We start from the raw sequence: 206,649 nt of genomic DNA, 5'->3' as shown, positions 1-206,649 counted from the left end.
AGATGTTATCTGAGCCTTAACAAACACACAAACTCCAGCCCCAATGTGATCCAGGGTATCACCCTGCCCTATCATATTAAAAAGAGTTCTGAATCTGACTTGGGCTGAATTGTAGCTTTGTATCTCTGTACCTTTTAAATTATAAATTTTTCAAATTTCATGTAATCCAATTTGTTGCCTACATATATTACTTTTTAGATCACATCTAGCGTGTGATCAACTCAAAAGTAAATTTGTCAATACCATGAACCCGTCACTCATGACCTCTGATCATGACCTGTGGCAGCCTTCAAGAGGGGGTCACTTAGTCCTTCGGATTTTGTCTCTTCTTAGTGAGTCCATTAAATTCCAAATGATCCAATTAGTTAATTAAAGAGTCAAGTACAAATCCAGCAATCTCTAGGACAAGGTTGCTAGGGCAATAGAGTCCAGCCTGGTGCCCTAGAGATATCTCCCCCACCTTCCTCTGTTCCCCCTGCCCACTTGGCAGGAAATCATAAGGGAGGAAACACTGGCCCCACCCCCAACAAGAGTAAGGCAATGCTCCGGCCTTTTGAAACTAGCTAGGAAGGTTGGTAAGCCACAAAGCACAAGTAGAAACACATGAAATCACTTGGGAGAATTCATTACTAAAGAAGCAGGTGTGAAAACCTTCAGAGTGTGCTATTTGGAGGCTTGCAAATCAAGAATTGAGAAACCTTCTCCTCCCCTTATAAAAAAGTCATTAAGTAGGCTATGTTGAGAGTCAATTTATAACTGTTTTTACAGTATTGGCACTAGGTAGTTTTTTTTTTTTTTCCTTTCTGAGACTTTGTAAAGATAAGGCTTTCATTTTATTATGTAAATGCTATGGAAAAGTTAAATTATCACAAAAGACTTTCAGGCATTTACTTCATGGACCCAAAAGTTTTCCAAGCTGAAAAGATAGGTTGGTTGTTGGCAGGTTGGGTTTCCCAAAAACAGATGCTGAGATGGATTTGAGATCAACACCTGAAGACGGTAGGGGACAAAGCTGAGTTGGACAAAGGAAAAAGGAGGACGTCAATGCCCAACAAGGCCCAACAAGGCTTGGCCAACCCAGCTGGGAGCTCTGGCAAGTAAAGCCCTTCAGGGGTGGCCTGCGTTGGATGGAGGTGGCTGGCTGGGCTCTCCGCTCCCTCCCACCTCAGTGACTGGAGCAGAGGGAGACACAGGGCAAGGCAGCTCTCTACAGCTGAGACAGACACAAGGGAATAAGATAACTATGGCTGTCTACTCATTGCACCCCCCACATCTGGCCAGCAAGCTCTCCCTTGAAGAAAGATCCGAGCAATGCACTGGCTAGACTAGAATATTCTCTATTTGCCTCTATCAAAAGCACCTTCATCCTCTGCTTTCTAGAGCCAGGCCATGTAACAAAAATATTTAAACAAAAACTATTTAACATTCTCAAACCACTTTTAGAAACACTGGCAAAGTACCTGTTCGGGAGACCTGCCTAGAGCTTGTCTCCAGGTTTGTTAAGCCTGATTTCATTGGGCCAAGGTTGGCAAGCCCTCTCCTTTGAAGAAAAACCACCATTAGCGTCTGTTCCCCCACCTCGGGCCCTGCAGTTTGCCCTGATTCACTGAACCACATGGCAAATGGCAAGGATTGGCCGGCAGATGTCCTTCATTTTTAAACACTTTCAGGAGCTAGAAAAAGTAAACCAGAGTGATTGCTGGCCTACTGGTCAGTCCCCAAATACAGAGCAGCATGGCTAAGTGCCTTCTGGTTGATTATGGAAACAACAATCTCCACAGGCCCATCTCAAATGGCCGTGGCTGCTGCTGCCTAAAGAGAAGTCAGTCTGCAAGCTGATGTGCATAACAGCCCCTCCTCAATCAAGCTGTCCCCAGGATTTTCCTTCCTTCTCTAGCATAACCATCTTTATCAACCAGCGACGGGCAGGCACTTGGCTACGTTGCTATGGGGATTACACTGAAGATAATCACTTGTGAACGAGTGCAGGTTTTGACAGCCTCTCCAGCCTGATGTTGCTTTTGCCCCCTCAGTCTGAACATGGCAACGCTGTGGAGAGCACCTCACGGACTCCAGAGAATCCAAGGTCAACAGTACGGCCATTAGCTCCAGACTTGAATAACAGCTTATCTTTCCGGCTTGTTGAAGACCCGACTACTTTGGCTCTTGATTTCAGTCCTAATGCGCATCTTCTTCCCCACAGCTGTGAGTCTTTGAACAAATCCTTTCTAGAAATCTGTTTTCTCATCTGAAAAGTTGGTGCAGGTGATGACTAATTCCAAAATTCCAGGTGCTAGGCTACTGCGGTAAGTATTCAAAGAAACACGCTACTGGAGCTCTGTTCTCTATCATGAATCAATCACCTGGCAAGAGAAAAGAAAATTTAAATGATACTCAGATGCCCAGATAATAGATTCTATCTCAACCCAATAGCTGTGTTTTTAATGAGAGAACTATCAGTACAGCATTTGGGATATGTGGTGGCACAGGGTTCGGTTGATCTACTTTCCCTTTAAACCAACTCAGAGTTTTGTTAAAAACAAACAAGAACCTAACTTTGGTCCTTCAATAGTTCATTCAAAAATAAGCAAATGGTCTTAAAGAAAAACCACAATGAAACCATTCTCAACTCTTCTACTGGGTGAGACTGCCACCTGCTGGCGTCCTTCTATGCAGCCACAAGCCTTTTTTTTTTTTTTTTTTTTTTTTTGTAAGATTCTAATACTAGGTAGGTACATGTTATCTGATGTAGAATTACAGAGTAATTGGCAAAGGAATGCATCAGGGCATTTAGGCAGGAGAGGTACTGTGAGCAAGACACACGTGTATTTCGGTTATATATTTAGGGATTAGGACGAAGGAAATAACATGTCCATAAATAAATAAATTTCAATCAAACACATAGACACACACACACAGAGAATGATCCAAAAATTCTAAAAGGAAGCTGTTCTAAATTTCCTCTCATCATTTTTTTTTTTTTAAGAAAGGCAGACTGCCACGTGCAGCGCCTCATTTGGATGTGTCTGGAGTCTTGGAAGCTTGACTACCCTACGTTCTCCTACAAATGGACCTTGAGAGCTTGTTGGGAGGTTCTAGCAGGGGAGCGCAGCTACTCGTATACCCTTGACCGAAGAACGGTCCTCCTCTATCGGGGAAGGTCGTCCTCTTCGACCGAGCGCGCAGCTTCGGGAGGGACGCACATGGAGCGGTGAGGGAGGAAGGGGACACCCGCCTAGCCAGCCAGATCAGCCGAATCAACCCTGGCCATCAATGGGGTGACGGATGTCGCAGCCAGATCGCCCTCACATCGCCCCTCCTCACTTTCAAGACTCTTTAATCTGTTAGTGATGTGACATGCTGATAGAAAATTAAGGTGACAATGAGAGAAAAACACACAAAAAAAGAGAATACGAGAGAGAGAGAGAGAAAGAGATGAAGACAGGAAGCTGAGAGTAGATACAGAAAAAGAGGCAAAATGTGAAGAGGCAGATCCAGGCTCAAAGAGACAAATACCAAAGCAGGCAGAGTCAGAGAAATCTTGCGTTAAGAAGCAAAAGGGGAAAACCTTCACTTTCCCCAAGCAAAAACTGCCTGATAAAGTAGAGCAAAATGATCCAAGAATGTTTAAAATGGTTGTTGGCTGACGTATGTCACTTAGCTGGCTGGGCTCTTAAGCTACCAATTTTATCTCTGTGACACTTTGTGGTGAGAGGGATCGTGTACAGTTCCACAGTCCCTCTGCAAGACAGCTAAACGCCTTCTGTAGTGAAGAACACATTTCTGAAAGGCAACACTACTACAAGAGTTTCGTTTAAAAGGGGGCTTATGAGTTCGAGCCCCGTGTCAGGCTCTGGGCTGATGGCTCGGAGCCTGGAGCCTGTTTCCGATTCTGTGTCTCCCTCTCTCTCTGCCCCTCCCCCGTTCATGCTCTGTCTCTCTCTGTCCCAAAAATAAATTAAAAAAAAAAAAAAAAAACGTTAAAAGGGGGCTTATGACATCGCTAATCACTTTACTTTCTCCTAATCAATTTCCCAGTGCTAGGGTGGTTACTTCTGTGGGGAAAGGAATAAGAAAACAGCCAAGGCATTTATTTCCAGAATAGGTGACTCTACCTAAGTGAACTCCAGGCAGCAATAGATGAATTGCAACATATTCAGCTAAAATAAAAATACATTAGAATTAATCTGGATATGCTTAATGCTGTAATAAAATATACTTCCTGTGCTATAATTTTTTTTTATTCTTTGGGGTAGAAGTCAAAAGATCAATGTTCTCCTAGTTCTGATTTTTGTTAGAAGTCATTTAGCCTCTTGAACGGGCTGTTTCTTTATCCATAAAATTGGGACACCAACACCTGCTCAATCTGCCTTGGAAGATTATGGGGATCGAATGAAAGTCTGTGAAAATACTAGAAAATCTTCTTAGCTATACTTAAAAATGTGGAATAAAATAATGTCTCCCTGGACAAGTAGGAGCAAACAGTCTTGGTGAAGAGAAAGATGCAGAATAAGGGCCATCTGCAAACAGAGAAAGCATTCCCAAAGGAACCCAGTCCAGCCTGGCATCTGGATGAAAGCTCTCAGAAGCCATGGTAACGAGGCCTAGACACATTATTAGCAAATGGAAATATTAGACACATACAAGTTTCCTCTCTGGCTCTCAATGTTGATTTAAATAAATGTCCTATCCACTCCTCATTTGAACAAGCTGTTCTCAGGTTGGCTTTAAATTACCATGGAAGAAAAAATGAATGTCCCTTCTGTCAGTCTACTTGTGAATTCTAAGTAGCTATATAGGAGCTGCCAAAGATTAACCAAATAAAGCTGATCCTACGAGTAGATTACACCTTGGTCTTACACCTAACCTTCTCAAGGTTTTGTATGCATGTGACTCAGGCCACAGAACTGGGGCCCTGGCCAGAGATACATTTTTGCCAGGTCCTGGGCACCATCAGTTCTCAAGTCAACATTTGATTCCATGGAGAGAGAAGAATACACAGAGGGGCATGAGTCACAGAGTGACATAACCCATTTCTAGGTTTTTTCCAGTTATTTGGGATAGCCCTACTCCCACATATGATTAAGTAAGTTCTTTCAAAATTTAGAAATTTGAGAACTATATAGAATCAATTTCACCTTAGAAGTAATCTGGTGATTGTGCCTAAAAAACAAGAAGTTGGGCAAGCAATCTCTGAAAAAATTATTCCAGAATAATGATATTGACTTTTTTATTTGCATAGCGATATGAAAGGTGGATCTAAGTTTGTGAACCTCTGCAGAGGAGTCCAAAAGACACAGAAGGCACATACTCCAGGGTAGGGAAGAAGAAAAGATCAGAGCTTCAATTTATATTTATTTGTCTACTTCATCTTTTTAAAAATTATAATTTTGTATATGTTTTAAGATGTGCATAATAAAATATAACCACAATGCATTTAAATGGGTTAAGGTGTACATGTATAAATAAAATTATTCATTAAAATCAGCGCCTTATCCCCAGCAATGTTCTTTACTGAATATTTACAGAGTATACTCTAATTCTGTCATGTAGAAAATTACATGTTGCCTAGTAGGTTGGTTGGTCCCCAAAGTTCCATTCTGTGCCAAACTTACAGGTGTCATAGACTAAGTCTAAAATCATAGAACTTTATCCTGAGGCCAGTAAGACAGTGAAAAGATATTAATACCTATCAGTCATGACTGAGAGCAGAACTAATAGAGCTTGGTTTAATGGCATTATAGATATTAACCTGTAACACACATGAAACCTACAAACAAATCAATGAAAATACTAATGTCACAATATGGTGCTATGCTCATATTTCTGAATAGAAGTCATCTCATAGCATGGCAGCCCCTTAAGGCTAACATGAAACTGAGTTTTTCTTGAATCCAAAGTCTGGAAAATTGAAGAATGTGATCTTCAAAATGGCACAAAGGCAAGAGAAACCAGTGTGGTGACCATGTCCTCATCAGAAAAGTGGAGCTCTTTTGTTGAACTAATCTGACATAGCTGAGGAATTATAGATGGAAAAAGTGGTAAAACATTGTCTTAAATATAACACCAAGGAGCCATCTCTCCCTGTCACATGTGTAACTTACTATTATGACATGATTCACCTTCCAGAATGAGGCACCCTTTGGAGTTATCAGCAGAATCAGGTGAGCCAGGTTCTGAGACAGTGCCTTCCTGTGGAGCAAAAAGGAACTCATTAAGTCCTTTTATTTTATTACTTCTTGTTTGGGATTTTAAATAAATAAAAATCATCTACCCGGTCCTCCACCCACTTCATTACAGAAGAATCCAACACCCAAAGCCATGGAGATGTTGACTTCCTCCAATTCAGTGATTACAGCTGGGATGACTGAACCCCGGACATGACTCAATAAAGTCCTAGTGAGGATGGTTATAAAGTCAACACCTCACTACTTCCAAGGACCAAAGCAAACAGAAAATGGGTTCCAAACATGAATTGCAAAATGGTTCCAAAATCGTGCTTCAATTAATGAACAAGTAATTAATATAAGGACTTTTAAAAATGAAATTGTTGCTACTTATCAACTTAATTGCCTAATAATATGATTTACCAAGGTTTGTGGTTAAGAGAAAAACAGAGACGTTATTGGCCTTAGTAAGTCTTTAGCTTCCTTCCTTCCCTAAATTCCACTCCTTAGTTCGAAAAACCATGTCTACTCAAAATACCTCCACCATAAAAGTAACAACTCAATCAATCTATCAAAAATCCAATCTGAGCATGGACATTGGGAAAAGCCACGTGTCAAATGTGCTATAGCTTTCTTTTAAATTAAGAGTTCTTCATGCCATGCAGTCATGGCTGATCTGCTTTAAAATATTGCCACATGCAGAATATTTTTTTAAAGACTTCTAAAGTAACAAGTGCCTTTAGGGATTCTATAAACATTACTTTCATCTTGTTCTGGGAGTTAAAAAATACTCAAAGCTGAGTAGACTTCATATTCTCAAGAAAATCACAATCACTAGGGACCAGACGCTCTCAGGGGCATTTTAAGAGAACAGCTACCTGGTTCCATTGCCTCCAGCCCCATACACACCCCTCAGCTGTCCCTGCCCACTCCCCACTTCAAAAAGCTTCATGACCAAGAGCACCGACCCCAAATCCATACTGCCTACTTCCAAATCCTATGTGTCCCACATGCTAGCTTTGTGACCTTCATAAGCTTTTGACCTCTTAGTGTCTCAGTTTCCTATTAAAAAGTATTTTATCAGGGGCGCCTGGGTGGTTCAGTCAGTTGAGTGTCCGACTCTTGATTTCTGCTCAGGTCATAATCCCAGGGTCATCTGATCGGGCTTCATGTCAGGCTCCACGCGGAGCATGGAGCCTGCTTAAGATTCTCTCTCCCTCTGCCCCTCTCCCCCCCACACGTGTGCTCTCTCTCTCTAAAAAATAAATAAATAAATAAGTAAATTAATAATAATAATAATAATAATAATAATGTTTTTTAAAGTATTTTATTGTATTGGTGTACAGATTATGTGTTAATAAGTGTAAAGGACACTCAATGCTCAATAATAATGATGGGGAGGCAGGGGGGGTAAAGGGATAAAATTGTCCAGGATATGAGGCTGTGACATAGGGAGCATGCTAGTTTTCCTCCCCTCCATTTGGAGGAAGAAGGTGTTTCCTTCTCCTGCTGAATGAAGGTAAGTGAGTTAGGGTTCAAGAGAATCCCTGGTCCAAACTGTGGGCGCCTGAGGAAGGGGAGCTGGCACCTCTCACAGTAGGATGTCTATTTACCTACCCCACAACTACCCAGACAGGAAAAAGTCCATTGGATGGAAATGCCAGCTACGCGTGTACACAGCGTGCATGTGGTTTGACTAAGCGTGGATATTGGGCCTCCTGGGGCCAAGTGCACACCATGGAAGGTAGCTGACCTTGAGCATTCTTGACAAGACAGCTGTCGGCTGGGGCAAGGAGACTGTGAGCTGAGCCTCTGGGAATGGGAGCCAACGGGTGTTAGTAGAGCAAGAGAGGGACCCAGACCCCTGATGGGGAATTGGGCAGCAGGGATGCCCCGAACACTCAGAGACCCTTCCAGAGGCAGTCCCTGCCTGCTTCTTCTACAGAAAAAGTTCTGTAAACTTGGGGCATAAATTGAATTGTGTCCCTCTAATAAAGTCAAGAATTATCTCATGTTTTTAAATCTTGATTCTACAAATGTATCTGACATGGAGCACCACCACTAATCTATTTATATCATTTATATCCACTCCTTGTTGTGTTTTGTTGTTGCCTTTCTAAAAAAAATTAACCTCTTTAATTTTTAAACAAAACATATACCAGAGAAAAAGTTCCGTAGTATTCAGTGTGTTATTCTAACTCATTTATGATTCTGATTTATTCGACCCAATCTGGTTTAAAATGGAAAAACATAAAGATCTCCAAGCAAACAAGTCTTGACCTTTTTCCATTTTAGTCTTTAATTTCAGTACTTTAAATAGACTGACATGTAACTGCAATGTATATTTCAATACCTATGTGTAGTAAAATGTTTTGTGTCAGATTTTTGGTGTTAATTCCATCTTTATAAAGATACAAATCATGAAACAGACCAGTGTTCTTTAAAACGGGGTGCACCCACCCCAGCGATATTCACACACGTACAAAAAATCCATCAGCATGCGGGAAAGACATCAGAACTTTAGTATCATTTTCATCCTGGCCTTTTCTATTTCAATTTTTCTATGCATATCTTATAACTGACATAATATATCAGTGAAGTATTAGGCATATAGCTTATAAATAAATAAACATACATATATTGAGTTTGCATATTCAAAAATGATAGGAGTACTCCTTTGAAAATGCAGGCCACTGAAAGCCAAGAAATTGCCACTTTTCCTTGCCTGCGGGCTTTTCAATCCTATAGCACAGTGCCATCTAGTGGTGTCTGAAATTATACACTTACGATATTCCAGTAATTTTTCTAAGAAAAATATTCTTGTCATTCAGATAGCAAGACAAAGAAACAATAATGTCCTAAATAAGTTACACACAGTTTTAACTATATCATGGTAAACTATGAAAATAGTATTTCTATAGTTTCCTGCTGCTTCTTCTAGGCTCTTGTCTGTCACTCTTAAAACTAGATGCTTTCGGGGCGCCTGGGTGGCTCAGTCGGTTGAGCGTCCGACTTCGGCCCAGGTCATGATCTCACAGTCGGTGAGTTTGAGCCCCACGTCGGGCTCTGTGCTGACAGCTCAGAGCCTGGAGCCTGTTTCAGATTCTGTGTCTCCATCTCTCTCTGAACCTCCCCCATTCATGTTCTCTCTCTCTCTCTGTCTCAAAAATCAATAAAGGTTAAAAAAAAAAAAAAAAAAAAACTAGATGCTTTCATAAAGCTACCAGTCTTTCTTCTCTGCATTATGCATCCTTCACTCTCTTCCTGGCTTGCCTTGCCTTCCCCTTAGAATCTTTTCCTGAGCACACACCCTCCTCTACACTTTGTACCTGCCTCCCTTAATGTACTTGTCCCATTGACTTCTAATGATTTGCTTCCATGTGTGAGATAGAGTCTATTAACTTCTAAAGAAGCACTGGCCTGGTAGAAAGAGAATATGAACGGGGCGCCTGGGTGACTCAGTCCATTAAGCGCCCGACTTCAGCTCAGGTCATGAACTCCTGGTTCAGTTCATGAGTTCAAGCCCCGCGTCCAGCTCTGTGCTGACTGCTGGGAACCTGGAGCCTGCTTCAGATTCTGTCTCCCTCCCTCTCTGCCCGTCCCCTGCTCTCTTCCTCTCTCTCTCAAAAGTAAATAAACATTAAAAAAAATGAATAGAGCCACAAATGAAACACATGTAGTTTTAAATTTTCTAGTAACCACATTTTACAAAATAAAAAGAAACAGGTAAAATTTATCTCAATACATTATATTTAATCCAGTATATCCAAAATATTATCACTTCAACATGTAAAATCAATATAAAAAATTACTAATGAGATATTTTCCATTTTTTTAAATATTAAGTCTTCAAAATATGGGGTATGTTTTACATTAGCACATCTCAATTCAAACTAGCCACTTTTTAAATACATGATAGTTACATGTGCCTGGGGGACCATATTGAATGGTGCATTTCTAAAGGCAGGGTCTTGGTATCTCCTTGCACTTAGTATATGTTCAGTAAAAGCTCCAAAAATAACTTTAAGCTGATAATGCCACTAGATGTTGCCTGGGAAAAATCCGTCCTTTGTATATCATGCATTAGGCCTCTGTAGATACCACAACAATCTACAAACAAGTCTCTCCTGTAAAAGAAAACAGGAGTCTGGCAAATAGTTTCAATTGCTAGTTCTTGTTCTAAAAACTCCTTTTTGAGGTAAGTTTTATGCAGATATATTTCAACGTGGTTAAATAGTCTTAAAACTAGCAATTGTCAGACTCCTAATTATGCACCTAGATATCTCTTTGTAATACTCAATACATTTTTAATAGCTTTTTAAAATTTTTTTTTTTTTTTTAATGTTTTTTATTTATTTTTGGGACAGAGAGAGACAGAGCATGAACGGGGGAGGGGCAGAGAGAGAGGGAGACACAGAATCGGAAACAGGCTCCAGGCTCCGAGCCATCAGCCCAGAGCCTGACGCGGGGCTCGAACTCACGGACCGCGAGATCGTGACCTGGCTGAAGTCGGACGCTTAACCGACTGCGCCACCCAGGCGCCCCTTAATAGCTTTTTAAATGCCTCCCCACCCTGCCAGCACAGGACACCCTTTAAAGGCAAAGACCATTCTGCCTCGTTCACCGCTGTATACCTAGCGCGTATCTTTATGTCACAGAGTAAGCATCCTAAAAATATATTTGTTGATTTGCAAAATTTGAGTGCTTGGATCAGTTTGAGAACTTGTATCAGTGTTTTTCTCTGGATTTGTGAATTTCACCTATTTTTTTTTTCATTCATTTCAAAAACATGGAGTTCAGACCAATGTGATAAGTGTCTGAGACAAGAGAAGATTACAAAATGTGGCTCCTCCCTTCAGCCTAATGCACAACAAAATTCAAAATTAATCCCAGTTCTCCTTTCTAGGTCACTCCAACACCCTGTGTTCATCATGAAGACTGGGCCTTAGAGATGTATATGGCATTTCTCTCTATCACACTCTCTTGCGTACTCTCACTCTCGTGAGCTTTGTAACAACCCAGGGAAGGCAGGCAAGCCAGGTGTTGTTTTCCCTTCCCATAGACTTCAACAAGTTAATCCACCCAGGGTCAAAATATTAATAAGTAACTGAACCAGTTAGCAGTAGAAGCAAAATGTTCCGACTCCTAGAACATGTTTCCATTATTATGGCTTTACCTCTGAAGTTTGACAATGCATTTTCCAAGTCATCTAATCTTTAGTTTATTATTGTGTTGTATTTAAAATTAACACCAACTTTTTGTTTTTCTTTAACTTCTACCTTATATGGTTAGTACACAGGGATAAAAGTAAGACAATCTCCTCCAGAACTGGAGTAAGTCAGTGACACAACACAAAATAAGTACTATTGGAGATCTGCAAAAATCATCTGAACACAGTGATCAGGGTTGTCACGTGCTGATGTGCAAGTTGGGCACTGTGCAACCTTACAAAGTGCACAACTTGCAAACCACAACTAGAAACCTTAGGGGTGATTACTTCCCAGGTCAAGATAGGGAAAACAAGCTTGGAAATCAAATGTAGGTCTCATGGAGTATAGACATAGGCTATAGACATTGATAATAATTGTGCTGAAATGTCTGAATGTATGGCTGCAGGAGGTGGGTCTCAGCCCCAAATGGCCCTCACCACCAGAGGGTAAATGCCTCCAGAGCAAGAGCAGGCCATGTTCTTTGTATACCCAACACTGCCTGCCCAATAGGTCTAGTTCACGACCCAAAATAAATGATCACTTATTTCTTTAAAAGGGTGTGTAAAAAGCAAATTTTATATGGGTTAATACTAATCACAAAATAAGTACAGGTCATTTTTTTCACTTATTAACTACTTGAAAAATACCGCTAAATGCTATTAAATATTCCTTTGGCATATAATTTAGGACCCATATCCACTTTTTAAAAGTGAATGGCTCTTAAAAAGGCAAGCATTACTCATTTTGCATAGCCTTATAAATGATTTAAAGTAATCTGGAAAAACTTCTGAAGACATTCTGTTCTAGGAAGAAAAAAAAATAAAAAACCACAACCTGGGACACAGCTTTAAGCATGCAGTAAATTCAGTGTGTTAAAAGGCATATCTTCTCTGTCATACGTCTGGCTGTTTGCCTCTTCCTGATACGCCAGGCATTTTTGTGGAATTTTCCTTGAGCAGCTTGTCCATGAGGGCCTCCTGAGAACACAGGGAAATTTTATCAAACCTTTCCTCTCACAACTCACACTTGGCTCTTAAAAAAAAAAAAAAAAAAAAACAGTGGAAAAGAGTAATTGCATTTTCAATGACGGTCACTCAGCTGCAACTTCTGGAGTCAAGGCTGGTTAATTCTCATTTGCTGACATGCAGGCCTTACCCAAGTTCACTTTCCACCCACTACAAAGAACAGGGAGAGGCGTGCAAGCTCATTAAGCCCTCATTACTTTTCAAACTTTCACATGGCGCAATTTGTGAAATGATCAGACTCCAGCGAACCCAAGCAGTGAGGCCAGGACACTGGTTTACCCCTTGATTTTTATCTTTCATTTGGTCATGACTTAGTCAAATCTGATTTTGAGACTGTCTTTTCAATTAATGAAATTTGGCCAGATCATCTCAGGAAGGAAAAAAAAGGCCATTCAATGCAAACATTCAATATTTACTTAGGCACAATATTCATTAAGCTTTCTGCTAGGTTTTCTGGAGTATGCTTATAAGTTATATGCCTTCAAGTTATATGCCCCTGCCTTCAAGGGGCATACAACCTAATTGGGAAGGCAACATACATAAAAAGGTACCCACAAAAACACAGAGAATGAACCAGCAATCTAAGACAGTATACACCGAGAGGCAGTAATGAGTGGATAAGAGGGTAGATTCTGAGCCAGACAGTTTGGATTCAGATTCTAGTTCCATAATGCTGTGACCTTGGGTAAGTTACCCATCCTGTTTATGCCTATTTTCTCGCCTGTAACATAAAGGTGATAACTATACTTACTTCATCTGATTGTGTGATGAATAAATGAATTAAGAATAGCTTAGAGAGGCACCTGGGTGGCTCAGTCGGTTAAGCGTCTGACTTCGGCTCAGGTCATGATCTCGCGGTCCTTGAGTTCGAGCCCCGCGTCGGGCTCTGTGCTGACAGCTCACAGCCTGGAGCCTGTTTCAGATTCTGTGTCTCCCTCTCTCTCTGACCCTCCCCCATTCATGATCTCTCTCTGTCTCAAAAATAAATAAATGTTAAAAAAATGTTTAAAAAAAGAATAGCTTAGAAGAGTACTGGGTACATAGTAGGGGCTTACCTCAATAGAGAGTAACCTTTATTATGTGATCAGGAGCCAAATACAAGGGACAGAAAGTGTTTTCAAAGTTAAACACAAGGGAAAAGTCACTGTGGGTTAGTTGATCAGAAAAAGTTATATAGAGGAAATATTAACATCTGAAGGAAGACTTGAAGAGGGAGATGAAGACCAGAGTGAGACAGTCCAGAGGATTAGACACAGGACAACCTAGAGAGATTTATTTTGTCATTGGAAAATGGGGAGAAATGAGGTTTAAGGATGGATGGCCCATTGTGGCCCTAGGCACCAGGTCAAGGATCGTGGATTTTGCCCTTTGGACAATAGTAACCCCCTGAAGAGACTGACAGCATAAGAGTAGTGTCTTTACCAAGGTTCATTTTGTAGCGCTTGAACGTGAGGTGTAGAGGGGAAGAGAGGCTTAAGGCAGGAGAATGATTGGTGAGATAATGTAGGTGCAAGAGGATGAGAAATAAAAAAGGTTAAAAGCACAGATGCTTTCATGAAAGAACTATCACCTGTCCTCAATTACAGATTAGAGATGAGGGAAGGAATTGGGTCACAGCATGAGTGACACCAAGAATGAAGTGTTAGTGACACAAATAGGTAAATCAGGGGAGCTCACCTTTTTGGGAGCAGGAAGGAGGAAACCAAAATTCTGCTCTGGGCATAAAGACTTTGAAATAACAGAACAACACCCAAAAATAAATCTAATAAGAACAGACAGAGATATAGAATGGTTACAGAGAAGCGATCTGAGCTCAAAATATAGGTTGTGGATGCTCAGATCATGGAAGCCGGAAGAATAATGGAATCATGGAACAGGATTAATGGATACTAAGAAAAAAGATACACTTGGAAGAAACAGGACAGCTTCTTTAAGGAAAGAGTTTTGACTTTATTTCCTTACCACAGGGGCCACAGTGGAGAAGGACTCAAAGTGACAAATTGAAGCCAAAGTTTTGGTCTCCATCAGTGAAGAATTGTGTTCTGGGAAAGACCCTGAGCTGAAAGTCAGGAAAGCAGGGAGTTCTGTGAAGTAGGGAATGTGACTAACAACAGAGTGTCTCTTCCAGCTTGAAAATTCCACAAGATTCTGCACATCTCTAGGTGTGTTACTGTGAGGAACTGTAGTCATTCTTTGTGCATTATTTTTATTTTCCCTCGGTATGAATGTTGAACTTTGTAAATGTGTGTGAAAAAGTATTCTAGAAGTTTATAAGGCATCTGTCTCTGGGGATAAGGCTTCATTTTAACAATTTTCAAGGAAAATGTAAATACTATAGATAATGTATACAGATATTTATAGATATAGGTGTATTCTATTTATGAGGAATTTGCATACCATTTTTTTTTGAGAGATAGAGAGCGCGCGCACACACACACACACACACACACACACACACACACGAGCAGGTGGGAGGTGGGGAGAGAGAGAGAGAATCTTAAGCAGGCTCCCCACTGAGCATAAGATCATGACCTGAGCAGAAATCAAGAGTTGGACACTCAACCAAGTTAGCCACCCAGGCACCCTTGTATACCATTTTTAAGGACAAAAATCAAAAGCATGCCAATTATTTTTCTATTTTTAATACCTAAAATGCCTAAGGCAACAAATAATTTCTTAAAAAAAAAAAAAGACTAGATCCTTTCCATAAATTCTAAAACTACTCAGATACTGCATGTATTTAGTCAGCCAGCAAATACTTGATGCGATGCACTGGTAAGGAACAATAAAAAATATGTACCCAGGGTGACTGGGTGTCTCAGTCGGTTAAGCATCTGACTTCAGCTCAGGTCATGATCTCGCAGTTTGTGAGTTCAAGCCCCGCGTTGGGCTCTGTGCTGACAGCTCAGAGCCTGGAGCCTGCTTCAGATTCTATGTCTCCCTCTCCTTCTGCCCCTCCCCTGCTCACGCTCTGATTCTCTCTGTCTTTCAATAATAAATAAACATTTTAAAAAATTTAAAAATATGTACCCTCTCTACACAGATTAATGGTGGACTTTTTTTTCCTTTGGCATCTTCTCCTTCATTCCCTGCTGCACCACACGAGTTGGCTGTGTATAACTGATTTCTATTGATGACTTGTGACTGAGGGAGGGATGTTACAACACAGAAAACTTACAACAGAAAATCACGAATCATCATTCTTAAGAGTTCTGTGGTTGTCCCCACCTCTTGAAAATTTTCACCAACTCTGTCCCCGCTCGGGCTCTAGGCCATGCATCTGGGCTTCTCTTCTCTCTGCAAAATGTCCCCTCTGTCTGCCCTTCTTGGGGACAGTGACCTGTGTTTTCCACCTGCCAGAGCAAAATTTAAAAGTCCTATTTCTTCACTATGCTGCTCCATTTAGTTCTCCAGATCCTACCCAGACGTGTCTTAACTTGCATGCTCTCCATCTGTGGTTCTCCAATTTACGCGTGTGTTAGCTTCACCTGCCAGGCTTGTTAAAACAGAGGCTTCAGGGCCCCACCCCCAGTTTCGGATTCAGTAGGTCCGAGGTGGAGCCTGAGAATTTGCATTTGTACCTAATTCCCAGGAGACGCTGAGGTTGCTGGTGATCTGCCACAGTATGAAAACCGCTGCTTTAAAGGCTTTTAAACAAGTTTTCCTAACAACAGAATCACCTACAAACTCATGGCTTCATCATTAGTCACACAAAGAGAGAAATGAACTTGTAAATTAAAGTTTCTCTCTCTTGGATGTGGGTAAGGCAATCTCCCTTAGTAACACTTTCTGTAAACGGAAAGGCATCCTTAAGACATTTGTTCTGCCCTTTGCTCAGAGCATTCCTGTAATAAGGACTCTGACTCCGTCTTTTGATGTTTCACTACTTCCAAAGATGTTACACTACTTCCAAACTCACCTCTCCCTCTTCCCCTTGTGCCAGCATTTGAGCAAGCTACTAGGAAAGCCAAGGTGTAGGGCGCCTGGGTGCCTCAATCGGTTGAGAGTCCTACTCTGGCTCAGGTCATGCTCTCATGGTTCATGTTCGAGCTCCACATCGGGCTCTCTGCTGTCAGCCCTTCAGCACAGAGCCTGCTTTGGATCTTCTGGCTCCCTCTCTATGCCCCTCCCTTGCTTGCACTCTCCCAAAAATAAACAAATATTAAAAAAAGAAGAAGAAAACTACCAAAGGATATGTTCCACTGAAACAAAGAAGTAAAGCCGCAAACAAGAAGACAAGGGAAGCATAACAGAGAAAAGTTCTAAAGATATGGACAGGTAATCCAAAATAAGAGTGAACAAAGTCCCTAGGAAGACAGTACAGGCTGCCCTGAAACAGGTCTTGAGGGCAACTACTGGAGTTTAGAGCAAGCTGGAAGGCACAAAGAGGGATATCATCAAGAAGATGACTAGAGAGAACTTAACCTGGCTGATTAAATTTGGACAACTGACAAGAGTTTGGGACCCAACTGGTGACAAGCATATAAAATAACAAAGCAAGCAATTATTAACTCCAAGGAAAATATAAAGCATTGTATCTTATAAATAAAGAGAGGAAAAGTAACCATAGTATCCCACTTGCCTTCTCTGTAAAATAGCATTTTTATCGTCAAAATGCTAATGTTGAATATTGATCTAACCAAAATAATGCTGTAACTGTATTAGGAGACAGAAAGTGAACGTGCATGGTAGGTCAAAAGCGAAAGTATCAAGCAGTGATATCGGTCAATACATTACTACATTACAGCTAAAACTGCAAAAGTTTAGTAATAATAAAGTTGTAGCAAAAAAAGTACAACATAAATCTACTATATAAAGATAAGGAAATAAATATCAAAAGAAACAGCTCGATTGGTTGAAAGCGATTGCTTCTAAGGAGTTGGAAATGGGGGAGGGTGGACAGAGGTGTCGAGGGACTTCTGGTTTTTATTGCAAGTCGTGTAGAATTGTCTGACTTCTTAAGCTACATGCATTTATAGCCTTAAATAGTTTAAATATAAGCTATTCATAATTGTTTTAAATGACTGAATTTTCTTTTTTTTTTTTTTCTTTTTAAAGAGACAGAGCACAAGTAGTGGAGGGGCAGAGAGAGAGGGAGACACAGAATGTGAAGCAGGCTCCAGGCTCTGAGCTGTCAGCACAGAGCCCAACGTGGGGCTTAAACTTACAAACTGTGAGATCGTGACCTGAGTTGAAGTCAGACCCTTAACTGACTGAGCCACCCAGGCACCCCCTAAATTTTCTTTTTTAATACCTCCACTGTTCTTATAAAGAATTTAAGATAACATATCAAAAAATATATATATAACTAAAAAGCAAGTATGAATATAGAAGAAAATCAAGGGAAAGGAGAAAAAGGAATACAAATTTCCTAAAGAATTACCAAACTCGTGGTAACTTTTTGTGACTTTACTTATTCAACTGAAAGAAAGAAAAACCTAACAGCTGTCAGGATTTTGTATGCGGTTTTTGTTTAATTTTGCTTTGTTTTGCAAGAAGGAGATGTCTGTAACTCTTTTTAGATGTTAAAAAGGTGTTCCCATACTTGGAAAAGCTGAGAACCACTGAGCTAGAAAATTGTTTCTGACTCAAAATTTTGAGCTGATCTACTTTTCAAAATTGAATCTGTGTCGTTACTGTTCATGTATCAGCTCTGCTTCTCCCTGAGGACAACCACACAAAATAGAGGCTGTTACTTTTCCTGGAAGCTTTAGGGCGTTTTTAAAATATATGTACATAAGTGGAATGTCTGTGCTAATGCTACTGATCCCGGTGAATTTCTACTGATACCTATGAATCTATTCCCCTGAGAAATAACAATTTTCACATCTTATGTGTTTTCTGTTTGTCTCAATTACAGATGTAAAAACCTAGGCAACTGGAAAGGGTTTATTTTTATTTTTTTTATAATATTCAAAGTATCATTTGGTACACTATTAGCTATTAAAAATAGAGTTCCATGTTTTGTAATTTCTAACACTCACATTTATTAAACTAGAAGCTTAATAAACTGCAAACGAACCAAGTCATGAATTTGGATGAGAAAGTTCTCACATTCTTTTGGTTCTAAATTATTTTATTTTCTAACACTTCTGTTCTTCACAAATACCTGTAATTAACCTGGAAGGACATTCACCAAAATATCAAGGAAGTTGTTTTGTTTGTGCAGAATGACATTTTTTTAAATATAGAGCAGATGGGAAGGGGATGTCAAGAGGCTGCAATGCTACTGAATGGCCAAGTGTCTCTGTCAAGTGCATATCTGGATATTGGGATCTGAAGGTCTGGGGAGAGAGTAGGGACAAATTGGGCCATTTGGATATCAGCAACATAGAGGATGCATTTAAAGCCGAGGGAATATATACAGTCATTGAGAGTGAGAGAACACAGTGAGGGAAGAAAAGCCCAAAGACTGAGGTCAAAAAAAATGAAAAATTTTGATGTCTTGTAAAGAGAAGATGCCAAAACCAGAGAGGCAGGAGGAAAGAAAGAAACCATGATGCCCAGAAAGCAAAGGAAGGTTCAAGGTGCTTTATGAAGAAAGGAATGTTGGCCCTTAGATTCACCAAGAGAAAGAGTAGAAACTGTCACTGTGTTTGGTATGTGTATCAAGTTCATTAATAAATGCTATCAGGTGTTGGTGATCATCAATTTATAGTGCTACTGTTTTGCCTGACTGATTTTCTCCAACAAGGTTAGTTAGGTGCAGATAGAGTTGAGATCCTTTGGTTATTCAGTGTCAGTGTTGGCCAGATGAATGAGATAGAAGAAGGGCAGAAAAAAGGAATGAAGGTATTTGCAAGAGAATGATTTTAAGGGGAGATGATGGAAAGGAACAAAGTCAAAATATGGTGGGGGTGGGGACTGACTGATATTCAGTATAGCCTAAGGATAAAAATCTCTTGACATTAATCTTTCCCTATTTTTAATAGTTTTTACTTAGAATAAATTTCAAAAACTAGAATTGTTAGGTCACATTGTATGAATTTTTAAAGTTATTTGTGCATGTTGCCAAACTGCTTTGCAAAAAGCTTATGCCATCTTAAATTGATCAGTGAAATCTAACACTGTGTGTGTCTCAAGAAACTCCAGCCGCTTTCAGAATAATACACAAGAAGCGTTGATTGATATTAAAACTATTGTCATCTCCAAAACCCAGCAGATAATTCCCACCCTTCCTTTAATCTTCTACCCACGCATTCCTTTCTTTCGTGATTTCTTTGGTTTTCATTCAGTATATATTAACCTTTTTCATAATGAGTAATTATGTTTCAATGCAAAATCCTTTAACTAACTGTAAATAATTCATTTAAAAGAAAATTTGAACTTTTTTTTTAAAAGTTGTAATCAGCAAAAAATAAATTAGTTTCATTCTAGCCGCAAAAGTGATCCTTCTTCCCCTCCCCCCCCTTATCCTCCTCCTTCTCCTGTTCCCTCTCCCATCTCTGGCCACTAAGAATTTAATAAAGAAGTAACAAAAGGTATCTCTCTTTTCTCCTCTCCTTTGTAGTTAACTTAAGTCAGCATTTTTCTAAAAGACCTAAAAACTTTTGCAAAGTCCTTATGTCCAGAGTTTATTCCTAAGAATGAAAAGAACCACAACCATGAAGCAAATGTGTAAGTCAGCCCAGGCACGGATTTCTGAAAAGTTTTTTATAAAGCTCATTAATATCGTGATTTCTCTGTTTATATGTTGTTCCTCTAAATGATTGGCAGTTCTAGAGTTTGAGGAAGTTGAAAGATCCTTGCTTCCTGCAGATTCTGTAATGATCTATGAAATTTGGGATGACAAGAGGACTTAGACACCATACAGATCTGAATGTCTTAAAAGCTTAGAGACTGAAGTCCAGAGCAGTTAAGCCACCTACCCCAGAACACAGAGCCAGTAAGGATAGCCACCATCTCAAGAGCCAGTTCTGCCCTTGCCATCTTTATATTAGACAAATGCATACAAAGTGGTAGACAAATAAATAGGCTTCTGTGTAGAAGTGGACCCAAAACTCCAATAACCTCACTTCAGATGTCAGAGTACAAGATAGACCCCTATGTTATACCATTAGACTAAGAAAATTTCACTTTTGAAGACTGAAAATAACTAGTAGTTTCTAAATATGTGGGTCCAGACAGTGTGTTTTTAAAGTCACACACCACCGCACATGCATGTGTGTGCTTGCACATGTACGTGCACGTACATCAGTACCCAATGAAGACATTTCTATATCCGCAAGCCTGCTTCTATGTGGCAAGATGGAAGCATACTTCTGAATGGATTGCTTTGCCTTTAAAGATTGCTATATTTGCTTGTCCCTTACGGCATGTGAGCGACCTTGAGTGTCTCCAGAAATTTGACTAGAACTTAACGCAGAGCTGCTAAAAGTACAAGTCAGAGAGCTGTCTTCTTCCTGCTGGGCACAACCCAAATCCTTCTTTTGCGTCTAGGTTCTTCAATTCCTCCTGAAAAACTTTCAAGATTTCTTTGATCACTGCTGTTGACTCCAATGGCCAAGAGATCGCCAAGGTACTGGATCCTGCTTTGGATCTTAAAGGAGGAAAATAAATGAGTGGTATGTAACCTCCAAAACAATGATAAAGCACAGTGATACTATTGATCTAAAAATATTGTTCACTTGGCTGGTGAACAATATTCTAAGGCATAGGGAACATCTTTAGTAGATTACTTTTACTCCTTGCCATATTGTATTCTTTCCCTTTCTTCAGATATTCTAAAGTTGCCAGCACCATAACCCTCACAAATGGTCCTCTTTTCTATAACTTCACCCAGGTCTTAAAGAGAGATGCGAGGGCGAAGCTATTTCTTTAGTGCATTCAAACTTAAACCCAGGTTTCACTGGGTCACTTTAAAAATGTAGAATACAGGGATGCCTGGGTGGGTCAGTCGATTAAGCCTCTGACTTCAGCTCAGGTCATGATCTCATGGTTTGTGAGTTCAAGCCCCACATCAGGATCTGTGCTGACAGCTCAGAGGCTGGAGCCTCCTTCAAATTCTGTGTCTTCCTCTCTCCCTGCCCCTCGCCTGCTCACACGCTGTCTCTCTCCGTCTCAAAAATCAACACTAAAAAGAAAAAAAAAGTAGAATACAGATGTAAATAAATAAACTGCTTAGAAACAGTTAATGGGTTAATGGGTTTCATTAACCCATTCAAAGTTACAGTAATTTGGAGGGATTTTGCTCACTCTTGTAAAAGTTATAAGGGTAACGTTACCAAAATGGAAGGCAATCTACTAAAACAGTCAACAGTTTTAAAAGCTAGGCAATGTTGACAATAATCAAAAACTGCAAAAAAAAAAAAAAAAAAAAAAAGGAAAAAAGAAAAAAAAAACTTCCTTAGAATTAATGGAAACATTTTTAAATTTACTACAAAGAAAGTACTTTTATTTGCAAATTGATGTCCTATCAGAAACAGTATTATGTCACCTGACTCTCTAAGATCTAATAAGAAGATAATCTTCTGCCTAAATCCTGCAAGGTAAATTCCAGTATTAGATCAAGGATTGGCAAGTTCAAACCAAATTTAAATAAATAAATAAATAAATAAATAAATAAATAAATTCTAAGTGCACACCGTGCCGAAAATAGTCTTCTATCAAGGGATTATTTTTAACTCCTCCACACACAAATATTTTAGCCATTATTTCACTGACGTTTGTGGCACTTATTCAACTAATTTGAGTAGTTAAATGGCATATCTCCTCCCCACCCCTTCCCTGACACTGAGAATAGAAAAGTCCATTAACAGCCCCATTGGCAGAGAATGGTGATACCATGGCAACAGCTATCAAACACAAAGGGAACCAGTCCTGAGAAAATGGAGAATCAGTGCAACCCCCGACTTAGCCCGACTAGCCCGGGGAAAAATATCTGAGTGACAGTTAGGCAATATTATCATCTTCATGGCACACTTTTTTGGACCAGAACTAGAAATACATTGCTTAGTTAATATTGAATTGTATAGCTTCAAAGAGAAAGGTCTAAAACTATTTTTTTTAAACCTAGTATATTCTGTTTTAAAGATAATGTTCTCTGACATTCTCATGTGGGAGCTCTACCTCCTCAGCTTCTTGCTCTGGACTGACTCTTCCTTCCGTTTTTCATTAGCTGAAGTGAGCTTATTCAAAAAATGACCATGAAAATTTTCCTTTCCCTGTAATGAGTCCCAGTGGGAATGTGGAAAGTTAGCTCTTAGGAGATTTCAAAAGCCTCTTACCCACATCCAGGAGGAAAGACGGGACTCTGTGATAGACTTCATCCCTATCTTGTTCTATATAAGGTATGTGGGCACCAGCCCCAGCTGAGTCTGGTGCAGGGAAGAGTTTAGAAGGTTCACAAGGAAGTGCCTATTAGAAGTACAGGAGTGTCTGGGGGGCTCAGTCAGTTAAGCATCTGACTCTTGATTGCAGCTCAGGTCATGATCTCATGGTTCATGAGATCTACCCCCGTGTAGGGCTCTGTACTGACATGGTAGAGTCTGCTTGGGATTCTCTCTAACCCTCTCTCTCTGCCCTGTCCCTGCTGGCACTCTTTTGCTCTCTCAAAATAAATAAATAAATAAACTTAAAACAAAAACAGAAGTACAGATGTCCAGTGTCCTTTACTCTGAAAGGGGAAAAAAGGAAAACAATGGATCCTTCCATTTTCTCCTAAGCCATCTTTTAGGAAATTTCCTTCAAGGACATTAAGTCACTTGATCAAATTTATAAAATCCAGAAACTATATTGTGCTGCAGAGGAACTAAAAATGTCTCCTGAGACCTTAGAAGGGGTAATGGCATTTCTTCTCTCAACCTGGGAGTTATTGAGGACTAATCATGCACAAAATCCTGCCAAGAACCAGTGGTACAACAAATCAGGAAAATTGTGCCAGCTGGTGTCTTCAAATAACCCATATCAGGGCACTGCTTTCAGGAGACATCCCTCCTTTTTTTTTCAAAAATTTTTTTAACATTTATTTATTTTTGAAAGAGAGACAGAGTATGAGTGAGGGAGGGGCAGAGAGGGAGGGAGACAGAATCTAAAGCAGGCTCCAGGCTCTGAGCTGTCAGCTCAATGCCCAACATGAGGCTCGAACTCACAAACCCTGAGATCATGACTTGAGCCAAAGGCGGAAGTATCACTGACTGCCCAGAAGCCTTGACATCCCTCTTTTTATGTGACACATGGAAGCTGGGGCAGAATCCTGCCCACAGATTCATTAGTTAACCTAAAACAGATGCAGCCTGACCTTCAGCAGCAATACTCTGTCAATTAGCAAAACAAGAGTAGCCCAAACAACAGGCCCCAAGGCATCATTGCTGTAAGGGACTGTGATGGAACCTCAAAGCTCACACTCTTGTGACTCACATCCCAGAGACAGTCCTGGAGTGGCCACCACCACCAGCGTGCAGAGCTTCTCATCTCTAGGGGGCCACTTGCCCACATTCCTTTCAGTCTCTGCTGGAAGCTGGCTCTGTGAGACATCCCCAGAGCACAGTGGGTTTTAAACCCAATGATTTTCATAGACCCCAATGGAACATGTTTTTGAGAGATCGCGACTTTTTAAGAAATTTAAAGTTGCGGGCTTATTTATTTATTCATTCATTTATTTCTTGATGTTTATTTTTGAGAGAGATAGAGACACAGAGTGGGAGTGGGGAAGGGACAGAGAGAGAGGGAGACAGAATCCGAAGCAGGCTCTAGGCTCTGAGCTGTTAGCACAGAGCCCAACAAGGGCTCAAACTCAAGAACTTGGAGATCGTGACCTAAGCCAAGTGGTACACTTAACTGACTGAGCCACCCAGGAACCTCTAAAGTTGCGTTTTTATCTCAAAGGTAATTAAAATGTTTCAACATGAGTAAATTCTGGAGAACCTGGATAGCAACCTAATAACCCAGTATACCCCAGGTTGTCCTAGCCTTGCAATTGTTTACGATCATGTTGATGCCCAGACAAGTCCAAACAACAACACAAATTAAGGTTTCCCATGCAGTTCAATGAGGGAATAAATGGTAGGAGAATTGAGGTGTCACATGACAGGTTATTCTAAGCTTCTAAAGTCAAAACTACCCGGGGCACCTGGGTGGCTCAGTCGGTTGAGCGTCTGACTTCGGCTCGGGTCATGATCTTGCGGTCTGTGAGTTCGAGCCCCGCATAGGGCTCTGTGCTGGCAGCTCGGAGCCTGGAGCCTGCTTTCGATTCTGTGTCTCCCTCTCTCTCTGCCCCTCCCCTGCTCATGCTCTGTCTCTCTCTCTGTCAAAAATAAATAAACATTAAAAAAAAATTTAATAAAATAAAGTCAAAAGTACCCACAGCATGTGTCTAGAATATGTTCCTCAGATCATATATTTTTCATGCCACTTTTGCAAAAGTTCATTAACAGTTTAATAAATAAATATGCAATGAGTAATTTTTTTCTTTTTTTTCTTCTTTTCTTTTTTTAGTTTTGCAGAATTGTGTTTTGTAGTGCATTGTTACATAGACTCATCCAAATAGCGGATGTACGATTAAAAGATTCATTCTTAAAGAAAGAAAACAAGGCAGGAGTCATGACGATGCTCAGGTGATGATCCATCATGCTCTACATCAAAAGAATCAAGTTAACACGTACATGTATCTCTCCCACGTTAAACCAGCTATCTGCAAATTAATGTTAACTGATCAATGCCATCGGTCATTTTCATGTGGCTCTGGTTTCTAGAGAGGCAACTTAGCATAATTGTGAAGTGAGCATTCTCCGAAGCCAAACTTCCTGGGTTCAGAGTAAAGCTCCAACACTTCATAGCTGAGTGGCCTGTGTGCCCCAATTTCCCATCTGTACATAAGATGAGATCATAACTATCCCTGCTTCTGTAATAATTAATGAGCTAAGCAGATATAAAGCACTTAGACTGCACCTGGCACACAGGAAAAGCTTTAAAAGTATGATTATTATCCATTTCATATAGCGTTATTTATTTAATTTATAAACTTGACTTGGTTTTATAGTCATCTAACATTTATAAACATAAGAAGTATATGGCAAGTCTTATTTTTACATATTGATTAAATTAAAATCAAAATACTGTTTAGACAACACAGGTGAATGAGAATTTTTTTAAACAAGTTGCATGCACTAGTCAAGTTTACAAATGTTTTCCTAGCTATAGTTCACGCTACCCACCCCACATGTCACGTCATGAGGACAGCATATTCCAGTTTCCGGAAAAATGATATGATTTCCCTATCAAAGACAACAACGATGGGAGATAGCTGGGGATGAAGTTGATAACTGGGAATTCCTCAGCCAGTGTCAACCCTGGACACTTCCCGAATTAAGCAAATGTGGACAACCTATAATCCCGCTGCGATTTTGAAATAGATTCACTGAAAGGATCCACATAAGCTTCCAACAGGAAACTTTCTGATGGAAATGAGAAATCAGACTTCTGCTTTCCAACTCTCTGGGATGAAAAAAGCCATGGCCAATACCTTAAGTTTGCATCTTGGTCATTCAAAACAAAACAAAACAAAACACAACAGATCTGCTGATCCCTGTGTCTTTTAGTTTCTTTGTTTTTTTTTTTTTGTTTGTTTTGTTTTTTTTTTTTTTTTTTGAGAGAGAGAGAGAGAGAGGCAGGCAAAGCATGAGCAGGGGAGGGGCAGAGAGAGAGGGAGACACAGCATCTGAACAGGCTGCAGGCTCCGACCTGTCAGCACAGAGCCCAACAGAGGGCTCAAACCCATGAACCATTAGATCATGACCTGAGCCAAAGTTGGACGCTTAACCGACTGAGCCACCCAGGTGCCCTTTTTGGTTCCTTTTCTGATTGGCCTAGCTTAGTTCCAACCAGAAGACTAGAACCCTGGGGGAAAAATGTGGTTCCTTTTATTATACAGTCTCTTGACTGAGAGGATGGAAAGGAAAGGAGAAGGGTGGGGAGGAGAGGGTTCACCCATGATATTGGACCTCATCCTTATCAAAACCACACTGAAGCAACATTAATCATGTACTGAGGCAACACTCTGATAAAATAAGAATACCAAAAACTGATAAGAAAAGTAAAACACCCAAACTAAAAATACAGCTATTTAGAACATGGCTGACAGCTTGAAGTGATAGTAAAACTAGACACAAGGTAAAGGAAGAAGTAAGAGGGATGCTTCCCTCCTTTGTTATGGAAAGACTTGCTTCTTCCCGTGGGAAACCAAAGAGCCATTTGAGGTTTTGCAAGAGTAAATTTAGTAGGTGACTAAAGTAAAGAACAAAGCAATAAAAATACAAAATGGTAAAATGATTGAATATACAGAAGGTAGCCAGTATTTCAAACAAAGATGGACTTTCATGAGATGTGATGCTGAATTTGTCTGGATAATGATAAAAGGTGTTTTAGCTTGAGATGAAATGAGGTAAATATCACTTCCAGGCCTGGGGAAAGTTCAGTCCCTTCTAAAACTAATTTTTTTTTCCTGTGATTCAGAAATGTGTATGAGTGCCTACGAGTGCTGGATTCCCCAGCTGGCAAAGGAAGCCCATGCTTAGAGCAAAGGAAGAACACATACAGAAAATACATTGTCAGGCTTTGGTAGGGAAGGATTTAATATTTCATAGGAATGTAGAGTAAAAACCTTGGGCTGAGTAGCTTATTCTGTGAGTGTTCCGCAGGATGAGCAAACATTTCAAATAAATTTTAGCTTGATAAACAAGCTATGTCTTACAATATGAGTAGTACATGATGCCAAATGTCCCATGATCGCAAATGATCCAGTGGTTCTTCTCTCTCTTCTGTCTCTCTCTCTGTGGGATTGTGGGTAATCGTCTCCAATGTTCAGATGCTCAGTCTCAGGCCACAGTGTTTGGCAGAAATCAGTGATTTTTCAAAACATTGGAAGGTGCACACAACTGGCAGTAGTGTATTTGTTGTCACTTCAAAGCACCTATGGACAGTCCTTTGCTTTTCCATACAAGAGTAAGCTTAGGAATGCTTTCCTTCATTCTAGGTCAGGCTGCCTGCAGATATAGACCCTCTCCTCTGCTGCCTCATTGCCAGTTATTTTAAATGCAGTGCATGACTAGAGTTTATTAATACTGTACTGTAGTCAACATCCATGCAAGTGTATACAATGGCCCCCATGCAGAAGAAGATTCCACTGAGCCAATAGATAGCAGTGACTCCATTAGTGAAAGTCATCCTACACAATAACCCTCCTCTCTCTTGTCTCCCTCACACCAGCCACGAAGGTTTTCAAAGGTAAATGCAGGTCATCTTTTTTTATTTTTCTTTATATGTTGTATTTTCTTTATTACTTTGTATTGTATTACAGTTTTATAAGAATTTTTAGATGAATATTTTTGGGTTGTGGAACAAATCATCTGAGTTTCCATTATTTCTTATGGGGAAATTCACTTTGATATACAAATGCTTTGGATTATAGCATGTTTCTGGAATGAGCTATCCATATTTTTCAGTTTTGTATTGTTTTATTTTGAATTATATATGACAGATGGGGCTGGACAGCACTACAAACCTTCAGATGTTTAGAGACTTTAAAGGACTCTGTCCCATTCTTTACACTACTGTAGGTAGGCTCAGTGCTAGGTCCTAGGGGTCAAAGATATCCTGCTGGACAAGAGAGTTCTTTCCTACATGACCTCACCAAAAGATCTCTCCTGGGGTTGAAGTTGTCCATCTCTAACTTTTCAGATGCCCACTACAATGTAAGTCCACAAGGTAGTGGACATTATCTGTTTTGTTTTCTGTCATATCCCCCACAACTAGAATCGTACTTGAAACATAATAGATGCTCAGTAAATATTTACTGAGTTAACGAATCAATGCCCGCTTCCTTTGACCATCCTGGAAAACTCCAAGATCCAGGTTCCTAAAAGTTGTGACCCTTCTCAACATCCAGATGGCCAACCAACACATGAAAAAATGCTCAACATCATTCATCATCTGGGAAATACAAATCAAAACCACAGTGAGATACTACCTCACACCTGTCAGAATGGCTAACATTAACAACTCAAGTAACAACAGATGTTGGCGAGGATGAGGACAAAGAAGATCTCTTTTGCATTGTTGGTGGGAATGCAAACTGGTGCAGTCTCTCTGGAAAACAGTATGGAGGCTCCTCAAAAAACTAAAAATAGAACTACCCTATGACCCAGCAATTTCACTACTAGGTATTTTTCCAAGGGATACAGGTATGCTGTTTTGAAAGGGCACATGCACCCCAATGTTTATAGCAGCACTATCAACAATAGCCAAGTATGGAAAGAACCCAAATGTCCATCAATGGATGAATGGATAAAGAATATGTGGTATATATATATATATATATATATATATATATATATACACACACACACACACACACACACACACACACACACACACACATACAATGGAGTATACTCGGCAATCAAAAAGAATGAAATCTTGCCATTTGCAACTACATGGATGGAACTAGAGGGTATTATGCTAAGCGAAATTAGTCAGAGAAAGACAAATATCATACAACTTCACTCATATGAGGACTTTTAAGATACAAAACAGATGAACATAGGGAAGGGAAGCAAAAATAATATAAAACCAGGGAGGGGGACAATACATAAGAGACTCATAAATATGGAGAACAAACAGAGGGTTGCTGAAGGGATTATGGGAGGGGGGATGGGCTAAATGGGTAAGGGGCAGTAAGGAATCTACTCCTGAAATCATCGTTGCACTATAGGCTAACTAATTTGGATGTAAATTTAAAACTAAAAATAAATTTTATAAAAAGTTGTGACCCTTCTGTCTGTCCTTTTGGTTTCCATGAAAGATAATCACAAGCTATATGTTAAAGCACATCTAAATGTTAATGAAACTTGGGCTATTGCTGTTCCCTAATTTCTCATTAAGTTTTCTCTCATCATTCCAGCCTCCTAAAATCCAGAGAAGAATAACCTCCCCCCAGCTTCAGTTTCTTCATCTGTAATGAGAAAATAACGCCTTCTGCATTCCCCCACTTTGAGCATTGCTGTGAGCATTAAAATGAGTGACATTCAAGTGTTTAAGGCAAAGCTTGATGCATGCAAGCACCAAAGGAATCGCTATCCCTTTTATTAGGGCATTCCAGGCCCACAACCCCAAATCCCATTTCTGGTGACTCAGGGGGCTCCTGTGTCCTGCCTGTATGTTAGTTTTCTCTCTTTCAAGGGCTAGCTGTGTGTACAGAATACTGTATCAGTATATTTGCTGACAAAGGAGAAGTAAAGCACACAAAAAGAATTTATAGTGATGTAGGGATCTGCCCTTGGCTACTTTCCTCCCTATCCTGGCTACATGTAATTATGAAAATATTGAAACATAATAAAAAGCTAAAGAACTATAAAATAGTTATCAAATACCAACCACCTAGATTCTCTAATTGTTAACATTTTTCTTTGTTTGCTTTCTCATGGATCTAGCCATCTATCTTTTTGTCAATCCATATAATTTTTTGATATATTGCAAAGTAGATTATAAACATCAGTATACCTCACCTTGAATATTTTCACATACATACCATTAACTAGAATTTAATATTTCATTATAGTATTTTTGTGTAATTCACATACAAGAGAAAGGACTCAAATAAGTAAAATCACAAATAAGAGAGAAAAATAACAACCAATACCACAGAAAAACAAAAAATTATGAGTATATTGTAAACAAACTATATGCCAACAAATTGGACATCATAGAAGAAATGGATAAATTCCCAGAAAACATAAACTATAAAAACTGAAACAGGAAGAAATAGAAAATTTGAACAGACTGATAACCAGCAAAGAAATTGAATCAATAATCAAAAAACTTCCCACAACCAAAAGTCCAGGACTAGATGGCTTCACAGGCAAATTCTACCAAACGTTTAAAGAAGAGTTAATACCTATTCTTCACAAACTATTACAAAAAAAATAAAAAAGGAAGGAAAACTTCCAAATTCATTCTATGAGGCCAGAATTATCTTGATACCAAAACTACATAAGGACACTAAACAAGAGAACTACAGGCCAATATCCCTGATGAACATAGATGCAAAAATCCTCAATAAAATACTAGCAAACTGAATTCAAAAATACATTAGAAAAATTATTCACCCTGATCAAATGTGATTTCTTCCTGGGTGGCAAAGGTGGCTCAGGATTCACAAATCAATCAATATAATATATCACATCAATAAGAGAAAGAAAAAGAACAATGTGATCATTTCCATAGACTCAGAAAAAGTATTTGACAAAGCACGACATCCATTTATGGTAAAAACCCTCAACAAAGTAGGTTTCGAGGGAACATACCTCGACATAACAAAGGCCACAAATGAAAAACCAATAGATAACATCGTCCTCAATGGGGAAAAATTGAGAGTTTTTTCCCTAAGGTTAGAAACAAGACAAGGATGTCCACTCTCACCACTTTCATTCAACATAGTACTGGAAGTCCTAGCCACAGCAATCAGACAACACAAAGAAAGAAAAGGGATCCAAGTTGGTAAAGAAGAAGTAAAACTTGCTTCTATAGATGACATGATACTCTATATAGAAAACCTGAAAGACACCCCCCCCAAAACTGCTAGAACTGATAAATGAATTCAGTAAAGTCACAGTATACAATATCAATGTACATAATAAATCTGTTGTATTTCTATACACCAGTAATGAAGCAGAGAGATAAATTAAGAAAATAAACTCATTTAAAATTGTGCCAAAAATAATAAGATATCTAGAAATAAACCTAACCAAAGAGAAGAAAAACATGTACTCTGAAAACTATAAAACACTGGTGAAAGAAATTGAACATAACACAGAGAAATGGAAAGATTCCATGCTCATGGACTGGAAGAATGCGTATTGTTAAAGTGTTCATACTATCCAAAGAGATCTACATATTTAATGCAATCCCTATAAAAATACCAACAGTGTTTTTACAGAGCTAGAACAAACAATTCTAAAATTTGTGTGGAACCACAAAAGATCCCAAGTAGCCAAAGCAATCTTGAAAAAGAAAAAGCAAAGCTGGAGGCATCACAATTTTAGATTTCAAGTTATATTACAAAGCTCTAGTACTCAAAACAGTGTGGTACTGGCACAAAAATAGACACATAGATCAATAGGACAGAACAGAAAACCCAGAAATAAACCACTGAACTACATGGTCAATTAATCTTTGACAAAGCAGGAAATAATATCCAATGGGAAAAGGATAGTCTTTTCAACAAATGGTGTTGGGAAAACTGGACAGCAACATGCTAACTTTTTAAAACCACTTTCTAACACCATACACAAAAATAAATTCACCTAAATGCAAGACTTGAAACCATAAAAATCCTAGAAAAGAACACAGGCAGTAACCTCTTTCACATCAGTGGTAGCAATGTTTTTCTAGATATGTCTCCTGAGGCAAGGGAAACAAAATCAAAAATAAACTATTGGGACTACATCAAAATAAAAGCTGCACAGCAAAGGAAACAATCAACAAAACTAAGAGGCAACCTACAGAATGGGAGAAGATATTTGCAAATGACACATATGATAAAAGGTTAGTAAACAAAATATATGAAGGACCTATATAACTCAAAACCAAAAAACAAAACAAAACAAATAATCTAATTAAAAATGGGCAAAAGACATGAACAGACATTTTTTTTCCAAAGAAGACATCCAGATGGCCAACAAACACATGAAAAGATGTTCATCATCACTTATCATCAGGAAAATGAAAATCAAAACTATAATGAGAGGGGTCCCTGGCTGGCTCAGTCAGTAGAGTATGCAACTCTTAACCTCAAGGTCATGAGTTCAAGCCCCACATTAGGCATGGAGCCTACTCAAAAAAAAAAAGAAAGAAAAAAGAAAACTACAATGAAATATCACCCCACACCTGTCAGAATGGCTAAAATCTACAGCACAAGAAACAACAGATATTGGCAAGCATGTGAAGAAAAGAAACACTCATGCACTCTTAGTGGGAATGCAAAATGGTTCAGACACTGTGGAAAAAAGTATGAAGTTTCCTCAAAAAGTTAAAAGTAGAACTACCTTATGATCCAGCAATTGCACTACTGGATATTTTCCCAAAGAATACAAAAACATTAATTCAAAGGGGCACATGCATCCCAATGTTTGTAACAGCACTATCAACAATAGACAAATTATGGAAAGAACCCAAATGTCCATCAACTGATGAATGGATAAAGAAGATGTGGTGTGTGTGTGTGTGTGTGTGTGTGTGTGTGTGTGTGTGTGTATTATTCAGCCATGAGAAAGAATTAAATCTTGCCATTTGCAACAACATAGATGGAGCTAGGGAATATAATGCTAAGTGAAATAAGTCAGTGAAAAAAAGAAAAATACCATATGATTTCCCTCAGGTATGGAATTTAAGAAATAAAACAAATGAGGGGCACCTGGGTAGCTCAGTCGGTTAAGTGTCTGACTTCAGCTCAGGTCACTATGTCACAGTTTGTGAGTTCAAGCCCCACGTCAGGCTCTGTGCTAACAGCTCAGAGCCTGGAGTCTGCTTCTGATACTATGTCTCCCTCTCTCTCTGCCCCTCTCCTGCTCATGCTCAGACTCTCTCTCTCAAAAATAAATAGACATTTAAAAATTGTTTTTAAGAAACAAATGAGCAAAGCGAAAAAAGAGTGGGGGCAAACCAAGAAACAGACTTTTAACTACAGAGAACAAACTGATAGTTACCAGAGGGGAGATGAAGGGGGTGGGATTGGTGAAATAAGTGATGCAGATTATAAGGAGTGCACCGTGATGAGCTTCAGATGATGTGTGGAAGCGCTGAATCACTATATTGTACACCCGAAACTAATATAACACTATGTTAACTAACTGGAATTAAAATAAAAACTTTAAAAAAGTTGGCAATCTGACCAAAAAAAATCTGTTTTCACACTTACATTGTGCAATAAATGAACAAGTTATTATTCAGATAGCTTGCATCTCAGATTCTTTGGAGGACAAGAATTCTTAAAAACAATGGAATTAGGTTGCTCTGTTGTTGGCCATTGTGATTATATTCTTGCAGTTTCAAAGAATGGAATACTTAGAAGTCTGTGTAAAATCCTGAAACTGTATAAACTCTTAGCCATCATCAACTCACAAACATGCTTCTTCAGTCCAGAGGAAAAAAAACTTTGGAGAGTATTATAAAGCTAATGAAAACATTCATAGTGAATAAAGAAAAGATCATAGAGTTCAAGATATGGTTTTAATATTTGTTTATTTATTTATTTATTTAATTTTTGAGAGAAAGAGAGAGGGAGAAAGAGAGTACAAGTTGGGGAGGGGCAGAGAGAGAGACAGAGAAGTCCAAGCAGGCTCCACACTGTCAGTACAGAGCCTGATGAAGGGCTTGAACACATAAACCATGAGATCATGACTTGAGCAGAAACCAAGAGTCAGATGCTCAACTGACTGAGCCACCCAGGTGCCCTTATTTCAAGATATTTTTATCTAAAGGATCAAAAAACATTCCTCTAAAATTTGTGCAGCTCCAGGCTGCTGGATGCCCAACACCTACCCAGCTTTCTCTAATTCATTCACTGACAAATCCAGTGAAGACTCCTTTTCCCAGTGGTCTATTATAGGTGCCACTATGGAAACTTTAAAAATGGGTTATAACCAAAGGTCCATGTCCCTCAGGAGATGGCTGATGCAAAAGAGGTCTGTAATCCAAAAGAGGTCTGTAATCCTAAAACTACATGCAGAATCTCTAAAGGACCAAATGCACATTTGGGGAAGTTCTAAATGAGTAAATTATTATAAAAGTCAGAAAACTACACCCTGAAAGCAAATTCACTTACTTTGCTGAAGTGGGCTCAATAGCAGGGAACATAAAAAAAAAGAAAAGAAAACCACTGAATCCAAAAGATTCACTAAACCTTTTGATAAACAGTAAAACACACTGACTTGTATTCTACTTCTTTCCTTTACTCCATTTATGATTGGTTATAGGTATGTTACCATAAAGTTATCATTACTATTGTCAACGATAATTATATAGCATAAGCACAGATTTTGCAGACAAGCAGGACAGCTATTATCATTTCCTTTTTATAGATGAAGATACTGAGGTTCAAAGGAATTAAGTTACCAACCTACATAGCCAGTGAAACTAGAAATTAGATTGCTGGTGTTCTAAATGCACATTCAAAAATTTCTCCATACCATCACAGCATTACACTCAGGCAACTGTAAAAACTAAAAACACAAAATCAAGGAACATGGGTGGGAGTAGACTCTTGAGAGTTGATCTGGAACCTCTAAGCCTCTGCTTCCGTTGAGATTCACCATTAACTAGCATCCACTCAGAAAACGCAAGATATTTGGCAACGAGCCATCCTGGTCACCTTCTCAGTATTGTCCTTTTCAACTTAACAGTACCAGAACTCGATTTCCCTTCTCCCCAGTTTCATTCCTTTCCCATTTTTTATGAGGTAACTTAAGCCAGGCTAATACATCAGGAGTATTTTCAGAATAATGAGTTTTCTGGGATTATCTCCAAAAATGTGTAATACCTAGGAAGAATGTTTAGGAAACCCAACAGAACAATGCTAGGGGCAGATCAAGAAGAACAAATGAAGAATTATCACAGGGCTTCGTTGTATGTGGCTTAAGCCATTGGTGTTGGTTTGTAAACTGGTCCTTATACTCAGCAGACAAGGAGAAACCAAAGAAAGGGATGGAGCCCTCCAGGTTGGTAGGTAGAAGGTTTAATAAGCAAGGGAACTTACATATGAGGCTTGCTAAGGAGATCATAAGATGAGATCTCCACATCTACCCAAATCTCAAAAGATTATATAGAAGCTTTCACTGGGTTCAGTTATGTACTCATTCCAGACAGTCTCAACAAATTGTGCTCTCAAGACTGCATCTTTGAAAGCAGTTCCCACTGTGGGAATGGAAGGTAGAACATATGTCCCAAGGACAGGGCAGGGGTTGGGGAGCTTCTGATTCCCAACATCCGCCTCAAGGATCAACAGGCAGTCATGTCCTCCCAATGATCTCTTCCAGCCACTGGCCACTAGCGTCAGACTGTCTAGATTTCAATCCTAGCTTCCCCACTCACTGATTTCTATGATTCTGGTCAAGCTACTTAATCTCTTCAGGCCTAAGTTTCCTTATTGTAAAATGGGAAAGGTAATTGTACCTAACTCATATGGTTTTAACAAGCATTGAAGGAGTTAATATTTATAAATTACTTAGAACAATGTCTACTATATAGCATATGCTGTGTGTGTGTGTATGTGTGTGTGTATTATTATAAATTTCACTGAACAGGATCTCTGGAGTCTGTTAGAAATTTAAATAATTATATAAGTGATTAGTTGACCTTTCATTTTTAGCTACTTGAACGCTTCTTGAAGTAAGGGTTGGTAGTGTAGAATAAAAGTCATCCCCCCAGGTGAAAGCTATAGAACTGACAGATAAAGAAGATATGGGGGAAAGGGAGGGTGATGAGAGGAGAGAATAAACAAAATTTCTTTGTTAAAGTATTCACCCATCCCCAGCAATATGATGGCCATATTTGAGGTAAAACCCTACCTGAGACAGCACATAGAAAAATATGGTTAATCTGCCCAAAAACCACTGGCTAGAGAATGTCAAGACCAAGTTAGATGGGAGGTCTGGAAGAGTTGATAGAACTATGACTCTCAATGCTGATTTTCAAAGGGTGGCATCCATAGTGAGTAAAATAGAGCCTCTCCAGGCACCCTATTACATAGAGAAATCAGGTAGTAATATTCTACTTGGCTATTTTGTGCCTGGGTAGACTGGTAGGAGCCCCTGCAATCTTTTTATGAAGGTTGTTCACTACAGCTCACAATCAAGTGGGTTTAGATCTGGAATTCACACAACATTTGGCCCTTAAACAGCATGAGGGTTAAGGGTGCTGACCTCTGTCCAACTGAAAACTTGTATATGACCTTTGACTCCCCAAAAACTTAACTACTAATAGCCTACTGTTAACCAGAAGCCTTAAAGATAACATAGTCACTTAGCATATATTTTTGTATGCTATATGTATTATATACAATAATCTTGCAATAAAGTAAGCTAGAGAAAAGAAAATATTAAGAAATTCTTAAGGAAGAGAAAATACAATTATAGTACTGTTCTGTATTTATTGAAAAAAAAAATCCACATATATGTGAACCTAAATAGTTCAAACTCATGTTGTTCAAAAGTCAACTGTACTTGTGTGATACCTCCAAACCCCCAATATGAAATTTTTGCTTAAGGGGGTCAAGTTTTTACCCCGATCACTTCAAACTCAGAATCTCAAAGATTTCCCACAGATAAAGTTGTAAAGAATCAGACTTTACAGTCAAAAATCAGCAAATAAGAGGCAATTAGCCACCTTGAGTGAGAAACAAGGTGATAAATCACAGAAGCAGACCCACAAACACTTCAAACACTGAAATTAGCATATGATTTTTAAAATAAGCATGTTTAAGATTTCAAAGAAATAAAAGACTATTGATATATGATGAAGAAATAAGAGGCTATCAAAGTTGACCAGACAATTCTGGAAAAAGACCAAATAGAAACTTAATATGTAGTTTAAATATCACATTAGATATGGCTGATTAAAGAATTGATAAGGTGGAATTTAGACCTGAAGAAATTACCCAGAAGACATCATAGCGAAATTAAGTGATTAAAAAAAAAAACACGGGGAAAAAGTGGGAAGGCACAATATACAATCCAGAAGGAGGTAATTGAGAGAATGGGGTGGGGCAATATTCAAGAGATACTGGCTGACAACTTTCTCATACTGATGAAAGATTCTAATCCTCAAATCAGGAAAGCCAAGCAGAATAAATAAAAAGAAATAACACTTAGGGGGCACCTGGGTGGCTCAGTCGGTTGAAGGTCCAACTCTTGGTTTCAGCTCAGATCATAATCTTGTGGTTTCATGGGTTTGAACCCCATATGGGGTTCTGGGTGGGTTCTGGAAGCACAGAGCATGCTTGGGATTCTCTCTCTCTCTCTCTCTCTCTCTCTCTCTCTCTCTCTCTCTCTCCCTCTCTCTGCCCCTCCCACATTCATGCTCTCTCTGTCTCTCTCAAACTTAACAAATAAACTTTAGGAAAAAGAAATAACACTTAGATCCATCATCATTAAACTGCAAAACAAAAGAAGAGGAAAAAAAGATCTTGAACGTTGTCTGAGAAAACAAATTATTGACACAAAATTGACAGTTTGACTATTAGTTGCTTTCTCACAGAATAATGAAACCAGAAGCCTGTGATATATTATCTTCAAAGAGCTGAGGAAAAAAAATCCAAAAACACATAACCAGTGATCAGAGCTCATGCTTAATAGAACATTATGTATGTAAGAGACATTAAAATTCTGGTAAACTTCCTCACTTATTGGTAAAGAGCTGCTGCACTGAACGCCACCCCCTTCCCAGGCACACCTCCCCTGACCTTGTCACCAATGACCCGGGGACACCCCCTGACCAAGCAATGAAATGTGAATGTGTGGCATACAGTGAGCCTCTACGACCAATACACCACCACTGGCTCTCCCTGTACTTACACCCCTCCCAAGGAAGACCATCAGCCCTCTCACCCACCAGCCAGCCCTTCATGGCTCCCTCTTGTCACTCCCTGTCCTTTTCTTACCCCCTGACCAGACCAAGCCTGTACCCCTTTGTGGAACATCACTCCCTTGCAACAGTTCCCCTAGCTGGTTCCTCCCAGCTATGACTGCCCACCACTAACAAGCTCTCCTTCAGAGTCACACATCGGTGGCCACTGGGGGGAGATGCAGCCTATGTGAATTTTATCTCTGAGAAAGCTGAAGAGGGATACTGAGGACAGCCAGGTAATGGGGTCCTGCCAGGGGTCAGACAGCTGAGGCTCTGCTGGCACAGCCAGTGCTCCCCTGGCAGGAGTCTTTAATAGTTGTAGATCCAGCCTATAAATTAAATCAGTAGTCACAGCCTTCCCACCAGGAACACACAAAACCCAGATGGCTGAGAAGTAAGCTCTCCTGAGTGTTCAAGGAACAGATAATTCTAAGCTTATCCTAGTTTCTTCAAAGAAAGGTCAACAGACAACACTCCCAACTCATTTTATGAGGCTTATATAAACTTGATGCCAAAACCAGACCTGAACATTATAAGAAAGTTAAATGCCAGTTTTCTTAGGAGCAGAGATGCAAAGATCCTAAATAAAACATTAGCAAACCAAATCAAGTAATGTATAAAAATAATGCATCATGATCAAGTTAGATTTATTCCAAGGTAAAAATTGGTTCAATGTTAGAAAAATCTGTAATTTAATTCACTATGATAACAGATTCAAAGACAGAAGCCATATGATTATCTTACTAGATTCAGAATCACCTCCAATAAGTTTCAAAAACCACTTATGATTTGAAAAAAATTTTAAAAATTTGTAGCAAAACTAGAAATAAAAGGGAACCTACTTCATCTGATAAAGTATATAAAAAAAACTGTGGCAAATGTCTTGCTTAAGAATAAAATATTAAGTGAATCCCTAAAATCAGGAAGTAGCAAAGATTTCCACTCTTACTATTTTCTATTCATTATATTGGAGGTACCTGCCAGTGTAAGAGAAGAAAAAGAAATTCACGTTGTAAAGACTGAAAATGTTTTGCAGGTAACATGATTACCTATGTAGAAATCTAAAAGAATGTATACATAAAATGCTCGAATTAGTAAGAGAGTTCAGCAAGTCTGCAGAATGTAAGATCAATACATAAAAACCATTTAATTTTGCAAGCCAGCCATGAAGAAATGACATTGCTTCTGATAATGGTAGACGAGCTTCATTGCACCAACCGTCCTACTTAGGATAACTGAAAATCTACATAAATTCTATGTGATGCAACTTGGAGGACAACACAATAAATAGTAAAGGATTCTAGGCAAAGATGTAAGAAGAGATGGCAAACCAAAGAGGTCAGGCATAGGAATTCAGAAAAATTGAAAATAAAAGGATGGGAGAAAGCTGCTGTGGTAAACTAAGATCAGGCAAAGTAGACTTTAATGCAAAAAAAAAAAAAACCTTTAAGAGATAAAAGGGACACTTCAGTATGATTTATAAAATGTTTGTTTCACCAGGAAGAGTGAATGTTCAATAATAATATGGTCTCACACTGGTTATAATCCAAGTATCCACAAAAATATACCCGCTGCATGACTCCGTCTAGATAAGGCTCTGAACCAGATTATTTACAAATTCTCACAGAAGTAGCAAAACTACTAAGGAAGGAAGGAAGGACAGGAGGGAGGGAGGAAGATTATTTATAAAGACCAGAATGATGCTTATATATTAGGTAAGGAATGGGGAATGTGAACTTGGAGGGACACTCAGCAAGCTTCAGGTAATGTTCTATTTTTTATTACCTAAGTAATAGTATATGGGTGTTTATAATAATTCATTAAACTGAGTAATTGTCATACATATTTTATCTAATAAAAAAGAAGTTTAAAAGATAGCACTTGTAATAACTGCTAAAATAAGATTCTTAAAGGGAATTATAAATCTTTATAGAAAGATACATGAAACATAAATAAGTGGGAAAATATGGATAGGAAAACAATTTTATGAAGGTATCAGTTCCACCTAAATTAGCATGCAGATTCACTGTAATGTAAATCAAAACCCAAGCATATATCTTTGTGCAACTTGACAAGCCAATTTTGTAATTCGTATGAAATAAAGAGAAGAATAGTACACAAGTCAAGGTTTAGAGAAGCAGAACCAGAATGCATATATACATACATACATACATACAACCAGAATAAACGAATAGTATATATATTTTATACAGAGACAGAGAGATAGCATGAGACAGACCTATTATAAGGAATTGGCTTATAAGGAATCCTATTATAAGGATTCTTGGGGCTGGCTAAGCAAGTTCCAAATCCATAGAGGAGGAGTCATAAGCATGATGGAACTCAACAGGAATTGGCCAAAGCCATCATCCACAGGTGGAATTTCTTCTCTCTCCTGGGGAAACCTTAGTCCTGCCTTCCAACAGATTCAGTCAGGCACACCTGGATAATCCAGAATAATCTTCTTAAAGTCAACTGATTAAGGGCTTTAATTACATCTGCAACATTATTTCACAGCAACAACTAGACTGCTTAACTGGGACTATCGCCTAGCTAAACTGACAGATCAAAAACCCATTACAAATTGACAAGACTTGTCTGCAAAACAGGCAGACTTGACCTACAGGATATCAAAGCTTATGCTAGCACTGCATTATTTAGGACTGTGGTAATAGGTAGCACAGGGTGGTACTAGGACAAATAGAGAGCTAATAAACAGACTCACATGCATAGTGAAAGCTGGAAAATGGTCTAGCTGGCATTGCAGATTGGAGAGGAAAAGATGGGCTATTCAGCAAACAGTGCTGGGAGAACACATTATCCACCCAAAAAATGATAAAAATGATCCCTATTCATACTCTACACACACATATATGCATGCACACAAACACGCCTGCACGCACACGTACACAATGTATGGGAAATTGACCTTAGGTTTCTATCTCCCTTGAAACCTGATAGAGGTAGAATTTCAGCTGTGCCGTGAAGCAACAATTCTTATGATAAAAAAAAAAAAACCCACGATTGAATATATTTGTTCTGGAAGACTGTGAATGAACCATAAATATCTGTGGGAAGCTTCCCTGACGCCACATAAGTTCTAACTAGGCATTTTCCTTGCCAGCACCTGAAAGCTATGTCCTAGTTAGAAGAGTTATTTGGTTCCTATGGAGCATGGGGATTCTAAGGCAGTGTGATGTCCTTCCCCGTTTCGGTACTGTTGCTGTGGGGCTAAAGAAGGGCCACTGGAGTGCTGGGTGGACTCTCACTGAAGGCATGCATGTCTGTATTATGCTTCCTGTCCTATATCCTGGTACCAGCATACCTATGAAGGTATGGAATATCTAACTGATCAAGAATAATGTATACACACACACACACACACACACACACACACACACACATCCCACGTAGATTAAGAAATTGAAACGTTAAAGGCAAATTTTTGAACATTTGGAAGAGACTGTATTTATGACCTCAGAGGAAGGAGTTCTTCATACAAACCATGAAGAAAACGTTGATATACTTGACTCCATCAAATTTTTAAAACTTCTGTTCATGCTTTTCATCAAACCCATCATAAAGCGAGTGAAGAGATGAGGCACAAGCTGGGAAGCAGTATTTGCAATACACTTAAAAGATTGCAAATGAAGAACACATATGACACAATAAAAATAAATAAACAATCCTATAAAGCAGAACAAAGACAGGAACAGGAATTTCACAGAAGAGGAAAAAAAGAACACCTATAATTCCTGAAAAGATGACTAATCTTATTTAGTTAGAAATTACATTAGCCAGGGAAATGCAAATTAAATATCAGATATCATTTCACACCCACCAGACTAAAAAAGATGTTAAGTCTGGCAGTACCAATGATAATCAAGGATGTGCAACAGTGGGAACTCTTTTCTTTTTAGGTTTTTTTTAAATGTTTTCATTTATTTTTGAGACAGAGAGAGACAGAGCATGAGCAGGGGAGGGGCAGATAGAGAGGGAGACACAAAATCTGAAGCAGGCTCCAGGCTCTGAGCTGTCAGCACACAGCCCGACGCGGGGCTCGTACTCACAGACTGTGAGATCATGACCTGAGCTGAAGTTGAACACTTAACCGACTGAGCCACCCAGGCGCCCCAACAGTGGGAACTCTTATATGCTGCTGGTGTGATTATAAATTGGAACAACTACTTTGGAAAATACCTTGGTGTCACCTAGTAAAATTGCATAAGCTCATGTTTTACCGATGTGATGTTCATCACAAGTGTTGTACCCTTACAACACTATTACAGTACCGTTCACTATATTCCCCATTCTGTGCCTCTTAATCCCACGATTTATTCATTCCATGACTGAAAGCCGGTTATCTCCCACTCTCCTTCACCCATTCTGCTCATCCCCTTTCTCCCTTGCCCTCTGGCAACCATCAGTTTGTTCTTTGTATTTATAGGTCTGATTCTGCTTTTCATTTATTCATTTGTTGTTTTTTAGTTTCCACATATGAATGAAATCAGGTATTTGTCTTTCTTAGTCTGACTTATTTCATTTAGCATAATACCCTCTAAATCCATCCATGTTTTTTTTTTTTTTTTTTTTTTTATTTATTTTTGGACAGAGAGAGACAGAGCATGAACGGGGGAGGGGCAGAGAGAGAGGGAGACACAGAATCGGAAACAGGCTCCAGGCTCGGAGCCATCAGCCCAGAGCCTGACGCGGGGCTCGAACTCACGGACCGCAAGATCGTGACCTGGCTGAAGTCGGACGCTTAACCGACTGCGCCACCCAGGCGCCCCTCCATCCATGTTTTTCTAAAGGCAAGAGCGCATCTTTTTCATGGTTGAATGATGTTCCTCGTGTGTGTGTGTGTGTGTGTGTGTGTGTGTGTGTAGCACTTATTATTCATTCATCTATCAATGGACACTTGGGTTGTTTCCATATCTTGGCTATCGTAAATGATGTTCCAATCAACATAAGGGTGCTTATAACTTTTTGAATTAGTGTTTTCATTTTCTTTGAGTAAATACTCAGTAATGGAACTATTGGATCATATGGTATTTCTATTTTTAATTTTTTGAGGAACCCTCCATACTGTTTCCTACAGTGGCTACACCAATTTACATTTCCACCAGCAGTGCACAAGAGTTCCTTTCCACATTCTAACACTTGGTATTTCTTGTCTTTTTTTATTTCAGTCATTCTGACTAGCATGAGGTGGTATCTCATTGTGGTTTTGATTTTCATTTTCCTGATGATGACTGATGTTGAGCATCTTTTCATGTGTCTGTTGGACATTTGTAGTCTTTGGAAAAATGTCTATTCAGATCATCTGCCCATTTTTTAATTGGATTATTTGTAGGATTTTGGGTTAGTTGTGTAAGTTCCTCATATATTTTGGATATTAACCACTTATAGGATATATCCCTTGCAAATATCTTCTCCAATTCAGTAGATTGCCTTTTTGCTTTGTTGATGGTTTCCTTCATTGTATGATAGCTTTTTATTTTGATGTACTCCCAATAGTTTATTTTTGTTTTTGTTTCCCTTGCCTTAGGAGACATATCAATAAAAAAAAAAAAAAGGCCAATGTCAACACTGCCTGCATTCTCTTATATGAAGGTTATGATTTCAGGTCTCACATTTAGGTGTTTAATCCACTTTATTTTTGTGTATGGTGTAAGAAAGCAGTCCAGTTTCATTCTTTTGCATGTTGCTGTTTGGCTTTCTCAATACCATTTATTGAAGAGACTATCTTTTCTCCACTGTATATTCTTGCCTCCTTTGTTGTAGATTAATGGAACATCTAAGTGTAGGTTTATTTCTGGGCTCTCTATTCTGTTCCATCAATCTGTGTGTGTGTGTGTGTGTGTGTGTGTGTGTGTAGGGGGTGGTTCTTGTTTAATTTCTATTATTATTCTTTTGAATACACACACATAAAAACTCTTTTTATGTATTATATATCTTTTAACATAAAAATAATATTCGATGTAAAGAGTTTGCCTTCTAAAGAATGGATATTGGCCAGTCCCAGCAGCAACATCCTGGAGAGAGGGGAGTCTTCTCACTGCACACTCAGAGGCCACACTCATGATACAAATGAGGAGCTCTTTGCAACGGATCCTCCCTTCTAAAATCAAGACCTCAGTCACTGAAACCAACAGGATTCATAGCAACAGGATTATTTATTCCACACATACCTGGTTGTGAAAGAAAGCCATTCTGCAAATCATTTGTGGCAGCATGAAGAGGATGCCTCAGCCACGGCCACCTCTGTCACTCCTACACCTATGGAGCCTGCAGACCTCAGCTGTACCATTCCAGATGCCAGCTTTCTTTCACGTGGCTCCTTTCAGCAGCCCAGCTGAAGCAAACTCTGAAGACAGTTTATCCTCCGTGGAATTTGAGCTAAAAAGAACTTCAAATTAAGACACTTCCCTAAGGAGAACATGAAATTTAAAGCCAACCTTTTCGGGAGGTTTCAATCTTTAGGAGAATGTCTCCTGTATTTCCACGGGATTCCCACAACCAAATAGATTCCAGGGATTCTGCAAGCTTTCCTCTCCAAAGGGCTGCAGAGCAGAAGTGGAAAATAACACAGATTCCTAACCCCAGAGATGGCTGAACTGTGAAAGATACTTTTATGAAATGTTATTTCAGTGCGTGGCAATGTAGTTAAAGACGGAATGAGCTCAGTCCTTAATGTCCTTGTGTGATATTTCTTCATTTTTAGCAAAGGCACCCTCATTCCCCAATTTCAAAAGCATGTCATTTCGCCACTCAATTTTCTTTCCTTTAATGTTGGCAAAAATCACTAGAAATGATCACTATTGCACAGTCTTTATAAATTAAAAATATAGGTGGCAAATTTTTAATTGATTTATTAATCAAGCCTGATGTGGGGGAAACAGAAGCACGAAACAGTTTTCCCCCATTTCTCCCTGTGATGTTTCTGGTCACTCATAGCTAGGGCAGACATTGGAACCCAGATATTGGAAATTCCAGGCCCCTATCAGAGTCCAAATGGACACGAGACATGAGCTTGTGCCTTCCCACCTTTCTCCAGTGAGACCTGGCCCTGGGCAGGACGCCAGCTTGCAGATGAAAGGGCAGGTCAGGGGCCTTCCTCCTGCCCCCCTAACCTATCCCCTCCTCTTCTGCAAGTTTGCTCACCTGTGCTGGAGACCCCCCCCCCCCCCGCGCGGTGCTGGAGCCACACCTGTCACAGGAAGTGGGGCCCACGAGAGGGAAGGAAAGCTCTACCCCCACTGGCACTATTGTAACCTGGCTTCATGCACTTTGGGCTGGTTATTGGATAACACTGTTTTTGTCGCTGGTGCTTTTGTGGGTGTTTTGGCACCCTGCCCCGTCAGTGTGGATCGTCCCTGCGTTCTCTTGGCCCCGGCATATGCGTCTCTAACTGGCTGGCTGCTTGAGGCTCCTGGGACTCCGGTACCATCTTCAGCTTCTCTCTGCTGGGCTGAATTAGCCTGGCCGGGTGGTCTAAGACCTGACGTGAGCCCATGCTGCGTCCGTCTCTTGCTTGCTCCTGGATCTCATCCAGGAGAAGTCATGAAAACTCTCGAAGGTCGGGTCCATCCAGAGCCCAGAGCGTCTCCTTCATCAGCCGTCCAGCTGGTATCTGGGCCGTTGCCTTTCTCAGCAGTGTCCCTGTTCAGCCTGCTCTGACTCTGTGACTCTAAGAGGCACGTATCTGGCTTTCTGGGGTGGTACCGCTAAAGCCCCACTTGCAGGCCTTGAAGAGCAAGTGAGCACCCTTATCTCTCCTGGGTGGGGGGAGGTGGGCATTCACTGCGCACTTGCAACTCTTTGTGTGTGCAAGTCCCCATTCTCTGCTCTCCCAGCACTTCCAGCCCTTGGTGTGGGACCAAGGTTTGGAATTCATCATCCAGCCCCGAGCACTCCCTCTTCACAGGTCCTCCAGAGGAGGCTGCTCTCTTTCTCAGCTTGCTAACATGTTAATCGTCTTAGGCTCTCAGGCAGAAGTTTTACTTACCATCCCGTGTCACTAGGAAACTAGACACGTGTGTGGGGTGACTGGGCAAATACAGGACAAGAAATGACCCAGTAAGAGAATCCAAGCAGGATGTGGTCAAGTGGTGTTTCAAGGAAGAGCATTGCAGGTGTCAGTGTGAAACTGAGTCAATACTTAGGAAAGGAGTTTAGCTGTAGACACAGGTGGAAGGAGTAGTTGATTCAAAGGGCTAGGATTTCACAACAGGTGAAATATGAAAATGAACAAGTAAAACAAAAAGTAAACTTTAAGCAATATACTTACTTTGTGGCCTTCCTTTGATCATTTTCTTGAAGTTTATTTATTTATTTTGAGAGAGAGGGAGAGACAGTGTGAGTTGGGGATGGGGAGAGGAAGAGAGAGAGAGAGAGAGAGAGAGGATCCCAAGCAGAGTCCACACTGTCAGCCCAGAGCTCAACACGGGGCTTGAACCCACCTGAGTCAAAATCAAGAGTTGGACGCTTAACCAACTGAGCTATCTAGGCACTCCTCCCTTGGTCATTTCCAAATAAAGTGGTCTATTCTCTCTCTGGTTCTATAAATGTTATATATCTCATAGGTAAAGTGATCAATTTAGTTACTAGTAATGACCAAAGAGGAGAGTTACTCAGTCACGCACGCACTCTGTGCTCTGCTGTGCTAGATCCTGAGGAATGGAAACAACAACATATGGGCCCTGCTCACAGGCAATTTATTTCTGAGTTGGGGGAGCCTAGCAGGGCTGGCCAGAAAAGGAGCCCCTGGGCCTGAGCTGTGATAGGTGATTGCAGTGCACCAGGAGGACTGTGACAGAAAGGTCACTCCAGGCAGAGGGCGCTGCACCAACAAAAAAGTTTCAGAAGGTCAACAGTGCCTGCAGCAGAAGCTAAAGAGGTGGGCAGGGCACAGCTGCATCAGCATCCAATATGGCGGCTTAAATCACACACATATTCCTGTCTATCCCATAGTACAATAAACATGTAAGGATGGTCCAGGGCAGAGGTCAGCAGATGACAGGCTGGGGGCTCAAGTAAAATTTTACCAACTCACACATTTCTCATTCCTAATCCTTACAAGAACCCTGTGTAATAAGCACCGTCATGTTCACGACGCAGATGCAGAATTGAGACTCCCAGTCCTGAGGTAGTCAAGGAAATTCTTCAGGTCTCACATTAATTGTCACCTAGTCAATCAAACCTTCTCTGACCCTCCCAGAACACCCTGTAGTTCTCCCTTGCAGCCTTTCTGTAATTCTGAACATTCAATTCTGACAACGTGATGCAAGGGCTTCATGAGGGCAGGAGTCCTGTGTGTTCACCATCATCTATAGTGTGCAACAGTGCCCAGCACATAACAGGAACTCACTAAACATCAACTGACTGATTGGCAGTGTAGTGCAGTGATTTGAACCCAGGACTGACTTCTGTCTGCTGGCCATATCACCTTACCTGGCAGATGGCTGCTGCATCACTAGCACTGTTTCTCCTCCTCTTGTATCCAGTACAGCTCCTCACCACTTAGACCATCTTAGGTTCCTCTGTCCCTTCCTTCACATCTCTCCCTTTTTTCCCCACCCTTCTTCCTTGCTTCTGCAGCCTCTTCTTGATAGACTGCATCTTCTCCCCTTACTAATAGCCTAAATTAATTATAGGTCATGGGATTAGCTCGATAAAAAAAAAATGAAATGTCAAAATAAAACCAAAACCCTTTCAAATAGGCTGTTGCTTTATTTTGAGAGATGTATTCTCAAGGATTCATGTACTTCAAAATCACAGAATCCCAGCTTAGTTTTTCCATAGAAATAAGTTTAAATTGGGGAAACACTCGCAGAGAGTATACATATACAAGCATTGTAAACTCAGGGCCTCGTTAGGATAGGATTAATATTACAGCCAGGTCTCCAACATTTTTCCATTATCTTTTCTGGTTATACACAATGTTTTGCTAATTTGAAAGTGGACCTGTTTTACTGCTGCATTATATTTTCAAAGCATCAGCCCTAATATTTTGCAGAGAATTTTCTCCTAATTACAATGGCAGGTGCTGGCCTTCTTCACAACTTCTTATTATATCTTCTGTTCTGAGTTTTGATTTGGAGCCATACTTTCTAGCACCATCACCAGCATGTAATAAATGCTTGCATAACATTGTCATAAGATGTTTAGAAAATACGCTAAACTTTTCTTACAAGGAAAGTCCTTGTAGAAGTACTGATGCTCAATCACAATCCCAGACTTTAGCCTCTACTACAAAGCTGTAATCATCAAGACAGCATGGTATTGGCACAAAAACAGACACATAGACCAATGGAATAGAATAGAAACCCCAGAACTAGACCCACAAACGTATGGCCAACTCATCTTTGACAAAGCAGGAAAGAACATCCAATGGAAAAAAGACAGTCTCTTTAACTGCTGGGAGAACTGGACAGCAACATGCAGAAGGTTGAAACTAGACCCCTTTCTCACACCATTCACAAAAATAAACTCAAAATGGATAAAGGACCTGAATGTGAGACAGGAAACCATCAAAACCCTAGAGGAGAAAGCAGGAAAAGACCTCTCTGACCTCAGCAATCTCTTACTCGACACATCCCCAAAGGCAAGGGAATTAAAAGCAAAAATGAATTACTGGGACCTTATGAAGGTAAAAATCTTCTGCAAAGCAAAGGAAACAACCAACAAAACTAAAAGGCAACCAACGGAATGGGAAAAGATATTTGCAAATGACATATCGGACAAAGGGCTAGTATCCAAAATCTATAAAGAGCTCACCAAACTCCACACCCGAAAAACAAATAACCCAGTGAAGAAATGGGCAGAAAACATGAATAGACACTTCTCTAAAGAAGACATCCGGATGGCCAACAGGCACATGAAAAGATGTTCAACGTCGCTCCTTATCAGGGAAATACAAATCAAAACCACACTCAGATATCACCTCACGCCAGTCAGAGTGGCCAAAATGAACAAATCAGGAGACTATAGATGCTGGAGAGGATGTGGAGAAACGGGAACCCTCTTGCACTGTTGGTGGGAATGCAAATTGGTGCAGCCGCTCTGGAAAGCAGTGTGGAGGTTCCTCAGAAAATTAAAAATAGACCTACCCTATGACCCAGCAATAGTACTGCTAGGAATTTACCCAAGGGATACAGGAGTACTGATGCATAGGGGCACTTGTACCCCAATGTTTATAGCAGCACTCTCAACAATAGCCAAATTATGGAAACAGCCTAAATGTCCATCAACTGATGAATGGATAAAGAAATTGTGGTTTATATACACAATGGAATACTACGTGGTAATGAGAAAGAATGAAATATGGCCCTTTGTAGCAACATGGATGGAACTGGAGAGTGTGATGCTAAGTGAAATAAGCCATACAGAGAAAGACAGATACCATATGGTTTCACTCTTATGTGGATCCTGAGAAACTTAAAAGAAACCCATGGGGGAGGGGAAGGAAAAAAAAAAAAAGAGGTTAGAGTGGGAGAGAGCCAAAGCATAAGAGACTGTTAAAAACTGAGAACAGGGGCGCCTGGGTGGCGCAGTCGGTTAAGCGTCCGACTTCAGCCAGGTCACGATCTCGCGGTCCGTGAGTTCGAGCCGCGCATCAGGCTCTGGGCTGATGGCTCAGAGCCTGGAGCCTGTTTCCGATTCTGTGTCTCCCTCTCTCTCTGCCCCTCCCCCGTTCATGCTCTGTCTCTCTCTGTCCCAAAAATAAATAAAAAACGTTGAAAAAAATTTAAAAAAAAACAAACCTGAGAACAAACTGAGGGTTGATGGGGGGTGGGAGGGAGGGGAGGGTGGGTGATGGGTATTGAGGAGGGCACCTGTTGGGATGAGCACTGGGTGTTGTATGGAAACCAATTTGACAATAAATTTCATATATTGAAAAAAAAAAAAAAAAAGAAGTACTGATGCTCAGGGGTGCCTGGGTGCCTGGGTGGCTCAGTCGGTTAAGCATCTGACTTCAGCTCAGGTCATGATCTCTCGGTTTGTGAGTTTGAGCCCTACATCGGGCTCTGTGCTGACAGCTCAGAGCCTGGAGCCTGCTTTGGGTTCTGTGCCTCCCTCTCTCTCTGCCCCTCCCCCGCTCATGCTCGCTCGCTCTCTCTCTCTCTCTCTCTCTCTCTCTCTCCCTCCCTCTCTCTCTTAAAAATAAACATTAAAAAATAAAAACAAAGAAGTACGGATTCTCATAAACAGTGTGGTTCATATAATTGTGATGAGGAGAGCCGCTATTTCTGTTTACAAGATCATTCTGGCCATGAAAATAGCACAAATTTAGCCTACAATTTACTCTGCTAGCAAGCTTTTATGGATGGGGCTAGGGGGTGATTAACATTGTTCACTTTTTTGTGTGTGCAGAAAATGAGACTTAATTTGATATGGCATTGTTTGAAATGCACACAAAATGTAACTGTACATTTGATAAAAATCAACGGGGCTGTGTCTTTTAAAACTTTTCAGTAGAGTAAAAAACAATCACTGCTTTATTTCTCCTAGTGTATCTCTAGCTGAATGCTGAATGTATACACAGACTCTGTATTTTTTAAGTCAATGATAGAGAAACAGAGACAGCAGGAAATCAAGGAAATATGAGATTGTGCAATAATTTGCCATTTTGAAAAATTCATTTTTTTTGAAAAATTACTTTTTAAATATACTCTAAGAAAAAATCAAATAACCCAACCTTTCCAGCCCTGTGATTAACTAAATCATTAATAACAAAATATATCACCAATGGTTTAGTCCTAATGGAAGAGGTGAAAGATAGGGATAGTTTTCACTGCATTAGAAATTAGACTATATAACAACCAGAAAGAGAGAATTTGCATATAATATATATATATATATATATATATATATGTATATATGCAATGTGTATATGTATATATATATATATATATACATATATATGTGTGTGTATGCATATATATATATATATATATATATATATATATATATGCTTTGTACTTCAGGTTCAGAAAAAAATTTAGGGCATTTGGAGCCAGGCTAGTACTAAATAAGTCAATGATTCCTAGTAAAATAAAAAATGAGTTTAAAAAAAATGATTCCTATGGGGCACCTGGGTGACTCAGTTGGTTGGGCATCTGACTCTTAACTTCGGCTCAGGTCACAATCTTGCTGTTTGTGAGTTCAAGCCCCATGTCAGGCTCTGCACTGACAGTGTGGATCTGCTTGGTATTCTTTTTTGCTCCCTCTCCCTCTGCCCCTCCCCCACTTGTGCATGCACACGTGCTCACTCTCTCACGCTCTCTCTCAAAACACATAAACTTAAAAAAATGAGTTCCAGAAGAGGAAGTATTTAAAGTTGTACAAATACTCAGAAAAATGACCAGACCATTGGAGCAGGCACACGTCTGTAGTGGATGCTGTAGGGTGCAGTACAGATTACCCAGCTGCTGAGTGTCTGCTGATGGCTCAACCCTGAGTCTGTCCCCCCTCCCTCCCATTCCCAAGAGCTGATTTCCACTGAAGGGAGCTGCCTTGCTCAAGCCATGCCTCCTTTCCAGAGGCACCTACCTCATTACTGGTTTCGGGGGTACAGAGTCCCACCTCTTGCTTCATTTGGGCTAACAAATATCCAGTTGGATGGGCTGAAGCCTCTGTTGCGATTTCATTGAAGCTCAGCTTCTCTCAAGGGATGTTCTGCTTTCCTCACACTGTTAGCAGTGTTGCTACTGAGAACATTCCCCAGTAAACCTCCTGCAAGCTCATCTCCGTCTCAGAGTCGATTTCCAGGGGACTCACCACAGTAAAACAAACATGAGAAGTAAAGTGATTTTTAGTATGTCTTCATGTAGAAATCAGGAAACTATAATTTTCCTATTTCCCATTCAAAGATTGCAGAGAAAAGATTTCAGAGAGTAGAAGGCAGAGTAACAAGCAGCCGCAAGGACAGAAACAATGCCTGTAACATCCAATTTTCAGAAGAGGGGCTGAGCGGAGTCTAGAAAGTTAACAGGTGAGTTTTTCTCAGCCACGGTTCTGGAAAATCCTCAGTTTCTTAAGCAGACTCTGTTCTCCCTGACATGCTCTCAACCGGAGAAGCAGGCAGAGGTCACCAGTGATGAACTGGATATGATGCATAAATGTAATAGAGAAATCTAGCCCAAAGGGTTGTCAAGTGGCAGGGAAAACAGAGCTCTGCACTGAAAATGCCCCAGTTTGGGTGAGGCTTTTTCCCTGAATCTTTAATAGGGAAGAGAGAGAACCCACATGTGATTCTCATTCCTTGATGATATATTATCTTCTTCCAAAAGTACAATAAGTACTCTGAAACGCTACATTGACTTCAAAAGTTAATTTTCATAAAAGCCCTGTCAGTTAATCAGATTTCTTTCCTCTTCTTTTGTAATCACCCTCTTTCCCTCCCTACATGCCCTACTTCCAAACCCAGTCTCCTCTTGTCCCCATGCCTTCCTCACCCACTCAGCGCTCACAAACACTACCTCTCAATTTGCCCTCCTTTCTGCCCACCCTCCCCAACACAACTTCGTGCCAGTTGAACTATATACCATAGGTGTAATCAACATGTAAGAAGCTTCCCAGGGGCTTCATTTCTCCTCCGCCGTTTTTCTTCAAATTGACTTCTCCCTCTGTAGCCCCTGCCACAATTAATTGGGTCAGGGGACCCTAACTTGCGGGAACCAGTCAGGAGGCTGGACTGGACTAGAGGAGCTCGTACTTCTCTGTACATCACCACCTCATTTGGCATTCAACCTAAAGAGTTTTGCAAACCTCAGGGCTGAGATCACCTTTGGAAGTGACCACTGAAAGATTTAAGCCAGCCTGGTTTAAGCACAAGAGCTGTCACTGTGCACAAGTCAATGATGTCATTTATGCCTCAATTTCCTAATGGCTCAAATATGGATGATACCACCAAGCTCCTGGTGTTCTGAGAATTAAAACTGAATGGAGCCTGGACAGTGCCTGACACATAACAGCAGTCACTTGGCAAAGGAGGTCTGGTATCTCTTCCTCTAATATTGATGATAAAGCCGGATGACTCCCCTTGAGTGTGGGCTGAGTCTAGTGACTCACTTCTAACAATAGACTACAGAAAGAGAACACTGGAAAGAGTACACTGCAACTTCACAGTGCAGAAGACTGGTTCTGTGTTAGGTCTTTGCACAAGACAACTGGCTTTCTACTTGACTTTAGCTATTAGCTTTGTCCTGAATCAACTGCAGGTACATGAGTTTCAACCGGGTGACCAGTCTCCCCTGACTTTGACCCAGTACAGATCCCTAGGAATTGAACCTGGGGCCAACATCATTTTTCTGTAGGGGTACAGTATTGAGATTCCAGAATAGAGAGAGATTTTGGAGTGTGCAGCATGGAGAGGAAGGATGGGATCACCTGGAGAAAGCACATACATTAGGAACAGAAAGATCAAGGCAGAACATACATTAGGGAATATCAAAAATTCTGGGGACCAAAGAGACTGGTAAGACATGTATGAGGAGAAGCAGAGGAGTGTCAGGGAAACCAAAAGTTTAAGGATGCAAGCCATCAGTGAGCCATGAAATCAACTTACTTGGTTGTAACTGATTGGCAATGAAAAAGAATGCAACTGAAAATATCAGAGTTTCTTGTGTACAGTTAAGGATGATTACTATGTTGGGAAACTTCAGTTTCAGCTGTGTCTATGTACGTGTTTACTGGGTTACTACGTAAAAATTTCCTTCTTGAGTTGTAGTCAAAGACATTGGAAAAGCACTGAGGGAGGAGTTCCAGGGGGAGGAACTGTCCACAGACCCAAATGCAGTAGACAGGTCTAGAAAGGCAAGAGCTGAATCAAAATGTCCACGGGGTGTGAGCTCATGATACAGTGGAGTGGTAATGATTTTGCAATACATCAATGTATCAAATCAACGCTTTGTATGCCTTGAACTTACACGATGTTGTATGTCAATTGTATCTCAATAAAGCTGCGGGGATAATGTACATCAGATATGACAACAAGGAGGTGTGGCGACCTGGTCAGAGTAGTTGCCACGGTGTATTGGAGGAGCACCCGCAGCGCTGGGTGGAGAGGTGTGTGGGAGTTTAGAAGGGAGAGAACAAGAATAGATCTCCTTTTCAAGAACCTTGGCAGAGAAAGGAGGAACCAGGTAGCTATGGAGGGGACTTAAGATCAGGTGTATTGCTTACTAAGCATAGGATTTCAAAAAATCTATAGAAGCAGCTGAAGATACAGGCCAAAGTGGATCATTTGTGGAGCAAGCTCTGAGAGAGAAAGGGTCAGAAGAATGGCTGCAAGAGCTGACTGCGGCCAGGGAGTGAGGGCTGGGGGAAGCTCCCAGTCTAGCGTAGGTGACATGTGGGTGCACATTAGTGAGAGATGGAAACTGTGGCAAGTTCATGTGTGAAAGCCTGAATCTCCTCCATAAAATAAGGCTGACATTCAGACAAATTGTGAGCTCTTAACAATTTTTATAATATTGTTGCTCTTCCTACAAGATGCTAAATAATCTCAATTATGGACACTGCAAGTCATGTAAAGCTGTTGCTCAGCCGGGCGCAGGACTGTAATGGGGCCCAGGATGGGTGCTGAGGGTGCACTCCAGCCCTCGGGGCAGTCAAGAAGAGGTGGGCCCAGGTATGTGTTACAGAGTATCTCAATGATGGCAGAGCAAGAGGTGGGACAGGTCATGCTGTTGGCAGCAGGGACCAATGTGTGAGTTCTCTGAGTTCAGATTACATGGGAAGCCAGGATGTTCAGGCAGGTGGGAGTTTGGTTGTGACAAGCTGGTGGTACATTTTGTACCCCCTGGTGGCAAGAGGTACCAGACGGGACCCATTAACCTCTGCAGAAACCTCTGTAAACCTTTTCTGTAAAGGGCCAAACATTAAGTATCTTAGGCTTCGAGGGCCATTCAGTCTTTGCACATAAAGAAATGAGCATGGTCGTGTGCCAACAAAATTTTATTTACAAAAACAGGCAGTGAGTCATGGTTTAAGGACTCCTGCACTTGAATATTTTAGTAGGAATATTATTAAAACAGTTTGATATTGTTCCCAAACGAAATCATGGCTTAGAGAAGGCTGTCATTTAGACAGTGATCATACATTAAACAAATCTTAAAAACACATAATTTAGGGGCACCTGGGTGGTTCATTTGGTTAAGCATCTGCCTCTTGATTTCAGCTCAGGTCATGATCTCACTGTTCATGGGTTCGAGCCCTGTATTGGGCTCTGCACTACCAGTGCAGAGCTTGCTTGGGATATTCTCATTCTCTCTCTCTCTCTCTCTCTCTCTCTCTCTCTCTCTCTCTCTCTCTCTCTCTCTCTCACAGAATAAAGAACTTTTAAAAATACACAACTTATTTGGAAATTATGTGATAAATGGTTGGTATTACCATTGAGATCTTTAGGAAAGTAGTTTTATGGTACAGATAACTGTCTATGAAAATGGATGTCACTTAAACTTTATGTATTGATTTGCATAGTACTGTATATTTTTCCCTATCAGTTACCCATTTTGAGGATCATCCTTGAAATGACAAGGAGGGAGACAATTGATCTGGGGAGAGTAATGAAAGCCTGGAACAGTTGGAATTAAGCAATTTGATTTCCATTTCTTAAGGACACTACAGTGATTATAGGGCTACACGAAGAACCCACGTGAGGCTTGGGATCCTGACATTTTCAGAGATGGCATGATGGGGAGATTTTTTCCTGACTGCACATGTGTAACAGCAGATTGTGGGGTGAGGATTTTTGGCTGGAGGGTCAGGCACAGACACACAGGAGTAAGGCATGGTGCCCACCATTGGGCAAGTCAGGAAGTGTTAGTAACTTCTAACCACGTCTGGTCATCTGCGTTTCCAGGCTTCCCCTGGGGCACTCATCCACAGGTGAGCATAGTATCTACTTCTGTTAACATTTCTTCCGCTCCCATTAGCTTGTATGTATAACGAGACCACCCTTAACTTTCAGAACTCGACTAAAGAGACCAAAATGCTCTTCTGCCTTCACAGGGAACAAATGGGTGCGCACTTCAGGACAGCAAAAAGAGCTGGTAATTACTGAAAACCTACTATGTGTTGTTTTTGTCATCGAATGCTCATCAACGTCTTGAAGTAGATAACTACTCCCATGCTAGAGATAAGTTAACTGAGATTTGGGGAAATTAAGAAGACCCTTTCAATATCACAAAATTAAGTGGCATAGTTAGATTTAAATCTGGCTCTGCTCCTTCCCAAACACCAGAACCGCAGTTCTCTGTGTAGAGGCCACTGTGTACAGTCCCTGGACCAGCAACCGCGGCACCTGAGAGCTTGTTAGAAATGCAAATACTGGGGCACCTGGGTGACTCAGTCAGTTTAATGTCTGACTTTGGCTCAGGTCACGATCTCACAGTTTGTGAGTCTGAGCCCTGTGCTGGGCTCTGTGCTGACAGCTCAGAGTCTGGAGCCTGCTTTGGATTCTGTGTCTACCTCTCTGTTTGCCCCTCCCCTGCTCATACTCTGTCTCTCTCAAAAATAAGTAAGTATTAAAAAGAAGAAATAGAAATGCTCTCATCCCAACCCAGACCTACTGAAGCAGAGACACTGGGGAGATGGGACCCAGCAATCTGCTTTCACACGCCCACCAAGGAGCTGTGATGCATGCTGAGGTTTGAAACCACTGCACCTACTGCCTCCAGGGAAGAGGGGATACTGCGGTAAGTGCCAGGTTATAGGACAGCAAGCAAGAATAGGCTTGGCCACACTGAGCAGCCCTGAACAAAAAACTAAGGTGCTAAGGGAGGAGACAGGGCAGCAGGGGTGTTGATTTTTCTGGCCACTCGATGTCCAGCCCTTCCAAGAGCAATGCACTCCTATCACAAATTGCTGTGGATAAAAGGAAAGAACTACACGAGAGCTATTTTGTTGATATCGATTCTTCTAACAACCTATGTGCTGCCTGGTATTGCTCTACTGGAGATGGGGAACAAGTTAAGTAAGGGGCCCAGGGCCAAATTACCATGGGGGACAAACTTTGGGCTTCCAGAGGACTGCTGCCACCCAGCCCTGTGGGCACACCTCCTCTACCTGCTGGCGGACATCAGCATGGGGTTGGGTGTGGGAGAATGAAGACCAGCAGTCCCCAACGTGGAGGGAGTCTACATCAAGCAGCTCTCATCTAACCGGTGCTGTTTTCACACTGCACACCTTCTGGGTGTCCAGGTGAGACGGCAAAGAGGAGGGAGGACACAGCACAGGTCAGGGCTGGGTGAGGTGCCTCCCGTCCCTGCCCCCTGTGCATCTGCCCTCCTGTGAGAAAGGCATTGCCAGAACACGACAACTCCCAGAGCCATCTATGGCAATGCTCCCTGACCCTCAGAGGTTTCAAAATGATTAAAACCAAGAGCAGCCCAGACCTAACAGACCCAACCCATAACTTGTTCTCGAAACTTCCCAAACCAACGCAGAAGCCGAAACTCGCCCCACCCATTATGCCTCCGGGCCAACGGGCAGGACAAAAATTCAGGAAGAACGTTCAATGCCCAGACAAGTAAGTGTGTTGTTTTGTTTTTCCAAGCAGTACTGATGGCTTAAACAAACAAGCGCTCACACCTCCAGCCAGGGAAGGGCGTGAAGGAGCAGTCAGGTGCGTGAGCAGAAGGAACACAGGACACTTGGGGTCCTGGCAGGAACAGCCCACCCCCCAGAAGAGCCCACTTTATTTACGTGCCCAGTCAGTGCTTTCCCACAGGATTCTTGGGCCATTCTGTGCAAGCAAGAAGACCTCATTTATGACTTCCTTTGAAAAAGGACTTAGAAGCATTCGTGGATTGTATTTATGTGGTATCAGGTATGGGATGTCACTCCATTTTGCCCTGGTGCAAGCAGGGTTTCTTGCCATGTAAAGGCTGCATGAGGCCTTCTCTTTCTACAACCGGGGCGGTAGAGGCAGTTTCAAATAAAATTAAGCACTGCTTAGTCACACAGTTTTCCACTCTTCCTGTTTTCTGCTTCTTTGATTAAATGATAGATCCTAAATGGGAGCAAACATTATTTGTCAAATCTTTCACAACAATCCTTTTTAGAAGGAGGATCTTAAATAATAAATCATGAGTCACCTCTTTTCTTTCCCCCAAACTGCATTAAGGTCAAGTTGTAGCACTATTGATTTCCAAGTGTTCATTATCTGCCTTTTCTCCAAGGGTAGGCTGTTAAAGGTAGTGAGGGTAAAAATCATTCCTAAGTAACTAGCTCACTCTTGAGCTAACTGCCAATTTTTGGCACACGTTAAAGCTCTCTCAGAGAGCTGGTTACCAGACTGTCACTTCAGTCAATGTTAAAAAGCATAGCAATTTTTTTTCTGGCCACCCACTGACCAAATAATTTCTCTCCCGTTTCTTGAGATTTGCATACAACTTGAAATGGTAGAGCAAAGGTCCAATGAACGTTTTCATGGCATTTACCAAGAGACACAGAATGTGGGGTGGGCAGGGGGCATGAGGGCAGTGGGAGGGTTGGAGGGTGTAAAGTCACAGCACTGGATACCGTAACTAGACACAAACGAAGGCCAAGTCTACCAAAATGGTGGCTCAGGTTCGCTCGGCTCTGTGCCCGTCTTCGTTCATAGCCGAGGTTTAAATAATCTCAAGTTAAAACAGAACCGTCACCACTATGATAAATACAACTCTAAATATATAGTTACAGGTTCACTGTGTTTTGACTGAGGGCGACAAAGCAAAATAAGCAATAATCGAGACCACAGACTCTAGTCAACAGAGAGATGAATTCGAATTCCAATTTTGTCATGTGCTGGCTGACAGTGCAAAAGTTCTTAAAACGATCTGAATCTTAATTCTCTCCTTTGTAAAGTGGGAATGGCACCACTAACCTTACGGAGTTGTTCTGGAAATTTGAGATTGTGTTCAGTTAGCTTGGTGTGTGGCACATAGTAAGTGCTCAGGAAGCAGGGCCATGGTCACTACTATTTCGCTACACCAAGGGGCAGCTCACTGTGTGTTGTAGAAGTTAAACACTGATGCCTCAAAAGGTCCTTGGAGGATCAACCCAGTCAGATTCTTACCCAGTCCGAATTCAAGAGCCTTGGCTTGTCACAGGGACTGCCCACTCTCACAGTTGAAAATCACACTGTCCTTCTGGCCAGCAGTGAAGCACAAAAATTCTCCAACCTTCCACACAACCTGCTGAACAAAAGTAACCGGATCAGGTTCTTCTGGTTGGTTTCCCTTTCCCGCCAGCTGTCTGCTTTTAAAAAAACGCTCCCTCCCGCAACGTGGGAGTGTCCTTTACATTGCCCAAATCACGCTGCGTTTATTTCATCCAGGTTTTTCTCCGTGGATGACCTATTTCTTAAACCCCCCTGGCCCCTCCTGATACATAAAAGCCTCAGAGGTCTCCCTTTGAGAGAAAGGAGTCAGAAAAGGATATAAATCAAAGTGAAATAAAGTAGACACAAGGCACTAAATGAGCACAGTGGACCCAAACCTAGAAACCCAAGGATGTTGCATGGAAATCCAGAGAGACCCTTTTCTCAATTAGTTGTTTCACACTTTCTTGGTGGAAACTGGCTTTAACTTGGGGATAGCAAGCTGGTAAGTCCAGTTACGATGAGGGGGCTGCTGCCGTGAGACAATTGCTAACCTTACCTTTAAGTGAGCCGACATGACAGATTAAAATCCTTCCCCAATGGTGTAACTCAAGGGCCTCTATGTAACACCGCAAGTGAGAAAGTTTTCTCTGCCAGAGAAAGAGCATGCGTCCTCATTTCTGAAGAACACTACTCTTGTGATCACATACTGCTGGCTCCGTGGTAGAGGCTGCAGAGCTGCTAAAAGCCCTCCTATAACAGGGACACCTGTAATAACAGCAGTCACCCACTTTCTCAGAGCTGACGTTTTATGTATCCCATTTAATCCTACTCTAAGTCTGTGAGGGGTATTACTGCCCTGTTTTAGAGACGAAGGACCTAAGGCCTGGTCATGTCAAGTAGCTTACCCAAAGCCACATGGCCAGGCTGGGATTCAAACCCATGTCTATAGGATTCCAGTGCTGGGCCATGCTGACTCAAAACCTATAACTCCAGGGCACTATGTTCAAGGGCCTATCTGTGTTCGCTCTTCCTGAGTTTTTAAGTTATTTTACTGTGCAGTCTTCTTCTTATGGATGCATTTTAAAACATAATTTGGTTCCTTTAGATTTTTTTAATGTTTACTTATTTTTGAGAGAGAGAGAGAGAGAGAGAGAGAGCAGGAGAGGGGCTAAGAGAGGGAGACAGAGGATCCAAAGTGGGCTCCATGCCGACAGCACAGAGCCTAATGCAGGGCTCAAATTCACAAACCATGAGATCATGACCTGAGTGGAAGGTGGACGCCTAACCGCACGAGCCACCCAGGTGCCCCTAATTTGGTTGCTTTAAAACAGCTTAGTATCGGTCTTGGGTTGATAGCTGTTTGAAGCTGAGTGAAGGTAGATGGGGGTTCACTATATGATTCTATTTTTGTATGTTTTTGACTATTTGTAGTAAGAAGTTTGGGTTTTGTTTTTTGGGTTTCTTTTTTTAGTTTTTAAATGGGCTTTTTGGAAATTTGGATGAAGTGACACTAATCGCTGAAGCGAGATTTCAACTCTCCACGGTGTCACGACGCTAGGATAACCCTGATTTGCCTTCTATGAACGAGCAGCTCCGGGGCTGTCCCTGTCAGTGTTTGTGCAGCCCTGTCACACAGCCGCCACCAGTGTCAGTCGCTTTCACAAGGTCAGAGCTGGCTGCTGACAGCAACTTTCTGACAAGGGAAGAGTGTTTCCTGGCCTCCACCCCACCCAGTCAGCACGTCTTCTCAGGTGTGCTGGATTTCACAAGAGGTGGGAGGGCTGCTGCCCTGAGACGGCCCTGTCCTCCACCTGTGCTTCATTACCTGCGGCAGCGAAGACGATTTTACATAGAAAGCCTGGGCTGGTCAGGACTACACCTCCAAGGTGTTTTCCAGAAAAAAGCAACACAAAACAACAAACACAACATCCAGGGGCGCCTGAGTGGCTCAGTCGGTTAAGTGTCTGACTTGGGCTCAGGTCATGATCTCATGATTTGTGGGTTCGACCCCGCGTTGGGCTCTGTGCTGACAGCTCGGGGCTTAGAGCCTGCTTTGGATTCTGTGTCTCCCTCTCTCTCTCTCTGTTCGTCCCCGCTCATGCTCTGTCTCTCTGTATCAAAAATAAGCATTAAAAAAGTTAAAACACACACACACACACACACATCGAGGCAAATAGTTCTAGTTTTTCTTACCTGTACCTTTTTTTCCAATCAATGACTTTTTTTTTCTGTTTCATCCACTTAGGCACAATTTCCTTGCTAAAAACAGGAAAAACGGGGCTACAAAAAGAGCAGGTGAACAGGTCACAATAATCTTTCCTGCTTTTACCTGTCACTCCCACAAGACAAACAGGCAGGCTGTACAGCAAACACCTCCCTTTCCTGAAGGAAGGAAGGGCCAGACTGCGGGGTGGGGATGGACAGTGTTCCTCTAGGAAGAGGTCAGGAAATTTGGGCACCAGCCTCAGAAGGGAAAGGTCTCCTATTGCATAATTACGTTTTCCTTCCAATGACAAGAAGGCCTCACTGGAAAAGGTGGGCATGTTCTTGAGTTGGGTCTCTTTGGTCGATGTTCCTATGGTGAGGTCTAAGTCTGGTTCCAGCACCCCGGCGTAAGAAGCACAGCAGTGTCCCCCGGGCACAAACAAGTGAAATGAAAGTAACTTTTCCCTTCTCCAGGAAGGGGGAACAAAATGCCAAAAACTAAAAACAAAACAAGCAAGCAAGCAAACAAACAGGTGAAAATGTAGTAGAGAAGGTAGGCCAAAGGAAACATAATTACGTACATAAAATTTCCTAGAAAAATTTAAGCACACTGTCTATTGTGCCCACCACATTCCACCAAAGCTATGATAAACTGAGTAGCAAAGGGTAGGCTTAATGTGAAAACAAAAAACAACATCCAATTTTATTCTTTAGCATTGAGATAACTCTCCCTGAATAAAACCAATTTGCTTACCTATCAGCCCATGAGTTAGTGGCATCATTTTCACAGGCCTAAAACAGAGTATGCCAAAATCTTAAAATGGAGAAGACAGAACGGTGTTCCAGAGATTGGGAAGCAAGGTAAAAAACTGAGTAGCCCAAAAACCATTTATGCACCATGGTACTTCCAACTCAATAGTTTAAAAAAAAAAAAAAAAAAAAAATATATATATATATATATATATTTTATATATATGTATATGTGTATATATTTTATATATGTATATGTGTGTGTATATACAAACAACTTAAAAAGCAAAATGAGGGGCACCTGGGTGGCTCAGTCTGTTGAGTGTCTCACTCTGGATTTTGGCTCAAGTCATGATCTCATGGTTTGTGAGTTGGAGCCTGGCATCAGGCTCTGCACTGATACCATGGATCTTGCTTGGGCTTCTCTGGCTCCCTTTCTCTCTGCTCTTCCCCCACTTACATCCTCTCTCTCTCTCTCTCTCAAGAATAAATATTCAAAAAAAAAAAAAAAAAAGAGAAAAAGAAAAAGAAAATGAACCCAGTAAGTAAACGCACAGCAGTAATAGAAGATACTGTATTTGGTTGGTTGAAAGCAGATTGCTAACGAGTCCAATTGGCCAGCCATAACCCGAAGTTATTTGCCAGAGTGAAGGGCACTTCTGGGGTCTGTCCTGTGTGGCAAAAGGGCAAGAAATTAACTCAAAACTGACCAGTAGTTTGGATATTTAATGGATGGGAGCACACTGTCAAAGAATGCAGCTACTTGCCATCATCTGAACATTACAAGGTGATAAGTTTAAAAAGTTGTATGGTTAATTCCAGGGTGATTTTATTTCATGGAGAGAAAACAAAAAACCCAACAATATCGTGATTTTCCTCATAGTAACTGGCATTTTCATTTCTCTTTTATCACATTATACAAAAAAAAAAAAAAAAAATCAACAGAAATGCACCAAAACATACCCCCATACCTCTTAAATTAGCAGACTTAAAATTAAAACTTGAAGCAATATTTTGTTATATTTTGACTCAAACTCTATTTACAAATTAAATTGCACTTACAAAGATAGCAATATGTCTAATGTGGTTGTAGGTTATTTCGCTTTATTGTGGTTTTATATCTCAATATAAAACTTTTAAAGCTTTCTTCAATAAAAATCATACTTTCTTTTGCAGTACATAATTCATTTACTCACTGGATTCCTGAACCAGTTTTCTCCTTTTGTGCTTTTCTGATTTTATTTTACAAATGGCATATACCTTCCAAGTAGGTACAATCAGACACTGTACTCATTATAAGAGACTCATTCATAAAAAGTGTTAAGAAACGAAATATTAGCAGTCTAATCCTTTGGTTCATCTTTCTAAAAAAAAAAATCAACTGATAAAATTTACAAATTGGTGGTAACTCTTCTTTTTGGCTAAAAACAAATCCACCAGGTAGATTACTGATTAAAATCCAACACTGCTTTAAAAGTACCACATTCTTAGTCTCATCTGACTGCTTGAGGACGTCACTGTGTGCAACTCGTTTGACATGACACAGGATACAGTAAGGCACAAGTGGATGGTAAAAGAGAAAACACTTTAGGACTCTTGCGCTTTTCTTCCTGCACAAATACTAAAATATGTACCGTTTCCATGATAAAATAACGAAAAAGAAATACACATTTTTTTTTGTTATGAAATACCTATACAAAAATTTTTAAAATTTACACCATCTGAGCTGCCAAAAAAGGTTTTAAAAAAGTATCAATTATTCCCCGTACATAAAACTCTCTCTCATCAGTAGGTCCAAGAGAAAAATGTCCCGGGCGCTTTACAGGAGGGAGGAGGACAAAAACAATTCCCCTTCCTGTGCTCCCTGACCCTAATATAAGACAACACCAAAGGTCAGATGTTTACAGTAGTGTATTCTACTTATTATGACAAACGACTGGAAGCTGGAGGAAAGGAAGCGCGCCTGGACCGCAGTAAGGCACATCCGTGGACAGAGCAGCAACCCCGGCAGGCGGCCTGGGGGTGGCGCGTGCCTCCCCGCCTTCCAGGGAAGACCAAGGACTGCATGAGGCTCCTCCAGAGGGCACGGGAACATCTCAACAGCAGGGGGAGACACGGGAGGTAAAACCTGCAGGTGAAGTTCTATACAGAAGTGGTCACTCGGTCAATGGTGTGATTGACCTCGTTCTTGTTTGAATCCAGTCCTTTAGCAGCATTCCGGTCGTTCCGTAAATTCTCCACTGTCTTTTTCATATTCTTTAGCTCCCCAGGGTGTGGAGTGGCTCGCCTCAGAAGTGTTCTCTGCAAACAAACAGGGGAGTGAATGTTTTGCTTTTATGCCTTTACTCTTTCCAGCAGGCGGCTGGGAGGCAGTGGCCTCCTTACCTCTGAGGAGCTATGAGTTAGAGTGGGCAGGAGCACCTCCTCCTGCCCCACGAGTGTTTATCGGCTGCTTACCAATAAGCACTTAAGGGAACATGAACGTGGCACGGGACTGGTCTAGCCAAGTCTGAAGGATTACTTTCACAATAAAAGGGTACTTCGTAAAATGTGAAATTAGTGTAATATGAAAATAAAGTTCGATGAACAGCAAGAAAAAAAAAGATCAAGATGTTAGTGTGGGGTGCGGAGAAAGAAGAAGATAAAGGGGTCAAAAACTTAAAATCCCTGAAATGTCCTATTACCCCAAGTGGTTCTGACTTCCTTCAACCCTGGAGGCATAGAAGTAGAAGGAAAAGGAAAGAGAAAGAGAGAGAGAGAGAGAGAGAGAGAGAGAGAGAGAGACAGACAGAAGGGCTTCTTTTCTTATTCCGCTGCTGTGTGTGTTATTTACATCACCTACTGGAGTTCACAGTCTTCTAATAAAGGCTACGGTGCTGGAAGTGAAGTGATATGGCAGGGGCAATCTTTAAAAAAATGTATTATTTGACATGTTACATGCCCTCTGGCTCATAAAACAGTATCTGTATCTTTTAAATGGACTGTCCAAGGAGTTTCAGGAGGAGCCTAAAGTACGTTAACACAAAACTGCCAGGGCACTGTTGGCGGCCATGAAGGAGCGGGTGAATCATCCCCCTCCAACAAGGCAGGAGGAATCAGCTATGAGGAGTCATTTCTGCTCAAGTTATTTTTTCATGACTAATTCCTACTTTGCAATCCACTACTGTAAGTGGATGAAGTCCCATTTGGTGACAGCTGGAATAACAAAGACTACAGACAGTAATTTAAAAACCACACATTGCTTTGGGGGCTGCAGGTACTCCCTCTCAGCTCTGCTTATGAAAATCTCAATTAGTGCAAGGAGTTTAAGCCAAAGTCAACTTGTAGTAAGATTTCGAGAGTTGTCACTGACTCCTGGAGATGTCAGCTGCCTGAGAGACATTTTCAAGTGTGAATGGAGTAAGGCTAAGTAGTACTTTCAGATCTCTTCTTGATTTTTGGATGAAAACTAGTAAATTAACCCAACTAATATCACAAGCACTCTGCCTAAAGGTGAAGGGAAGAATGGTTACGTGAAGAAGACACAGAAGCATGGCTCCACAGAAGGCAAGCTAAGTCACACTGCGAGATGTGAAGGGAGTCAATGTGGTACACCTATAAACGGCCGTGGGGAGGAGACTTCCTTCACCGAGAACAACAGACACAGAAAAAATTCCCCATCAATTTACTGCAGGCAAGAAGGGAAGCTATCACAAATAAAGAAAAGGAGTATACACTATTCAAACAAACAAACAAACAAAAAACAGAGTTCCATTTGCTTTATATACATTTGGTGAATCAGTACCTAGAAGTATCTAGTTTTGCCTTCTAAATTTTTTTTTTTTTTACATGCTGAAGGCAAAGCAGAGAACAGTCAATTGGAAATTAAAAGAAATCCTTATTTTCCAGGTAGGCCATCAATTTCCACCTCCATACCGTTTCATTGTCTTCTTCGTCTTTCTCGTCTTCCAAAAATCGGATTGCACTGACTCTGTTCATGGCACGCTCATTCCAGGCCTCATCGGAGACATCATTCACCAAGCTTTCCAGAGCCCCACAGCGAGGCAGGTTCTCTGTCACGACAAAGACGACATTAGCTGGGAAGTCGGTTCATGTGACTGGTAACTACTATGCAGTATTTAAAAAAATTTTAAACGAAAAGAAAAAAGTCTGGGACAGGGTTGCCCTTTCTTTTCAATGATGCATGATTCAATCTGAGATCATATAAAAGATCTGTTAAATTAAGGCTTCATATTTCATTAGAGAATGTCATCGTAATTTGTAGAATCCTTTCTCACAATTATTTTCTATACACTGACTTTGGGACACCAGTACTTTCCTCAGTAACACTTTCTGCCTTGTTTTTCCCCTGGGGTCTTAAAAGCTCTTCTAACAAGTCTGGGATTGGCAAGATGCTTTGGGGCCTTTCCACTTAGGGGACTCCTGTTCTCCCAGAGCACTCTAGGTCTCTTTTATAAAAACCAGCTCTCAGAAAAGGATTTTTATAGCAATTTGATGCTACTATGAATATTTTTTAAAACCACACGTAATTTACAACACAAAGGAACAATGACTCAAAACAACAGAATGGCTGCAACGCTGTTCCACAGTGGTGTTCAGTACTAATCCTCTAAACCATCAGTTTGGATTTTAAGGGACTCTGTTAACTTTTTAAAAAGTATCTGTATTTTCAGCTTTAGCCACAGTTCAAACCCAAAAGGCTGTTTAAGGAATTTCAGATATGATAAGCAGGTGTGAGGGGTATGTTTTCTGCAAAGGTGCAGAGGAGCCTTCCCAGAGGAGCCCCCCCAGTGACCTCACCCAGGCTGGTCCGAGGAGTATATTAGACAAGTTACAGATGCATGTGGAGTAAGAGGTCGTATGGATAGACATTAGCTCCTGTTCCTGTTAGTAGGAGCATGTGGCCATGTGAGTATTGTCCTTAAAGTCACCTTGGCAAGTAGGTTCAGAAGGCAGCTGAGGAAGCAAGACACAGGTCAAAATCTTCTCTCCTGTGGCGTGATCTGTGTCCGTCTGGAACGTGAGCAGAGGCTGGGACTGGTTGTCTGACAGCCACAGAGCCTTCAGCTTCAAGGCGGTCAGGGATAAAGGCAGATGTAATAGCCTAATTTAAAACAAAAGGAGACATCAGGGTCTCAGATTTTATAATGACATCAATTCCTGTCAATACAGACTGAATAAAAACATTACAAAGAACCTCCTGGGATCGGGTTCAACATGGAACAAGATGTTAATGTTTATAATAAGATCCTTGACGTATTCTTTGTGAGCAGACTCCTCAGTTCAGTCACTGGGCTTCCCTCTTCTGCCATCATCTTTCTTATTAGCTCCTCTGGCCATGGGGCAAAACATGAGGAAATTACGGAACACATGAGTCAAGTCTTGCACTAGGAGGTTTCGATTTAAAGAGAAAAAAAGCCAGAGTAATTGTGGAAGAACCCAGAAGCAGCAGTTTTTACTGAGTCAATGGCAACAGCCTCACCGACGATTACCTGTTTCCAGTAGCACCTGGCAAATCAAGACGACAGGAAGGAGATGCCTGGGATGTTGAAGAGTTTAAGTGGCAATTCAAATAAAGATTAAAAAGTTTTTCTCTTGGATTGCATTTCTCTAGGGAGCTTATTTTTAGGTATCCATTTCAAACATGTATCTTCCAGGTTCTAGAAGCTCCCACTTCCCAGACTCCTACGTGATAATTAATGTCCACTTCACATTGTTTCAGTTTCAAATGAGATCGTATATATTAAAACACTTTAAAAATTGTAATGTGACACCTGAAGATTAATTTTATATTTATGTTCACACAAATGTCTGACACAGTGTCTACATTCAATTAACTCTATTTAGCAAAGATCCGCACCAGGAATCATATGTACTTGGTACTTGCCAAAGATTACTTTAGTGCAGTGGTTCTTAACCAGGGGCACTTCTGCCCCTAGGGATAGCTAGCAGTGTCTGCAGACATTTTTGGGAGGTGCTGCTGGCATCTAGAGGGTAGAGGCCGAGGATATTGCTATACATCTCATAATGCACAGGACAGCCCTGACAACAGAGAATTATCAGGCCCAAGATGCTAACAGTGCGAGGGGTGAAAAAGCTGCTTTAGTGAAAACCAATGCTTTACACACGCCTACTGGTGCATGATGAAAATAACCAAACCTCTGTTAGGTACCAGAAACTTCAGGTGCAAAGAAGCTAAGGTTGTATTTGATAAGGTATTTTTACTCTGAGGATGTCTCTATGTATTAAATTACAATCTTGGCAGGGTCTTCATAAGCTGGACAATAATGAGGTGACTGCATTCTGAGGACTCCAAGATGAGGAACATTTTCTTAAAAGAAATCCCTGGCTCAGTAATACCATCAGAAATTCTATGACAGCATATATTGCTGGGGTTCTTTCTTTTATGAAATTGCACACCTATCTCCAGTTAACACATGTGGGGGGATCTACCTACACATCTTGCCAACAGATTAATGCTGCATTTTCAGACATAGATGCCATTCTGAATTGACAGGCTTATGGAAAATTAATGCGAACTCTATGTAGAGATATGAAGAGAAGTTGCACTCCGATATTATAAAACTATCTAAATAAAATGTAAGCACAGACTGGTTAAGTTACTTTAACAAATGAAGTGAAAATGATCAAAGAATGCATCGAGAGTGTTAACAACGGATGTATTATTGACAAACTTTTCACAAGAAAAATGTATGTGTTTCACATGATATTTACAATATACCAGTCATGCAGGCGACAATATAGTTTCTTTTCCTAACAATTAGTCCAGCAAAGGCTGGTCCATCCCACACGTATGTACTGGGTGCAGTACTGAGTCAGTGGAATTGTACCTCAGCGTCAATGCATCCATGAGATCTGCTTACGTTAAAGTACCCATGAATGGGGTGCCTGGGGGGCTCAGTTGGTTGAGTGTCCAACTTCGGCTCAGGTCATGGTTTCACAGCTTGTGGGTGTGAGCCCCGCACCAGGCTGTGCTCTGACAGCATGCAGCCTGCTTCAGATTCTCTGTCTCCCTCTCTCTCTGCCCCTCCCTTGCTCACTTGCTCTCTCCCCCTCTCAATAACAGACATTAAAAAAAGTCTCTATGTATTGTACACTACAAAATTTCACTAATAAGGGCCAAACTGACTGAGAAAGAAATACGAACTTTTAAATCCCAGAATCCACCAAGGGGAGTGATGGGCTTATACCATGAAGGACGCCCAAGGGGATCCAAGGAAGCAGAGGCTTTACAGCTCTACTTACTGTCTTGAGGTGCTGGGTCTATGAAGGAGATAGAAAGTGAAATCTCTTCTGCTTATGCAACAAATTATTCTTGCCTCTGCCCAAAGGTTGTCACACATACGCTCAAATGCAAGGAAGTTAAAGACAGGAGACATGTATTTGCCTGGCCTGGTGACAGGGATTTTAAGACTACCCTAACATACCGTGAAAGCTTCAAGTACCTCAAAGTCTTTCATTTTACTACTAACAAAAGGATCATTCTTTTGAATGTCTGTTCCTACTTCTTTAGAAATGTTTCAAGTTTTAGGGTCTAGGCACGATATCTACAGTTAGTGCCTCTAAATTTCTTAATCATGAGGGCATAAAGGAAAAAAAATTAAGATTTTAAAACTGGCACAAAACACAGATACTCAAACATGGTCATCATACCTTTTTATTAATGTTTGTTTTGTTTGTTTGTTTGTTATGAGAAATAGAGTATAAGTGGGGGAGGGGCAGAGAGAGGAGGGGGACAGAGGATCTGAAGCAGGCTCTTTGCTGACAGCAGAGAGCCCAATGCAGGGCTTGAACTTACAAACTGTGAGATCATGACCTGAGCCGAAGCTGGATCCTGGAGCCCCTGGAGCCCCTGGTCATTGTACCTTCTTAGAAGAATAACTGGCTTTGCAGCTAAGTACTAAACCAAAGGTATAAATAAAAGGCTAAACAGAGCATCAATAATAAATAGCAGCTTGTAAGGATGACAAATCATGGTAAAAGCTGAAATAAATGACTAGACTCTACAATAACAGATCTTATAATGACATTCAACCAAGCCATGTAAGATTAGTGACTTGTCTAGAACACCAGTTTCCCTGTGAAATATCAGAGTGCCAGCTTGAACATGGCTGTTGCCAGCCGAGCACACACCACACATGAGCTCGTTGGCAAGCGTCCCAGGGAGGGTGTTTCAGAGTGTCAAAGACAAAAAGGAAAAAAAGGGGGCACCTGGGTGGCTCAGTCCATTAAGCGGCAACTTGGGCTCAGGTCATAATCTCACAGCTCATGAGTTCGAGCCCCATGTCAGGGTCTGTGCTGGCAGCTCAGAGCCTGGAGCCTGCTTTGGATTCTGTGTCTCCCTCTCTCTCTGCCCCTCCCCTGATGGTGCGCTGTCTCTGTCTCTCAAAAATAAATAAACGTTAAAAAAAACTTTTTTAAAAAGAAAAAGAAAAAAGCTCTTTTTCAGAGATCCTCACACCCTGCCCCATCTGTGTGTGTGTGTGTGTGTGTGTGTGTGTGTGTGTGTATTCTTGCTTTCCAGAGGAGTTAATAATACATTTTTGGTTTATTCTGGTACCTTCTGTATTCTGCAGAATCAACACAAGAAACCACTGTCCTATTTGTCCACATCTCTGTGTTTTATTTAGGACCCCATCCCCCCAAAATAAAAAGCCTGTGGTTACTATTTACATCAATGGTACAAGGACTAAAGCAAACGAATAACCACACCATGAGCCAAGCCTCTCATTTCCAGTTAAATCCACGACCAATCAACCTGAAGTGACCTTCCCTATCTCTGCACTACTGTAGCGACTGCACTGTCAAGTTTGACAACTAAACATGGTTAGACTGGTTAATTTAATATTGACTTAACCTATCGTTGCATAGGTCTTACAATGGAATGTTTCATCTTTTACCTCCTGCTGGAATTTTTAGTTTTAAGCAGAGTTTCCAAAAATGTTTAAAGATACATAGAACATAATCGGTAGGAAAATGTAACTGAAATATCTAAAGGGCAAGCCCCCTGTGACCTCAGGGCTCCACCCCTTCTCTAGGGGAACTGGTATTGATGTTTGGGTGTACTGCACAGATATGTTGTTTTAAAAACAAAAATGAGAGTACTACGTATGCCCAACAGTTGCTCTTTTTACTCAGTACCATGGGCCTCCTGTGTCACTACACAGAGAGATCATCTCATCCTTTTAAGTGCTTAGTACTCCATGGTATAACCACACTGCCGGGTTGTGTTTTGTCTTTTAATATTTCTTCCCAGCTTTACTGAGCTATAATTGCCATGAACACTGTGCAACTTTAAGGGGTACCTGGGATGATTTGATACACTCATATATTCCCCAGGGACTTACCACAGTAGGGTTAATTAACACCTCCATCCAGTTGCATAACTACCACCTTGTGTGCATGTGCGTGTGTGTGTGTGTGCATGTAGTGAGAACATTTAAGATCTGCTCTCTTAGCAACTTTCAAGGATATAATACAGTATTATTAAATGCAGTCCCCATGATAGACATCAGGTCCCCAGAAATTATTCATCTTGTAACTGGGAATTTGTACCCACTTATCAACACCTCCCTTCCTCCCCTACCCCTAGCCTCTGATGACATCCGTGCTACTCTCTATTTCTATGAGTTCAGCTGTTTTTAGATTTCACATGTGAGATCATATAGTATTTGTCTTTTTCTGTCTGACTTATTTCACTTAGCATAACGCCCTCAAAGTCCATCCATGTCATAAATAGCATGATTTCCTTCCTTCTCACTTCTTTATCCATTCATCTGCTGACAGTGTTTAGGTTGGTTCCATATCTTGGCTACTGTGACTCATGCTGCAATGAACATGGGGGTGCAGATATGTCTTCGATACCCCGTTTTCATTTCCCTTGGACATACATCAGAATGGGATGGCCAGATCATAGGGTAGTTCCTCTATGTTTTGAGGAACCTCCACACTGCCTTCCCTAGTGGCTGCACCAATCTGCATTCCCATCAATGGAGCAAGAGGGTTCCCCTGTCTCCAAGTCCTTACCAACACTTGTTACCTCTTGTCTTATTGATAACAGCCATTCTAACAACTGTGAGGTAATGTTTTAGTATTTTTGAATTTTTTAATATTTATTTTGAGAGAGAGAGAGAGAGAGAGACAGAACGTGAGCAGGGCAGGGGCAGAGAGAGAAAGAGATTGGGAGACAGAACCCAAAGCAGGTTCCAGGCTCTGAGCTGTCAGCACAGAGCCCGACATGGGGCTTGAACCCACAAACCGTGAGATTACGACTTGAGCCAAAGTCGGACGCTTAACTGACTGAGCCACCCAGGTACCCCTGTTTTAGTATTTTTAAATTTAATTTTTGGATTATAAAATTCAAAGGTACAAACTACTCCCCCACTGACCTCCACTGTTTCTAGTATTTTACTATTCTTCCTCAGAGATCCTCAAAATACCAGAGATATTGGGTAGTTGGTGGACAGTCCTGTGGCAAAGAGTAAGAATTAAGGAAATGTGTATTCTGTGTCCATGGGTAGCTGATGATAAAAGACATCTTCTCTGTTACTGTACAAGATTGGATACTTAGTTTCCCAGTGGCATTTTATAGTTATTCCATCAAACTTGTCAAAGAAAGTTTGTGGAAACTAACATGCAGTCTCTGTGCCATTTGCTTTTTTATATGCTTGAGAGAAGAGGCAAAAACTTCTGTCCTATGTGGCATGATTTCCCATGGTGTAACGTTTCTGCAAGCTGAAAAGCTGACATTGTAGCCTTTTTTTTTTATTAGTTTCTATACTAATACTTAAAATAAGTAGTAATTAAATATTTTAATAGGTTTAAAATTTGGTTATGAATCCATATATACATGGGCTAAAAGACACACTTCACTGACTCAGCCGACAGCTATGTAAGTGCACTTTTTAATGAGGTTTTCTCCACCCCAGCCCAAACATAATAAAAATTTAACTTTCCCTCCTGAGAACTAGAGAATAGAGCCTTCACTCCTGTGAAGAGCAGTTTTTAGACATGAGAGCCATCATTCTGCTCAAGAATTAGCGATGTAAATTCATGCTCGCCAACGTGACAAGAATCCGGGAAGGTTTGGAGTCACCGAGTTCCTGCTGCTGGAGGTGGGGGAAGAACCACCCTTCCCAAGCTCTACACTGTGCGTGGGACTCAGTCCAGCAGAAAGTCAACATTCAACTCAAATTAATCCTGAGTCTCCAGTAACCGGTCAGTGATCTTAAGAATCTATCAAGATGTCCTGAGAGCCTTAACTTGAAAACGGTGAGCATTCCCTGAGGCCTACTGTGTCCTGCAATTTATTAGCACCATTATCTACAATGGATTAGCCAGAATGAAAAATAGTGGCTTGTGCCTGACCTCAGTGACTAGCTAATCAGCACTTAGCACACCATCCTCCAAACACTCTTCAGACTGCTGCTATCTACCATTCAGAATCGGTGATCATTTTCCCCTGGCTGAGCACTTTTTCTCCCATCTAACTATGTAATACTCAAAAGCATTTTTTAAATTCCTTTGGTGATGAAGCCTGTGACACGAGGCATTTCGCAGTGGCCTACTATTCACTCTACAAAACTAACATTTTTAACATTTTCATTTGGGCGACAAGAATTTACCAGGCTTTTATTGTTAAGTACCAGGCACTGTGCAGGGATAAATGGCACAGTGACACAGGTGCCACATTTAACTTCAGGCACTGTTAGGTTTAGATGGTTACACACACATTTATCATACGGTGCTGAGTGCTATGTCAGGGAGAATTGAAAAAAAAAAAAAAAAAAAAAAAGCAGGCTCCAAGAGAAGAAGGCTCCCTGGTGAAAATGAAAGCATGAGTGATGAGGGATACAAGTGGGAGCCAGAGAAGGGGGTCCCAGCTAGAAAGAGTAGCTGGTCTAGGCTCAGGGGAAAGAAAGCACGTGTACCATCCGAGGTGATGAAACTAGTACAGAATGACTGAAACAAATGTGTATTTTACAAAGGTGAAGAGAAGGCATATTCCAGAAACCAGTGAGCAGTCCACCATGACCTCTGACCCCAGAACTTGAGAAATGCACTGCTGTGACCTTGGGGACACTCATCAGGTGGCTCTTCACTTTATCACAGAAGATGGATCACTTGGTGATTCTGACATTAGCTGTGTTATCCTTTGGCCGGAAAAGCATCCCTGGAAACAATTTTATTTACAATTTCAGGGGGTTCAGAATCACCAGCAGAGCACATCAAGATCCCTGGTTCAAATCTCGTTCAAATTCATTCAAGCTCATTCTTCAGATGAGGAAACTCAGAGGCTCACGATGACGTACAAAAGCTAGCTATAAAAGCTGAAGTGAAACCGAAGTATCCCAGGTCTCAGACAGTGCTGTTTCCCTTACATCACCATACTGCTGTTCTGAGAAGCATTTCCACAAAAGTGTCCACTTCAATTTCAAAGTGCCCCACGCTTAGGCTGTCCCTCATCTGTCCAATGACCCATTGTCCCTGCTCTCAGACTAACAACTTCCTGGGCCCTGGGTCATTCGACTCATCGGTATATATTCTAGAAGACGGTGCAAAGGCAAGATGGCAAAGGTTGGGGTGCATGAACATTTGGTTCTTTTTCTCAAATAAAGCAAACCAGGACATGCTTACCTGTTCCCTGCCACATCTAGGACATGAAGCTCTGTTGCCTGGGACACCTCTGCAGGTATCCGAGTCAGTCTATTGTCACGCACACAGAACACGGTGAGGCTGCAGCACCCGCCAATCTACAATGAGAAAGAAAATACAGGCTTTTTTTCCAGGTTTTTTTGGAAGATGGTGGTGTGAGTGGAGTATCTTGTTTATCAAATGGCATGAGAAGGATGCATAAAATGACACTGATGACCAACTATGATTAATTTAAATCAAAGTACTAAGTAGTCCAATAAGGTCCTAAAAATCTCTGCAATACATGAAACTCAGAGTCTAAATTAAATCACGAAAAGAAACAGGACGGTTCAAAACTTACACTCTGAAATGCAAGTCATTTTCCACTGCTATCTAATGCAACCGCGTCTTTTAAATATGTTAACTAAGCCACACAGGTCCAGACAATTATTGTTCGGTAATATGGGAGACTGAAAATTCTAAGTTTCAAAAATAAGGCCAAGGATGATCCATATACACCCCTCTGAAGACCTGCCCATTATATTAAATTTAGTATTCCCAGTGTTCCAGTTCATTTAAGAGAGAGAGAGAGAGAGAGAGAGAGAGAGAGAGGAAGGGAGGGAGGGGGGAAAAAAGACATCTGATAGATGACACAGTACACTAATTTGCACCATACATCTTTTAATAGCTTTTGGTTATTCACAACTGAGTTTGGTAAATTCATTATTCGTTTTCCTTTGACAACTGCAAAATCAACACTATTTTAGCAAAAATTGAATTTGGTAAATACATACATTAATCTGGTAAAACTAATGTGGGTAGAAGTGTATCACTATCTGTATCCACACCAAATTTGATTACCATTTATTTTTAAAGTAAGCGATTCAAAGGTAATTGAGCTTTGCTTGGATCTAGTCTTCAAAAAAGAACAGAAGCACAAAAGAATTCAATCATCCTCTTGAACAAATTGGCTCTGGTTCCTATGGTCAGGAAAGCTGGACCAAGAGGGTGGAAACACAACTTGATCTCAGACACAACATTCAGGACTCCATACAGAACTACATTCTCCCTGTACTCGCTATCCTCACCCAGGGCGGCTGCAAGAAAAGGCTCATGAAGGAACCTATTGATGTCTCTCAAACACATGGAAAAATACTCCACAGCCTCCCACTTGAGGAGGGGCAAGAGACTTGCATCTTCAGTAATAGCTGAACACATCTTATGCCCTTTCCTATGACATGTGTTGTGTGTATGTATGTATCTTAAAGAGAAGAAGGCATATTTATGGAATTGCTACATAATTATCTTCATGAACAATCTTATCATGGCTTCCCTTAGGAGTTCATATAAAGACTTTGAGATAATACATTTAACCACAGTATTTAACCAGAGCGGATGTAAAAGAAAAATAAACATAAGGAAACATGAAAATCCGTCTAAAATGGAAAACACCCAGATATGTAGAAAGACTTCTAGTTTGTCCCCATTCTTTCTCAGTGTTCACATTTCCCATCCCAGCAAAACTGGTGCTTTCACTGTCCTCTAAAATACATCATTTTAGGGGCACCCGGAGGGCTCAGTCAGTTAAGCGTCTGACTCTTGATTTTGGCTCAGGTCATAATCTCACGGTTCATGGGATTGAGCCCTGTGTAGGGCTCTGTGCTGACAAGTGTGTATTCTGCTTGGAATTCTCTCTCTCCCTCTCTCTCAGCCCCTCCCCTACTTGCTCTCTATGTCCCTCTGTCCCTCCCCTGCTTGCACTCTCTCACACTTTCTCTCTCTCTCAAAATAAATGATTTTTAAAAATAACAAAATAAAAATAAAATCCATCATTTGGGTCCCACCGTTTCCTATAGAAATGTTCTTATTTTTTCTGTCCTTCTAAATCTTATCAATCATCCAATATTAGCTAAACATCCTCTACATCATCATGTCTTCCCAAAACCCACCGGTCCACACCAATACAGCACTCTGCGTTTCTTTCGTAATTATGGTCTATACAGGCCCTCTGACAGATTGTTTCACCAAGCTGTTTAATTTGTGCATGTACATAAAACCAGGGTGCTTGGCAAGTACCGTACCCATCCCATCTACCTACCAACTTTTCTCATTTAGACATGTTTATACAGTTAATGTTTATTTGTTTACTAACTAGTGAAAGGCTGCTGCTTAAAGTTAGTGCCTGCTTCTATGTGTAGCAATGAAAGCCAAACAACTCTTGTTTTCTCTAGAAAACACTAGAGTGTCCTCTTAGCTTCTATAAACATAGGGCCCCCATATCATGTCCTAAAAGAGGGGTGCAACAGGATCTTTGAGGGGCTTGGCATTCTTCCCTCCCTTGAGGAAGGGAATCAATCATCAGTTTTACTCAGATGCCCAGGAATACCATGCAAGGATTCAAAACTGTGAATCTTCTGAGGATTGACATGATTAGATTCTCTCTGATAAACTGAGATGAGCCCAAAAGAGATCTACTCATGGGCAGGAATACCCAAGCCCCTCGTGGAAGGGAACCCCCCGTGGCCCTGCTCCATGTGGAGGGGTATCTGCACTGGGGTCAGCGGTGGGCCTGTATGCCATGTGGAAGGTCTTCCAGATCAGCCCGAGGCTGAGGCTGGACACCCCTCAACCTTACGATCCTGGCCTGGCTTTGAAGACATAAGATTTGTCCGTACTGCAGGGAGCCAAAGCAGATGATATCAGTTATTCACATACACAACCCTCACAGTGGCAAAATAAAACTACTGGAGCAGTGTACAGAGCTGAAACTGCATCCTAATTTGGGACGCTTTGTCGTGAAGCTGTCCACTGCTCTAGCCACCTGTAGGATATCTGTTTGGGGGCCCTAATACTACACCATGTGAACGTTTTCAATCTGTACCATGTACATATATTGTCTGTTACAAAAATTAATTAACTAATTGCAATGGGTCAGAGAGGGCTCTAATCGTTGTTAGAGCAATAAAAGTTTTGGACAAGTAAACACTCAAGTATTTGGGGGGAAATAGTGTCAACTTCCACTGGAGTGTGGGAGCTGTCTCCTGTGCTTATAGTCTCATTTATTTATTTTTTCTTTTTCCTGTCCCATTCTAATCTTATACCCATTTGAGACCTCAAGGGGTGGAAAGCAATTGTATTCAAGAGCCTTCTAGGCACTCTGGGTTGTCACCGCGGGCAGAGTGACCTCCTGATCTCTATTGTCTAAGGTTTTCAGAAAACAATGCCAACAAAGAGCAAGTGTTATTGCAGAGCGTGCTGGGGATGCCTTCATCACCCTCAAAGGCACATGCTGTCCCAGGCAAACAGTCACACAGAGACCTCTTTCCAAATCAGCCAAGAAGGCATGCCACGAACCTTTGGCTTTTAGAAAAAATTGTTAAGCAGTAAAAACCATAACTCAAAAGGCACAGTTCTTTATAGACCTTAGGGAGGGAAGTGGTGCCACGGAGTGGATGCTTTGAGATCACACAGACCTGGGCTGGAATCTAGCGTCCGTCATGTGTTCTGTGGTCTTTAACCAAAAGTAACAATCAGGGCTAAACTGAATGAAACCACAAATAAAATTTAGCACCTATCATAGAACCTGGACTAGTAAATGTGGCTGGCAAATAAACATGAGCGTTACGGTCTTTTCAAGAAGCGAAAGCCCCAGATCCAAATAGCGAGTGCAGACAACACCGACGTACTAAGTTGCTAGAAGTGTACCGATGCTGGTGAGCTCTCCCCAGAACACACTTGAGCTTCAAACTCTCTCCCCCAACCACGCACCACAGCGACAAAATGTCACCGTGATAAATACACCATGACTGTAATGCCAGTGAAGCACTAACATGAGCTCAGTATTGCGTTATACATATTGTTCATATGTATTTCTGCTTTCTCTCTTGGGCTCAGGAGGCAGAGTTTGCAGGGTCCTTAGTGGTCACTGGGATGAAATGCCTGTGTCATTGAGGAATTCTGGGAAGCAGGGTCACTGTTTAAATAACTTATTACCAGTTACGTAGGAAGCTGGTATTTTTAAACTTCCTCAAACCACATAATAGTACCTTCCCAGAATACAAGGGGTTGGACTTGGAGAACTACAGAATGTAGCTGAGAACCTCTGTTTCGCTGTTTCGTGTCTCTTAACTGCAGATATTTTCCTTCCCTGTTTGGATCCGATATAATCCATCTGAAGAAGATGGGACCTGCACTTCACCAAGCAAACCTTTAGCCAGGTCAGCCTTCACTACATATTAACTACTACCTACAGGTGACATGACTCTAGAGGAGATAATCACATTCAGAGATTCAAAGTGAAAGCCTCTATTAGTCACCCTTGGTCTACCTATATTCCACTTTCTGAATGCCTGCCCTAATTGTGAAGAAACTTTCATTTTCCTTCAGTATCTGCCTGTTAACATTCTATGTAACAGAATGGAACCCACATTTCACTGGCAAAAAGGAAAATGTACAATAAGCAAAATCTGGTCAAAATATAATTTGAGCTGTAATAATATGTGTAATTTAGAAACCAAAGACTGTTTTTATCTTTCCCATCATCATCTGTGGCATATTATTTGAATGTTCCTATTTCATAAATATTTTGGAAATCATGTGACTTTGGGACTTCCTGAATTATTGGGCCACTGACATCAAAATATCCACTAATAGCTATGGCATTCTTATTTTCTAATTATAAAACAGTAAGTTACGTTGACTGGAAAATAAAAACCATACACACACACACACACACACACAAGCACAATGAAAAAAAATAGATCAAATTCTATCACAAAGGGACAATCAGTATGAACATTTTGAAGTACAATCTTTTAGTAGTATTGCCATATACTTGATTATGTATATACACTTCAACAAAATTAGGACCAACGCTCGATCTTCAGCACCTCAGTTTACATATGACACCAAGAACGTCTTCCCACGTCATTATGCTTCTAAAAGGATTTTTACTGATTACGTAAGTATTTCATTCTCCAGCAGTCTCACAGATCACTGCGCAAAGCTCCCACATTAGACATGGCTAGTTGGTTCTGCCATTTCTTCCCCGTGTAACCTTGGGTGAGTTCCTTACACTGAGTCTCACTTTCACAGTCTCTTGGATGTGGATCACGATTCACCCACACTTCATAGAACTGCTGTGAAAATCAGACAAAAATATGCAGGAAATCCCTCAACACAGCGCCTGGCACAGGTTAGCTGCCCCTGTACGTGCTTGGCGTGGCACATGTCACCTATGAGCCTCTACGTATGTGAGAAATCTTCTTGGGCATGATTTTAATGTGTGTCCATAATTGTTTTCTTATGGCAAAGCCCTAGAAGTAGCATTCCAGAATCAATGGGTATGAATACTCTTAAAGGTTTTCCTATTACTTTACTCCCTTCCAGAGAACCTGTAATAAGTTATTCTTCTAGGACAATATACATTTTCCCATGCCCTCACCAACATTTGGTATCCTTATTATTTTTTTTAATCTTGAAATAAGATAGGTCAAAAAGCTTCCACTAACATTTCTGTGAATACTGATGAGGCTAAAAATTTTTTCACATGCATAGCCATTTCTATTTTTAATTCTCTGAATCACTTATTGTTTCTTATGATGGGTTCTTTGCTTTTATTTTTGTCTGCTTTTTTCCTAGCGGGACTATCTTTTTTCTCAATGATCTGGAAGGATTTCAAACAAAGTAAGGAGAGACCTCCCTCGGTTGTGATGTTATAAATGTCCCCTTGCCCCCAGGCTGACTTTACCTTCTTGACCATCAGAAATCTAATTTTCACATAGACACATCAATCAGTTGTCTCTTTTACAACCTACTTCCTCTTTCAAGTTTAGGAATGCCTTCTCCATTTTGATATCCAATAACCAACTATATTTTATTCTAGTATTTTTAGGTTTTATCTCATCTCTTTTATTTATGAATAATCAATTTCAGAATATGATGGAAGCTTACATTAAATTAAATGGTAGTAAAGACAGAAAACTATCCACAAAAATGAACTGTCAGCACAGATACTTATGAAAATCACAACAATATGTATGGGTAATTAATGTTGAGAGATTGCCTCATTTAAAAAAAGGGGGAAAAAAATCTCTGATGAATGATCTGCCAATCCTATCTTGTCTCATGTGACTGTAGACATATGATGGAGTCAAGATCACTTTCATTTTTTCCTGATGGAGACCAAAGACTGGATTCTAAGCTTGGACACATGTTCAATTTCTTCTGGCCAGGATCTCTTTAGCTGGGGCAGGTTGTTTAAAGGTACGATTTGGTTGGGGAATGTTATAAATTTGCTGACTCTCTTTCATCATACCCACGATCGCACATAAACCAACTCCCTGTCTGCCCATGATCATGTAACACAGTCTCTTCTTCAAAAACATGAGCTTTTTAGGGAGACTTCTTTTCCCAGAAGCGTTCATACTTCTACAACAGGATGAGAAATGAAAGACACAAATAAGTTGCTGAAAAAATCGGAAGCATGCTACATGTAGCAAATAAAGCACATCTAGCCTTTCCACTAGAGAGAGAATTGTGGCAACAAACCGGAATTTAGTGAAGACACATGAGCTGCCACGTTACGCCTTTCAGAATTTCTCAATAACTTAAAACGTAACTCACAGATAAGCATTCTTTTGAGAGAGAATAGTTTGAACAAATCTGACAAACACATAACAAAATAAGGTTCCAGGCCATGCAGTCATTTTGAAAAAAAAAACAACCTGAGTTTAGAGGAAAATGTACAATATTTTACAATGAGGAACACACAAAGCAGTCAGTCGATTTGAATCTTCATGCATTTAAAAAGCAAAATGGAAGTTAGAGATGCAACTGTGGTCTGAACAATACTTACAAGATAACAAGTTTACCCGACTTTTCTAAATTTCCAAGCAGCTAACAATTAAGAAAATAAGAGACATTCATTGATTTGCAAATGTTTACTACAAATAACAACACAAAACACAAACAGAATCTATTATTGTGACCCACAGTACAAACATTTTCCCCTCATTTGGGAAAAAAACAAAATACAAATAAATTGCTGCAAAAGACTAAGGAGCTGTGCTATACAAAACTGACGATATACAATAATATCAAATTAAAGAAAGGCAAAAAATAGGAAGAACCACACGGCACACCAGACCAATAGCAATTAAAACAATTATGGATTTTTGGCATGTACATTGAATCGGTCAGCATTGCAGTTTAGATAGGTCATGCATGCAACTTCATTGTTCAAGAGAAAGCAGTCAAGTTTTGGAAGGGAAGACTCCAATCAGGAAAGTATAGGATATGATCAAATGGTATCAAGCTTGGAGGCAGAGCAAGTGCACAAGGCCCATCCCTTCTGTCACCCCACCCGGTCTCACACACACACACACACACACACACACACACACACACTCACGGTCACAGGGCCTACCACACTCACTGCACAGAGACTCATGGCGCAGCGGTGCTGCCCAGACCAACGTGACATGTTTCGATGTAAGGAGGACTTGAGTGGTCTGGCTGCTCAGCCCCAAAGGTCAACAACAAGCACTCAGCCATTTCTCCTGGGTCACCAAACTGTAACCCGCAGCAGAATTAGGCACATGGGCTCAGGGCATTTTCCTACTCTGGGAGGTGAGTTTGCAAGAGTAGTCACTAGTGAAGGTGTGCCAGAAAAGAGCTGATTCTGCTTTAAACATTCTCTGCTTTACCTCGAACCTGAAGGAAGGGGCACAGACTTTACTCCTTTATAAACATGCCAGAAAACCAACCACAATTTCATAGAGAACAGATACCACGTGACAGCTAACTAAAATGCTTTGAAGCCAGGACTATTTTCACACCATGTTCACTTTCCACATTGTGAAAAGCTGTTCTAAGAGACTTACACAGACACACGACACGGCATGTGGTAGGCATAATCTCTGAACCCTGAGTACAAGTTTCATTCTCAGAATGTAAAGAGGACGGATGCCGAAATGATAGCAATAATTTTACAAATAAAATGTTAAAGTTTTGTAAAGAATGTTCCTTCAAAAGAGAACCAGAAGAGAGGGACAGGGAAGACAGGCTGGGTGGGGAAGCTTACTGGGGATGGCCATTCAACTTCCAACCGCTCCCTTTGGCACTGACTTTGAACGTGTTCCTAAAATGTATTAATTTTCTAACATGTCCACACTACAGATAGTTTCACCTTTCTTTACCAACTCAAGGGCACACCGATGAACAGGCTAGACCGAATCTGTATCACCTGAGTGGTCATGCTTTCTTGGCCTGTGCAAAAGCAGTGGGCTCACTGTCAGGACACATCTCTAGTGTCCATTCTACTAACTCCTAGCTACGTGAGGCTTGCTAAGGAAAAGTTTTCACTGGCCTCAGTTTCTTTATCTCTAAAATGAGAAAATTTCTCTCATGATCTCACCTGTTACGAAGATTCAGTGAGTCAACAAACATGAGAACTCTGGCTACGTATGTGGCATTGAGAAAGCAAGTATTAAATCTTTCCTACTTCTCTGGCCACGTGACTACGGGTCTGGTCTATTACCCATTCAACAAGAGTAAAATCAACATTCAGAATATCAGCTCTGTGTTGTGGTTTATCACTGTGAGGTGGAAACCAAAATGTCTGATGACCAAAATCTCTTATTTGTGGCCCAGCTTAGCAGAGATGTACTTAAATCTCTCTGTGGGGAACAGTTTCATTCAAGTGCTGGTGCTCACAGTAAGGGTGGGTCAGAATATGGCCGCATTTATAACAAATACTTGCCATGCTTCCCCTCAGGAATGTTGGCCGTCTTGCCCAGACAGACAACTGGGACAGTGAGGATACAGTGTGAAGATGAGGAAAGAGAAACCAGACCAAGTTCAGAAGGGCCCTAGGGAAATAAGAACCCCACAGGTTCTGGCTGGTGGGATGGCAGGTTTAAAATCATCCCAAGGGAGATGTAGGAAAGGGTCAAGACAGGAATAGGAAGGACACTCCGCCTGGGCAGGGATCATATCACACGATACCACACTTTTTCATGTGAGGCCTAGCAAAAGGGGGGGGGGGGCACCAACATTTGACAGGGGACAGAAGGGTGGCTGAAACGGGGTTTCAGGCTAAGAGCTAACAAAAAATCAACCTCGGTACTCCCCATCTCCAAATTCTCCTAGTTCCAAATAGAAGGTAAGCCTTCTTGTTAAACATCACACTAAATACTTCTCTGTTGCATCTGCTCTGAATTTCCTTCTCATTCTCAGCATTTCTACCTCCCTTTCCAGAATTTACATGCCTCTAAGTCTGCACAACTACTCCCCACAGTGAATGGTCATGGTCTCTTCTCCTGGTTGGACCACTGGCAAAAACAAAAACAAACAAACAAACAAACAAACAAAACACCTAAGAGTCTGGCTATAGCTTCCCATTCACGTTCCTCTATGTGAATGCCTTTGTGAAGAGTTCATTCACTCTCACCTGGAAATGAACACTGCCCAGTATCAGTCTCTGCCCAGTAAAAAGGTTGCATCAAGGTCCACTTTTATAATTCCAATGTCTTAGGAAGTGGTTTAATTTCACTTTAAACTCAGACCCAACGTCATCTACTTCCTCCTCTGCTAAACTCCCAAATGGTGTCACCATTCTCTATATGTCAAGTCAGAAACGTCAAATCTCCCTTTCTGGCACTTAAAATCCTATCAATTCACCTTTCTCAACAATGCTCAGAGTCATCTGGACCCATCTACTCTCTTTAATGTTACTGATGATTGGTCTTTGATATAACTCCTCCGACCACCTCTGTGCCCACAAATGAGAGTATGTAACATTTAAAAAGCACCACATTAAGTCTTTTAAAACATCTGATATTTCTGATCCATATATGCTGTTATTTCTTTGTAATTATTATGGTTTTTTTAAAGCACATACCTCTTTTGGTAAAGACACTAATTTATTTCTGTCTGCATTCAAGTTGCTCAACTTCTTAAGTTTTCCAATGCTCTTAGGTAAGGTCTGTTAAAATAACATTTTAATTATTAATTTATTTTCAGAGACGTGACTCACAGTAAAACAGATCTTCTCAAGGACTTAAAGAATATAATTTCATCCAGAAAGAGACATAGCAGTTCTTCCTGAATATCAGACACATTAAAGCTCATTTGGAAGATGTACAATGAAATATTTTGCATTTTTGTTAAAACAGGAATATGTTTCAATAAAATGAAGTCAAAGGCACAGATCTGGGAACAGAGAAATACCTAGTAAAGAGGTAATGAATGTTCTTCAGTGTTAAAGAATTTGCACCTCAAGATTCGTCCCTTAACTATCTGCACCTTGGAGAACCACACTGGGAGAATGGCCTGGATGACTGGAAGCCAGATGGCTAGGGGAAATCAGAACCCTGAGCACGGGTGCCATGAGTGGCACGGGGACAGCAGCATGGGAACAGGAACAAGGTGAGCAGGGTGGGAGGAGTGGGGTGCACAGAGAACTATAGGAGCCAGGCAGTACCCTGATGAAGGGGGGAGCTTCAACACTCTGATGCAAGCCAGGGGTGAATGAATACCATTTTTATAAGTGTTGTGATTACTATCTGTAAGCCTGAAACCACAAACTAGGATGGGAAGGTTAGGTCACTTCCACTACAGCCGCCAGAGGAGGCTGCCGGAGGAGAGATGTGGCCAAGCTCCCCCACCAGCTCTGTGTCCTACCCACTCATGCTTTTTCTGCTCTTTCCACCTCAAGAACATTACTTATACTTTTTATAAAAAAGGAGAAGAGAAGAGGAAAAAGAAGAAGGGAAAGTAGGGTAGGAAATACAGGGACAAAATACAGGGAGAAAGGTAGGAAAGTAAACTGAAGCAAAAGCTGCTACAAGACGACGAAGAGGAAAAGGAGAAGATGAAGTAATAAATGAGGGCCTGATGGAAAGCAGAGGAAGCGGCAGGAAGTGAGAGCAAGCGAGACTGCCCCTGGTAGGTGGTGTAGGCCAAAGCTCTGCCCTTGGTAGGAAGGGAAGCCCGGCCCAAGGCAGGGGCACTTGCAGCCACCTTCATCCCCAATTTCTAGGGCGGGGTAGGATCACAGACCCACACCCAGTCCTCCAGAGAGCACTCACACTAACCACCCCCCACCCCCTGGTCAACCACCGTTTTCTCCCCTTCTCTCTCTCTCTCTCTCTCTTTCCATTTACTCGAAGAGCCCTGAGAGAACGTTTGCTCTGGTGGTCCTCAGACACCATGGCAGAGGCATCAGTGGCTCATTCCTGCACCTCCCTGGAAACTCTGTAAGGGGAGCTTAAATACCATTCTCTTCACTGAAGCAGGTTAAAAGCCAATCATCTTTATGTCATGCATTTGCTTTACAAGTCCCTTTTTTAGATGTAACATGAGAAAAGTTCCATGTAGCCCACCCAAATTGTAAGTAGAATCTACCCTAATAAGTCTTGACATATAGAAAGCACACTCTATGCATCCATTTGAACGTGCAAGCCACACTCACCAGGAGCCGGTTTTCTGTAAGAACTAATTCAGTGAGGCTTTCACAGTCTCCAACTGCTTCAGGCAACTGTGTGAGTCTGTTCTGATCCACTTTCAAGATCGACAGTTTCTTCAGTTTTCCTGGAAAAGCATTATTTCAACTCATTAGTTACAATTGTCTTCCTAATCATCACTTGGTATCTCTTATCTGCTGTTCTTTTTTGTTTTAAACACTTATTCATTTTTTTTCCTCACCCAACTTTTCACATTATGAAACCACATCATTCGCATTTAGATCACTAAAGGTTGAGAGTTAAATGTTATCAGAACATCAGAAACAGTCAGCAATTAGAAACAAATCGTTTTAAAAGTCATTACATAAAAATACTGTATCAAAGCCGGAAAATTTACAGAAAAACAACCAGCTAGCTTTTGATGCATCTTTAAGAACATGAAATGTATCATGTACAAAGGAGAGAGGCTTTCATTGTACTCCAAGAATCGTCCTCACCAAAAACAAAAAACAATAAAGTACAGTTTATTCTATCACCTATGAATGAAAATGCCTCAGTGAAGATTCCTACAATGAAGTGTTTCTAGGTATGCAGAAGAAAATGGCAATCTTTGAAAAGCCACATGAAGAACTGAATGTATTTCACTCAGAGCATAAAGACTAGACTTTCTGGTGATGCCTGCAGGCCATGGAAAAGAAGAATGGAGTGACCACAGCATCCTCAAAATCCCCACTGAGTGAAGGAAAGCCTAAGGCTTTTGGATTCTCATGTTCAACTATAACTCAAGGGAATGAAGCTACAAAGCAGACATCCTCACTATCTACTGAGAGAGGCTGGCATGATGCTACAGTCCCCAGTAAAATCAGAAAACAGCCTGTATCTTAAAAGAGACGTCAAGCCGGAGAAAGGGACATGTTGAAAAAATTAACCTGCCTTGTGTGTGGTCACAGAGCAAGGCAGGAGAACTAATGGATTCTTGAGCTCTTTATTTAGCATCATCAATAACCTACTAACACTGTCCCCAGAGGCTTTGCAACTCTCTTCACTGGCAGGAGAGGCACACTGAATTGAATCGATAGATTCCCCCCCAACGAAGTCTCCCTAACAGTTTTCTGGCAAGTGGTCTTGCAGCCTCTCTTTGAACACTTCAGTTGACAGGGTTCCCATCCCTTCACTAAGCAGCCCAAACTAATTTGTAGCCAGTATTTCTCTCAGATCTTTTCCTTGCGCTCACCTGAACTAGAAGATGTAACACATTGACCTCTCTTCTCCACAACAGCCTTTCAAGTGCTTGAAGTCAGCCATCTGACACCTCCTACTTCCTATGCCAAGCAACTAAATGTCCCCAGTGCCTACAAACTGTTTGCAGGTGTCATGTATCACTCTCACCCAACATCTCTACCTAAAGTCAAAGTCCCCATCAATTTTCCAGCCAGTCTGAAGCAAAAGGCAATGTCTGTGTTCCTGCCAAGATGCTATTATCAGTTACTGCTTTCATCTTGACCAAATAGCAGAAAGGAATTGGTCCTCTGTCATATAGCTTCTCCAATTACTGAAAAACTTTCAGAAACTTCCCTTGATATTTTGAATAAAAGTCAAAAAAAAAAAAAAAAGGTCAAAGACAGCAAGCCTATGTTAACTATTTGGTTAAAGGTAGTTTCTTACAAGTTCTAAGTGGCTTTGCTATGGTGGAGCTCCTGGTCCGTGTCTGTTTATACCCTCTCTGCGTTTATTTTCTCAAGCTGAACTGCATGCCTTTATGGTAAAGGAAACGTCTGGACTAATTTCTTTTTAAAGGAAACAGCATAGGACGGTTAAAGGAAAAGATTATTCTCAAAGAACTATAAAAGGCTCAACCCAAGCACACCATTCTTCCCTAGGTCGTGCATAAGGTCAGGGTGACTTTCTCATAAACTGTTAGGGTGCTCATGGAGAAATCTCTCAGTGACTGCTCACATGCCTGAAATATATTCTATTATTCAGACTAATCTCTACGGAAATCACTGAAAGGAGATGTGGGTGAAATAGATGAGTTGACATTAGAAGTAACAACAGGTACAACTGTTACCAAACCAGGAGGACAGAAATAACTGCATCCTGAGAAACTTCAATTGTATTGAACATTCTTTGCATTCCTTCTTTAAGAACAAATAAACAAGGAGACTAAAGGACTCCCATCCCCAGCATCTGAGAGTGGTGACCAAAGGATCAAAGGAGTGAGTCCCACAGGCTCAAGACAACAGCCAACATCTTTAGAAGGCAATTCCTTTCGATACTTACCGATGCCATCCGGAATCATTTCTAGTAAGTTCTGGGAAATGACTAAATCTGTTAACGAAGTCAGGCCACTGATTTCTTCAGGAAGTCTCTCCAACCTGTTTTCAGAGACATCTAAGCACAGCAGATTCTTCAGATTTCCTATTTCCTACACCAGTGACACAGAAAAAGAGACTCATGCTTCACCCTGCTACAGTACAGAGGAATTTCTTACAGGGATTTTTCACAGTCAATTCCCAAAGCAGTGCTGAGGATGTTTCCTTAGTGTTTATCTATAGGAGGAGGCTGGAGTGAATTTCCAGACCCCCTTCCAATGAAAACGGGAAGCTGTATCAATCACAGACACGGAGCTGGGAGGGATGCCAAGCTCCCCAACTTCAGGCAGGCAAGGAATCATTCTCACTTAACAGATGAAGAGACTGGCACCAAGAGAGGACAAATGACTGTAGGGTAACATAATTAAAAAAAAAAACAAAAGGAGTCTGGAATCCAGTTCTTCAGGTTTAGAATCAATCCCTTGGGTAAGCAGCTTAGAATTCGGGGTGACCCTGAGATTTTCTCTGTTAAGAGACCATCTCCTTTTTATCTCCCATGACCAGTAGTACCTGTTACAACAAACATCAATGTGACTGCACCCCGGCAATACTGGGGCCTCCAGACCCACTGACACCTTCACCATCGACAGAAGAGAGAAGCAAGCATACTGCTTTCAGAGACAACAGGCCATCCAAGGAGTGGAGAAAGAACCTCAAGGAGTCCAGCGTTCTGTTCAAGAGGTATCTTACCTTCCATTCACAAAATACATATTTTCTCTTTTATAATGGCCTCCACTTTTCTGGTCCCATTGCCACTACATTAAATTCCCCCTCTCACCTAGACAGCTAGCTCCAACCGTGAGACACTCCCTGTCCACGTGTGGGCTATAGACTGTTGTTTCCATATTTCCCTCCCGGAAACGCAGCTAGCTCTAAGCATGTAATCAGACCACCCTTCCGCTAAAAAAATTAAAATGTCTAGTGGCTCCTTGATGCCTACATAAGTACAAATCCTTCAATCTATACTTAATTTGGTCTGATCTACTTTTTCCAGTTCCTCTCCTACCAAATACACATCCTCTGAACCCGCCCCTGTAATTCCTGCCTGGAGGAAACCACACTGCATTTCTATTGATTTCAGGCCTGACCCTTGACATTGTTCTACCTTTTCATTAATTCCTCTTAACAATGTTTTGCATTGACAATAGGAAATGACAATAGGAAAGTAATTCCGATTATTTAGACTATCTGATGCGTTGAGTCCTAGTTTAATAGAAGTTTCTTTTTAAAAAATTTTTTTAATGTTTATTTATTTTTGAGAGAGAAGGAGAGACAGAGCATGAGCAGGGGAGAGACAGAGAGAGAGGGAGACACAGAATCTGAAGCAAGCGACAGGCTCCAAGCTGTCAGCACAAAGCCTGATGCAGGGCTCAAACCCAGGAATCACAAGCTCATGACCTGAGCCAAAGTTGAATGTTTAACTGACTGAGCCACCCAGGTGTCCCAACAGAAGTTTCTAAAGAGGGATGAATGAGATGTTTAGATAACCATTTACAACAAGATCATTGGAGTTCTAATTTGTGTTTGAGATGTGGCATTTTGCACACAATCATTTACACACATCTGTACACACATACATGCTTTCCCCATCATGTCCCAGAGCTGGTGTATTACTTTCCTGATAACCTCATGGTATTTTTATTCCCCATCCTCTGACTCCCAAAGTAACTGGAATTCTCTCAACCAGGATTTTGCATGATTTCCTAGAGAAATCTCCGTATTAATCAAACCTTCAGTTGCTAACCGGTCTCCTTTCCTCAAACACAGCAAAACCTCAGAAACAGACTCCAATTAGTTCCTTACTTCCCTTAGTTGTGAGGTCATAGTAAGTCCAGTGCTATAAAACTACAACCATACCACAGAACTGAGTACTTTCTCCTAGTGTCAGACTCCATGCGTTAATACAGCATTCCTCATGAAGTACACAGCCCCATCACACCTGCTTCACATGACTGAGCAGACACCTAAGCATCTGATTGGCTTTAAACTATTGGCACTTTGGGGTGCCTGGGTGGCTCAGTAGTTTAAGCATCCGACTCTTGATTTTGGCTCAGGTCATTATCTCACAGTCGTGATATCAAGCCCTACAGCGGGCTCTGTGCTGGGCGTGAAGGCTGCTTAAGATTATCTCTCTCTCTCTCTGCCCCTCCCCTGCTTGTGTATGCGCACGCCCGCGTGCACACTCACTCACTCACTCTCTCTCTCTCTCTCTCTCAAACACATAAAATATCAGCACCTAAACCATCATGAAATATACCCGGACTTTAAAGACTGGCTATAAGAGGGGTGCCTGGGTAGCTTAGTCAGTTGGGATCTGACTTTGGCTCAGGTCATGATCTTGCTGTCCGGGAGTTCAAGCCCCGCATCAGGTTCTGTGCTAACAGCTTAGAGCCTGAAGCCTGCTTCAGATTCTGTGTCTCCCTCTCTCTCTGCCCCTCCCCTGCTCACACTCTCTCTATCTCAAAAAAAAAAAAAAAAAAAAGACTGGCTATAAGATATATCCAAGAACAAATTTCAGTAATACAATTAAATTATTAAATTAAATAAGGGGAAAATGCTTGTTTTTTATTGTTGCACTTGTTGGTTTACATTTCTTTCTCATGTAACCAGAAGGCAAGACTGCTTATTAGGGCTCCACAAGGGGACTATGTATTTAGAAATCCATGTAAGACTCCATTTCATTTGGAACATGGTTCTTACATTTGGTAATAGTAGGAACTTGAACACCCTGATATACCAGCTAAACCATAAGCATTATTTGCAAAAAATTTAAATAAAAGCTTTTAACATTTCTTTAACATCAACTATTACAGTACGGAATGTGGTCACAATCATCCCAAAGCATTTGGCACATCACAATGAGTGGCAGAAATGGATACCATCAAGAATCAGGGGTCCTGATAATTTACAAATTTACTGGGCTTGAGGTAGGCCACATGGGGAGCAAGGATGAAATAAAATACAGACTTCACAAACTAAAGGATACATTTGCTATCTTTAGAAATCATGGGTTGAGGCTTTCGATTTTTCTATGGCAGGGTAGCGTGAGTGCTCAATATATTTTTCCAAATGTGCTTTTTCAACCATTGTTTCTGGTTTTCAAGATCCCTCTTCTAGAAAATTTCATGCAGAAGCAGGGAATGCATGAGTGGTGGTTGTGGTTGTTTATTATTTGGAGGAAACAATGTAAAACCACCACTTACCTGAGGTAATTCTGACAGTTGATTTCCATCCAACCAGAGATCCTTTAGATGTAAGAGAGCTCCAATTGATTCTGGCTGAAACAAAAAAATAATGTTATGGTAACAAAGATCCAATGTTTATGACTCTTCTACTCAGAAAGAATCCTACTTCAACAGTCAATAAATGGGTACCATAGAGGAGGTTAGTTGGTACTTCTCCAATACAAGTCCCCCATCCTTCAAACACTCCCAAAACTCTCCAAGAATGCTGGTGGGAGGCACCTGGGTGGCTCAGTGGGTTAAGTGTCCAACTCCTGATTTCAGCTCAGGTCATGATCTTATGGTACATGGGATGGAGCCCCGTGTCGGGCTCTGTTCTGACGGCACAGGGCTTGCTTGGGATTCTCTCTTACTCCCTCTCTCTCTGCCCCTCCCCCACTTGTGCTCGCTCACATGCTCGCTCGCTCTCTCTCTCTCTCTCTCTCAAAATAAATAAATAAACTTAAAAAAAAAAAAAAGAATGCCGGTAGTTTCCACTGACATGCATCTTATCTAATACTGACCCTCCCCACCCCCACATAATTCTCAACCTGTGTGTGAACTGGAACACATTCTCTAGTATTGCCAAGCTGTGTCTGTGGAAATATATCCCTACAGATCTCCCCTGAAGTATATTTTAATCATATCTGAGGACAAAATTAAATCTAAATCTCTCATTAATACAGACTTACCAAATTATATATTTCATTGTTTCCTAAATCAAGTTCTTCTAGTCTCCGCAGCTGGGTAAGAGAGCTATTTAAAAAAAGAAATAAAGGAACTCTTAGAGAGTGTTTAGAAATGCTGAGCAATACAGTATCCCTCACTTGGACTAGTTTCCAAAAATAAGACTCATTTGGATTGCATGGCAGTAAATATTACCAAGGAAAAACTAGTAAGGGAAGGCAGGCATCTCCCAAACTTTCCAAAAGACACAGAATCTCCTTGTGACAAAGTACTGTAATACTTTTTTTTTGATACATGAAGAAATTCATTTAGTACAAAATCCCCTCTTATCTTCCCCATAAGACTCACTCAGGAAGATATGTGAGAAGATTCTCTCTCAGTTCCAGGGAAGCCAGGTTATAAAGACTAGAAATGAACAGAAGAAAAACATATAAGGAAAATTCCTAAGATTCTTCTTCCCATTCTCCTTCCCCATACATACACTCCACAAGTAGCAATGCTTAATAAAACCTTCTATGTCACATCTTCCCAGGAGGAAAAATATCTATAACCAGTACTTGTAAATCCCATTAAAAAGCATATTCTCTACTCCCAGATTTTAATATTAAAATAAAAAGAGTAGCATCATCAATGTAAGGCACCCTCGTTTAAATACTTGTACACTTGATATGTGAAAAAAAAAAACTCACTAGTCATTAAAGACCGTCACACCCAGGACCAAGATAGAAGTCGAATATGTGCTTACAGACTCCAGAATGTCAAAAATGTGCCGTTACCATAAAAACAGTAGTGCCTTTAATCTCACAAAGGTCAGTGCTCTTCCTCCAAACATTAGTAAAAGACCATCCCTGTTTGAAAGCAGTGGGCCTCTCGGTCCAGAGGGCCCACGTGCTCTACTTAAGATCACAAGTTCACAGAGCACCAGGAAGCAACACTATGGAAATGATGGCCATTTAAATGCATCAGGGATAGGGTAATAGCGCACCTCACATGGTGCCTGGAACACAAGGCTGATTCAGTAAATGGGAGCTGTAATAGTGTTGCTTTTATTCTTACTAAACCCCAGAAAGTGGCGCTCTCTTCTGCAGACTCTCCAGCCTCTCGGGTGTAATCCACGCCTATTAGGCACATGGTGAAAGGAGACAGATGTTTTCCTCTAACCCTGATTATCTGGGTCGAACCTTCCCAGGCAGTGGCAATTCCGCAGCACCAGAAACCTCACACACCCAGGGGACATCAGCTCTGGCACACGTTACCGATTCAGTGATTCGGAAGGTGGACGATTCGTCTATTACCCCACCAGGCACCACACCAAGCAAAAATTCAAGCTGTTGCTCACATCACCACAGTCACTGTCCAGATTTGGAGGACTTTTATGCGTGAGCGCACAGAACACAAGGAGTCAAACGTTATGCCGACACTCTAATCTGCCTTAATCCTCCACTCTCCTTCCAACGTTAAAAGCCAGAGTCACGGGTACTAACAAAGCTGGTTTCATAACATCAGAAAATGTAAATTTGATTGGCAGAGTGTATGTACATATTTAAAGACTGTTTGCCTGAAAATGTATCTTAACTCTGTGATGAAATGCACACATTCTGTATCTCCTTCAATTTTAGAAAATGGAATATTTTTCAGAGTGGAAGCAAACAAAACTCTTCACAATATATTTTTTAATCAAAATCCCTACTAATAATTATAATTTAATACCAACATTGTTAAAAGAAATGTAGGCTGATGGGAAGATTAAGCAATGTAGTTTTACTTTCCATGGGCCGAGTGTTCACACAGAAGGAACGAGAACGGGAAGGGTGGGGGTGGGGGGGAGAAGGAACCAGCCAGGATCTATTTCCAAAAGCAACCTGTGGATGAGGATGATAAGTACATTTTTAAAGTCTCAGTAAAAGCAAAAAAAAACCCAAAAAAACAAAAACAGGGCTTTGCTTTTAGTTTCCATGTAATTCGTGGCCAGTTTTATCAGGGAGGTGGGAGTCATTTGGCTATTTTCACATTTATATTTTAACAATCACTGATGAATTGACATTTTATCTACTCCACATTCATTACTTTCATGCCAATTTCGATGCACTAAAGACATACACTAACAAAGGAGGAAAAAGTCCTTTGCTTTACGAACGTCACCAGCAGGCATCTTCGAATGCATCTTTAAAAGCAGTGTTTTGCTTTTTTTTTAATGTACCATTTTTCATTTTTTTAATTTAGTTTTGAGAGGGAGAGAGAGAGAGAACAAGCAGGGGAGGGGCAGAGAGAGAAGGAGACACAGAATCCAAAGCAGGCTTCAGGGTCTGAGCTGTCAGCACAGAGCCAGACATGTGGCTCAAACTCACTAACTGTGAGATCATGACCTAAGCCAATGTTGGATGCTTAACTGAGCCACCCAGGCACCCCTAAAGGCAGTTTTATGCAGGCCTTGAAGTGTTGTTCCAAGGTCTGTAGCTTGGGCCTGAGGCCTCCTGCCTGACCCGACCACCCCTCCTGCTCCTCTGGCAGGAGGCACGCACCCACAGGGGCTCCTGGGCTCCTCACACACACCACCTCTTCATTAGAAACAACCCAGCTTGGTGACGACACATCCGTGACAACAATCAGGAAAGTGACGCTTTGTATGAGTTCCATTAGAAAGTGGCAAAGGCATAATTCAAGTGTGGTGGGAAGCCAAAACTCCCACCCTCACCCTCCACTGCCTTGAGGCAACTCGGGGACCCTCCATTCCCTTCTTTATAATTTAAGTTTTAAAAGCACCTATCAATATGGGGCAAAGAGGCAAGTCTTACCTTCTTAGCCACACCAAGGACACAAGGATTTTTGTTGGTTTATGTCATTTTAAAAATAGGACACACATTTTTAAGTTATCTTTATATTTTGTCTTGAGGGTCAAAGGCATAGGCCACAGTCACTAAGAGCACATAATGCTTGAACAAAAACACTGCGAAAATGCCAGCAGACTTTTGGACATACAATTCTTGATAATGTCATGTTAATGTTCCCACTGCTACCATGCTAGCACCCAAGTAAAACATCCTGTTAACTGAAAAGTTTCTAACTCCAGAACTTCTCAGTTTCCACTGTTTTTGGATAGTAGGGAAAATGGGAACGCATGGGTCTTAACAGCATCAAAAAACACCATATTTCTGTAACCTTTCAAAATTCAAAAATTCATTTAAAATGAAGTAAATAAAGCAAGAGCCTTTCTAAGGGAATACTTCCCCGTAACTTTAAACTATTTAAAACGAAGGAACTTGGACATTACAATCAAGCTCTAGGGACCCAGCAATGAAAGGGCGAGTCTGGAAAGAGCACACAGAGTCGGGGAGGTAAAAGTGTGAGGCCCAGGCTCCAGTCCTGGCCTGTTCCCTCCCTAAGTAGTAGCTGGATTGCTCGACTCAAGTGCTTTACCACTCTATCCCAAGTTCCCTTAAAATAAACATAGTCACATCTACTATGGCGATTAGGGCATAATGTATTTTCCCTTCAAGTCCAGTGAGCCACTTTTGTCCCTCATTTCCCTGAGATAGCCCCTATCCCTATGCATAGTTAGGTACCTTACGAGTGGGCATGCCCTGAGTCAGGTTCTTCTGAGAGACTGCTCCAGAATGCTATTTTTTTTTTTAATTTAAAAAACATTTTCTAATGTTTATTTATATTTGGGGGGGGGGGGTTGGGGCAGGGAGAGACAGAGACAGATTCCAAAGCAGGCTCCAGGCTCCGAGCTGTCAGCACAGAGCCCAACGTGGGGCTCAAACCCACGAACCATAAGATCATGACGTGAGCCCAAGTCAGACACTTAACTGACTGAGCCACCCAGGTGCCTGTGCACAGGATGCTATTAATCATCCCCGTTGCAGAGGACTCCTTGAGGGCAGGTCCCACGGATGGTGAGCTGCTGGCATCAGCCAACTCTTACAAAGATCAAAGTTGGCTAGTCCCGGAGCCAGTGCAGAATCCTACCAGCCCGCTCCAAAAGGCAGTTCTCCAAACTCTTCTAGGAAGAGCTGACATAAAACGAGACCTGCCTGAACGCAGATTTAGACCAAAGAAATTAATACAAAACTGAGTAAATGAATGAATGATCTCCCTTCTTAGTCTTTCAGAATACAGGATCTTCCATCCAGACTTCAGGATACTGCCTTTCCCATCAAGGCAACCTATTCAATGCAGCACAAACATCTCTACATCTCTTACAGCACCTAAAAAAACCAAAACCAAACCAAACAAAAAACAACCAACATGCTTTGCCAAGCGCTGGGCTAGGGGATTTGAACTCAGTTCTGTCCATTTCTGAGACCAGGCTCTTAATCACCAGGCCAAGAGAAATAAGGAGGCTCAAACTCCATATGCATTTATCAGCCATTTCAGTTAAAACATGATTATCACAGAGGAAAAAGAAAGCATCGGGTGTTTCTGATACATTTACAAATGTGAGAAAATAAGACACCTGAGAGGCAATATGAGAATTACTGGTCTTTAACACTTCGACTACTAATAATGGCATCTGCAGCTTACTGTAGGACAGATACTGTTGTAAGTGCTTTACAAGATTCAGCTTTGTGGATGAGAAAACTAAGGCATGGAGAGGGAACCTGAACACGGTCTCACACAAATGAGAAGGGGCAAAGCCAGGATTTACCAGGGAATCTGAATTTTTATCGCTATCTCCTGCTGTCCTTCACTCTTGAGTCGGCTTCGTGAACAGCTAATACGATGAAATACATAACGTAAACCAAAGTATTCAACAGTAAATTTTCCTCCCATATTCCTCCCTCATCTATCTAGTTTCCTACCACTGAGACCCTTCTCGCTGGAAATCACCCCTTTTTGTTAGTTACCTATGTATTCATCCAGAGTTTTCTTTTCATGCCAAGACAAGGAGATACCCTCCCCCTTTGCACATACAAGTTATCCCACACACGTCTAGCACTGTGCTTTCCTCACACAGATTTTTGTCTCACTTATTATTTGTACACATCAGTACTTTTTTTCTTTTAAATAATTGCATGGTATCTCACTTCTATATACACCTTAACTTTTTAAACCATTCCCTCATTCACAGATACTTCACCCTTCAATTTTAGTATCTGGCAAATTAAATTTTTGTGTAATACTGTTAGAATGACCTCATCCTCCTCCTACAAAAATATGAGTTCTATTCTCCCTGTAACTCCCACCATTTCTATCCCCAAATGGGGTAAAACAAAATAACAAAAACCAACTTAACAAGCTCTTACAGAAAAAGAGTATGCTTAAAGCATTTCTTCTCAACACACTAGTGCTTAATGTTTTACAAAGTTCATGATAACAGGCACAAAAGTTACACTCTTTTATAAGTCAGAACGTAGGCCAACTGTATTTTTAGGATTCTATTTCAGGGACTGGATGAGTGGTTACTTTAAAGAATTTACATCTGTTCTCCACTATACTTTAAAAATCCCCTTTTAATCCACTAAGACTTTTTTTTTTTTTCATTTTTGGTGGTCACAATCATTTAGAAAGTAAAGAATAAAATAAATTCAAGTAGCCCAAACAAATGGCAGTACACTATGAAACCATTAAAATACAAAAATCTACCAACATTGATGGCAATAACATTTGACTGGAGAAAAATCAACATTATTCAGGACAGGGAAAGTTGCTTACACATTTGTAAAATTTCTGCTTTCTTAGTACCAAATTAGGACTTAAGAAATCTCTGGTAACAAATTTCCTTATGGTGGCTTTGCTCTAGAAACTTTTCTAAAAACCTTTTTGTTTTTGAAATAAACATTTTATAGGAATTCCTAGGCCTCAAAAGAGAGCAGTGAATATGGTAATAGTTTTCATAATGAAGATGTGTTCCTTACAGGCAGCACGCACTAACACGATATGGAGAAGCAGCCTGGCACTAGGCCCGATTAGCAAGGGGCCACGTGGTCCACTTAGTTCAAGCCCAAATTAAGGTCACCACTCCCAAGGGTAGCAGACAAACTCAGACCCACACGCTCTACTTCAATCTACCAGGGCCCATCTACTTGCTCTACTTCTGCTAGCAAACTGTCATAATTAAATGTTTACTGATGACCATTTGGGGACTGGCAGCTGTGTTTCAGGCACTGTGCCAGTCAATTATATATATAGTCCTTCCCCTTTAAGAATGCTATTTTTTTGAGGAGGAAATTTAAACAGAGATGTTTGGATTCATTTAAACTTCTTTTGTTTTCTTGTTTTTTGACAGTATGTTTCTTTAATGGCCCAGGATAAGGAATCTCATGGAGACAGATACACAAAGTAAAGACAAAGGCTGCCAGAGGCTTCCCAGACTCTCAAAATTCTCCATGATTCGCACTGGGGTTTTGTATCATCTCAGCCTTGCCCCCCACTCCTTGTTACCTGCAGGTCATAGAGGCTGTGGCTGTGTGTACCCACCTGGTCACCAGGTGTGAGTAACGGAGGCAAAATGACCTCAGCATGTTACTCATAGGCTACACTACAGAGTTATTTTCTGCCAGAACAAACTACGTCAGGCTCCCAGGTACAGTCTCATCCTTCAGCAAGACCAGGCTTCAAGTTGGCCTAAGATCCATCATCACTACCTAATTCTAGAAAACTGTCATCCCCCAAAAGGAAATTCCATACCCATCAGAAGTTATTCCTTATCCTGACCCTCACCCCTAACCACTCCCCCCAGCCCCCGGCAGGTACTGGCAACCACTAATCCAATTTCTGTCTCTAGGCATTTGCCCATACTGGACATTTCATATGAAAGGAATCATACAATATGTGGCCTTTCCTCTCTGGTTTCTTTTACTTAACATGTTTTTAAGATTCATCCCATTGTAGCATGTATCGGTATCCCCATTACTTTTTTGGCTAAGTATTTCATTATATGAATATACCATATTTTATCAGTTTGTCACTGATGGAAATTTCAGTTGTTTCCACCTCTTGGCTATTATGAATAATGCAGCTACAAAAATTCATGCACAGGTTTTTGTGTAGGCAGGTTTTAAATTCTCTTCGATACATATAACTAGGACTGGAACTCCTGGGTCATATGGCAACTATGTTCAACGTTTTGAGGAAGGACCTGCTCCCTCAAAAGAGGGGCTTCTTCATTTTACATTCCCACAACAGTGTATGACGGTTTTCAGTGTCTACACATCTTCACCAACATTTGTTATTGTTTTTGCTTTTTAAAAAATTTATATCCAAGTGAGTTAGCATATAGTACAATAATGATTTCAGGAGTAGAATCTGGTGATTCATCCCTTACAAATAACACCCAGTGCTCATCCCAGTAAGGGGCTCCTTAATGCCCCTTGCCCTTTTACCTCACCCCTCACCCAAAACCACTCCAGCAACCCTCAGTTTGTTCTCTGTATTTAAGAGTCACTTATGTTTTGTCTCTTTCTGTGTTTTTATATTTTGTTTCCCTTCCCTTATGTTCATCTGTTGTTTTTTTTTTTAATTAGAGTTGGTGGGTCTGAAGTGATATCTCACTGTGGTTTTGATTTGTATTTATTTGATGACTAATGATGTTGAGCATCTTTTCATGTGCTTATTGGCCATTTGTATATCTTCTGTGGATAAACCTATTCAAATCCTTTGCCCATTTTTATTTCTTATTGGGTTGTCTTCTACTGTTGAGTTGTAAGAGTTCTTTATTCTGGATACGAGACTCTTATCAGATATATGATTTACAAATATATTCTCTCCACTGTACATTGTCTTATTTTTTTGATAGTGTGTACTTTGATGCACATAAGTCTTTAATTTTGATGAAGTCCAAATGTATCCATTTTTTCTTTTGCTGTGTAGGCTAATAAACAACTGCCTAATCCAATGTCACAAAGATTTATCTCTAGGCTTTCTTATGAAAGTTTTAGTTCTTAGATTTAGGTCCCTACTGCATTTATAGTTAGTTTTTGTATGTGGTGTGAGGTAGGGGTGTGACTTCATGCTTTCACATATGGATGGATATTCAGTTGTCCCAACAGCATCTATTGAAAAGATTATTCTTCCTCACTGAACTGTTTTGACTCTATCAAAATCAATTAACCATCAATGCAAGGGTTTATCCTGAATTCCCAATTCTGTTCCAGTAAACTGTATGTCTATCTTTATGCCAGTGCCACACGTCTTGATTATTGAAGCTTTGTAATTAAGTTTTGAAATGTGGCAGTGTGGATCCTCCAACTTTGCATGTCTTCTTTAAGACTGTTTTGGCTATTCTGGGTTTCTTATATCTCCATTCGAATTTTAGGATCAATTTGTCAATTCCTGCAGAAAAAAAAAAACAGCTAGAATTTTGATGGAGACTGAGTTGAATCAACAGATTAATCTGGGGAGTATTGCTATCATAGTTATATTAAGTTTTCTAATCCATAAACACAGGATGTCTTTCCATTTATTTAGGTCATTTTTAACTTCTTTTAACAATGTTTTGTAGTTTGCAGTATATGGGTCTTACATTTCTTCTGTTAAATTTATTCCTAAGTATTTCATTATTTTTGGTGCTTTATAAAGGAAATTATTTTCTTCATTTCTTTTCTGGTTTGTTCAATGCTACTATATGGAAATAAAACTGATTTTTACATATTAATCTTCTATCTTGTAATTTTGTTGAATTCATTTATTAGCTCTAATAGCTTTTTGTGGATTTCTTAGGATTCTTTATATACAAGATCACATTCATCTGTAAACTAACCCATTTTTGAAAAGTAAAAAATACAGTGTGGGATTTTCTTGAGTAGAAATTGATACAACTGATCTCAAGAAAAATATTTCACTAGGGGTGCCTGGGTGGCTCAGCTGGTTAGGCATCTGACTTTGGCTCAGGTCATGATCTCATGGTTTGTGAGTTCTAGCCCTGCGTCGGGCTCTGTGCTGACAGCTCAGAGCCTGGAGCCTGCTTCAGATTCTGTGTCTCCCTCTCTCTCTGCCCCTCCCCTGCTCACTCTCCGTCTCACTCTCTCAAAAATAAACACTAAAAAAATTTTTTTAAATATTTCACTATATGCTTTTTGAAAGACAAATTCATTCACACTTCGTACCGATATGTGAAAACTTAGAGCAAAAGTATCTTTCCTGGCTTTACCAGTACAATCCTCAAAGTGTTTTTAGTTAGAGTAAAGCAAAAAGCCACTGTTCACTAAAAACTGTTTTCAAGGGCATATCTGAAAAGTCAACCTTATTCAGACAGTATTTTTTTTTTAATGCTTAATTTTGAGACAGAGAGACAGAGCATGAGAAGGGGGAGGGGCAGAGAGAGGGGGAGACACAGAATCCAAAGCAGGCTCCAGGCAGGGAGCTGTCAGCACAAAGCTGGATGCGGGCTTGAACCTACAAACCACAAGACCATGACCTGAGCCAAAGTCAGACGCTTAACCGACTGAGTCACCCAGGCGCTCCCAGACAGTATTGTTAAAGTCTACCCTAGACTGGGAACTCTACGAGGAGCCTACTGAATGCTTCTCTCCTTGACTGCTGCCCTTCCATGCGAACTGGCAATCTCAGTGATATGTAAAGTCATTTACTTAATATTACCCCAACATTTTCTAAAAGGGATATAAATAAGTCTTTATAAAGTGCAAACACATAAATAATTTCATGAAACAGAAAATGCAGCTTCTTCATGGAAGAAACTAAGTGTGAATCCTAGCTGTTCCACCCACCAGCAACACAACCCTGGGCAGATTACTTATCCCCACTTCACAGACAAAACCAACAGGACTCAGGATGGCTAACGGTAACCATGACTACACATGCTGTACTTAGACCATATATGTGCCTAACATGGCCCCCCCCATAAATGTTGGAAACACCCCCCCCCATTCCTTAGTTTCCTTTATCACATGGAAATTAATACAGCTGCTCTCACTGATCATCAATATTAGCTCTGAGCTTTTTTGGCAACAAAAGCAGAAAAGGAAATGTGATAAATGTCAGAACTAATATTAAAAGGAAAAAGCTTACCAGTTCTTCTGATGAGATTTTTTTCCGTAAAAAAAAATACATATTTAAATCTCTCCCTAATGGCACCTTTTATCAGGGAAATTAACAATATAAATGAATAATAATTATTCTTCATTAGAAGGTTTCAGAGCAATGGAAACAGGTGTTTTGTTTTGTTTTTTAATCAACTGTATATCATTAAGCCAGACAAGTGATTGTGTAGGAACAGGCCAATGTGGTCCTAGCACAAAGCTTCAAGAACCTAACTGGCTTGCCTACAATGTCAAGAGGGAAGCTAGCAGAGTGAAGGAGGTAACACTGTGCGCCTGGTCACATGTACTCATTCTTTATGTCAGAGCAACACTAGGGGTGCTACAGACACAAAGAGCTTAACGACCAGAGATTCCCCCCACTTTCAGGGTACAAAGTGATCGAGATGCAAACACTTGAATACTGAACAACTAGACTACCGTGTACAGATAAAGGGCTAACATGCTTATTGTGTAGCCAGTAAAGAGTGGGTCAAGGAAGCTGTGCACTTAGGATCTATCTCACTCTTCTCATCATTGCAGAAGGCTTGACAAAAGAGATAGAATTTCAACCATTAAGTGAGGACAAACCTCAGCCCGTTGGCAAAGAGAGGAAAGAGGGAACACATTTTAAACTTCACTTTTTTAAGCTATCCTTTTTTAAAAATTTATTTATTTTGAGTGAATGAGAGAGCGAGAGAGCGTGTAAACAGGGGAGGAGCAGAGAGAGAGGCAAAGAGAGAATCCCAAGCAGGTTCCTCGCTCTCAGAACAGAATCCAACGTGGGGCTTGATCTCACAAACCATGAGATCATGACCTGAGCCAAAATCAAGAGCTGGACGCTTAAACCAACTGAGCCACCCAGGTGCTGCTAAAGTTCACTTTCATGAAAGGCTTTGAAGCTTTCTGCTTGGTTTGACCAGAGCTTGGTGGGTCTACACCACAGTAAAAACTCTATAGTGCATGCTGCTACAACAAACAAACACTACCAAGCTTCTGAAACAGTGGTCTCCAAACTTGAAAAATATTTGCAGCAGACTTTTAAGTAAATATTATATGCAACATCAATACAAAAAATTAAAAAGCTAGTAACAGAGCTGTGTAGGCACAAACAGGGATCAGCAAAGACCACCCACCAGAGTGCTGTTTCTCACTCTCCTGTGTCCAACAGAGATTTCACTGGAACCCCTAAGAACCTGAAAAAGGAGAGGTTAAGAACCACTAGTCTTGAGCTTCACAGACTCCCAAACATTCTCTTCTAGACTGGTGGTCCTCACACATTGATAAAAGTATACTTTTATAATCCTCTTCGCATTTATTTTTAAAATATATAGATGTACTTTTTAATTTAATGTAATTTTTAAGTAAAAAAATAAAGCATTTTAAAATATTTTATTTAAAAATACAAAAAATCTTTTGGGCTCTGAATAATTAGCAATGGGACTGAAAATACAGTATTATGTATTAAATCTTTTGTTTTATAGCTGGGTACAAAACAATTGATTCTAAATTGTTTTAATCCTTTGTTTAATCACTATAATAGGTGAAAGAAATTCTTCACAAAGTTACACTGATTCAAGAGGAACTATATTCTCAGCTGCATTTATTAAATCATCACTAATTTTTAAAAATGACTTCTGCTTGCAGTAAGGTCTCTGTTGAAATTCTGCTCACCATCATCTTCCGTGACATCAATCATTTGTATATGAAGACTAATCAGAAAGTACTGTGTTTTGGGGCACCTGGGTGACTCAGTCAGTTAAGTTCCTGACGTTGGCTCAGGTCATGATCTCATGTTTCATGAGTTCAACCCCCATACTCGGTTCTATGCTGACAGCTCAGAACCTGGAGCCTGCTTCAGATTCTGTGTCTCCCTCTCTCTCTCCCTGCCCCTCCCCTGCTCATGCTCTCTCTCTCAAAAATAAACATTAAAAACAATTTTTTTAAAAAGTGCTGTATTTTTGTATTTTTAACAAAAGAGTTTAAAGAAACTGTATTAGAGGAATTAATTTCTCACTCATTGTTAATTACCTTTAATTATTTAATTATTTATTATTTTTATTTATTTTTTAAAATTTTTTAAATTTAAATCCATGTTAGTTAGCAATATAGTGCACCAATGATTTCAGGAGTAGATTCCTTAATGCCCCTTGCCCATTTAGCCCATCCCCCCTCCCACAACCTCTCCAGTAACCCTCTGTTCTCCATGTTTTAGAGTCTCTTATGTTTTGCCCCTCTCCCTGTTTTTATATTATTTTTGCTTCCCTTCCCTTATGTTCATCTGTTTTGTATCTTAAAGTCCTCATATGAGTGAAGTCTTATGATATTTGCCTTTCTCTAATTTCGCTTAGCATAATACCCTCTAGTTCCATCCATGTAGTTGCAAGTGGCAAGATTTCATTCTTTTTGATAGCTGAGTAATATTCCATCAGGTATATACATATATACATATATATACACCACGTCTTCTTTATCCATTCATCCATCGATGGACATTTGGGCTCTTTACATACTTTGGCTATTGTCATCAACTTTACTTTAAAGGACAAGGTACTATGCTAAAGTGCCATCACAGAAAAGGGCCAAATCTGGGACATTCTTACTCTTTAGTAAAAGAAAGATGTGTGATTCTGCATGAGGTAACCAGTATACTTCTTTATGGTTCAAAAGATCTTCATGATCATTCTTCATGTCACCAAAAAGTATTATAGGGATTCTACTATGTGAGAGACTTGCTTCATCCAAGTAGTCACACTGAGGGTGGCTGCTGTGCAGCCACGTGGTGAGTGTAGGACACGGACTGTAGTGCCCGGCAGTTCCCTGAAAGTGCAACGACCTGCGACCTGTGTGATGCTGGCTTCTTCCCACACGTCAATGGCGAATGATCTGCACCCCGCAGGATTCCTAACAGTGCGCTCGGGGATTTCAGGAAGCAACAATTTATGGCCATCGTGTACTGAGGTACCCAGGGAAGCAGCAACTGACTCACAGGAACACCGCAGAATACTTTACACTTGAGACAGACATGGCAGCACTCAATAGCCGTTAGACACCACGTGAACCACGAGCTCATGTCGTTCCATTTCCACACTGGACAGCACGACATTCCTTTCAAGGACACCATGTCTTTGCAAAGCTGGGTTGCCAGGGACAAACGGTAAGTACCAGGTGAAAAATCAATGTGGAAAGGGAAAAGGGGTGGCATTTTGAGAGGCTGAGCGGTGTCCAGCAGGTACCCACATCCTACAGCAAATATTTGGCAATGTTTAAAAATGAAATAAATGGGTGCTTGTGTGGCTCAGCCAATTAAACGTCCAACTTTGGCTCAGGTCATGATCTGACATGACAGTCTGTGGGTTCGAGCCCCGCAGTGGGCTCTGTGCTGACAGCTCAGAGCCTGGAGCCTGCTTCAGATTCTGTGTCTCCCTCTCTCTATGCCCCTCCCTGGCTTGTGCTCTGTCTCACTCTCTCTCAAAAATAAACATTAAAAAAATATTTTTAAATAAAAAAATTAAAATGAAATAAAAATATTCTTTCCATTTACATATATTATTTTTTCAAACAGCTACTAGGTTGTTAGAATAAAAATACTTATTATGTTGGCTGGACTTACCTACTTAATAAATGGCACCATCAGATATGGCCAGGAGCACTAAGAAAATGTGTCTGTTTCCCAAAGGGCCATGAGAGCCACCTGAGCTACAGTGGCGGTGCATGAAGTAGCAGAAAGCACAGGACCAGGACCAGGGGGGCCGTGCTCCAGTTCCAACTCTGCCATCAACCTCCAAATGCTCTTCACATTAACCAACCACTGGCAAACCAAATGCACTAGTGGGCAGATGCTCACAGGTGGCCCCAGCTTCAAGGCGACTGCAGTCAGCTTGCCCTAGATAAAGGCTTGGCTGTCTCCAGGCGGGACGCTCCTGCCCTCCCTGAGGGGCCCATAACCTGGACAAATCCACAGCTTTCCCAGTTCATGCCAAGTACTGTGCTAGGCGCCAAAAAGAGAAACCGAGGTCCCATTCTCACTGTTGCTCAAAAGGCAGATACTGAGGTGGCTGACTCATCTGACCAATGAGAAATAAGCAGAGTTAATCTATGCAACAATTCCCACTTCAGAATCTACAAAGATAACAGCAAGTATGATCATTCAGATGGCAGCCATTTCGTGTTCAAATTTTTTTTTTTTTTAATATGAAATATGTATGTCTTACAGGGGCACCTGGGTGGCTCAGTCGGTTGAGCGTCCGACTTCGGCTCAGGTCATGATCTCACAGCTCGTGAGTTCAAGCCCCGCTTTGAGCTCTGTGATGACAGCTCAGAGCCTGGAGCCTGCTTCAGATTCTGCGTCTCCCCCTCTCTGCCCCTCCCTCACTCGCATTTTGTCTCTGTCTCTCTCAAAAATCAATAAACATTAAAAAAAATTTTTTTAATAAATATGTGTGCCTTATTTATAAAACCATACTACCTCTGAATAGTTGTTTGGTTACTAAATATTTGATTCAGTGCCCTACAGAAACCGTTTGGGAATCCTCTGGGAAACTGAAGAATTGTTTTCATGAGGAAAGTTTGTAAGTTTCAAGTAAGGATTTGCTTAAAACGTAGTATACTTATGCATATATGCAATTTCCTCAACATTTCGCCATCTCAACTGCTTAAAGGGCCTTTCTGGCACGGTCTAGGACACCAGGGGTGCCCAAGCTTCTCCACGGAGTCTGTTCTTTGCTTCTTTCTACCAAGTGAAAACTCACTGTTACTTTAGTATGCAAAATCTTAAATCCAACAGATAGAAATCATGGAATCTCTTGCTTTGGTTAAAATATATATATAAAATATATATATTAATTAATATATAAAATATATACCTATATATATATATATATATTTTTTTTTTTTTAACAACCAGGAACAGGAAACTCGCTATCTCCCATTTATTTTCACAAACTGACCTAGTAAGAATCAGTTGATTCATTCATCTGCCCCATATTCTTACTTCCTAGGTGATGATTCACCACAGGCTTCAAGTTCAGAGTGACAGTTTGTTTTGGAAGCAATCAGTATACATAAGGCTGTAACAGTTACACAAGATGATTAAGACTACAATCAAAACAAAACAGAACACTACCCTTATTACTGACAGGATACGCAGGTACACAAGAAATCCTGAACACTGGCAAAAACAGGTACACGTACTAACAGAAAAGATGGAATAAAGAATATGTAATTTATTCTAAAATGACTACTAACTAGCATTCTCTATTAACACAATGTAGTGGGGAGTGAGAAAGGCCCTCTTATTCAAAAAAAAAGAATGTATTTTCTCTCAAAGCATTCAACCTTTTTAAAAAAGACATAAATGGGGGGATAGAAGGGATGAACATGTGGGCAGTGGTAGGCTAAGAAAGAATGGGAAGGTGAGTATCAAGGGAATTAGATTCCAGAGACTTCCGAGGAGGAAGGGGAGGAGGAGGAGGAGTCAGTTTAGGCATTTAAATGGCTATTATAATTTGGCTATTGTTGGAAGTGCTGCTATAAACATTGGTGTACAAGTGCCCCTATGCATCAATAGCCAAATTATGGAAAGAGCCTAAATGTCCATCAGCTGACAAATGGATGAAGAAGATGTGGTTTATATACACAATGGAATACTACTTGGCAATGAGAAAGAATGAAATCTGGCCTTTTCTAGCAACGTGGATGGAACTAGAGAGTGTTATGCTAAGTGAAATAAGTCATACAGAGAAAGACAGATACCATATGTTTTCACTCATATATGGATCCTGAGAAACTTAACAGAAGACCATGGGGGAGGGGAAGGGGGAGAAAAAGTTACAGAGAGGGAGGGAGGCAAACCATAAGAGACTATCAAAAACTGAGAATAAACTGAGGGTTGATGGGGGCAGAGGGGAAAGTGGATGATGGGCATTGAGTAGGGCACCTGTTGGCATGAGCACTGGGTGTTGCACGGAAACCAATTTGACAATAAATTATATAAAAAAATAAATAAAAATAAATGGCTATTATATTAATTAGAAATATGTGAATCTTGATACAGCAAAAGTCAAGAAACCCACAGTAAAACATGATTGTTTCCTCTGCAACAGATACCATCAACTCAGAGTATACTGGGGCTTCCTGTCCCCTTCCCCTCCTGAGACATTAAGGACACAAATCTGTATCAGCAAGTCTACTGGCAACATGTTTAAACAGCTTGCATCTCAGAAAACATGATCTTGCCGGCTCAAACCGGGGTCAGCCTGCTGTCTTCCGCCTGTATAGGAGGGAGAGGGGGCAAAGTTGTCTATGAAAAGCAGTCCACTCCCACAGATTTCTGGAAAGAGACCCTTTGCAGAACAGACATCTGTCAGATACACTGCAGTTCTCAAAACCAAAGCTTCTGTTTTGTCTTAGAACTCAGGTAGGACACGTGAACACAAGGAAAACCTTCTATGACACTAGGGAACACTGGTCCACTAGCTTCGGCCGGCCACGTTGCACTTTTGTTTTAAGTGGTAAAGCATGAGCTGTCAGCCTGATTTAACCCACTGGATGTCCTGGAGGTATGGAAAAGATCTGCTAATTCAATTAATTCATCTGTGAGAATGTGTAAGAGAACATTTAATTGCCCGCACACATTTTCTTCAAAGGATTTTATTTCTGGCCATGGCTGTCCTCCCCAGCCTGTAAGCCGGCACCATGGAAGTGTGCCCATCCCATCCCGTGTCCCTCTCCCCATTCCACGCCTGCTCTCCAAAGACACCACTCCTACTCGCTATTTTCAGGTCTGAGGTGCACAGACACTGGCAGACGCAGCCGTTGTTCAGGGTACATACTCCGTAAATGTTTGATCAAAGTACTGAGAGTGGTAGCTGCCAACAGGATTTATAAACTATGTACATGACCAGTGCTACTTTCTTCACTTAAGTTAACTACTCTGGAATCCATCAGTTTGAAGGACATGTCCAAATAAATTTAGGTTTTTCGCAGCAGCATTACCCCTTTTGACCACTGGGATTTAGGGTCAACCGAAAGCAAAAACCCCGGAGTCTCGCTATGATCTTTCTTGAGGATGAGATTAAAGATTGGGTAAAAGGCTTTCGGAATAGAAAGATAAGAGCTGTAAAAGAGAAGGAGGCTGGGGTGGATGATGAAAACACTCTCCTGTCCTCACATAAACACTTACTTGCCGATATTTTCAGGCAGGGACTGCAGGGAGATGTCGTTTACAGAGAGACATGTCAAATTCTGTAATTCAGGAAAGCTTTCTGGCAATCTGAAACAGCAACAACAAAATGTTAACTGAAAAAGAAAAGTGCATATAGAGTGTACATCAGACACAAATATAATGATTTCTCCCATATTCTCACTGAAATAACTTAAAATTACATTTTAAGTGGCATATTTGCCTGGTCTTCCTATATAGAAGACATCGATAAGGAAAGAAGCCCAGACTCAGTTTACCGAGAAGTACAGAGGCATGAAAAATACTTGATGGGGTGATCCAGGAATAATTAACCCAGGAAAGATACGCAAGCTCTAACACTAATTTAGCCCAGAAGATTATAATAAAACACAGGACAGCAGCTTAATAATGGCTTTTTTTCTGTAGATTATAATAGCCACAGCAAAGCTATGGATTACTTAGAACTGATCAATTGACAGCAACTGCTACTTTCTTAATAATTTTCTTTTAACTTGACTTAAGATGCCAATCACTTGAGATAATTATTATGCTTCACTATGTTCTACACAAAAGGACATTCTTTATACTTCCCTTAAATGCTACTGAAGAGTGAGGTTTTCAAAATAAAAGTATTTAAAAACTTACAAAGAAAGTTTACTTTCAGTATTTCTATGGTTACCTCCAGTTAGGGAGGAAAAAAAAAAATAGGGTTAAAAAGATCTCATTGCTTCTAAAATGCCAAAGGTCCTTATACATAAATCTGCTAATACAGACAATAGAACATAGAATTCATTGTTTCAGGTAGGAATGAGGAGGGGGGCTTCTTGCCTTACTGATAGTCTCTACATTAGAATCTTTCATTTCATTCCTCTTTCTAGGTTCCTTTTTTAAAAAGAAAACTCTAGGGGCACCTGGGTGGCTCAGTCAGCTGAGTGTCCAACCCTTGATTTTGGCTCAGGTCATGATCCAAGCAATGGTGGTAAGACTGAGCCCCAAGCTGAGCATGGAACCTATTTAAGATATTCTCTCTCGCTCGCTCTCTCTCCCTCCCTCCCTCCCTCCCTCCCTCCCTCTTCCCCCACCCCCTTCTGGCCCTCTCCCCCACCTTTGCTCTCTCTCTTTCTCTAAATAAATTTTAAAAAATAAGTAAATAAAAATTAATAAAATTTAAAAAATAATAAGCAAATTCTGTGGTACTATTTCACATATAATATAGGTAATTCCAAACTTCAAAAACAAATCCAGGCCCTGCAAGATGAGAGTTATAGTCCATTATCACTGAAACACTTTCTACAAAGTTGAAACCTCTTCCACAGTGTAAGAGGGGTAAGATTTTTTATTCATATTTAAAAAGATGCAACTTACCTGCTGCCTGAGTTTGTACTGTAAAGTACGTATCATTTTACAATTTTAAAAGCAGCTAAAGTGCTCTTAAATATAAGGAAAAGGTATTTTGAAATAGATGATTTCCTTTTTTATGAGCTGTTCACGTTAAGTGCCAAGCCACTGTGTGGGGAGGAAGCGTGGACGGCAGGCTAGGAGAAAGGAAGTCTAGCCGGAGCTGCCACTCAGAGGCTGCGTCATCTCAAAAGGTCATTCAGTCTCTTTCAGCCTCGGTTTCTTCAGCCATAGCATAAGCAGGTCAACCCAAATCATTTTTAAGGTCCTTTCAACTCACAGATAAGTTGTCCTAATTCTTAAAGGAGTACACCTGCCAAATCAAAAAGACTTTACTTTAAGAAACCTCCCAAATATGAGGCCAGGAGGAAAACGGAGTAAAGCCTCCTACAGGGTGGGTGTGTTCTGGTCGGAGAGTTTTGAGAGAATGGTAAAGCCATGTGTCAGCAGACATTAGAAAAGGAAAACTAAAGAGGTAGAAAAGGGGATTAAGATTGAATGGCAAAAAAAAAAAAAAAAAAAAAAAAAAAAAAAAAAAAAATCCTCCAAGGCAGCATAATAGTATTTCCCAGCTGCCTAACCCTACAAGCTGCCTTAAGGATAAACAGCTTAGTTCAGTTCAACAGCCATTTAGAAAGTGCTTATTCCATTCCAGAAATTAAGGTAGGGCTGGAGATAAAACAATAATAGAAGAATACAAGTAAACTTTCTCAGTCTAATTGGGGAGTCTTGGTCAAGGTGATAACTCAAATGTAAATTTCAAGGGGGGTGCCTGGGTGGCTCAGTCAGTTAAGAGAATGACTCTTGGTTTCAGCCCAGGTCAGGATCTCACGGTTCGTGGGTTAGAGCCCTACATCAGGCTCTGTGCTGACAGCTCAGAGCCTGGAGCCTGCTTCAGATTCTGTCTCCCTCTCTCTCTGCCCCTCCCCTACTCGTGCTCTGTCTCCCTCTGTCTCTCAAAAATAAATAAATGTTAAAAAAATTTTTTTAATAAAATAAAATATATAAATTTAAAGTGTTAGGAAAAAGGTATGCTCAGAGCATAATGGAAGGCCAGAGAAGGGGACTGTGCAGAGTAAGAAAAGACTTCCCAAAGAAGTATAATGCCCATCCCCCCCCCCCCCCCCCCCCCCACCGTGTACACCTTACAGGAGTGCAAAAAGAGGAGAGTGAAATAAATAACCTATGAGCACTCTGTAACAGCAGAGCATGACGTCTGACACGGGCAACCGAAAGCAATGAACATGGAAAGATAGGCCAAGGTCAGATACAGGGCAGGGAAGGCTGCATAGCACCTGGAGGAGACACCACTTTATCGTATAGAAACAGGGAGCTCCAGAAAGGTTTGAAGAAGAGGGACAATTGTGTGGACAATGGTTAAGAAAGAAGACAAGAGTTGAGGACAGAGATGAGTTAGAGCTTACTACGTTTACTATTTTTCATAAAAATAGATGTTATTAGTAATATAGTCACTGAAATTCAAAAGACAAAAATAAAAAAGAAATTTTTTTTAATGTTTATTTTTGAGAGAGCAACAGAGCATAAACAGGGGAGGAGAAGAGAGAGGGGTAGACACAGAATCCGAAGCAGGCTCCAGGCTCTAGGCTGTCACACAGAGCCCGATGCGGGGCTCAAACTCACAAACCATGAGATCATGACCTGCACTGAAGTCGGACGCTTAACCGACTGAGTCACCCAGGCATCCCAAAAGTATTTTGTAAAACACATTGACTTCAGGGTGCCTAGAGTCGGTTAAGCATCCAATTTTGGCTCAGGTCATGATCTCATGGTTTGTGGGTTCGAGACCCGTGTCCGGCTCTGTGCTGACAGCTCAGAGCCTGGAGCCTGCTTGGAATTCTGTGCCTCCCTCTCTCTCTGCCCCTCCCCCACTTGCTGGCTCGAAGCGTTCGCATGCATGCGCTCTCTCAAAAATAAACACTAAAAAAATTTTAAAAATAAAACATTTACTTCTTAAAAATAGCAGAAATGGCAAAAGCAACACTAAGTGGGCATTCTCCAGCACTCCATACCCAAGAATACCCAAGTAATTTTCATATGGGCAATATGTATCCCAAACTTTAATCTCATCTCAATTTTCCTATATGCTTAAAAAAAAAAAACAAAAACAGAAGGGAAGAGGGAAAAGTACCTCTTTCCTGAGGTTGCTAAGAGAGTTTAGAAATCTTAGATATGAACCTACCTGGCCTAGAGACACATCTGGAACTTTTCCTGAGGACCATCTCTGAATTGCCAGGTAGGCAACAATTCAGCTAACCTGGCAACACAGGAACCTGGAAGCCAGTTATCAGTGGCCTCATGACTGAGCCAGGAGCCACGAGGAGGGTGGCTCAGCTGTGCCCAGGCAATGTGCTGCGTCATACCAGAACAGGCAAGGCTGGCATCGGTAGTAAAACAGTGATAAGGTGGCTTTATTTAGAGGAATAAACCCAAAGAAATCCTCACAGCTATCGCTAAAGTAAGGAAATAATGGTGTTGTCAGAGTTGTTTGTTTGTTTGTTTGTTTTAAAGGGAGAATTAGAGGAAAGCTAAGATAGTAATATGTTTCGTTACTGGGGTGGAAAAAATATCCCTTATTAGGACTTCTCCGTGGATAACTATAGGGGAAGCTCTTCTGGGAATTCAGAACTCAGTCTCATCCTACAAGACAACATAAGCAATAGAGGATTTATGAACTACTCCAATGCTTCATACTGCTTGAGAAATGCACTTCTCACTCCTGTTTTATCCACTCCACTGTGCCTCCCCTGACCCCCTACCAATATCCTTTCAATGTTCCATCAATAGCACAGTGTGCCCTTCATTGCACAGTGCTATTTATAAATAAATCTCTATGAAGTCAATCATCCTTGATAAAGACAGCCATCCATCTAGGTACCTACACAATGGGTAACCAGGTTGTATTCATGGCTTGGTTCCCAAAAAGGATATCCTTAGTACTACATACAGAAAAGCAGGCAGAAAGGTTACCTCGTCAGTGGATTTCCGCTGAAGTCAGCTATCTGTAGTGCTTTACAGAATGAGATGCTTTCTGGAATTTCAGGAATATCTGTAGGAGCAAAGAAAACATCTATCATTTACCACCATTGTTAATAGTTTTCACCATCCTCAAGACGGACCACAGTGACAAGAGAGTATCTAGTAAGTACTATCTCTATTCAAATGTGGCATGGATTTCTAAAGTATTTTTCTACAATTATTTAAACTTGCTTTCCTTTAAAAAAAAAACTTGCTTTCCTAATGGAAGATACATATTCTGAGTAGAAGCACATTAAAGAAAAAATATTAAAAACAAATAACACACATGGATGGACCTTGAAGGCATTATGCTAAGTTAAATAAGCCAGAAAAAAAATGTATGAACTCACTTATATGTGGAATCTAAAAACGAAACTAAAAACAACACACAAAAAAAGAGGTCAGGCTTGTGGTTACAAGAGGCAATGGGTGAGGGAAGGAGAAAAATTGGATGAAGGTGGTCAAAGGTACAGACTTCCACTTATAAGAAAGATTAGTAGTAGGGATGTAAGTACAACATGGTGACTACAGCTAACACTACTCTGTAATGTATTTAAAAATTGGTAAAGGAGTAAATCCTATGAGTTTTCATCACAAGTAGAAGATTTTTTTTCCTTTCTTTTCTTTTTACTGTAACTATATGAGATGATGGATATTAGCTGAATCTAATGTGGTAATTATTTCACGATATAGGTAAATCAAACCATCATGCTGCACACCTTCAACTTAAACAGTGATGATTGTCAATTATTTCTCAATGAAACTGGAAAAAACAAACAAACAAACAAACACTACCACCACCAAGTCCCATCACCCTATCAAAAGTCATTGATGGTATTCTGTCATAATTCCCATTCAGCTTTTTTTTTTCTTACATGTTCACATAGTTGTGTCAGTACACTGCATTCTAGAGTATGCATTTTTAAATTATGGACTTTCTCCTTCTGATTATAAGTATAACCATCTGGAAAATTCAGAAAAGTCCAAAGAAAATAAAAACCACCAACATTTCCACCACCCAGAGATAATGTTTTACTCTGATGTCTTTTTTTTCATTGTCCTCATATACATGCACACATACAGTGTGTATAAACATGTTATATTTCAAAAAACTATAAGTTCATGCTGATTTGTTTTTTTTCCACTGCACATTTTACAAAATCTTTCCTGTCTTTATTTGTCCAAACAGTTTGCCATTTTTCATGGCAGAAAACCCACTGCATACATTTTCAGACTTCATTTAATCAATCTCTTATTGTTGGACATTTAGGTTGTTTCCAAGTTCCTGATGTTATATTTATATTTATATCCATTTCTGATGACTTCCTTAGGCTAAGCTCCCAAAATTGTGATTACTGCATGGAAGGCATTAACAACCGTACAGTCCTTGATAAGTACTATTAAATTGCCTCAGAGGAGGCCAAGTTATATCTATTTATACTTCCATCACCCTGCACAAGGTGTCCGATTCAACATCTCTCTTCCTCCTTTCTCTCTTACACTTTCAAAACTGCCTGTATTATTAGTAAAAATAGTCTGGCAACATTTTGTTTTATATTCCTTTTATTACTAATGAGGCTGAATATTTTTCCTTATGTTTACTGGCTACTAAATATTATGAATTTAAAATGACCAAAAATTGTTAAAATTCCTCTTTCTCTTGGCATGAAATGTGGGGTTATAGCTTTTAGGGCTTTAAAGGTTTATTTCATAGCATTTGATTTCGAGAATACATTTATTTTGGACATACTAATATGAAGAAGAACTAAACAGAAAAGGTTCTCCTGGTCCCATGAGGTTTCTTCTACTAGTTCTACAAATGCAAGCTGAGCCAAAACATACCTACTGTTTCTAAACTAGGGGTGGCGGAGGGAAGGGAGAAATTGGGGGAAAAAAGGATGCCCTGCTCCAGCAACCACAAAGTAATCAGAAACTCCATAAAAGCTTTTCGTTCAAATTTAAAAGCCAAAATCATTTAAGTTTGTGGTAACATTCTCGTCACACTATTCTCTGCCTTGTACGGTCATATGAGGTAGTAAAGAGCAAACACTCTGATCCCAGTTTCATAAATATAATAGCTATACATACATACATACATACACACATACACACACAGTTGAGTCTGGAATGGATTTTTAGAATTTTTTTTAAAAGTAGGCTTCACACCCAGTGTGGAACCCAATGTGAGGCTTGAATTTATGCTGGGAGATCAAGACTGGCGCTGAGATCAAGAGTCTGATGCTTAACTGACTGAGCCACCCAGGTGCCCCTGGAACGGATTTTTAAAATACACGAATATTTGTGGGCCCTGAGGTACAAATACATTGGAAGGTCCTTCTACATACATTACCTTATTTCATCTCAAAATAAATTATTTTCATTTCCATTGTACAAAATGGACACTAAGGCTCAGAGCGATGAAATGACTTCCTCATCATACAGGACTATCTCACTGTTTGACCCTCCCATGCTGGGATCACAGAACTGTTGTGCTTAAGAATGAATGAACATCCATTACAAAGTAAGCACTGCTTTCCAGGCAAGTGAGGAAATGACACACCATGGCTTTCCTTGGTCTGAAAGATGCCAGTTGTCCTGTGCAGTCCATGACAGTCCCTTTTATGCCACTACTTCAGGTCTTGGTGAGCAGTTTTTATAAGACTGAGGAAAGAGGTGCACATGCCATACTAGTTACCTCACAAGGGCTGAAGAAGATCAAGCCAGACACATAAATACAAATTTTACAGCAGCTTGCTGCTCTAAGACAAAAAAAAAAAAAAAAAAAAGCATAGAAACAGAGCAAGAGAAAAATGTATGTCCATTAGGTACAAGTCTTTAACACTCTTCAGACCTGAAGCTTGGGAAGATGGCCTATCAAGGAAACACATGAAAAGCGGCTGTGAGAAACTCTGATCAGGACTGGGCTAGAATCTGGAGATCTGAGAGTAACAAAAACAATTTCCAGAGAATACAGCTGGACTCAGTCCACACAAAGCTGACAGAGAGAGGTCTGGCTCATAGGAAGGCATTCGCTCCTTAGGATACTGCGTGCGTACACAGGAGAAGTAGCAAATCGGCAAACAGAACACAGGTCTCCTGACTCCCAAGACCATTTCTTTCCATCACGTGCACATTCAGAACTTGGAAGAAAAAGAAATGTATTTGCTTGGGAAAAGACGAAAGAAAGAAAGAAAGAAAGAAAGAAAGAAAGAAAGAAAGAAAGAAAGAAAGAAAGAAAGAAAGAAAGAAAGAAAGAAAGAAAGGAAGGAAGGAAGGAAGGAAGGAAGGAAGGAAGGAAGGAAGGAAGGAAGGAAGGAAGGAAGGAAGGAAGGAAGGAAGGAAGGAAGAGAGAGAGAGAGAGAGAGAGAGAGAGAGAAAGGAAGGAAGGAAGGAAGGAAGGAAGGAAGGAAGGAAGGAAGGAAGGAAGGAAGGAAAAAAGGTACAGGCAAGGAAGGCAATGGTGTGGTGTGAAGAGTCCTGAGTACCAGTTTGCTACAGGTTACTAAAAATATAATAAAAAACTAAAGAAGGAAAACATCTACTTATGCTTACATACCCAGCTAAAATGTCATATCCTCAGGGCCATGTTCCATGAGTCCCAAGATGAGGCTGGGTTCCCCCACTCTCAGTTTCCTCAGGCTTCACCTTTGTGAGATCTGTTACAGTTTTAACTAACTGGTGACAGTCAATCTCCCTTTTTAAACTCTAAGTTCACTGGAAACAAAGATATTGTTGGTCTTGTCTGTCGCTGTTCCCCTAAAGCTGACACAGAAATGAGCTTAAGCTTTGACACAGGTGCCAAATGAATGAATGAGAAGCTAATGAATAAGTCTCTGCAAGAACAGCTGCTCTCTCACTTGAGTCATGAAATATCCCCATAAGGTCAGGATTATCTTCATTTTACCACTAAGAAAATTGCTTATTCCCAGATCTCTGACAAGAGGGAGTATAAAGCTTACAGGTTATTCCCAGCTGAAATCCCCTTTGACTGATTCTTAAATTTTTTCCTCAGGACAAATATGAGGTGTGAGAATAAACATAGAAAAAAAGTATATAAATAGCACCTTCTCAATGAAACCCAGGCTGACCACCAACCTCATTAAAAACCTAATTTGAATTTTTTCCCCCATACCAATTCCTACACTCAATTTCCATATCTTTCTCATATTCTCTAATTATTTTCCTTAGCTATCTTTTTCTTCCCACTCCTATTATTATCAACTTAGATCAGGCCCAAATCATCTAGATGACTATAATAGATGGTCATAATAATAGACCTCTTAAATGGTCTCTCCCTGCATCCACTTTGTCCTCCATCAAATCTAAAAAGACATAAGAACAAGCTGCACCAGTTTTCCACATTTACTAGGCTTGTGCTCTCAGACAAACTACTTAACTTACCTGTGCCTTAATTTCCTTATCTGTAAAATGGATCACCAACAGACATTTTTTAATTAATGCTAGCACATCATACCTTCAGTGCCTCATTAAGTTTAATAAAGAAAAGAGAAAATTAGACAAAGGACACTCACGCTTTGAACAAAATAAATAAGAGCAGAGGAGAAACCAAGTACAAATGGGACACTGAATGCAGTGAGGAGAGGGTAAGCCCTGGGAAAAGACAGCTATGCCTGAACTTCAGGATATCAATATGGGAGTATCTGGAGAGAAGACTGCTATCTTTTGATAGCAGATTACCAAATGCTAGGTTGAGCTATTTACAATTACTTTGGTAGACAAGGGGTTCCCTCTTCTATAAAAAGGGGATAATCACCTCCAGCTTAGGGCTATCTAAGGATAAAGCAGAGTAGCATGAATAAAAGCACATGGCACTCTGACCTCTTTCATTAATATTTAGGAGAGATCAGGAGAGAGGACCACTGGTTTCCATTCAAGGCCAAAAATTCCGAAGAAGAGTAGTATTATTAGTAAAGATGAGAGGATTTAGAGGGCTTTTGTGGTTGTTTTAACTATCTGAGAAGCAGTAATGATTAACCCCTAAAGAAATACCTATTTACATAAAAATATTAGAAATAATTAATGAGATTTTCACCTACTCATTAAGGAATGTACCTCAAAACTTCTACTTGCCAATATTCAGCTTAGTTTTGTTTCAATATAGAGTGAAACAACAAAAAAATAATCATCATCATCCTATTTTTCATTAATTCAAACTGGTTTTTGTCTCATACATGTCTCAGAATAAAAGCATAAAATTTGGTATTTATAAAATGAGAATAATTTTAAAATTAAGTAATCTTTTCCCTACTACTTTCTTAAGATAACCTTTAATTTGGGCACACTCTAAGCCATCATTATTTCTGAATCAGAATTGCTTCAAATTAGTGAGATGTAAGTGTACTTAAAAAATAAAAATATCTAAACAGTAGTTTACCAATGTGACCATTACTACCGCCTGTACACAGGAAATGGATAATTAACCTTAAACTCTGTCAGTGCAAAATACTTTCAACACCTCCAGGGAGACAACAATCCTGGCACCATTAGCCCCAGGGCTTCTGGGACAGAATACAGCTTTCCCCACAGAGATTATCATTTGAAACTGATTGTAAAAAGACACCCCCTGCCCTCCCTGGTACTCATGTTCATTTCTGGACATCCTTAACGCATCAAGCTGAGAGTCTACTTCCCCCACTTCCCTCAACCCTGCAAATACAGAGACCTAGTCCACCTTTTTCCTTGAGGAATCAGGGCTCACTTCCCACATGCCCAGAACCCTCGTGGTGGATCACACCCTTTGCAGAAAAGCTAACACCATCCTCTTGTGATGGAGATAGATTAGCCTGAGGGACCTCTCGGTCTCCTTCTATGTATATGTGAGTTTACAAACTTCCAAGGCATTTCTTTTCATGGAGGATTGCGCATAGACAGCCTGTTTTGACCATAGCCCCCATACATCACACAAGTTCTTTCTGGATAAACTAATTACTCACTGGCATTTCTTGTTCTATATAAATAGCATCTCTTTTCCTCCTGGGTTGGAGACCTATCTGATGTTAGTAAGTTAGAATACTAGGTTCTCTCCATGGAGAGTACCATGAAATGCTAAGCTAAACAGAAGTCTTAGATATTGTCACGGCTGTTCTCTAGGATCATCTAATTCATGTTGACAGCATTTGGACATAGGAAGTCGAAGAAGACTAGGAATGTTTAAAGAAAGCCAGTTATTACCCCCATTCTATCAATCTTTCTGTAAAATTGCGAAGAATGACATTTTAAGCTTCCGGTGATATTAAATGGAAAGTTGAAATTTTACTTTTGAAAATGAGGCAAGAGCTATGTAAGCAATCATCTACACTTATTGCATCAGCACTACTAGCCCCGCAGCAAGGTGGCTGTGTTAGCTTAATTAGTACAAGGTGCCAGCAAGGTCAGGGGCTTGGATTCAGTCCAAGCGTAGAGCAGTTTCTTCTCCCCGGTTCCAGGTCGGCTGCACTCTGAGGACCCTTTGTGAAATGTGTGATTGAAAAACAGCCACGGCTGGGCCTTATCGAGCACTTAAAAGCGTCCTAAGCTACAGTTCTAAGCACTTTGTACAAATTAACTCCTCTAAGTCTTCACGGTAACTCAGAACGTTACTATTATCACTTCCATTCTCATAATGAGGAACGGGGTGAGGGCCAGCAAGCAGGAGGATCAGGCTTTGAACCTAGGCCTTCCACCCCTCAGAGCCTGTGCTCACCATACACTTGCCTTGTCTCGAAAAAGAACGTGTGAGGTCAAGAGAAACCGCAAAACACAACCCAACTGCCTTACCGCCAACAGCCGCTGCCATGTGCTACTTGTACAAAGCCAAGGGTGATGGTGCCTCTGAATCTTCAGAAGCTCAACAGACGGGAGCCAGAGGAAAGGTGCATCACCCCATCTGATAGCTTACAACAGATTTAAACATTTGCTTACCTAATTCTTCTGATTAAACAAAACCAAATAAACCACTTTTAAGAAAACACAACAAAAAATACCAAAGTAATAAAGAAGGTTTAAACTGAATTCTGCTATATGGTTAATCTTTAGCAACTTTTGGTTATGATACAGTACTGAAATTAAGTGTAGCATTTGATTAAGTAAATAATATTAAAATGTTTCATCATTATTTCTTGCTTAATGTAGCTCCTAAGAGAAAGAATTTAATCAACACTACTGACAATGTCACTGACTGACTGACTGACAGTGTCAAAGAATTTCAATTAAACCTTCCCTGAATCCCCTCCAAAAGACTGGGCCTCCCAAGTACCCAGTACTTTGAGTAAGCACTTTGCTCAAAGCTAACTACCTATAAACATTTACTCAAAACCTTGTTTCCCCACTAGATGTGTCCTCCAGTAACTAGTTCAGGGATCAGATCTACAATGATCTCCAGTACCTCCCTAGAATATACCATTGTGTAGGTCTTTAACAGGTGGGCATTCAACAAAACATCCTTACTCACCTCACTGGGGCTGGATCAGAAGAGAGAACCCAGGGCCAGCATCCTCACCTCACATAGAAAAATGTCCACTGCCCTGAGACTCCAGTCCCTCATAAAGGGGTTGTTGGATTTATCTGCCTCATCTGCCAACCAGGGCTATTGAGAGGTAAAATAAGATAACGTACAGGATAACCTGGTAAAGTACACAAACGGAAAGGACTAAAAGAGGTGAGAAAAAGGCAACTCTCCTCAAGTAGCACTGACTGGTTTTGAGCGTGGGTACCTTTGTATATTAACTTGTGGAGTCTGGGGCATGTTTCCTTGCCCTTCCCTCACCCCAGACATAACACTGAGACCAGGGGGAAAATGTCATCAACAACTTCTGTCAAAAGAGAGAGAACTGAGTCTTTAAATAAGTCTTGGGTATTAGTATCCAATCTTAGGCAAAGAATCGTGTAATTTATGAACTGTTAAGAATTTAGGACAGTACCTCAATACCACATCACTCATGTTAAACTATGACAGAAACAAACAAAAATTAATGCAGCATAAACAAATGAAACTATCAAAAAGAAAGCCACCCCATGAACTGCCGTGCAAAGACATTGGGGCAGAGGCGAACCTAACAGGAATCCAACAATTCACAAGCATGCACCTGGATATCAGAGACTGTTCACCTTCCCTAAACTCTGCACTGACATTCAAGACTTGCTCAAGACTTGTTCAAGATGAACAATTTCCCATTGGACTTTAGTTCCATCTGTATTTCTAGTCTACGAAGGGAAAACGTATAAGATGTGATGCAAGCCCACTTGGGTTTTGCTTCTCATGGAAACTATCAACCTTTACAATGAGCACTTGCAATATTTAACAATGTTAAATAACGAGGATGACAAAACAGCAAAATACAAGATTACAAAAAACTTGAAGTATTTATGTTTTTTAAATGTTTATTTTTGAGAGAGAGAGAGAGCACAAGCAGGGGAGAGGCAGAAAGAGAGGGGGACAGAGGATGTGAAGCAGGCTCTGCACTGACAGCAAAGAGCCTGATGCGGGGCTCAAACTTATGAACTGTGAGATCATGACCTAAGCTGAAGTTGGGCACTTAACCCACTGAGCCACCCAGCCGCCCCATAAAGAACTTGATCTTCTTCCCATGCAACACTGTCTCCTCCTATGACAGAGGAATTAACTTAGCGAATTAATCGTCTTGCTCACATACTGAATTCCCTGAACACCTGGTGAGAAAATGAGCACCATGGCTGGCCCTGGCCAGTGCTGAGCTGACACTTCCGCTCAAGCTGGCCACCATGGCATCAACAGTGCATGCACATGTGTGCACATAAACGCACATACACAATGCCTTCTTTTCAACCATATCGACACCTTATACCTTTTGGCACAATATTTCTACTTTAGACGAAGATTTGAAATTGCTACCCGATGGCCTGGTACTCAGATAAGCCTCTTTTGAAATCAGTCACCCTCCAGTTGTTGTCATTGCTACCTTAGCCACAAGTGGCAAGTCAGGCACTGGGAGAAAAGCAGAGGACAGGATCAAGATCAGGAAAAGTGATAGTTATTGCTCTGAAAAAGAGGAACTATTCCCCTCTGATCCCTGCTATATAACCTGATTGTGTGTCTCCAAATAAGAGCTGCCACTGTTAGGGCCCATTATGTACCAGGTACTGCAAATGGCATTTTGTGTGCATCATCTCTAATCCTTACAACAAATACTGAGATAGTGGTCCCATTAGCAGATGAAGAAGCAGGATTGAAAACATTAACTAAATTGTCCATGATCCCTCTGCTGACATATAGAAGAGGAGAGCTTTGAAATTCTAGTCCATCTGCCTCAGGGCTGAGGAAGACTGTGAAGTAACTGCTAAGGATCTGGACAGTCAGATTCCATGAGTTCCAAACACGCTGGAATAAGAGATCCCCGAGGAAATGAATATGGAGAGAAAGAGGAGATAGAAACCCAAGTCTGCAGTTCTGAGATACCACACAGAGGTGGGGGTGGACGCACAGTCTGGGGAGAAAGGAAGAGCGAACCTCCTGTTTGGGGGCAGGGGGCACCCAACAGGCAGAGGGAAGAGCTGAGAAGTCAGGGAGCGAAGAGTGTCACCAAGACTGATAAGGATCAGGTAAGGAAAAGGTTGACCTGGCTACCAGGATTATGCTGTCGCCTTTGCGAGAACATACATAATGGTTTGAGGGGAAGTCAAAGCACAAAAGTTGAGAAGCCAGACAAGGAGGAGGGGAAAGTAAAGCAGCAGGGGCCATATTCTAGTTGGAGACACATATTCATAATTGGCAGATAAGGAAGTTGGAGAGAAGGTGACAAGGTTTCCTGACCATGAAGCCAAATTTATTTATTTAAACATGATTTTTTTAATGTTTATTTATTTTTGAGAGAGGGGGGGATAGAGAGAAAGGGAGACAGAAAATCCCAAGCAGGCTCTGCACTGTCAGCTTGGAGCCAATGTGGGGCTCGAACTCACAAACTGTGAGATCACGACCTGAGCCGAAACCCAGAGTCAGATGCATAACTGCACCCAGGCACCCCAGCCAAATTTATTTCTTTAAAAGGACTGTTGTCCTCTGTCCTCTGTCCTCTGTTTAATCAGAGATTATATCCTGACTGGAAGTTTGAAACCTCTTTGCCTTTGACTAAATGACACTGACAGTTTTTCTTACCAATATAGAGTTAGCAATCCTGTGTCACAGTCCCATTTTTAAAAAATTATAAGGCCCCATTAAATCTATGAGCCTGAGAACCTGGGGCCGTATGCCTTCAAAAAGCCTGGGCGTGAGAAAAGGAGTTTGCAGCTTGAGTGAAAAACTTTTCCCTTGACTTTGGTATATTTTAATGCGTTTGGGGGTTTTTGTTGTTTTTTTTATTTTTTGGAGTGGGGGGGACCTGTAGAGTGAGCAGAGGGGCAGACAGAAGTGAAATGGGAGAAAGCTGTGGAAGCGCATTCAATCCCATCTTTGCACAGAAGGCAACAAGGGGGCAGCGCAGGGAGTGAGGGAGGCCTGCAGAATGTGGACTTTGGAACCCTGGCTATGAGGAAGGGGCACAAGAGGGTCTTGGGAGAAAAAAGGCCCATTAGTTGAGAGCAGAGTCACAGGATGAGAGCCATTTATCCAGAGCAGAGACAAATGACAAAACCCCATCGTCTTAAGAAGGAAACAAGTTGTCACAATATGAAACGTTCTCAGAAAAAAAATAAATAAAAAAAGAATCATGCACACAGCAGGCAATGCTGCATTAAGGGCGAGAAGGAAGATGGGAGGGTCCTTTTGGCATGGAATGTAGGACCCTATTATGGATAAAAAAACACCAGTCAAGACCTGGCCAAACACAGAATTCAAACATTACAAGGAATAAACCACGAGTGGTGAACAGAACAAACATGTAAAAAGAGATGCTGACAGGCTGTAGTAAAATACTGAATGTTGTGACTTTGGGCACACTCGGTGCATCATATTGCTTCATTGAGAATTATTTACTACTTGGGTAAAACAAGGTCCTTGTGTGCCAAACAGGCTGGCTGATTAAGACAGTCTGACTGCTGTAACGCTGGTTGCCTGACTTGATCCTGCTTAAAAATATCTAGGATTGTCAAACAAGACTAAATATGAATGCATGATTCAAGTCTGCATTTGCTGCCACAGCTGTTCCTCTGGGTGTGCAGCAGGGGGGAAAAATGCTAAATGGAAATTTTTTTCAAAGGCATCATCCCATTTATCATATTATTCCAACCACCCCAGCCTCGCCCAGGAGGCAGCCAGCCTTGTAGACAAAGGCACAAATCCTGCCTGAGCAGCAGCCTTCCCCGTGTTTGTGAAAGGAAGATGGACACAGGCACAACATGGGGCAGAAAGGTGGACACGGGTCTCTCTGCACAGTGCAGGGCGGAAGGCGCCACAGAGGGGCCTTTGTCAAAGTGTTATTTTAGGGTCTTGGTAACCTGTGCTGCCAAAAAACTTTCCCAGCCCAGGAGGTTTTCACCTAATTCCAGCCACAATTACCAAAATAACCTTTACACCTCAGCTTTTCCTCCCCAGCAGAGTTTTAGCTAAGTGAACACAAATATGTCTTGAGATACAAGATCCTGATTTGCAAAGAACAAATAAATTAACCAAAAAGTAAAAAAAAATAAAAATAAAAAATTACAGAATAGTATGTGTTAGGTTTCACACAGAATAATGGGAAGGGGAAAAATTATGTGGAGCGACTGGCATTCTTTTTACTTACCCTCCTCCTAGAACAAAATTCTGAATAATGTCTACTTAAACCTCACAGTAACAGCAACTAAATACCAAAAACTAAAAAAAAAAAACAAAAAAACACAAAACGGTATTTGTATTCATCTCCTACTTCAACATTCACTCAAAATTGCAGCTCATTTTAATTATTCCCATTTAATATGGGCAAAATTACAACTGCTGATACTTATGCATCAAAATTCTCTTGGGAAATTCTAAGTCTTCGAATGGAGGAATGCTCTGATCCAAAAATTAAGTCTTCAACTCTGCCCCAAGTTTCCTCCATCCTTTCTAGACCACAAGACTCCCTCCCCTAAAGTGCCAATCAGGGCCTGTGGTCAGAACCACTCCTTTGCATGAATTCTATGGGTTTGATTCCCTGCTGTCTCCTGTTAACCTTTTTAAGTATACTTAATCTTTGCACATGAGAATGTGACTTCTGTCAGCTGAAATAACCATCCTAATAAACTCAGTGTTCTCCTCTCACACCCCCACACCATGCACAGTGTTTGTCAATTGACAGCCTTGACCACAGGCTAGAATGAGTCATTCAGACTCCTCAAATCACTCTGGGTAGTACACAGAATAGAAGAGAGGGTGCAAGGCAAGGAGTGAACAATGCAGTTCTCCAGAAGCGCAGGGAGCAGCTCTTTGGCCCAGATAAACTAGCCAAAACATGGCTTTTCAATTATTCTCACCACCTTTTCCCAATGCACATCCCTACCCCAGGTCTAAGGAAACCACTGAGTGTCCCCAGGCGCTGGGGGTTCTCAATGTCAGAGTACAGAGGAATCAATGGGAGCACTTATTTGATGATAGGGCCGGACCCACTCCTAGCAACTGTCTCACCAGGTCTACGGTCCACCGTAGGAGTCTGCATTTTTAACCCAACACTCTTGGCGATTCAGATACAGAGGGTCTTATAGCTGCCTCTGAGAAATGCTGAGGCATTTAATTAACTTAATTGGTTCTCAGTCCCGACTGTATGTTAGAACCACCTGGGGCCAATCACCACCTGAGATTCCAATAAATCAACCTGGGGTGGGATTAGGGCAGTACTTTAAAAAGTACTGAGTCCAATGTGCAGCCATGTTAGGAACCACTAATGATGAGGCCCTGGCCATTTTAGTGCATATCTGACAATTATTCATGGCTCCCATCCATAATTTACCTCCATCAGAAAGCTATTTCTGCTCTCAGATTGAAGAGAGCCAACATGTAAAGACTGTGTGCATGGAAGGCTTTGTCAAGTTGCCTCAAATGGAACGGAAAACAGCAAAGTAACAAGGGAAAGCTATTTTGTTTGGCTGAAGATGGGGAAAGGACGGAGGGGGCGTGTTTGAATCTAATTTAGCTGCCTCCTCCTCATTTTTAGGTAAGATAAATTTTTAAGAAATCCCTTTACCTGTAATACAAGTACACCTTTCCAAAAGTAACCCTTTTAAAAAAGAGGCTAACTTAGAAAACAGCATGCAAAAGGTATTCTAAAAAGGGCTCAAAAACATGTTTAAATGATTCAAAGAAATACTGTAGAAAAAGACCTTAAAGGCTTAAATTTTGTAAGCTGTCAACAGATGAAAGGATATGCTATTTAAAATTCATTTAACTTCTTAAAAAGAAATAGAACTTATACATTAAAATTGGTGTTACCCCTTAAAGTATTCATCATACAAGGCATGCAAATACATTCTTCTGGCATTGCCACTGGCTAAATGTTTTGGAGTTCTTTCTTAGAATTACAATGAGTGTTTCTCATAACTCAGTGTTTTGTTTTGTTTTTTACTGTTTATTTATTTTTGAGAGACAGAGCATGAGCAGGAAAGGGGCAGAGAGAGAGGGAGAGAGAGAATCCCAAGCAGACTCCGTGCTGTCAGCACAGAGCCTGACACGGGGCTCAAACTCACTAAACAAGAGATCATGTCCTGAGCCAAAATCAAGAGTCTGACACTTAACTGACTGAGCCACCCAGGTGCCCCAATGTTTGCTTATTTAAAGGGTAATTCAGGTTCTTACAATAGACACTTGCTTTTTGGACTAGTAAAAAATCATTTCCTGTACTAAAGCCATTATTCTATGGACTTGACTGAAGGCAAGAAAGGTCAGGTTGTAAAGACATCCTTTTAGCCTAATGCTGTTCAGGATCGTGACCCCACCAGGAACCATTAAGGTTCTGTTAGGCTCCTAGCTCCAATTTAAATTCAGACAAGTTCTTCTGGAGATTAAAATGCAGACTCCAGGAATCATGCCCTGGAAGTTTGATTGCATAGTCCTTATCTAAGGTGGAAATATGCAGTCTTAACAAGGATTCTAACATAGGCAGTCTCAAGCCCATCTGGAGAAACACTGCTCCAAGTGAATGAAGGCCATAATTCGAAGTCTAAGTTTCTAGGCAGAAAGAATACTTGCTCTCACCATTCCTGAAAGCCCCTTTTTCTGTGGTCTGATGATCAGCAGGGCATTCTGGTCTTCCATTTTAAACCTATAAATATGGTTTTTCCCACAGGGTCTGAACATTTCTGGGGGTAGAATGTGGCTTGTCATTCCTCCTTCTGCAATACATGTGATAGTACCCCACTGCCTGACACAGATAGAATGCACAGTTAAAGTTTCTAGACTGAACTCAATGTAAAAGTTCAGATTTAATCCTTTTTTAAGAATCTAAAATGTGTTATAAATATCCCACCTTCTAATTCCATTGAAATGCTAAGCTTGTCACCTCTGCCAGTCATCTACCAGCTTCTGAATAGATTAATTTTATTCACATAATTCACGAAATCTGCACCCCCAGGATGGATAAAGGGACTACAGAGCCTGGACCTTATTACACAGTACCATCCATATAATAAGTGCTCCTACACATCAAAAGGTGACAAAAATAGGTGCTTTCCTCTCGTAGCCAGTTTCTCTCTGAAATTACAATGGAAGGAATGGTCTCAAGGGCTAAGTCTAAGAGATTCACTCACTTGTTCATGTATTCATCCATTTGTTCATTTATGCATTTATTTAAGGAACTACCTATATGGTGGACGGTAAGGAGACAGAGGTATAAGAGACACACACTCTTTGCCCACTGTGATCCATAATCCAGTGACTAACAGAAGTATCATAAAAACAAGCCCAGTACAGGGGCACCTGAGGGGCTCAGTCGGTTAAGCACCCAACTCTTGATTTGGGCTCAGGTCATGGTCTTGTGGTTTGTGGGTTCAAAGTCCTACATTGGGCTCCATGCTGACAGGGTAGAGCCTGCTTGGTATTCTCTCTCCCTCTCTTGCTGCCCCTCCCTGCCTCTCTCTCTCAAAATAAGTAAACTTTAAAAAAATTTTTTTAATGTTTATTTTTGAGAGAGAGAGAGAGAGAGAGAGAGAGAGAGAGAGAGAGAGAGGACAAGTTGGGGAGGGGCAGCGAGAGAGGGAGACACAGAATCTGAAGCAAGCAAGCTTCAGGCTCCGAGCTGTCAGCACAGAGCCTGACACGGGGCTGGAACTCACAAACCATGAGATCATGACCTGAGCTGAAGTCAGACACTTAGCCAACTGAGCCACCCAGGCACCCCTAAAAAATTTTTTTTTTAAAATAAGCCCACTATAGTGTGATACCCAACACTGGCAACCTCAGCCAGGGCCAGGAGAATCTGGAAGTAGAAAGGGCAGGTTGTTGACTTTTCCTTTACTTGCCACCATTGAGTTTTTATAATGATTGTATACTGTGTGTGTGTGTGTGTGTGTGTGTGTGTGTGTGTGTATTTGTTTTGTTTTGTAATCGCAAGGTGTAAAGTAAACTTGGAAACACCATGGGTAAATGCAATCACAAAAGGGTCTTGGAAGGAGGAAACTTTGTCTGTTGTCTTCAACACTTAATATGGAATAAGCAGGCTTAAAATGTCCTGAGTCTACTCTGGTCCTAGCCATAGCTAATGACGAGACTCCAGACAGAGAATATTGGTGGCTGGTTACCCCCACCTTTTGCCTTCTGGGTCTGCCTCTCTGTGGCAGCAGCAAAGCCTGCATGGCTCATTCCAATGCCAGACATCGATCAAACATGTACACATTACACCCAAAGAGTTATGAAATCTCTCCATTAATTATGTCATAGGGTCAGCTGTCCAAGACATACACCACCATCAGGATCACTCACATCCTCACAACTGGCAGATCCAGCAGGAAACAGTGACTGCTGCTGTTTCCTCCTGGAAATGGTGATTGTTGGTGTTTTTCAAGCCTTCCTCTGATCTCTCAGAGTCAAGGGAAAAGTGTAAAAAAACAAACAATGTGTGCTATAAACCACTTTTGACATTGCTTTTGTTGTCACAGATGACCTCGCAGATGTCAAACCAATGGAAACTTTTCAGTCCACATTTATTGACCATTCCATTCCCTTTTACACTGCAGCCTTTCCAGATGTGCTCCCTGCCGTTGGTCCCACCCTTGGTTAAGCTCCTGTGACTCTCCTGTTTTTCATCAGTCCTCCAATGGTGGTGCTTCCAAAGGTGCTGCCTTTCTACAGCCAGTGTCTACACCTTCATCCAGGACAACTTCACCCATTAATCTGCAGGCTTCCTCTCCATCCCATAATTCAATCCAATGATTGCCATTCTCTCGCTGGGCCTTTTCTACAACCCCAGTCAACAATACTGACAAAGCATCCTGCTGTTACTTCTCAGAATCTTACAAGGGGCCCTGCTGCTCTGCTTTCTTTTAAACAGTAATACTATGCGTGCTCATCTCCCCCTTCCAACACCATATCTGCTCCCTCTCCTTGAGTGACGTCATTCATGCCCATGGCTTCAACCATCACCTACACCTGGATGACTCCCACACCTTCATCTGCTAAAATTTCTCCCCTGAGCCTCAGATCCTTATATTCAGCTGCCTACTGAACGTCTCTATTTAGATATCCCAAAGGCATTTCACCTTCCACATGCCCACAAATAAACTCAGCTTTCCTCTTGATCTTTAATGTCTCCCATCTCTTCTGCAGTGGTGAGTGGGAGTTTATCCTCCCACTCACCCTACCCCTCCACATCCAGCAAGCCTCCCACTTGTCACCCGCACACCTGTTCTGGCATCTCCTTTTCTCTTGCACCCTTCTCTGCTCTTTCTACCCTCAACATGACCTCCTGCATCAAGGCTGCCCTCAATCAACTACACGTTCCTGCTAGTGCCAGGGTGACATGTAAGCCATTCCCCTCCTGGAAATCCTTTCAGAGGTCCCGCAGAGCTTTCGAGAAAACATTCCTTAGCCATGTATACAGAACCTTCATGATCTCATTGCCATGTACTCCAGTAATATTTTGCATTTCCCAAATTCATCACGCTATTTCAGACACACACTCGTGCAATTTCATCTGCCCAGAAATATCCTTCCCGAACTTCATCTCTACCTGCTACTTATACCTCAGAGCTTGAGTGTCATCCCTCCCAGGAATGACTGAGATCCTCCCTCTCCAGGCTCCTTCAGGCATATCTCTGAGACAGGATTTTCCACACTGTCCTGGTATCACAGATGGACTTGGTCCCTTCACCGTTGTGCCCTAAATCCCTCGAGGGCCATCACTAAACCGACTTGCCATCTCTAGCTCCCCACATGTAACTTACATACCTGGTGATTGTTAAATAGTTAAGAAATGAATAAAACTTATTTTAAAACTGTTCTTGCTCCAATGTACCTTATCTTGGTGAAACATACATTCTAGCCAGGAATTCATTTTGTTGTGCTTTTCATTATGAAATATGATGCCTTTATTTAGAACATTTCTTTGACTTTATCTCTTCCCATATAGATCCCTAACGAAGGTCAAAACAGCTGGTAACACAGAAAAGAAGAATTTTAGAGATAAGATGAAATTCAATCGGCAGCAGGGAAGGGCTCCAGAAGACCAAAGCATCTGCTTAGAAAATGCCAAAGATCTACAAGGAGGACATCTCTTTGCCACGCTCCAATTAGTCAAACCCAAAGGCTGACCAGTCCATGACAAAATCCAAAGGCAGGGACCTTGGTGTAAAGGAAGCACAACAGTTAGCGTTTCTCTCTAGTTGCCAATGTGCAAAGCCCCTGAAAGGAGTGATGATTTCAAATGTGTGGGGAGGCATAGGGCAAGTAGGGACTTCTTGAAGCAAATTATGATAATTTGCAATTATGATAAGGCACATGCCCATGGCATTTGACTCAACTTAGGGCTAACTTCAGACTGGCCCAGGCCCTTGCCATGCTTGGCCCCTTGGGTCTTAGCCAGCTAAACAGACCACGACTCAAACGGCAGTTAGCTGAGGGAAGGAGGGTTGCCAGGGACCCATGCAAGTCCTTCCAGTGGTTTGCTGCCTCCCCACTTACCACAGGCCTCCCCTGAGAGATCTGTCTCCTCAGCCCCTCTGGTGTCACTCAGGAATCCCTCCCAGCTCTAGGCTGCTTTTATTTTGGACGTGTACTAAGTTACTGGCACTTGGTTCTGTCACTTTTGTCTAATTTGCTCAGATCCTCTAGTTCATCCTGACCCATCCCTCATCAGCCCAGCTAAATGGAAGAAGGGCTATTCTCAAACACTTTGCAGCACCATCAAACAAAAGTGGAACAACAAGGTTAAATACTTCAGGACATCAACTATTTGTGTGTAATGATACTTTGATCAAGCACCTTCACAAACAAAATACATGTTAGGTAAATACAGAACTGACTGCATCAGGGCACCTTAAAAGCAGTTGAGCACTTATGCTTGGTCTGCTGCTGTCCACCTTCTTTCTGTGGCTACCTCTGCAACTACATTAGGGGGTAACTGTGCCCCCTAAACACAAAAATCCTAAATCAGGTAGAAACTTCTAAACTGCTTATTCATCTCTTTCTTCACTGTCTGGTTGACTCTTAACTTATCACATCTGTCTGGAAACTCCCCTGTCTTGTCAGTTATTCAACACGGACCATCCTTTGAAATCTACAGCTTCCTGTTAGGTGTTACAGATCTGTTCATATTTTCTCCAGAAAGATAAAAATATAGGAGCTATAAATTAATCTGCCTTTTAAAACATTTACGTATTTAGTAATAATGCTTTGGGAAACACAACCCATAATAAGTGAATAAAAGCAAGAGACATGTGCTGCATAATCCCAGTTTTGTGAAACTGGTAATAAAAGGGGGAAAAAGATAAATAAAATACATTAAAAACATTATTGATGCTCATTCCTCAGTAGTAAGATAAAACACTTTTATACTGGGGAGAAAAAACTGTGATTTTAGAGTCTCACCAACCTGGGATCAAATACCAGTTCTGCTACTCACTAGCCATGTGCCCAAGAAAAAGTTTTTAATCTGAGACTCACTTTTTTTTGATTGAGATATAACTGGTGTATAACCATATTCAAGTTTCAGGTGTAGAGCATAATTCAGTATTTATATATATTGTGAAATGATTACCACGGTAAGTCTATTTAACATCCGTCACCAGATATACTTACAAAATTTCTTCTTGTTATGAGAACTTTTAAGATCTACTCTCTTAACAGGGCATCTGGGTGGCTCAGTTGGTTAAGCGTCTGACTCTTGATTTTGGCTCAGGCCATGATCTCGTGGTTCGTGGGTGCAAGCCCCGTGTTGGGCTCCGTGCTGATGGTGCAGAGCCTCCTTGGGATTCTGTCTCCCTCTCTCTCTGCCTCTCTCTCAAAAATTAATAAATAAACACTTAAATATTAAAAATAAAGATATACTCTCTTAGCAACTTTTAAATATGCAGTACAGGATTACTACCTGTAGTAAATGTGCTATATATTACATTCCCGTGGTTTATTTATGAGACTCAGTTGTCTCATCTGTAAAAAGAGGATACCAGGGTACTGCTTGGAGAAGATTTGATGATTCAATGAGATATTATATGAGAATATACACATGAAGTGCTTAGCCTACTGGTAGTCCAGAACAGGCACCCAATAAATAAAGATTCACACAGTTCTCTTGGTTTTCCAATAATGTGTCTTTGTGTTTGACTATTATTTAATTCTCAACAATGAACATGTGCTTTAAACAACATAAGCTACAAAAGAAATGATCCTAGTGATTCATTTCTCTACCCTTTTCAAGGTGCTTTTCTTCATCTTCTTAGGGCAAACGTAATTCATTTTACCAAGAGCAGAAGGAAGGAAGGAAGGAAGGAAGGAAGGAAGGAAGGAAGGAAGGAAGGAAGGAAGGAAAAGACAGAAAAAAAGACAGAAAGACAGAAAGACAGAAAGACAGAAAGAAAGAAAGAAAGAAAGAAAGAAAGAAAGAAAGAAAGAAAGAAAGAAAGAAAGAGAGAAATTGAAGACCTACTGAATTAGTGCTACTCGGTGTTCCAAAAATTTCAAAGAGGGCAAATTCTCTGGCTGCTGGAGGCATAGCTTCATATAGCATAACACCAAAGAGATGATCCTCTGTGGGTTAATCAGGTAAGAGTCTTCTAGTTGCCAGCTCAGTGATAATGTGTTTGGAGAAGATCAGGCTGTGAAAGCATGTGCCATGCTAAGAAAATTCACATGGGACCAAGTGATCAGCCATGCTAAAGGAACTAGGTACCAAAGGCAACTGGTCAGCCTATCCGTCACCTCTCTTCAATGTTCATATCAGAGAATTAAATGCCCATGACAGTGTTTTGGTGAATATTCATATCCTGAGAAAAGAATGGGATGATCTTAACCATCCCATGGATAAAAAAGGCTACACTTGCTTCCAAGGGACGTTCGTGTTGTCTAATCTGTTTTCTTTCTAAGGTAAAATCCTATGCAGTCTTAGTTTTTGGCTTTCCTTGTTCTACACTTCTAGCAAGGCACCAATCTTATGAGATTGTGATCTTTTGTCAAAACAGCACAATTACGTTAGAAGTGTGACATAATAGCTTATTGCGAAAGCCACACATCTTTCATTAGATGATGTTCCATTTCCAGCCTTAGAAGATTTACAAAACACCTCCTCTCTGGGTAGGCCAATTTTAGAAGTGATTGGATTCATTCACTATGTAGATTTTTAGGAGTTTAAATGTCTTAATGATTTTTCCCTGTTTTTATCTCTGAATCCAGGGAGAACCTAGTCCCAGTATTGTCTATATCCTTTCTCTAACCCAGACAAAAAGTAATAGGCCTACCTTTATCATTGTCTAGATGCTCCAAAAATAGTTAGAAGTGCCACTCTGCTGAGTTTCTTATTTCAGCCCCACAACTAAGTACAAGTACAGTTTGGGACACAGCACTTCTTCAAGGCTCCGTTTCCTCATCATTCATTCTGCGATGCTTCTGCCCACCTCCCAGGAGTAGCGTGTGAATTAGACAAAACACAGGGGTGACGAGGTGGCACAATGGCTGGACGTGGCACCTGGTGTGTAGATGGCGCCTCAGGCAGGAACCCCCCTCACCCACATCACTCCAGCCTCCAAACCCGTGGTGTCCTCGCCCCTGCCCTTCATTCTTTTTTTTTTTAATTTTTTTTTAACGTTTATTCATTTTTGAGACAGAGAGAGACAGAGCATGAATGGGGGAAGGTCAGAGAGAGAGAGGGAGACACAGAATCTGAAACAGGCTCCAGGCTCTGAGCTGTCAGCACAGAGCCCGACACGGGGCTTGAACTCATGGACCGCAAGATCATGACCTGAGCCGAAGTCGGACGCCCAACCGACTGAGCCACCCAGGCGCCCCCCTGCCCTTCATTCTTAATCTCACAGTGCTAGCTCAGATCTCCATGACCCAATATGAGGATGATGACAGGATTAGTTATGGCAGCTAATGCTGAGTGTTCATTATGCACAAGGCACTGTTCTAAGCACTTTTCATACACAGCCTCTTTTGAGGGTCACATCTCTATGAAGTCAGGGCTATTGTATCTCCATTTTACAGATGAAGAAACTGAGGCACAGGGAGGTTAAGTAGCTTGTCCAAGATGGTGATCCCTAGCTTGAAAACTGTTAATGATCCCATATTGCCTAGAGCAAGAGCTTCAAACATTCCTCAAATATAAAATTCTAATTTTCAAAATATATTTTAGTTTTTAAAAATTCAAATTAGAAAACATTATGCATACTTGCACAGATTTTATGCCAATGATTAGCATCCATGGCTATCAATCCTGTTCATCTATTCCTGGGTTTAAAATTTTTTGTGCAGAAATGGGAAGGAAAGCTACCTTGTCCTCTACTGACATGTATCTAAATTTCCCATAAATGTGTCACTCACTGGAAGGTTGTGACAGTGCAACATAATCGTGTGTGTGTGTGTGTGTGTGTGTGTGTGTGTGTGTTTGTTTACAAGGCCTGCATGTGACCAGTGACATAAAACCAAACAATGGCAGCATTCAATTATTTGCCATTTGTGGTAGATGATGCTAGTGTTTACCAACAGCCAGGTTTCTCTTCCTGTACAAATATCTAACAGCATTTCCAAGCTCCTTTCAGTTAAGTTGGGGGCATAAAATTAGCCAGTAGAACATGGATGGAAATGATGTACAGCATTTCTTGACATGATCCACACAAACTGCCCACATACAATCCCCCAATGTCTTCCCCTCCCACGAGGACCTTGGAAGCTATTAGTTGAGTGAAGATGTAACATCTTAAGAAGAAGCCCGGATCCTTGACTGTGTAGAGCCTCTCACCACCCGTTTCCCTATTCTCTGTCTCCCCCTGACTCCCACATCCCTCCCCCCGAACTGGACTGTAAGTCGAGCACTAATAAAGTTCTTCAATGTGTTGAGGACTTGAGATTTTGGCTTTTTTTTTTTTTTTAATCAATAGTCAGTCTATCTTGACTACTACACGGAGCTTAGCATTTCACCTGGCAGAACAAATCCTTTACAACACAGCAGTAATCAGCTGTACAATAATGAGAAAGAATCCGATGACAACTCATATAATTTCCGTTGTTATTCTTATGTACTGGGTGCTTCTTTGATTTTTGATAAATATAAAAATTTTCAGTGAATATCTAAAAGACAAGCGCTGAGATATTTGCATTTTAAGGATATTTCTGACTCTGTAAATCCATAACAAACATTTGAAAAAAATCTCCAACAAGTAACAATAAACACTCAGCTGAGGAATCCACTTACTAACTCCCTCCAAATTTACAACTAAAATATGAGAATTTCTAAAGACTGCCTGATTTCAATTTCAAACCAAAAGAACACATTCTTCCTTCAAGCTTCTTTCAAATCAGTTACAGTTACTGACACTCCTCTGCTGGCCCCAGCACTTTATTTATACAACAGCGTAACAGATGTTATGTGCAGTTCTTCACATATGTTTGTTGTGCCTGTAGATTTACTTCCTTAAGGGATGGAAGAATAAGGCAAAGAGCCTTAGATAAATACAGTAGGTGCTCAATAAATTTTACTTGAAGTAATTACGGGCTATAGTTAATAACTGTAAACATTAAAAAAAAAAAAAAAAAGAGGCCAGGGTCCAAGCCTTTTTTCAAACTGCAAAATAATTCAGAATCATAATTCATTATTAGCTTTGCACAGATACCTCAGGTTGGAGACTTATTCAACACTTATAAAGCTAATTTAAAAACCAAATGATTTCTATATATAATCCTCAAGCTGCAGCTCCTCATTCACTTTCTCCTTCTTGGATCCTCCACCCCTTTCTAAGTTGTGTCTCTTCCAGCTTAATAAGCTCAGAGCACCGTTTGCATTCAGAGCAGAGTGTAGCTGTCACCATCCTGACACAGAGATGCCACCCGGCCTTTAGCTGCCCAGAGGCTCAGCATCACTTGGCTCAAGGCACATTCACATGGCAAAGTAGGTGGCCTCAAAATCAAGATCAAAATGAAGTAATATGGCCGCTTACTTGCAATCACTTTCAGAGCTGGAAACTGTCAAAGCCATGCCTACATATATTGCTTAATTAAAAAGTGAACAGAAACTGTCATCCCACATGTTGGAGTTTTGTTTTATTTCAGGAGAAACCATTTTTTTAAAACAATTATTTTTGCTTCTCTAACTCTGCCTTAGCTCTATGTAAATCTACCATTGTTTTTGGAAAATGTGGCATCTAACACAGAGCATAGCATTTGAAGACCGAGTGAATGAAATGAAGTGGGCAGGGGACGAGGGAGGAAGGTAGACAAAGAATTCAAAGAACCTGGAACTAACCAAAGAGCTTGTTGACCTAAAAAGTATATTCAGAGGTGTTGTTCTCAAATGCAAAGGTTATCATCTCTATTATAAACCTGCTAATAAAAAAAAAAAAGTCAAGAGACAAAGTTACATAAACCTACAACTTACTCAGGAGAATCACAACTTTTCTGGTAACCAGAAATTAAGCTATATTACCATAATAAATAGCAATAGTTTACTCTTCTATACATTCTGGAAAAGGAAGTACAAGGCAGGCAACCTAAGGAAACCCTTTGAGATGAGAGCAAAAAGGATTCAGATATTCTGGAGAAAAGTTAAGGGGAAAAAAATGCAAAAAGTGTCAATATGGCCATCAAAAGGGATCTATAGTATCAAAGTTTAGTTTCTGTAGATTATCTGAATAAGAAAATACATAATATTCAGATTTTATTTCACTAATGAAATCACTGTACAGCAGATCTCTGTAATGGTTCATATATAATGTAAAAAGCAAGCTCAGATTTTATTTTAAGGCAGCTAATACTGAAGCAGAAATGCTAAAAATTTGTCTGCAGCAATACTGGATACTTCGAAGATACATGGTCATGAAGTTCTAAGCTTGTCTTTGTACTCTAAAAACATATATGCTGAAAATACATTTAAAGATGTGCCTGCCCTTTGGTAGTTAATATATGGTTTTCAGAGCTGTTTCTATTGATCAGGATTATTATGCAACCCTTTTGAAATTGCTCTATCTGAAGCAGATATGGAGTAACTAATGTAAGACTGTCAGTGTCCTGGTTTATTTACCTAAATTGGCATTTAAAAATGTCTGCCTGGTTTTAAAAACCAATCCACACTACAAAGTGAAACTACTGGTCTGAGGATATGCAAAATTATGCACTACAAATTCTGAAAGAGTGCCAAAAACATTTGGAGCAAAGGCAATGTTCTAAGAATTTCCCTTCTGATTTAACAATGTGTAACATTAAACTGTCATGGATTTTCAGTTTTATTTGCTAAAATATCACTGATGTTTCTATATCATCCAAAGGGGGGGGGGGTGTTATTTGAAAAGTTGGTTTCACCTTTTTCTGTGTTTTAAATGGTTTCTATATATCTTCACATTTCAACAATGCTCCCTGGATGGGGGGAGAAAAACTATTTGTAGCATGCTAAGGTGACTAGAAATCTCACATAAGCCTAATTTCTTTCCACCTCTGCTTTAAAAATAATTGTTATTATCTGGAATTAAAACATGAGAAAAAGGCAATTCTATTTTTTTTCTGTATTAATGCTTCTTCCTAACAAAAGCAAAGGTACAAGCTAAGACAGAGAAAGGGCTCAAGATAGGAAAGTCACAGTTCTTACAAAGGTAAAACAGCAAGCTCTGGTTTGGAAAGTGACCAGCTCTCCAGACACAAGGTAGAGTGGCCCATGGGGCCTCTGTTCGTGGGATGTCACTGGGGCCAGTATGAAGTCCAGCCACTGCAGCAGGTAACAGAGCTAATGAGAGAGTACTAAACTTAGGCACGAATTAGGCAGTGAGAAAAGAGAGAACAATGGCTTGACTGTGGCTAGTCTGAAGTCTGCATGGGTAGAAACTGGCCTCTGCCACACTTGGGGTGTGGGTGTATGTAGTTATTACCAAAAAAAAGGCTAACTGTTCACAATTAAGTAGCAAGACTTTGAGGCACACTGGATGTATTGCTTGCCAGAAAGAGCTTTTTTCAGGGCATACTCAGAAGCACCAAGGCTTGGTGTTATACAAGGTCATTTCAGGAGGCTTCAAAACGGGCTTTGGATTTCATTACACAAACCCACAGCCACAGACCACAGACACTGATCGGCTTCTTGTGGCTGGACACAGGACAACTGACCCATGCATTTCAGCAAAGTCTGGCCTCTGGACTCTGTGGGATGAAGGCTCGTACTGGTAGACAGGTTGTATATCTGCTCACTCTGAAGTCTTGTCCTGGTGATCGTGACGATTTGTACTAAAACTATCCTTTAGGTTTTTGTTAACTCAAGTCTGCGAAGTACTTAGGCAGGGTGTGCGGATGCTGGCCGTGTTTTTCTGTGTGCCCCAGAGTGAAATAAACCCATGGGTTCTTTGGTCTGAAATGCTCATACTAATCAGTGGGACCCCTCAATGCCAGCCATCCCTGTCCACCTTCACAATGATGGCCATACTAGTAGAGCACCTGTGTTCTTTGGAATTTACCTCATTCTGTTAAATCACCTCTTCAAATCTGAGATTTATTTCTAAAGGAAGCCAACTTCTTTTTTTTTTTTTTCTTTTTTTTTTTTTTCAACGTTTTTTTTTATTTATTTTTGGGACAGAGAGAGACAGAGCATGAACGGGGGAGGGGCAGAGAGAGAGGGAGACACAGAATCGGAAACAGGCTCCAGGCTCCGAGCCATCAGCCCAGAGCCTGACGCGGGGCTCGAACTCACGGACCGCGAGATCGTGACCTGGCTGAAGTCGGACGCTTAACCGACTGCGCCACCCAGGCGCCCCAGGAAGCCAACTTCTTTAAGTCACTATCATGGATAGAAACTAATAACCCCGCATACAGCAGATAAGTGTGATGATAAATATAACATAGTGTTACTAAGTTCTACAGAAGGCAATCCAAAAGGAATATTGTTTTTTTACAAAAATGCTAACTTTCTCACCATGACTCAATATTAGAAACTGCTGTTATGTGGCACCACTTAAAATCATCCCTAGCAGTACCAGTGGTATATGCCTTACACTTGGGGAAAAAATGAACTAAATGGATAATGATATAGTACTGTGATGTAAGTCAAATAACAGCACAGGCTATAAAATTCAAGTGACTAACCCTTCAAGCAGGATTCGTGATGCATTAACAAAGTCAGCCTGAGATTCCTGGATAGCAAGATAGTACCATGGGGTAATACCTTTTCTTACATATCTAGAGGTCGTGTCCCTCCAACAACTAAGGATCAGTGAGCACAGGAAACAGACATGAAGCATTTTACCACAGAAAACTGCTTCAGACCTTAAATCAGGGCCATGATGTAAGCCCTGGAATCAGGGCTTTCTTTAGGCATTGTAACACCATATTCAGATACCAATTTTATACACTCCAATCATCCTTTAATCTACAGTCAGAGGAAACACCTAGTTTCTTTTACCCCCAGTTTATTTTAGTTATTGCCTGACTAAAAAAATAATCCACTGTTAGGACATGAGAAATGTGTCACTTTCCTCGCCTCTCACCGGGTTTGTATGGAAGCAGTGCCTCGTCCCTAGTCCTTCACAGGACACGGCCAAACACTGTCCATAGCCAGGTGTTGAGCAACAGAGCCAGGGCTCCCACCCAGAGTTCTGCCTGCCAACCACATCCAGCCATTTCGGGGGCAAAACTGTGCTCATCCTAAGCCTCTCTCTCCTTTTACTCCAGAACAGGTCTCCACAGCCTATATATAACCTACAAGCACCACTCTTGCTTCCTAAGCTCACTCTTCTCATTTCTAACACAATACACAATCCCCTGGACTTTGTGCCTGAAATGCCAGAGAACAAAGCCACAAAATCAGGGGTTTAGAGGTCTTGGCAGTACTTGGCATAGGACACAAGCCTATAAAAACTTCTCTCCTCCTCATTTATAGATTTTTCTGGAGACAAACACAAAACTTGTCTTCTCTTCCTCACTTGAGCTAAGGAACACCAGAACACGTCTAATTTTGCTCCTAGACTGAAAGGCCAACTCGAGCTTAGGTCAGTAACAGCATCTTAGCTTTTCACCAGTAGTATCTTGAAGGTTTCCCACCTTCCATGCGAGAAGGTGCAGAGCCTGTGGAACCTGAGCATAGTGACGCTCATAACCACAGGAAGCTGCTGAAGGAACGTTAGTAGTGAGCTTGTGGATCCTGCTACTCAGCGTGTTCAGGGGATCAGCAGGGCTGGCAGCCCCTGGGGACTTCCAGCAATGCAGCATCTCAAGCCCCGGTCCAGCCCTACTGCATCAGAATCTGCAGGTTAACAAAACCTACTGCATGCTGAAGTTTGACAAGCACTGAACCAAAGACTTGTGGGGTCTGATACCAACACCCTGCCTTCCTCCATGGTCCGGTAATGCTCTCTGGAAAATCAGGAACTGAGGAAGCCAGTAAAGGTCCTACCGTGACACAGAGAGCTCTGGCTGTGGACCTGCTACAATTCAGGGACTAGGGAAGGACTAAAAGGAACAGTCTCTCTGATCATGGAGGGCAGCCTCAGCCGTAGCCACAGAATACTAGAGGCTCCACCAGGCCTCCAGATGTAAGCAAACCCTTACAAATGCCTGTATCCATACAAAGTAGGGGTTTTCACACGGCCTCTCAGGCTAGAGACTTCACAACCTTTATTTACCTACTCAGTTGCCTAGGAAATTCATTGTGATTTAATCTGCAAAAAAAAAAAAAAAAAAAAAAAAGAGAGAGAGAGAGAGAGGGAACAGTGAGATTTGCCTGACCTGGAAATAGCTTAAGACCCATGTTCCTGTTGGTTAAACTAAATATGACCTTGTTCTGTTCTGTCATCTCTGTTTTTCTCACAACCTCAAAGAAAGCCTGGAACCCTGCCTGCCATCCTCCTCCACACTGTCCATCACGCCCACACATGCGCGCGCACGCGCACACACACACACACACACACCCATGCTACTGAGCCAGAGCAAGGCTCTGCCCATAGGGGAAGGGGGAGGTTAACTCCCCTCAGCACTTTTTTAATGTCTATTTATTTATTTTGAGGGAGACTGTGTGCACATTAGCTGTGGGAAAGGGGCACAGAGAGAAGGAGAAAGAATCCCAAATAGGCTCCACGCTATCAGCGCAGAGTCCGACACGGGGCTTAAACCTACAAACCATGAGATCAGGGCTTGAGCCAAAACCAAGAGTCAGATGCTTAACTGACTGAGCTACCCAGGCGCCCCTCCCCTCAGCATTTCCAAATAAGCCTGATAAGGTGACAGCATCTGCAGGATCCTTCACAAAACTCCCAACACCTGCAGAAGGAAAGGAAACTTCATTCTGCGTCCTGACACTGACTTCCATAAAAGTCTAGTTTCTTTCATCAATATGCTGGAAGGTATAAAGGGACACATGGGAGGAAGCATGTGGCCCTTCTTTCTAGCTAAGAATGGAAAGAAACTGCAGATGTGAAAGTGGTAGAACTTTTCTAATGCCAATTTCAAAATTGCTCTTTTATTTCTTCAGATTGTGTGATTTCAGTGACCACTTTCCTAAGTCACTGCTTCCTTATAGAATTAATTGCCAGCGATTCTTCATAACATATAATTTCTGAGACAAGGGATAGCAGTTTCAATTATATATACTTTATTGAATTTTTAAAAATTTTTTAATGTTTATTTACTTTTGAGAGAGACAGACAGAATGCGAGCGGGTCAAGGGCAGAGAGAGAGGGAGACACAGAATCCAAGGCAGGCTCCAGGCTCCAAGCTGTCAGCACAGAGCCCGACACGGGGCTTGAATTCATAAGCTCTGAGATCATGACCTGAGCCGAAATCAGATGCTCAACCAACTGAGCCACCCAGGTGCCCCTAATTTTTTTTTTTAATGTTTATTCACTTTTGAGAGAGAGAGAGTGAGCAGGAGCAAGGCAGAAGAGGGAGACACAGAATCTGAAGCTGGCTGCAGGCTCTGTGCTGACAGGTCAGAGCCCCACACGGGGCTCAAACCCACAAACCGTGGGATCTTGACCTGAGTCCATGTCGGACACTCAACGGACTGAGCTACCCAGGTGCCCCTCAATTCTATATACTTTAGATCAATGTGATATAGGATATATATATATGGCCTCAGATGCCCGCCCCATGCCACACTCAGGTGTAAGGGGAGCTGTATCTGTGCCGAGGGGTGGGGTCAAGCTTTGCACTACTTGCCACCCCTGTCTCCGGGGAGCCAAACATCAGGGTGTCCTGTGACCTACAGCTTGTAGTTTATACTTGGCCTAAAAAGATGAGCTGGAGCAACCATTCCTCACTTAGAAATGTGTCATTGGCAAACAGATGCCCAGCAGGGTCAGAAGCCAAAAAGTGCAAGGCAAGGCACCACAACAACTTGGGCCTGGAGGGGCCAGCTCCAAGAGAGCAGGTCAGCAGGGAGGGAAGAACAGAGCAGCTACCAACAGAAGCAGACACACCATAAGACAGAGGCCATGAAACTCCAAACGTAGTGTCCGATGCCAGCTCCGTGCCAATGCTTTTGGAATGTTAGCTCCACCCCCATCCTTGAAATCCAATACCCTTTACCTAAGCAGATTTGGGTCCTCTGCAACCCAATCAGCCAGTCCAAAAGATAAGATTTTTTCACTTTTTCCATTACTTTCAAGATAAGAAATAATTCTCAAGAAAAATAAAAGTAGAGTCTATGTCAAGAACATATGGCCTGGGCTAAAGACAGTTTCCAATTCATGGGATCTGATAGATGCCAAAAATTTAACAGCTGTTAAAAGTAGGGGGTAAAATCGTTTTTTCTTCACATTTTCAATTAAGCATTGATTACACTGCTGTCTTATGACAATGACCCACCAAAATGTTCTGTACCTGAGCCTTGTGGTTTCTGTGGAAGACACGAGAATGAAAGATCCAGATCTGAGGCTCGCTGAGGAGAAACTTGAAGGGAAAGGATCATCATTTGTATAAATAATTCAGAGCACGCCGGGACCTATCCTGAGGAAGTTACACCAGAGTCTTTGCAAGAACTGAATTCCATCACTAAAGACAGGACCACTGGGAGCTGCCACTTGAACTCAAAGTAATTAATCATGTCTGCTGTCACTGGCAGGGGCTCCGGCCCACTCCACGAGTGCTGTCGGGGCTATAATCCACAAGGTTAAACCAGGGTATCCACTTAAAAGTGAAAGGTTAAACGGGATAGAGATATCCTACTGGAATGTTCAAGAAAAAGGAAGCACTTCATCATTCCAGTGAAACCTGGTAATCAAAATAAATTCACAAAAGATACCACACAAACCCCAGTGTGCAGAATCATCAGTGGCCTAATTAGGAATAATCAATCTCACGACGATGCCTGGACAGCGAGCTGCTCTGTTCACTGCAGGGAGACAGATTCTCACAGGAGCACAGCCGGACAAACCAACCTTCCCCCCGCCCCGCCCTTCCCCCTCGCCTCAGCAGCCTCTGAGCACTGGGCGAATGACCGCACCAACAGCTCTCAGTGTCACACTCGGTAAAATGAGGGGGCTGGGTATTATGACTGCCCAGTCCACTCTCCGGCTCTCTGAATCAGACTGAACCTACTTTGAGAAAATCATCATCTAAAAATTGTGTTATTACACATTTTCGGTAAATACCCGTAAGCTGACTAAACTATTCAGTAATGGCATTAATTTCATCCCCAAATTTACACAGAGCTTTTCCATAACCACCGGAAAAAGCAACTCCAACAGCATTTATCCAGCTACATTTACTAAAAATTGCCCCCAGCACCAGAAGAGACAAATGGACAATTCAAGTGGAATCTTTTTCTTACCATTCCGAGACACATCAAGTTCCACCAGCTGCATGAAGTTTGCTATTTCTGGAGGGAGCCGCTGAATTTCATTATCACTAAGTCCAAGCTTTCGTAATTTGACTAGCTGGAAAAATTGCTGAAAGACAAAATAGTTTTGCATGGGTCTCACATATATTTGCAATGTACACTTTCTGCCCCATATGAAATTTAAAACACTATGTCTTTTAAAAATTAATGAGCATTGTACCAACGTCAACTTCTTGACTTTGATATTTAAGTAATAGTCATATAATAGTCATGTAGTCCACCACTGGGATAAACTGGGTACAAAGACATCTCTGTACTCTTTTCACAACTTCCTATCAATCTACAATTATCTGAAAAGTTTTTAAAAATGAGTAAGTAGCTCACTGAGAATGGTAATTACTCCTTTAAACTATCCAGTGGGTGGTCACACTTTCTACTTATAGAAAATGATATTCAATCTGTGTTAAGTAAATTTATGTAAAAATTAGAATAAAATATTTTAAAAGACATTTTTAATAGAAATTACTGTGCATCAGAAAGTATATAAATATCCCACAAATGTGCAAAGGGAACAAATTGTTTTTTGACCAATCGAAAGCAAAGTATGCATACTTCCATTAACTAGGGCATACTGAGGACACGCCTCCCCCCGCCCCCTGCCCCACACCCTTTAAAACTGTACTAAAATGACACTAAAACAATTTATACAAAATGGATATAAATATAAAAATATGAAATAAATGCATGAAGACAATTAAAAATGAGAAAGGACAAGAAGCAAACTAGACATGCCACAAAATCCTTAAAGTCAGAAAACAGATGAACCAATGGGAACTAACAAAAGAATCCAAACAACGCTGAAATCCAACCCTGTGGAGTAAGGAGTCAATAGGAAATTAGGTCCAGGTGACCTCTGAAGGAAGGAGAACTGGTTGAAAGTTTATATAAAGAACAGTTAGGTCCCCACATCCTCTTCTCTACCCTGCATAGCCAGGCAGGAGACCGGAAATTTCCCTCTAAAAGAGTTGACTCTAAGCACAGCTGAGGGCAGGGTGAGGCACTCTACTAAAAACAGAAGGACTGAGTCAAAGCCCTGTGAGATTCCACCCCCTTCCCGAAGCCAGGCTCCCAGGCAGGAGAACAGACCCTACAGACACGAATTACAGTACAGTACAGAGAATCCCCAGATTACAAGCCCACCCATGCACAAAGAGCTTCCAACTATCTTCCCTCCCCGCCCCCCCCACCCCGCAAGTGTCTGAATCAATCAACCTTTCTTTCTTTCCTTCTTTCTTTTCTTTCTTTATTCTTTTATTCCTTCCTTTCTTTCATGTCTGTGTGTGTGTGGGGGGGGGGTGTTCGTTTTAGTTTTTTGTTGTTGTTTTTTGGTTTGTTTGTTTTGAGACATAGAGAGCACAAACAGGGGAGGGGGCAGAGAAAAAGAGAGATAATCTTAAGTAGGCTCCATATTCAGTGTGGAGCCTGATGCAGGGCTCTATCCCATGACCCTGGGCTCATGACCTGAGCCGAAATCAAGAGTCTGACGCTTGGGGCGCCTGGGTGGCTCAGTGGTTGAGCATCTGACTTTAGATCAAGTCATGATCTCATGGTACGTGAGTTCGAGCCCTGCATCAGGCTCTGTGTTGACTGACAGCCCAGAACCTGGATAGTGCTTCGGATTCTTTGTCTCCCTCTCTCTCTGCCCCTACCCTGCTCATGCACGCTCTCTCTCTCTCTCTCTCTCTAATAATAAATAAATAAATAAATAAATAAATATTTTTTAAAAAATCTGACACTCAACCAAATGAGCCACACAAGCACCCCCAACAACCCCAGATCTGTCATGCAACCCCAGATCTGTCATTTCAACAAAACCAAGGTTTTCTGGACACTTGAGGAAAGCCCCTAATGCAAGAGAGTACCCATGTCAACCAAAAAATATAATTAATACCCTCAGAAAAATAAGAGAAAATGAAGCAACATGATACCATAAAAAGCAAGCTTCGAAGAAGATATGTTTTTAGAAATTAAAAAATATGTAACATTAATAAAAGAAATGAAAAATAAAGTTAACAAGATCCCTCAGAAAGTAGAATAAAAAGACTATGAGACAGAGAAATGGGACAGGGAAATTCAAGGACTGGTCTACAAGGTATGACATCCAACTAACAGGTATTCCAAAGGAAAATACAGGGGACTGCATCTTCCGGTTAGGATAAGTCCACCATATGGCCAATAAAATGAATGCCAGAGACATGGAAGAATACCAGGAAATATAAAACTTCAGAATGCCAGAAACAAGAAGATTCCAAAAGCTTCCAGAGACCAGGAGGTGGGGGTTGGGGGTCTAACAAAGAATTGGGAATCAGAAAGGGGATGGACTCCACAGCAGCCTTGAAAGTAAGAAGGTCATGGAGCAATGCCTTCAAAATTCCAAGAAAACATTATTCCCAGCCTAAAATTACATCAAGTATGATGACAAAATAAAGACATTTTTATACATGCATGGTCTCAAAAAAAAATGCCTCTTCCTTGCACCTCAGGAACCCATTAAATGTGAGCATAAATCTCAAAGGAGGAGGATCGGAGATCCAGAAATCAGAGAATCAACAAAAAAGAGAGAAACAAAAGAAATTCCCAGAAATGAAGAGTGAAGAGACTTCTAAGATGTCAGCTGAGCAGCTGGCCCTGAGAGCGACTGGTCCACACTGCAGACAACAGGGAGGGTCACAGAAGAAAGATTTGGGGGCGGGGGGGGGGGGGCAAATGCACATCTCTGGGATTATCTGATGTGTTTGAAAAGATCAAGATTTGTTTGTCGATAAGTTAGAAACATAGAAAACAAAGTAAGCAAAAAAACAAAAAATACAAAGTATTCTTATATATTCATAATATAAATTTAAGACTCAGTTATGAACAATAGTTGGTCATAATGTTTTAATATCCACATATTGATAAAAGCAAAATTTATGTTATGTCAATATTGAGAGGATAGAGAAGAAACAGTAAGTACTAAAGCCACACCTTCCATAGAAAGAAATCAAAAGGTAACTACAAAGTGAAAAAAAAAATCAAATTAAAAGCAAGCTTAGCAGTGTTGGGGCATACATCAGTGGAAGAGCCAGGAGCTGGGGTTTCTCAAGAGTCAGAAACTGGGGTGGGGACAGGAGGTGCAAGGGGCTACTGTTCTTCACTGTCACATTATGAATGAAGCTCACTGGATTTAAAAAAAAAAAACTATTTGCATATAGTGCTTTGCTAAAAATATAAATTACATTTACAAAGGAAAAAGTCTCTATTAAGATTACAGGCTTCTCCAAGTGATAATTTTGAAGAATGCTACTATTTAATAAGCTTCAGGGACTATATACTTCTGTAATCAAAAAGAAGGCACTGTCATTTGGAAAGCAATTGGGCAATACATAGAACATAAGTTTTCAAGTCCACTGACATAATAACGATACTTTGGAGCATCTGTCCTTGTAACACACAGTAACTGAAAATAAGAAAAACGAGCTACAAGGCACAGTATGTCTTTGCATTATTATCAGTGAAAAGGAAAAACTGGAAAACATATATGTAAAATAAGGGAAATGATCAGCATGTTATTAAATAATTCAATATTGAGTAAGAGACCTAAATAATTACTAAAAAGACCATATAACTTGAAAAAGATTTACAATGCAGATATAATTTTAAAAGAAAAAATTGCAGGTACACTGTAAAAAAGCACGTGTGCATGCTGACAGGAAGGAAGCACAAGAAAAAAAGTTATTTTAGGTGATAAGGAAAATGCACAACTTTAAATTATTTAACAAAAAATGCAAGATATTTTTAAATAAAATAAACTATGAATCTCAGCAAATGGACACTACTACCAATTAGCTGTACCTGATAATGAAAGTGCTCAATGAAAGAACTAATCCTGTGGACTTCTTTAATCATACAGTTGAGATTTAATTTCTTAAAGGAAAGGTATTGAAATTTCTTTATACTGGTTGTACGAAAGCATTAGCTGACACAAAAGCCATTCAAAAGAGTCACATATTTGAATAATTGAGCTTATGCCAATTGTTCAAAGAGTCTGACAGTTTCATAATGCATCAATGTGTTTACTCAAGCATGAAAAGCTCACTTTATTCTCCAGGAAAGATAGAACCGCAAGAGCACAAAACCATCACCAATTCCATACATTCAGGAACCATTCAGAAATAATACAAGAAATCAAGTCACTAAGGTACTCAGATCTGCAAGTGAATAATAAGTTCATTTTACATCTGTGGAAACAACAGCCTACAAGTCCCCACATCTAGTGTAAATCATAACAGCAGACAAATTTAAGTTTTGTTCTGCATATTAAAAGCATCCTCAAAGAGAGCCTGTCACAAACACCACTTTATTCAACTTGGGATGTACAAACCAGACGTAAAAACAACCCCATCTGACAGGATCCCAAAATGAAAACAGTATTTCCTAAATCCTCCCCTCATTACCCAGATGGGATCTTAATTTGGCATCCAAATGTTTTAAATTAACTATTTTCTTATAAGACCAACACCATGCCACTAAGATTTTATTAAATCCTCAAGTTTTCTACTTCCTCAGATAGTCTGGGGAAAAAACCCACCAAGCTATAAGCCCTTCTGCCTTCTCTTGACATTAGCCAGGGCACATGCAGAACAATTCATGTCGCTGTCTTGGCAGGGTGCTGCAGCACAGAGCGATCATGTGACACAACACACAGACACCATTCTTCAACTATATACCATGTCTGATTACAGCACACTGGCCCACTTTGGAGGACACTGTGTACAATTACACGCAAAGGAACCCAAACTGCCTTGGCTTGTTATGCCACACCACAGCCTTCTTATAGCCACCCTTGTTTTCAGTAGATGCAGAGTCTCTAATTTGGCTGAACAGCATGTTTCCTTTTCCCATTCCCCATTCCCCATTTTGACAAGATTCTTTTTCCTTCTCTTTTGGCAGAGTGTTGGTACCTCCCTTCCTCTTAGAAAGGGATATGGGAAATCTTAGTCCTAAAACAGCTATGTCCTTTTTAATTAGTATATGGCCAAGGATCAGTCAATTGTTCCCCCACTGCCTAAACTTCTCCTCCCCAGGGTAAACATAAAACATTGTTACAGAGTCACCTGGAGGACAACAACATAAAGAATGTTATTAAACTCCAGGGGGGGTACCTGGGTGGCTCAGTGGGTTAAGCGTCCTGACTTTTGGTTTCAGCTCAGGTCATGATCTCATGGTTCATGAGTTCAAGCCCCACATCAGGCTCTGAGCTGACAGTGCTGAGCCTGCTTGGAATTCTCTCTCTTGCTCTCTCTCTGCCCCTTCCCCACTGGTACTATCTCTGTCTCTCTCAAAATAAATACAGAAACTTAAAAAAAAAGTCATTAAACTCCCGAAAAACTGTTTGACTCCAGCTATAATGACACCAAATTGATTCAAAGATTTCCCTCCCAGGTTCACTCTAACCCTTCAACTAAACGGTGGCCCCTTTTCATGCCCACGTAACTCTCATCACATCCCTACTCCTGTCCCCTTTGATCTGAAATGTCTTTTTGGCCAATCCTCTTGATAAAGATATGGTGAAGATATGGTAAAGGTTATGATACAGGACATAGTTGACCCTTGAACAACAACACAAGGTTTGAACTGCATTTTTTCCCAATAAACACAGTACACCATTATAAATGTACTTTCTCTTCCTTATGATTTTCTTAATAACAATTTTCTCTAGTTTACTTTATTCTAAGAATATAGTATATAATACATACAACATACCAAATACATGTTAACCGGCTGTTTATGTTATCAGTAAGCCCCCCGGCCAACAGGAGGCTATTAGTAGTGGAGTTTTGGGAGAGTCAAAGTTGTATGCAGATTTCTGACTGTCGGTGAGGGTAAGAGGTAGCACCCACAACCCCCATGTTGTTCAAGGGTCAACTGTCTATCTGGCATCATCTGGCAATGTTCTTTTCTATGAGATTTATAAAAAGTGACTGTAACTTTATTACTCAGAAATTCTATTTCTATATCTATTTTCAAAAAATTCTCATATTATTCCAGAATACATAAAAGAATGTGTTTGACAGAATTATTTGTAATTGCCCAAAACTATAAATAACTCAAATACCCATCAACAGTAGATCTAACAGAAGTATATTCTTATAATGAAATTCTACATAGCAATGAAAGTGAAAGGTAACTGTTAAGTCATTACAGGAAAGAATCTTAGAAATAATATTCAGCAAATGAAGCTAGACACAAAAGAATGCATACTATATTATTCCACTTACATGAAGATGAAAAATCAAAAAAATTACACTATTTTGTTTAGAGATGCACACAGAGGTGGTAACATCTATAAAGAAAAGCTAAGAAGAGATTCTTATGAAATCAGGCTAGTGGCCACCTATAGGTGTAAGGGAGAAGATTGTGATCAGAAAGGGCATCCAACAGGCTTCTGGAGTCTAAGCAATGCTAAATGTCTCAACCTGAGTGGCAGATACAAATGTTCATTCTATAATTTGTTATAAGCTGTACATTTACACCTTATGCACTTGGCTATATATCTTTTTTATTTTACAAAAAGAATAGTTTTACTTATTTAAGAGGAAAGAGACAGAGGGCACGTGCATGAGCACACAAGGAGAGGGGCAGAGAGACAGAGGGGAAGAGAGAATCTCAAGCAGGCTTCATACTGTCAGCACAGAGCCCCACACAGGGTCAACCTCACAAATCGTGAGATCATGACCTGAGCTGAAATCAAGTGTCAAATGCTTAACCAACTACGCCACCCAGACACCCCTACAATAAGAATAGTTTTTAAAGTTGTAAACTACTTATTAATCAGGAAGGAAGATACTAGACAACTAACACCAAGGGCATCAAATTCTTTTAACTTCTCATAGTTAATGTTCATTAAAAGCAATGACATTATATCCAGAGGAGAGGAGAAATAAAATGATGATAGTGATCAAAATGACATTAGAAATGATAATGCGTTAGCCAATATGATAGAGCAATCAACCTCTCTTAAGGGATTCTCTGTGCTTGGCAGTAAGTTAAGGACTTTACATGGGTTACATTCTTTAATCATCTCAACGTTGCCACAATGCTGATACCTATATGTACCAGTTAACTTTTGCTGTCTAACAAACCACTGCAAATTCCAAAACATTTTTTTTTCAATTTCTCACATTCTGTGGGGTGGCTGGGCAGTTCCTCTGCTGCTGTCATCTGAGCTCACTCATGCAACCACAGTCGGCCGGAGGGTCAGAAAGGCTGCAGGATCCACTGTGGCCTGACTCTGATGGTCTGGCAATTACTCTATCAGCTAGAGCCCCACTGTTCTGCATACGGCCTCTGTCCTCTCCCTGATGACAAAGTGGCTTCCTACATAAAGCTCTCCAAGTCGAATTCAAAAGGGGCAAAGAAAGATGCTGCAAGGACTCTTGGGACCTAGACCTTAAAATCTGCATGCTGTTGTTTTTGCCAGGGGGTTGGAGAATTAATCTGTACCTGTAGATGGAAGGAGTGGCAAAAACCTTGAAAAGAGGCATGGGATGGGCGAAATCTGGTAGAGTAAGTGGTCTACCACAAAATATGTAGAACGCTCAGGTATGCCACAGAAAAACATATAACACTGAATAGATTATCCTAGAAAATTCTATGCTTGATCACAGAGTAATGATGTTCCTAAAGAAAATTTAAACAGAAAATATAACAATATAGTGCACCAACTTTGGCTAAGATAGGATTTTTGTACATGAGAAAGTTACAGATAAAGGAAAAAGTCCAAGAAGTATTCACAGAATAAGTTGTCTAAAGCAGAGAATTCAAAAAATCATACGTCACATCTAGAATTTGAATTTGAAAGAGTTTTAGCAAATACTCAAAAATAAGAACTTCTGATAAGTGTTAATAAGACTTTTTTTTTTTTTTTTTGGTAAACAGGTATAGAACAGGAAGGTCCCTAGCACTGTGTTCCCTTGTGGGGAAAAAAAAAAAAAGTATCAAACGATTAAAGGGCTCTTTCTAGTTCTAAAAGTTATAGGATTGCACTTCAAAATACTTTCAGTGTACCTTAAGAAAAATGAAAATCCTATTAGCACACAATACAATAAGCATGAGGTTAAAAATGCATAAAATTACAAAAAGTAGATTAGTGGTTGCCAAGGAAATGGTGAGTGACTGCTAATGGGTATGGGGTTTCCCTTGGGGTGAGAAGAACATTCTAAAACTAATTGTGGTAACGGCTGCACAACTCTGAATATACTAAAAACCATCGGATCGTGTACTTTCAATGGGTAAATTATATGGCATATGAGTTATACCTCAGTCAAGACATCAAACCATTCCTGAGGCTGGCAGATACCAATGAGGAAGGAATCCCTTTTGGTGATAACAGTCTAAGCGAGGGACACCCAGGCACCTTTATTTACTTGAATCCTTATAGGAACCAGTAAGGTAAAGCTTTCGATCTCCAGTTAACCGATGAGGAAACTGAGGTTTCAGTCACATTTTGTTGCTTCACTAATGCTGCTGCCAGTTAATAACATTCTTTAAGGAAAATTCTGAAGCACGATCGTGTTGGAGGCTCACAGAGTAATAAAACGCTCAGGTTAACTGGCAAACGGAAAACATTTGTGAAACTATATTCTAATTAGCTACGTAAAACAGGGAAAGGGGAAGTTTAGGCTACAAAAGGGATAACAGAGTAAAACTGTGCCAATGCTGCATTTCATCTTGATTAATGAGTTGAAAGGGAAATGGAAGAGCACGCTAATGAAACCAGCAAGTAAGAGCACATAAGTGGTGTCGCTGCCCCTTAGATCCAGGCCAAAAGAGTAGACATAAAAGGAAAGTAATCTAGACAGATAAGAAAATGAGTCAACTTCTAGAGGATCATGGGCAGAGAGAGGTAACTCCAGATAAAGCCTTCGGCAAGGGGAAGGCTGACAAAGACAGGGAAAGCAGTAGACAGAAATCTGAAACAAGTATATAATATGATATAGCAAAAGGGCATATAAAGAAAAAAGGCTCAGTCTACTTTGGGGGCACAGGGGAAGGTTTCACCAAGCACCAGGACAGTCCTGGTAAATTTCAAAACAGGCTAACAATACTGTCTATTCAACTGGCAATTCAATTTTTTTAAACCATTTTCAGATAAACATAGAATGGAATTCAAAAGAGACTCACAAATACATAAGAATTTGAAACACTGATTCACAAAATTTAAAGCTGCTATCCATGCACTGCTGCATGAGCCAGGTAAGAGATAAGAAATATGAAAGGACTGAGACCGGCATTGGGTTCTCTGCTGACAGCTCAGAGACTGGAGCCTGTTTTAGATTCTGTGTCTCTCTCTCTCTCTCTCTGCCCTCCCCTGTTCACACTCTGTCTCTCTTTGTCTCTCTCTGTCTCTCAAAAATAAATAAATGTTAAAAAAAAATTTTAAAAACCAAAAACATCATGATATAATATTTTATATAATATTTTACATGTACAAAATAAATTATGTAACATGTATTTATTTTTTTTTAATTTTTTTTCAACGTTTTTTATTTATTTTTTTGGGGACAGAGAGAGACAGAGCATGAACGGGGGAGGGGCAGAGAGAGAGGGAGACACAGAATCGGAAACAGGCTCCAGGCTCCGAGCCATCAGCCTGGAGCCTGACGCGGGGCTCGAACTCACGGACCGAGAGATCGTGACCTGGCCGAAGTCGGACGCTTAACCGACTGCGCCACCCAGGCGCCCCTGTAACATGTATTTAAATCGTAAAGCAAAATAATAAAATAAACACCTGAAAATCCAAAAAGAAAAAAAAAGAAATACGAAAGGAGATAAAGGTTCAACTCCTCAATAAAACTAACCACTTCCTCTATAATCTGAAGCAGGAAGAAACATATTTCTTGTCCAAATAAATGAAACAGATCACAGGAAAAAAGTCTCCTGTTCTAAAATATAATTTTTTAATTGGTTCGTGATTCAGCAGCACAGGTACTCTTTCTTTATGCAACAAAGAAAAGGGTGTGGGCTCTTGCCATTACAGGGCCCTAAAAGGTCATGAGTAAAACAAATTTCACAGAAGCAAATTAGTTTCCCACTGAGTGTTAGCATGTATACTTGAGCATTTATAACAAAGATGTTTACATTTACTTTGCTTAAAATATTTCTCTTTCCAATTTTTCTGTCTTCTGGGCTCTGCTAATAATTTCATCCTCTATCATTTGTTAATATATTTGCACATTTTCGAGGTGCTTTTATACATTATCAAGCTACCACCAATAATGAACCCTGACAAAGATATTTATGCCCTAAGGGTATACCCTACACCCTCAACAACAGGTGTGAATCACTTTGAAAATCAAAATTTTACTTACTGTGCTATCATTAGTAGATAAGGCTTGCAGTGGTATTTGAAATGATTAGGAGAAGAAAAACTTTTATTAAAATTAAAATGTATTCGGTGCTTGCTGCAGCAGCACATATACTAAAAGTAACATAAATTAGGACAGCATTCATTACTTTACTGAGAACCTGAGTGAGGGGACAAGCCAAGGACATGAGCTGATGGCACAGATGGAGAACTGACAAGACTTGGATTGAGCAGGACTGGCTCAGCACAGAGAAGGGTCAAATATGACAAAGTGAAAAAAAAAAAATCAACCTGAAACACCACAGGGGAAGGATTTAACATGGGATGGTAAATTCAAGCAATGAATAATTATATGGCCATTAAAAATCTTGCTTCTCTTTTGGGACTACACTAAAATCAAAAGCTTTTGCACAGCAAAGGAAATCATCAACAAAACAAAAAGGCAACCTACTGAATGGGCGAAGATATTTACAAAGATGTATCCAATAAAGAGGTGATATCCCAAATACAGAAAGAACTTATACAATTCAACACACACATACATACACACACACACACAAACACACACACAAACACACACACACACACACACACACACACACACACAATCTGATTGAAAAATGGGCAGATGACCTGAGTGGACATTTTTCCAAAGAAGATATCAATATGGCCAACAGTCACATGAAAAGATGCTCAACATCACTAATCATCAGGGAAATGCAAATCAAAACCACAATGAGATATCATCCCACACCAGTAAGAATGGCTAGTATCAAAAAGACATGAAACAACAAGTTGGTGAGGATATGGAAAAAAAAGGAACCTTTGTGCAGTGTTTTTGCAGCCACTGTGGAAACCAGTGTGGAGGTTCCTCAAAAGATTAAAAATATAAATACCATATAATGCAGTAATTTTACTACTGGGTATTTACCCAAAGCAAATAAAAACACTAATATGAAAAAAAATCTGCACCCCTATGTTTACTGCAGCATCATTTACAATACCCAAGACATGGAACCAACCTAAGTGTCTATCGGTAGTTGAACAAATAAGATGTTGTACATACACCCATACACACACACACACACACACACACACACACACACACAGGAATATTACTCAGCCACAAAAAAAAGAATGAGATCTTGTCATGTGCAAGAAGCACATGCAACATTGTCAGGTGCAATACCTGGAGGGTATTATGCTAAGTGAAATAAGTCAACAAAGACAAATACCAGATGATTTCACTTATATGTAGAATCTAGAATACAAAACAAACAAAAAACCAGACTCTTAAATTCAGAAAAGAAACTGGTAGTTGTCAGAAGAAGGGAGGCAGGAAGGGGCAGGGTGAAAGAGATAAAGGGGATTAAGAGGTACAAACTTCCAGTTATAAAATAAATAATTCACAGGGATGAAAAGTACAGCATATAGGGAATATAGTCAATAATACTGTAATAATGTATGGTGACAGTTGGTGACCACACTTACTATGGTGAGCACCGAGTAATGCACAGAATTGTCAAATCAGTATGTTGTACACCTGAAACTAATATAATATTGTATGTTAATTATACTTCAATAAAAAAAATGTAAAAGTCATGTTTCTGAGGAATATCTAAAAATATAAACACACATGTTCTAGGGTTATCAAAAAAGAATCAAAATTGCATAAACAGTATAATCTCTATTTTGCTTGTATGTAATAGGAATTTTAGGGAAAAAACTACTTTAAAAAGGTAAATCTTATGGGGAAAAAAAAGAATTTAATTGAAATGATTTGGGATCAACCTTTGGGTGCTGATGTTTTACACCACAGAAAGCCAAAAATTCTACTTATCTAAAGGAAGAGTTGTTTTTCCTTCAACTGTATCTTCAAGCAAAACTTGCAACCAGTTTACATATCAAAAAAATTCTTCCAAAAGAAGTCAAACAGATGTTCACTTGAGTTTATTAAAAGTGGTCTTATATTTTGGCACAGGATGTTCAACAAGGTGAAATTTTTCACATATTGTACTCAGGAAAACATTACATGGCTCAAATGGAATAAAACTTCGTTTAGTGGAAAGTGTCTCTTGGATTCAACACAATTTATCCAAGCTAACAGCATTAATAAGTACTGTGTATATATACATATATACAGCCACTGTGTGTGTGTATATATACCCATATATGTATATGTATGTATACATGCATATACACATATATGTATATATGTATACATATGCACATATATGTACATACACATGGTACTTAACACATATATGTATAATATATGTATGCATATACACACACACAATGTGCCTATTTTATGCAGAGTTTTGAAGTGGAGAAAAAGATGTTCAAACAAGATGTAGCTCTTACTCTCAAGGAACATCCAGGAGCTGACACAAAATATGTGGACTACAAGGGAGCAAGTGAAAATCATAATAAACGAGGAACAAAATGCTATGAAAAGAAAATAAATGCCTCCTGTCATGTTATGCCCCTACAGGTTAAATTTTTTTTAAGTCAATTAAGCTGTTTTATGATCAGGCACACAACACCATTCATAAGAATGGATTATTCAGAGAAATTATGTTAGGAATACTGTTACTGAATTTTCTCAGGAAATACACCAGCATGTGGATCAACAATCAGTTCTTCTGAACTAACAGGCTCAGCTAAGAATAAAGATGGGCAACACTGATGCGTCCCTGTCTTTGGAAGAATAGGATACCTTGGACTGCCTATTAGTTAATGTTTTTTCGTCTCCTGAAGCAATAAATGGATACCTCCCTAGCCAAGGTTTGACCTTTTTGGATAGCAAGCAACAAATGGGGGAATTCAGTTACTGCCACAGCACTTAAAACAATTAATCTGAGTTATCAGAGTCCGATCATTCAAGAATGGCCCATAAACTTCTAGGGCAACATTTAACGGCACTTTTAGTGTGTACTAATTGTAAGTAAAGGGGAAAGAGAAGAACTGTGTCTCTTATTCTCAGTAATGCTGAAGATGACCAAACTGTTTTAAACCATTATCAGGAGACCTTGAAGGGTTGGAGGAAGGACCTCGCTAACCACTTAGTACGTACGGCATTTTGGGGTATTGCAGCCGCGAACCCGTCTCTAACAAACTGCTGCATGGCTTAAGCGGTAGCCCTGCAGTGACAGTCATGATGTTACTATATTTATTTTGGAGATCTGGTTTCAAGGAACTGCCAAGGTACTTTTCCAAAAGAGGCGGGAGTGCATCATCAAGCAGTAGACTCTAGCAAACACTGAAAGAACAAATAATCCAAGCATCAGATGCATACTTACTGAAGTCTCACATGACTCCAAACAATTTAAATGTGCAACCTGATCCTTGCATAGGCTAAAAAGTCACTGCTGGCCCTAACCAGATATTCGGCATTTAGAAATAGAAGGATCACTGCAGAATTTAGCAGTGGGGAAGGGCTTGATTTGCCCCAAAGCATTTTCTACATATTCTGAATACACATGAGCTACAACATACATTTTGACTTTTCTAAAATCACATTTTAAGATTAAAATTAAGTAATTTTAGTATAAAAGTGTCTCTCCCCCTGATACGCTTACATTGCTAAGTGTTTATAGCTCCTGTAAGAGCAGCTTTCCATCTTCAAGATAAGTCCTCTCTCTGATTTAAATTTCTCACACATACTAAATTCACACTATTTCCTACTGGCTGACCAAAACAGTGGTGAGAAGCAAGATGGAAAAAACTGAGAGTAGATTCCCTAGCAACTCGCAAACAGTCAAGCAAAAACAAAACAGAGCTCATGCTGATCGCTATATTTTAGCCCCACAAACTGAACTAAATATTAAATTCTAATATTAATCCAGATGAAGAACCACAAACACAAGGCCTAATTTTGAAAACTTTCCGAATTGCCCCACTGTTTAAGGAACAAGAGAAACCATTAGTGTCCAAAAGAGTCTGTTCAATTCCCATAGTCTGCAGTTACATCTGATTAAATGTGGAAGTCTAACAAGTCTGCTTTCTTTGTGATGAGGGAAAGGCACAGCTCTCAGGGCTACATCTTTGAGCCGCTCTTTCTGACATTCCTTAAATTTTACTTTTACTATTTACCAGCAACTTATTAGGTAAGTGGCCAAACTGACATTCTTAGCACTCATTTAATGTAAGAATATACATCTCAATTAAAAAAAAAAATAAAAAAAGAGGGGTACCTGGGTGGCTCAGTCGGTTAAGCGTCTGACTCTTGGTTTTGGATCAGGTGATGATCTCACAGTTCATGAGTTTGTCCCGCATCACACTCTGCACTGGCAGCCTGCTAGGGATTCTCTCTCTCCCTCCCTCCCTCTCTGTCCCTACCCCTGCTCGCTCGCTCTCTCACAATAAATAAATAAACATTAAAAAAAAAACAAATTAAAAAAAAAAGAATGTACAGCAATGCTAGATGATGGCCTGTGGACCACACAAGGAGCCACTCCACTCGCTAACCACAGCATCTGTCTAAGGACATGGTTCTTTCACTGTGACAAAGCTCTTCAAAGAAGTTCTGGCAGTGTGCTTGTATTGCTGACCAGTTGGTTCCTCGGAATAAAGACTACATACTAAGTACTTATTCAGGACATCACCGCAAGAGTGATTCTCACAGTCGGAAATCTCTGTGACATGAAATCAAAAAGAACATCTGAGGAACATTCAAGAAAAAGGAAATGTAGGAATCATAAAGGATACTCCCCAACATGAATCCCAAAATAAAGTATGTGAGACAACAGCACTGCTCCAGTTCCTGGACTTCCAGGAATTAAGCAACAGATCCCAGTGTCCAGACAAGATGGCATGAACCATGCTCCGTATCCTGCCAGGGCAATGTTCTCAGGTACTTCTGTGGTCCCGGACTTCTAGGCTACCACTGCCCCAGCCTCCTATTCCCAGCTGAGTCTAGCTTTTTACCCAGGTATGTAGAATTCATTTATTCATGTTGTGGCTCATTATACCATGTCATCAGCACCCATGGGGGCTGACCCTGACCTGGTACCACTGTGTCCTTTTCCCCTTGGAAAGCACCTTCCACAGCTTGGCAATCCGGACGGACTACTCATCAAAGACTTCTTTTAAGAAAGGATATCTCCTACACATGGGGTAAAGCAATTTATAATTAAAACACTACATAAGAGGGGTGCCTGGGTGGCGCAGTCGGTTAAGCGTCCGACTTCAGCCAGGTCACGATCTCGCGGTCCGTGAGTTCGAGCCCCGCGTCAGGCTCTGGGCTGATGGCTCGGAGCCTGGAGCCTGTTTCCGATTCTGTGTCTCCCTCTCTCTCTGCCCCTCCCCCGTTCATGCTCTGTCTCTCTCTGTCCCGAAAATAAATAAAAAACGTTGAAAAAATGAAAAAAAAAAAAACAAAAAAACACTACATAAGAGCAGAATTTGAAAAATCTAATTTCAAAAACTTTCTAACACTTCACTTTTTACAAAAGCAGCTCTAAAATAATGAGAAATACCTCTAATGTGCCAGGTACTAGTCTAGGGACTTCACATACATAATCTTATTTAATCCTGTAACCCTGAGCCAGGCAACCACTTTAATTTCACAAATAATGAAACTGGAGCACAGAGAGTTCACATACCTGAACTCAGTTTACACAGGTGTGTCCACCTGTCTACTGTAAACAGTAGGGCAAAGAAGCACCATGGAATCCAAGGTCTGTAATTCCAATTCCCTAATTTACTGTTTGTTTGTGTGACCTCAAACGAGTTGTTTAACCTCTCCATGCCTCAGTTTCCTCATCTGTAAAAGGGGGTAATAACAGCACCTATCTCACATAGAACTATAGTGATAATTATATGAATGAACATAGGTGAAGTGTTTACAACAGTGCCTGGCATGCGAGAAAAGCTTAATAAATGTCAGCTACAACTGCTATTACGCCACCATATAGCACACCCTCGTAGATACCCAAGTTACTAAGACTTCAAATGTAAGACATTTAGATCCGATTACAAATCTTGCTATCTATGGAGTATAGTGTTAGGATGGAGCTCAGTGCTGAACAAGGGTCACGCTGACACGTTTTAAGACTTATTTCGTTTTCGAAAGCAGAGAAGGACCACAAACAAAAAGACATTATACACAATCATCAACAGATAGCTGGGATCAAAAGTTTAAAGAGCCTCAAGAAGGGACCTTCACAACTAGCTCGCAAGTCCGGTAACCCACATTCCACCAAGTACTCAAGCTACTATCCAAACACAGCAAGTAAATTCAAAACAAGTGTTTCATCAAATCAAATCATTAATCATAATCAAATCATGAAAAACAAAATAAAACAAAAAAAGTGAACGAAAACTTACAGGGAAGGGCTGTATGGATTTTGGGGAAGCTCAGTAACTTAGTGCAAAGCAAGTCAAGACTTAAGGGTGGGCCTGACCTGCACTCAAAATGGACACAGGGTGGGAGTGGATGGCCTGGAGGCCTAAACAAGAGAGGGGCTGTGCACATCAGAGATGGCTCGGCAGCCGGAAGCTCGGGTGATAACCTGCCTGGCTCAGAACCACAGGGTGCTGCCCTGTGGCTGGCCTTCTCTAGTCCTGGCCCTGTGCAAGACGGCAAAGAGACTCAACCAGATCTCTGGCTTCCTTCCAGGGCCAACAGTCTCTGATTCTAATTATGAAAAAGGAAGGAAGGAAAGCAGGTGACACAAATTACTCACATGTCTTTTCCTTGGTCTTTAAACTGAGAGCCTCCAACTCTCAAATGGGTTATGCTCCAAACACCATGTTCCAAAGGCCATGATTAAGCCTTCAGGTAAGCCTTTAAGTCTACTTGACCCCTAACCAGTATAAACATGTCTTCTCAAAGCTTTCCAAGGGCTATCCACTAGTTCCAGAACAAAGGACAAACTCCTTCATTTCATATTCAGGGATGCCTTAACCTGAGCATAGTCTACGCCATCATCAACATTTTTGTAGGTCCTGATAGCTTGTAAAGTCCCTTCTTATATCTCATGCCACCAAGAGAACCACCCAGTAAGCAATAAGTCATTACCAACTGAACTTTGGAAAGCAACATGGCACATGAAACCACGCCTCACACCCAGCCTCTCTTGCTGCAAGGCCAGCATCCTGTCTTGTCTACCTTCTGCCCCACAATTGCCCCAGTGGTCGTTCCAAGTTTAGTTCCCACACCCACAGACCCATCCATACACCCCATGTTCTATCCCCAGTGAATCATTTGCTATACATCCTGCATTTACTGTTTCCAACACCCTTTCCTGGCCATCAACATCTTACTCACCCTTAAATGCTCCACTCAGAAGCCTTTTGCCCAATCACCTTGGCAAAATTCAAACTGCCTCTCCAAAGCATTCTGTACAGACATCCTTCACTGGATGAATAAGCCTCTGTTTTAATAAACCGTATTATACATACCACTGTGTCCCTCGGAACACTTATCATGGTTCTGCTACATGGTAAATATTCAATGTGCAGTTGTCCAGTGAAGTGACCTAACACGATTTTTAGCTGTTTTTTTTTTTTTAATGAAAATGAATTCTAAGTTCTAATTCAGGATATTTGGAGCATACCTATGCTCTGTAAGCAACACCAGCCCCACACCCACAAGCTCTAGACAAGAAATGGGGGGAGGAAGCAACTTTTGTGTCAAAATGGAGAGAACCAAACCCTCCAAATTTTAAGAATTACTAGGGCAACTGTTAAGCATATGGATTCCTAGGTCCCACCTCAGACCCGTTAATGCATCATATTCATGTAGAAGGGCTTAAGGATCTGATTGATCAAGCAAGTTTTGGTAACACTGGCTTTGACCACTGGGTCTTGATCCTGGATGCATATTAGAACCACCAAAGTATACCTTACCTAAGATAGGGCCAGGGTTAGACCATGCATTCATTACAAGGGCGATATGGCCCCCAAGAGGATAAAAATTAATGGCCGGGTATTTTCAAAGTCTTAGCTACCACAATGGTTTGTGGTCCATAATACATCTGTGGTATTAAAATTTCATGATGGAAGATGCAATTAGAAAAAGTATGTCTAGGAGCACCTGGGTGGCTCAGTCAGTTAAGTGTCTAACTTTGGCGCAGGTCATGATCCTGCAGTTCGTGGGTTTGAGCCCCACATCAGGCTCTGTGCTGACAGCTCAGTGCCAACAGCTCAGTGCCTGGAGCCTGCTTCAGATTCTGTGTCTCCCTCTCTCTCTCTGCCCCTCCCCCACTTGTTCTCGTTCTCTCTCTCTCTCAAAAATCAACATTTAAAAAAAATTTTTTAAGTAGGTCTAGGGACGCCTGGTGGCTCAGTCAGTTAAGCATCTAACTCCAACTCAGGTCATGATCTCACACTTTATGGGTTCAAGCCCCACAGCACGCTCTGTGCTGACAGCTCAGAGCCTGGAGCCTCCTTCAGATTCTGTGTCTCCCTCTCCCTCCACCCCTCCCCCATGCTCGCTCACTCTCTCTCTCTCAAAAATAAAAATAAACATTAAAAAACTAAAAAAGAAAAAAGAAGAAGTATGTGTAAAGAGGCTCCGGGTAAGGGAAGGGCAAGAGGGTGATAAAGAAACTAAAGTTGAGAAACCTTGGATTAAAGGGATGAAAAATGTGAACAGCTCTTGAAATGTGCATAAAGCAAGATTTCCCCTTTGCCCCACATATTTGCCCTATAGTTGCTCTGAATTAAAAATCTGCTGACAGGGGCAAGTCAAACATGACATGGGCTTGAATGTGGGAACATGAGTATATATGGGCACCTTCAGAACAGTGCACCTTATCAAATACAAACTTTTAATATGTTACCCATGGCAATTGTTGACGGTTCTTTATTCTCCTTTTGCAATCTTGAGCCAGGGTGTGGTGGGACATCCCTTCTCATTTCAGGCTGCCTTGGAAGGACCGGTGCTCCCACACCCTAAACCTAAATCAAAATGAGACTCTAGGCTGGAAGACGGTGTGGCCCCTTCAGGTTTAAAATCTTTAAATCCAGATGCATTTCACAAGTGGGTCTCTCCCAAGGCACACGGACTGGCCAGCTGTGGTGATCAGGAGTCCAAAAGAGAGATGGATAGTGTAACCGGGATGAGATACGAAGATCACGCCTGAGCAAGCACACCTGTACGCATGTGGGCAGCCTGTCGGTGGGGGTGGGCAGCCCCAGATGGACAGAACAGTCGTCACAAGGGAGCAAGGAGAAGGAAGGGAACTGTGAGTAAGCCCGTCCTCTGCCTGAAAAATCCTTCAGGACACTTAGCCTGTAAGTTACTCAAATGGGCAGAAGCCAGCAATAACAAGAGAAGGAAAGTGAAAGAACACAGGCAATAAAACACACCATAAAAATACCGAGAGTAGATCAACAGATTATAAAAATCATAATTTCAGAATAGCTTAAAGACAATCTAGTCTATGGTCCCCAAAGCTGGCCCATCTACTGTGCCCCACTTAACTCAGCAAACCAGTTCTGAGTCTACCACAAAAGCATCAGATTCCTGAACTCCACCCTCGGAGACTCCGAGCCTGCAGTGGGGCTGATGCACACTGTTTTAGAAAGTTCCCCAGGTGATTCTGATGAGCAGCCAAATCCTGGAAGCATGGTTCCCGACCTGATTTTGTAGACAAAGAACCCAGTTCCCTTCCTCTTCCTAAAGGTCTTCCCATCTCCTCACTGACTGCTACTCTATTTCTGAATGCTGACTCAGTACAATGCTACTGGCTAAAAAAAATTATTTTTTTCTGAAGCCACCATCAACTTTGGAGAATGCCCCTTACCCTGTTTCCATACCTCCAGAGACAGAAAGCACACCTATAACGTTTGTAAGACTCCCCATTTTCCACTCCGATGACTTGTCTGCCATTTCCCAGCATTACTTTTCAAGACAGTGGCGGCAGAAAGAGCTCACTGAACAGCAGAGGCTGAGACAAACATGGCATCCAGGCTCCTGAGCCTGGCAGGACTGGCTGTCTGCCCAAATTAGCAGGCTCCCATAGAAGTACACTTTTAAGGCAAGGCAGCCAAATTTTAGAACCTGCTCACTCTTCAAAGATTTCTTCCTCCGTGCAGACCCGTAACACTCCTCATCCCAAGTGCATTCCTCCCCCACCACGTATTCAAGATTTGGAACCTACTGCCATTAGGAAGTCTCCCTACAAACCACACAGACCAAATGTCTAAGGAAAATTTCACGTACCTTCTCCACGTACGGTTGCCAGGCAAAAGTGAGTACTTCCCAGGATACTAGAACATGCTCAGTACAGAGTCACCAGAACAGCAAGGCCTAGTGATAAGATTTGGTCCCAACCCATGAAGAGCAGAAAGTGGGTCAGGAGAGAAGATTTGCAGGGAATGTCAAATGGCCTTTGAATATCTGCAGGCTTGTCACACGGTCAAACGATTACACTTGCTTGGTGTGGTCCAGGAGCAGGAAACTAAAGGAAGTAAAATGTTCCTCTATATATTAAGCTAAAATGTGACAGGGTCCTCTGGGAGCACAGTGACTCCTCTGTTCAAGCACAGGCCAGAAAACTGCTTTGTGTGGTTTTATGAAGGGAACAGATGAATCAGTGGGTGGTTGATCTAGAAAGTGCCTTCTTGACCCTAAGATTCTACAAGCACAATCTTCCTACACATGCTCCTCCTCCCATTCAAAATGTACCAAGGTTCTTAGGTAACAGCCTGTGATATGCACTTTGGCCTATAATTAACTTGCACCAAGTACAGTATTTACAAGGAGCAGCAAAGCAATCTACAGGTTATCTGGGGTCAGAAGACAGCAACCCAAATTCAAGTTGGAACATGATGTCACATGCTCTTGACAATTAGAAAAAAAATTAGGAAGCAATGACCAAGTCGGGTAGCAAAAAAACATAACTACTTTTCTTGCCTACTGGAAGGAGGAAGAAATGGGGGTGGCAAGACAGCATCATCGACTTGGCTTTTTCATGAGGAAACACACGGCGGTATACTAAGTTCTATATGAAAGGGCTCACATCCTTCCTTGGGAGTTATAAAGAACTTTTAAAAATGGAATTCTAATTGATTCTTCTCAGTATTCTACATGCTAATAGAATCTTCTTATTCTATTTTTAAATTAAAAAGTCTGAACTTGGGAGATGCATCCTAGCATCCAATCTATTTCCTCATATTTGTGACAGTTGAGCTGGAAAAGCCAGAGGATGCATCACAGAACAGGGTTTGCTCAAACACTCCTTCTAGCGCATGAAAAGACTCACACCCTAACTGGGCTCAGCCTTCCTTACTGATGGGAATGAGTTCACATCTCCCTGGAATACACACGGGGGTTAAATGTCTGCAAGAACAATATGTCACAGAGAATGGAGTCTCCATGAAGCCATTCTTCCCTTGCATGATGAAGAAGCACACACTATCAGAACCCAGAATGGAAAAAAATGGAATGCGAGAGAATTTGGTTACAGTCAATGAGATTTCAACACTTTGCCAGCAACAGGGAGGAGGCCATTTGATTAATTCGAAGTGAACCACAGTCAGAATGTGAAGGAACTGCTCTGCTGTCCATGCGTCTAGCAGGACCTGGCTACTGCCCAGCAACCATACAAGCACTGGAAACCTGTCCTCCCTGGAAACCTCTAGCAAGACATGCTTGCACCGCTCAAAGTCACTTACGAGGACAATGGAAATGCCAACTACATTCCAGACTACAGCAAGACTGATGGAATAAACCTCATCTTATTTTGCCCTGACTTCTTCTTTTCCAAGGGTACACTTGAATTCGTGAGCTTTCTCTGGTTTTTTGCGGGCCTTTATTTTAGTGTTCCTCATCTGTTTGAACACTCAACAGGCAAGTTTTAACCACATTCTTTGGTCTCTCTCTGGCATCTGAGCCTTCACTATTGCTGTATCCTCCCCAACTCCTCTGCAATTTTCCTCCCTCGATTGCTATGTTCTTCTTGTCAAGGATCTGTACTCCTTACTGGCCACCTGACACTTTAACAGTGGATGAGCTGTTCTTACAGGACCTAGAAATATTCAGTCAGGGTAAGAACAAAGAGAAAACGGTATTTCAATTCATGACAAGTGCAGTAATTATATTTCTTTTACAAGTTTACTTCAAAATAATCATTGACAAAAGCCTAAACAATTCTGACTGGCTCCATTCAAAAAGGAAAAAGAAAGGAACGATCTCATACCATGTATTTTTTTTAATTTTCAAAAAAGCCTACCATTAGAAAGCAAAGCATTAACCTTGACACTATCCAAAGTCAATCTTGCAATGCAGCATTGATAACATGGGCCAGAGTAGTTAACTGAAAAAAAAAGCCTCCTTTCCAGCCGTCTTTAATAGTGAAGCAATCTGCACAGAATCAGAGAAAGGCTACCAAAGGCAAAATAACCTAAAGAGTAGAGACAATGTATTGAGAAGGAAAAAGCAAGGGATGACTTCTCAGATAGTCATCAAGATGGTCCAATATTCTCAGAGAAAATGAGGATACAAAATGGAAATGCACCACCATCATAAATCATGTGCACCTCAAAATGCAGTGGGAGCTTTCCACGACGGGCGACAACGAAGTCTCCGAGCTGGGTGACTCAGCCTTAAGGCATAAGAAGCACAGTGCCGAAGGCCCAGGATACTTTGAGGGGGCCCCAAAAATGTCTTCTTTTAAGGTCAAAAGAAAAAAATGAGTAACAGTAAATCCAGCTTGAATTTTGTCTAGCACAGTCACAATTTTATGGAGGAAGAGGCCCCATGAAGGCAAAGTGCCTATGCTAGGGCCCAAGAGAGTTGAATTCAGTCCTGTCTGTAGAGAAGAAAGCAGATGCCAGCAAGTTTCTCAGGGTCTAAGGCAGATACATAAGAATCTGCAGGATGTTTAAATCTAATGACATTAACAAAATGATTTTCCATAGTGAAAGCTAGATAGTGGACTCTGAATATTACAATATGTACAAAGTTAAGGAAAAAAAATAATTTTGCTTTCAACTGTTCAAAGAAAGCTTGATGCGAGTGACAGGTTCTTCAGTGGTCTACGGATGACAGAAAATAAGCTCTGACACCAGGAGAAACAAGTCAAGAGATCCTTAAGGAGATCCTTCTACATAATAATAGTGCTGACTTTCTAGTGTGTTGCCTTGTTCTTTTCTCCCCTGGTCATATCTACTTCATTGTAAAATTGTTTTTTTTGCCAAAGTGTGATTTTACTATGTGTACACTTCAGTGTCTTCCTCCCACCCCCCTTTTTTTGTATATTACATCATGAATAATTTCCTATGTCCTTAAATGGAGCATCTGGAATTCACCAAGGTATGCGGTAACACCTCTTACACTGTCCTAAACAAAATGGAGAGTCGTGGGCAGAAGGATAAAATGGGAAGATTCACAACTGGTTGAGCAAAGTCAACTGGCCAGTGGGCTCATTACCTACCTGTTGGAATAACTCTGGGCGTATGATCCAGGGCTTCACACTGTCAGTGTTTTCCCTAATGAATTTAGTGTGCCTACTATGTGCAAAACCCCACACTACATGCTTTACATACACGGACTCTCCTTACCCTCATAATAAGTTTGTGAGACAAAGATTTTCCCATTTTATACCAAGGAGACAGGATGGTGATAGAAGTTCAAAGAGGCTGAGTGATTTGCTCAAGGTCAAAACTAGCTAACAGCAGAAGTCTCAAGTCCATCTCCAGCTCCTACCTTCTTTCCTTCTTTCCAAATGATGACACTTTTATTCCATTTTCAGGGTTCCTGAAACTAGCCAGTACGAGTTTCAGAAGGAAAAGGATCTCTTTAAAGGCAGTTATCAAAGAGCTAAGGTGTTAATCTAATGACATTACATTTAGCCCTGAGAAATGTCACAATTGGGTCCAAGAAAACTAAAATTCTACACACAATAAATAATGGGGACTTGACCCAAAAGCAGAATGCATGAACAAAACTTGGGTGTGGCCTCAGTGTGAGCCTAAGAGTTATATACCCAAAGGTATACAAACTAACTAAACCAAACTATAAGCTCACTGTTACAATCCAACAGTTACATATGCATCCATACACTTTAGGACTGCGTTCATAAAAAGTATTATGCCCAGGGGCACCTGGGTGGCTCAGTCGGTTGAACGTCCAACTCTTGATTTTGGCTCAGGTCATGATCTCACAGTTTGTGAGTTCGAGCCCCACATCAAAGCTGTCAGCACAGAGCCTGCTTGGGATTCTCTGTCTCCCTTTCTCTCTGCCCCTCCCCTACTCTCTCTCTCTCAAAAATGAAAATTAAAAAAAAAAAAAAGTATTATGCCCAGAATGAGGGAAGTAACAGTTTTTTGCCCTGGCTGGTATATTTTATTTGGGATACCACATTTCAAAAAGTTTTGGTGAAAAATAACATCTCCACAAAAAACATAACCAGGCAAAATAAATGAACTGGAAATTTTTAATTGAATACGAGACTATACAGAAGGGGGTGGTTAGGGTAGATTCAAAGACAGAGAAGACGGTGGCATATATTCCTTCAAGCAGATAGAGCTCCCACTGCCTTCACCCCTCCATTGGACTTTGTATTTCTTTGGTTCCCACAGTGGAGATTTTGGACTCCTTTACAGATACAGGAGCAGATAAGGTACCTTCTCAATCCACGAGTAAAAACCTTAGGATTCTGCCAATATCCATTTAGACTTTTCCCCTGGAGCTTACTATATATCCACTCAAGTAAACAGTTAGGCATGTCTGTAAACAGGGCACAGGGACGGAGTTTCCTCAAGTACTTTTCAAGGCCCTGCTGAATGACATCTACCTCCCACTCCTTCCTGCCAGAGGCTAAACCCCAACCCCAGGAAGGGTAAGAAGATAAACGTGACTGGCAACAAAGGGATGTGTCGAGACGTAAACCCGGAAAAGAGACCTGAACATCATTTCTCCAAACTGCCTTTCCCTTAGGAATCCTCAGCATTCTCCCACTTAACTCCCGTTTTTTGGCCAGACAGCCCGGTTACCATATGACTCTTAACGGTCTCTCTCTTCCACAGCTTCTCGGCAATTCTTTTTTCTGATCTTGCAGGGCTTTCGCCCCGCCTCTAACTCTTCCTCACGTGGGTCCCTGCAGCCGCTTCTCCAGCCTCTCCACAGGCAGTGTCCCCCATGGTGCTGCTGCTGCTGCTGGGTCAGTACCCACCCCACCACCAACACACACACACACACACACACACACACACACACACACACACACACACGGCGTCAAACCCCAGACCTATGTGCTGCACCACAGCATTTTGCTGCCCTACGTGAGTTCCCGGGCTCTGTCCTGGATGACTCAGACCTCAAAAGATAAAAACATTTATGAAATGACAAGGAGATTAAGTGAGGATTTAAGTACTCACTGCCATTTCCTAGAAGTGAAAGGAAGTAGATTTGGCAAAACACTTCTACAACGATGATGCCTATCCTACCAGGAAAGATTCGAGAGTATATTAAAAAAAAAAAAAAAAGAATAAACAACAATTTAGAACGTGTTTTTGACTTACTTCATGCCTTCCCTATCTTTCTCCATGCTCATCACATCACTCATAAACACACACACACACACACACACACACACACACCGTCACACAGTTTACTGCTATTCTGTACAAAGGAGATACTGTACCATCTAATCTGCATTTCTCTTTTCTCACAAGACAATGTACCAGGAAAGCCCCTATGACAACTAATTAATAAATCTCCACCTCATCTTGTAAGCACTGTACCACAGTCATGGCATGTATGCATCATAATTTATTCAACCATTTTCCCTGACAGGCATTGCTTTTTTACTCCCCCTGTTCATTTTCTTTTTTTTTTTATTTGTTTTCTTTCACCACCACAAGAATGCATTAATAAAAATCCTTCCGTATATAACTTGAAACACTGGTATTTCTATTTTTAAAACAGAATGCCAGAACTGCTATTGCTGGGCTAGATTCTCGATTTTAAGAGATATTGTTGACACGGCCTCCAAGAGGGCCATTTCACTCCCCTATCCACCACTGCCCTACATCCCAGAGGCAGGTTTGTAAAAGAGAGTTTGTATTAATGCTTGTACATCCACACACTATCTCTGGAAAGATACAAAGTAACAGAAAAGCAGCTTTCTGGTCCCAAGAGAGAAGTACAGGCCTGAGAAACAGGCAAGGGACACCCACTTTTCAGTACACACACTTTTTGTGCTGTCTTTATGTTTTACCATGTCCATATATTACAGATTCAAAATGTAAAATGCTCTTTAAAATAGTAGTGGACATTTCAAAGTAAGTACTGACCTTAAAATATTGGCCATATATGCAACTAAATGTTGTGAAATTAAAATGCATAGAATGGGGCGCCTGGGTGGCTCAGTCGGTTAAGTGTCCGACTTCGGCTCAGGTCATGATCTCACGGTCTGTGGGTTCGAGCCCCACATCGGGCTCTGTGCTGACAGCTCAGAGTCTGGAGCCTGTATCAGATTCTGTGTCTCCCTCTCTCTGTGACCCTCCCCCATTCATGCTCTGTCTCTCTCTGTCTCAAAAATAAATAAACGTTAAAAAAAAAATTAAAAAAAAATGCATAGAATTTGGTTTAAACGATCATTTTTGAATACCTACATTACTCTAGATTTTAAGAACACAAAAATCAAGGCAGCCCCTTCTGCCGAGGAGCCCAAAGTCCAGTAAAGAGAAAGATCTGTGTGCCAGACATCCACAAGGCCAAACGGTAGCCAAGATGTCAGGGTCAAAGGTGCCCCTCTGGAGCCAGGAACTGGCACGCAGGTGACCGTTAGACAATCACAGCCTCTGGTATACAGGTGACTTTTTTCTTCTGCCTCTTTAAACATTTCTGTATTTGTTGAGGTTTTCAAAGGGGCATCAATATCACTTTCGCAGTCAGGGTCAAAAAAAAAAAAAAAAAAAAGGACTCCCCCAAAACATCAATTGCCAGTATCAAAAATATCAACCGAAATGAATTTTTTTAGCTTAAGAGTTGAAGCAGTAATTAAAATCCTGGCTATCTTCTTTTGTCCTAACTCTATTAATACGAAACTAATGTGCTATAATGTTTTTAAAGGGGAATACAGCTGGATATTTGGAGGGTGTTCAGACTACTTCAGATTGTCTGGCATGTAAAAAAGCATTCACAAGAAGTAGTGGAGGAACCAAAAAGAGGGGGTTCCATTATGTCCCTTATCCTTCCCTCTAGTGCTCATGAGGTTACCTGCAAAGAAATATTTAGTTTACAAAGTATCCTAGAAAATATTTAAAATCTTGAAAATGTTTAAAAATCTTATCCTCGGGAATGAGGAACTTTAATATGCTATTTATAAATTCTGCTGTAATGAAGCAATATTCAAAAGCAATAACTACAAGTTTAGCATTATTTTGATTCTGGTAACTCAAAATGAACACAAAAAGGCTTTTCACAGATTTCTATTGTCACGAGGCGCTTAAAATTTCCATCTCAGTGATTTCTCTTTCCCCATGTGTTTCTTTTTATAAGATTCAAGGGCCTGTAGGGAGAGATTATCATGGGGATCAATTCCTAAAATACATCTATATGTTTTGTCAGGTAACAAACACACAAGTATTACCGTATAATAAGAACATAGACTTAACATCTACTTTATAGTCCAAAGCTAAATTATGCCGAATAGAATTACCAAGCCAAGAATGAGGAAACATACCAAACAAGAAAAAATGTGTGCCCTTTGGTACCATGCTCACCATAATTTGTATGCTAAAAATATCTAATAGCCCAGCGTCAAAGGCATTGAAGATTAAAGCCTCTTTTACTTTAAAACTGCTTCGAAACTAGAATTACATCAGACACACCTTCTTGCGTTTGCCAAAAGAGCTCACGTTATAAAAGCAGAACTTTCAATTAAAATTTTAAATGATTAGCAAGAGAAGAATGCAGAGTTGTTCCACTTCAAAAGTTACAAAGGGGAGATGAAAACGAAAAGCAGCAACATGCTTGGGTACTCGTTAAACCTGCTTATATCCTGGATACAGGAAGCGTTTTGTTTTGATAGCACCATGGGCCAAAACCAAGGCATTATTGTTCAGTGCTAGCATTAAAAACAAATAAAAATAAAACATTTTGTGAAAACTGGCCTGCCTGTCTTCCAGGAAGATCAAGATCTTATTGGCCAAGATGAAACCTTCCATGGGGACCACTGTGCACAGTGAACCCGTCTTCATGTGCCTGTGGACACAGGGGAAAGAGAACTCAACCTAGGTTTGTCCACTGAAAACTGATGCCCTAATTTCCCTAGAGGTGCTACAAGCAGAGGCCAACTTTATATTCTGGAGAGTCCCTGGGCCCTAGCAGGCCAGCTCCATAGACAACTGTCACTACATTTCAGTGACCCGAGGGGAAAGAATGAGGCCTGAGCTGGCCTCAGATACAGCTCCTGAAGACACTCCCTCAACTGTGTGTGTGTGTGTGTGTGTGTGTGTGTGTGCGCGTGCGCGCGCGCGCGCGCGCGCGCACGTATGGGCAAGCGTGCTGTCTGGCAATCATGCTGATATTCAGCCACACGCAAATCATTCTTTAAAATCATCACTTAGCCTGGCTCAGTCAATAAGGCATGCGACTCTTAATCTTGGGAGTTGAACATTCAAGCCTCATGTTGAATGTCAAGACTACTTAAAAATAAAATCTTTAAAATAACAAAAACAAAAAAACAAAAAAAAAACATCACTTAGGGAACCCATCTTCCAGTGGTTCCTAGAGTTTCCAGAGCTCAGAGGCCCACAATGACAATAACGTGGATCTCAAAGGCAATTTCAGTATTTCAAAGGCCAACAGAAATTGTACATTCATCTCCAAAAGACTAAGGCCTAGCTAGCATGTCTTTAGAAATAGGAAAATTTAACTGTCAACACACTTAACAAACACAGTGTATCTGGAAGCAAAATCTTTAAAGCCATGCTAAAAATGTAGAGGATAAATGGCACACACTGCAAGCAGGCAGCACTGTTCAAGCATCTGCGCACTTGCCTGCTCGGAGCTACCCCAGGGACTCACAGCTGAGCAGTCCAACAGACACTGGCAGTGCTTCACCGTCACCCCTCCTGTTCACACAGAGCTATGATACTTTCCAGACCAGCCCATGACCTTATTCTTATTTAAGAACCTAGTTCTTAGGACACCCGGATGGCCCAGTCAGTTGAGCGCCTGACTCTTGATTTTGGCTCAGGTCACGATCTCATGGTTCATGAGATCGAGCCCTGCATTGGGCTCCATGTTGAGCATGGAGCCGGCTTGGGATTCTTTCCCTCCCTCTCCCTCTGCCCCTCTCCTCCACTCACCAGCTCTCTGTTAAAAAAAGAAAAATACGTAAGAATCTAGTTCTTAGCCTGTCCCAAACTTCACATGTGCCTTTAAAAGATTTGCAAATGCAGCTTGATGGTCCAAGCTTTGTGTAGGTGGCCTGAGGACAGTGTTTTGAAATTTGAGGAAAACCCACAAAGTGATTAATCTGAAGGGCAAAACATGCATTTAGATGTGAAATGCCTAAATCTCATTACCCATAATCACAACTCACACAGTTTATTCACAGGTTTTAAAATCTAAGAAAATAAATACAAAATTTTACTGAATCAACACATACACACAAAAAACCAAAAAACTACCCATTACTTTAACCAGCTAACTCAAGCTGAACCCTGTAAGAAAATGAATTGGAGGCAGAGAATACAGAAAGATGAGAAAAAAAGGTGGGGGGCAAGGAAAGAAAATTCCATGAACAAGCAAAAGAGGAAGTATGAATCAAGAAAGAGACTAAGAGAAAATAAGTCAAAATGGACTCTCTAGAATAGTGAAAAGAAGGAGGGATGCACGAGTTTCAGAAGAAGCTAGCACATTTTTAACACAATCTGCAGTTCACTTGAGCCACAGGCTTCAGATTACTATCAACCTCCTATTAGCTCCTACTGAAAAACTAATTAGCTAGTTAGCTCTTTATCTTTAAAACCTCCATCCTATAAACCGAACAAAATGACCAGGAAGGTAAGGCGTTACCAAGACTCTGGGATCCAATTCACACACACCTCCCACCCACCTCCTTCCTGTCACAGTCCTAGGAATGTCCAGGGGTTCATAGAGTGGAGGACACAAACAGGCAGCCCATACAGATAAGTCCAGTCTCTACCTGATCAACAGTGCATTTTTGAAACTGCTAAACAAGATGTCAATGCTCAAAAACAAGGAGACTTCACATAAAAATTCTGATTTCCTGGGGAAAAAAAATGCAAGCAAGTAAGCATTGAGGGAAGCAGTTAACAGCAGGCCCACATCCTAATGTGACAGGGCTGGGATGCAATGGTGAGAGCTGTCCTCCTCAGATGGGGCACATGCTCTCTTCTGCCACAGGTCTGTCCTCAGCCTGCAGTGCCCACATGCCTCTGTCACAGGCGTCCAGACTAGTGGTTCCCAATGGAGGAGACGCTTCCAACAACAAGCCTAGCAGCTCCTACTGACCTCCACACCCACTGCACATCACCGTCCTCTCCCAGGTCCCACCCTGGAAGACTGACCTCACCCAGAGCTGCTTCCTTTCCCCAGACCTGCTTCCTTTCACCTATCTTCAACTCCAATGGCCACGACCTCTCCCATGGCTTCATTCCTATGATTTTCTCTCTGACCATCCAACCCTTGCTAAAAAATTCCCTTCTTTCTCTGCCTACACAGCATCCCAAATACCTTTTCCATCAGACACCTCAGCGGTCTCAATCCCTCTTCCGTAGGTACAACAGACACCTACAATCTACCTTTCCCTATCCTGGGCTGGCATAGTTGAGCACTCTGGAGGACAAAAGAACACACACCATGAAGGCTGCTGGCACCCCTAGAAATTCACAACAACCCCAGGAACGTCTGCTAGCCCCTTCTCAAGCTTCACCACGCAGAGACACCCCCTGTTCAACCCCCCACTTCTCTCCCCCAGCAACTGCCCTATCTTGTCCTTCCCTGAAGAAACTAAAGCCACCAGGCTTCATCTTCCATTTACCCACATGCATCCTTTCCTTCATTCCTCAAATTCTGTAGGGAAAAAACCCAGTCATGCACGCTGAAAATTAAATTGTTACCCTTGACCCCTGCAACCACCACTCTCCTTTTCCAGTTCAGTCAGTCACCAAGTCCTGGCCCTGTTTGCCTCAGAAATATTCTCCCTGTCTCCGGTCTTGCTCCCCCTCAAATCCATCCACAAGCTGCTACCAGGCTGAGCATTCTGAACCCGTGTCTGACCAGACACTCCTGGGTTTAAACTCTGTGATGACAAATCAAAGGCCAAGCTCCCGAACCTGGCATTCGCAACCACCTGGGATGGGCCTTCTGCCTGTCCCTTGACCCCCGTACCCCCATACCTCCAACAACACCTGACTGCATCGTGCCCCCTGCCCTCCACCACCAGAAAACCTCTGCCACCAGCTCCACAACCCAGGCTTCGTCACAATCGGCCTGGGTGGCTGACGCCATCACTAAACTCTAACACCTAAAGGTAGAGACTGGCACTCCCTTCTGCATCTCGGGCGCCTAACAAGGCAGTGGGCCTTCTACGCCTGTTGGCTGCATGAAGATCTCAAGGCTGCTGCTACCTGACTGGATCTGCCAAAGTAGCATGTCGCACAAAAAAAATCAGCCTTTGGAGTCTAGCAGACTTGGGCTTAACCCCAGCCAGGTTGTTTTCCATGTGAGTGACCTGAGGCATGGGCCTGGCCTCAGTTTTCACACCTGTAAAATAGGACTTTTGAAAACCCTCCCTGACAACGCCAACCCAAAGTGCCTAGTTGTGCATCTGGAAATACTGTGGGCAGTCAGTCAGGAGCTGCTATTTGCACTTTCAAAACTGTAACTGAGGTTTCATTCCACTCTCCAGCGTGTGCAGTGTGTGGGCAGCCCCTGCCCACAGCCTCAGAAACACTTCCTGCCTTTTGGCCATTTTGCTCCTCATTAACGCCTCCGCTCATAGGCCAGGGAGAGAGGATGGTCCTTCTGTCAACACGACTAATGATGTGTTATCTTTCTGTGCTACTGTTGACCCTCTGCCAAAGGGATATGCTGACTCAGCCCACACCACCACCCTCCTCGCAGGTGGACACACAGATGTGTGACACACCTCACCGGGCTGGCGCCACAGGAGCCTCGTGGCACGCCAGGCTCAGACCGAACGAGGTGAGGCTGTGCTGCTGGAATCATGAGCCCCTCAGAATAACTCCCGACACTAAGGCGCTACAAAGGAGTGGCTGGACACGAGAAATGTCTAAGGAGCTACATACCTAAACTACACCTGAAAAAAGTTTATTTTTCGATGCAACAGACTTTTTTTGAGCATTTCTTTTAACGAAGGCGCTGCATTCTCAAATGTCTGAGACAGAGATGCATAAAATAAGTCGCCGATGACAAACTGAGGGAAACAAACAAACGCACAACTAAGCCTGATCTTGACAGACGGCATGAGAGAAGCGAGCTGTGAATGGGTCAGGGGAGCACAGACACGGACGTGACTGTAGAACTGGGAGGACTTCACGGAAGTGGCAGCATCTGCACTGAAGAAGAGCATTTCAAGTGGAACACCAACAAAGACATGGGGATCTGGGACTCTGTCACAGAAATTTAACATTAAAAATCACATTAGAAAGTACAAGAGGGGAGCTGGGTGGCTCAGTCAGTTGAGCGTCCGACTCTTGATCTCGGCTCAGGTCACGATCTCACAGTTCACGGGACCGAGCCCCGCGTTGGGCTCTGCGCTGACAGCACACAGCCTGCTTAGGATTCTCTCTCTCCTTCTCTCTCTGCCCCTCCCCTGCTATCTCTCTCTCTCTCTCAAAATAAATAAATAAACTTAAAAAAAAATACTAGGAAGTACTTAGAACATACATTAGAATTCAACAATTTAGAAAACAAGCAGATTTGGCAATTTCATCTGTATAATATTTATGTTTTCCTCTCACAAAATTTCACACATAGAATGAAATCTAGGGACAATGTCTGCATGTACAAGCTTTTTTGTTTTTCTTTTAAGAATACTTTGCAACAGAAGTCACTCCTTCTAGACTCTTCCTGAGCAGATGGTCCCTATGTTTTTGGCAGAGGACACGGAGTTAAACCAGAGATGTAACAACTACCCACTGATGGGAAACAAGGGCATCTGCCACAGCCAGCCAGGCTCACACTGTCTGTCCTCCCTGCCCTCCTCTTGCAGCAGGCACTTGAACCCCACAGCCAGTCCCAAGTCCCTTATTCCTATCCCTCGCCTACATGCTTCCCACTTAGAAAACTAGGGTTGGGCCCGTGGCTCCGTGTACACCTCTCCTTGAGACGCCATCCCCATGAGGGGCTGCAGCAGGAGAGGGAGCCTAGCACACCACCCAGAAGTCACACCAGTGCCCAGCGCCACCAACCTGCCAAGCCCACCCCCGAACCACCGTCCTTCAGGCTTCCTCCTACGTGAGATGGCTAGACGCCTATTCGAGGCATTTTCGGTTGCAAAGCTTGTGACGTGCACGCAGAGTATTCCAAATACACCCCTCTGTTTCTCCAGGGCTGAACCCTCTGTAAGGAGACACCGCCAGGGATCTGAAACCACAGACGTTCCCTGACACTGCTCTCGAGCCAGGTTTACTTTGGGCCTAAACCTGAAAAATGAAATAAAACATTTAGAATATATAAATGTTTAAAACTATATAAACTACACCTCATCAGCAATAACCATCTAGTATATTTACCTGACAAAAAAATATCTTTACTCCGGTTTCCTTTTTAAATAGTAAGTTACTACGGAGAGGTGGGGATGGGGAAGGTGGAAGAGTAGGGGTTGGATTAGCTTCTCTCTTCTCGTGGCCTCTACAGAACTCAGCAAATCGCTAGTTATCAGAGATGCAGGGCATAACCCACCCACCCCCCGCCACTCTTCTTGCCATTGAGAATCAGGTTATGAGGTTATGAGAACCAAGGTGGGTAATCAGCCGTGGCATACTATGAGCTAAGGTGAGTCTATTGTAAAGTGCATGTTTTCTATTAACTCAATCTTATTGGCAACCATTTGTTGCAGTACTGGAATATGTATAGCTCCAATAAGTACATTGGAACCTCTTTTTAATGTTTATTTACAGAGAGAGAGAGAGAGAAAGGGAGAATGTGAGCAGGGGAGGGTCAGAGAGAGGGAGAGAGAGAGAGAATGCCAAGCAGGCTCCATGTTGTCAGCACAGAGTATGACTCAGAGCTTGAACCCCTGAACCGTGAGCTCATGAGCTGAGCCACAGTCAAGAGTTGGATGCTTAACCAACTGAACCACCCAGGTGCCCCAAGAGACTCTTGATAATACTAATCTTTACAGTCAAGACCAATAACTGCCTTATAACCTAATCACTTGATATCATTCTTTCAAAACAGAGACAAATGGCATAACAGGTGAATAATTATGAGCAGAATTATAATGAGGGCACTGCTGTGATAAAACCAGTGCTCATTATGTTCAGTGAGACCTACTGTTTTTCCAAACGGATGTGCTTTTACTTCAAGAGTTTGTAAGGATACAGCTACAAGTTACTTCCTGAAGGGAAGAAACCCAGCACCAAAGAATGGGTGCCTCTAACCTTCTTTTAAAGATTATGCTTGAATGAGCACATTACTATTTGGTGACCTAATTCTTAAAGTGATATCTCAGCTCAGTGCTCTTTTTCTTTTCTTTTTAATTTTTTTATGTTTTTATTTTATTTTTGAGAGAGAGAGAGAGACAGAGTGTGAGTGGGGGAGGGGCAAAGAGAGAGGGAGACACAGAATCTGAAGCAGGCTCCAGGCTCTGAGCTGCCAGCACAGAGCCCGACATGGGGCTTGAACTCACAGACTGTGAGATCATGACCTGAGCTAAAGTCAGACGCTTAACAGACTGAGCCACCCAGGCACCCCATTGGTGCTCTTTTTCTTAACAAGGCAAAAATAACCGAGGTGACATGGGTATCTGTCTCTGTTCCCTTTCACAGAACAGACACAATTCCTGACCCATCAGGTGGCTTTTGGTGTAGACAACATGGTCGCCCCATATTTAGCCTGAAGGAAGGAAGACACAGTGGTTAGGAATAAGGGCTCTCGAACCAGACTGCATCGGCTGGACCCCTAGCTCTTCTGCTTCCTAGCTGTGTGACCTTAGCAACCTAATTCATCTGTGTCCCAGTGTCATCAATGGCAAAATAAAGCTATTTATGTAAAATGAAGTCATGGTTGTAGAAAGGATTAAATGAGTTACTCACAGGAAGTATTTAGAACAATTCAAAGCACGCTGCTCAAAAACAGTGTGCTGTCTTTCTTATAATTATCATTACCCAGACTTCCTCTCCTAAGTTCTAGGTCTCATAAAAACTTCTGACATGTCCCAAGTCAAGTACTTCCTATGCTGCTATATTCCTTTTCCCAGTCCACTGTAAACAGCTCTGTCATTCCCTAGTTGACAAAACCAAAACCCTGCATCCAATACATCAGCAGGTCTTCCTGACTTTACCCCCACGATATAACTCATTACTCACTGCTACCACCCTAGCCCAAATCACCAACAGCTTTTCTACAGAACTTTTCAATAAAAGGCTTCCTCTCCAGGTCTCCCTGCTTCTCTGAACTCTTCCTCCCTGTCTCTCACCAGCTGGCAGAGGGAACTTTCTAAACCCTAAGTCAGCTATCCTGCGGGTTTATGATCTGCCATACTTCAAGTGACCAAACAAATAAATAAAAACAAAAACAAAAACAAAACAACAATCCAACCTCCCCACCAGGGTCTCCATACCCTTACATACATGAACCCCACCAACATCTTCACTTCTCTTCCCTGTCATACTGTGTTCCAGCCTCACTGGCCTTCTTTCTGCCTACAAAATTGCCAAACTCATCGCCAAGTCTTTGCAAGGACTTCTGGCATATTCACACAGCTACCTTCCTGCATCAATCAATACAAATGCTGCCTCCATGGAGAGGCATTCTCCCTCCTATCGCTCCCTACTGCATTTCTCTTGTTTTATTTTCTTTTGTTTTTTCATTATTTTTTATACGATTTATTGTCAAGTTAGCTAACATACAGTGTAGTCTTGGCCTCAGGAGTATTCCTATTCATCACTTACATACAACACACAGTGCTCATCCCAACAAGTGACCTCCTCAATGCCCATCACCCATTTTCCCCCCGCCCCCATCCCCCCACTCAACACTCTGCCAGCAACCCTCAGTTTGTGATCTGTATTTAACAATCTCTTGTGCTTTGCCTCCCTCTCTCTTTGTAACTTATTTGCCCTTCCCTTCCCCTATGGTCTTCTGTTAAGTAGCTCAAATTCCACATGAGTGAAAACATATGATACCTTTCTCTGACTGACTTATTTCACTTAGCATAATACCCTCCAGTTCCACCCACATTGCTCCAAATGGCAAAATTTCATTATTTTTCATCACCAAGTAGAATTCCATTGTGTGTGTGTGTGTGTATGTGTGTGTGTGTGTATATATATATATACATATATGCATATATATACACACACACACACACACATACATACACACCACATCATCTCAATCCATTCATCAGTGCACGGGCATTTGGGCTCTTTCCACAATTTGGCTATTGTTCATTAGCGCTGCTGTAAACATTGGGGTGCATGTGCCCCTTCTAATCAGTACTACTATATCCTTTGGATAAATTCCTAGCAGTGCTATTGATGGATCACAGGGTAGTTCTATTTTTAAATTTTTGAGGAAACTCCACACTGTTTTCCAGAGTAGCTGCACCAGTTTGCATTCCCACCAGCAGTGCAAGAGGATGCCCCTTTTTCCACATCCTCACCAGCATCTGTAGTTTCCTGATTTGTTCATTTTAGCCACTCTGACCAGTGTGAGGCGGTGTCTCAGTGTGGTTTTGATTTATATTTCCCTGGTGATGAGTAACATTGAGAATCTTTTCATGTGTCTGTTGACCATCTGGATGTCTTCTTTGGAAAAGTGTCTATTCATTTCTTCACTGGATTATATGTTTTTCAGGGGCTGAGTTTGGTAAATTCTTTATTATCTTTTTGACACTAACCCTTTATCTGATATGTCATTTGCAAATATCTTCTCCCATTCTGTTGGTTGCCTTTTAGTTTTGCTGATTGTGTCCTTAGCTGTGCAGAAGCTTTTTATCTTGATGAGGTCCCAATAGTTCATTTTTGCTTTTATTTCCCTTGCCTTCAGAGACATATCAAGTAAGAAGTTGCTGCGGCTGAGGTCAAAGAAGTTGCTGTCTGTTTTCTCCTCTAGGGTTTTGATGGTTTCCTGTCTCACATTCAGGTCCTTCATCCATTTTGAGTTTATCTTTGTGTATGGTGTAAGAAAGTGGTCCAGTTTCATTCTTCTGCATGTTGCTGTCCAGTTCTCCCAGCACCATTTGCTAAAGTGACTGTCTTTTTCCACTGGATACTCTTTCCTGCTTTGTCAAAGGTAAGTTGGTCATACATTTGTGGGTCCATTTCTGGGTTCTCTATCCTATTCCATTGTTCTATATGTTTGGTTTTGTGCCAATACCATACTGACTGGATGATTACAGCTTTGTAATGCAGGCTAAAGTCCGGGACTGTGATGCCTCCAGCTTTAGTTTTCTTTTTCAACATTACTTTGGCTATTCAGGGTTCCATACAAATTTTAGAATTGTTTGTTCTAGCTCTGTGAAGAATGCTGGTGCCATTTTGATTGGGATTGCATTGAATGTGTAGATTGCTTTGGGTAGTATCGACATTTTAACAATTTGTTCTTCCAATCCACGAGCATGGAATGTTTTTCCATTTCGTTGTGTCTTCTTCAAATTCTCTCATAAGGTTTCTATAGTTTTCAGCATACAGATCTTTCACCTCTTCAGTTAGGTTTATTCCTAGGTATTTTATGGTTCTTGGTGCAATTGTAAATGGGACCGATTTCTTGATTTCTCTTTCTGTTGCTTCATTATTGATGTATAGAAATGCAACCGGTTTCTGTACATTGATTCTCTATCCTCCAACTTTGCTGAATTCATGTATCACTTCTAGCAGTGTTTTGGTGGAGTCCGGCTTTTCCATGTAGAGTATGTTATCTGCAAAAAGTGAAAGTCTGACTTCTTCTTTGCCAATTTGGATGCCTTTTATTTCACTTTGTTGTCGGAATGCTGAGGCTAGGACTTCTCCCTGTTTTGTTTTCATTACAGTTTTTATCACTATCTGAAATTCTTATGTGCTTTTCCATTTACTGGCTGTCTCCCTTACCTGGAATGAAAACTTGTAAGAATAAGGTAAGATAGTTATCTTGCTAGATAGAACAATGCCTGAAGCAGAGTCAACACTCAATTAACTCTGTGCAGTGAACAGGGGAAGGAGGGAGAGTGGGTTGAGATCCAGCAGAGATCTATCCCCAGTGCCCATTACTGAATGTAGCTGCCTGGGAAGCCGGATACCAATACCTGGTCAGAAGCCCGCTTTGCAGGACAGTGGAAAGCTGTCACCTCTGATCCCAGTACACTCCCTGAAAGCCACCTCAGTCTGATATTAATCCAGAGAACCCATATCCTCAATCATCAGTCCCCAAACTAAGTTTGCCTAAATACAGCCTCTCGGGTACTCAAATCAACCCAAAGTAAAGTTTCAAACAACCACCTATGGACTGCTTCAGTTCATTTAATAAAAAGACAAAAAAGTCCCAGCTATGTTGCCCATTTTACTTCACTTCTAAAAGCTGGGAAAATGCAACTGACATGGGGGAAAATCTCAGTGTTCAAAGGTTGTCTGCGCCTGTGTGGGGGTGGGGATGTGGGGGGAGGGTGTGGGTATGTGTAGGGAGGTGTGGGGGTATGTGTGGGTATGGGGGGGTGGTGAGGGAGTGTCAGGGGGAGGATGTAAGTATGTGAAGTGGGAGTGAGTTTGGGGGGAGGGGGAGTGCTGTTTAAACCAGAAAAAATCTGCTGATCTTTTTCCCTTAACTGGTTCTGAGAATCAACAACTGACCACAAGAGGGTATTTGGAACAGCTTCACCTTATCATCCAATCCTTGATTATAATTATTAAGCCCACACTTGTGGTTCTGCTAAACCTCACTAAGCAACCTCATGGGGTATGTGCCCAACTGTGGGACCACTCTCCTAAGGTTAGCAAGGTGGCATCATGTTGTAACAATTCAGAAAATTGGCACTCAAGGAGATCAGAACTCAAAGGTGCCCTGAACACCAATGACACCATCCCTTCATCATTCAGATAAGGAAACTGGGGCTCAAGGGATTATGTGATTTGCCCAAGGTTACAATGCTAGTGTCATTCAGATCAAGGACAAAAATCTGGACTAGCAGGCCAGCGCTCATCTCCCTCCATCATGACACCACTCATCCATACAAAGACCAGAAAGCTCTGGTCCTCTTGGAATAATCATCAGGCTCTTGCTTACAGGTGTAGTCCAAACCCACTTCTTTTTTTTCTTTTATTTAAAATTTTTTTAATGTTTATTTATTTTTGAGAAAGAGAAAGAGAGGTAGAGCAAGAGTGGGGGAGGGGCAGAGAGAGGGGGAGACACAGAATCCGAAGCAGGTTCCAGGCTCTGAGCTGTCAGCACAGAGCCCAAAGTGGGGCTCAAACTCATGGACCATGAGATCATGACCTGAGCCAAAGTCGGACGCTTAACTGACTGAGCCACCCAGGTGCCCCAAGTCCAAACCCACTTCTAAATCCACTTCCCAGCAGGGCTGAAAACTTCCCCAAGAATGCTGCTCAAATATGTATTAAATGTTTGATCTGTGCCAACCACCCTGTTAGGCAGCAGGAATGCAAAGAGAAAAAAAGTGTGTAGCTTTAAGTAACTCACTTTGATGGGAGAAAGAGATAATTACAAAGAGGTACAAGTAATGACACAGGTGTCCCCAGAGACCAGAGAGGCAGTAAGGGAAGGCTTCCTGGAGGAATGTTATCTCCTGAGCTGTATCCCCTGGGATGAAGAGCAATGAGCCAGGCAAAGAAATTGAGAAAGAGTAACTCATGGTAGACAGAGTTAAATAAAAAAAAAAAAAAATGAAGACTCATAAGTATGAAATAATATGTTGGCAACCAAGGGTAGCTAACTCTTGCTGAAACACAAGCTGGAAAGTTCAGGTTGGAAAAAGATGGGAGATAAGGTGGAAGGGGTAGGCAGAGAACAAAAACACTGCCAGGTTGTGTCCTGCAGGTGTGAGAAGCCACTGCAGCAGGAAGCCATTCATCACATTTTTGTGTTATTTTAGAAAGAGAGATCATGTACAAGCAGGGGAAAGGGGCAGAGGGAAGGAGAAAGGGGTGGAGAGCAGGAGGTGGAGGGGAGAGAGGGGGAGAGAGGGAGGGAGGGGGAGAGAGGGGGAGAGGGAGGGAGGGGGAGAGAGGGGGAGAGGGAGGGAGGGGGAGAGAGGGGGAGAGGGAGGGAGGGGGAGAGAGGGGGAGAGGGAGGGAGGGGGAGAGAGGGAGGGGGAGAGAGAGGGAGAGGGAGAGAGAGGGAGGGGGGAGAGACAGAGAGAGACAGAGAGAGGGAGAGGGAGAGGGAGAGGGAGAGGGAGAGGGAGAGGGAGAGAGGGAGAGAGGGAGAGAGGGAGAGAGGGAGAGAGGGAGGGAGGGGGAGGGAGAGAGAGAGAGAGAGACTGACTCACTCTTAAGCAGGCCCCACACTCAGCATGGAACCCATGCGGGGCTTGATTCCACGATTCTGGGATCATGACCTGAGCTGAAATAGTCGGACACGCAACCAACTAAGCTACCCAGGTGTCCCACATTTGTGTTTTAGAAAGATCACTGCCAAGTAGTGAGAAAGGACTGAAGGAGTAAAGGACAAAAGAGTTTGAGCCTCTGGGAGAGGCTGATCCACACAAATCAGCACACCAAGTTAATGCCCAAGCTTCCTGTCCCCCGCCATGCTTCATATCACCTTGGCCCCTGTTCCAGAAACAGAACCAAGTCAACCCAGAGTGAGCTCCATGGCACAAGATTGTGTCGCCTCACAAAAGCTCCCTGTCTACAATGCCCACCCACCCTTCCCAGCCTCTCTGAACCTACCTTCAGTGAAAACCAGAGTCCTGCTTTCCTGATGCCCCAGTGAGCCTCCTGCAAGGGTCTACAGAAAGTCCTGGTTTACTGACCCGTGTGACACTGAGCCACATTAGGAATTCCATGACTCAAACTTCTCTCCTGAACTCAAGAGTGTAAACTACCTGAAGCCAAGACTTAGATGTCAGCTTTCCAAAGATCTGGAACAAATATGTGATTAACTGACTGAAGCCCATCTGAGGGCTTTTCCAGGCCTATAGGAAGGAGTCACAGTGGAAAATAAAAGGAGCAGAGATGGGGTGCCTGGGTGGCTCAGTTGTTTGAGTGTCGGACCTTGATGTAGGCTCAGGTCACCATCTCACAGTTCATGAGACCAAGCCCTGAGTTGGGCTCTGCAACCAAAGCCTGCTCAGGACTCTCTCTCCATCTCCCTCCATGCCCCTCCTTCATTTGCGCTCTCTCTCAAAATAAATAAACTAAAAAAAAAAAAGGAGCAGAGATGATAGAACCAGTCTCTAGGCCCCTAGAAAATCCACAGGACTTAGAATCTAGAGTTGGAGATGTACAGTCCACATCTTCATTTTGCTTTGACATAACACTTTACCTCTCTAGATTTTCATTTCCTTAGCTACATAAAGTGGGTAGATTTCTATAATTTCTAACAAGGCCTTCCCATCTCACTCTTATTAAAAAAAATCTTTGACAATCTAGCAAGATCTATAAAATTTGTAATGCATACCCTTTCATCCAACAATTATGCTTCTTAAAATTTATCTTAAACATTTGCACAGGAGTACAAAGTAATATGTACAAGAACATTTAATCCAGCATGGTTCATCACTGCAAAATCAGAAACCATTTAAATGTCAGCAATAGGAGAAAGGTTCAATCAATCGTGAAACATCCAGTACAGTGGAATACTACAGCCCCAGAAGCAATGCTAGAAGACATCTATACGTACTGATATGGAAGATGTCCAAGGCAGTGTTATGTAAAAAAAGCAAATAGCAAAACAATTTATATAGTGAGAGTTCTTGCTTTGTTTTAACAATAATAAATACATGGTGATGTATAAAGAGAAAAAAAATCCCTAAGAATACATTCTAAAATTGTTAATGGCTGGTATCACTTCAAAGGATGCAAGGAAAATGTCATCTTCATTCTTTGAATTCTTTTAAGTATCCAATCCATATCACTCCTTTAATGAGATAAAAACAAGGCCATGTCATGGTCCAAAGTCAAGCCAGTTGCACTCCTAGCCTGAGCTCAGAGGTCTCAGCATCTTCCGAACCAAGTTAAGCAGCAGGAGCCCACATCACATCCTCAGAGGTTCAGAAGCCACTTTCTGGCCTTTGCATGAGCTCATCTGACTTGAGCTCCTAGTTTCTACCACAAGTCAGCTGACAGGCCCTCCTGATGATCTTTTCCCAAGAAGTAGGTGTGGACTGTGGACAGAAAGGTGATGAGAGTGGACAGGGTAGACACAGACCTCTCCATCTGGCCACACTACCCAGGAATCAGTCTGGAACATGCTGTAATTAGGTGTAACACCTCCTTCCACCCACCACATGACAAATCCATTCCTTGCGGTTCTTGGAAACTGAAATACCAAATTTCTTCCAACTGAGTCAAATTCTCTGGACTCTAGAATTACAGCCTAGATAAGGAAACTCTTCAAAATAATGACAAGCCAAAAAAAATGTTTTTTCATTTTTAAAAATATTTCATCTTACTTCTAGGAGTTCAAAGTATTTTTACAGTAGACACACATACATACCATTAGATCTTCTAAAATACCACATGCAATAGTAAATTACCATTCCTGTCCACTAAATAATACCCAAGAGAAAGTAAATGGACATCCAGGAGTTTCTTCTATGCATTTACTAAGCTCTGGGCCATGATCTCATCATCCCTCATAACTATCACATGAAGGAGAGGACAAACATTTGTAGCCCTATGTTCTGGGTAGGGTTCCAAAATAGGCTAAATCCCCCTAGACTTCCGTGAACAAAGAGAAAAGCCTTCAGCATTCACTCAATCCTTACCTAAAAGAACCCACTGCTTCTGGTTGTTCCATGGCACAGCAAGGTCATGGCTGAGATTTCTGTCATCATTGCTAAGAAATGTTTACCTTGCTATTCCTGACCCCCTTGTGTAAATATCAACTACACTTATCCCCAGAATGTCAAGTCTGTGGTATAGACTAAAAAGGTATTCCTTTTTAAGGAAATCCCAAGTCCCTACTTACTATAGTACAGAAGCTGCAAATTCTGGCAGAGAGGATAATGCACTGGAAAGCTAGAAGGAAGGTTCGATGCGCCCCTTTTCATTGGAAGCCCCTTGGAAGAGGCAGGAGGAACTGTGAAAACAAGCTTATTTTGCTATTTTACCAGCATCACTCATCTTTGTCCATCCCAGAAAAGTTTTATTAAATGAATAGTTTTACTTTCCCTCAAAGACGTGAGCTATTTTTTTAAAGACACATAACTTCCAAGTTCCTCTAGAAAAATAAAAATTCTGCAAGTGTTAGCCTTTCAAAGCATGAGCAGAAGATGATGAAACTAAAGTCCATGGTACAGTACACAAATAGTACGCGTTCGTATTACTCGGAAACACAGAACGCCAGGGCTACCAGTGTTCCTGTAGGTTCATGTTTATAAACTTGATGACCATATTCATCTGAAATGCAAAACGAACAAACTCTTGCCACCCATAGCACATCTGGCTATTCCTCCTTCCCCTGAGTCAATACCTACATATAATGCTTGCCGTGTCTTAATGAGCAATTCACAAGCTGAATGCAGGCACATGCCACAGTCAAGGAAAAGATGTCCCCCCAAAAGGAGGTAAATGCTTTTTACTTGATGTTACACAAGTATTACTGAAGTGCCTCAGAAGATCAGCGCAGCAGAAAAGGTAGCACAGCAGAAAGAGCACTGGACCCAAGGGCAGGAATGCCCAGGGTGAACATCTTTGACAAAGCCATCTCCCCTGTTCATCCCCAAGATGCTCTATCATTTCCTCTGGCCTAGACCACCATAGTGGGTTCCTGGCTTGTCTCCCTGACTCTAAACCCTGTGCTCTGGAATTACCTTTCTAAAGCAAAGATCTAACTGTACTGCACCTCTACTTACACACCATCCATGGGCCTCCTCTGCCTCCAGGTCAGAACGTACCTCCTCAGCAACACTGTCAAGAGCCTTTTACGATCTGGCCCCAGAACCCTCTCCAGGCACGCTCTACTGCTCAGGTGCCCCTCATTCTAGCCACCTGGAAAGGACTGGTTTTGGCAACAGCTGACATACTTTGTCCTTCCTTCCAGTCAAGTGTGAATGTCACCACCTCCAAAGTCTTCCCTCAGCTCCTCAGAGAATGTGAGACTCCTCAGAGCTGCCATGAGCTTTCTGCAGAGGCTCCCTCCTAAGCATGCACATACTGCCGGGCCTCCTCTGGCCCAGGCAGGCCCACAGGTGGTAAATGCACACGTGGAACTGGAGCCAAATGTCTACTCCAGAACTGACCTTGACCATGTTTCCTAAACAAGATTCTTAAGTAAGTTTCTTAAATAAGTCTCAATGTCTGCATTTGCAAAACTGAAATTCTAACAGCTAAAGCGTGTTATTCAGTTTGAGAGAAATAATTTATGTAGAGTACCTAATTCGATGTTTGGAGCTTAGTAAAATCTCAATAAGTGGTGACTATTATACTTCTTATTAATAGGTACTAAATACTCAGTATTTCTTAATCAGAGAGATTTGGCCCTCCACTAACCCAAGGCAAATTACAACTTCTCCAGGTCTCAGTTTCCTCACCTATAAGGGGGTGGGGGAATTGGGGGCAGAGAGAAGTAGGAGAAGGGGGGTTGGATGAACACATAAGAGACTCACAATTAAGTGCTAAACTGTGCAACAGGATACCTGAGAAATGAGAACGGTTTCCTTACCCTGACAAATGCGTGGGTCATCACTTTAAAGGGAAAGTCCTCTCTTGGACTCCCTTCTTCCTCAGCTTTCACTTAAATTATTTTTATTCCAATGTTACTTAAGTATGTCTAAACATAAAACTAGGTATGCCCTCCCTGCGCCTTAGCTCTTACAAAACTATAAGGTGAACCAATTAAAAAATCTGACAAAAACCAATAAAAGAGAACGCTAATCTGACGTGACAAATGACAACGACACAACTGGACAGGCATCGCATGGCTGTACATACTGGTACAGCACTACCTCGGAGCAGGCTCCTGGCAACTCTGCCTGCCTGCACCACTGTGAGCTCTGTGACCCCTTCGGCTACCCACCACTCTTCTCTAACAAACGGCTATGAAACCTTTGCTCACGTAACTTCCAGCTATCATCTGACCCAAACACGTGATTTCTGCAATAAGCCCACATCTGTTCTTTCCCCCTCAGCTAGAGACAATTAAGGGAGTGCTCAATCAAACACAGATTATGGCACTACTAAAACCTTATGGCACTACTCATCTGTAAGTTCACCTAGATGTATGGAACCTATGAGTTTTTAATTATTATTGAAAAGAGCATTAAAAATTTAATTCTGGTTATAAAAAATGACTTACAAACTCCCAGGAAAATGTGTCCCAACTCTGGGTTAAGAAACATTGTTTTATTTGGAGGGAAATAAAAAAGGGGCATCTCACCACAGTAACTGCAAAACTCTTAGACCTCATATATCTGACTGTTAAGTGCTTTGCGTGCACTTACAGAGTAACCATACAAACCAGGTACTAAAACAACAAGTGAGGAAACCAAGGCTTGAAGAAAGTATCTAAGCGATAGAGCAGCATGTGAGCTATCCGACTGCAGCATCCGTGGTCTCTGCTCCTTGAAGACAAGCCCAAAGAGCCTTGGTCCATGAACTTGTGAAGAACGGCTGTCCCACTGAAGTGGGACATGGCAAGTTTAAGACAAAAGGGACTTATTCCAAGTGGGAATGGATATCCTCTTAACAGATCACAGTTGGAGATTTGAAGTCACAGTCAGAAATTATGTTTACAGTGCCTAAAAATTATTTCAAAAAGATATGACTGTCAAAGATTCCCAGCACAGAAGAGATAGAGAACAAAAACTGGTAAGAAAAAACCACTGAATTCAGAATGACTTTATCCCATGACGAGTTTCAATAGATTGGTATACAGTAGACGTGAGACTGCAGGAAGGGGAATCACGATGGCTGAGAAACGGGGGCAGCTTACCCATGACAGCACATGTGAAGACTCATTCATGCAACAAACATGTGAGTGCCTACTATGTGCCAGCCACTGCCCCAGGTTCAGCCATGAACAAAAGCATCCCTGCCCTCGTGGAGGTGATGTACTAGTTGGGGAGACAAAGAACATGAGTAAAATAGGAGGGGCTAAATAAGCACGTAGATGCAAGTAAGCAACTCTAGAGTTTGGTAGTAATAGGGCTCTAAGGGCTGGGAAAAAATAAAGCAGGATATGAGAAAGAATGATGGGAAAGGGGAGATATTTGAGATAATGTCATCTGGCAATCATCAAAAGATCAACTAAACCCTAAATAAGAGTAGGTGACAAAATGAAACTTGGTTTTATAAGCTATATGGGTTCAACAGCCTTTACTCAAAATATGTGCTGCCTATTAGACTAGGCTCTGTACTGAAGCCATAGAGATGGCATGATGGTATCCAAGAATCCATGCACCTTGAGGGGGAAATTGACAGTGTCAGAAACACTAAGGAAGCACAGAGGGGAGCATAGGCTCTTGGGGAAGACAAAACAGCTTCACCATATCAGTGACCTTTAACTTCTCAAGCGGCTTCCAACTTAAAGCAACCAGAGACTGTGCATCTAACCAGCTAGAGTCTTGAAAAAGGTCACTCCCAACTTGAATATTCTCTGACTATATTAGAGGTGGATAGATGCCAGAGCCATGATGTGCTTAAGAGAAAGAGGCAGAGGAGAAAGATCTGTATCAGGTGAGGCTAAATTCCTTCAACAGACAAAAGCTGTTTACTGAGCAGGACCTACTGGGTTCCAGGCTCTATGCTCACAAGGATGAGCAAAAGCATGCCAGCATCTCAGGAAGTTAGAGTCAGACTGTCTCCGTTACTAGGCATCCCAAAGGGATGGAGCCGGGAGGAAGTGAGAAGGAGAAGGTGGATGGGAATGGGATGGTGAGCCTATCATCCAGCTGGGGTCAGGCTACAGATGAACGTTCCAAGCCTTCCCTGCAGAACAGCAGCACTGAGAGGCTACTACAAGGTGGACCCACTGCCGAGGATGGGGATGCAGGCTCAGCAAAAGTTTAGATTAGGTAAGTAACCACCAAGCTAGCTGTCATGCCCCCTCTACCTCATACTCACCACATCTGTATTCAAGTCATCTACCTCCCCATAAAGTTGTGAATAGCTCATAGGAATCATACCTTCTCTAATCTCTATATTCCTAGCAACTGCAAATGATGAAGGGTCAGTAAATGTTTGACAGAGACCAGGCTTAATGACAGGAGTAAAATAGGAGGGGCTAAATAACTGAGATTTTAATGGGTGTGAAAAGCTGAATAAGCCAGATTCCTGCTAGGTGTCCAAAGCTGCTGAACAGGGGCAGGGCAGGGGGCAACCAGTGACTCTGCATCTAACCAGCTGAACAGCCTTGATGGAGTCACTTCAATTCTGAGTTTCAATTCACAAAATGAGGGAGCTGAAGCAAATCTGAGCTTACAAACCTTTCAGTAGAAAGGAAACAGCTTTTCATCATCCTGAACCATGAACAATGTCTGTATCTTTGCTTTTGGGGTATGGGGTGCGGCCTTCCCCTTTGTCTGTGCTTCCAAACAAATTACAGAGAACAGCCAGCCAGCAAGACCGCCACCACAAGGGCCCAGGAGGTCTGTCAGCAAAAGAGGGCCCCTGGTGATGGGGCAGGTAAGGAGACAGAGGTTAGAGGAGGGGTGGGGGTAGGGACAGCAGGGAGCAGTGCTAATGAGTTATGCAGATCTCAGAGGGGAAACAACAGCCCAAGGAAAGGACTTCTACTTTGAATGAAATATCTGTGCTTTCAAGGTGGTTGTGCACGTCTGGCTTATACCCATCCAGGCACCCAGACACAGTAAGTCATGAAGAAATCATTTTTAAACAACCTAGAAACTCTAAAACTAATTTCGGAGCTGTAAGAGCAATAATTACCCATAAGCAAGACCACCTTTAGCCTCTGAAAAGCTTGTTTATTTATACTGTATCTACAGAGTGCTATCAGACTAGCTTGAGCCTCTGAGAAGTTTCCAGTTAGGATTAGTATGAATACCTAACACTTCCAAAACCCATAATTTCCCCTTACAAAGCTGAATTCCCCAACATTACAGGAAAACCCACAAACTTTGCAGAAGGGAGTAAAAAGCCAATCCAGTCAAAGGAAATCTCCCAGTTCTATAAAAACAAACAAACAAACAAAATACCACAAAGAACACTGAAACATTTCTAGTTAAATAGTTTTTCACTCAATCTTTAATAACTTCATGCTGACACACTTGAAAAGTATTAAATAACATATTCTGTATTTCTGGCAATAGCAATGCCTAAAACTTACTTACAACTTAAGGCAGTAAGTGAGCTTATGCCTTTCAAGTCAAATTTGAGCAAGCTCAAGGCCAGACAAAGCCATGCGTCTGAAAATGCCTGCAAAATAATAAATGCCTGAGGGAACTGTACGGCTTTTTTGCTTCTAAGCTAAATAAAGCCTGGGGGGCTTTGCAAAGATCCTAGTGAGGATAATCCACATGATTACACAGAGCAAACCATCCGATTCCACATGAACCAAGGAAAGTTAATCAAAGAGAAAGAACACTTTAAATATTAAGAAAAACACACCGTTCTGCTTTTTAAAACACTTGGTCAGCGCTGAGGAACGCCATCAGGTCATTTTAACAAGCCAGAACATTTGACTAGCGAGCGTCTCTGTGACAGTCCTGTGTTAACTAAAGGACAAAAAAGATATTTGAGTCCCAACGCTCAGGCCTCACGTCCTCCTCCCAATTCCCAGCAGTCTAGTCTCCCTACTTCCTGCACACCTTTGGATTACTGCACACCGACTTCCTGCACACCCCGGGATTTGTGATACCTTCTTCCTTGAGGGTTACTCAAGCTAATTTCCTCGGCAGCAAGCTCGAAGGTTAAAAGTTCGCAGTCCCAGACCCTCCGTTAAAGCTCAATCAGCATGTGTCTCCTGACAACAAGTTTAGCCGCACCAGACTGATTAATGTATGTAAACAACTCTGAAGAGGTAACGCATCACTGCAAGGATAGAAGTCAGCAGGCTGAAGGTACGCGCTCCAGGAGAGGCGGCTGGCAATGCTGGCCCGCCGGGCGCAGCCTCTACTGACGTTCACAGCGGCTCCTTCCACGCAACAGGTCCACGCAGGCAGGGCCCCAGCGGCGGGCACCTGGGCACCTGCCCACAGGTCCCAAAGCATACCTCTCCTCCTGCCCGATATCCTCCAGCTCACCTCCCCTCACCTCCAATTCCCAACCGGCCCCGGAGCCAAGGCCGGCCAGCTCGCCAAACTACAATACTTTCAAGCACTGCCCACCAGCGATAAGGCCCCGGGGGCACATTCCTCCGAACTGCCTAGTTAGTGCGGCTCACTTGCGCGCTGCCCACCCGGGAAGCGCGCCCTGGCTAGTGGTCGGGGAATGCAGTGCAAGGAAAACTGCCCTGAGAGCAGATGCCACGCTCTGTCCTTCCACCTGGGAACAGCCCCAGCCACCTGGCTCCTCACCTGCCCGGGTACAAATGCCAGTTGTTTGTACTTAGACGTGCATCTAAACTCCTTACCAGCCCAGAACGTTTCCTTCCTTAGTCGCACAAGCTCTAGTGACTACTTGGAAAATATCAAGTCGCTCGCTTTGTATAAAATGACAAGGAACTTTTAATGCGAGGGGAGGAGGGTTAGGGAGGAAGAGGCAGGTGAATGCAGGTAGTGGTGGTTCTGCGGGACGTGGCGACGGGATCTGGAGGTAGAAGAGGGATAGAGTGTGGAAGGGAGGTGACCACGGGAGAGAGGAAGGCGAGCTCTGGCCAGGCTCGGCCGAGTTCCCCCAAAGGCGGCGCGCAGGTGAGGCCGGACACTCACCTCGGGCAGCTCGCGGAGCTGGTTGGCGTCCAGCAGCAGCTCCTCCAGGCTGCGGGCGTAGCGGTAGATCTCCTCGGGGACATAGACCAGCGAGCAGTGGCGCTTGTCGATCGTCTCCACATGACGGTTGCACCGCCACAGGGGGATGCAGTGGAACATCGCCGCCCCCGCCGCCGGGTCCCGAGCCGCGGAGACCCGGGCTCTGAGCCCGCTCCGCCCGGCGGCTCCGCTCCGCCCGCTGCCCAGTCCGCACTCGTTGGCTCCCGTGCTCGCTTGCTCCTCGCGCCGGGGTTCGCGGTCCCAAACGCTTCCAGGAACCTCGGGCGGGAGCCCCAGCCGAGTCCCAGCGCCCCCGCCCGCCAGCCGGTGCGTCCCCTCCCACCTTCCAGTCGCGCCGCCGCGGCCGCTACTGCCGCGCGGAGCTTCCTACTCGCGGCCACCGCGCGACTGAGCATGCGCGCCAGTGGGCGCGCGCGAGGGCGTATCCCGGCCCGGGGGATGCTCCGCTCCGGGTTTTCCCGGAGACCTGGAGTCGGAGAGGGTCGAAACCTGCGGACCGGGCGCTCTCGGTCCCCCAACTCTGGCTGGGATTCCGGGAGCGTTCAGCCCTCTGAGGAAGCCTGACTCCAATGGAGCTTGGGGTAAAGATGAAGCAGAGGAGAGGTGGCCTGAGGGGAGCAGAACAACTTTGATTTTTAGTTACTTAACTCGCTCTCGTCTCCTCGCTCCCCTTCCCCAAAACAACTTTCTCTTCCGGGGTCAGGCAGGACCGCCCCCCGAAGCGTACCTTGCGCGCCTTGGGCGCCTCGAGCTACGAGATTCGGTGTGATTTTGAGGTGCCCTGGCTGCCAGCAGGAGTGAGCGGACCGCCCTCCGCCCTGCACCGGACCTGGCCGTGCCCTCTGGTCCGCGGGCACCGCCTGCAGGCTGTTGTAGCCTGGGCTCACATCTTCAGCATTGTTTTTATACAGAGTAATAGGAAGTCCCTCTCCCCTTACCACCAAAAACATATGGGTCAGAGAGTTTGTAAGATTCTCCTAGATATGGATGCACCCCATCAGGAGTCCAAACTCAAAAACGAAGTAGCTAAGGTGAGTTTCTGTGCCTGTTCTAGCCAGGCAGATGATGGCCCCTGGCGACTATTCTGGGCTAGTGAGGAAGGACGAACGGGGGAGGTGGGGCAAATTGACGGGGCTGTTAGGTGAACATCCTCCATCCAGCTCCTATGTTTCTGCACCAACACCCAGTATCTTGCAAAGGGAGGTTGCAGCCCAAGAAGGGATAGCAGGGGAGGACTCAAGAGGCTCACTACTGGATAATAATGACCATTTGCTCGCCCCTGATTCATTCCCACGGACTGGGACCAGAACCCTGAACTTCTCCCTATCTCCAGATAACGCACTGGCTCCTTTACAAAGGCTTGCCGACCAGATCAAAGCCAATCACATTGATGGATTGTCTTTTGGGTCCTACTCTGATTCCCCTACCCCTCCCCCCCCCCCAGCTGCCCCCTTGTCCTCACACCTTCCCTTTCAAGATTCCACCTGTGGCCTCTACCAGACACCACCATGTTCTCTGGCTCCAAGTTGCCAAAGCTAAAATCAGGAGTCATGAAATCCACTTTTCTGCAGAAACTGAAAGCTGAGCATGCTCAGTGGCGAAGGAAAATTTTGGTTTGAAACTAGTGCATACTACACAGACTCCCAGTTTCAACTGTGCACAGGACAGTTTCCCAAGGGGTTAGCAAGGAGAAGAATACTTCATCATTTCTATTCCTGGCTGAGGGCTTCTTTCTTCCCAGTGAGGATGGATCTGAGTACCACTTTGGTTTCTATCCTAACATTATCACCACCTTAACTGTCTAAATCCTGTCAGTCCCTGGGGCGCCTGGGTGGTGCAGTCGGTTAAGCGTCCGACTTCGGCCAGGTCACGATCTCGCGGTCCGTGAGTTCAAGCCCCGCATCGGGCTCTGGGCTGATGGCTCGGAGCCTGGACCCTGTTTCCGATTCTGTGTCTCCCTCTCTCTCTGCCCCTCCCCCGTTCATGCTCTGTCTCTCTCTGTCCCAAAAATAAATAAAAAACGTTGAAAAAAAAAAAAAATCCTGTCAGTCCCTAAACTGCATTGCCCTACCCGCTCCACCCTCTCTTTTGTTTGTCCTGGTGTGATTTATACATTCCCAGCAGGTAAGGAAGGCCACCTGGACTTTGAACCTTAGCCACTCTTCCTTCCTTTTCGTGTCCCAGAAAGCCACTTTGTGCCACCTTTAGTAGAAAACTGGTTACTGCCTGAGAGACTAAGTCTGGATTGGTAAGCAAGTCACTGTCTTTGCAAGTTTTCTAACTGCTTACAAAAGCAACAAAAATGAAGAAGGCTCAGCTCCTTCATCTTAATCTTCTGTTGACTTCAGAGATTACCACGCTCCGTTATTTTAATAAACACCAAGTATGTTTTAGAGATATGGCTGGTGTTTTAAAAAATTCAGACCTCAACTAGTATTCCCTGTGTGCCTCTCCATGACACTTAGACTTGCATTATGATTTGCATTTCCCTGGTGGCAAGTGATGATGACCATCTTTTCATGTGTCTGTTGGCCATTTGTAGGTCTTCTTTGGAGAAATGTCTGCTCATGTCTTCTGCCCATTGTTAATGGGATTATTTGTTTGGGGTGTTGAGTTGTATCAGTTCTTTGTATGTTTTGGATACTAACCCTTTATTGGATATGTCATTTGCAAATATCTTCTCCCATTCCATTGGTTGCCTTTTAGTTTTGTTGATTGTTTCCTTCACTGTGTAGAAGCTTTTTATTTTGATGAAGTCCCACTAGCTTATTTTTACTTTTACTTCCCTTGTCTCAGGAGACATATCTAGAAAAATGTTATACAGCTGATGTCGGAGAGATTACTATTTGTGTTCTCTTCAAGGATTTTTATGGTTTCAGGTCTCACTTTTAGGTCTCTAATCCATTTTGAGGCTCTTTTTGTGTATGGTGAAAAGAAGTCCAGTTTCATCCTTTTGCATGTGGCTGACCAGTTTTTCCAATACCATTGGTTGAAGAGACTGTCTTTTTCACGTTACATATTCTTTCCTCCTTTGTCGAAGTGTGGATTTATTTCTGGGTTTTCTATTCTGTTCCACTGATCTTTGTGTCTATTTTTGTGCCATTACCATACTGTTTTAATTACCACCACTGTGTAATATAACTTGAAATCTGGAATTATGATGCTTCCAGCCTTGTTCTGCTTTCTCAAGATTGCTTTGGCGATTTAAGGTCCTTTGTGGTTCCACACAAATTTTAGGATTGTTTGTTCTAGTTCTGTAAAAAATGCAGTTGTTATTTTGATAGGGATTTCATTAAATACATAGCTTGCTTTGGGTAGTATAGATATTTTAACAATATTTGTTCTTCCAACCCATGAGCATGGAATGACTTTCCATTCTTTACATTGTCATTAGTGTTTTATAGTTTTCAGAGTACAGGTCTTTCACCTCTTTGGTTAAATTTATTCCTAGGTATCTTATTGTTTTTGGTGTGACTGTAAATGGGATTATTATCTTTTTATTTTTTTTTAAGTTTATTTATTTTTTGAGAGACAGAGACAGAGCATGAGTAAGAGAGGAGCAGTGAGAAGGAGAGACAGAATCCAAAGCAGGCTTCAGGCTCTGAGCTGTCAGCATAGAACATAACATGGGGTGTGAACCCACGAACCTTGAGATCATGACCTGAGCTGAAGTCAGACACTGAACCAACTGAGCCACCCACGCGTCCCAGGATTTTCTTAATTTCACTTCCTACTGCTTCATTATTAATGTATAGGAATGCAACAGATTTCTATACATTTTTATATCCTGTGACTTTACTGAATTGATTGATCAGTTCTAGTAGTTGTTTTAGTGGAGTCTTTAGGGTTTTCTATATACAGTACTGCCTAAAATGTGAAACATTAGTCTGGTAAGAGAGAAAAAAATGAAAAAAACCTGTGAATTGGAGAATAGGGGACCGATTCTTTATCCTGAAGAGTTTTAAGCTTTCCTTGTTGATATAATTTCTAGCACTATTCCCCCATATACAAATATGAATTTGACTCAATGTAAACTAAATTTAAAAGATCGCTTAAATTAATTTCTTTTGGAATGGTGCATTTCACTCCTTTTCGGTGTGAACCATTTTTCACAGACTCTGGGGCTAAAGAGGTCTGATTTTGAACTCTGGCTATGCCACCTAATAGCTTTGTAGAATTGGACAGTTTGCTTAACTTTCATAAGTCTGTTTTATCATTTCAAATGAGGACAATGCTCCAGGTGTTGTTATCAGGATGAAATGAGGTGATGTAAATACAGTTCTTAGCAGGCTGTCAGGCACACATCAGTTGCATCAAATATTCACTAATGCACAGTCTGAGGCAGCTTTCAGGTTGGCTTTTGTCATTCCCATCTCCTCATTGGTCTATACAACCAGCTTCTATCCTTGCTTCTCTTAGATCACTCACTTTGGGGAAGCCAGCTGCCATATTGAACAGCCCAGTGGAGAGGTCCACATGGCAAGGAATTGAGGACTGCTGACAGCAGCCAGCAAGGACCTGAGACTTCTTGCCAAAAGCCATGTGAGTGAATAATATTGGAAGCCAATCCTATAGCCCCAGTCAAGCCTTTAAATGATGCAGCCCCAGCCAGTAGCTTAATTACTACATCATAATACACCCTGACCTAGGACCACTCGATTAAGCTGCTCCTGGATTCCTAACCCTAGGAAACTGTGTGGAACAATAAATATTTGTTATTTTAAGCTGCTAAAATTGGGAGTAATTCATGACAACACAACAGATAGCCCCATTAAATGTGTGTATACTATGCACCAGGCACTGTGCTAGATACAAAGAACCAGATAGGTAGTACCCTCATCAAGCTTATACTCTAAGGGTAGGAGAATCATAAATGTTCAATTAATGTTCTTGTGGTGGTGGTCGTGGTTGTTCTATCAGTAATTTTTTGAGCCTGGTTATTGTCATTAACTTTTTTAAAAATGGAAGTCCAAAGTGGTACCTGGTAAGATGGGACAGAATGTGGATTCAGAGGTTTGATCATGTGAATTTGAAAGTAAGGCACTACCACCTATCCATTAGAATGATGACTAAAAATAAAAAGATTGACAGTCTCAAGTGTTACTAAAGATATGGGCAACTGGAACTCCTGCATTGCTGGTGGGAGTGTAAAATGATAAAACCACTTCGGGGAAACAATTTAGAATTTTTTTATAAGTATATACCCACCCTAATGACCCAGCTATCCTACCCCCTTGGTATTCACACTCACACACAAGAAAATGAAAGCACATGTCCATTCAGAGGCTTGTTGACCAATAGTGATAAAAGTTGTGTTAATTATAGCCATAAACTGGAAACAACCCAAATATTCATCAACAGATGAATGAATAAACAAAGTGTACTGTATCAAAACAATGGAATAACAACAATAAAAGGAACAAACTAATAATACATGTGACATTGTGGATGAATCTCAAAAACATTATGCTGAGTAAAAGGAGCCAGACACAAAAGAATCCATACTGTGTGATTCCATATACAAACTAAGATAAAGTAATACAACCTAGATCCATAGATACCTGCACCTAGGGGTTGGGAAGAAAGTGTAGGGGAAAAGATTGATGGCAAAAGGCGGGAGGGAACTTTGTGGGTAATGGAATATTCTGTGTCTTGATTGTGGTGATGGCTGCATGGATGTATACATTTATTAAGGCTATCAAACTGTACACTTAAAATGGGAAAATTTTTATTGTATAAAATTGTTCTTTATGTGTTCTCTAATTTTTCCTTCCAATGCGTTTGTAATATTGCATTTCAGACTCAGCTCTTTTTTAAATTTTTTTTTTTAACGTTTATTTATTTTTGGGACAGAGAGAGATAGAGCACGAACGGGGGAGGGGCAGAGAGAGAGGGAGACACAGAATTGGAAGCAGGCTCCAGGCTCTGAGCCATTAGCCCAGAGCCTGACGCGGGGCTCGAACTCACAGACCGTGAGATCGTGACCTGAGCTGAAGTCGGATGCTTAACCGACTGAGCCACCCAGGTGCCCCTCAGACTCAGCTCTTTAATTCATCTAGGTTCAGTTTAAACATGATGTAAGGACTATATCTAACTTCCTCCCACCCTCACCCATGGACACACCTGTTATTAACAAAAGCATTGTTTCCTCATTAATCTCCCGTGCCACCTGAGTCACAAATTTAGTGTAAATATATATATATATGGAGCTTATTTTGGGATATATTATGCCTCTGTTTTTCTGTGTCTCTGCTAATACCACAGCATATAATTACAGAAGTTTTATTTGATATCTTGATATTTAGTGGAGCAAATTTTTTCACCATGCTTTTTCAAGAGTAGTTTAGCTAATCTTTCTTCCTGATACTTTTGTTAAATTTTAGAAATAAGCTTCTAAAGTTTTAAATAATAAAAAAATCTGTATGGATTTTAATTAACATGTGAAAATCTATAAATTTGTTTGGGAGAATTGTCCCCTTCATATTACTGAGTCTTTTTTTTTTTTAATTTTTTTTTAACGTTTATTTATTTTTGAGACAGAGAGAGACAGAGCATGAACAGGGGAGGGGCAGAGAGAGAGGGAGATACAGAATCTGAAACAGGCTCCAGGCTCTGAGCTGTCAACACAGAGCCTGACGTGGGGCTCAAACTCACGGACTGTGAGATCATGACCTGAAGTTGGCCGCTTAACCGACTGAGCCACCCAGGCACCCCTTACTGAGTCTTTTAATCCATGCTCAAGATCTATTTTTTATTTATTTAGGAATCTTTTTTTTTTTAATTTGTTTTAATGTTTATTTATTTATTTTTTTTTTTTGAGACAGAGAGAGACAGAGCATGAACGGGGGAGGGTCAGAGAGAGAGGGAGACACAGAATCCGAAGCAGGCTCCAGGCTCTGAGCTGTCAGCACAGAGCCCGAGCAGGGCTCGAACTCATGGACGGTGAGATCATGACCTGAGCCGAAGTCAGACACTTAACAGACTGAGCCACCCAGGCGCCCCTATTTAGGAATCTTTTAATGTAACTCATAAAATTTTATTACTTTCCTTAAGAAGTTTTATATATCTTTTGTAGGACTTCTTCCTAGATTCAATTAATTTTTTATGCTGTAATAAATGGTATAACTAAAATTTTATTTAAACTTTTAAAAAGTAAATAACTAAAAATAAAATAATGCATTAATAAAAGTAGTTTTAAAAGTTAACAAATAAATATACAGGTAAATGTATTTAACAGGCAATTGTAAATTACTTCTAGGACTAGGAATCATGTTGTGTTATTTATTTAATGTCTGCTATTGTGCCAGACACTGGATTAATTTTCTGGGGAGACAAAAAGGAATACGACATAGCTTTCAGTCTTACTGAAAGAATGGCAGTCATCAAGAAAATTATAACAATCATAGTAATATTTTTTCTTAACCTATGGAATCTAATCTTTGTCTTATAAAAAATTACTTGAGTGCCCTCTGAATTATTTATGTGTCAGCCAAATGGGCAAATTAAATCTTACTGTATGCAATGCTGGATACTAGGAAGAAATTTGCAATAGAATCTCAAAGCCCTCAGGGAGAGGAAGCACTCAGACCCCAACCTCTGCTTCTTCAAATTTGAATTTAAGGACATTTTCTAGAGATCATTTTCTAGAGATCATGCTGTAAGGGAAGGACACCCAAACCATTCAAGAAACACAAGAGCCTACACGATCATATGGGTAAATCGGTTTATAATTCAACAATCTATATAATCAGAAGCAAAGTTGCCACTCTAAGACTTCTGTGATTTCTTCTTGCTAGTAAATTAAAATTCCATCCCCTTCCATCCCTGGCTCTTTCTGTGGAATGTTTAGCTCATTTACATTTAATATAATTACCAGTTAACACTTGAATAATATGGTGGTTAGAAGCACTGACCCCTGCACAGTCGAAAATTCATGCATAACTCTTGACTCCCCAAAAACTTTACTAATAGCTTACTGTTGACCAGAAGCTTTACTGGTGACAGTAAATTAACACATATTTTGTTTTAATACATATGTAATACATTTTATATATAATACATATACGTATATGTATAAAGTAAGCTGGAGAAAAGAACACGTTATTAAGGAAATCATAAAGTATAGGAAATACATTTATAGTACTGTATGGTAAAAAATCTGCATATAAGTGAACCCATGCATGTCAAACCCATGTTCAAGGGTCAACTGTATTGCTATGGTTGAATTTAAGTCCGCTATGTATTATTTTCTTTCTGTTTGTACCATCTGATTTTTCATTCTCTGTTCTTTCTTTTCCACCATCTTTTGTGTAAATAAATAACCACATTTCGTCTATAGGCCTTCTAGGCTCTAGTAGCTACTCTATGGATTACAATATGCATCCTTAAATTTTCACAGTTTACCATGAAAGTATATACCAATTCATGTTAAACATAAGACTCTTGTAATTATCCAGGTCTATTTGCCACCTCTCTGGTCCTTTATGTTACAGGGTTTTTTTGTTTTTGTTTTTGTTTTAATTTTTTTTTAAGTTTATTTATTTTTGAGACAGAGAAAGACAGAGCATGAACGGGGGAGGGGCAGAGAGAGAGGGAGACACAGAATCGGAAGCAGGCTCCGGGCTCCAAGCCATCAGCCCAGAACCCGACGCAGGGTTCAAACTCACGGACCGGACCGTGAGATGGTGACCTGAGTCAAAGTTGGACGCTTAACCGACTGAGCCACCCAGGCGTCCCTATGTTACAATTTTTATATGTATTACATTTACCTATGTTACAAGCTTCACAACGAAATTTTATAATTTTTTAACAGTCCTATGTATTTTAAAGAAACAAGAGGAAAAATAGTCTCTTATATTTACTCACATGTTTACTCTTTCCAGTGTTCTTTATTCCTACCTGACCTCATTCCTCTTACCTTTTGGTAGAGGTCTGTTGACAGAAGATTCTTGGTTTTCTTTATTATAAAGTGTCTTTATTTCATCCTAATTTTTTAAGCACATGTTCAGTGTGTATCAAATTTTTATTATAATTTTTTTCCTTTCAGCATTCTAAAAATGAACAACTTTCTTCCAATTTTTATTGTTTCTTGTAAGAAGTCAGCAATATTTCAAATTGATGCTAAGCTGTATATAATGTATCATTTTTCTGTTTGCTTTCAAGATTTTCTCTTTACTTTTTTTTTAATTTGACTATTACATGTCTGTATTTATCCTGATGTGAGTTTACTAAACTTATTGACTCTGTAAACTTATCTTTCACCAAATTTAGGATATTTCAGTCACTGAGTCCCTAAAATTTTTTTGCCCAATTTCTTCTTTTTTCCTTTTGATATTCCAATATTACAAATGTTAGACTTTTTGGTGGTCACCCACATGTACTTGAGGTTCTGCTTTGTCCCCATTGTTTTTTTTCTCTCTGTTTTTCAAACTGAGTAATATATATTTATACAGCTTCACATTTACTTGTTCTTTCTTTTATCATCTGAAGCTACTATTAAGCCCATATGAAATACAACTTTAGATAGTGTATTTTTGTAGTTCTAGAATTTCTTTCATTGTTTTTTATATATACAGTTTCTATTTCTCTGCTGAGATTTCCTATTTGCTCATGCATTAAGAGTATATGTTCCTTTGAGCTCAGAGCCTGAAGCCTGCTTTGAAATCTGTGTCTCCCTCTCTCTGCCCCTCCCCTGGTCATGTTCTGTCTCAAAAATAAATAAAATGTTAAAAATTTTTTTTTAAAAAGAGTATATGTTCCTTTATAAACCAAATATAGTTATAACCCCTGCTTTAAACTCCTTGTATACTAATTCCAACATCTGAGTCATCTCAGTGTTGATTTCCATTGAATGCCTTTTCTTTTAAGTGTAGGTCACATTTTCTTGTCTCTTAATATGCCTGGTTATTTTCAAATGTATCCTGGACATTATAAATGATAAAATCTCTGGATTATGTGATATTACTTCAAAGGGTATTATTTTTTTATTTTCTTTTAGCACACAGTTAGCTTGGATGAAATCAAACATCAAACTCTTATGTCCTAGCCTCTTCAGGCTGCTATACCAAAAATACCATATACTGGATAACTTACAAGCAACAGAAATTTATTTCTTATACCTCTGGAGACTGGAAGTCCACAATCAATGCACCACTAGATTCAGTGTGAGGTGAGGACCTGCTTCCTGGTTTATAGATGTTTTTCTTAGCACTGTGTCTCCACACATTACAAAGGGACACAGGAGCTCTCTGGGGCTCCCTTTATAAGGACACTAATCCCTTTCATGAGGGTTCCACTCCTATGACCTACTCACCTTCCAAAGGCCCTACTTCCACTTTGGGGATTACACTTCAACAATATAAATTTGAGGCGGGGGGGCACAAATATTTGGCCTATGGTATCTTATTTTCTCTGTGGTGGATGGCAACTGAAATTTTGTGTTCTGTTATTTTATTCTTAACTGTGCTACTTCAAACAGAGCTGCACATGCATAATTAAGGGGTAAGCCAGAGATATGGGTGGAGTTTATATGCAGAATTTGGAGTTAATACTCTTACTCAATCCCTTCTTAGGTTTCCCTCTCTCACTTCCCAACTGAAATGGTCACTCCAACTCTGATCCGCTCCAACTCAGACCAGTTAGATTGCTATAAAAATTGGCTGTTTTAATTTATACTTTAAATTTTAGTGGTTCTGTGTAGTAGAGTGTCTATGC

General features: G+C 41.3%; 1 protein-coding gene and 1 long non-coding RNA gene across 4 annotated transcripts; both read right to left on the bottom strand.

Annotated features, from left to right (window-relative positions):
* Positions 1-62,771: 62,771 nt before the first annotated feature.
* Positions 62,772-196,251, bottom strand: LRRC1 (leucine rich repeat containing 1). Of its 3 annotated transcripts, none has more exons than XM_058734276.1 (14): positions 195,877-196,251; positions 145,354-145,471; positions 114,011-114,089; positions 109,625-109,714; positions 92,813-92,869; positions 92,470-92,533; positions 91,760-91,834; positions 88,465-88,609; positions 86,193-86,311; positions 84,621-84,704; positions 74,723-74,838; positions 66,997-67,169; positions 65,981-66,117; positions 62,772-64,366 (listed from the first exon to the last, which is right to left on the bottom strand). In XM_058734276.1, the coding sequence occupies exons 1-14, from the start codon at positions 196,033-196,035 to the stop codon at positions 64,208-64,210; spliced, it is 1,575 nt and encodes a 524-aa protein (XP_058590259.1). In that variant the 5' UTR covers positions 196,036-196,251; the 3' UTR covers positions 62,772-64,207. The 3 variants fall into 3 exon arrangements, with proteins under 3 accessions (XP_058590259.1, XP_058590261.1, XP_058590260.1); XM_058734278.1 differs by lacking the exon at positions 195,877-196,251 and adding an exon at positions 170,717-170,734; XM_058734277.1 differs by lacking the exon at positions 195,877-196,251 and adding an exon at positions 158,844-158,993.
* Positions 196,252-198,287: 2,036 nt separating this feature from the next.
* LOC131514369 (uncharacterized) lies at positions 198,288-206,167 on the bottom strand. Its single transcript, XR_009263046.1, has 2 exons — positions 206,055-206,167; positions 198,288-199,190 (listed from the first exon to the last, which is right to left on the bottom strand). It is a non-coding gene; the product is annotated as an uncharacterized LOC131514369 (long non-coding RNA).
* Positions 206,168-206,649: the final 482 nt, after the last annotated feature.

This window comes from Neofelis nebulosa, chromosome 6, assembly GCF_028018385.1.
Source record: "Neofelis nebulosa isolate mNeoNeb1 chromosome 6, mNeoNeb1.pri, whole genome shotgun sequence".
In the NCBI taxonomy this organism is placed as follows: domain Eukaryota; kingdom Metazoa; phylum Chordata; class Mammalia; order Carnivora; family Felidae; genus Neofelis; species Neofelis nebulosa.
This window is presented reverse-complemented; position numbering and strand designations above follow the sequence as displayed.

What these genes read in the sequence shown, in the direction of transcription:
- LRRC1 (XM_058734276.1), bottom strand. Translation starts at nt 196,035, where the DNA reads ATGTTCCACTGCATCCCCCTGTGGCGGTGCAACCGTCATGTGGAGACG. An exon ending in AATGATTCCGGATGGCATCG is followed by an intron (nt 86,312 to 88,464) that starts GTAAGTATCGAA and finishes ATGCTTTTCCAG; the next exon opens with GAAAACTGAAGAAACTGTCG. An exon ending in ACGAAGAAGACAATGAAACG is followed by an intron (nt 64,367 to 65,980) that starts GTATGGAGGTGG and finishes GTTTGTTTGCAG; the next exon opens with AGAACACTTCTGAGGCGAGC.